At 37.8% G+C, this 243,599-nt stretch overlaps 2 protein-coding genes and 1 pseudogene across 3 annotated transcripts; 2 read left to right on the forward strand and 1 right to left on the reverse strand.

Annotated features, from left to right (window-relative positions):
* The first annotated feature begins 227 nt into the window (after positions 1–227).
* BVES (blood vessel epicardial substance) lies at positions 228–38,760 on the forward strand. 2 transcript variants are annotated; one of them, XM_046674942.1, is made up of 9 exons: positions 228–483; positions 916–1,088; positions 4,118–4,354; positions 7,315–7,439; positions 10,039–10,226; positions 11,461–11,569; positions 17,748–17,915; positions 18,853–18,994; positions 34,904–38,760. In XM_046674942.1, the coding sequence occupies exons 3-9, from the start codon at positions 4,129–4,131 to the stop codon at positions 35,026–35,028; spliced, it is 1,083 nt and encodes a 360-aa protein (XP_046530898.1). In that variant the 5' UTR covers positions 228–483; positions 916–1,088; positions 4,118–4,128; the 3' UTR covers positions 35,029–38,760. The 2 variants fall into 2 exon arrangements, with proteins under 2 accessions (XP_046530898.1, XP_046530899.1); XM_046674943.1 differs by lacking the exon at positions 228–483 and adding an exon at positions 618–832.
* Positions 38,761–57,091: 18,331 nt separating this feature from the next.
* Positions 57,092–177,603, reverse strand: LIN28B (lin-28 homolog B). Its single transcript, XM_046674774.1, has 4 exons — positions 177,594–177,603; positions 176,573–176,760; positions 114,338–114,522; positions 57,092–57,461 (listed from the first exon to the last, which is right to left on the reverse strand). The coding sequence occupies exons 1-4, from the start codon at positions 177,601–177,603 to the stop codon at positions 57,092–57,094; spliced, it is 753 nt and encodes a 250-aa protein (XP_046530730.1).
* A 48,075-nt stretch (positions 177,604–225,678) lies between these two features.
* On the forward strand, positions 225,679–227,623 carry LOC124247046 (importin subunit alpha-1-like; annotated as a pseudogene).
* Positions 227,624–243,599: the final 15,976 nt, after the last annotated feature.

Raw genomic sequence — 243,599 nt, forward strand, 5'->3', positions numbered from 1 at the left:
GGGCACCCTACTGCTCGAGTTACCCTCCCAGGGGATGATCAACCAACGTCGCTGGTCGCAAGATGCTGCCCGCCCCCCTACTCATGCCCAAACAAGGACAGAATCGAGAAGTAGAGAGGAAACGAGGACAGCAAGAAGCGGGTGTTTCAAACTGATCCCGGCTGTGCAGACGCGGCGCTGGAGTTGCAGGAGCCCACGGGGAGTCCTGGCCGAGGCCCGGGGCTCCGCCCGCCGGGGGGCGCCGGGGTGGCAGGCGCGTGCGCGGTGCGGCCCCAACCCCGGCCGCCGCCGCCGCGATGACTATTTTAGTCCAAGCCGCTGCCAGCGCGGGGACCCTGCACGGGCGGAGGAGCCTCCCGACCCGCCCATCGGCCGCGGCGTTCGCGTCGGGCGCCCGTCGAGTCGCCGTGTGCCCCGCGCCCCGCTGCTGTCGCCCCAAACTTCAGCCGGCGCCGCCCAGGCTCGGGGCCAGGGACAAGCCAGGTAAGGAGCTGGGGGCGCAGCTGCCGCCGGCTCCCCCCCGCGCGCCCGGCTATTTGCAGCCTCGAGCTTCCGGGGCTAAATCGAGAAGCGAAAGTTGGATCCCTGCTCCGCTGGGAGCAACTTTGTCGGCCCCGGCGGCGGCCGCCCGTTCCCCGTGCCTCGGCCGCGGGGAGCCGCCCTCGCGGGGCTCCCTGTCCTTGTCTGCCGCTCTTCACCCCCGGTCTGAGCGCCGCGGCCACAGACCCTCAGGCGCCAGCTGCCGCGATTCGGGTCTGGCAGCGCCAGCGTCCCCGGGCGCTCGGGTTCCATCGGGTGCCCGTTCCCGCGCTGTGCCGCGGGCCAGCCCTTGGTGAGCTCGGCCTCTCCCCTCCTTGCTTCGCTCCGGGGGCTCCCCGTCCCCGAACCTACAACGACTCCCCCTCCTTCCTGTAGGGCCGCCGGGTCCTAGGCGGAGGCAGCGCGCAGCCGGGCGCATCGTGTCGCTCAGCCCTTCCCGGCGCTGGCTGTTCGAGGTGGGGCACGGCGCTCACCGCACACCCTCGTGAACCGAGAGCTCCGGGTCAAGGAGAACAGTTGACGGTGACGTTCCTTCTTGAAGGAGCGAGGTGAGTGGGGCCCCTGGGGAGCGCAGATGGCTGGGGAACCCGTGATCCTTGCCACCCACCCGCACCCTCGTTTCCGAGGCTTTGGGAAACGGGTTGTTGGCCAGACGAGTCCCGGAAGCTGCTTGCTTTGAAGCAAGAATAAGTGCGAAAAGACTGTTAGCAACGTAATGCCCCTTGCCGTTCCGAAGATGTGCAAAGGTTCCGTTAGAATTACGGAATGAATTGAGTAAGTCTACTAGCGCGACTTTTGCTCATTGCTTTTTCATTTTTGTAGTTTGGTGAAGGGTTAATGTTAGTTTCACCATTTAGCCCTGCTTATACCAATTTGAAAACCAATAGATAAACAGGACCTTACCAGAACTGGTGATTTCAGGAATTAGACTCCGAGAAACTAATAGGAGAAAGAAAATTTCTCTTGATTTAGTCAAAATTAATCTGAACGTTTACCAATTTACCAGTCTAACCTTCCTCGTTAGAGCCATTCGTTCTGTATATAAGCATTAGTTCAGTGTAAGCCACATAAATCCATTAAGCAATGATCAAAGGAAGCTGAAACAGACAAGATCTGACCGATATTTATTGACAATAGGCAACTGTCTATTTGAAAATAGACATATAGATAAATAATACAGATATACATACAAATTAATAAATTATATATAATGAATATATAATGTTAATTATTATGCAATACATAATGCATACAGAAAATTAAATATATAGACTATATTCTTTCTTTAATAAGGTGTGGTGCATCAAAATATGTTGTAGGATTATCCTCCCCTTTGAAAATTCATATTACTATTTCCCTGGTTCTGGGGTCAGTAGCTCATAGTTTTCCTAGCATTTCTCTTGACCAGAAATTGGTATTTTTAGTGCCACTTGAAGAACTTCTAAGAGCCTGAAATTGAACTACAGTGGATTCGTTGGCAATACAGATGTAATCGGGTGGGTGTGGGGAGAAATATGTATTAATTAACCTACTATATAGATGTGTCTTAGAGCCACAGGCTATTAAAACTTGAGGGAGTTTCAAAGACCATCTGGTCCAGCTGTCCCTGTTCCCAGGAAGAAGCTGACCCAAGGAGCAGAAGGGACTCTCCCTGGCTCATGTGGCTCCTGGGGCTTGTGATGTAGACCCTGGCTCGCTCAACCTCAGGAAGGCGAGGCCCTCTCCTGTCTTTACTTTGGGGTTTGGGGAGACTGAAAAAGTGATTTCTGAAAGTGATCATTGCCTTTGTGTCCCTTCCGTATAGCTTCCACCTCTGCCCCTGGCATTCTTTACAGAGGTTAGGCCTTGGATATACAAAGATGAATATGACATTATCCCTGCCTCAGAGAGAACATAGGGTAGTTTAGAAGAGCAAATAGGACAATGAGAGTGAAAGCTCATTCTAAAGAGCCGTAGAAATGTTAGGTATTATTGGCTTATGTAAGGCGAATACATAAGCTGACATTGACATTAGCATATGAGTGATAGAGGACGTTGAATATCATTCTCCCTCCTGCAGAGATTATGAACTCAATTCTGATTTTGGTCCTTGAAAGCAAATTTTTCATAAATGGAGTTATTAAAATAATGATGTCCCCCCCATCCCAATAGGCTTATGTTTTTATTGATTCAGACGTTTGGAAAGTAGTTGACTTTTTATGAGTTCTTTCCTTTTTGCAGCAAATCAATATCTAAGGCAACTATTTCTCATATTTATGAGCTATTTCAGAAGGATGGGAAGAGACCTTTAATTGACTTGATTTCATTCACAGTTGTAAATTTGTGTGTATTTTTTATCATTTTAAGAGATTTGGAATTCTGTCACATTTATTTGTTAACATCCTTTCAAACCTGTACCAATTATTCTGCCCCCTAAAACCTTTATTTTAGTATGATGAAAAAAATGGAAAAGTACAGTTTATTGTATGACCTTATTTGGAAAGAAATTCATATTTCTAAACCAAATTTGAAGGTATTTTGGGTCCCAATTTGGAATGCTTTCCCTGAAACAGAACAGTTCATGTATCCTGTAAATCTACATAGTTTTTGTCAGGGCCCAATTTGTATAATTAATAATAGAAAGAGTTTTTTAAGCACCAGAGACCAAGGGCAGGTAATATGGTCTGGAAATAGTGCTGTTTTGTGTTAAGGTTTATGTAAATATGTGGAAAATGTATATTGTTTGAAATGTATTTGCTCCAGATTTTAATATTAAATATTCAAATGTATGTTCATGACCCCTCCTACGTGTAGGAAATCTGCAAGTTTACTACTTTTCAACTTGTGAGATGCTGCCAACTAGAATTTTTGTGGGAAAGAAAATAGAGATTTGAATTACACAGTAAAAGAAGGAGTAAATGTATCTTTCGTGTATATATAAATGATGATGATAATGTGTTTATTATGTGCATATATAGTGTGGAATGAATAAATGTATGATGTAATGATTAAGGACAAAATTAGAGCCTCCCAAATATCCTAAGCCTTCAAAGAGTAAACATTAGGGTGTTAATTTTTTGAGAGTATTCAAAAAATCAGTTTTTCCCGTTATTTTTCGTGTGTTTGGATTCAGTGTCACTAGTGGGAATATAATGGAAGCCGTACTAAACAACTTCGTTATTGCTGAGGTTTATGAACATTGGTGATTGTTTTTGAGACTAGTTGGTTCCCTCATTTCTCTCTCTCCCACCATGTATGTTTATATACCGATATATAGATATAAAGAGATATAAACAGATACAGATACATATATGTGTCAGGGAATAGCTGTGCACTGTAATGCTAAGTATTTTATATATTTTGTGTCATTTAATCATAAAGTCAGAAGAGGTATTATTATCATCAAAGATAAGTAAATGGATACATTTAATATGTGACAGAACTAGATTTGAACACGGATCTGTCTAATTCATAAGCACCAGAGAAGTCTATTTACCAATATTTAGTTCCCAGAAATAATTTGGATAGACTACCTATAGGAGTGATAAGGTACAGCTACCATTTGTATGACTGTCTTTTTGTTTCTTTGTTTTTACAGGAGCTTTCCAGATGAATTATACCGAGTCCAGCCCATTGACTGAATCAACAGCAGTAGGTTTTACACCTGAGTTAGAAAGTATCACACCTGTGCCTTCCAATGGGACCACTTGTGAAAACTGGAGAGAGATACATCATCTAGTTTTTCATGTAGCAAATGTTTTTTTTGCAATTGGGTTGATTATTCCAACTGCTCTTCACCTTCATATGATACTTCTTAGGGCGATGTTTGCTATAGGTAAGATTCTAACTGAGATACTATGGAACTTCTGTAACTGGCGTCAGCTGCGTTTTGTCCGGGGGGCTTCAGGTCTGTAGCATACCAAAAATATAAGTCTTCATGTGAGAATTAGCAATATATCAAATATCTTAGAGCATAGGCCTCCACATGCCGCATCCTCCTTTACTTACTTTAGATAAAACTAAGTGTGTTTTCCTATGTTGCTTAGATTTTCCAGATATCAGAAAAGCCATTCTTGTGCAAGAATGTGGACTCTGGAACCAGATTGTGTGATTCGAATCCAGGTTCCAACACTTGCTAACGGTGTAACTGTGGCAAGGGATGTAACTTCTCTATGCCTCAGTTTCCCCATGTGTCAAATGAGGGGAAAAATAGTAGCACCTCCTGGGATTGACTTGAGAATTAAATGAGTGTGTGTCACATATATATTTGACTTATAATAGTACTGGGACATAGTAAGAACTATATAGTCTTAACTGATTATTTGAATAGATGTTTACTTGCTGTGGCCAGTAAAACAACATTGGAAACAAAAGCAATTACCCACACACAATAGTTCAAGTTAAACTTTTTTTTTGAGGAAGATTAGTGCTGAGCTAACATCTGCTGCCAATCCTCCTCTTTTTGCTGAGGAAGATTGGCCCTGAGCTAACATCTGTGCCCATCTTCCTCTGTTTTATATGTGGCATGCCTGCCACAGCATGGCTTGACAAGCAGGATCCTAACCGGCGAACCCTGGGCCACGGAAGCGGAACATGCAAACTTCATCACTGTGCCACTGGGCTGGCCCCTCAAGTTAAACATTTTTGGAGGCCCCAGTAACCCTGATGAAGTGGGTTAAATTAATTCATGTCAAAATACTAAAATAATTGAATTATTTTAGACAGTGATTCTTGATAAATTACTCTCTATGTGATTATTTTCCTGATGATTCATTTATTCAGGTGCATTTTTAAGCACCTGTAATGTGTCAGACAAAGGTTGAAGAAGGCAGTCTCCATCCTTGAGAAAGACACTCTTTTGGGGGCCAGAGAAAATCAGATAGGCAGTCACATATGACATGTCAGATGCTGGGATGCTGGTGTGCAGCCAGTGCCGGGCAGAAATAGAGAGGATGGGCTCTGTGGAAAGGCAGAGCAAGATCCCACTGAGGAGATGACGTTGGAGCTGGCTTTTGGAGGATGAGCAGGGTTTCTCTGATTGTGAGCATGTGTGGTAGCCAGGTAAAGGGCACAGGGGAGAGGGAAATTCAGCATATTGAGGGACAGTGAAGAGTAGCTCATTGTGCCCAAAATATATGAAAAATGACAAGGAACGGTCAAAGAAGAGGCTGGAAGGGTAGCCGGAAGGTCACTGGAGGGACTTCTGTGGCTGTTGCCTCTGAGTAACCTAGAAATTGCAGCAGGAGGAGCAAATGTTGAGTAAAAACAAAAACAACACCCTATAAAAAGCAAAAGTGTTTGAATCCTGGGCGCGGACATGGCACTGCTCATCAAACCACGCTGAAGCGGCGTCCCACATGCCACAACTAGAAGGACCCACAACTAAGAATACACAACTATGTACCGGGGGGCTTTGGGGAGAAAAAGGAAAAATAAAATCTTTCAAAAAAAAAAAGCAAAAGCTAATTATGAATTTTAAGACAGAGTTTTGGAGATGGAACAGACCAAGGAGATCACTAGTCCAAAACTTTATAAATAGAGAAACTGAGGCCTGGAGAAGTTAAATGACTCATCCCAGATTAAGACCAGGAGAAAGTGGCTAAACCAGGACTATGATGCTGGCCCTCCAGCTTCACAGTCAGTCCTTCCATTATGTTACCCCGTCTCCTTTAAGTAATTGCTAGATAATATTATTTAAAGAACATCTAAATTTTTATATTTTGGGCCATTATTCAGGTGCCCCAAATCATTCTGATAAAATAAAAAATTGCAAATAAATAACTTTTTAAAGTGAGAAGTTAGCTTTTATGTCTGTATGTGTCACTGATATATCAATTGATAATTTATTTTAAATTAAAAATATATATTGACTCTCCCATCAGAAAATTGATCAAAAGAAACTGGAAATTTGTAATTTGTACAAACCTTTTAGAAAACAATTCTTCAGTGTCATCAAAATCTATAAATTTCGTTCCCTTGACTTACTGTCAGGTAATGCACTCTAAGCAAGCAGTCTCAAAAATAGATAAATTTGTATTTATAAAGCTGTTTTGACTACTTATCAAAAATTACACCCCAAAAATCTCATTTGTCTACCAGTAGGGAGATGGTTAAATAAATTATGGTTTAATCAGTTATAGTCATTAAAAACTACGTATATGAAGAATTTTAATGAAATGAAAAAAAGCACTGCAGTAAGTAAAAGAGTAGATTTTTAGATTGTATATTCTATGGTTTGCCACCAGATGAAAATGCATAAAAACTGCAAGTATCAGCACTGGTTTTAAGTATGTAGTAGAATTATGGATTTTTTTCCCCTTTTAAAAAATATTTTCTAGGGGCCGACTGGGTGGTACAGCAGTTAAGTTCGCACCTTCTGCTTCTCTGCGGCCTGGGGTTCGCTGGTTCAGATCCCGGGTGCGGACATGGCACTGCTTGGCAAAAGCCATGCTGTGGTAGGCATCCCACATATAAAGTAGAGGAAGATGGGCACGGATGTTAGCTCAGGGCCGGTCTTCCTCAGCAAAAAGAGGAGGATTGGCAGCAGTTAGCTCAGGGCTAATCTTCCTCAAAAAAGAAAAAAAATTTTCTATACTTCACAAATTTTCTGCAACAAAGTATGGGTTTTTTTTTTTCGTAATCAGACAAAAACCAAAATGTAACTTAGTGTGTTGTTTGGCTTCGATATTTCTAGAATGTGTTTGGCTTATTTTACATACAGAGGATAGCAAATTTATTAAGCTACCTTCTGAAGCTGTTCTAGACATCTCACGTGTGAACTTTGTTATTCAACAGGGTGTACCCTTTATATCGTCTGGGCCACTCTCTACCGATGTGCCTTGGATATCATGATCTGGAACTCTGTGTTCCTGGGTGTCAACGTTTTGCATCTTTCATATCTTTTGTACAAGAAAAGACCGGTAATTACTAAAAATTAATCAATAAGGAAGAGATTTTAAAGGTTAAAACCTTTTAAGGTACTTTGTTCAGACTTGTGAAGAAACATGTAACATCTTTATTCCTTTTAATATCGTTTCTTTGAAGATTAGACTTTTTGTTTATATACGCCTGAAGGTGAAACATTTGAATAGCATGAAATTTGTTCTGTAGACAAGTTTTTAAAACTTTTTAAATCATTAAGGCAATTTGGACATGAGAGAACATGACAATTTTCTCTCTTTTTTTAGTCATATAACTTCATTATTTCTTTTGTCTCCTGATATTTAGATGTCACTTGGGAATATCTTTGCCTAGTTATAAAATTAATTATTCATAGGCGATTTCCATGAACATACCAATGATTGACGAATAGCTCATGTTATTATTTTATGCCATTTTTTTAAATGTAATGACTGTATATTTTTTTTCTTACGCCCAAAATATTCATTTAACGAAGTCACCATTTTTGGTGAGTTGTTACCAAAACACTAGTATTTAACTTTTTCTTTTCAACTCCAATTGATCTTGTTGTGTTTCCTTAGTCATACTAAGAACAAAAAGGGGTAAATAGAATAGGAAAACAGCATGGCTCCTAGACATCGCTCCATACATAGTTTCTGACTGTCCAAAGCACACCAATATTCAGTAAAGCAAAAGATGTAATACTTGTCCTAATCTTATGTTCAAGGCCAGACGTGTGTAGAAAACTATTAGAAAATAAGACAATTCATAGGAAATTACAATTTGAATGGCACAGATGATGTATGTAATAGGCGTTCTCCTAAACTGTAGCCTCCTCAAACACTGTAACCTGGGTTGCTTACTGTATTACTTCATTTTCTCTAGCTTATGCTGTGTAATAAACAACCCGAAAATCTCAGTGACATATGATGCAACAGGTTTTTTCCTCACCCACCTTAGACGTGGACTGTGGCAGCTGTGTGGCAGCTGTGATTCTGTTCCATGTGTCTTCTTCTTTTCAAGTCTCTGCTGAAGCAGCAAGTTCTGTTTGGACGTGCACTCTCGTGGCAGAGAGAAATGTACAAGAGAACAAAAGAGAGACACCCAGTATCTCTTAAAACTTCTGCTCACATTTCATTGGCCAAAGCAAGTGACATGGCCAAGTCTGACAATGTGGGAGTAGGGTGGGGCAAGGGAATGTGTAATCATATTACAGGAGGTGGGAGCAGCAAATCACTGAGAACAGTAATATCATCTACCACACTTACTGTCGTATTCTCTGTTCCTGTCAACCATGATTCACACATCATAGGTGCTCAAAAAAACATTTGATGAGTGGATGCTTTCAAAGAGAAGACTTCAGAAGGCTTTGTGAAGGAATTGGAACTTGAGCTAAGCCTTGTAGGATGAGCAGATTATGAATATGAGTCAATAGGTTTTTCAGTTCGTATGTTCATAACTGTGCCGCATTGGCTAGCGTGCATTCTGGAAATGAGACACGTTTGTGAATAAATTATTTTAAATACTCATTACTAGAGCTCTGGAGTGGAGGAGTTAGATGAAAGTAATAGTGAGGATTACAGTTTCAGAATATCAGAACTTGCTGGAATCCCAGGTTCTGAATATAAGGTTCAGAAGTTGCTGATGTGATGATCACACTGCGTACGTAAATCACTTAGCATCTGTGCTTTTGTTTCTTCTTGAACTGTCAGGCTACTTTTTTGAAGGATATAAATGCTGATTCTTCATTAGCATGAAACAGCAGGACAAGTAAGAGCATTGCAAATGCTTCAGTCACGTCTGAGCAGCTCTCATGATCAGGGTCTGCGGGCTTCATAGTGTAGCAGCCATGGATTTCGTTGGGATGGATGATCGTTTGAGCACCAGTCTTCGCTCACGTGCAGCACCATTTTCCCAGACTCGTGCTGGGCCCACAGATGGGCTGTGACCTGGGCCTTGGATAGTCTGACAATAGGGACAATTTTCCTTTTCTCTTCTCCAGTAGCCATCTTTACTTTCCAGGGGTTCTCCAGTCTACAGAGTTTATTTTAGCTTAGGATGAAATTGCTGTGCTGGAACCCTTTTATATTCCACTTCGCTTCAGAATAAGAAATGAGAAGCAAACTTTGCGACCGTGGATGTTTGTTTTCCTATATTGATGCATTAAACAATAATTACATGTAGATAAAGTGCTGAAAGTGTGTTTGCATGAATTTCTTTCCACATTGATGCCTGTTTTATGTGTTTATTTTCTTGCTGTAATGTTTCAAAGTTCATATAATTTCTTTCTGTGAAGCAAGTGTTCTAAAAATGAAAGGATCTTGTGTTATTTAGAACGTTTTGCTAAGATCAGGGAGGTGAATGTTGTGACAACATTCAAAACCTCCACAGTTGCTTAATGGTGTACAGGAAGAGATGTGATCAGTAGTGCAAATCTTTCCCATATGCTCTCAGAGTTCAGTCCAACCGCAAAAGTGCCCTTTTAGCAAGTAAGCTTAGGTCACCACTTGCTCTCTGTAAGATTCCATTTGTTTGTTCTCAAAACCGTGTTGAGCCCACGGAAGCCAGTGTTTTGGTGTTGCCGCTTTAGTGCAGCATCTAGCCATTGCTGCATTTCAGGTGAAGATTGAAAAGGAACTCAGCGGTATCTACCGGCGGTTGTTTGAACCGCTCCGTGTGCCTCCAGATTTGTTCAGAAGATTAACCGGACAGTTCTGCATGATCCAAACCTTGAAAAAGGGACAGACTTATGCTGCAGAGGATAAAACCTCAGTCGACGACCGTCTGAGTATTCTCCTGAAGGGAAAGTAAGTGGTCCGTGGAAGTTGAAATTCCCAGTTTGCCTTGAGTCTTATCATAGCGTCTGGGTAGGAAATGAATGGAAGGGCATGTTGCTAACTGATGGAGGAAGTAGTCACAGAGTTTGTCACTGGTGAAATTTCATTTTACCACAGCATTTTAGAATAGGGCAACATGTTAATGTTACGTAGAATTTGCTGCCCTGAATCTTGTTGATGTCAGGATTTTCAATTAATATATTTTTTTTATTTTTTTATTTTTTTTTCCTTTTTCTCCCCAAAGTCCCCCGGTACATAGTTGTATATTCTTCGTTGTGGGTCCTTCTAGTTGTGGCATGTGGGACGCTGCCTCCGCGTGGTCTGATGAGCAGTGCCATGTCCGCGCCCAGGAATCGAACCAACGAAACGCTGGGCCGCCTGCAGCGGAGCGTGCAACTTAACCACTCAGCCACGGGGCCAGCCCCTCAATTAATATTTTTAACCTTTTATTTAAAATTAATGAGTCAACGCTGAAGTAGGTTTAAATTAGGCATTAAATTTCAAGAAGCTTATGCATATTTCAGAGGTGATTTATTTTTTGAATTTCACAAAAATGCAACTTCCAGCAACATCAGTCTTCTGGAGAGAGAGCCAGTGTATATTGTTCTGGCATAATTATTCATACCACCCCTTTCTCTCTCAAAAGTGTCTGAGTTTGAGGGGGCGGCCCAGTAGTGTAGTAGTTGAGTTTGGCACTCTCCACTTCAGCAGCCTGGGATTTGTGGGATCAGATCCTGGGCATGGACCTAAACCACTCATCAAGCCATGCTGTGGCAGCATCCCACATACAAAATAGAGGAAGATGGGCACAGATGTTAGCTCAGGGCCAATCTTCCCCAAGCAAAAAGAGGAGGATTGACAACAGGTGCTAGCTCAGGGCCAATCTTCCTCACCAAAAAAAAAAGTGTGTGAGTTTGAGTAATAAATTATATGGTCACTCCAGCTATAAGAGCAATGATAACCAATGGAGGGCACACATCTGATGCGATGCAGGATGCTGTCTTTTTGTTTTTCTTGTTATTGGTGAAATTTATTTTGAAATAAACACTTATGCTTCAGGAAGTGCTTTTAATTTTGCCAGTCATCTGTGGAGTCTTTCAAACTTGAATATAAAATGCAAAGCCATAAGATTATGGAAATTTTAAGGATTGTCATGTTATTGGTGAAACATCATGTGTTTATTAACATTAATTTCTGTTATCAGAATGAAGGTCTCCTATCGAGGACATTTTCTGCATAACATTTACCCCTGTGCCTTTATAGATTCTCCTGAATTTAGATCAACTCAGATGCACAAAGGTGAAAAATTCCAGGTATGTTTTGGCATGATTTTTAAGAAGATTGAAACTAGTTTATGTCTCATTCAAAATCCAAAGGATATTAATAGAAAAGTGGCCATGATTTGTTGAAAAAAGAGATTACCGTATGGTATGTATAGCATGATCCCATTTTTGTAAAACTTAAAATAGTGCATATATGTGCACAAGAGAGGTCTAGAAAGAGGTACCCAAATTGGGACGTAGTATTAACACATTGCTGGTTTGTGAGGTTGATTCCTTTTTTGTTTTCTTCATTTTTGCTTATTTGAATTTCTACAATTTTTCTATTGAAAACATCTAACGCCTTTATTATGAGAAAAAAGGAAAATGTCAGTTGTGGATAGTCAGTGTTCCTAAGACTTGTCATTGGTTACTTTTACTGGGGAAAAGCAGAAAACTGGCTTTGCCCTACAGAACTTCTTTTGTTAATCCCTATGAAAAAATCTAATCATTCTACTCTTTTATGTTTAATGAATATGTTTAAGGGCAAAGAATGAAGGTTTTCAGAGTTAAAATAATTAGAATGTGTACCACTCGCGTGATTCTTTTTGTTATCTTAAAAAACATTTGCTCCATTATGTGGCACTTTGTTGGGATTCTTTTTGTAAGTATCCAGTCCTCCTATTTTATTCCCCTCCTTATTGGTAGGAAAGTCACCAAGAAAATGGGTGAGCGTTTCCTTTCATCTCAGCCTCTCGATAAACAGCAGGAAGGAAATATCCTGAGAACGGGGTTGCTTATGAGCAAGAGGGTAAATCTATGTAGGTAAGAAATGGAATAGAAGGTAATGTTGTCACCTGAGGGAGGAAACGTCAGTGTTTCTTGATGACAAATCTTATTTTTGAGTCTCATTTAGAGACGCTATACAATTTGGGAGATAAAAGGGAAAATTTACAGACACAGTGTAGTTTAGTTACAATGATTTCAGCCCTGCCCTGCTCCCACCTGCCCTGCCTGAGTAACCTTCCTGGGTTACTAACTGCACAACTTGTTAAAATTAAGTGTATTTCCTAGAAGGTCTCATATAATTTCACTAACTGGGTACAGTGCTGTTCCCAAGCTGACTGAGCTTAAGATACCGAAGGAGAGAGCGAATGCTGTATCCTGGCTCCTGGTTCCTCTAGTTTACACGCTCACTGTGTGTTTGTGAAGGTCGGCTGTGCACTGAGATTTATGTTCTTATTGTATCTTTAATCACCACCATCTACAGACTCAGATAGGGCCACTTCTTTCCTGTGACCTCCTTACAATTTCTTTTTCCACAGTCCAGCTTTCCTCTCTTGTATCCATTTGTGTACAGTAGCAGGTGGTTTTACACAATAGCTCAGTCTCATATAATCCTGAAGAGACTGGAATCTGGGGAGAGGACGGGAACTGAACCTTCTTTGTTTCCAGAAGCAGGTGGCCCCTGAGAGGCCAGGGATATAACATGTGCTATCTTTTCCACTAGACTTCAAATTATATTATACAGTCATGTTCTGCATAACGATGTTTTGGTCAACGATGGACCACATGTAAGATGGTGGCCCCGTAAGATTAATACCATATAGCCTAGGTATTTAATAGGCTATGCCATCTAGGTTTGTGTCAGTATACTCTATGATGTTCATACAACGACACAGTTGCCTGACAATGCGTTTCTCAGAACATGTGCCCATCGTTAAGCATCGCATGACTGTCTTTATAATTAAGTTAACTGAAAGGAACTCCTACCACCAGTTACAATTCTCTTTCTTCTTGAGAACTGGGGGTTAGGATTTGGTAGTTGAGAAATGTTCCTGCTATTGCTATGAAGATTCCAAAAACATTACCAAAGTTCAGGGACCATAGCCAGGTGAAGGATATTTATTCAGCCTTTCCAAATACCAGTCAGCTTTCCTCTGCATAGAGTCTGGTGTGGCATTTCCTGATTGGTCAGTGCATTAAAACTCCTCCGGCATCCTCGAACCTGTGCCTTGTACAGATGGAGCAGACTCCATTAGAACAAGCCCTTGGGAGAGATTGTGGTGATTGTTTACAAAATGTTCCCACTGGCAGATAGTCAAGAGTAAAAATAGCTGTTGCACATCTGTGTAGGAGTCCATTGCCTCTTTCTGAAGCAAGTTCCCAATGAAAAATGTCATGTGCTCCCAGGGCCCACTTCTCATTACCTGTGGCAGAGGACACTTTAAAGTATCAGTGGTCAAACTTCTCCACCCACAGACTTTTTGCCTGCTAATCTCATTATTCTGTAACTCTGAATGGTTACATGTGTGCTGACAAGGAGCTACTTCCTTTGAATTTTTATTTCTTTAAATTCATTCTTTGGTAGGGGTGCTCGTGAATTATACAGTTGGGTGAAAGGAGGAAAGAAAGGCCAGTGAACTCAATGACTGTCCCTTGAGATTGCACACAAATGTTGAACAATTACATGTGGTCACTTCAATGACAGGTGTAGTGACAGAGCTGAGAAATCAGATTCTGAACTTACAGCTGCTCCCTCAGTGTTGACAGTCACTTGGGTACTTACAGATCAAAGTCGTTCCTTAGAACTGTGGATAGAATCTTGACTATCATTATTACAAAAAGTGGAAGTTGTCTTTTGTGTTTGGTTTCCTCTTCTTTGTGCCTTTGTTTTATATCAAGTGAGCTTCACCGTTTACATGTTTTTCTTTTGTATTCTGTCTCCCACTACTGCCTTCCCATAGTCGATAGCATGTCCTGTGCTGTGAAGCCTGAAAATCAAAGCTTTATTGACTTTAAGGGGAAAAGAATGTCTTGGAGGCAGATGTCCAAGCTCTTGTGAAATAAGGAATGCTAAGTTTTAATGGGTATTTAAATAAAACCTTATCTCAGCAGTAAGTAAATCTCTTGGTTAAGCTGCGTAGCAATTTCATCTGCCAGTGTTGATTCTGCTGTATTTTGGTGCTTATGAGAACTCAGTAAGCATCAGTTGAATAGACCACTTCTAGGGCATTTTCGAGTTCCTGGTGTGTGAAATGTATGATACATGAAGGAAAGAATAAATTCTCCCCTGGGGACAGTCAACCAGTTGTATTGTCAGACTGCTGTTTCCGATGCTAGCACATTGAGCCATTCCCTCAGACACCCTTGTTCTTATGTAATGTCTTCTCATTTTGTGAAGGTGTAGAATTGGTTTGGAATCTAAAGTGAGGGACTGAGCCAATGCCTTCAGGTCGCACAGCAAACCCGGTGACAAACCCTTAGTCTAATTCTCCACCTGAAAGAAATCCTTTTGTGTCTTTTATTGCCCTGCTTGCTCTTATTTCTTCACGAAAGTTCTTCTCAAGAACTCAAGCATGACACTGCTGAGGGACCCTAATAACTTAAGAAGCAAATTTATTTTACAGAAGCTTTAAAAATTCCTATATTGCTTAATAAAAATTCTTCATTAAAAATATGTTTTACTTAACTGTTGTGACAGGAAATCATTAAATGAAACTGTCTACTTGGCAGAAATGAAACATTAGCTGTCAAGTAAAATGACCTTGGTCAATATGCTACCTACCCACCTCCAACTAAACACCTGCTCTTATGGACTTGTAAGTTATTCATGCATACTGTAGGTATCGCTTATTATTTGAATACTGTTATTAAATTTAAATTTGGTAACAATTTAAACAGGTTTAAAGTATTTTTCAACCATCAATAGGAAATGGATTTGCTAAGCAAATTATAGTATATATTAAAAATATCATTGCCTCAGTAGAAGCTGGAGATTGTTAAAATTGTTGAAGAGAAGAAGTTAAATGCGTTATACATCACCAAGGTTCAATTTCGTTTTCTTCTCCTGGATGATTTCCAACTCCCCTTTTAACTTTTTCCCCCATTGCACATGAATTTTATTTTCCAAAGTCGTGGATGACATCTTCACAGAATGAAGGAACCCCAACCGTCCTAAACCTTTCTTCAGTGCTTGGGTGCGTGACTGGGCCACTGTGAGTACCCAGTGCACACCTTTCTCTAATTCCTCCTATACAATATTCTTTAGTTGCCTTGTGTTTACTTACCCATCTCCTCCTGTTTCTAGGAACTCTGCAGAACTGGCTTCACTATATACTTCTCTTCCTATAAACCTTGTCTTTTTTTGTTGTACATCTTTACTTGTTATCACATTCCTCCACTAGAATGTAGACTTCCTTACGTTGTGTTTAGCTGTTCTTTGCATGTGGGACTCTCAAGGGTGAGCCAACCTTGTGCACTTGGCCAGATTACTTTCGATGTGATGGTCTTGATGAATATTGAGCACATTGGGTAGATTTTGGCCTGGTGGGAAAATGTGTCTGGGCTGGAAGTCAGAAGTGCTCACTCCACTGCTAATTAACGTGTTCGTGAATACGTTTTTTTGGTGCTTCTCATTTGGCATCTGAAAAATGGGGAGAATATTACCTGTCTTATCTTAAAGGCAATTTTGAGGATCCACTTACAGGTAAATGTAAAAGCACCTAAATGTTTAAAAGTAAAATACGTAAGGTGAGTGGCATCATGTGCTGCTGTCATTCCCTGGTCATTCTCTGCCACTTTCCCCTGTTCTGTATTTGTCAAAACTCTTATTGCTGCCTGAGGGTGTCATATTTCTTTATTTTTTTCAGCCCTCTCCACCAGAATGTAAGCTTCACAGGGCAAGGATCTTGTCTGTCTTGTTCCCTATTTTAACCTCCGTGCCTTGTCAGTGTCTGGCATAAAGTTCACACATAATAATGTGTTTTGAAAGAACGAATGGAATTTAGTGTTTTATTGAATCATAGAGCTGCTGATACATTTCTTAAATCCAAATGTGTTTGGTTTTGGAGATTCCTACTTTTAATATAATAAATAAGTGCAAACTTTTTTCTAGGAGTATTGACCCGCTTTCTAAAGTAGCCAAACCTTCTGATTTGCTAAAGATCAGATTTTAGCTGTTGACATAAGGAGAGAAGCTGTGTTTTCCATTTTCTCTCTTGGTATACATAAATATGCCCGTGTCATCTGAAATATGTTTAATTTTATGACTAGCCAAGGGGAAAGCACTCCTTGGAAATATTTGTTCTGAGGCTCAGATATAACTTAGTGTCGATTTAAGAAACGTTTATTAATCTCCTACTTGGACAGGCGTTGGGTTTAATGCTGAGGAAGGAAAAATGGTTTCTGTCTCAACAGTATTGACATCCTTTTGTGAATTCCTTCGTATAATAAATACTCGTTGAGCACCACTCTGTGTTGGAAGCCGGGCATTCAGACAGGAGGATGCATTATTCCTGCCATCAGAGTGCTCAGGAGAGACAGATCTGTCAACAGATTCAGTAGATTTTGGATTCAGTGATATGTGTGCATCATGAAGCTCAGAGGAGGAGGACTAAATGATGGGAAGGGACCTGCGTGGGAGGAAGGGCTTCTTGACACTGAGCTGTGAGTGTGGCCATGGCCCTCACTTGGGAAACAATTTACTTGAGGAATACTTGAGCTCTGTGTAGTGTGATTACAGTGCTTTCCCACTTTCCGTGTAACAGTACGTAGGGAAAGGGTATGGTTTCCCAGTTCTGAGCTAACTGTGGGATCTCTGAGTGTCCCCAGTGGGCTACCCGGGAGCTAGCCTTGAAAGGTCACACACAAGAAATACCTATGACAGAAGGACCCTCACTAGCCACATTCATCAGTAATAGCCCGGGCCTTAAAACCAATTCACAGGAGGCCATTTTCTCATTCTCGAGTGTGTGTGTACACAGTCAGCTAGACAGAAGTTCTTTCATGCTTAACTTGCCTCACGAATCTTACCTCACTTCTTTTGCTTGAAGCTATATTCGTAAACTTCTGTTGTAATTGTCAGGGTGTAAAGAAATATTTAGCCAAAAATTATTTGTCCAATTGGAACATCAGTCTAGCGCACTTTACAGTAGCGGCATTGACACACTGGCCGTTGTCACCACACATTGTCACCACACCTCGCAGAACAAAACAACAAAACTCAGAGTATGTGCTTTTATTTAGCCTGAAGATTGCTTTTAAACGTAATTTTATATTTAGTTATAGAAGCTTGTGTGTATTGGGTCTTATTTTAATTTAACTGGTATGACAAATCATGGCTATAATAATATCCACTAAATTATTCTACTCCTTCCTTCCCCCAGATTACTACAGTCAGAATTCATACCCATAGATGTACTTGTTTCTTTCTATGTTGTTTCTTCGGCAGGTCACCATTATTGCAGATGATAACTGCAGATTTTTATGCTGGTCAAGAGAAAGATTAACTTACTTTCTGGAATCAGAACCTTTCCTGTATGAAATATTTAGATATCTTATAGGAAAAGACATTACAAATAAGCTGTACTCATTGAATGATCCCACCTTAAATGATAAAGTAAGTATTTTTCTGAGTGTCTTTATTTTGTTAAATAAATATGTATAGTGAGATATACCTCACTTTGTGCCATATATATTTTCCTAAATTTTCATCAATTACTCATATGTTAAGTGAAACGGAAACACTTGTAGTTTAGAGACCTTTCAGGGAATCATTTCTCAAGAGTAAGGAAGTATATTGTAATATATTTGCTGTGATCCAGTGAGGTGTCTCTAAATGTCAGGGACCTCCATTTGAGGTGATGAGGTCTGTCCTCTTCATATTAAACACTCTAAGGAAGATGGTAAGTGAGGCGAGGGAGCGGGGTTGGAGTAGGCCGGGGAAGGCAGGGCGGTGAGGAGGCTGCAGACTGAGAAAGGCTGACAAACCCCAGTGAGCGAGCGGGAAGTTAGCATTTTCACCCAGGTCTCTTCCAGTCTTGCATTTCCGCCTGATCAGCCCCGCTCCCGGAAAGCCCCTAAGTGACAAGAGAGGTCTGGGACGGAAGCCTGTGGCAATTCATTTAGGAATTTCAGAGCTGTGTAGGTCTTCAACAATGTACACTTTGATCTTCATATCCCCACATTTTCTTAAAAGGAAATTAAAATGATTACAGACAACAACTTGCAAAATATTGTTTCTGTGATAAGTACTGTTCTCGAGGGGCTTTGAGTATGCGTGAGTGCTCTCTTATAGTCATCTTATCTAGGCGGTTTATCAAATTCTGTTGGTACTTATTATTTTTCAGATTAGTAAGTAGGCTATTGAGTGTATTAAATTTTTTATAATGTATTTTAGTAATAGCTTATAATACAAATTATAGCTAACATTTAATTGGGTACTTACTATGTATCAGGTAATCTTTGATTTCAAGGAAAAGTATAAATGCTGCATAGAGGGAATATATGATCTAAGTCCCATCAGTTCTCAGAAATCTTAAAACTTTGCTTTGTAGAAGGCCAAAAAGCTGGAACACCAGCTCAGCCTTTGCACGCAGATCTCCATGCTGGAAATGAGGAACAGCATAGCCAGCTCCAGTGACAGCGAAGACGGCTTACACCAGTTTCTTCGGGGCGCCTCCAGCGTGTCCTCTCTTCGTAAGTTATCCTCAAACTGATAATACTCTCGGATTCTGATGGATGTCACTAGAAATAGACAGATGCAACTTTGATCAGAAAAATTACTTTGCAAGTAACTATTTGGCAACCTAAAGGTAACAATAAACATAATTAAATTTTTCCTAGGGACTTTATTTTCCGTATTGCACATCAGCTAAAATCCAGCTTTAGAACTCTTAGTTCCATCTCAGAAACTATTCACTTGTTTTGCCATATACTCTTCTTAAATACTGATTCACTGGCATAGTGTGGGAGAGTCCATATGGTTTGCTGGATATTTGGCTTTGTTGTTTTCATGATTTTAGTTCCAGTGAAAGCCTAGACCCAGCAATGTGTTAAAAATGGTGGGAACCAACTGCTGGATGTTTCACTGCTGGCTGGCTATCACAGTGGAAGCACCAAGAGTTAGGTGATTGGGTAATGGAGTATTCCAGAAGATGAAGGAAACCACTCAACACCCCTGTGAGTTACCTCATTCACACACCCACCAAGAGGCATGTTTTCCAAGAAGAATCTTGGATTGTTTAGATTGTTTTAAAGCATTCTAAGTAACACTAATGTCATGGATGTTGAAAGATAGTAAGTAAAATGAGATTAAAATTAAATTTAATTTTAAATTAAATGCTTAAAATTAATGCTTAAAATTATTTTCAGAATTATTCCAGGAATGATAGTATAAGAACTTTGAACAAATTCATGTGAAATAGCAAAAAGGCAGATGAATTCTCCCATTGCATAACCTAAAAACTATTAATATTTCCAATTGTATATTACTCCAAAGTAACTTTTAATGCAGGTACACATTGAGCATTCCTAATGTTTGTGTAAATGATCTTGTAACTTTGGATGCTTTAGATGAATTGGATTAAGAATTTTAAGTATTGCATAGTCAAGAGAGGCTGGAATTTGACAAGGCCATATAATTGGTGTAAGTTTCCAATGCAAAGTCTGTGACATAGAAATGGGTTGTGGGCCTAAAGGAGATTTCAGGAACGACACAAATGAGAAACTGGAAATAGTTGTATTTTATTCCAGAGTAACTATTGAAAGTACTAACTGAGATTGACCATCTCTGAAATCTGGTAGCATATCGAATGTATCATCTGCCTTGTTGAAACAGTTTAGTGGTCAATAAGCATTTTCAAATGGACCCATCTTAATTATACGTATAGTGATTGCTATATTAAGAAAGGTCAACCGAAAGGGAATTATACTTAAATATTGTATGTGAATTATTTTTCCTATAGAATATCTTATTTTTGTAGTTCTTTTTTTTAGTTTTACAGTCTTGCTTAAGAAGCACTGAGAACAAGCAATATATATAGTGTGACCATTTATTTTCTTAAAATCAGTTTATTTTTCCTGTAGTATTTTATTGTATAAATCTAAATCTTTTGGGGCTAACGTTTTACCAAAAAAGGCTTATCTGGAGTAAGTTGTTTAAATAGAATTAAAACATGTTTTCAAGATTAAGCACTGTACAGTACCTTCAAGATGAGTACTGTACTTGCCTCCAGACACCTGTATTTCCAGGTGTTCAGTGGATTGATCACACGCCTACAGACCTGGGTTCAGGTCTTGCTCCCATAATTATTAGCTGTGTGACCTGGAGTAAGTCACATGAGCTTTCGAATCTGACATGAGCTGTCGTATCTCGACACAGACCTGGCTCTGGTGCCAGCTCCTGGTCTGTTTCCTTCCCTCTTATCGTGAATCGTGAGTTTAAGCCAAACAGCCGTTCCCTGCGTGGATAATTAGAACTTCAGAGTTTGCACAGAAGTGTGCTCCCCTGGAGAGCAGGGTCGCAGTTTTACCTCTCAGTTCCCTTGTCTGGTTGTGTGCTGCCGTACTAAGAATGGGTGCACCCTGCTTCAGTTGTTTGATTAGTGCAGCCTCGGGTTTGTTATGCAGAATCTTACATATGGTCCAAATGCATATAGCTACCGATGTGCGCATGTTTTTGAGCGTGTGCGTGTGAATTGCACAACAGACCTGCTTCCCTTTGATCAGTCCTCATTCTGAGTTTCTCGGCTTCACTCCTGCCATTTAACAAAAGATGTTAGTACTTGAGCACAACATTGATGCTAATTATGAATTATTTAATGCACCCCAGCATGTAATTCATTAAAAACTGGTTCGTTCTTGTTTCTCTTGCTTAGGTGTTAGCTCAGAACTACAGAAGGCTGTTTTTATTTTTCTTTTGCCAGACCCATCAATATATGCCATCTACTTTTCCAGATTAAAAATTACATTCCTTGTAAAACTGAGAATACGAAACCAGTCTCTTAGGACTGTTAGGCTGAAATAAAATTTCTCACATTTTGAGCATGTGGTAGGCCTTTATCAATGTTAGGTTCCTAAAAAATGACTAAGCTCTTCTTATTCCGCGTTTCTGATGGGCCAGTGGGGGCAACCGTGGTAGCCGCTCTGAGCAATGGTATCAACTTCACCATGGAGAGAAGGAACAACGTTTATTGACAATAGCAGCTATTATTTTTTCGGGTGCTCCATACGTAATCACATTTAATCTCCACTCTCATCCTGCGTGGAGAGCTGTATTAGCTTCGCCAGATGATGCGGCGCTGAGAGACAGTCCCCCAAATCGTTGGCTGTGATTACGAGGCTGCCTTCTGGCTCATGTACATGCTGGTACCGCTCCCGGCATGTCCTGCTCACTCTAGGAGAGGAGCAGTTGCTGCCGGGGTCACTCCCATTCTCATGGCAGAGGGAAGACAGTCATGGCAGAATTACTGATGACTTTTAAAGCTCCGATTTACAAGTGTCGCATGCCACTTCCACTCATATTCCCTGGACCAGAGAAGTCACTTGGCCAAAACTGCTGTTAGTGGGTGGATCTTTAATCCTGCAGGGGTCATGCAGGAAGGGGCTGGCGACGGAGGGAAAGCAGGTGTCTTGACAATAACACAATCTACCACGTTAGTATTATTCCATTTTACAGATGGGAAAATTGGGACTAGGACATGCTTGTTCACTTATTCCACTTCCACAGGGGAGGTGCTGGGACACAAACCTAGGTATCCTGTCTCATTCCGAAGCCCAGGCTGTTAGACCATGTTGCCTCTGCATTTTAAACAGAAAAGGAAAATGCATATGACATTTGCCTAGTACTTTACAGTTTACAGGTCACTTTCACACCCCTTGTTGCATTTAAACCTGACAACTCTGCCAGCCAGGCACAGCGGCTGTTATTATTCCCCCCTTTTCAGATGAGTCCGCATACACTCAGTGACAAGGTCCCACTTACCCAAAGTCACTTCTTTCCCCTCCAGCCTCCTTCTTTGGGGAAACCTACCGTCCCCTGAATCCTTCATTATGACCAAGAATTGCTACAAATAGGTTTTCGCAGTCTGGTTAATTTCCATTTCAATGAAAATTTTTGCCTTATTCTTCATACAGGGGTTCTACATAGGAATGTTAAAAATTATCCAATAATATTCTCCTGTCATTTCCTCTTTTTTTTTTTTCTGGTGAGGAAGATTGGCCCTGAGCTAACATCTGTTGCCAATCTTCCTCTTTTTGCTGGAGGAAGATTGTCCCTGAGCTAACATCTGTGCCAGTCTCTCTCTATTTCATATGTGGGACACCGCCACAACATGGCCTGACGAGAGTGTTGCATAGGTCTACGCCTGGGATCCAAATCCACGAACCCCAGGCTGCCGAAGTGGAGTGCGTGTACTCAACCACTATGTCACTGGGCTGGCCCCTCCAGTCATTTATCTTTTAATTAACTTTCACTTTGCCTCATACTTACAGAATTACAAGCAATGCTGCTCTCTAAAAATTGTTTATTTTATATATATTCCTAATTAAACAACCATCACATTATTTCCTCTAGTCATTAGCTCAAATATGGAAGTAGATTTAAACATGAAAACCCATATCAACGTTTCTCATAATTATTTTTCAAATTAGGATCAGCATGGACCCCTTGCACTTGGTTGAAAAGTCTCTTTGCATCTCTGGGCTCCCGTTCCATCTGTCTGTGTCTCTGTGTGTGTTTCTACATTTTTTTTTTTTTTAAGATTGGCATCTAAGCTAAGAACTGTTGCCAATCTTCTTTTTTTTTTTCCTGCTTTTTCTCCCCAAATCCCCTCAGTACATAGTTGCATATTTCAGTTGTGTGTCCTTCCAGTCGTGGCATGTGGGACGCTGCTTCAGCATGGCTTGATGAGTAGTGCCGTGTCTGTGCCCAGGATCCAAATGAGCGAAACCCTGGGCCGCCAAAGCAGAGCATGTGACCTTAACTGCTTGGCCACAGGGCTGGCCCCTGTTTCTGCATTTTTTTTTTCTTTTGTCTTGTGTGGTTTGTCCTTTAGAGCATCGATTCTTAAACATAACTATGCATATGAACCACTGGGAGATCTTAAAGGTTATGATGCAGCAGACTGGGATGGGGCCTGGGACAAGTACCCAGATGATGTCGATGTGGCTGGTCCCTGAACTACACTTGAAGCAGTGAGGTGTGGAATTCCCTCCCTGCGTTCTGGAATTTTGCTGACTGCGTCGCCATGGTTATGATTAAGATGTTTCTGTGTCTCCCATCTACTGGTGGGTAGGTCTGGAGGCTTTCATGGGTTCTGGTGAAGGCTCTACTTTTAAAGATCTCGACCAGTCTGGGATAGAATGCCACGAACGTGTTTCCTAACATTGCACAGAAAATGTTCAGTTAAACAGAAATACAGTTGAGTAAAAGGTGAAGGGAAGCTTTAAGTGAACTGTTTAAGGGAATTGCTGCTGATCCCATTTCTTATGTTGTGCTCTATTTTGACACGTCACATGACGCAAAATCCAGAGCAAGATCTTTACCACGCAGATTCTGTATTCCACTTCAAATTATCATTTGAAGGCCAGAAAGTGAAGTAATGAGATAGCCTGAGAAAAACTGCTTCCTCTCTGCTTATTTGGTAGCACATAATCCAGTTACTTTAATTCTTTTTCCCTTCCTATTGCTTCATTTACTTGAGTCTCCTGTTGGAAGTGTGAGCGTGAGATAGGATGTCCAGGACGAGTGTGAAGGATGTAATGCCCTCATCTGCATATGAGCTCTCTGCTCCTGAACCAAGGTGCTCATCAAGGGAACTTGTCATCTTCTTGTCATCTTCTCTTCCTTATGAGATTTAGTTCCCTACATGTAACGTGTAAAACACACACAGGCATACACACGCTCAGATTGATTGTACTTGGCAATTCCATCACCAGTAAGTGGGGCCAGCAAAGGCAGTGTCATGGCAACACAAGGACATGTTTCCCTGAAAGTTGCAGAACTTTATCTTAGTTAATTGGAGTTAAATAACCTATTGTTTCGTTTGTTTGGTTGGTTGGTTTTGGTGACGAAGATTGTTCCTGAGCTAACATCTGTTACCAATCCTCTTCTTTTTGCTTGAGAAAGATTGTCCCTGAGCTAACATCTGTGCCAGTCTTCCTCTATTTTGTACGTGGGATGCTGCCACAGCATGGCCTGATGAACAGTGTGTAGGTCCACGCCTGGGATCTGACCCTGTCAACCCCGGGTCACCGAAGCAGAGTGCACGAGCTTAACCACAGTGCTACTGGGCTGGCCCCTGTTTGTTTGTTAAATCTTGAGGTAATATAGGCAATGCAGCCAGTTAGAACTCATCTTTGAAAGATTATGTTTCAGAAAAGCTTAAACCATGTATTTTTCAGAAATTGTAATTAAAATTTATGATTTTTTTAAAGATACCATGAAATATTTAGAGAGAGATTTCTCACTGACAAAAAAACCTTTTCTAGTTTTTTTGTTATTAATGTCAAGATGGTGCTGTGGACACTCTTCCAATTTCCTATGACCTAGTTGCACAAATACGCTTTAAGTCAAGTTAGCTTGCATCTGGTTGGTATTCTTGTCTGCGAAGACTGGCAACGTATCTGACATAATGGGTTTCTCTCAGCTCTCTTATTTATTTACCTGGAAAGATAGAAAAAGCCAATACAGCATTCTTAGTTTCAAAGCTGGTTTCATGAAATAATCTGTTCAAATCACTTTGTATTTCATTCCCCCTGGGAACAGCCATAGACTTATAAACAACAAGCTTTACGTGAATTATACAGAGAGATAGGAAGGAGATGTGATCAGGCAGCAGGAAGACGGAGGGAGAGCCCGTGAACGGTTCTCAGCCCCACCGGGACGGTTAGTGAAAGCAGCACCCCCTCTTTGTAGATGAGTAGAATGCAGCTTAAAGGGATTAAATGACCAGATCAAGGCCACTCAGCCAGCCGTGAAATAAGTGTTGAATTTGTCTAAGTTCTTGCTTTGCATTTTACCTTATAAATATTCATATCCATGTGTGACTATAAACTTGTCTGGGAGTATTCAGCCACTGCTGTAGCCGCTGACACATCCTGACCACTTTCATACGTGTTCTCGTTTAATCCCCACAATCACCCAGTGAGGTCAATGTTGCATTTTCCTCTTTTAAGGTTGAGGAATATGACATTGACCTCTCCTGGGTCCTTCGTCCCCCAGCCACTAGGGGCTGTGCTGTCTGTCTCCAGAACCCCCACCCACTGGTCCATGAGATGACCCCTACCCTCACACAGCATTTTTTCGTCTGTAAATGACTGTAAAGGGATTTTATATAGTTATACATTTTTAGTCTTTTAATCAAACATTTAAAAAATTGTGGAGTTAATATACACACAGATATCAAATAGCACAAAAAAAAATCTTTCAGTGAAAAGAACTGACTCCTTCCAAGCAGTTAGCTTGTGATCACAGTAACCCAATTTTTGTCCAAAATACTAAATAATATGCTGTTATTTATTGATTTATCCACTTAAGCTTTATCTACTAACTAACTTAGCTCACTTTTAACTTCCCTTCTCCCTTCTGCTCAGGATGGTGATGACGCTAGTTTTTATTCTTTTATTGTTTACTTTTGTAACATTAAATAATCCACTTAAACCTCCATTTCTTTTTCTCTATGAAGCTCTTTTAAAGGTGAAGAGATTATCATCCCAACCTTTTCTTTTTTTTTTAATTTTTCTTTTTTTAAAGATTGGCACCTGAGCTAACAACTTGCCAGTCTCTTTTTTTCTTTTTTATTTTTTTTGCTTTTTCTCCCCAAATCCCACCCAGTAGATAGTTGTATGCTTTTAGTTGTGGGTCCTTCTAGTTGTTGCATGTGGGACGCCACCTCAACATGGCCTGATGAGTGGTGCCATGTCTGCGCCCAGGATCCGAACGAGCGAAACCCTGGGCCACTGAAGCAGAGCTTGCGAACTTAACCACTCGGCAACGGGCCTGGCCCCCATCCCAGCCTTTTCTTATACTTTCTCCCTTCCACCTTCGAACTGTCATGGATCTCTTCTTTAGCCTTTAAACAACCTAGGTTGATAACATATACATTCTGCTCTCTCTTTGTTAAAAAAACTTTTTTGTGGTAAAATAATATAACAAAGTTTACCATCTTAACCATTCTTTTGTTTTCTTTTTCCTTAGAGATTGGCATCTGAGCTAATATCTGTTGCCAATCTTCTTTTTTTTCTTCTTCTTCTTCTCCCCAAAGTCCCCCAGTACATGGTTGTATGTTTTAGTTGTAGGTCATTCTGGTTGTGCTATGTGGGACGCCGCCTCAGCATGGCCTGATGAGCAGTGCTAGGTCCGCGCCCAGGATCTGAACCAGCGAAATCCAGGGCTGCCAAAGCAGAGCGCACCAGCTTAACCACTCAGCCAAGGGGCCAGCCCAACCATTCTTAAGTATACAGTTGAGCAGTATTAAATACTCTCTTCTCTTTGGTAACTGCTATTAAATCTTCCTTGCTTTATCTGTGGGTTGTTCTGCAAAGTTTAAAGCAAATAAACAATGTTGATATTATTATGCTTTATTCAGAATCAATTAGTAGGCTGTCACTACATTTCTTTCTTTTTGGTCCCAGTGATTTCATGACTTCTATTCAATGGAGTCTGTTCCTAACATCAAATTCAGATGGATTCTCCTTTTGTACACAGCATAAAAATCATGCCACAGCTTACTTCACACTTTGCCCTCCTTTTTTCCCTAAAGTTTTTTTATTGCCTTGCTTTTGGGGCCATCTGATTCCCCATAGCCCCACTATCTTCTAGATTCTTCTTCCTCATTTTTTAAGGTGAAATCCATTTTCTTTTTGAAGTCTCTGAGTGCTTGTTTTGTATTGGAACTATGCCTTTTCAGACTACTTTTTGTTTTTAAGGGTGTTTCTAGTTGCCTTTCTTTTCTTACCCTTGAATTTTTTGTCTTATATCCCCACTCTCTCAGTCCATTAATTCCATGTCCCCTTCTTCTCAGAGACCTTCACAGAGGCTCCCATTCTCCGGCCTCATCCTGGACTGGTTATTCTCTGGGTCTGTTGCACAGCTGCCATCCTAGAACTGTCTTCCCTGTTCTCCTGAGCTTATCCACCATCTCTGAGACTCTAAAGCTTTCTCTTTGTGGGGAGGAAGGACTTGTAGGACTTGCACTGTCCTTTGGCCGCTCACACGTGTGGCTGTGCAGTTCAGGGCCCTGAGCAGCCATCAGAGTAGTCAGGAATTGATCTGAGAATGACTCCTTGGGCCAAAGAAAACCTAATGGGAGCCGCTAACCTCCTCCAGTCTCCTCGGTTGCCCTAATTTGTACGCTTCTTCGCTCGAGTCCCTCAATGCTGCTGCTGAGACCCTCGAATGGAAATTAGGTAGAAAGGCCGCACCTCCCCTTCAGCCTTGCTGTTCAGAGAGCTTCAATCCAAACTCAATTTCTTCATTTACAAAAAATCTTATGACCTCAATAAAAAAAAAAAAAAAGTCTTAAGATATAAATAGGCAAAGGCAGGAAAAGGGATGATAATCTTTTCTAGCAAAGAAGCCATTAAATTCTTCCTCGTCCCCATTCATCAAAAATTATATAATCTAATTAAAATTCTAAACCTCTGTAAGATTTTTAATTACTTGCTAAAGCAGTTGGCCAGATGGTTAAACATAATAAAAATAAGAACACTTTGAAAGGAATGAAGAAAATATCATCAAAGTTAACAGACGAGAGAAAAAAAAATTTACATTATATTGGATAGTTTACGAAAATGTTGCTCCCTTTTAAGAAGTGTGTTTCTTAAGCAGAGAGAAAAGTCACTTGATGAACTTCATATTACGGTGCTAGACTTACTGAAGATCCAACTTGACGTCACTTATTCATTCTCTGGAACAAGTGTGACTTTCACTCTGGATTTAAGAACAACAAATATGTCTGTTTACTTTTACTTGCCCGAAGAGGCCCTTAGGCCCTCATGTAATTAGAAGCATACTGAAATAGAAATAAGCTTAATAAGGACAGAATTCTGTCAAGGGGAATCTCTCTTACCTGATTTTTCACTAAGAATTTTGACTAATTCTTACTGGTCTGTGTATGAAAAGGCTTCCTATGGTTCTTTAACTCTGGACGTTAGGAAGACAGAGAAAGGTCTGGTGGGGCAGTCTCCATGGAGGCCCATGGCTAGTTTGCACTTGTAGGCAATGACCCTCAAGGATGCACAGTGGGTCTTTTTTTTTGTTGGGTTTTTTTTTTTTTTTTGGTGAAGAAGATTGGTCTTGAGCTAACATCTCTTGCCAGTCATCCTCTTTTTTTTTTTCCTCTCCAAAGCCCCAGTACATAGTTGTATATCCTAGTTGTAAGTCATTCTAGTTCTTCTATGTGGGACACCACCACAGCATGGCTTGTGAGTGGCATGTAGGTCCATACCCAGGATCTGAACCGGCAAACCCTGGGCCACCAAAGCGGAGCACATGAACGTAACCACTCGGCCACGGGGCTGGCCCCTGGGCAGTGGGTCTTAATAGTAAGCTTCTGTCCTCTTCAGCAAGGATCTGCTACTAACCGCTGTCTGAGCAGTCTGCTGAGGAGAGCCTCTGCTTCCCAGATCCAAATCCCCTGTGGGTGTCCACGGTGTTGTCACCCACTGTGATCTGGCACAAGTGGAGGTGTCCACTGTTGCTTCAGGGCTCTTACTTCCGAGTCTGTCTGCTGCGTTTGCTCAAGCCTGTGTTTCTGAGCGTGAGTTTTCCTTTCTTACTCTCGGGCCTGCTGCCTGGTGCCACAGTTCTCTCGCTCACCTGAACACACTGAATATGGTGTACAGCTCAGCGTAAACTCTGCTCCACTAGCTGTGCCTTCCATGCGTTGATATCTCTGGAAGGGATGTGTAAGTCTTTTCAGGAGGAGATTTTTTTTGCCACCTGGTGTAATATGAAGCATCCTGCACGCGACAGTAACTCTTGACATAACCGTTTAACAATTTCACACCTGATGAGTCTGCATTGCGGTTCAGTCTGAGACTCTTGTTTTACATACCTTTTTTTTTTCTTTTTGAGGAAGATTAGCCCTGAGCTAACATCTGCCGCCAATCCTCCTCTTTTTGCTGAGGAAGACCAGCCCTGAGCTAACATCCATGCCCAACTTCCTCTACTTGATATGTGGGACGCCTACCACAGCATGGCTTGATAAGCGGCGCCATGTTCGCACCCAGGATCTGAACTGGTGAACCCCGGGCGGCCGAAGTGGAACGTGCAAACGTAACCGCTGCGCCACCAGGCCGGCCCCTTTACCTGCTTTTGTAGTAAACTGTGTTAATTAGCGGCCAGAGCCAATTGGAAGGTGATTATAGCTAATAGCAAAAAAAAAAAAAAAAGGCTAATTATCTCTTCTTGATTATAATAAATACCGAAGGATGTAGTTAACCGCTTCTGTCTCCCAACTGTAAAAGTGGTTTTAATAGAAGAAGGGTAAAAATCAGTTTTCTGGAAAATTTATGGATATGGAATTATTTGCCCCTCTAGAATGTGGAATAAATGAAGAGTAAAGGATTATACAGAGGTCGTGAACCTCATCATAATGTCCTCGGGGGGCCAAAGTAATTGGAAAAAGCACTTAACTAAACATGAGCTCAGTTTCTCCCCTCTCCTCTCCTCGTGCTCTCACATCTAGGCAAGGTCTTTGGCCTTCTGGGCAAATTTCTTGTGGTGCATCGGTGCATAAAATGGATGAAAAACCAGGCCAATTGTAGAAAGAATTAATTTCAACTTGCGTAATGTAAGCTACTGTCCTTGAAGCAGAATATTCTCTCTCTCTCTTTTTTTGGTTAACACTCCAAATTGGGTTTGGATTTATTAGTGGACAAAGAAATGATTTCCAGCACTGTGGTGTTGGCCTCTGGGCCTTTGCACTGAACCAGCAGGTCTCCTGCTGAGGTTGGATGACCACCAGGTCTAGGGCCAGGTGAGCTCCTTGCTCCTCGAAGCCTGCCTTTCTCCTGACCGTGACGGTGGCAGATGCCCAGGAAGGGCCAGGTGACATCATCCGTGGCCCTCAGAGGTGCAGGAGGCCCAGGCTAACTGAGGTTGGTCCAGAGTGGGCCCTCTCTGTGACTCTGAGTCCTGCTGAGCTGCCACTCAGTGTCTGGCAGTTACACGTCAGGCTGCGTTCCTGTTGCCTTGTGGTGCATCTGCCGGGTGGAGAAGGAGCAACAAGTCTTTGTTACTGTGGGAACTGGGAGCTGAGGGCTCCAGCTCAGCCACAGAGCCTGAAACGAAAGTGAGTCTGGTATTCTCGGTGTGCAAGGAACTTGAGCAGACAAATTCAGTCTTGCTGGCTGTTAAGGCCGCCTGGTTTATCCTGCCCGGATGTGTTTCTCATTCCTTCACTCCCGGTGAGAAAGGCCTTCACCATAGCAGCCGCCACTCTGCCTTCTCTCACGGGCTGCCCAGATGGTCTTTGCTTTAACTTCCGAGTAGCAAGTAGAAATAATAGTATGGGTGTGGTAAGGACGGATTGCTCCAATTCGACTTTATTTCCTCAACATTTAACCCAGCGTCTAGCACCTAGTAGTCACTCTGGGGTTCTTTTTGCTGATTGGATGAAAACTTTGTAGAAGGTGAGGGTACTGACGAACGTCATTGGTGTTGACTTGTGGGAACAGTACTCTTGCCCATGCTGTAAGCACCGTTGAGTCAGTCAATTATCAGGGGACATGATTCAGAATATAGTGATTACAGTACTTTTTCAGAGTGAGGTTTTACCACAACCGAGACCTGCCTGCAGTTGAGGAATGCTGATGGTGTCCTCTATAGGGGGCGGGGCTTGACCCGGCAGAAGGAAAATGTGATGGTTTCCCAAGTCCTCAGGATCAGCTTTCTGGAGGCACCATGTGGCGTTTCAGAGGAGAGATTTTTTTCATCTACTAAGTAATTCTCCAGGACTTGGCGGTATGGGGTACTTCTGAGAGGCAGCAGGAGAGAAGAGGCTGTGGTGCCTGCCCTCCAGATGCTTATTAGCATCTGGATGCAATAAGGGAGAGATGCAAGTACCTGTGACCACAGTGTGATGCAGAACGTGGAAGGGCTTAGTCATTTAGAAGAGAGCAGAATCTGCCCACAGAAGGAGTTAGGCAAGACAACGAATGAAGGAGACGGGGTTGGGACTCCACCTTGAGGAGTGGATAGGAATTTAGAGGGTAGGGATGGGAGTGGAGAGACCATTCCAGGTGGAGGGAAATGCAAGAGGAGAAGAGGAGGAGGATGGGTTGGACTTGGGGAGCGGTGAGTTTGCCAGAGCTTGGACTACAAGGGGAACGAGGCCCGACCTGGAGACCCCTGAATGCCACCCCAGGAATGTGATGGCTCTCGCCTTCCTATCTTTTAATGTTATGTGGTAACACTACAACTCTTCCTTTCCTGGACAAATATAGTGGGAACAGAATAAATTCACAGAGAAGCTGCAAGTTCTTGGAAAGTTTTCTCTGGGTCATTTCCATTTGTGCTGGGTCCTCTCTTCATTCTCTCTCAATGCAAAAATGCAGTGACTGGTGAGGTAGTTGAGAGGCTCAGATAACATTTTGGCCCCTATGGATGCTATAGAATGTCACCCCTGGTTTGACAGATAGGCTTCAAAACTGGAGATCAATTAGTCCCACTTCCCCAGTCAAAATAAACTGGGCGTGTTCCTCTTCTGTGTGTTAAACAATTAGGTCTGAATGCTCTCCATTATTGGTTTGATTTAATGCGCTTAGATGTGCCATCTTGTTCTTTGTTCTAAGAGTTTATTTCTGATTGCAAATGCTCAGCCTAAGTTAACATTTCAGGAGACTCAATCATAACTTGAGGCTAGAAATTTGATGGAAGCCATGGCTGTTGTGTTTTTTTTTTTTTTTTAAAAAAAGACAATTTTGCTGCACTCAGGACGGTTTAGATTAAGGAACACAAACCCCTATTCAAACACAAGTCCCATTTCCTTTATTTGCCATTCCTCTGGGCGATGGTGACTTTTAACAAGTTTTCTAATTATTTAGGCCGTTGCCTTCCGAAGACCATATTAATTAACTCATTTTATTGAATCAGAGTGACTGTGGCATCCTAGGGGCCAATCTAAGAACTTTCCACCTGTTGGGTCATTTAATCCTCTTAACAACCATATGAAGTAGATAGTATTAGTATTGTTCCTATTTCACAGATGGGGCAGTTGAGGCTCAGAAAAGTGAAGTAACTTGCTCAAGGTCACACAGATAGTATCCATTGCATTTGAGTAGACATTCGAATTAGACGTTGTGTTTGGTGTGTTTGATGTCACCTGTGCGGAAAAGGATCAAAAGACCTTGTCTGAGAGGGTCTGCCGTGCTGTGCTCTGTGGCGGAATCGTCTTCTTGGGCCATTTTAATAGAGGCTTACTTTCTACGGTTTATGTCAGTAGTTGTCTTTCAAGAAACTCAGTATTTTAATTGACTGTTTGAAAGTGAACAGTTTCCGTGGATGTACAACAAGCACATATACCAACGTCCAGCCCTCCTGAATTATGATCTTTTTATGTCGGAAGATGTGGCTGTTGGTAGTGGCATTTCCCCAGAAGTATGGTAGTAACTATACAGTTAACAACATATGACATTTAGTGGCATTCTCTGTGTGCCTGGCACCCTGCTAATCACATCACATGATTATTTTATTTAATCCTCCCAACAACCCCATGAGGCAGTCCTGTGAAAATCTCCCTTCTACAGGTGTGGAAACTGAGGCCCAAAGAGGTTTGGTAATGGAGGGCAGGTCACACAGCTGGGAAGCAGCAGAGCAGGGATGTGACCCCTGGAAGTGTTTCCTGAGCCGCCAGTCTTGACCCCTGTGTCTGCAGCTTCCCCCGTGCGGTGTGACAGACCGCTGGCCCCTGCCCTCCCTCCTGTTCCCTGCAGCGTGCTCTCAGGGCGGCCAGCCCTGTTGTGCTACTGCCTCTTGCCAGGGATTCACAGCTGATCTGGATCAGTTTCCTGTAGCCGTTCTGCTTTGTGTCTTAATAGGATCCCTCTCCTCTCCTTCTCTGTATTGCAAGTATTTGAAGAGTCGGATTTCACTGACTCTTCTTCTATCATCGACCCTTACACCCAGCCTGAGTTCAGCATTTGCTGGCTGACTGAACGCCACTCCGCCCTGCTGGAGGGCAACAAGAAGACAGCACAGGTGTGCATGGAGCAGATGGAGCCCCGACCATGTGGATCCTGACATTGAATGTGGGAACTGTGTGGAGGGGAGTTTATGTTTATGCTGTCTCGTGAGCTGCTCACTAGGTGTCTTGAGAAGTCTCTGCACCTATTTATGATAACTTCCACTCTTAGTTTTAGGCAGTATTTTTCTCTACATGAAGCATAGCCTCCATTGTATGGTAGATGCTCAATAAGCATTTGGTGAATGCATTATTGAATGAGGGGCTGAATGAATGAATCATTTATTGCTTGGTTCCTTTGGTATAATGGCGTCCTAAAAGGCCCTGGGGATGCTCCTGCCCCTGCTGCTACTTGGGATTGTATTTCCTCCACCTGGCTCCTCCCTCCTTTGTGTGGGGCCTCTCCCCATCTCCCCCTGCCACCTCTCCTCTTCTCTCCCTCCTCCCTTCTCCCATATCAGTCCAGGAGCGGCTGGACAGGTGGTGGCAAGCACTGTTCTTTTAGGTGGTGCTACAGATGATGTTAGATTCTATAGTTTTAGAATAGAACTATTCTTTAAGGAAATTAAGGAGTTAAATAATCGGCTTTCGAGGGCTTCAAATCACCATGTATGATATGAACATAGGAACATGCATTCTGAGTCCTAAACAGACTGTAGGGCAGCCCACTGGGAACTGTGTGTGTTTGAGAAGCTCATATCACACAAGCTCATGCAGCGGAATCCGTTCCACGTCTGTTCTCACGACTGAGAACCACTTCTTGAACTGGTTGCTTTATTGAAATGCTGGATTGAAAATACGTTACCAGCTATAGATTCTTGGAGAGTTTTATTTTCCAGTTGGAGTTTATAATTATTACATCACGCCAATGTCAACACAAATAATCCATAATCAATCTATAAATCAAAATTGGGGTGAGTTTACCATGAGCCCACCCTAAGGACCATGTAGCCCAGAGAGTACCTTCAGGAAGGAAGAGGAAGCTCTCCAAAGAAGTGGGGTCTGCAGAGACGTTATATACAGTCTTGGAACAAAGAGCATACATCACATATGATAGGAACTCAGCAGGTCGATGGTCACCAGGTCAGTGGTCACAAGGTGAACACAGCAGGTCAGTAGTTAATCCTTAGTTTCTAGGAAGAGATGCTTAGCCTTAAGGAAATGGCATATGGGGGGAAGCTGCATCCCTATTTTTAAGAGCATCAGTCTTGTCTTTGGGACGTTGTAAAAGTTTAAAGCAGATGTACAATGCGTGCCCAAGAGTCCACGTCTTTTGGAAAAAACAAGGTCAGGCCAAATTATTTTTAAACCAAATGGCTTCCTCGTAAACTCCAGTATGTCCTATTGGTTGTCATTTATTCATCACCGGTGTCAGGGCAGGCTGTACATTACGTGGTTGTCCTTTCTGTGTCTTTGACAGATGTGTCATCCCCACACCAGCGAGCCTCCGCCAAGATGAAACCAATAGAAGAAGGGGTGGAAGATGACGACGAGGTCTTTGAACCCGTGTCTCCAAATGCGTTTAAAGGCCATCAGTTGCCTTGATCAGAGAGAGGAGTCAAGTTACCAAGATGGAAATTGTCTTGAAGAGATCCTGAAAAATACCAGCACTTTTTCACAGCTTTTCGGTTACTCTGTTTTAGTACATCCAGACGGGTGGAGTCTGAGGGCAGGAAAGTGAGGAGGATTTGAAAATGGGAAGGGTATTTTAGCTCTCCTGTTTATTGGTCAGCTTTTTAAGTAATTGTTTTACTGAGCCTTCTGACTAAACCTACTTCTATTCTGAGATATATATTTTCACAGTATTTTCTAGATATATTATCATTTTAACTTTAAAAACTCTTAGTGCTCTGTCGCTGCAAATGCTTTCACTTATTTTTCTGAGTTGTGGTTCATTTTCCTCACAGACGATTTTTTTCTCCACCATGGCAATGGGTTGTCCATTGGATAGTTTTAACAAACAATGTAAGTTTGACATTGAGGTTGAAGTAACAAAAAGCGGGCTTTCTTCCGTTGATTTTTTGGATGGAAAAGTTTAAAGAAAGATGTGATTCAGCTGGAGTATATTTTTCCTCCCAGGCCAGACGCATTAATTACTCCTCCAAATCACCTTATTTCTTTGCACATTGTGTAGACAGCTTGATGATGAGCCAAACTCATACGGCTTTGCTCACATTACCCTCGTATTATGCTATTTATAAACTGGTCTGAAACATAAGGCTGGAAAGCTAACAGAGGGAAACAGTTCTGAGTTCAGTGTCGACGTTTAGCAAAACTCAGCTTACGTGTGATTTGGAGCCACCTTGCCCACACACTCTAGGGTGAGGAACACTTGGAGTAGGGAAGATAGGAGAGTCAAGTGGCCAAGAAACTGTCACAGAATGACATGACTGTCAGAGAAGCTTCATCCTTCAGTTGGTGTTCTGAAGTTTCAGATTGTACCCCCAGAGCCATCGATGTCTCTTTAAAATGTGTGCCAGTACCCGGTGCCAGAGCTGTGAATGTGAAGACAGCTGTGGGGGCAGACAGTTCGCCACAGGCCATGCCATGGCCACCCAACCTAGATATTGCTGTGAGGGCCCTGGTTCCAGATCTCTGTTTTCTATTAGAATCATGTTTCAGGAAACGGTGGTATTTGGGAAATGAGAAGTTTGCTTAAACCCCCAGTCAGTCTGGCCCGTGTGACTGTGGCACTCCACGGGGTGAAGCCCATTGATTGGCTGTGCTACGCCGTGCCCCACTGATGTTTATTTTGTTCCATCCACTAGAACCGACTTTGAGTTAGTCCCCTCTTATATTAAATAGCTGAGAGAAGTTCCAAATGAAATTATTTCCAGGTGAACTGAGCCAAAAGCAGCATCTCTTGTCAAGAGGTGATTTCTGTTTAGAGAAGGTAAATAAGCTACTCTAGCGTTACCCCATATTCCTAAAGCCATTTTTTTAGCTAATTTTTTTGGTAATTTCACTTGAGTTAAATTTACACAGTGGATTACTCATTGAGAAGCCGTAGACTGGGAGTCCAGCTCTTAACGTCTTTATCAAATATTGGCTTGTTAACAGCACAGTGGAAAAGCTGATTTCACTTTCCTATGATAGTGGGCTCTTCAGTTTGTAAATTAGAAATTTGTTTTGGGGAAATGAAGCAAAGGTAAACGACTGAGGCTTGGCTTTAAGGTTGTCGAGCTCTATTAGGTTGAACTCTCTCTGTGCCTGGGATCATGTGTGTCGCGACAATGTAATGGTGTTAACACTGCCGTCCTTTAGCTATGGGAGTAAAGTCACACATGCAGAAGACTAATTTATGAAATCACTCTCTAGAGTAATTAGATATTACATCCTTCCCTGAGCAGAAAGTAAGTGTAGATGCTGCAGAGGCCGCGTTTTTAATATTCTCTGCATCCACAGAACCTTGGGGTCTCCATCCCGTGACCCATCTTCAGGTTTGTCTCACTTTGTGAGCCTCAGACAGCAGAGAGGGTCAACTGTGATGATCATCCTGGATGTGTTTGGAGGTTATTTTCTGTAGTGCTGGGAGCAAACATTTTTAAAAGCACACTGCTATAATTAGATGATATAAAGTCACTTACGGTTTTTATTAAAATATGTGTGTGCATGTGCACATGTGCGTCACAGTCACTGATAACAAAGATTGTAACCTCAAGATCAGGAATCTTAAAAGAGCCACTTAGCCTGAATGGGAAACATGAAACTATTTTTAAATACACACCTCGAAGGAAGACAATGAGATTCAGAGAAAAGAAGCCACAAGCCGCTGAGTAGCCCTCCCACATAGAGTTGACAGCAAAGAAGCAGATAGGAAAATAGAAAAGAGTTTTAAGTGTCAGATCTCCTATGGATGACTTTAAATTCATTTATACAAATGAACAAGTGTATCTTTGTATAAGGCACAAATACACAGACAAAAACCATGTTTGCTGCCAAAGCCGCCATAAGATGCTTCCTGTGTTTTTGGCACTCACTCAGCTGTGTGACCAAGCTTTAGAAAATGGTCTGCAAAAATCATTCTATATATAACCCCAAATCTACTAGGTTTAAATGTAATGATATCAAGTCCATTGTATGAATCTAGAGTCTAACATTTATACCAGAAAGTTTGTCATTTGTAATATTTTGAAAGCCCTCATAAATATTTATATTTATGAAGTAATAGCACAGACATTATATAGATTCTCGGTGAGGTTTATATATTGTAAATGGGTAATAATGGGTGCTATATTCATGATTTTTCAGTTACCATCCTTGGCTTTCTGGGATCTTTTCTGTTTCTCCCTGTGGTTCAGTCTCACTTTAATCACGGGACACCTTCGTGCTTTGCTCTCAGCAGTGTGTGCACTAGGAGACCCGCTCCGTGTCTGGTTCTCCTTCCACGTGTCTGAAGCTTTTCTGATTTTATAACTTGCAGCTGCTGATTCCTGCCTCCTGGGTCCTATCATGGCCCCAAAGACAAAGTCCCTTGGAGGGTGGAAAAATCTTTGGGGAGAGTTGATGTAATCTACACATTCTGCCCTGTCCCCCATGCACCCAGGTAATGTCTCCACCCTCCAGTGAAGATTGTCGTGTTGTGTGCGGTGGTGCCCAGCTGAGCACCTGGGCATGCGGGTCTATCCCGACCTCGCAACTCCGTGCCCTCCTCCTTACAGACCCCAGGGTGCAGCTCCAAGGGTTCACTGTAATTTTTTTTCATCCATTTCCTTGGTCATTTCTAAAGCTGCTCTGCAGAAACCTCTGACCTTGCCATGCCTCACTTTCCCCTCCCTTCTCTCTTTCCAACTCCAGTTTCCCAACCTCTTTTTCTAATTATCCCAAACTAAAGTTATTAGAAATTCCCACCGGCTTGATTCAAATTCCCAAGGATTTGAAAGGATAGGATTCTGTGCAGGAAACTCGAGGTTTCAGCATAATCACAGCTTTGGTTCTGCTCACAGGACAGCACATTTTCTCACTGATGGTAGCCATGCTTTGATTGTCACAGAACCCCAAATACCTGTGTATAACCACATATTGTGTCGTCTGAGACCTCCTTTTGAGTATACTATTGACAGGTTTTTGTTATACTTGCAACCTAGTTTTAAAGTACACAAGGATTTTATGAATGCCTTATACAGACACATTATTTATAGGAAACTCATTCTTTCTGTTTTTAGGTACCATTTACATGGATAACATTTACTTTATAATAAATTTACGTCTTGTCTGAATAGAGCCTTATGGTTTAAACTATCTTCATATATTGTCATTTGATCAAATAAATTTCTTACTTAGAAAATGTGTATTTTTTTAATTTCATTCCTCTTACAGGTAGTTGATTTCTTCAGTGACCCTCAGAGGTTGTGGGAATTGCTCTGGTTTAGGTGGTCTGAGCAGACCTGCAGAAGGGGTGCTTTTAATCAGTTCCACTTAATTTCAAAAGTCTGCCATCTTGGCTGCCTTTGGCCGTGAAAAGAGAGGGCCACGAGGCAGTGTAGACTGTTGACTGGATGCGGCAATGGAGAAGGCTTGAGAGCTTCACTGTGGGGATGTATAGACTTCAACTTTTTCTCCCACCTTCTTTGAACATTCCCTTCTAGTTTCATAAAGTTCAACAACACAAGGAGTCGCATGAAGGAGGCCAAAAATCTCCCCTGGGTCTATTCTGTGGTGGGCAAGAGGGACCAGTCTTTCTATTCTTGGAGAAACCATGTTTTCTTCCATCATCTATCCTAGCTATTGGGATGGTAACTTGTCAGCCCATCTCTTGGCCCTTAGTAAAGGTCCTTGGCACCTAACTTGCCACAATCAGCCCCAAGACTAGACCCAAAAGGAAGGGACATTTTATACTACCATAAAAGGAATTAATTCTGTTGCTCAATAAGCCTTGTCACCTAAGCCTGGGTTCTGAGCCCTGAACTTCTTGCTTTGGGACACCTTCCTCTGATGTAAGCCTAGCTGTGGGACCTAACGGTTTCCATCTATGGCCACTTGGGGGCTTTCTGTGGGCAGATACGACTACAGCCCACTGTAAGTTAAGTGTCCCTTGCTGAGTTTTGTTGTAGTATCAAGAATATTCACAATTATCTCTAAAGGCTATTAAAATACTCCTCTCTCTTCCACCTACATATCTGTGTGAGGCCAGATTTTCTTCCTATACTTGAACCAAAACAATGCAGAGGAAGATGTGAAAATCCAGCTCTGTCTTCTCTTAAGCCAGACTTTTAAAAGATTTGCAAAAGTGTAGAGCAATGCCACTACTCTGGCTGATTTTTTGGCTTTGTAAAATAGCTATTTTCCAAGAAAAGTGTTCATTACTTTAACATGTAACGAAAGTAATGAATATTGCCGTTCTCGAAGCGCCTCCACTGCTGGCGTCTGTGGCTGCCCCCTGGTTCCCACAGCAGCAGAGCCCCGACTGGTTTCTCTATCTCTAGCCTCGCCTTTTCCAACCCACCTTTGTGCTACTATCAGAGTAATCTGAAAATTTGCAAACAGAGATGAAGACCTTCTGATGGGGCCTCCTTACCTGCAGAGGAAAGCCCACATTTTTAGCAGGGCCACCAAGGCCCTTCCATGTCCGGTCTCTCCTCCCCCTGTACCCCAGCCAGGGCGGGGACTGCTCACCCTTCTCTGAGCTCATCACAGGCCAGCCCATCTGCCTGAAATGCCTGCTCAGCCGCCTCCAGCGGTGCCCCAGGATAAACTCTACACCTCCCAGTTGAAGTGTCACACCCTCTGTGAGTCAGTTCCTCCCCACTTCCCACGGGTTCACCCCGCAGTGTGACCGGTTGTATGCTGTGTCACGGCCACGGCAGGGGTGTTTGTTCAGGTTCTCCCAGTCCCTTCAGATCATTGTGGAATTTGACAAAGCGCTTTCCCTTCACCACTCAGTATCTGAACACTACAGCACCGTGAGGGTGGCAGGACAGGCACTAGCATCCCCGCTTTGATGGGAGGGAAGTGTAGAAAGGCTGAGGCACTGGTCCAAGGTGACGCGGGCGGCAAATGAACAACCCAAACCCCAATGTGTGCTTGGTCTGGGCACTTCCCTCGTCCTACCTTACAACTGCGGAAAACCTATTTCTTTCCACCCGTGCTCTTACTCTACTCATCAGCCTGGTTCTCTTTCCACTTTGGGGCCATTTTCACAGTTCCAACATCATCTGTACCAGCTTGCTCCATCCCTGGATCCTAGACGTTAGACGCTACATTAATATTTCCCTGCTGTTTACTAGGGGCAAGGGTATCACACTGACCATCAAGATCTCCCAGCCTCCTTCATCCTGTCATGAGAGGACTCACCTCTCTCCAGCTTTCAGCTGAGCTTTCTGTTTTTCTACTCCTATTTGCTTGTTACACTGTGGTACTTAACATCGCCGGGCCAGCTCCCAGGACCTGCTCCCAGGAGAACGAAGGACCGTGACTCAGGACTTTATGCTCTGACTCCTTGCATGACAGGCCAACAGAACCAAGTGTGGTTTGAACTTAAGCTAAACTACCTCACACCTGAGTGAATGGAAGTCCCACAACTATAAAAACGGCTCTTATAGGAAAGGAGCCTTGAGGGGAAAACGATTATAGCCACTCCTTGATATTTACCTGCAAATGATGAAAACTTACAGAGCTGTGCACGCCTGTTGGTGCTTACACATTAATATGCCATTTGTGCAGAATCTGACTGAGGAGAAACACGTGGTCCTTTGAAGAAGCTCAGACAGGGAACGAACCTCTGGTCCGACCTCCGACGAGCCAGCGACACTGCACATCAAACAGAACCACTGGATATTCTTCATCTGCTCTGAATTCACTTCTCTTAAAATCGCTTCTGTTATCTTGGGGACCCAGCCAACCTTTTTCTTTTTTTTTTTTTTTTTTAAAGATTTTATTTTTTCCTTTTTCTCCCCAAAGCCCCCCAGTACATAGTTGTATATTCTTTGTTGTGGGTCCTTCTAGTTGTGGCATGTGGGACGCTGCCTCAGCATGGTTTGATGAGCAGTGTCATGTCCGCGCCCAGGATTCGAACCAACGAAACACTGGGCCGCCTGCAGCGGAGCGCGCGAACTTAACCGCTCGGCCACGGGGCCAGCCCCACCCAGCCAACCTTTTTCAATGTGCTTCTCACCATTTTTGTTGTTCTCATCTGATCTCTTTTAACTCTTCTACTTATTAGGATTGATATGTTTTGCTAGTAAGAATAATAACAATATAATGCTATATAGTAATCCTAGCTATCTATTGAGCTTTATCTATTTATCTGGTTAAATATACTATTTACCAGAGATTGTTACAGCCATTTAAAATACTTGATTTAGTATTTTCATAACAATCTTGGAAGAGAGTTACTACAATCATCGCTTTACAGATGTAGAAACTGGAGCTCAAAGAAATCGACTTGGCCAAGACAGCCCAGCTAGGAAAAGGGCCAGGATTCCATCCCACCTCTCTCAGCCCACAGGGTCTGTTCACAGTCCTCCAGTCCTCTTAGAGAGTAAGTGTGCAGCTACCAGCTTCTTCTCAGCTTCTTGCCTTAGGTTATCGAGGAGTTTCCATGCTGAAGTTAAAAAATATAATACTTTGTAATTTTTGTACATTTATTTATATAGGGAGGCATTTTTTTCTGAAAAAAATTAAAATCTGATGTTGACTTTTAAAGTAGTGCATAAATACGGGGTCTGAGTTACGTGATGCCGCAAGCAGATTTATCTGTGTCGTCCACCTTGACCTCCCTCTTAGCTCAAGGCAGCTCAAAGCCCAGGCCTGAAGAAGGAGGCGGAGTCCTTCTCCTTGGACATGGCTTTGAGGTCAGACAAATGCGGTTCTGCACACTGGCCCCAACCATGTGATCTTGGGCAGGCTGTTTAAGCTTTTAAAGCCGCCGTGTCCTCACACGTATGCTAGAACCTTTCCAAATACGTCCATAGTTGGCGCTCAGTAAATATTTGTTCTCATCCCCTTTCTCTTTTTCCTTTGGTTGCCAAGTCGAGTCCTTAAGGCTTCTGGAATCTTGGCAACCACAGTCCTTGTAGAGAGCCAGAGGGTCGGTGCCAGCAGGACCTGAGGGACAGGCAGCCAGGGATGGTTGCCACGGCCCCTCCTGCTCACAGCAGAAATGACTGAAGGAGCCCAGTGCTCACAGGACACAGTCCCTCTGGACCTGTTGGGCTGGGGCAGAGAGAGGAGCCACTCCTGGCTTCAACAAACAGCCCCAGAAAGCAGTAGGCAGGAGAAGGAAGCTGCGGGCCCCTCTGCAGTGGCCAGTGGGTGGAAAACAGTGGCGCTAGGTTAAATGATGCTCTCCTTGAGGTGAAGAGAAGGAAGAACATGTTAAGCTGTGGTCAACATTGAACACTTTAGTTTGAACTAACATCTTGCTTATCTCCCCATGGTGACCACTGGAGAGCTGTGAGCAGGTGGCACGCATATGCGTGGAACACACGATGGCTAAGTTTTGACAGGAGGAAGAATGGAGAGAAGTTTCTCTAGACCCCAGAGAGAGCAGTGGAGGGAGCAATTCTCACAAACTCAGGAGACTGTGTTCCTGACAGGATTTGATTGTTAAAGAATGCTAAGACCCTGGGCATGTCACAGCACCTGTTTGAGTCTAAGTTTCAACCGTAAAATGAAGGTAGACCAGATGACGACTCTTCCAGCTCTGGTGTCGATAATTCCAAGTGTGCACCCTTCTTACAGCCTGACGTGGTGTCTCCTTGCTCCACGTGTCCCTCATCATCCAACTGAGTCACGACTTTTTTTTTCTGGTTGAGGATGATTTGGCGGTTAGGCAAAGTCTCAGCGGCTGCCCCACTTCTGGCTGGCCTTCCTATCCAGGGCCGTCTCATCTTGCCCTGTCCTTCATAAATGCTGTGTTGGTTTGAGTTCGTGCTGCATGATCGTTGTCAACACTCAGAGCTGTACTAGCTCCTTTCCTCAGCAAGCATTCAATGTTTCCTTTTAAACTATTAAAGGGTTTCTCAAAAGTTCTCATCAAAGGAGTCACCTTGCTGAAAAACCCCTTTTAGCCCTTCTGGAATGTTTGCATCCAGAGGGGACAGAATTCTCAAATTTCAGAGCAGGTAGAGTATGTAAATTTCAACTAGCCCAGAAGTTCTCAAACTCAAGCAGGATCAGAATCACGTGAAGGCTCCTTAAAACCCGGCTTGCTGGGCCCCACCCCCGGAGTATGATACGATACCTCTGGGGTAGGGCCCAGAAAGCTGCATTGCTAATAAATTCCCAGATAACGTTGATGCTGCCATTAAGGGGACTACACTTTGAGGTCCCCTTAACTAGCCCAGCCCTCTTATTAGCAGGAGAGGATACTATGGCTGGGAAAATTGAGCCCAGGAGAAACTAGAACCCATTTATTCTCATTCACAACCAATGACTTTCAATCAAAAGCAAATTCTATGTTTTTTTTGGCTCCAGGCCAATCGTTCTCAACCTTTTTATAAGAGTCACTTACGGCATCAGTGACTCCAGGAGCTCATAGATAACTGTCTCAATACACCTGGAACAGCGATTCTTGACCCTGCTGCACACGGCGTCAGAGAGTCTGATGTCATGCATCTGAGCGTCAGGATTCTGAAAAGGCCCCCAGATGATTCAGATGGGTAGTAAATGTGACGCTCTGGTCTGGAGGCAAGTCCAGAAACCTTCCCTTGTCCAGGCATCCCAGGTGATTTGGGTTTACCTGTGGGCTGGTCCAGACTTCACAGGTGATGCTTTCCTGATCTTGCTTCCTGCTTTAGGAAATATAAAGAAGCAGGAGGTGCTGGCCTGTGGCCGAGTGGTTAAGTTTGTGCGCTCTGCTTTGGTGGCCCAGGGTGTCACCGGTTTGGATCCTGGGCGCGGACATGGCACCGCTCATCAAACCATGCTGAGGAGGTATTCTACACAGCACAACTAGAAGGACCCACAACTAGAATATACAGCTATGTACTGGGGGACTTTGGGGAGAAGAAGGGAACAAAAAAAGACTGGCAGCAGATGTTAGCTCAGGGCCAGTCTTAAAAAACAAAAAGAAGCAGGAGTGTCATTGTGGGGTTTGAAAAGTGAATAGCAGCAGAGGGCAGCATAGATGAAAACATTCAGTCCAAAGCAAATGTAGGCAATCTTGTTGGTGTGTGGGGTTTTTTTCTGTATACATCAATACCTATTTTTGGAAAATTGATTCTTTTTTAAAATTCAGATATAATTGACATACGGCATTATATTAGTTTCAGGCGTACAACATAATGATTTGATATAGGTACATATTGCAAAATGATCACCAAAATAAGTCTGGTTGGTTAACATCCATCACCTCAGATAGTTACAAGCTTCTTTTCTTGTGATGAGAACTTATAAGAACTACTCTCTTAGCAACTTTCAAATATGCAATACAGTGTTATTAACTGTGGTCACCATGTTGTACGTTACATCCCCAGGACTTATTTATTTCATAGCTGGAAGTCTGTATCTTTTGAGCACTGTTGGTGTGTGATTTCGATCTTTCCAACTCCCTTAGTCACTTTCTTTGACTCTGTGTACCCTCCTAAGTAACAAAGTCAGAAAAAAGCTTACTGCCTGGTTCTGGTGTCTGGGAGAAGAGAATAATTAGGATTCCGAGGTGTCTTTTCTAGCTCCAAGCCCGATTATGTGACCCGAGCAGTTAATGTCATCTCCTGGAGCCTGATTGTATATTTCTCTGTAGTATGGTAATGTTAATATCTGCCATCTTTACTTTAGAAGGGTTTCGTGAAAACCAAATGTCAAAGCACCATGTGAACTATAAAGCACTATAAAAGTGAAGGCTATTATTATATTAACCAGTGACGCATGATGGAAGCTTAAGATGAAAGAAATATCTCTTCACTAAATTGTACCTGGAAACTCTCTTGGAAATGGCGTCTAATTTGTCCTTGATTCTAGGTGCACACGTGCAAATCCCAAACCTAGAACACCTGGGTGTGATCATGTGGCTATTTTAACAAGATATAGTTTCTTCTCAGCTAGTGGGACTACACACAGACCTACAGAGAAATCTAAGTGAGAAGAACAACATCAAAGTTTTGAGTAATAAAATCCCAAACAAAAATTTTAGAAGTTTTGTATTTCTTACATTTTGAAAGGTGGATGAGATTTTTATGGGGTGGTAATGCAAGATGAGTATTTAATACAATATAGGTGTTTACAGTTTTGAAGTTCCTTATTACAAGAAGACCTAGCAATACTTGGATAAAATACTCTGCTTATTGACAAGTTACCGGCATCAATATCCAGATCTTCAGCATCGCGAACTCCACATCAACAACTTCTGTCTTCTGCATAAAAGCCCGTAAAGTCATTATTTAAAATGACACATTTTCCAGGCAGAAATTTTCCTGGGTAAGTTTATCAGTCATATGAAATATTCAGAAATTCAAACAGAAGACATGAGGTGAGGTAAAATAGAATTCTATTGTTTCAGAGAGTGAGTGATGAGTGCCCTCTGGTGGTATCATGCAGTAACTGAAATGCATCATACGTCATCTTCAGTCACAGGATTATGAAACTCCAGTTCTTCGACAGTTTCTTAAAAATCAGATTTACATCTTAGCCACAACTTCCAAAGACCCATTCTACAATGGACTACATTAGGGCACACAATTTAGATTGTGTTATGTTATTTAGGTTATTTTTTACAGAAGCCCTACAGAAAATTTTAGTAGAGACAGTGTTCCATTAATAAATATTTTTTAATTAAAAAGAAGCACTGTAGGTTCTTAATATGGCACTTCCAATGACATCTCTTAAAGAACTGACCTTGTATCACAGTTTTGTTTTGTTTTTTTACCTCTTTTTTTATTTCAGTAATGTTGGATTATAACATATTATATAACTTTCAGATGTACATCCTAATATATTTCAAATTCTGTGTAGATTACATCATGTTCGCCACCCAAAGACTAATTACAAGCCATCACCACACACGTGTGCCTAATCATTGCTTTCACCCTCCCCTGTCCATGCTTCCCCTCTGGTAACCACCAATCCAATCTCTGTCTCTATACGTTTGTTGTAGTTTTTATCTTTTACTTTTGAGTGAGATCATATGGTATTTGACTTTCTTGCTCTGACTTATTTCACTCAGCATAATACACTCAAGGTCCAGCCATGTTGTCACAAATGGCTGGATTTCATCATTTCTTATGGCTGAGTAGTATTCCATTGTGTGTATATACCACATCATCTTTATCCATTTGTCCCTTGATGGGCACCTAGGTTGCTTCCAAGTCTTGGTTATTATGAATAATACTGAGATGAACATAGGGGTGCATGTATCTTTATGCATTTGCGTTTTCAAATTCTTTGGATGAATACCCAGCAGTGGGATAGTTGGATCATATGGTAGGTCTATTCTTAATTTTCTGAGGAAACTCCATACTGTTTTCCATAGTGGCTGCACCAGTTTACACTCCCACTAGCAGTGTAAGTGGCTCACAGGTTTTATTGCTTATTGGTTTTGTTTTTGGGTGGGGCTGGGGATTGTGTTGGAATGTTTAGGCATTGTCATGGGGTTCCAAAGGAACTTGTTGCATCTCCTCTGACAGGTTTTGGGAATAACCATTTGGGAGGTTCCAGCGTGATCCTAGATGAGGACAAAATATTGAGCCAAATGACGTTCCAGTGTCCCTTCTAATTGTTTCGTTCTATGTTAGATTTTCCTGGGCAGTCTGATACGTCTCCCCTTTAATGCTTTGCAGTATTAATAAACAAAAGGAAAACACAAACCTAAGGAAGTGGATTGAGTGCTGGCACACCTCCAGAATGCTTCAACAGCAGCTTCTCACATTTTCCAAATTTTCTATTTTCCAAGTTTTCTACCATGAGAAAGTTTATTATTGTCATAATTAGATTTTATTATTTTTTAAAGATTTTATTTTTTCCTTTTTCTCCCCAAAGCCCCCCAGTACATAGTTGTATATTCTTCGTTGTGGGTCCTTCTAGTTGTGGTATGTGGGACGCTGCCTCAGTGTGGTTCGATGAGCAGTGCCATGTCCACGCCCAGGATTCGAACCAACGAAACACTGGGCCGCCTGCAGCGGAGCGCGCGAACTTAACCACTCGGCCACGGGGCCAGCCCCTGTCATAATTAGATTTTATTATTATTGCTTTAAATGGATTGCTTTGGTTGAGTGGCAGAAGCAAGTTTCACACAAGACTAGCTAAACTAACACCTGGACTAGCTAATGAAAATTATTTGTACAGAATTAATTTCACAAAAAAATGAGAGAATTTGAGGAGCCAACGCGATGATAACTGTAATGGCTTGACTATGTGGCATGACGATCTAAATGAAAGAAGTGATAGGGGCCGGCCCCATGGCCAAGTGGTTGGGTTCGCACTCTGCTTCAGCAGCCCAGGGTTTCACCCATTCGTATCCTGGGTGTGGACCTGATGCCACTCATCAAGCCATTCGTCCCATGTGCCACAGCTTGAGGGACCCGCGGCTAGGGTATACAGCTGTGTCTTGGGGGACTTTGGGGAGAAGAAGGAAAAATAAAATCTTTAAATAAAAAAAAAGAAAGAAAGAAGTGATAAACACAACTTGAAATATGATATGACAGTAGCGAAGCCACACTTCCAGAGGAAAATACGGAAAATCAGGAAGAAAGGACCACATGTCAATAATACGTCTGTTTGAACCAAGTCAGATGTAAATATGGTTTGATTCTTAGGTTCAAACTTTTCTCTCCTTGCTCTCTGACTTTGCAGCATTGCTGCTGCTATAACACTTAGCTGTCAGTCCAGTTTTCTTGACAAAAGAGCAGAACAAACCATGTCATTTGGGGTGTAAGCAAAAACCCCAAGGTTGGAATTGGTACTTCAAAGAATTTTACAAACTGGAGTTGGCAGATAGCTACAGACGTTAAGCAGCTCAGAAGTTAAACAGAAATGGAGGCCCTGGAACTTCAGAAAGCAGCTCACATCTTCAAGAAACTTTGATTAATTTTAGAAACAAAGTACATATGCACGTGTATCCTAAAGACAGGAAACTTTTGTGTGTGTATGTGTGAGGAAGATTGGCCCTGAGCTGACATCTGTGCCACTCCTCCTCTCTTTTATGTGGGACACTGCCACAGCATGGCTTGATGAGTGGTGCTAGGTCTGTGCCCAGGATCCGAACCTGCAAACCCCAGGCGGTGGAAGTGGAGCATGTGAACTTAACTACTATGCCACCGGGCTGTCCCAATAGGAAACTTTTTCAGTGTAAATACTGAGTTAAGAAACATGCCTGACATGCAGTGTCAGAAACATTCACCATTTTCTAGGGTCCTAAAACCACTTCAGTAAGTGTGTGTGTGTGTGTGAGAGAGAGAGAGAGAGAAAGAGAGAGGGAGAGAGGATTAGAAAAGGCAACATGCTGATTTCTAAACTGAGGATAACAGAAATTATATTTGAGTAACAGTAAAAGCTTTTCTTTTAAATTTCAACTGTTTCTAGAAAGCAAAGCAGACAAGAGACCCATAGAAAGAGTTTTTGAGAGAAGAAAAAATCAATTTCATGAAAATAACAAGAAAACAGGAGCAGGATCTATCACGAAATGGTAGATTGTCACATAAGCAATTTTTTGATTATCAGCCTCACAGGCAAAAGCTTCATACGAAGGCTCTTACAAAAAGTTTACACGAGGCACAAACAGGGGTCAGTAGTGCAACCACAGGGCTCCGTGTACACACAAAGAAAGCCTGGGATTCTTGGGCTTCCTATCATCTGAATGGGCCTTAAATTTGTTGTTTATTACCAAAAAGAAAGGAAACATTAATGACAGAAGTATATTGGACTCCCTATATTATAGTTGTCAAATTCTCCCCTCTAGGGGCCAGCCGGGTGGCGCATCGGTTAAGTGTGCACGTTCTGCTTCAGCGGCCCGGGGTTCAGTGGTTTGGATCCTGGGTGCGGACATGGCACTGCTTGGCACACCATGCTGTGGCAGGCATCCCACATATAAAGTGGAGGAAGATGGGCATGGATGTTAGCTCAGGGCCAGTCTTCCTCAGCAAAAAGAGGAGGCTTGGCAGCAGATGTTAGCTCAGGGCTAATCTTCCTCAAAAAAGAAAAAAAAAATTCTCCCCTCTATCATTTAAACACTACAACTTCTTTCTCCCAGTGTAGCTCTCTGCAGAGGATGAAAGTGGTGAACTATATTTCTCCAAATCAGCCTGTGGGTGCACCGGCATAACATGCTTGTGTGTTCCTAAACATTTATAAAAATTCAGATCACCCAAAGCCCCAGCTTTTCAGTGATGCTCTAGGGAGTTCCATTAAGATACCAAAATTAATTATCCTTGTGTCCCCCACAAAATGGCCACTTAGAGAGCAACCAAAAGAAGTGGCGAGAAGTCCCTTCCCTCGTGTTCTTTCATGAAAGTAGTTTCAGAGTTAGGCTATCTTCCAGAAACGTCCATGTCTCCAGTAGATCTATTCCCTCTGCCTTCAGACATGTGCTTGGCATCCTTAAGGAGCAACCAACAAGGTCGTGAGAAGATGCTATTAAGATATAGAAGCAAAGGGATACTTTTCCCTGGCATTGGGATCGATCTAGCTTGTCTGTCTGTCCGTCCATCATTTTATTGTCAGATTCACTAGGTTTCAAATCCATGAGGTGTTGGGAAAGATATCCACCTTCAGGAATAAGAGGAAAGAGCAGAAGTCCAATCAATGCTACCATTTTAGCAAGACAGTTGGGAAGAAACTGTAATAATGTTGCAAAAACTTTGCTAAGGAAGTAACTTCATGATAATTATAGTAACTTTGTTAACACTTGTAGCTTTTCTACACGTTAGCAGATTATTCCTGATCTCTTAAGTATTTTTCCCATAGTGAATTTTTTTTATAAAGCAATAAACAAAAAAACCAGTCAATTTTGTCCATCTTGAAAAATCCTTAACTCTTACCTTTCTAATTGCTGCATTTATCCTTCCTTTCACTCAATTTCAAACAAGTAGTATAGGCTGCGTTGCTATTTTTTAAACCTCTGCAATTTGGTTTCACCCATATTTCTCCATTAAAATTTTTCTATCAATCTGGATACTTTCTACTGACCTGCCTTCCTGTTTACTAATCTTTTGTTCTGTTGCTTTGAACCTGCTGTTAAACTTATCTGTGGATTCTTATTTTCAGTTATTATAATTTTTGATTCTAAAGCTTCTGTTTGACTTCTATATCTTCTCTACTTATTTCCTATAGTTATTTTTAAAGTCTTTGTATGAGAATTGCAGTATGAGTTATCTGTGTGTGTTTCTCTGTGTTGTTTTCCTTTGTTTCCAGAAAATCAGTCTTGTTTATTAGCATGCTTTATACCTTTTTGATTGGATGCTGGATATTGTAAATGAAAATTTGTAAAGGCTCTGGGTAATGTTATCTTTTTCCAAGGAGGGTTGTTTTCTTTTGGTAGGTAGGTAGTGTACAAGCTGGTCACCTTGGTCCCATCCAGAGTTAACTGGAGGCTTAGTTAGGGCTGGTCTGTTTCAATTTTGCCCCTTCCCTAGCGCACAGCCTACCCTCTTAGGGCGTCACCCTTATTCCTAGGTTTAGGCCTATTGGGATCCAGACAAAAGCCCCGGTGTTTGCCAAGGCCCATCTCACTCTGAGGCTTCAAATACAATCTCTCTCTCTCCAGCACTAGATGGCCAAGGAAATCTGTTAACTCCTTCAGCCTCCCAGCCAGGGGCCGGACAAGGGTGACACAAGGAAGGCACCCAGGGCAAGGTACCACCCTGAAAGTGAGGGCCGCTTTAAATCTTATGCCCTAGGCACCTCTCTCTCCTCATTCTAATTGTGGCCCTGCTCTCAACTGCTGTTTTTTGCTGAGTCTTAACATTCAGTCATTGATTTGAAAGGAATCTGTATTAAGATTTTGGGGGTTCCCTTCATGTGAGGCCTCATCTCTGGGGTTTGCCCCTCAATTTTCTGTTGTGCTGGCAGCTCTGAATTTCTGTTTTCTCAGCTCATTCAGAATTCCTGTTTGGGTTCCATCATCCTGTGGCCCCTCAGGGAACTGGAAGCTGGAGACCCCTCAAATTCTGGCTGCATTGGTTACCCTCCACTGCATTAAAAATATTGTTTTTTATACTTTGTCCCACTAATTTTGTCCCGTCTCTTTACTGATTGTTTAAAGATGCATTGCTTTGTTTCGACTCTAATCTTTTGTTTATGCTGTTTCTTCTGTCTTGGATTCTCTTCCTTTACCCATCCAAACCAAACCATCCTTCCTGCCCCACTGAATCTCACTTCCTCCAACCACATGTGCATTTATCAAAAATGTTGTTTTCGGACAATTTTTTATTGATGTGACAAAACATTATATGATGTTAACGGAAAAGTGTAAAGTTCCAAACCATAGATAATATAACCTAGTTTTATTTTTAAAATCTATCTAGATACAATTCACTGAAAAAAAGAGATCAGAAGAAAATTAATAAAAAATGTTAATGGTTATTTCTAGGTGATGAGATTACGTATTTTTAAAGTGTTCTCCATATTTGAAATTAATAAAAAATGTTATTGGTTATTTCCAGGTGATGGGGTTATGTACTATTTTAATTTTCTTTCAAGGTTCTTCATATTCTCTACAGTAAAGTACAATGCTGCTTTTCTAACAAAAAGCTACTCTTTTAAATAACAATTATCAATGAAAATAAACATGGTTGCAATGTTTATGTAATAACTTCATGACATTCATGAGAATGAAGGAAAAGTCTAAAATGGTTTCTCCACAATGGTCTGAATATTTTTGTTTCAGGCTACTTTTCCTGACCACGTGAAGTCCGTGTCTGGATTCACAAGTTTGCACACTCCATGCTGGCTAATGCAGGACGATTCCTAATGATGATAGGACCCATTTCCTTCTTCATTCATTCTGAATGAATGAACAAATCCAGACTGAATTTATTCAACATCGGTACCGTCAGTTCCATATTTATAATCACCGCTATCTGAGGATATCTTAAAACTACTTAATTTATGCTCAGATTGGCATAAATACTGCCTGAATAGCGTTTTATCCAGTCACTTAATTCAGCAATAACACAAATCATTAAAAAAAATCTCCAAAACTCATCATAAATGCCAACGTTATATGTTTTATTTTTAATCAAGTAATTGCTTTAAACCTCAAAATATCCATAATTGACAGAGTAAGACTTTAGGCATGAAATGAGAATATAAAATTCATGGTCTGCAGAAAGGCAAACAGTACTTTAGTCCATGAAGACAACTGTACACGAGTGAAATGCCATTGCAGGCATCTACTCCTTCTTTGTCCTTTAAAAACATACAGTTCAAGTGTTTTTATTTTCACTTGTAAACAACATGAGTCAAAATGGACAATGAGGTAATCTAAATACTACACAGGATAATTTAAAAACACTAGATAAAACACCGTATTAAAGACATACAGAAATCAGTGTTCACTTTGGTCTCCAGTATGGTTAGAGTTGTTAATACCAAAAAAGCAACACGTACTAATTAAAGCCAGCTTGGTGGTGGGTGCCAGTGGTTGATAGATGGAAGTAATTCAAGAGGTAGTCAACACCATCATGTTCAAGCTGGTCACTCTCACAAGTGTTAAGCCACAGATGTATTAAATATTGTAATAGTTTCTCACAGTACAGTACTTTACCATAACTTTGCAGCTTTGTTCCAAATAGAAAATTTAAAAATGATTCATAGGTCAACCTCTCACTCTAATTGAGCAACTATGACACAGATCACACAACCAGCACGTCTTAAAGAGGCTGTTGACAGCTATGTAAGATAGAATTTGATGCTTTTAACAAGTTGTTCTTCTCTAAAACAAATAAATCTCATTAAGACATCTAGAAAATTAAAGTCAGTAAAGCTGCACTTGTACACTTTCCCAAATTTTATAACCAAAGGGGAAATACACATATATATTTTATGATAAACATTTCTTAGAGAAAACAGATAAATTAATTTAAATTAAGTTTAAGACTTAATGAGATTTCCCATGTCCTGTATAATTCATCTTACAGTGAATGTTACGACTACTAACACTTATGGGCTTCTATTCACAAACTAAATACAGCTAGCAGTAACTTGGGGCCACACCGGTGCAAAATAAAACTGGGCCAGAATATGAAAAAAATATCGGCAATAAAACATCCTATATTTGTAGATGGACCAATGCTAATAACGTGATGTTTCTGGATCTTTTTTGCTACATTGCACGCCAAACGTCCAAGTTATAAGCAGGTAAAAATCTTTCTAATCTCTCACTTGTAAAAAATACATCCAAGGTCTTCTAGTGAAGTCTAGAAACGCAAGCATAAAAATGCTTCTACTATAATCTGCCATGTAGCAATGAATAGCTCACAGGGCTCAGAGGCTGGTAGTGCATCTTTCTTAGGAATTACATTTGTGTTGACATAGCGGGGAGGTCACAGGGCAACTAATTCACAGACCTCCTGCCCAACCCAGCAGTAACCCCTGTAAACTGATGCTTCCCACAGACCTCCCCCTCAGTAGCTAGAAATGGCATTGCACGTTCACTCTGTTCACTCCTCGGCAAGCTGGTGCTAGTGAGTTACGTGCCTAGGGCGACAACGCTGCAATATGCTTGGCCTCAGGGCAGCACAGACACAAACGAAGGAGATTGGCATCTTTTACGCTTTTGCCCAGCGTGAACACACTCATACACCAACCTCTCCTCTTGCCACCCCTTCCCACCCCCGACCTCTGGGCAAAGCAGCTATTTCCAAGATTGCTCCTGTCTTCTGTTTTGCTTAAGTGGAAGGGTGCCCATAAGTCTTTAAACTAAATACATGATCACTTTAGGGAAATGCTTGGAGACTTTGCTAACTAAATGAGATGCTTCATTATTCACAAGTGTTTGTCAGAAACATGCAGTTGTGAATTGCTATCTATAATATAGATTAAAAGGTTGTGTACCAGAGAATTATCAGCCACTGTAAGGCTGGAGCAGCATAAAGGTGTGCTATGCATCAGCTATGAGGTAGCCTTTTGCTGTAAACAGGATAATAGTTCACCCATGTAAATGGACACTGTGCTCACATCAGTGACATTCACATGTGCAAGGAGTTCAGGAATTCTGCTTTAGAGTACTTTTCACATGAAATAAAAATAGGAGAACTGATATCTGACACTCGGAAATTTTGATCTATGTCAAACTCAGAGGTAGTTATTACTAGCATCAGTACATAACACTTACACAAAGGTCTAAGCCATTTGGTTTGTTTTGAGTAAGCAGGACTGTAGACTATTCTGTAAAGAAACGACGACAACATTATATGGTATGTTCCCTGAGCAAAGTTCTTTGTCCTGAGTAGGTTATGTAATAGTGATAATATTCTTATATAAAAAATAAACCCCAACTTTTAATCATAAGATAGGTTTGGTATGTGCTCTTAGTTCAGTCTGGTAAGATGCTTAAAATGATTTCAAATTGCACCCATAAGGTCCAAGTTATAAAATGTTTCTGGGTGGTTTTTTTTTTTTTTACCACGATCTCAGCTCTGAACTTTTCATATGTAAACAGGGAATGTCCAATTCTCAAGTCCATAATTTCCTATTTCTATAAGGTCAAGGAACTTTGGTTTGAATTTTCAAAGTGACTTGTTATGTTTTGCATTTTTACTGTTAACCTGCTTAGTATACCTGCTAAAAATTAAGCAATGCCACTTTGATTTGTCTACATAATTTAAATAAGCTTACGATCCTCACATAAGGCAAGGAAGTACTTCTCTACAGCTATATATCACATTCAATATCGTCAAAGGTAAGCTTTGCATCACAGCACACTGATATTTCAGTATATACCATGGAGATTCTCACAAACACTGTCGTGAAATTCAGGCTGAGTTGTGAAGGACTGGCATCCCAGCCTGAGGCATTTTCTCCTTATGCGTGGCATGCTGAACAGCAGCAACTGTACATGTCTCCCATGGCAGGACGAGTTGGGGAGGGAGCGGAAACTGTTCAGCAGAATGTGTCTCATTTGAATCATGCTATTTTCTTTTTTTTTTGATTATCTGAGCTTACACCAACAGGCTCATACAAAACTATATTTATTGCCAATGTTAAGCATTAAAATTAATTGGTACCTTCTTGGAGGTGTTTCAGAAATTTACTCATAACATCTAGAACCAGGATGACACCAAAATCATCTTTTTCCATTACTGAAACCTAAAGAGACCAATGTAATGATTGGTCCCTGCCAGGTGATTACTATAACTGAGGACCAACCTGACAAGCGTCTCTATCCTCAGCACTGAAGGTTCATCCTGCATCCACCATATACGTTACTCCAGCTTGTGTAATAGAGGGAACTTCCATAAGATCAATTTTCTCGTATAAAATACTTCTAGCTTTCTGGTGGGAGAGGTTTTGGTACCTCTGCCCCAGATCCATCACTCTAGTCGCCTGCCACCAAACACTGCACTTTTTAATATTACTCAAGGTCATATGTATTGGGCATTCGTGAGCATCCACTTAATTTTCATTCTCAACCCTGGCATTTTATTCATATCTGTGCTGTTTTGTTTATTTGTTTTAGAAACAAGTTAGATAACTCTCCAGGGGGAATAAAAACAGCCCCAAAGATATATACCAAATGATTGGAGTTTTCCTCCAAGGTCTCAGTAGTCAACAAGGAGGGCCCCCTGCTCAAGGTGATGGTTCCAAAGACTGACGCGGTCAAGGGAGGCTGCTGTCGCCACAATCCCTTAAAAACCTCACAACGTGTAAAAGATTACAATGAGCTGGTATCAAAATACCACTGAAAACAATCAAGTCACTACATTTATACATTGCCCTCCCCTTCATTTCTCTTAATAGGCATCTAATTTACAATCAAAACATATGAATTAAAAACATTGAAATATCGGCACAGAAATTACACATTCATTGTCTTTTCTGGAGTTATGTATCCCAGTTTCAAAAAAAGCTATGGCAGTCAGAGGCATATGGAGTTAAGGAACTGCCTTCAAGGTTTGGGGGATGGGGGACAAGCTCTACAGATATCAAGAAAAAGAGGCAATCCCAAGTTTGGGAGAACTGATGTCTAAGAACATTTAGTACCATATGATTGGCAGCTCTGAGATCTGAAGTATCCTTTGGTTCACACAAAAGGTAACATCATGTCTTTATTTTTGTGTAATATAAAGGGAGTGGTATCTCAAGGAAAACTCCAGGGTGATTTTCAAAACCATCTAAAATGCTTCACATGGGTTTTCAATGCTTGGGGATGTCCAATTCTGTGAGAGAGGGTGTGTGCTTGTATCTCTAGATACACATATATAAAGACAAGCCCTCTTTATATATATGTCTACACTCCTATATCAAATCCTCCTACACACACACAGGCTCGGGCTCTCCCCCTCTCACACACGCACATATAGATCAACACTGTCCCTCCTTCTCTGGGTGACATAAAACAGACACCCTGCTCGAGTGTAATTTGCTTAGAGTGATTTGTCTGTTTAAAAAAATTCACAGTTCCTCAACAGTAGTTAAAATGCCAGGTCAGCTGCTGCTTGTGAAATACTGTCCCCCTGTACTTGCATGAGGTAGACTTCCCAACTGGGGAGAGAACACGATACGCTAAGAAGAAGGGTTATGTCTTTTTCCTTTTTTGAACGGAAGGCCCCTTTTTGCTTTGTTCTTCTGCAGCTGCAGACGACTTCATGGAGGAAGCTTCTGGAGGTGACCTGCCTGGCCATTCTGAGATCTCGGACCTAGCCTCCGGAGGAAAGGGTGGTGATGTACAGCCATGCCCTCCCCCCACCTCTCGAGGGAAAGTCGAAGTGCATGGCTGGGATTCGGCTTCCTGTCTTCCCTGAGAACTGGCGGGTGGCTGTGCGACAGTTTTATGTGGGCAGTTGGCCACCATGTGCGTGATGCTCTGACAGTAATGGCACTTCTTTGGCTGTGGAGGTAGACTACATTCCTTAGCATGATGATCAAGGCCACCACAGTTGTAGCATCTGCAACAAGAATAATGAAAACATCTTAGAAGTAGGGAACATGTATCATAAAATACATGTCATAAATCAAAAAGATACTAAAACGCACAAACGGTCAAGGAGACCAACTCCTTTTAATGTGCTTTCTTAATAAGTCTGTAATGATATTTATCATACACTGCTTCAAAGATTAGCATCACCAAAATGCTCAGCAAAGTTGTAAAACTACTTGTACTCAACACAACAGTCGATGAAAAACAAGAGGACTAAAATATGAAAGAATATTTATCACTTCTGTAGAGAAACGAGTTCTTTTTTAGATTTGACAGGTTATTTTAAAAGAACAGTTTACTCCACTAGAGGGCAGTCATGTTCAACAAAAATAACCAGCTGGTTTTAAAAAGAAGATCGCTAAAAAATACAGCTGTTAACATAACATGCAAAGCCAATTCACTCAGCAATTGGGAAAATTATAGACCAAATTACATTTTATGAGTTTAACATTTCTTTGGGTGTTAATTATTTTGGCTGTGGAACCCAGCTGAACTGGAAGAATTTTTTTCCTTTGTACAAATTAGGTAGCGCAGCGAAATTTGGTAAATAAGAAAGTCAGATGTCTGCGGTGAATGATTTCTGGCAAATTACCAAGTAATTTTAGAGTAAGGCAGTAAGTATGTGAATCAGAAGAATGCTATAAAAGAAAGCTTCTAAATACTTAGATCGGATTAAGAAAGGTTGATGTTAGTTCAGTGATGAGAAAAATTTACTTTTTTTTCTGTAAGAAATTAGTTTTCCTTTAGGGTAAATTCTTCTAAATTGAAATAAACACAAATCCATCCTTAATTAACATTTGAATGCACATTGGGGGCACAGCTTTGTACTACATGTTTGAAAATTTGACTTAGCTTCTAAATGCTGAGCAAGTAAATTATTTGGAAGATATATTTGCTCAATTTCAATCAGATTTTCTTTCTTTTAAAATTTCATATTAAAAACAATGAAACGTCATAAAGTGGAAAAAATAAAATTTTATACTTATAAAGGTTTTTAATCTACTTGATGAGTACGAATTTGCTTATTAATTTGTCTCCAAATGAAATATTTTAAGAGCTTTCTATTTTTTATTTATTTTCCAAGTACATTTATGATTCCATAATTCTCATTATGAAACACCAACAAGTCACAACATTTTTTTTAAATGATAGCAAAATAGGTGGTAACTGTAAGAATCAGCTTAAGATCATAACGACAACAAAATAATTTTAATTACACTGTGTGCACATAGCAAGCTTAATGACTTATAGTACCATATATTTCAAAGGAAAACTACTAAGCTACTACTAACCCACTGAGCAGTATGTGCAGGATACTTACTATTTCATCTTCTGGGATAACTTATGAGTGAAAGGATAAAATAAGGATAACTGTGGCCTCCTTCTCCAGCTATCAATATTAACTCACAGAATTCAGGATAATGGATTCACAAGATGGGCCTTTATTCTTTGCAATAATTAAGTATTTACGTCAGGAAAAAAGACTTCATCATATTTTCAAAAATTAAAGGGAAAAACCAAGAAATCGCTTTTCCTCACTAAATAATTTATTGTACAACTACATACCTTAATATAACAACTTAATGAAACAATATAATAATGCGGATTCAATATGGTTTCAGCCATGTGTTCTAAGAGATAATGCAAAATTAAAGAATAATAAAAATTACCGATTAATGTTTGAAACTCAGGTCCCCAAAATAACACACTCAAAAATGGCATCTTTGAAAAATATCACCATATTACTTAATGTTTTCCCACATCCTTCTCTTCTATAATGGATAAGTGAATTCTTAAATTAAATTTGCCCATCTATAAAATACCTTCTTTTGAATTACATTCACTTCCTTGAGGAGAACATCCATTCAGGAGCTCCTTTTCCAAGAGAGAAAATAGGTTAAAGGCTTCAGTAATAGAGCAGGCTGTCCCGTGGACACACCAATTTCATCCGTCACTGTAGTATGCACTGTGTTATCCAATTCAGGGGACCGTTTTGCCCACTCATTTACCAAAGGCCTGATGTGAGGATTCCACTTTTACAAATGGGTCTTCCATCATATGCTGTATGTGCATTTACCGCTACATTTGGGTTGTAAAAGTTATTTTTAAGGATGCTATATAATTTTGGTTTCCTTGCATTTTGATCCGCAGAGTTAATTCACTCCCCTAGCTTTTCAGATATGTGCTATCAGACCAGACTGCCTTCCACACTGAGAATATTTGCATTCAGTGTATCTGTGCTTATTAGCCTTAAAAGGGGAGGAGTGGTATTTATTCTTGACTTGTCTTTAACCATTCACTGTCAATCACTCTCACCAAGAGTGCAGATCACACCCCATTATGAAACCCCTGCCTTCCCAAGGGACTGACACCAAAATGGAAACGTTCAGCCACTTTTCAGCTCACAAATGATACCACACCACACACTCCATACCAGCTCTCCGTGGTCCTAGTCCCCTTTGTTCACTCTCCACACCTCTCCAAATCAGCTTGGTCTTGTGAGTTTGAATGAATTTTACATTGTGATGCAAGCATAAAAATGGCAATGTGTCCACATAGAGCCACATGCTTAAGAAATATAAGGACACAGTCTCACAAGTAAAAGGCTATACACAAAGAAGACTATAACCATACTCATTATACGTTCCCAGAGACCAACATAAAAAGGAAAATGATTCATATCAAGTATTTTACAAAATGATGAACCAATGGCACTAAGAATATTTTCTCACATAGCAAATGTAAAGATAAAATAAACAGAAATGTTCAGATTAATCTTAGAACTTTATCAAGCTCTTTATAAAATTACTTTATAAATACTTTAATTCTAATGAGCTAGCACATTCTACAAATATTACTTCTTATTTAAGATGCTTTCTAAGATGAAAGACAAATAATCAAATTGGAGTCAATTTTTTAGAGGACTATCAATATAAGATTAAAATTTTTAAATGAAAGGAGAATGCCAACAACAGATGTAGTAGGATAGAAGCACCTAAAATGGCAAAATAAATAAAAATAAATCTTTTAGGGCTTTAGAACTACTTGGTTACATTATGAAATAAGGCACTGGGTGAGTCTTAATAAACTAAACCCAAACACCACATTAGTTAACAAGTTAATCAAAACATAGCCAAAGTTCTGAGGATTCCATAATAAAACTGAAAACTTCGATTCAGAAATAAAATTTAGATCTGCTATGACCCTTAGAGAAATTCTCATTTTTTGGGTCCAAACCACAGAATAAGTATATTATATATTCAAATGATAACCAGCAATAATGGTGAGAATTGAGCTCAATTGAAGATCACTAGATTAGAATATAGACATTAATTTTTTAATGATACTTCAATAATGTAAGTGAAAGAATTCATCAATTGTATATTCCCCCCGGGATCCCAAAAGAGATAAAAAATTGGGGAGAGTAGATACAGATACCAAGCCAGCTTCACCTGTTTAAAAGCGTAATGGAAAATATAACTTAGGTGCTTCTAAGTATTTGAAAGTGTTAACTTAAGAATTTATATGGAAACTTAAGTCCATATCCTGGGGGGTTTGATGGGGGCATTAAGGACAAGGATACAGTGATCTGTAAGCTTCTCAAGAAGAAGGAAATGTTGAAAGCAATATCAAGGAGAGAGAATAGAGTGGAAAAAGAAGTACAAGCTATGGGGCAGGAAGAAGGGATGAATATAGGAAAGGAGTTCAGAAAAATCCCTGGGAAAGAAAGACGAGAGAAAGGTTCAACAGAGTTTCCAAATGGGAGGCCAGAGGGGCTGAAGAAAAGTCACAGATTGGAAAGAATTTCAGAAACTAACTTGAAGAAATGGTCACTGACTTTTTGAAGAGATTGTTTCTCACTGTTAACCTGATACAGTCCAACTAAAATCCAGAAATGATACTAATGACATTCATCAAGTCTTTAGTTTTTGATTTTAATATGTCTGAACAATTGTCATCTAATTCAATTTTGTGTCAATCAACCGAACACCCGGGAGTGTTGCATCCCAGTCTGCTGGTGGGATGAGCAGAAATGCCATCAGAGAACCCAAAGGGCTGAAGAAAGGGGAAGGACCCAGAGTGTAGCCTTTGATGGAAGCAATCTGCCTACCCCACCCTGTATGTCCTGAGGGCAAGAGAGACAGATTCTAAGACCAGCTTTCCAGGAGGCCCCATTTTGTGCTGATAGCTTCCAAACAATCTAAATTTGCACTTGGGTATAGTTTATCCGCTCCACAGGATCTGCCCCAAAATGCGAAGAGTTAGAAAACTTGGATGAATCTCGAAGCTAGAATGGCCTTTTAACAGTGCACACATTTTTCTGACCTCTACCAAAGCAACCTATTCTTTATGTGAATTTCTGTTTCTTTTATTTCATTTGTCTTATATCCAAACTCCTAAGACTGTAAGCCAATTAAATAATAAAGCACTTTAATAAAGTTAAGTTTTACATATTTCTCCTAAGCGCAGTGGTAAAAATACTGAGTTTTCAAAAATATTGGTTAGCGATGATGCATGTTTTTTAAAAAATCTTCTTATGAAGCAAATACATATTTAATGCCAGAAAATTTTTTATTTGTATCTCTTGAAATACAGATGCCCTCATTTACCTTAACTCATGCTAAAAATAAAATGAGCTATACACAGTAGGGCTGAACATACTATTAACAGAATTAAAATCATAATAAAAAATAATAAGAGGTTCAATTTATTAAGAGCTTACTATGTTCTGATACTGTGCAAAAGGGTTTTAGTGTGTTATATAATTTAATCTTCCCCTAAACCCAGTAAAGAAGGTACTACACTATCTACACGTGTGGATGAAAAAACAAAGATTCACGATAGTTGACATAGAAGGAAATTTTAGTTGAAAATAATAAATTTCGCTTGCATTTTCATTATATAAAAACCTTATACTCAGCAATATTGATGTAAATTTTATTATGCGCAACTCTAAAAAATATAAGGTCCTGAATTCAAAACACCAACACACACACACACACAAATTTGAAGTCGATTTTTCTTGGAATTCGGTTACTGTTCTGTCACTATGCTGTGGGAAGTGATCTCTTTTCGAGCCAGCCCCAGTATAAAATGAAATGTGGGAACTAGTCCAGTCCAGACTTTTCATTGCCAATGCCCAGTTTTATTTCTACCCGTCTTGTACTTTACATGTTGAAAATTTCTGTCCAAAAAATTAGTAAGTAATTTTTCCATTCTCCTCGATCATAGGTTTAAGGCTGTAAATCGGAACTTCAGGTTGACATACTATAATTAGAGCTATCAAAATGACTCATGAAATTCCAGTCAAAATAAAGAAGCCTGACATTTCCGTTGGGCCATGAAGTCATAGTGTGAAGTGAACGATTTATTTAGGCCTTGCAATAAATATTGCAATGAGATTCTACTGGTTGGAGTGAATGTAAACTGAGATTGCCTCTCTTGGGGAATTTGACAGTATATTTCGAAATACTAATACACATATCCTCTGAGCCAGCACCTCTAACTCTATGAATTTGCCCTATAGGAATGGTCAGTGATAAGCACAATGATTTGGGTACTAAGATATTAACTAGAGTGTTGTCCATATTGGTACAAAATAGAACAATTAAATGGTAATAATACTATTAACAATAATAAATACTTATAATCAAAATTAGGTAGTCTGGCTACAGAGTCCTGCTCTTTACTGAGCTATAAATACATGAAAATGAAAAAGAAATTTAAGTCCACATATGCTGAGAAACACTCTACAAATATTAAAAGGAATGAAGTCAAAGAATATTTAAAAAAATGAAGTAGATCTATACGTATTGACATGGAAAGATCTCCAAGACAAATTAAGTGAAAAAAGCAACCGACAGGATAACACATAAACATAGTATAATCCCATTTATGTTTCAAAAACATGATATATGATTATAAGTAATTGCATGCATTTTTAAAGGCATGGGAAAACTACTGGAAGGATAAACAACAAATTAACAGTGGTTACATCTGGGGAGGGGAATAGAGGTAAGGTAAAGGGGAACTTTCTTTTTTCTTTTTTTTTGGTGAGGAAGATTGTCCCTGAGTTAAATCCATTGCCAATATTCCTCTTTTTCACTTGAGGAAGATTGTCGCTGAGCTAACATCTGTGCAAATCTTCTTCTGTTTTATGTGAGATGCCACCACGGCATGGCTTGATGAGTGGTGCTTGGTCTACACCTGGGATCCAAACCTGTGAACCCCAGGCCACTGAAGTGGAGCACACAAATCCAACCACCATGCCACCAGGCCAGCCCCAGGACTTTTTCACTCCATAAATTTTGTATAGTTTCTTTTTTAAATAACAAGAAAGAATTTTTATTTTATTTTATTTTATTTTATTTTTGAGGAAGATTAGCCCTGAGCTAACTACTGCCAATCTTCTTCTTTTTGCTGAGGAAGACTGGCCCTGAACTAACATCCATGCCCATCTTCCTCTATTTTATATGTGGGACGCCTACCACAGCATGGATTTTGCCAAGCAGTGCCATGTCCGCACCCAGGGTCCGAACCGGCAAACCCTGGGCTGCCGAGAAGTGGAACGTGTGAACTTAACTGCTGTGCCACTGGGTCAGCCCCCCAGAAAGAATTTATATATTATTTGTATCATTAAAAAAGAAAAACAGAAATTATAAAACTTCCATTTTGTAATATTACCTTCATTATTATTGTTAGTCATCTTACAGTGAACCTGTATACCAGTAGTTGTAGAATTATCTTGGAAGTCTTTAAAAAATACTTATGCCCAGGCCCTACTCCAGACCAATTAAATCAGAATCTTTGAGAGTGGAGCTCCAGACATCAGTATTTTTTAAAAGCTTCCCAGGTGATGGTGAAACAGCTACTTGTTGAACCACAACTGTATCCAAACCCGAGTTTAGCACTGACAACCTCAGCAAGGGATCACTCCCTAACCCCAACCACAAGGAATGTGGCTCACACAGGATAAATCTCCCAAAATACTGTTTTCATAGGTCATTGAGGAAAGAAGCAGGGAAGGAGAGAAGGAGGGAAGGATGCAGGGAGGGAGGAAGGAAGGAAAAAGGTGTCTATCTATTTCCTTCTGGGAACTAAACACGATTCCCTGGAATTCCTGGCTGTGACAGCACAAAAGCCCACCACCTTTTCCCATCACTGATTCCTGCTTATTTTGGAAGGAAAACATTACAGAAACCTACTGAGTTTAGCTTCTGAAGTAGTTTCTCTGTTTCTGAGGCCATTATTCAATTCTTCGTTCATCAATCAAGGATGGGTTCAATGTGTAGGCATCCATGTCATCAAAATGGGTGATAATTTACAGCTCTTGAATCAATTGCTACTTTCTGTAAACTTCACCATCATTACCAATTAACATTTATTGATTTCCCATAACTCTTTTAATTCTCCATCTTCTGCTGCCTGCATCTAAAATAATTCTCAAATGCATAGAAACTTGTTTAGTATAGACATACTCTGGCAAACATTTCTAATGGCCAAATTCAGTTGGCTATTACATAGAAAATTAATTTCTTATGAATATAATAACAAGATCTCCGCTTTTTATAAAATCTATTAGCCATGGAATTTTCAAAAACTCTAATATTTAAACTACATTTTGCCTAAGAGTGCCACTGATAAAGTAACTACTGCTCACTCTGTTTTCTATACTTAGAAAAAAAGAAAGTCATAATAGATGGTTTAAAACCTGCATAGGGAGACCACTCTAATGGTAGGTTTTCAACATAATTTTTAAAAAGCCAAATTTAGTCAGTATAACTGCATTCAGTTCTTTCTGGTGCATAATAAACAGTAGATGTTTGGATGGCTCTGTACTGCCTCCTTCTTGTCATAGTAAGCAAGGGTCAGTCTGTTGTGGCATGGAACTAATGTGAATTCAAAGCGCTAAAATTGGTGGCAGTGGAAATGAATACGCTATGTCTCCTCCAAACCTCAGTTTTCAGACCATTTACTAAACTGATTTGGGGTTTGCACTGAGTTCAAAGGGTATTTTTTTACTTACCAAGTACTGTTCTAACCTCTTTCATCATCTGCTTCTATGATGAGAAAATATCTAGATTCCTTGCCTGTCAGTGGATTCAACTGCTTATAATACCCATGCAATCATTTTCATAAATTCAAATGAAAAATAGAAAAAAATAAGCACTTAAGAATATCTACTGCATGTGCACAACTTTGTACTACATACTAATGAAATGTATGTGAGTAGTTAGCTGGATAGTAAGATTTATATATTTACATATTTTATCTTGTTTGATGTCTTCTCCTGACTGCTGTCTAGATTGTCTTATGTTTATTAGTTTTTGGAAAACCTCTCTGATTAATCCCATGGTCTGTCATTTGTATCATAACGCCAGCTAAAAATGCACCGAAGTATCTTGAAAACCAGCTAAAATACAGTAATAGCTCTATTTGCAAACCTTTCATCATCTTATAAAAACAAGAAGGTAACACAGAAAATGTGGGGGACAGACAGGTGATGAATGGCAGTGCAGGGTATCAAAAGTACGGATGGAACATGTAGCTTTCTGAGAGAAGAGGACAGGAAAGAGGAGAGAAATCATTGGAGAAATAGGGGCAAAGGGAGCCTTTTTCATGTAAGGGCACTTCATTCAGGTATAATTATGAGCCAGACATTTTTGTATTTCATTCCATTATGTTAAAAAAGTCCTCAGTCGATTTTGTGGCAATTCCATGGAAAAAAATCATTTTTGAGGGTTTGCAACTTCGTACCATAACTCGAGAAGGAGCACAACAATGAATTCTAGGGCATAAGTTAAATCTGTATTTGAAATAGAAATGTTATCGCTCTTTTAGGTACAAACAACATCCCAGACAGGTAATCTGTTCTGGCTAATGGAAAAGTTAAAAAAAAAAAAAAAACAAGGAGAAAGATGTACTCACACACAGATAACTTAATGCTTTTCAATTTCTTGGGCGTAAAAGCGGTTTGTTATGAAATAGGACACATGCAGTGGGCACTCTGCCAGCACTGCATTCATGATCCCAACACAACTAAGGAGGAGTGTCCAGGTCAGGACATCACACACACACACACACACACACACACACACACACACAAATAAAAGCCACATGCATTTTTGCAGTGATGGTGTTACAACTATCCAAACTGCAGGTTTAAATTCATCCTTGTCAGAACCAAGGTTGGTTTATCTACCATATTTGGTCACCCTGACCTTTAGGTATAGAATATTTTAGAAGAGTAGTGCTGGTATCAAATATGAAGGAAAGGGACAAAATTCAATATTTAGTTTATCTTGAAATGGTCAACGTTAGGTGTTTGCTTAAATGGAAGAATCAGATTATAACATGCGATGTGAAAATGTTGGTTCATTTATCTGTTACAGCAGCATTGCTGAAAACTTCAACCCCCAGGGCTGCTTGCTTTTCCCCAGACCATGTCACATTCACCAGTGTCAGAGGTGCGACATCTGTTGTAAATAAGCATCGGTTCAGCCTGAAGAAATACAATTCCACTACTGCTTTTGTATCCACTTTTATAAATGTTTTTCTTTCCTGCCCATCACATGATTTCTTTTAACTCTGTAAACTAGCCTTATTTTTATGGTTGATGTTATTTCACAAGTCATTCTAAAGTGATATCTTTCTCCTCATGTGTATGTTGAGATTTTTTTTTTACTATTAAAGATTTGGCCAGAAGCACAAGAAATTTTAAGAGGAATTTCACCATGATTATTTGATAAGTGAAGCAATAATTTCTTATCTGGAGAGGTGGATTAAACACCAAAACAATATATGAGATTATTTCAATACATAATAAAAATACTGTGGTATAAAAAAATACCTTAGGTATATAAATAAGGACTGCAAAATAAAAAGGTGACTAGCTCTTATTTTATCACACAAAGCTCTCTGTTAAAACATAGAAGGAAGAGACAGCATGAGAAATTTCAAAGGAAGGAAAGATGTACAGAGGTCAAGAATCAATTTCAGTGGCATGACTGATGAACTGGACTGAAGAAGCTTAGATAACAGTTCCAGATTTATACTGCTTGTTTGCAAGCTGGAGGCAAAAAGATGGCTCGATTAAAAGATGCTATCCTAGTTTTAGCCAAGTGAGTTATTATTATTATTTTTTAGCCAAATGGGTTATTCAAAGCTTTGAAGTTACCATGACTGAGTTACCTTTCATGCAAATAATAACGTTGGTAGTATTTGACTTTCTATGAAGATAGTATTAAAATACCTCCCTATTGTTGTATTACTGAATTAATATTAACACTGAATTATTGCTTTATTACTGAATTAGTAAGAACTACGTGTTAACTTGCCATTTTGAAAATGTTTATGTGAGTAGCACTAAAAAATATTTATAGAGGACCCATTGTCCTAGAGCATGTTGCCTGGTGTGGTCTATCTAAAATGTACCCTCAGGATTAACACAGGTGAGAGGCGAACGAAGATTATGCCAAACCATCTTCCATCTCTATAGCTACTCAGGAATCAGAAGGAGTTAAAACTAGTCTGCTGAAATCACCAAGGAAAGGCTTCTAAGGATCAATAACTTTGATCTCCACATCCAGCACCAGCTACTGGTGAGGAAGACGACGAAACACAGATGAGAAGTAAATGACCTCTGTCCACTTCCCCCTCTAACCCAACTGGTCTTCCTGTGAGTGACCTTATAGATTGCCCTTTGCCAAGAATCAGTGTTCCTACCTCACCATGGAGGCAGGCAGGTGAAAACTGAACAAGGAAAATTGCTACTATGTTCAGATAAGCTCTACAAACTGTGATATTATCTCCTATCCATGTAGGTCTGATCTTGAAAATTAAAGCTTAAGGTAAAGGCAGGTAAAGTATTCTTGGCCTCGTAGCTATTTCTTTTTTTCCTCCTTACTAGTTGCAGCTGCCCTTCATGTCATCCAGCTTTTTATATGACTAAAGCTTGATAGTCAAGCTGCTAAGGCACCCTTGCAGATCTTGTCTCTGATCACTGATCCCTTAAGGAATCTTGTTTCCCTATTTGAACATTTTAAGGCTGTGACCCTGTGAACACATGGCCACTAATATAAAAAGAGACAGCTGTCAAGCCAAGGAAGGAGATAAAAACTGAAGGTAGGGATGAGAAGTGCAACACGTCCCCGGACCAAGCCAGGGTTGTTTACACATGTCCAGAGACTCTTAATAAGTGCTAACCAGTAGGGCTAGATTCTACACATTAACAAATTATTCGTGCATATTCTCTAAGCCAAAAAATGGCTTGTCTTGAAGACAATTCCTTGAGCATTTGAATGATAGAATTTTCATCTCCCTTGGTCATCCTTTCAATTTGGCTGGTAGAAGTTTACATGAAGAATTTGGTTTATTCTTTTAGTGGGACAAAAGAAACAAAGCCACTGAATAATTTTTCTAACAAAAAAAATCTTGAAAATATCCTGACAGATGTGGTGAAAGGAGGTAAACTTGTCTGAATAATATTTCATCTTTTTACTCTAAAAATGTATATGTTTCATAACACTCATAAATATTTAAAAATACGAAAATACGATAGCTGCAAACGGCAAAGTGCTATTTACTTATCACACTGAACATGAAGTTCTCTTTATATGCTTTATTTTCATAATTGAATTGGACACAACATGTGTAGGGGAAAAGTTGTGCTTCAGTAGAAAACTGTGCATTGCTTAGATCTAGAGCTCACACTTCATGAATTACCTGATTCTGATTCTACGGGAATTATTCTACAGCTTTTCAAATTGCCGGTAACTGATAGCAATGCAAAGTTATTGCCTATGAAGAGGCAAATTCTGTCCTGTCAGGTTCAACTGACTTTCTTTTTTCACTGTGGGAGAAGCTAGTTTTGCCTCTATTTGCATATTAATTTCAATATTCCTAATCTACACACGTGTCTGTTCTTTGGATTGTCCTTTGAACAGTTTATAACATCTGCCTGTTTCCCTCATTTAACTGAGTAAAACTAAATCCTTAACACTTGCTCATTTTATATCTGTATGAAAGTCATGATGTTACTTTTTTTGAAAACTGTCCTTTAATTCTCATACAGTAAATATGCACCATAGAAGCCACTGGATGAGATGCAAAGATCATTATGACATCATTATAACTTGCTCTTTAATCACAGAGAATCTAGAAAAGAGATAAGATAGATGCACAACTAACTTTAATCCTCAGGGTTATTGGACCCAAGTTTAGTTTTTGTGTTTTGTCTCAGTGATCTTATTTTTCCTATACCTTGAAACATTACGCTTTTTCACAATCTTGAGAATTATTTCCCATTATGCTAAAAAGGAGCTAATAAGAAAATTTAAGTTTTTCCAAAGAAGACATACAAATGGCCAACAGGTACACAAAAAGGTGCTCAACATCACTAATCCTAAGGGACAGGCAAATCAAAACCACAAGGAGCTATCACTTCTCACCTGTAAGAATGGCTATTATGAAAAAGACAAGCGATGATAAATGCTGGCAAGGATGTGGAGAGAAGGGAACCCTTGCGCACTGCTGGTGGGAATGTAAATTGGTGCAGCCACTAAGGAAAACAGTATGGAGGCTCCCCAAGAAATTAAAAATATAGCTACCATATGATCCAGTAATGCCACTTCTGGGTATATAGTCAATGAAAACGAAATCACTATCTCAAAAAGATATCTGCACCTCCATGTTCATCCCAGCCTTATTCACAATAGCCAAGACACAAAAACAACCTAAGTGTCCACCGATGGATAGACAAAGAAAATGTGGTGTATATACACGCACACACACATACACACACACACAATGTAATATTATTCAGTCACAAGAAGGAAATTCTTCCATTTGCGACAACAGGGATGGACCTTGAAGGCATTAAGCTAAGTGAAATAAATCAGACACAGAAAGACAAATACTGTATCATTTCACTTATATGTGGAATCTTAAAAAAAAAAAAAGTCAAACTCATAGAAACAGAGAATAGAAAAGTAATTGCCAGAGGGTAGGGGGTGGGAGAAATAGGGAGAGGTTGGTAAAAGGATACAAACTTTCAGCTGTAAGATGAATAAAGTCTGAGGATATAATGTATAACATGGTGACTATAGTTGATATTGTATAACTGAAATTTGCTAAGAAAGTAGAACTTAAATGAATGTTCTTACCAAAAAATAAAAAAAGGTAAATATGTGAGGTGATGGATATGTTAATTAACTAAATGGGAGGAATCCTTTCACAATGTACACGTATATCAAAGCATCATGAGGTACACGTTAAATATCTTACCAATTTATCTGTCAATTATACCTCAATAAAGCTGGGGGAGGGCGTGTGGAGAAAGAATAGTTCCCTTACAGGACTTTATGCCACCTTAATGCTTTTTCTCTTCTCTCGTATTTTATATAATTTTCACCTCAGTTTGCCTACTTCTCAGCTCACTATGCTGGAAAACATTGAAATAAAAGTCAGGAAAATTGAGCTCTTGCTTTTAGCTCTACTAATAACTAATTCTCCATCACTTGCAAGACGGTGCTAGGACTTGAACTCTTGATTCTCTCCCAATTTGAACTGTGTGTGAACTTGGAATCTCTCCACCCTCGTAATGGGCAACTCAGCCTGGTTTTATGACTTTCTCCGAGAAATATCTGCCAACCCAGCAGTGGGCAATGGGAGGTAGAAGAGATTCAAATCTATCTAGAGTTGGGGCTGGCAAGGTGGATGCTGGGAAGGGACAAGAGGGTGAGAGGGACTAGTTTGCTCATAAAAAAAGCATTACTGAAATGAGTCAGTCTGAGCTGGGAGGAGAGGCAACTGAGACAGAAGGAACTCAAAGGACGAAAAAAGAAGGAGGAGAGGATTTTAAATACCTAGAATCAACATTCTTCTCTAATTCCATAACCCTAAATATCAACTACACCACGTGGTCATCTGGAATGGAGATTATATCAATGATCACTCAATTGTCCTGTGCAATCCTGGAGTTCATGACTGTTGCCAGAGAACTTAATCTGTTTAATATTATTCTGTATTGCCTCTATAATACTCTATTAATTATACAGTTAAATTATTTTCTGATAACCATTTTGAACTTAAGGCTTTTACAGAAAAAAAAAAGAAAATTTAAAAACGATGTGATCATCTAGAGGGATGATGAAACAGTGAAATAAATCATCACTATTTCATCATCCTTCAGTTTTCTTACTGCATGGCCCAGCATATTATCTGATCTTCCCAGAAGTTAAAAAAGACCTTAGAAGACAGGATTTTCGTAGTCTTTTTCTTTTTAACCTTTCATTGAACACAGCTGAGAATTCAGGCTTTTTCATTTTCTGTCTATAATGGCAAAGAGAAGAAAATTGATACAAGATATTTTGCAACTGTTAGACACACAAGAACACAAATACAAAAAGACAGACAGCAGTACTCCAGACTCTAAAGATGACGGGGAAATGAACTGTATAAGCTGAATCTCAGTTTATGAGTCTTTTACATAAGACAATATCCTAGATGTATTTTCTCAAACTCGAGAATCAATGGGTGAACAACATACTTCCATGGACAAAAACGGAATTTGTTACCCAGTTAGTCACTCTACAGAGAGGATGTCATCATGCAATATTTTTTGACAAGAAATTTTTGCTAAAAGGACATGTAACAGTATTCTCTCACCTGTTATCAAGTTTTTGCTGGAAATTTACTTGACATGGTTCATAAGTAGACAAATGCTGAAGACGTTGACTGAAAGGAGATAAACAGTATAGAAATGAAAAAGTTCATTGAATTGATCATTTTAATCAACGTCTACAAATGAAAATGTTTGGCTATTATGGACTGAAAAAAATGACTACCCTCTCCTCAATAAAATTATGAGCCGTGAAAGTTTTCAAAGTATTGCATTTTGAGGATACAAAGACAAGTAGAAGAACAAAGGTAAAAAAAAAAAAAGCTGGAACCTCTTAGAAATATACTTGAAATCTGGATCAATATTTATAAGATGGATATGTTCCAGGCTCATTCATGAGCAATTACTTGCATTCAAAGGATACTGCCCATTTGGGATATGTATATCTTCACACCAGAAAAATACGGAATAAAATTTGGGCTTTTTACATTTAAATTCTTATTTATTTCCACTATAGTTGTTTTTTTTTTTTATAACATCCCTTTATCTTTATATCTGTTAATTATTTGTAAAATGACTTTTAAAATACGCTTTAAAAGGGTCTTTTGGACTCAGATGGCAAATGGTGATGACTATTCTTCCCGGTATACTGGTGGCTAATAAAATGTAGAATTTGATAAATTTTGTAAGAAACAGAAAATGTTATTGTCTTTTCAAGAGAAGATATGATCACAATTATTGGGAGCAACAGGAATGTTTCTGTAAAGGAGTTAGTCTGGCTATAACAGCTAGTTAAAAGTTAATAAAAATGAGTAAGGTTTATACAGATGGAAGAGAAAACATGCCAGGTGAATATATGGCATGAATAAGAAGACAGTAGAAAACTGGAGGTTATGTTTAGGAAGGCAAGTTGGCTAGCTTGGAAAAGAAAATGGAAACCAAGATTGAGCAGAATACTAAATATATTTTATAATTTAATATTTTAAAAATCTTTCAACTTACAGTTGAAAAACAATTGAGTTTCAAAGTTGATATATACATTGCTCATGACCACAAACCTAATAATGGAGAGCCCAGGATTTCAGCCTGTAACTGCAGTGATCCACGATAAATCACTTAATCTCCTGGGTTTCCTCATCCATAAATAAATTTCATTACCCAGGAATCCTTTTTAAATATGATAATAATTCCCACTTACTTGACATGGTTGCTGATGGTCTCAAGTGAGATAAATATTTTAAAATGCTTGCCAAACTACAAAGCTCTATATAAATGGTAGGTGCAATTTCTTTCCCTAATCTTGGATATTGTATTCCTGAAACACTTCCACCCAGTAGTGGTAAGATAATTAATGGTAGAAGAACTGAAGCTCTCATGAACTAGATGGGGAAGAGCAAAAATAAATAACAGGAAAAGCTTAAAATATCTCCCCCTTTCCAAGAACATTAAGAGAAAGAACTAAATGGTCTAATAATGATATTTTGCAAATCTTATGGATGCCCTATAATTAATTTGTATTTATCGTTCCTTGTCCACTGGGATGTTCTTTACCACGTCCTACTCTTGCATTTTGATGTGGCGGTAGTAAATTAATTGACCTTGTTGCAGATGCCATGCATTTTTTTCCTGTGTGTAGATCACTGTTGAAATGTTCAGTATTTTTCTGATTTATATCTTGGAATCCCTACAAATAAGTTTCAGAGTAACTTTGTTTTAATAAATTCTATCAGAAAATTTTGTAGATGAAGAAAATTATGCAGGTGTTAATCTGTGTATAATAGTTTTATGTATGGGAAATTTGCTCACTGTTCCTATATTCTACAAACTATTCTTTCATCTGGCTTTCAGGATATTCTATTATATTGGTTTTCTTTCTACCTTTCTGATATTATTTTCCTATCTTATTCTCAGTACCTTCCTGGATTCACCAAGATCTAAACTTACCCTTGTCTATTATCTCTCCTTTGAAAAATTGATCCATTTCCTTTAAACAAACTATTTTCTTTATGCTGATCACTCACAAAATATTCCCACTTTGATGTCTTCCTGTAATCTCAAACTCAATTTCTCTCTTCAAGGCCATTTTGACCCCTAGTTTTCAGATCTCCTCCAATATTGATTGATCTTTCCTTTAAGTTCCATCATTCATCATTGCATTCATAGTGTTTATTGTTACATTACTTGATTGGCTCAAAGGAAAGGAAAAAGTATTATTAAAATCTTCACTATCTTTTTGTCCTTTAAAAGCAAAACAAAAAAAAAGCAGCTTACTCTTGGTCATTTCTCTAAACCTATGAACAGTCTTTTCAGCTTCTTGTTCATTTGGGGACAGATTCCTTGCCTTCTGTCTTTATGCAATGACAAAGATGGTCATGCTAACTGATACTCTGGGTACATCTGTCAGCCCACTTGGCCCTCTCAATCACCAACCAGTGACGACTATATTAGTATTATCTTGGATAATGTAAGTGAAACAAACAAACATTTATTAAATCAGTCACCATGCATTATTTTTTTAAATAGTGTAATAAAAGAATAAAAGTAATCAAAAGGAAAACTGTTATGAGCTGTTAGAACCTGAAGGTAAAAAAAGACAGTATTTAGTACCAAAGGGCAGCATTATTACAGTGGGAAAGGTATAGGGTGACTAATGCCAAAAAGAAATAAAAGCATTAATTAATACCTACCATACTTTTTGTATCAGATATTACTGTCACGCATTCCAGTCAATATTGCAGACTAATAGGCACCCACTGAGCTATCATTTAACCCTATGGCAGAAGCCTCATCTCCTGGGCAAAAACTACCAAACTCAACTCAATTTCCCTTTATTTACTCATCTTCCGAGAAATCTTTTTGACTTTTTTAACTAAGCTTCAGTAATCACTATATAAGGAGTTTTCAAAGAAGTAGTAATGGGAGAACTAAAAGGTAACTATATGTTGATGTGCATCTTTGGAGATACTGCTAGTCTGAAACTGGAGGAGATGCTAAGGATCACTCACAGATTTGGGAACATCATCAAAAGGATAGACGGCAGTTAAAGTCATGGGACGGAAGTCAACTAGCAAAATGTGAAGAGTGAGAAGAGGACTACAGATAACATTTTCAGAAATATTTCTATTTAATAACTTACAGGTGGAAGAATCAGTCAGGTGTCTATGAAGGAATAGTCAGAGAAGCAGTAGGAAGGCAAGAAAACAGGCATTTCCCTAGCTTAAAAAAAACTATAGTTTTGTATTGGAGAAAGTGGCTAAGAGTGATCAAATAAGAGGAGGTATTAAAGTAGGCTGATGGATTTAGCAAGCAGGAGGTAGTAAGAAACCTCAGGTGGAACATACAATGAACACAAAAGAATTAAGTAACTACAACTGAACTGCAGTGCCAGTATCAAACTTAACTTCCTCAAAGTCAAACGTGTATATCTTAGGAAAAAAATCTTCTCAGAGGATTCACTTCCTCAGAGAGCGGAGAAGCAGCCCTTTCAAGAGCTGTACACTATGTATTCTTTTGAAAATCACCAGTGTCCAATAGAAAAACAGACTGAAGACACGCACAGGAAATTCACAAAATGAGAAAAAAAAAGACACATATTTTTAAAATACACTAGCAAAAATGAAAATTAAAAAAATTAATCATACCCAAAAAATCAATGAATTATATTCCCTTCAAAGTAGCATATAAAAATACTCTGACTATACCACTGAAAACAGCTAAAAATAGTGGATAAAATATTTTACAAACATCTTTTGAAATGCATTACTGATCAGGCAAGAAAGTAAGAGATGGTTAGAAGTAAAAAATGAAGTGAAGGCAGAAAATTAGGGCAGTAAGTGGAGCACTGAAACAGCCTCTCACCCCGGAGGCATCTACCGAATACTGCCAACCTCGAGGTTTGACCTCGCAAGTGGGATGGTGGAGCAGAGGAGTCAGGAAACACCTAGGATCTGCCCAGCGGTTGGGAGTCTAATAAGGAATCATGCCCCACAGAGCTAGAACCTCCCCAAACTGCACTCCCAATGTAAATAAATGAAAAATAAACTTGCCCTGCAGAGGGGAGGGCATATGGAAACTTTTCTACCCCCAATCTGGCACTGGGAGGAAGAGAAAACAAATCTCCCCTGAGAACTAATAACCACCACCCAGACTGTGTTTGGTGTTGCAGCTCAAGCAGCGATACAGCCTAAGCTGAGTATTATAAAATGGTTCTCAGTTGGCACATGACAAAGCAAACACAAAAACACTCTGCAAAAAATTCGCCTTTCAAGCCAGGAGTCAAAGAATTCCTATAGATAAAAGTCCAAGAAGTATGACTGGTTTAAAAAGAAAAATCATAAAAGACAAAAGAACATAGGGCACCATGAACTCTAGCCAGTAGAATCAGACCCAAAGGCCTCAGGCATTTGGTTGATCAGATTCTGACTGTAAAACAAATACGTTTTAATATGTTTAAAGCAATGGTTCCTAACATTATCAGGTCAATGTCTACTTTTTTTAATAAATATTTTTGTAATATCCCCATTCTTATCCCGAAAGAAATTTAAAATAATATAATCTACATATACACATTACATATGCATATATATTCCTTAACTGTGATATATAGGAGAAAAAATGATTTATAGTAAAATAATACATACTTCAATCAAAAAATGCAGTAACAAAATCACACTAGAAGACATAATGAAATTGTCACTGCTTGTACTTGTCTATGATAAATAAATTTGGATTTAAGAGTAGCCATTCCATACAAATACAGAAAAATAAAAGAGGTACAGGAGAATACTAGAATAAAAATTAGTGTGAGTATACCTATATACAACAAGAGAAAGGAAAACCACCTTAACTGAAGCAGCATAACACGTCAAGACAAATTTTGTAAAAACCAACATATAAAAATGAGAAAATACAACACTCTTCAAATGAGCTAGACCTTATTTCATAAGTGCAGTATCCAATTAATTCTCCATGCTGTAATCTAATGGACAATAGTGATGAAGTATAGCAGAAAACATCCAAGTATCTTTTAATTCTACCACATGCTGAGACATAAATTCAGTGTCAAGTATATAAAAGGACCTTGGAAACCATATCCTTTAATAGGAGATGGGGAATAGCTGATGGATTGGAAGACAAAAAATAATTCAAAAGGTTATAAAGAAATTGTTTCTGGAGACAGTGACACACTAAGGCTGAAAAACAACTTGCAATCCCAAAATAAATAATTTCCATATGCAATTTTTATAATATAAAGTGTTTTTATCTCTATGTTACAAAAAAACCTAGGAATACATAGGTTCAGTGGGCTTCTGATCATGACAGATTTACTGTTACTAGACTTGCTCTTCTTCAGTAAACAACTATAAAACAGGAAAAGATATACGAGGCAATTGTTTACAGGCACTGGATGGGACAACAGACAATGGAAAACTGTGATGCTTTATAGAAGGGAAATATTTACAGTAAGCACCATGTTTGCCTGGTTTTCTGCCTGAGTAGACTTTTGGACTAAGGGTCAGGAGATGGAACCAAGCACAGCACAGTGGTGTCAGTGAGCTGAAGAGGTATAGATCTGAGATCAGCGTTTATGAAGCGGTTGGAATTCGTGGGACAGACTGCTGGAGAGAAGAGATCTGTATAAAAGAGCATCCCCACCCCCATACACAGAGTGAGACGGCAAAGCACAGCAGAAAGAGGCTGTTGTTTGGGGGACAGATAAGCAGATACCCAAGGTCACACAGGGCTGGGAGATACGGAGCTCCACTCAGCTAGAAGGGAGAGACCACAGTGGATTCTAACTGCAGCACTGTGGGCAATCCAGTTGAGATCCCAGTAAGCTCATGTCTTAGGAACAGGGACCATACCCTAGAGGAAGGGCTGCATCTAGGACCAAACACAGAACCAAAATAGATCAACACTAACCTAGAATAAAAACAAGGCTGGCAAAATAAAAATCCACCAGTAATTCAGCTGCCTGCCAGGAAAAAACTCAACACTTTGTAAAGAAGATAAAAACCCAGATTCCCTACCACCTATTAGCCACAACATTCTGCATACAATAAAAAAAATTACTAGATGGGTAGCGAAGCAGGAAAAAACAACCCATACTCAAGAAAAAACAAGTCAATAGAAAAGACTCTGAAAAGACCCAAATGTTGGGAATAGAAGAAAAGAGCTCAAAACTGCTATGATAAATATCTTCAACAACATGAAGGGCAAAAAGGACATAATGAAAGAAAAAAAGTGAAATTGACAAAAAAAAACAAGAAAAAGAAAACTATAAAAAATAAACTAACTGGAAATTCTAAGACTGAAAGTTATATCTAAGATGGATTCATTGATTGGGTAACAGCATCATGGAAACTGCAGAAAAAGAGTCAGTAAATTTAAAGACATACAAAAGAAATAACATGAATGAATTACAGAGAAAATAAAGGACTGAAAAAATATGAAAAGTGCCTCTGTGACATGTGGGATAAATATGAAATAGTGTTTTATATACGTAATTAGAGTTCCAGAAGGAGAAGAGAGAATAGGGCTGAAAAAAAAATACTTGAAGAAATAATGGCCAAAAATGTCTTAAATATGAGAAACGTCTTGGATAAACAGATCAAAAAAGTTCAGAGAACCCCAAACATGATAAATGCAAAGAAAACCACACCTTGGCACATGATACTACTAAAAATCCAAATAAAAGGGCAAAGAGAAGAAAGGGATACATTTCATACCAAGTGAAAAAGAAACAAATTACATTTAACATCTTCTCAGAAATAATGGAAGCCAAATGACAACTGAACAGCATCTTTAAAGCAGTAAAAGAAAAAATACTTTCAATTGAGAATTCCAAATCTGTTAAAATTATCCTTCAAAAATGAGAAGAAAATAAAGATATCTAAGAGAACTTTTGGCCAGCAAATTTCCACAGGAAGAAATGCTAAGAAAAAAGTTCTTCAGGCTCAAGGGAAATATTACTACATGGGAACTTTGATCTACACAAAGAAATGAAGAGAACTAGAAATGGGTGATGTGCACATAAACATAAAATGCTATCTATTTTCTACTCTTAATTACCTCTAAGATAAATACCAATTTAAAGCAAAAGTAATAAGACTGAATTGTGGGATTTATAAGTTATGTTGAAGTAAATATACGATACAATAGCACAAAGAGTGACATGGGGTGAACAAACTCATACTTTTATAAGGTTCTTACATTTTATCAGCACACGAAACAACATTAACCAAAAAGAAGGCAGAAAAGGAAGAATAGAGAAAAAAAACAAATGAGAAAAATAGAAAACAGCAAAATGGTAGACTTGTGTCTAACTATATCAATAATTAAATGCAAATAGTCTCAATTTTCCAATTAAAAAGCAGAGATTGTCAGGTTTGATAAAGAAAATTACTCCATGCAAACAATAATCATAAAAAAGCTAGTGTGGCTATATTAGTACCAGACAAAGGAAACTTCAAAATGAGATATATTATAAGAAAAGTTGGAAATCTCATAAACACAGAAAGTCAATCTATCAGGAAGCATAATACTCCCAAATGTGAACGCAACTAAATTGCTACTAACAGAGTTTCAAAACACAGGAAGCAAATACTGTCAGAACTCGAAGAAAAAACAGAGAAATCCACAATCATGGTTGGATTTAAACATCCCTTTCTCAGTAATTGATAAAACAAGTTGACACACACATCAGTAAAGATACAGAAGATTTCAGCAGCACTATCAACCACCATTACCTAACAACACACTCAATATCTGCAGAAGATGCATTGTTTTTGAGTGCATATGGCACATTGTCCTGGATAGAACATGTCTTGGGACATAAAAGAAGTCTCAATAATTTTCAAAAATTCAAAAGTCCTATAAAAATACGTTTCCTAATCACAATGGAATTAAATTTAGAAATAAATAAGACACACAGAAAACCCAAAATATTTTAGAAATTACACAAAATACTTTTAAATAACAGATCAAAGAAGAAATCACAAGAGTGACAAAAATCAAAACAAAATATGTTAAAATTTGTGGGATGCAGCTAAAGCAGTGCTTAGGAGGGGAATTTAAAGCTTTAAATGTTTACATTAGAAAAGAAAGGTTTAAAATCAATGGTCTAAGTTTTCATCTTAAGGAGTGAGAAGGGGGGGCTGGCCCCGTGGCCCAGTGGTTAAGTTTGCGCGCTCTGCTGCAGGCAGCCCAGTGTTTCGTTGGTTCGAATCCTGGGCACAGACATGGCACCGCTCATCAAACCACGCTGAGGCAGCGTCCCACATACCACAACTAGAAGGACCCACAACTAAGAATATACAACTATGTACTGGGGGGCTTTGGGGAGAAAAAGGAAAAAATAAAATCTTTAAAAAAAAAAAGAAGTGAGAAGGGGCCGGCCCAGTGGCATAGCAGTTAAGTTCGAAAGTTCCACTTCGGCAGCTGGGGGTTCACTGGTTTGGATCCTGGGTGCGGACACGGCACTGCTTGGCAAGCCATGCTGTGGTAGGCATCCCACATATAAAGTAGAGGAAGATGGGCACAGATGTTAGCTCAGGGTCAGTCTTCCTCAGCAAAAAGAGGAGGACTGGCAGCAGATGTTAGCTCAGGGCTACTCAAAAAAAAAAAAGAAGTTAGAAAAAGAGCAAAATAAACCCAAAGTAAGTAATATGAATTAAATAATTATGAGTAGAAATCAATGAAAGAGAAAATAAATAGAAAAAGTTAACAAAGACAAAAATTTGTGTGAAAACATTAATAAAATTAATCAGCTCCTAGTAAAACCGACCAAGAAACAAATTACCAATATCAGGAATGAAAGAGGGAATATTGCTACATGTCTTACAAAAATTAAAATGATATAAAGGAATATTATGAATAATTCTATGCCAAAAACATTCTACAAGTTAGATAAAAAGGAACCAGTCCTTGAAAAAACACAATATAAGAGAATAAAGAGACTATTCTGAATTGCCTTCTGTAATGGTTAATTTTATATGTCAACTTGGCTGGGCCATGGTATCCATTTCTTGGTCAAACACCAGTCTAGATGATTCTGTGAAAGTCATTTTTAGATGTGATCAACATTTAATTCAAGAGACATTGAGTAAAGCAGATTACCCTCCATAACCTGGTCATTTCAGTACATGCAGAGAAAAGTATTTGACAAATCCAACATTCATTCATGACTAAGCACTTGCAGAAACTAGAAATAGAAGAAACTTCCTCAACCTAACAAAAAACTACTATCATAATTAATAGTGAAATGCCGAATACTTTCCTCCAAAGAATGAAAAGGCAAGGATGTCCACTCTCACCACTTCTAAATAATATTTTACTAAAGTACCCAGCCAATGCAATAAGGCCAAAAAAGGGAAAGAAATAAAAGGCATAAAGATGAAAAAGAAGAAAAATCATCTTCATTTGCAGACAACATGATTGTTAACATATAAAATCCTAAGGAATCTACAAAAGTAATACAATTAATAGGTAAACACAGTCATCAAGAAATCAATTGTATTTTTATACACTAGCAGCAAACAGGAAAAAATTTTAAAAGATTAGATATAATAGCATCAAAATACATAAAATACTCAACGAGTAAATTTAACAAAAGATACAGAATACTTTTCACACTAAAAACTACAAAACATTACTGAGAGAAATAAAAGAAAACCTAAATAAATTGTTATATATGAATTTAACGAATCTGAGGACCCAAAATTGTTAAGAGGTACATTCTCAACAAATTATTCTATATATTAAATGCAATCCCAATGAAATTTCCAGTTGACAAGTTCACTTGTAATTTATATAAAAATACAAAGGAACTTGAATATCCAAGGCAATTTTGAAAAACATAAACAAGGTTGGAGGACTGATTCTACCTGATTTCAAGACTTACTATAAAGCTACAGAAGGGTTTTTCAATCCCAGAATTGACATTTTAGGCCGTATAATTCTTGTTGTGGGGGCTGTCTTGTGCATTATAAGATTTTTAGCATTTTCCCTAGCCTCTACTCACTAGATGCCAGAAGCAATTCCCCTACTCAGTTGTAACAACCAAAGTTGTCTCCAGATATTGCCAAATGACCCCAACAGGATAAAATCACCCCCAGCTAAGATACAATAAACAAGACACTGTGGTATTGGCATTAGGATGGACAAATAGGTTAATATAAGAGAACAGAATCCAAAAACATGCCACCTTTATGCAGCCAATTGATTTTCAACAAAGATGCCATGGTAAACCAAAGAAATAAAGCAAGTCTTCATCAAAAAGGCATTAGAAAAATTAGATGAACTTTAGGGGAAACGGGAAAAAATTAGGGGAAAAAATGAATCTCATCCTCTACTTCATACCACATATTAAAATGAATTCATTTATGAGTAATAGACCTAAACATGAAAGGTAAAATCACAGTAATAAAAGGCTACTCCATTTAAGAAGCAAACGAGCAAAAGAAGAAATACAAATGGCTCAAAGTACATGAAAAGATGCTCATTCATTATGATGAGAATGAAAATTAAAAGCAAAATGATACACCACTATACAATCAATAGAAAGACTAAAATTAAAACATTAAAGTTATAAATATGGAGAGGATGCAGAACAACCTGAACTCATAAACAGAAGTGGTTTAGAAAACTGGCAGTTTCTTATGAAGTTAGGAAAATTACTCTATGATCCAGTATTTCCACTTTTATGTAGTTACTCAAGAAAAATAAAACTATATGTCCACAAAGACTTTTACAAGAATGTTTATAGCAGCTTTATTCAAAACAGCAACACATTGTTAATGAGGCATATGTCTGACAACAGGTAAATGGATACACAAATTGTGGTATATTCATACAAAAACTCCACTGTAATTAAAATAAAAATGACCTAATGACAACAACATTAATCAAACTCATAAATATTATGTTGAGTAAAACAAACGACATAAAGTGGGATACTGCATGATTTATTCCAATTATGTTAAGTTCAGGTAAAACTAATCTATGGGGACAGAGATCAAGAGTGGATACATATAGAAAGCAGAGATCAGCGAGAAAGAGGCACAGGGTAGTTCACGGGGATGATGAAAATATTCTATATACTGATTGTCATATTTGTTATATGAGCGTACATTTTATCAAAACTCATCAAATTATACATTTCAGGGGCCACCCGGTGGTGTAGTGGTTAAGTTCGTGTGTTCTGCTTTGGTGGCCCAGGGCTCACTGGTTTGGATCCTGGGTGTGGACCTACAAAACCCTTGTCAAGCCATGCTGTGGCAGGCATCCCACATATAAAATAAAGGAAGATGGGCACAGATGTTAGCTCAGGGCCAGTCTTCCTCAACAAAAACCCAAATATATATATACACTTCAGATCTGTGCATTTCACTATATATATATATATATAAATTTTACCTCAATTAATAAATATGTAAAATGGCAATAATATGAAATATTTTAGAATAGCCCTTATTCATGTTAACTTGATAATATTTTAATTTAAATCTATTAAAAGAAGTCTCAAATCTGCTCTGCAACATATTTACATATGACAACTACAAATGCACACTGATATTGATGTGCTGTATTGGCAACTCAAATACTAACAGTGGCACAACTGTCAGTGACATGATTTTCTGAAAGGTAAACAATTCTTGGAAAGTTTAAAAGAAAACAAAGTATAACCTTCCCTCAATGTAGTTTCATTTCTATAAAATTTGGTATGTATTAGAATAGACCAAAAAGTTACCTGTCCTTAAATATAAAATAGAATCAAGTTTCATGCTCGGACATTTATAGACAGGTGTTTCACCAATATGAGTGCTGGCATGAATATCCAAAAGCAATAATGTAGATAAGACAATATATGTGTGTTGTGTGAGACTGTCTCACACACTGAAATTGTCTAGACTCCCTACACAACAGTAACTCTTTCAGTGACCAAATTGAGGAGATGGCCCAAACACCCTTTCTCATCATTGACCATCACCTGTAGGGGAAATGACCAAAATCTCCCCACGAATTTCAAAACACCTTCTATGCAATGGTACCATACCAGTTGAGAACCACTGATTTAAAGAAATAACAAGGGATTGAAAATATGGTCAGGAGCAAAAGACTCTCAGCCATCACCAAGTAGATGTGAAAAAATATATAGAATACCTAGAAATAGAAAAAATAAGTAATTGAAACTAAAAACTCAATGGATGATTTAAAACACAGATCAGAAACCACTAAAGATAACATTAAGAACTTCTATTTCCAGCAGTATGACCACAGATACTCTAAAGAACACCTGGATAAAATGCACATTTTCATGCATTGCTGGGCTTACAGAAAATGATGAAAATAGCCCCCACAAATAAACCAAGAGAAAAAGTTAGAGCAGGGAGCAGTGAGCTATAAACAAACAGGAAAGGTACAGCTTCCCCGAGGGTGAATGATGAGATTAGTGCTATAACAGGTGACTAGACTGACACATGGGTCAGCAGCATCTGCACTTGCTTCCACACCAAGGCAGGCATCCTTGAAATTAGTCATAATGATCAGGGCTATGGAAATTCCTAGCTCCAGGAGAAGCAAAGACAATTCCTTCTAAGGCAGGTTTTCTTGGGGCAGGCCTGGTGGCGCAGTGGTTAAGTTCATGAGCTCCACTTTGGTGGTCTGGTGGCATTTGCAGGTTTGGATCCTGGGCGCAAACCTAACACGGCTTGTCAAGCCATGCTGTGGTGGTATCCCACATAAAATAGAAGAAGATTGGCTCAGATGTTAGCTCAGCAACAATCTTCCTCTAGCAAAAACAGGAAGATTGGCAACAGACGTTAGTTCAGGGCCAATCTTCCTCCCAAAAAACAAAAACAAAAAAATAAAAAATAAAGGAAAGTTTTATCAATTTAAGCCTGCATTATTTTCATAGATTATAATAAAATATTTATAAGCCTCTAATCAAAGATCACAATACACTAAGAAATAAACCACCATGAGTGAAGGTCAGCAGAAACAACAAATGACAGATTTAGATTTCCAAGGACTGTACTGGAATTGTCAAAAACAGACTACAAAATAGCTAGAGACAAAGTTTTTTAAAGAAATAAATGATAAAGTCACAAAAAAGAATAATCAACAAGAGACTAGCAAAAATAACCAGGCATATTTGAAAATATGAAATTCAATAGAACTATTAAATATTAAAATAATATCATTGACATTCATAACTCAGTGAAATTATTAAACAGTAACTTAGACACAGCTAAAGGTAGGATTAGCAAACTGGAAAATAAATCTGAAGAAATTACACGGAACAGCATAAACAGATAAGATTAAAAATGTAAAAGAGAGGTCAAGAAATTCTGAGAATAGAGTAAGAATGTCTAAAGGACATCATACACCAAATGCATGTGTGTGTGAGAGAGAGAGATTGTGAGGGAGAGAATAAGGGAGAGGCAACATTTGAAGAGATAATGGCTACTTGAAGAGATAATTTCCAGAAGAGATGATAGACTTGAACATATAGATAGAGAGCAGGATAAATAAAAGTGAATCCCACATCTATGCATTTTATAGTAAAACTGTAGAAACCTAGGACAAAGAGAAGATCTTACAAGCAGCTAGATAGAAAAGAATAATGATCTGCAAAGAAATAGCAATTAGACTGATGGCAGATATCTTAACTGCCATAATGGAAATCAAGAAACAGTATAATATGATCTTTAAAACGCTGAGAGAAGATATGTTAATTAGAAACATATACCCTGTGAAACCAGCTTTTAAGAATAAGAGTAAAATAAAGATATATTCAGATAAAAACAATAGTTTCCACAAACTGATGTTCCTATAGAAAATTCTAAAAGATACATATTGAGAAAAAGAAAACTGATCCCAGAAGGAAGGTCAGAGATGAAAGAAAAATAGTGAGTATACAGTTTATTAAGCAGGTAAGTAACAATGACTGATTCTAATAATAATGATGATGATAATGATAATGTATAAGGTTAAAAAACAAAAGTTGAAGCATAGCCTATATGTTTGGAGGCGATTCCTAGGCCTTAAAGTACTTTATGTCTTATTGTTTGGTAGAAGGGAATTGAGAGCAGAAGTAATATCAAAAATATTTAACAACTATTATAACCAATCAGAATGATCAGTAAAATAAACAGTATGGCTATAATCAGTGCATAATTGCTGAATATCAGCCTTAAATTGCAGACAAACTTTAGACTTCGTTAACTCACGTAAACATGGTAGAATTTCAAGGGAATCACTAAAAGACTAGAAATACACTGTTTCACCCCTGCATTACTTAGGGAGAAAGGTGCCGTAAGAAAACAAACAATTAAAACTTCAATCAGTGAAACAAGGAGAAAGGAGAACAACAAAATAAAGAAAGAAAAATCCAAGGTGAATAGACAGCACAAAACTTGTCGTCAAAATATATCAATAATGTCAGTAAATGTGCACAGGGCAAATGTTCCAGTTTAAATATAGATTGTCAGATTAGATTTAAAAAATACAAAAATCACTCATATTTGGCTCATAAGGGTCATATAACACAAAACAATATGAAAAGATTGAAAAGAAAGCAATGGAAGAAACTATATCAGATGTTACTGACTGAATTGTTTCCCCCCAAAATTTGTATGTTAAAGCCCTAATCACCAATGTATTTGGTGACAGGGCCTTTAAAGAGGTGATTAAGGTTAAATGAGGTCATAAAGGTGGGGCCCTAATCCACTATGACTGGTGTCCTTATAAGAAGAGGAAGAGACACTAGGGATGTGTGCGTTATGGAGAAAAGGCTGTGTGAAGACCTAGTGAAAAGGCACCATCTGCAAGCCAAGGAGAGGGGCCTCAGGAGAAACCAAACCTGCTGACACCTTGATCGTGGATTTGTAGCTTCCAGAACTATGAGAAAATAAATTATTTAAGCCACTCAGTCTATGGAATTTGGTTATGGCAACCCTCGCAGCTAAGACATCAGACAAATATTTACCAAAAGAAAGCTGATTTTATTAATAAGAAGAAGGAAAATAAACTTTGAGGCAAAAATATATTCTTAGGGATAGAGAAGGATGCTACATAATGAGAAATGGCTCAATTCATAATTTAAATGTGTGTGTGTGTATATATATATATATTTGCATTTATATATTTACATAAAATAGACAAATCCATCAATTTTGGATACTGATTTGAGCAAATCAGCTATAGAAGGCATTTTGGAATTATTTGGGGAAATCTGAATATGGCATGTGTTTTAGATAAGAAAAAATGTATAACACTGTAAACAAGATTATTGACTAAAAAATAGCAGGTTATAAAAGAGCTATACACTTCGCCAAATACATATGTAAACACACACACACACATAGAGATAGAAGAAAGATCCAGGGCCAGCCCTGATGGCCTAGTGGTTAAAGTTTGGCCTCTCTCTACTTTAGCAGCCCAGGTTCAGTTCCAAGGCACAAAAGTACAACACTTGTCTGTCGGCAGCCATGCTGTGGTGGTGGCTCACACAGAAAAACTAGGAGGACTTACAACTCGGATACACAACTATGTACTGAGGCTTTGGGGAGGGAAAAAAAAAGAACGGAGAGAGGAAGATTGGCAACAGATGTTAGCTCATGGCAAATCTTTCTCAGCAAAAAAGAGAAAAAGGATCCAGAAGACTACATACTAAAGTTTTCATGTTGGTCCTGAGAGTACAATTCTTTTCTTTTTTTCGCTTGTGTGTATTTTTAAGTTTTATATAATGCTTATGTTGGCCCCTTTAATAACAAATGGTTATTTAAAAAAATAAACTGAAAAAGAAGCAAAGGGCAAAACAGGATGTTATTAGTACGCTGTCCTTTGTGAAAACAGAATATACATTTGTAATTACTTGTATGTACATTTAAAAGTCTCTACAATAATAAATAAGAAACTAAGAACAGTGGTTAACTATTGGGAGGATGAAAACTAGGGGGTGGGAGAAAGACTTTTTAAAATAAATAGTAATATATGCACTCACAAGACGTAATTATTGTGAGCATATAAAATACAGCTGCTATTTTTTAATGAAACTTTATGTATATTACATATATGATTTCAGAAAATTTAATTATTAACATCAAACATCTGAAGGATGGAGGATCTGGAAAATCATTTAACCCAGTGACCTTTTAAATGATAATACTTTATGTTTTGATTTCAATCTCTCCTTTTTTCCCAAATAAAGAACAAAAGCATATAAATGAATATTAAAGTGATTTTTCTTGCTAGATAAGAAAGTAGTCATCTAATCTCTCTCTCACCTATGAGCACTAGAAACAGCCCTTTGTTAAAGTCACCACTGACCTGCCAAATTGAATGGCTGCTTCTCATCTTACCTTCTGAGCCACATATCAACACAGCTCATCACCCTCTCTTTGAGACATTTCTCTCTTGAGACATGGCTTGTGAGGAACCACTCTCCTAGTTTTCCTTTTCTCTGCCCACTCTTTCTTGGCTGTACCTTCTAATGTCAACTTCTAAATTTTTCTCAGTCCTTGACTCTCAAAGTGCTCTCATTGATCCTCATGACTTTAAATATTGTTAGTACATTGATGGCTCCAAAATTTATATTTCCACCTCGTCCCTCCACCTTGAACTTCAGAAAAAATCATCCAAATGTCTATTGGACATCTCTGCTCTAGAAGCAGCTCAAACTTAATACGTCCAAAGCACTACTGCTGCTTCTCCAGCCCTGCTTGCCCCTATCCTTATCTCAGTAAATTGCACATCCTTCACCCAACTGCTCACACCAGAAATTAGAAGTCATCCTAATTCCTCTCTTCCCCTCACATTCCTTATCCTCCAATCTACCAGTAATTCTTGCGATACTCCAATCGCGTCCAGAATCTGACAACTTCTTTCCACATCCACATCCCTGTCCAGGCCATCATCACCTCACCTATTTACGTTATGGTAACAGCCTCCAAAGTCGTCTGCCTACCTCTACTCTTGAGTCACCAGGATCTGTTTTCCACACAGCAGCCAAGGTGACTTTTGCAAAACAAAAAATAGGTCATGTCACTCTTTTCCTCAAAACTTGTCACTGGCTATCCATCTGACCAAGAATAAAATCAAACTTCACAAACAACTATGGCTACACGGCGCTGTATAACCTGGCCCCTGCAAATTTCTTGGCTGTCACCTTACACCTTGAAGTGCCATTAATCACTTACATCATACTGACCTCAGAGTCTTTGCACAGGTTTTGCCTTTTGAATAGAAATCACTCTCCCCAGATTTACACCAGGCTTCTTCCATCTCTTCAATCAGGTCTTTGCTCAGGTGTCATCTCCTCAAGCATTTCTTGACCACTTCACCTAAAACAGTCCTCCTCTTACCCTCTGTTCCCTTACCCTGCTGCTATTTTTATTCACAGCAGTTGTCAATACCTGACTTTACCTTACGCATTTATTTGTACAGTCATCTGCCACACGAGGACGTTTCGGTCAAAAATGGACTGCATATACCATGGTGGTCCCATATGGTCCCACGGTTAGTACCATATAGCCTAGGTGTGTAGTAAGCTATACAATATAGGTTTGTGTAAGTACACTCTATGACGTTCACACAATGAGAAAATTGCCGAACAACACATTTCTCAGAACATATCCCCATCATTAAGCATGCGTGACTGTATGTCTGTTTTTGTTTATCCGCCTCACACTAAAACATTTGCTCCAGAATGGCAAAACCCTTATATGTCCCATTCTCTACTATATTATCAGTACCTAGAATAGTGCCTGGCACATAGCAGGTACACAAGAAAAGGTGGTGAAATGAATGAATTTACAGATGAGGAAACTGAAGCAGAGGGGAAGTTAATTGGCCCAGATCACAGGTAGTTTATTCAAGAAATATTTACTGAGGACTTATATACCACACAGGTGCTCAGAGCTAGATATACAATGATGATTAAGGAAGATCAGATCCTATCATCATGGAGATTTCATATCAAAGGAACTCAGATTGTAGGTTTCATGGCCTATTGCTCTTTCTATTACATACACTTCGAAATTTTTAAAAAGTCCTTTGAGAGAACTAAACAAAGCTAGAATGGGACATTCCTTAGCAATTCAATTATAACTAGGTGTCCCTGGATGTCTATTTCTTTTAGTCATTAATAACTGCATTTCTTTTCTTTTATATATATTTACTTAGCCTAAGTGAGCCCTATATACCTTTTATAGCATCATTTGTAAAACACAGTCTTACATTTTATACGTCTTGAATTTCCTAATAAAACGAAGTACCTAAATCAACATTTCTCAGCTATTTTGGTGATCTCTGACACATAAAAAAATTTGAAGAAAATTAATGAGGCCATTTATTGTCCTGATAATATAAAAACATAAAGTAATTCTAAAATGTTTTTTACTCATTTAGTACAATTTAAAATTACTAACTACAAAAACATAAATACCATTTCAGAAAACAGAATGAAAATAGTACATGGATGAAAGAACCTCTAAGTCTTAGATTTTTTTTTTGAGTGGTATTAGCACACCATTCATTGATCCTTTAGAGAGACGCATGGTCAAGTTTACAGTTCTGAGTTCTGGCCAGGTTTTGCTCAGCATCCCACCAACTGGAGTTGGCAGAGCAGATTGGCCATGCACTATAGGACACTAGACTTCCTTCCAGAGCCAAAAAATGAGTAATATTTTTAGCATCATCCAAGTGTATGCAGATATGATAGCTTTTTAATTTTTTAATACAATTTAAAATGAGTGGATTTAGGGTCAGCCAGGCCCTAAACAGACCTACCTATATAAAATACACATTGAATAAACAAACACTGCCTTCAGGTATTCCTAGAATTTTTCTCAGTCTGTGCTGGGATTATTTACCCACTTTTTCTATCAATCCTCTTAGCAGTTTAACTGTTAGACTATCCATAATGCATATACCTGTAGTGTTATTTTTCTCTTCCACCTTTGACAGTACTGTTCTATCATATATCATACATCCAAATTTTGCTTACCATTATACAGTTGTAGATATTAAATAACAGAGGTAAATTTTTTAACAAATATGAATAGATATTAAACTGTTTCCATTAAAACAATCTCCATGACTATATTAATTCAATTCTTAGAACATGAACAAAAACAGATAAAGCAATAGTTTACAGCTATGATTAGATGTATGGCTTCATTATGGAAATTAAAATTTCTATTTATAATGTTAAACCTCAGATTTATCAACTGCAAAACTGGGATTCCTGTACCACAAGAATTTCATGAATAAAACAACTTGAATTCCTATCAAAATACCAATGGGATTCTCTTGGTAGTGATGGCAAACCTCAACAACTTGATTTTAAACTTCATCCAGAAAAATAAATGAGAACAGACACAAGAATATTTTTCAACAGTAACAATGGGAGACTTGCTTTCTAGGTATTAAAAGGCATTACAAAAAAATATGGAAATTAAAACAATTGGTGGAAGCAAAGTCAGGACAACAATGCAAAATTAGTGAGCCCTGAAACATACAAACTAGAAGTAATATACAGAAGAATTCATAACAAAAGAAGCTTCGCAAATCAGTGGAAAGAGTTCAACAAGAAATGATGAGTATGGGGAAATTCAGAAGAGAGCTTCATACTATATAAAGTGACAAATTAAATTTTATATGGATTTACGAGTTAAAAGAAATAAACCAGAAAAAAATATAGATCAATATTTATCTGATAACTGGATGGTAATAAATGAAGGCAAAAACAAATTAGAAGAACTCATCGAATGAAAGAGCAATAAACTTGGATATGCCAAAAATGATCATAGATGAGGCAAAATTATTTGTAGGTGAAAATATTTCAAATCTTGAGAATCATAAATGCATTGAAAACTTATCAAAATCAATAAAAGAAGTTCGTAAGGTGGCCGATTACAAAATGATTATACAAAATCAATACTATTTGGAAAAAATTTATAAAAATAAAAGGAAGAAATCTCACTTTCAATAGTACATACACACACACACATAAAGGTAATATACCCCAGAATAGACTTTATACATGTGTTTAGATTTACTCAACTTTTTTTTTTACGCTAACTGTGTAGTTTTTGTTTTCTTCACTTAGGTCCTGCATAACTCTTATTAAGCTTTATTCCTGCATTATGTCTTATTAAACTTTATTCCTACATGCTTTCATCTTTTTGTTCCTTTGGTAAATGGAATATACTCTTCAGTGAGCAGAGGAAGATAGAGAGAGGTTCTTGCCTTAGTCATGCATCCCTCCATCCTCCTATCTCCCTTAGCAGAAGGGTTATGGTTTAATAGTTTGTTTACCGCCAGCTCAGAAGAGCAGAAACTACACTTTCCATTGCTCAGGGATTTCTGTCTGCTCAAGAGACACTAAAAGCCAGCTCTGTACTCTTGTTAAGGGAAGAAAAGCTACAATTGGAAGAAAAAAACAATAATTCATAAGGACAATGTAACCTGAGGAAGAAAGTTGCACTTTTAGAAAATGTGGCCCCCACTGAAATTCTCTGAAGAGAATTTTAACATAAACTAATTAATTTAGAAAAGGGGAAAAAAAGCCTCTCTGGAACAAAAACCATGATTTCAAATTTTTAAAACTGAACAGAAAACACAGTGAAAGGAGATAGTCACACCTGAGAACTCAATATTCTGGATGTTTAAGAAGAACAATCTTACAACAAAAAGCAGGACAGGAGAAAGAAATGCCGAGAGAAAAGATATGAAACCGTAAAGACCAATTTAGGAGCACTAACAGTTGGATAACAGGAGTTCCAGAAGGAGGAAAGGAAACAAGTAAGGAAGAAACATGTAAACAAACAGCAGAAGTAAATTTATAAACACATGAAATGAAAATTTACTGTAGGTGACATTATTTTTGTAGCAAGACTTTCTCAATGAAGGAAGTAGTGTGTTGATTTACATTATGCCACAAGTCCTTGTGTTGCTGGAAAACGGAAAACTGTTTGCAGATGGCTCCTTTGGTGTAGTGCTGTTTTATGGACATGAGTTGTTTTTCCTAACCTCATCCAATCTCTCTTTTCATAATAGCACCTGAATTTTCTTCTGGAGAGTCCTTCTTCTCCTACTTTCAATCCTTTTTGTCTGGATGGGGCTCACCTCACTCCTCAGCTCAAGGGGTGGGCAAATGACTCAAGTCTAGCAAATCAGAGTTCACATTACAGGACAGGGCTTTTGTTAGAATTGCTGGTAATTCTATCCCTCTTGGCACTTGGATGGAGCACTCAAATCCAGATGTATCTGAAACGATTCTAATTCTTGGAATTATAAATTATGTGAGTCAATAAATTTCCTTTTTTCCTCCTTAAGCCAGTGGTTCTCAAATTTCAGAGCCCGTCAAAATTACCTGGAGGATATGTTAAAAAAACACCTAGATTGCTTGGAGCCATACTCTGGGATAAATCTAGATGAGGCCTAAAAATCTGCATTTCTAACAAGATCTCATGTGATGCTGATGCGGGTCCAAGGACCACACTTGAGAATAATTGTCTTAAGCCATTATGAGTTGGTTCGTATTACTTACACCTGAAAGATTAGTGACCCCTATATCTCCAGTCAGATGAAAAAGAACCCTTGAAGCAAAGTAACAATTTTAAATTTTAAATTATCTAGAAAAGAATTAGAAATTCCTACCAAAATCTATGTAACACAGTTAAACTTTTCTTAAAGGAATATTCATGGTCTAAAATCCTTATTATTTATGAAAATAAAGATTGAAAATACGCTAAGTATTCAACTTAAGAAAATAGAAAAAATACAATGAAATTAACAAAAGATAGAGAAGATTTTATACAGGTATAATCTGAAAGTAAAGAGATAGAAAACCGACAAAAAGCAGCAGAAAATGTAGATAAGATGGAAGCTAATTATTTGAAAAGGTAAATCCACGAGAAGCCTAAATAGGAAGAAAAAGAGAAAATAAAAATATAAAATGCTAGAGATTATTAAAGTCCAACTGTATATATGGAGGAGACTAAAAGAATACGAGAATCTTACTGCAACTTTATGGCAACAAATTAGAAAATCTAAAGGAAATAAATAATTTCTCAGCAAAATATACCAAATTTGACCTAATAGGAAGCAGAGAAACCTAACAGATAAGGGAAGGCTCAGAAAATATACAAAAGACAAAGGGCTTGGATGTTTGGAACTTAGTTCTATCACCTTTTAAAGGTATGGGCTCTAAATTATTTTGATCATGCACACTGATCAGTAAAACACTTTTGAACACCCATCCCAACATATGTTTATTTGTATTTACAAACTAGATACATACTAGCATACATTATAAAACAAAAAAATATAAAGTCAATAAATATAAACAAAAATTGTGATATATTTTCCATGTATGAAGAAAATGGATCTGTTGCCTTGTCTATCTCTAGGGGTGTAGACTTTCCACGTGGAGACCACTATTTTAATTCTTATGTATATTACATTATTCTACAACATAGAAGGAACAGAAAACTCCCTAATACATGAAGCTAGAATAACCTTAATAATAAAATATGATGAGGAAAACACATAAAAACGTCCAACTTCATGTATGACCGATAAATATTATGAAATTGAATACATCAGCATATCATGACCAAGAAGGGGTTTTTTCCCCCAAAATATAAGAATGGTTCAACTTCATAAAGTCTAGTGATGTAATTCATTTTGTCAACAAACTGAAGTAGAAAGTTACAAATTATGTCAATAGATGCCAAAAAGACTGGATATAATCCAGCAGCCATCCACAACAAAAACTCTGAGTAAAAGAGAAGAAAAAGAATTTAAGAATATACTATAAATTAACCATTCTCTTGTTAATAGACATGTGGGTTGTTTCCGGTCTTTCGCTATTACAAACAATACTGCAAGCAGCATTTTTGCACAGTTCTCTTTGTGTACATGTGACCATGACCCACAGTGAGAAAACATTTTGCATCATGATTCAGTACTCACACACAAAAACACACATAGCACACAACCCAAAAGTTTATGAAACAACAGTTACTCTTACTACATGCAATGCACTGTGATGATTTTTATTCTATTCTATTTCATTAAAAAATAATAATAGTACTGGTTATAATCCACCAAATTAACATAAAAAACTACTAGTGAGCTTCAATCCACAGTTTGAAAAACGCTGCTCTGGAAAATCCACTTAAAAGTGGAATCAAAGGACATGAACAATTTCCATTCTACCAGATGTTGCCAGATTATTCTCTAAAGTGGCTGCATCAATTAAGAGTCTCATGAGTGTTATGTAACATTCTTCACAATACTTGGAATTGTCAGACTTTGAAATTTCTGCTAACTTAATGGGACTGAAATGGTCTCTCTCTTAAATTAGTAAAGCTGAGCATCTTTTTGGTTATTGAATATTCGTTTTGCTCTTCTATAAATTAGTTTATTTGCTCATTTTTCCATTGGGTTTATACTACTTTTTGATTTGTAGTCCTTTATATATTTTGGATATTAATTCTTTATCAACTACACATATTGGAAATATCTTTTCCCACTCTATAACTTATTTTCTAACTTTGTTTATATTGTTGGTACTGGACTGTTTTATGTCAATTTGGTTATGGCTGGTAACTATGTTTCCCAGAATCTCTTTCTCTGAAATTTTCCAGATTAGAGTAGTCAGCCAAAAGAGAAACTTGTACAAGATATGGAAGGCAAAAATGAAGCAGAAGCCATTATTTTTGGAGGGTCGTCATGGATAGGCATGGTAACAGACAGACACAGAACTGCCCAGCAGGTCCCAGCTTGTTCTCTCTGGTGCTCTGTGCCCAGCCTGTCTTCTTGATGTTGGTCCCACTGACCAGCAGCAGCCTGCAACCATCCCTTGTCTACAAACCCAGAGGCTGTAGCTACACAGAGGCAGCAGTTTCTCCCCAGGGGCCCCCTCTTCTCAGTTCCCCTGCAATACCAGATGTGCTTGGCTTTTTGGAATTCTCTGCAAGTTCTGATTTGTCTATCTAGTCCAGGGCTTCTGAAGACTGGTTAGTGACTATTTCTCTAATCCACTGACTTCCCTTCCCCAGCAACACCCACATTTGTATAAAATCTAAATCCTCAGTTTCCATAATACTTAGAGTGGTTCTAACTTCCTGACTGAAACCTTTGCCAGGTAAAAGTTTTAAATTCTGAAGTAGTCAATTTAATCTTATCCCTTATAGTTTGTGCTTTTTGTGTCTTTAAGATTTAAAAAAAATCTTTCCCAAACCGAAGGTCATAATAATGCTTTCCTATATTTCCTTCTAATGGAGTTGCAAAGCTTTGTTTTACACTTTTTAGGTCTTCAAATATGGTATGAGGGAGGGGGTCCAATTTTACTTTTTCTCTATGGGCAGATATATTCCCAGGACCATTTATCTTCTTTCCATTACTTTCCAAGATCTGAAATGCCATGTCTGCCATATATCAAGATGTATATATATTCTCTTTTCCAATGGTCTATTTGTCTTTCACCGGGCCGTCATCTCACTTAACTACATATACTTACATAGTTGTATAATAAATATTGGTATCTGGTAGGAAGAGCCCCCACACTTTGGTTTTCATCTCCAAATTTGTGTGGTTATTACTGGCCCTATGAACTTCCAAATCAACTTCAGAATCAACCTTATTGGAAGTTTGAATTGAATTATATTGAATTTTTAGATTAATTTACAGGGAATTACTTTCTTTAAAATATTGAGTCTTGCCATTCATTAACAAAATGCCTTTCTCTGTTTACTTAGGTCTGCTTTTATATTTCTCAATGTAAGTTTATCATTTTCTCCATAAAAGTCTTTCATAGTTCTGTTAGATTTATTCCTGTGTATAGTACATCATAGTTTATGCTCTAATGGTAAAACAAACCTTTTTTTGAAATTACAGTTTCTAATTGTGAGTTCCTGGGATATGGGATTGTCCTTCCATTCCTGACACTCAGTTGTTCTCAGTTCAACTTTTGTATATTTAACTTAATAACTAGCAATCTTGTTAAATTCTTTTATTTATTCCATTTATTCCAATAATTTATCTGTAGATAACCATGGATATAAAATCAGATTGCTATGAATAAGAGGAGAATCTAAATGGGCTACTATATCTGAGGAAACTAAAAGCAAACGCTTAAATCAGAGAACAGAATCTTGAGTCAGCCAAGAAGGAAAAAGCAGGAACTGACTTAACAGCAGTTCCATACAATGGTCCTATAAAAAAGTTGCTATACGTAGAGGCTTTTATTCGGGACAGTGTAGAAGGGCTAGTGAGGAGGCAGGCTAGGTATAAAGAGCCCCTGGTTCAAATTTAGCAAAAGGCGATTGAGCTCCTCCAACTATGACCATATCCTGCTTTCCCAGTTAATGAGGACAGCTATGAAATTCAGTTGTCTTTAGTATAAGATTCTCGAAAACCTGAGGGTTTTAAAAATAACTGTAAAAAGTATAGATAATATTTTTAGCCTTCATAGAAGTGCAGAAGTATATTTTTAGCATCTCTAGAGATTCGAAACATTTTCTGTAGCTACTAAGAGGCAACAAATAACTCTCCCTCCCAAAAGGAAGGAAAACACTTGATTTCGTTCCTTAAGTCATATATTTAAAATAATCACACAACAGACAAGACCTAACTTAAAGAAAAGTTTTAGAAGCCAAAATTCTTGAATTCTTGCTTGACTTGTTCTAGATTTTTTCTTAAGAAAAGATGATCATGAGAGCATTTTTCCTTTTACAAAACATTTTCTCAATTTAATACTTATTCTCTCCTTATATCCAAAGGATCTAGCCTTTAAAAACAGCTCTTCATTATGTGAAAATGCATGTTAAAAATATTACTTTATAGAGAAACATCAATTATGAATCTGATTTTACAAAAGTGGAACCCGCTGTACTCAATTATTACTTCTTACTGATAAATGCAAGCAGATTAAAATTTATATATTATTATATATATTATAAATTATAACACAAATAACGTATTTTATTTTACCTTTATTTTACCCATTTATACCAACAAAAAGAAAAATCTCTTTAGGAGAATAGGTCAAGTTGTAGCTCTTAATCTGTTTATTTTAATCAAATTTCAAAAAATTAAAATTCCAGTGTAAATTTAGAAGAACCTTTGCACAAGCTCTTCAAATTCACCAGAACAGAATTTGACTTGTACTTCCTTATTAATGGAGAATTTTAAAAGGCTAGCAGGAGGCTGCTAACAACTTTGTAATTCCCAGGATTGTTACTCGGGCTTGGGCCATAGGACTAGTATTTCAGTGGAGGGGTTCAGCAGCGCAGAGTAAGGAAATTTTCTGTTATTAATATCCATCTTAATCATTCCTTATTGTGTTTACACAGGAACAGATTAGACATCACGGCAGATATAAACATAAGAATTTATATTTTTTAAAGGTTAAAAGTGACACTGAACAATGTCATATGTTCATTAAAAAATATACATACTTAGTATTAAAGGCTAAATTAATTTCCTTTTTTTGAAAGAACTTCCAAGTCTTGAAATATTACCCAACTCTCATAATCCCTTGTATTGAAACTATGCAATAAATATTTGATCTCATTTTCACCAAGACCACAGGCGAAAGGAAGAAAGCTATGTAAAATTACTTCTTAAACACGCAATTTCTACTTGAAATATTGTTAGGGTTGCATCTGGAACATTTTTTCCTATAGGCATTATTTTATTTATTTATTATGCTTAGCATAAAACAGCAATCAGAAAATCAACCTAAAATTGTGATTACGTGCCACTTGGCTTCTGACCATTCTCACCAGGCATATTGGGAGACCTATGCAGCGCCAAATGAAGCCCAGCCCCACACAATGTCTTGCGGAGGGTGATGAGAATGGCACATTGTCTGCGCGGTCTGAACAGAGGTCACAGCAGGGAGAGCATCTGCTAAGATAATGTGAATGAAGGAAACAACTATAATTGCCTCATTAAGAGATCTCTGGCCAAATAATCACAAGAAGAAAGGATGTGGAAAACCACCCTAAAATTAAGTCTATAATAAGGAAAATTTGGGGTAGAATTAAAAATGCAGAAGAATTAAGGAGACCTGTGTATTCTATTGGTTTTACTAATTTTCTTAGTCACTATATGGATGAATGGAAACTTGGATGCAACAGTCCAGTTATTCAACCCCAGCCTTTGCCTGTCATTAGTAGGAAGCAGAAGATGCAAATTCACAGCTGTCCAGGATACAAACAAATGGAAAATCAAGGGTGGTGGGGAATTACTTACACGGGACCCGAACATAGGAACTAAGAAGATTTAAAGTCTATATTCTGAAATTACAATGAAACACACAATTAAAGGCATAAGGAACCTTTTTAGGGGAAAAGAGGTAAAATATAAAAGAGTAAAGTCTAAGAAAAACAAAAGAGAAAAAAGCAGAAATTGTCTCTGCTTGATTGACTTATTTTCTTCTTTTTTCACCTGTCTTTTAAAAATAGATTTTTCTTAAAAGTCCATAGTATACAATTACAACTAAATCCTCACCACTTCAGATTATCAGCCAATATAGGTATATATATATTTTATTCTACATTGTTGATAAGTTAAAATTATTTCATACAAAAAGCTAAGGTAAATGTTTTCCCAATTTAAATTTAAATTAAGTACCCAGTCTGGACACAAGACTAGAATGTACTGAAACTATGACAAATTATTTTTGCATTTTCGTGATATTTTGAGGTTAAGCTTTATGACTAAATTTGTATTACACAGTTAAAGTTTATTATATAAGTAAAATCTTGAAGTGAATTATGGTTACTGAATTTTTCTGATTCCAACAAACACAGTAAAATTAGCTTGTTACACCCATAAGCCAGGTTTAAAATAAGCAAACTATTTGATGACTTTGATGTTTTGCACCCAAAATGTGCTGGCTAATTTTTCCATTCCATTTACCATTCCGGTCTTTAAACTGCCTTAATCTCCTGCCCTCAGATGTTGACCTTGTAAGAATAGGGGTCATAGGTCAGAATAGACAGACCTCAAAGGATCTGGACTATCAATTCATGCCTGAGAGATTTCTCTTCCACAATAGGAACCTACTAAACAGCAAATTCCTAAATCTAATCACACAAGTATCAGGGTGAAACAGTTATTTATTGGAATTTGTTGATTTACATTTTTCAAACATCTCCAGCATCTAAAGAGCATTTTTCTTTTTCTTTTGAGAGCAGGTTCTAAGATATAATAAATATAAAAATAAAATCATTGAAAGAACTTTCAATGTAAAACAGATATCCTTAATAAAATGGCATCATAAACCTAAGTTTAGATGTATTATTTTCAGGAAGGCTACATAGATTTCAAAAAAAAAAAAGCAACTATACATATATATACACCGCTAGAATTCCTGAATTCCTGACCATAAAGCAGTTGGAACACTTGAAATGATACCACAGAGATAATGAGTGGAAGAGATTATCTCTGCTGTCAGGGTAGGTGGGAAAGAGGGTGGAAGAGGGTTACCGCTAGTTAGTTTTGAGTTCACTTGCTCTAAAGGTGAATGAGGGCATTAAATAAGTACTTTTTCTTTTTAATAAACAAATGAAAATACACAGTACTTCAATGAGGAAAGCATAAATCGATCAAAAAAACCCTTATCGTTTCCAAAACCTTCTTGCAAATTTAAAGAATCTGAAATCACAAAATTATGGCCCTGTAAAAACAGCTTTACTATCACACATCCTCACTTTTATTTAAAAAAAAGGCAAGTTAGCTCTTCTAAGGTGGGATAAATTAGACATAGATAATGAGCTTCTGTTTATGTTCACTTTGGTCTTTCTGATCATAAATGGTAAATATATAATAATATAGCATTCGAACATTGTTTTAATGTTAGACTATAAGGAATGTCAAATTTCATAATCAATTTTTAAGTCTAAATGAAGAACATCTCAAAAATGCTAAATTAACAAGTCTTTCTAATATGGTCAAAGGAAAGCAATTTCCTACACTTCCACACCAAAAGCAATAATACTGAAAATCATAACAATTAACCTTCTTTCAAAACAAAATACATTAAACCTTCAACTCATGTAGAAAATCAAAAAGCTTACTCGTGCTAATGCAGTGATACAAATGAAATATTTCATAAAATGGAATGAAAGCAGTAGAACGTTGGTATTATTTTCTAAGTTATTTAAAAAAAATTTCAAGTCAACATTGTTGAAAGGGGACTTGCGTTGTTATGAATAGCACTTCTTGGACTGTGTGGTTGGGTCAAAAGATGTGGAAGGTTAAGGAGAACAAAAAAGATAGTCACTATCCCAGAAAAAAATTAGAATAAAAAAGGAGGTAAAAAAAGAAACCATAAACAATAAAAAAGATACAAGGCTATATATACACCCAATATATACATCTACCATGTATGTATGCTCTTCAAATGTTTTTTTAAAAAATTATACATATTTTTATCACTTAATTATTAAGAATTAAAATAATTTAACCTATATAGAAAGATTTTCGGACAAGTTGTTTCAGTCCACATCCTTTTTACTAGTATACACACTTGTTAGTATAAGCTAAAATTTTATTATATAAAATATTTAATTCTATATTATAGGTTAACATGATTATTTCACATGGATACTAAAAAATCAACAGTGGCAAACAAATAAAATAAATATTCTACTATCTTCCCCCACAATTTCATTCTGTTAAAGATTATTTCTTTATCCTCACAGTAAACTGTGGTTTTTTTAAAAGAATAAAAAGGTACTAAATATAGGCTAGTTTTTGAAAAGAAAAATAAAGTTTTTAAATCTTTTGTTAACAACAGCCTTCATTTTATTATAAAGAGCTTTACAGTGGTCATTAAATTTCTTTCCTCTTTTGAAAATGAACATAAGAAAAAGTAAACAGCAAAAATAAATCTGAAATTATTTCATTTGAAATTTTAAGAAAATATTTTAAATGTAGAGGATTTAGAAGACAACAAGGTAACACTCCTATTGAATAACCGGATGCTAGTAACTGGAGGCAAAACATTAAATTCAGCAGAATTTTAATACAGATTCAAAAAAATAAGCCCACTTTCTTTTGTAAGTAGTTTATGCAAAATTAAAGCATAATCTTTAAAATTATTTTATATTTCTTGCCACAAAGACATAAAAGATGGGTCTACAATATACATGAATATTAGAATGGAACAAATAAGTTCTCTTGAGTGATGGAACCAAATTTTGAATTTGTTAAATATTTTAACACCAGGTAATAAAAACGTTAAAGTTTCAATTTTTTAACCTGAAATGACAGAAATTACATTAAACTTTCTAATTTAAAAAAGATTTTAGGGGCTGGCCTGGGGGTGTAGCAGTTGGGTTCGTGTGCCCCACTTCAGTGGCTTGGGGTTTGTGGGTTTGGATCCCAGGCGTGGACCTATATACCACTCATCAGGCCATGTTGTGGAAGCATCCCACAAACAAAATAGAGGAAGATTGGCACAGATGTCAGCTCAGGGCCATTCTTCTTCAAGCAAAAAGAAGATTAGCAACAGATGTTAGCTCAGGGCCAATCTTCCTCACCAAAAAAAAGAAGATTTCAAGAGAAAAGATATTCTTTTCAACAGACGGTGTTTGAACAATTTATATTATTCAAAGGCCAAAAATGAGCCTCAACCTAAACCTCACATCTCATACAAAAACTAACTCTAAACAAACCGTAGATGTAAATGCAAAATGTAAAACTAAAATACTACAAGAAGAAAACATGGGGAAAAAAATCTTTGCGGCCTAGGATTAAGCAAAGATTTCTTGAACACAGCAAAAAATAAACATGACATAAAATAAAAGATTGATAAATGTCTTTATCAAAATTTAAAACTCTTGCTCTGTGAGAGAGTTTAAGAGATTGGAAAGACAAGCTACAAACTTGGAAAAAATATTGCAAATCATATATCTGACAAAGGGCATGTAAACACAATTTATATAAAGAGCTCTCAAAATGCAACAATAAGAAAAGAACCCAGTAAAAAATGGGCAAAATATATGAACAGACACTTCACCAAAGAGGATATCAGGATGACACAAAAATACAAAAAGAAGCTCAATACCAGCAGCCATTAGGGAAATGAAAATTAAAATCATGATGAGATATCATTACACGTCTATTAGAAAGGCTAAAATAAAAAAATGCTGACAGCACCAAATGCTGACAAAGATGCGAAGCAGTTGGAATTCTTATATTGTTGGTGGGAATTCAAAATAGAACAACCAATCTGTAAGAAAATTTGGCAGTTTCTTATAAACTTAAACATACACCTGTGACCATATTATTGAGCAATCCCACTGCCAGATAAATGAAAATTTATGTTCACATGAAAACCTGTACACAAATGCTTGTAGCAGCTCTATTCATAATTGCCAAACTGTAAACTATTCAAATGCCCTTCAGGGCTGGTCCCGTGGCCGAGTGGTTAAGTTTGCACACTCCGCTTCAGCGGCCCAGGGTGTCACTGGTTTGGATCCTGGGTGCGGACATAGCACTGCTCATCAGGCCACTTTGAGGTGGCGTCCCACATGCCACAATTAGAAGGACCCACAACTAAAATATACTACTATGTACTGGGGGATTCTGGGAGAAAAAGCATAAAAAAAAAAAAAGAAGATTGGCAACAGTTGTTAGCTCAGGTGCCAATCTTTAAAAAAAAAAATGCCCTTCAACAGATGAATGGATAAACACTGTTATACCCATATAATGGAATACTATTAAGCAATAGAAAGGAATAAACTAGTGATACACTCAACAGTGTGGATGAATTTTGAAGCCATTATACTGAGTGAAAAAAGCCAATTTCAAAAGATTACAAACAAACTAAGCCCAAGTTAGTAGAAAAAAGGAAACAACAAAGATCAGAGTGGAAATAAATGAAATGGAGACTAAAAAGACGATAAAAAAGAGCAATAAAACTAAGAACTGGTATTTTGAAAAGATAAACAAAATAGACAAACCTTTAGCTAGACTTACCAAGAAGAAAAAGAGAGACGACTCACATAAAATTAGAAATGAAAGAGAAGACATTACATCTGATACCAGAGAAATACAAAAGATCATAACAGACTACTATGAATTATACACCAACAAATTGCACAACCTATAGGAAATGGATAAATTCCCAGAAAAATACAACCTACCAAGACTGAATCATGAAGAAACAGAAAATCTGAATATAGTAATTACTAATAAGGAGATTGAATCAGTAATCAAAAACCTCCTAACAAAGAAAAGTCCAGGACCATATGGCTTCACTGGTGAACTCTACCAAACATTTAAAGAAGACTTAATACCAATTCTCAAACTCTTCCAAAAAATAGAAGAGGAGGTAACACTTCCAAACTCATTTTATGAGGCCAGCATTATCCTGATACTAAAAGCAGACTAGAATACCGTAAGAAAAGAAAATTACAGGTCCATATCTGTGATGAACATAGATGTAAAATCCTCAACAAAATATGACAAAATTGAATTCAACAACACATTAAAAGGATAACACGTTACAATTAAATGGGATTTATTCCAGAAATACAAGGATGGTTCAACATCTGCAAATGAATCAATGTAATACACCACATTAAGAAAATGAAGGATAAAAACCATATGATCATCTCAACAGAGGCAGAAAACACATTTGACAAAATTCAACATCCATTCATAAGAACCCTCATTTACTAAAATGAGTATAGAGGGAACATACCTCAATATAAAACGAGCCATTTATGACAAGCCCACAGCTAATATCACACAATGGAGAAAAGCTGAAAGCTTTTCCTCTAAGATCAGGAACAAGACAAGGATGCTTACTCCCACCACTTTTATAAAACACAGTAGTGGAAGTCCTAGCCAAAGCAGCTATGCAAGAAAAAGAAATAAAAGTTATCCGAATTGGAAGGAAGAAGTAAAATTGTCTCTATTTGCAGAGGACATGATATTATATACTAAAACCTCCAAAGACTCCACCAAAATACTGATAGAACTAATAAACAAATTCAGTAAAGTTGCCAGATACAAAATCAATATACAAAAATCAGTTGGTTTCTATACACTAACAATGAACTATCAGAAAGAGAAATTAAGAAAACAAATCCATTTAAAATTGCATCAAAAAGAATAAAATGCCTAGGAATAAATTTAACCAAGGAGGTTAAAGGTCTATACACTTAAAACTATAAGACATTGATGAAAGAAATTGAAAACGCAAATAAATGGAAAGACATTCTATGCTCACAGATCGGAAGAATTAATATTGTTAAAATGTCCATATCACCCAAAGTGATCTACAGATTCAATGTAATCCCTTTCAAAATTCCAATGGCATTTTTCACTAAAATAGTACAAACAATCCTAAAATTTGTATGGAACCACAAAAGACTCCAAACAGCCAAAGCAATCTTGAGAAAGAACAAAGCTCAAGGCATCATGCTTCCTGATTTCAAACTATATTACAAAACAATAGTAATCAAACAACATGGTATTGGCATAAAAGACACATAGATCAATGGAACAATGGAACAGAATAGAGAGCTTGGAAACAAAGCCACATATAATACGTCAGTTAATTTAAGATAAAGAAACCAAAAACATACAATGGGGAAAGGATAGTTTCTTCAATAAACAGTAATGGGAGAACTGGGCAGACACATGCAAAACAATTAAACTGGACCACTAGCTTACACCATATACAAAACCCAAAATGGATTAAAGACTTGAACGTAAGACCTGAAACTATAAAACTCCTAGAAGAAAACATAAGGTTTAAGCTTCTTGACATAAGTCTTGGCAATGATTTTTTGGATTTGACACCAAAAACAAAGGCAACAAAAGAAAAATAAACAAATGGAACTATATCAAACCAAAAAGCTTCTGCATAAGTGAAACCACTAAGAAAATGAAAAGGCAGCCTATAAAATACACCCAGCTGCCCATGGTTGCTAGTAATGTAACTTGTGTGGCCACTATGGAAAACAGTATAGAGGTTCCTCAAAAAATTAAAAATAGAATAACCACATGATCCAGCAATTCTACTTCTGGGTATTTACGCAGAAGAAAGGAAACCATTATCTTGAAGAGATATCCGCACCCCATGTTCATTACAGCATTATTTACAATAGGCAAGACATACAAATAACCTAAGTACCCACTGATGAATGAACGGATGATGAAAATGTTATACATATAAACACACGTGCATACATACATACACACTCAACGGAATATTAATCAGCCACAAAAAAGAAGGAAAACTTGCCATTCAGGACAACATGGATGGATCTTGAGGGTACTACGCTAGGTGAAATAAGTAAGACAGAGAAACACAAACACTCTAACACCTCACTTATATGTGGAATCTAAAAGAAAAAACAAACTCACAGAAACAAAGAGGCTGGTGGTGACCAAAGGTGGGAGTTGGAGGGTGAGGGAAATAGGTGAAGGTGGTCAAAATGTACAAACTTTCAGCTATAAAATTAATAAATTCTGAGGTTTAATGTACAGCAGAGCGACTAAAGTTAATTATACTCCATCGTATATTTGAGAGTTGCTAAGAGAGTGAATCTTAGAAGTTCTCATCACAAGAAAAAAAAATTGTAACTATGTGAAGTGATGGATGTTAACTTGTGGTAATCATTTCCCAATATATACATATATGGAATCATTATGCTGAACACCTTAAACTAATACAATGTTGTATCTCAATAAAACTGGTGGGAAAAACATTTTTATTCCAGGCACAAACAGACAAAATTACGGTGACGGAGAATAGGTCACTGGTTGCTAAGAGTTATAAGTGGAAGAGGAGCAAGAATAAAAGAGAGAGTTTTTTGGGGTGATAGACTATTCTGAATCCAGATTATGATGGCGACCACATGAAGCTATACATGTGTTAAAATTCATAGAACTGGACACCAAAAGAAAAAAAGTCAATTTTACTATAGGACAATTTAAAAAATAAAATAAAAATAACACTCCAAGCAAACAAAATACACAGAAATATACCAACACTTACTTTCTCTTTTAAGAGAAATTAGCAGAAATTCTAGCTTTCTAGTACTTCAGCAAATCAAATCAATTATTTAATATCATTATTTTAAATATTTTGTAGGCTATAAAATGCATTTGAAAATATCTTATGTCAGTAATTAAGAAGTACTCAAAAAATGATGAGGACTTGTCAAAAGGACATAGAAACCAGCTCGAAGGGGCTGTTTCTGGCTGAATCTGGGAAATTTGAGCATTAAAATAAATAATAATGGTTACAGACTATAACTCATTGGAAAAAACAGAAACCCAAGGTGTGTACTAATATAATAAATAAATGAAAAATGGCAAGTTTGATGAAGACTGGGATATTTACATGGTGTCAAAGTGTATCCCCACAAAATGCTAATAATTACAAAAGGGAAAAGTAACTTTAAAGTGGAAAAGCTGGGCAGACATCATCGTGACCAAGAGGTCAGAGACATCATCATCAATAATGGGAAAAATCAAAATTGTATGCCATCTGATAGGATACAATAAGAAGGACAGAGCGTCACTTCCATGACATTCTTGTCAAAGATGAACAACCTCAACCTAATCATAAGAAACTATTCGACAAACTCAGACTATGATCTGGATTCACCCTGGTGTTTTCAAGCTTGCTCCTCTGACCCTTATATTGCCTATAAATTCAAAGTCAGACTGAAAGGATTTTGTTAGATTCAAGTTAACCATTTTTGGCATAGTACTTCCAATTTATAGGCAATATAGCTGTGTTCAATAAACAAGTTTAAAGAAACTAGAATAAATCTAGATTATGGTACATTCTACAAAACAATTGGCCTGAGGCCAGCCCTCTGGTCGAGTGGTTAAGTTCACACACTCTGCTTCAGGGGCTTGGGGTTCTCCAGTTTGGATCCTGGGTGTGGACCTACACACTGCTCATCAAGCCATGCTGTGGTGGCGTCCCATATAGAGGAACTAGAATGACTTACACCTAGGATACACAACTATGTACTGGGCCATGGGGAGAGAAAAAAAAAGAGGAAGATTGGCATGAGATGTTAGGGCCAATCTTCTGAAAGAAAAAAAAATTGGCCTAGAAGAACATGTGTGTAGGGAGGCACTGTTTTAGATTACAAGAGACTTAAGACATAAAAACTAACTTAAAGTCATGTTCCTTAACTGGATTCTGATTTGAAAAAAATAGCCACAAAAGATAAGTTTTGAACTGGGGAAATTTTAATATAGACTGGATACTAGATGCTACTAAGGAAGTATTATTTATTTTGACAGGGATGATATAGCATGATATTACAGTGTTATGCATCTGTAAAATATTTTGAAACTTTAAAAACTTTTCACAAAAATGTTTATAATTATTGATATATATGACATGGGTATATATATGGATGTTGACCATACCATTTTTTTATTCTGAAAACTTTCATAATGCAAAGTAAAAATAAAATAAAATGGGAGAAAATCATAAGAATAATCATAGAAAGTATTAAGAAAAAACAGTGTAACAGAAATTAATCCAAGAGCTGGTTCTTTGAAATACAATAAAATACTTAATCAAGCAAAAGCGTTAGGAAAAAACAGGCAATGGGAAATAACTAGAAAATCTAGAATATTTTAAGATTTTTGAGGCTACTTTACATAATTATGCTAAGAAACATGAAAATCTGGATCAAAGCACAATTTTATTCTCATTATTAAAGGTGTCTCAGCAAGTAGACATGGTTAATGACCGTGGGAAAAATCAAGAAAGTTACCAAAGATCTCTGAAGTCTTTTAAACATTTAGAGAGCAAATCACTGCCTTGGTAACTGTTCCAGCCATCAGCTAACACTGTCGCATCTTGTTTTCTCATTGTTTCAGTTTCTATACAGGAGTCTCTAGGCTTATTTGAATATTTTATTGCAGTTTGTATCCATCATTTTATAAAAACAAGTGGCACAGGGAACTGCTAATTCTAGTGACAAAAATGATGGACATCCTGTACTTAGTTAGAAATCATTAGATATCAAATGTGTAAAAGCTTTAATCACAATAAGAACACAACAAACAACAAACGTCAGCAGTTGGAGCAGTTATTCACCCTCTGACCACCACCAACTTCTACCTTGTCAGCTCATTCCTTCTAGTACTCCAACTTCAGCAATTCTTTGACCCCATTTGCAACCTACACACCATGAGCCTGACACTTTTTCAATGTCTTTACTCCTTAAACAGTTTATATTCTATGATCCATCATTGCAACCGCTCCCTTGCATACACCCTCAGCGTCCTCGCTTCTTTCCCTTTGTCATTCTCACTACCAAAGCCCCAGCTGTAGTTAAATCCATCTTTCTGCCTGTTTCACAGCTGTAGCCATTGAAGTCAACAATGGCAGGAGAAAAAACAGGATCACACTGCCCACTAACCTGAAGTGGGTTTTTTGTATAATCTGGAATTCTAACTTTTCTCTATAATGCGTTCACTCTTCTATTTTCCGATTTCATACCTTCTCCTTTCTTTTTTAATTTTGAAACCTCCTCTTTGCTTCACATTTCCCTAGGAAAACAGCATAAAAAGATGAGAAATCTTACCTTATTCCATCTTCACATCTACCTACCCACCCGTATGTGTACCCGTATGCTGTGCCTTACCTCCAGTTTTGAAGAATGAACCATCTGTCCTCGCTAGCTCTCTCAGTTGTGCTTTAAATCCTGATCCTCTCTCCCACTCAAGGAAATCACTCCAGCCATTGCCCTCCCTCCCCTGCATGTTCAATCTTTCCTTTACTACTAGACCATTCCCACTGGCACATAAACATGCTATAATTTCTTCCCCTCAGATACTGCTTCATTTTTCTGCTCCCATTTAGAGGAAAACTCAAAAAATGATCTGTTCTTGCTGTCTCCACTTCCTCTCCTTTCCTTCTTTGTTGAACACAACACACTTAGGCTTTTACTCTCACCAGTCCACTGAATCTGCTCTTGTCAACTACACCAATGACTTCCCTGTTGCTAAATGGTCAAGTGTTGTTGGTAATCTTACTTGATCATTTCACCATGAGCACTGTTTAACACTACTGATACCCTCTCCTTGAAACACTTCTTTCCTTGACTTCTGAGACAAAATCTTCTCTTGATTCTCCTCCTCTTTCCCTTTTTCTTACTTAGTGCCCTTTGCTATTCCTCCTACTCTTCCTGATCCCCTAAATGAGGGAATGCTCCAGGGCTCAGTCCTCTTCTCTTTTCTATGTATGCTCACTCTGACGGAGATTTCATTCAGTCCTAAGGCTGTAAATATCACCTTTTTTGCTGAATACCACCAAATTTTTATCTCTAGCTTGGAACTCCATCCTTATGCATCCATCCACCTAATCTACATTTCCACTGGGATGTCTACTATACATCTCCAACTAAATATATCTGAAATCATGATTTCCTGCTCCTTCTCTAGTCTTCTTCATCTTGGTAAATGGTTCTTTCATCCTTCTGGTTGCTCAGGCCAAACAAACCCTGAAGTCATCCTGAACACTTCACTTTCTTTCACAGTCCACATATGATCTGATAGCAAATCCTGCTGTCTCTACTTTCAAAACATATCAAGATTTTTGTTTACCACCTCTACTGCCACCATCCTAATCGGAACCACCAGTATCTCTTTCCTGCATTATCGGAGCTGCCTCCTTAGTGGTCTCTCTACTTCCATTCTTGCCTCTCCACTTTGCGTTGTCATCACAGCTGCCAGAAGGATACTTTAAGGAGATAAATCAGCTCATGTTACTTGTCAACTTAAAATTTTCCAATGACTTCCCATCTTCCCCCAAACCAAAGTCCTTACAATGGTTGACAAGGTCCTACATGAAGGAATGTCCTGCTGTCTTACTTCTCTACTCTCACCCTCCACTACTTTCCCTCTCTTACTGATTCCAATCCAGCACACATGTAAAACATGCCAGAACTGGGGCCAGCCCAGTGGTGCAGTGGTTAAGTTAGCAAGCTCTCCTTCAGAAGCCTGGGTTTTGCCAGTTCAGATCTCCGGTGCAGACCTATGCACCACTTATCAAGAGATGCTGTGGCAGGTGTCACACATATAAAGTAGAGGAAGATGGGTATGGATGTTAGCTCAGGGCCAATCTTCCTCAGCAAAAAAAAAAAAAAGAGGATAATTAGTAGCAGATGTTAGCTCAGGGCTCATCTTCCCCCCAAAATAAAAAATTACAAAAATTAAAACATGCCAGAACTATACTTAAAGATTTTACCTCAAAGACACGGGAAAATAAAGGATTTTGTTTTATTTTATTTTACATTGCTTTACTTGTATGTATATACTATCTCTCTCTTTGGGAACAGAAAATCACTTTAACAGGTAAGTGTATCATTACACCTTCACACATTTTCATGGACTTTCTTTTACACAAAATGAGCTCTTAAAAATGTAGATGAAAACTGAATTTATTCTCTTACTGATGGCTTTTCAAACCAGTGTGAAAATATAGACCAGACAATAAATGCTGTTGAGATAACTAGCTAGCAATTTGGAGAGAAGAGAAAAGAAAATCCAGATACTTATAGTCCTCCCTTCAAAAACAAATTACATACAAAGAGAAGAGATAGTTAATGTAAAAGATGAATTAATAAAAATTACATTAGAAAATATAGATGAATGAAGTATATTTTTAATTTGGTAGTTTGGAAAGCCAGATAGCAATCAAGTCAGATAGCATTAAGGAAAGCGTGACAGACATGTCAGTATAAAAGTTCAAAACTTCAATACTATTTTTAAAAGTCACTAAAATTAAAGCTAAAATACATTTCACAAGCAAAAAAAAATATTATCTATTTGAGACAAAAGGTTAACATCGTAAATATACAAAGAGAATGTGAGATAATAGAAAATATATATTGGTCTCTGCCCCCAGTTCCTGACACAGAGCTCCTAAAACCCTTGTAACTTCCTGAGTGATAAGAACACTAGAAGCATCTCTTGTTCTAATGTTGGTCTCTGACCTCTATTCCTAACACAGGGCTCCTGAAACCCTTGTAACTTCCTGGGTGATAGGACTGTCTTGTTCTAATGAGGCAACTCCGGCTGGGTTCCTGGATGGCTGGATGGGGGCTGGTCACCGGAAAGAGCAAGTCACAATTAGAAACTCGGAATTTTCAGCCACAAACCTACCATTCTCTTAAGAAGGGTGAAGGGCTGAAAATGGAGTTAATGATTGATCATGCCTATTTGATGAAGCCTCCATAAAATCCCAAATGTATGGGGTTCAGAGAGCTTCCAGGTTGGTGAACACATCCACATTGGGAGGATGATGTACCCCAGCTCCACAGAGACAGAATCTCCTGCACCTGGGACCCTCCCAGAACTCGCCCCGTGGATCTCTTCATCTGGCTGTTCATCTGTGTCCTTTATCATATCCTTTAACAAACTGGTGAATGTAAGTAAGTGTTTCCCTGAGTTCTGTGAGCCACTCTAGCAAATTAATCAAGCCTGATGAGGGGGTTGTGGGAACCTCCAATTTGTAGCCAAATCCAACAGAAGCTTTGGGTAACCTGGGGACCCACCACCTGCTTTTGGCATCTGAAGCGTGGTGGCAAGCAGTCTTGTGTGACTGAGACCTTAACCCGTGGAATCTGATGCTCTCTCCAGGTAGATAGTGTCAGGATTGAGTTAAATTCTAGGACACCCAGCTGGTGTGATGGAGAATTGATTGGAGTGGAGAAAAATCTCCACACATTTGGTGACCAGAGGTGAAGTGTTCTGTGTAAAAGTAAAGGAGACACACAGGAGAAAAACACATTCAGGAAGAACTGGGTTTTTCCCAATATAGGAAAGCAGAACACTGATTTTTTTCCTGAACAGAGAACTTACAAATCAATAATAGCAAATGAAATTCTCAACAGAAAAATGAGCCAAGGACAAGAAACCTACAATCCATAGAAGAAAAAAATAAAAATGAGGGGCCAGCCCCATGGCCGAGTGGTTGGGTTTGCACGCTCCACTTTGGCGGCCCAGGGTTTCGTGGGTTCGGATCCTGGGCACGGACATGGCACCACTCATCAGGCCATGTTGAGGCAGCATCCCACATAGCACAACTAGAAGGACCCACAACAAAAAAATATACCACTATGTACTGGGGGCATTTAGGGGAGAAAGAGCAGGGAAAAAAAAAAAAAGAAGATTGGCAACAGTTGTTAGCTCAGGTGCCAATCTTTAAAAAAAAAAAAAGTTAAAAAATAAATAAAAAGGAAAACTAACATATATTTAACCTCTAATCTAATCAAAAGATGCAAAGGAAAAAATGAGCCGCGTCTCTTAACCTACGTAATTGGAAAAGATTAAAAAGATGACATCATTCAATGAGCAGTCTCACTTCTAAAGGGGTTGTACATTAGCCCTAATCATTTCTGGAGAGCATTTTGGAAATCGATATCAAAATTTTTAAAGTGCATAGTTTTCGATCCAGATTTTTCACTATTAGGTATTTGTCCTAAGGATCTAATCAGACAATTTTTCAAACATGTACATATAAGGATCCCCACTGTGGTACTACTGATACATTCAAAATACTGGAAACAGTCTAAATTTAGCAATTAATTTAACATAGCCTTGTTTACATTTTGGTTCATTCACACGGTGGGAGTTTATGCAGGTGCTAATGATTGACATGAAATGTTCCATGATATACTGTTAAGTTAAAAAAACAAATCCAAGTTTCAAAAATACTGCATACATATTATGATTCCCACCTCTAGTCAGGATTTCAAATAATTTTTTTCCTGACTTCTTTACAGTTTTTTATATTGTTTGAATTTTCTATACGAGTTATCTTTTAAAAACAGACAAAGCAGTAAGTGTATCTGCATTTGAAAAAAAGTGTTAAGATGTACAGAGGGGCACTTCTGTCTGTTGGGAACGTCAGCTTCTTTCTCATTTGTGGTCTCAGAATGGTCTGGTGGAAATGATAGTCAGGAGACTACCCAGTGCTCAATGCTGAAAGCTCAGTTAAGTATATTCTGCAGACAGTTCAAACTGCAAGAAAGCCTATACTGATGAATTCTATTCAACTATGTGGCAGTGGTGGTATTTTATTTTATTTTGGCTGGGCTATGCAAAGTCCAATAACATCATAAAAATATAAGTAAATTTTCAGAAATCTTTTCCAAATACAATAAAGTCATAAACTAACGAAGTAAAATGATTACCTATCTCCCTTTGGTTTTCTTTTCTGTAGTGTCTTCCCTTTGGGTCTTCTTTCACTTCCTAAACAGGGGCTCCCACCAGGTCCTGTTACCCGTATTGATTCAAGGCCTTTGGAAGATTTTTTAAATGTGAATTCCACTGGTTCTCCTTCTTTTAGGCTTCTAAATCCTTCCATGAATAACTTGCTCTGTAAAGGGGGAGAGGGAGAGAAAGAGAGAGAGATCATGATGATTAAAGCTTTACAAATTATCTCTATGATTTTAACATAGCAAGATATTCTCTGTTACCCATTACAAAGTATAAAGTCTTTTTTTTTTTAAGTTCAGTACAAGTTATACCATTATAAGTTTCCTGTTGCAATGCTGGTAGTGGGAGGACAAACTAATATCATTTTTTAAAGGCAATTTGGCAATACTTAAAAAAATTTAAATACGCATATTCTTTGGCCCAGCAATTCCACTTCAAAAACTCTCCTACAGACATATTTGCACAGAGGTTCGGAAAAAAAAAAAAAAAGACCCATATCAAATTCACTACAGCATTGTCCGGTAAAAATATTACAACTACCCTAATGTCCATCAATGGAAAACTGATTAAATAAATTATAGTAGAGCTATATAATGCAACACTGTTGAGCCACTAAAAGAAGATCTACAGGTATTAATGTGGGAAGATAAACATAATATTGTTGAGCAAAACAATTAAGGGTAGGGGCCAGCCCAGTGACGCAGCGGTTAGGTTTGCACCTTCCGCTTCGGCGGCCCAGGGTTCACCAGTTTGGACCCTGGGTGTGGACCTAGGCACCGCTTGGCAAGCTGTGCTGTGGCAGGCGTCCCACATATAAAGTAGAGGAAGATGGGCAGCAGATGTTAGCTCAGGGCTAATCTTCCTCAAAAACAAAAAAATTAAGGGTAAAGAACAGTGTGTCTACCATAATGCCAACTATGTAAAGAAGTTTTTAAAAGATACATGTTTTTTTACATAGAGATGGGGTCTGGAACAACAGACAGCAAATCATAAACAGTCATTTTCTCCAGTCCTTTTATGGGAAAGTTGGGAAGTTTTCTGACATACACATTATTATACTGTTTGAGCTTTCCATAATTTGAAAGGAAACATTTTTATAAGTTGAAAGATAGTTGATTTCTGCAAAAAAAAAGGTTCCTTATTGCAAAAGTGTAATCTTGGTTACAAATATTAATAGGCTTTTTCTACCTAACTCTCTCCAACAAAGTCAATGTGCCAATTTAAAATATACAAAAAAAAATTAAATCATTAGTTTTATGTATTTCTTCAAATCTCCCTATGTAAATTATTTTACAGATCCAACTTGGCATATCAAGTAGCTTTTAAAGACTTTTCTGCATTTCGGGGCAAAAGGAAGCAAAACTAAATATGGTTGGAAACTTTGGTGCAAGTCTAGTTCTTTAAGTAAATAGCTACGCACTCTGAAGGAGCCATTTTATCTCTTCTCTATTTATCTATAAATTTAACGGATTTGAGTTTCCCCACATATGTCCTGAAGAACAATGTTTTCGAAAAAGACTCCATGAAGAAAGGATTTTGTGGGTAAATAAATATGTGAAATGCTCTATGTTGTTTCTCCTTAGTTAAGTCACATTAGCATATTAAATAGTCTCTGAGCTTCCATACCCTCCCCTCTAACTACCACCAAAATAAAAATCTTGTTTGTGTTTAATTCAGCAATTTCCCGACCTAGTTGATCCCAAAGCCCTTTCTTTATAAACACAGATAACTAACACACTTAGGGAAATACTGGACCAGAAAAATCTTCACCCCTCCTAAGTCCATGACATTAAAGGCAGCTAAATAATTACATATAACCAAATAATTACAAGAAACAAATAAAACGACACTTCAAAATTAAATGCAAAAGGAGACTATGCCTTATTAAAGCAATATGACACAAGAAAACAGAGTTTCTAACCAGTTTCTAGTCAGGTTATCTGCCACTGAGAAATCCTTCAGCTGGAAGTCTGCGACTCAGCAGCACATTTTCTGCTGTCTGATACTATGTAGAAATCAGAAAAAGAAATCACAACTGCCTACACTCTTTTAAAAAAACAAAAAAATTATTGTTTTTAAAGCTTTATGTAACATTTCCAAATCTTCTATTTTTTTTTCTCCTCATTAATTATAAATAGCTCTTTTGCTTTCATTTCCTTTCTCGCTCCCCACTCAAGAAAAGTGTAGGGGCCCGCTCCGTGGCCGAGTGGTTAAGTTCGCGCGCTCAGCTGCCGCGGCCCAGGGTTCGGATCCTGGGAGCGGACATGGCACTGCTCGTCAGGCCACGTTGAGGTGGCCGTCCCACATCCCAGAACTAGAAGGACCTGCAACTAAGATATACAACTGTGTACATGGGGGGTTTGGGGAGATAAAGCAGAAAAAAAAAAAAAAAAAGATTGGCAACAGTTGTTAGCCCAGGTGCCAATCTTTAAGAAAAAAAAAAGGAAAGAAAAGTGCAGATTATCAAATCAGATAAACTGCAGCACAGGTCAACTGTTGAAACTGAGAAAACAAAGGAACAGTAGTTTTAATTAGAACTATCGTATGTTCACGTTTTGCTTCTGTAATAAAAATTCTATCACTTACTTCCTTATGGTTCCTAGTGTATGGGTGCATTTAATTTGATTTCATTCTCTACTATTACAATTTTTGATAGGTATCATTTATAAGTGAACTGCTTTTCCAAATCTAAAGTAAAATTCCACTCTTATGGACCACTAAGTTCTGGCTATTCTTCATGATATTCTGAAAGAATACTTTTTGGTATTCTATCATATACTCCTCCTTCCCCAAATTAGTACATAAGGCAATTTAGATTCATAATAATTACCAAGAAAATAATAATATCCCCAAGAAACTAGAATGGCTTTGCAAGAAAAAGACAAGGATTCACGTAGAATACTCTATCTTTACTACTATATCAAAATTGCTACTACATAGATGGGAAAGGTTTGTTAAAAGACAGTGAATTAGTTCACATTTCTTCACAAAAATCAACTTCACCCTTTGACTTGACAATTTTTATTAAAGGTGCTTCCATTTTTCCAGTCACACTGGTTCCAATCCTTAGTTTTACCCAAACCATTTACTGACTCTTGGACATTCTTACTTCATAATCTCTTTCATCTGCTCCAGCAATTTCACTGGATTGCCACCGCCCTACTTCAGGTCTGACTGTCTCCTAGCTGGATAAGTGTAATAGTTTTTCATTGATACTTCAGCATCAGTCTCCTCCCTACTCCACAGCACCTTCCACACTGCATACTCTCTCTGAAAAATTCTCAGCCTCTCAGTCTCCTGTCTCAAAGATCTACAATACCTCTCTTAGATTGTAGGTGAGACCATTCATAACCTTACCTCTAACTATATTTCCTGTCACTCTAAAACACAACTTCTCCATGAACAAAGCCAGCTGACTTGTACTTCACTGGACACACTTCACGTTTTCTCACATCTCTGTACTCCAGCTTATACTGGTGGGGTCACACTCTCCTAGTCTTAACTGTCTATAAAAATCTTACTCAAGGGGCTGGCCCCGTGGCCGAGTGGTTAAGTTCGCGCGCTCCACTGCAGGCGGCCCAGTGTTTCGTTAGTTCGAATCCTGGGCACGGACATGGCACTGCTCATCAGACCACGCTGAGGCAGCGTCCCACATGCCACAACTAGAAGGACCCACAACGAAGAATATACAACTATGTACCGGGGGGGCTTTGGGGAGAAAAAGGAAAAAAAAAAAAAAAAACTTACTCAAGACTCAAGGCATTGTTCAAATGATCCTTTATGCAATCATCCTCAATTGCTCCAAGCTGGAAATTCTCTCCTCTTTCATTTAATTGCTTCTTCTATATACTTTTTATAATACACTGCTGTGTAATGTAGATATTTGTGGACATTTTATTTCTTATTTGCTTTTTTTGGCTTTATCTTCTCCTGAAGGCCAGGGATGGTGATATATATATCTTAGTATTACCCAAAGGTCTTAGAATAATGCCTGCAATAGCTGTCATTCAATACTTAAAAGCCTTCTAGATTTAACATCACTAAGATCCCTAAAGATGATTTAGTCCAACTCTCACTCGAAAAAAAAAAGGTGGACTGAACTCTAAGGTATTAAGTGAATTGCTCACGCAAAGTCAAATTTTCCAGCTCCTACTTCAACTACATAAAATAACTTTTTGTATTTTTAGTGTCAAGGTGATACTGTGTATGGTAAATTTGGAATAAAATGCTGATAGGATTATAATGGTTCATGGTAATACATTATTCTCTGACTCCATTCAGAAGTTCATATAGATCTATTTTCCTTGTTCTTCCCTTTTCTACCCATATTTTCTAATCATCTTCATTGATATGCCTCACAATCCATGATGTTCTGCCTGTGTGAACTAAGAATGTAGATTTATGTAGATTTTTGTTTAATCTACATGTAAGACCTGTACAAAGCAGGACTTTCAGTGTCTGGGTTTACATTGTCATCTGAGACACTTGTTTGGACTAAATAAAGGTTTATTCTCTATAGGAGAGAACTGCAATTCTTGAATGAATAAATGAACAAAGGAATGACCAAATGAAGGAAGAAGCATTTAGAAGAAGTTGCTGACATGCCTACTAAGACATAAGGCACTAAAATGGGGACAGGCCAATTGTGAATGTGCCTGTGTTAAGTTAACTGATCTAACACGTCTAATTTGCATTCCTCTTCCTCCCCCCAAAGAAGCTTCCCTTTCTTCTCACTTCCTTTTATTCCAAAGTTTTAAATTCATTGTGGCACAAGTTTATTTCAGAATTATAAAAATACTGACTTTCAACGTCCTTGCTATACTCCGTTTCCTCTTCTCAATCATTTCTAAATGACTTTCAAAGAATATGGATTCAAGGAATATGGAGTCAAATGAGAGCCATCCAAAGGCTATACTTTACTTACCAAGTATTTCCACCTAAGGTTCCAGTTAGAAATGGGATTACTTATCTCTCTTGGCACATGCTTTTTCTCTCCAAGTAGACTGGGAAGGCACTGAGGTATTGCTACAGTTTTATACTTGGTTCTTCGTAGAAGTAAGAGTATATTTTCTTCTCCAGGAAGCATAAGCTGACTGGCAGTTCAAGATGGCAGGCTGAATAAACATGTGCCTAATGTTACTCTTTAAAAGCCATCAAAATGACAGTAAAATAACGATGAAGAGAATGAGAGGGGTGCCATCAACAGAAAGCAGAATTCAAGAAATTTTTGGAAGTTAGAGAAACTGTTGACTGGTTAACTGAGCTGAAGGAGCCACACCTGAACAAAACTAACAAAAGGGACTGCAAGAGAAGTAGGAACCAACATTCCTAACAGCACCCAGAGAGACTATGCTGAGACATAACACATACAATGAAGAGCAAAAGAGAACAGGGGGATCAATGAAATGTCTGTATACGGACTAGATAGCCATTTCATCCTCCCACTCCTATTCCTATCTACACACGCGAAAACAGCGAAGCATGACCCCAGTGCAAATAACGTGAGAGGTCTCTCCTTAAGAGACTGAAGGAAATATCTGGGCAACTGATGAAATACTGAATCCTACACACAAACTCATGTTCATTCGTACAGCTGGGAGGCCACCGGTGCAAGAGCTGGCTCCCTACCCACTCGACCTTAAATCATTCCTACCCCTCCTTCTTACCCCTCATTCATATATCTGAAGGGTCAACCAAGAATCACAAAACATGCAGCACAACAAAGAAAGGCCCAGATAAAAGAAGGAAAAAAAGAAATTTTATACACCATCTAATTAGTATCTTCAGAGATATTTGAGACGATATAACATCAATAAAACAAGAGCAAAAACAACCAGGGAATTAAAAAATCACTCTCAGAAAGTCAAAAACGATGGCGGAACTTAAGTGAGTTGGAAGTAAAAGGTTAGAGAATCTCTGGGGACATAGAATAAACAGACCTCCCTAAATGAAATATATGACAGAAAAGACCAGAAGTCCCGAGGATGAATCCAAAAGGACATACATCCAACTTGAACTAGGGTCCCTAAGAGTGAGATTACAGAAGATGGAAAAAGGAATTATGAACTGAATAATATAAGACAATTTCCCAGAGCTAAAGGGAATACCAAGGAGAGGTCTCTAACTAGGTGAAGGCATTATGGCAGCTACTAAACATGGGTACATTTCTGAGTGCAGGAAGAGAGAGGGAGATTTTCATGAGACTGAAGATAGTAACCCAAACTGAGCTAACGGTTTAACCATATGCTTGTGTAGCAGGATAGCTAATACATGTTTAGCGAAGGCAAGGAGCTTTGTTTAGGTGTATGATTGTGAAGGGAGTGACCAAAAACGAGGCTGGAAAATGCAAGTAAGAGCCAGATAATGGAAATTTTGGATTGACATCCTAAGCATTTCTTTGTGTCTAAAATAAAGACCACTGATACTTTTTTGCTTTTAGAAGTAGCAAGATCAAATCTGTGTTTTCAAAAATGTAACTTCTTTGGCAATACCTTGGATGCGGAGACATGACAAATGTATGTGGGCATCCCTGTTACAAGGTAACTGTCACAGTCTTAGCAAGAGATTGTTACAACTAAACTGAAAAATGAAAGGAGGAATTGGTTTTGCAAAACACTTCAGAAGTTATACATATCACTTGCTATAAATTATTACTTGCCCCATGTAACAATTTCTTGTTAAAATGGAGAGTCATGCGGTAAGAGTAATACAAACATCTTTGCCAGCCTGCTCCAAGGGCTTCATCAGAAGGAGGACTATCTAACATAGTCGGCTGGGAGACAACAAATGTAAAAATCAAAATCTGGCATTTTTTAAACTACCAATCCTTGAACAACTCAATTAATAGACTTTCTCCAACTATAACAACAATAAATTTAAGTGACTCACTCCATTGTTAAGTAGCACAATGAGAATATAATTACACGTTAAATCCGTTGCATGGGTTTCAATCCAATAAGGCAGGGTGATAAAGGTATGTTTAAAAAAACCAGATTTCTGGAATAACAGATAATATTAGTAGGCTGAGGAGTAGAAAAACCTTAATGAAAATTCAAATATATGTATTTCTTTTCAATATTTTAAGACTATTTTTTCTAAGATATCAGTGGAAAAATACACGATTAGTGAAGGGCAATTAATTACTACAAAACATGCAGTGGTAGACATATTACATGATGTGCATGAGTAATGGCCAAGACTCTTAAGGACTATATGTTTTTGATTTACATGCCGAGATACTCCAGAAATCATTAAGTCTGAGGCATTCACAAGACCACTACAGAAAGATCAATGGACTAAATACCAGAAGATGTGGGATCTAGCCTTGGCTCCACAACTAATGTGTCACACAACCAAAGACAAATTGCTTACCATTGGGTGAGTCTCCTTCTTTTCTTTGTGTTGTAAAATACAGATCTCTATCCTTTGTTACAACATTTTTTTTTTCCAATTCTATGACTTCACTCTGTCTATATAGACACAGATGGAAATGAATGGGTAACTATTTTTTAGTCAATGTTGCAACTTCCCTTCATGTATTCTTTATTTCTCAACTTACTGAAGAGGAGAAAGATTTTAGTTCTTAGTTAACTCAAATCCCATAAGAAAACAGAAGGGAAAAGAAATACGTGGCACTGTAGAAGTCGACATTTACTCAGTTTTACCTCAGAAAGTAAAATTCAGGTTAGCCTTAGTCAAGTCACTAAATTTCACACAAATAGGATCAAAAATAATGAAATTTTTCTACTTTTCCTGAATATTAAAGAAAGCCTTAAGGAAGTCCCTCCATCTGGCCTATACTTCAAAACTGAGAACACACTAAAACTGGCAACACTACTAGAATGACATTTAAAAAGCATAATGCAGGACTGGCCCAGGTGCAGTGGTTAAGTTCACACGCTCTGCTTCGGCAGCTCAGTGTTCGCAGGTTCAGATCTGTAGCGGACCTATGCACCGTTCATTAAGCCATGCTGTGGCGGCATCCCACATAAAAAGTAGAGAAAGATTGGCAGAGATGTTAGCTCAGGGCCAATCTTCCTCACACACACAAAAAAAGCATAATGCAAAGCATGCAGGGATTAAAGCTGGATTTGAGTCCCAATCCTGCTACTTATAACCACAAGCTGCATGACCACAGGCACATTAAAAAACCCTGTGCCATGGTTTCCTTATCTATCAACTGGGGATAATAATCTCTTCAAGGAATAAAAAATATCTACTACAGTTATTGCGAGATTCCAAACCATTAATGTAAAATGCCTAGAACAGTACTGAGCACATGGAAGAGCAGCTCGATAAATAGTTTATACTATTTTTATAAGCATCCAGTTTGCTCCTGTACCTGCTGACCCAAGTACCAGAGAGATAGAAGAAAATATACAGGTTTAAGAACTTATTCAAAAACAGGCACTGTGCTGAAGCTTTCACTTGTTATCTCACGTGATCTAAACTATCCATGCCCCTGACCCCTACTTGGCAAATGTCTGCACATTACTGAGTTTCAGTTTAAACATTATCTCATCTTCAAACCCTTTCATGACTTTCTAGAGCAAATACAGGTACTCTTTTTCCAGTCCTCCAATTATACACGGCATATATCACCATGATAACACTTATCATACTGCATTATTATATGTCTGTTGATTAAAAAGGCTACAAACTTCCTGAAACGAAGTATCATAATTTTTCATTTACATCCCCATGCCTAAAACCATCCCTGAAACATAGCAGGTGCTCAATATATATTCAAGGCAGAGGAGGAGAATCCAGGTGGTGGAGAACAAAGGAAAGAGGGAGGGAGGGAGGGATGCAGGACAAAGTAGCTGTGATTTTCTCTCTTTTAGATGAGGATTTTGAAAGACTCAAGGTGTAATGTGATGAATGGTGGAGTCAGGACTCAAACCCAGATCTTTGACACCAAAAGCCCTTGTTTACATGATGCCTAGTCTAACACTCTCCAGAATATTTCAATTGTACCTCAACATCATAATCACAATATCAAGGTTTAGAATCTTGAAGCTATAGGACTCTCGCAGGCCTCCCTACTCTACTCATGCTCATCTTTTATTCTTTTAACTGTTTTGTTTCACTTTTTTAAATTTTCTGTAAAACTTCTTAGCTGATACAATGAATTGTAAGAAATTAATCCTTTTATTGTAGGACATCTAATTTTATTGTTTCTCTTTGAAAATAAGAGGTACTTAATACATGATGGCTACAAAGGAAATTTTTTAAAATCCTATCAAATCTAAGCTTCAATGATATTCATGCTTCATCACATTGAAAGAATTCTATATTTCAATTAGATCTCACTTACAAAAAATACATCTTGGGGCTGGCCCCATGGCTGAGTGGTTAAAGTTCCACACACTCCACTTTGGCAGTTTGCAGGTTTGGATCCCGGGCATGGACCTACTCCACTCACCAGCTATGCTGCAGAGGCTTCCCACATACAAAATAGAGGAAGGCTGGCACAGATGTTAGCTCAGGGCTAGTCTTCCTCAAGCAAAAAGTAAAGAGGAAGATTGGCAAAGGATGTTAGCTCAGGGCAAATCTTCCCCACCAAAAAATGAAAATCTCAACATGGTGCTGGACAAACTGGACATCCACATGCAAAAAAACAAAAAAAGATTCTACACAGTTCCTACACCTTTCACAAAAATTAACTCAACCTGAATCACACACTTAAATTTAAAATACAAAACTATAAAACCCATAGAAGATATGATAGGAGAAAACCTAACAACCTTGGGTATGGCCATGACTTTTCAGACACAACATTAAAGGTATGATCCATGAAAAAAATAATTGAATAGCTGGACTTCATTAAAAGTAAAAACTTCTGTTCTGCAAAAGACAACATTCAGAAAAGGAGAAGATAAGGCATAGACTGAGAGAAAATATGTGCAAAAGATACATCTGATAAAGGACTGTTATTCAAAGTACATAAAGAACTCTTAAAACTCAACAATAAGAAAACAAACTCCTTCATTAAAAAATAGGCCAAAGACCTTAACAAACACCTCACCAAAGAAAACATACAGATGGTAAATATGCTTAAGAAAAGATGCTCCACATCATGTGTCATCAGGAAGATGTAAATTAAACCAACAATGAGATATGATTATACGTCTATTAGAATGGCCAAAATCTGGAACACTGACAACATCAAATGCTGGTGAGGCTATGTAGCAACAGAACTCTCAATCAGCGCTGGTGTGAATGCAGAATGGTGCAGCCACTCTGGAAGACAGTTTGGCAATTTTTTAACAAAACTAAACATACTCTTATCATACAATCCAGCAACTGTGCTCTTTGGTATTTACTCAAAGCAGGTGAAAACTTACATCCAAACAAAAACACACATACGAATGTCTATAGCAGCTTTATTCATAACTGCCAAAACCTGGAAGCAACCAAGATGTCCTTGAGTACATGAACTGATAAATACACTGTAGCACATCTAAACAATGGAATATTATTTATCACTGAAGAGAAATGAGCTACTAAGCCATGAAAAGACATGGAGGAACCTTAAATGCATATTACTAAGTGAAAAAAAGCCAATCTGAAAAGGCCACACATTTTATATTCTAATTATATGACTTAGTGGAAAAGGTAAAACTATGGAGAAAGTAAAAAGAATTGGGGTTGGGGTGGTGGTGAAGGAGTAGGGCACAGAGGGTCTTTAGGGCAGTGAAAATACTTCATTAAGATACTATAATAATGAGTACATATTATACATGTGACCAAACCTATAGACTATACAACACCAAGAGTGAGCCATAATATAAACTATAGACTTGGAGCGATTTTGATGTGTCAATGTAGGTTCATCAATTGTAACAAATGCACCCTCTGGCAGGGGATGTTGATAATGGGTGAGGCTATGCGAAGGTGGGAGCAGCGGGTACAGGCATACCTCAGAGATACTGCAGGCTTAGTTTCAGACCACCAGGATAAAGCAAATATCACAATAAAGTGAGTCCCACTAATTTTATGGTCTCCCAGTGCATATAAAAGTTATGTTTACACTATACTGTGGTCTATTATGTATGTAACAACATTATGTCTAAAAAAACAATGTACCTACCTTAACTAAAAAATACTTTATTGCTAAAAAATGCTGACCATCATCTGAGCGTTCAGCCAATACTAATCTTTTTTGCTGGTGGAGGGTCTTGCCTCGATGTTGACAGCTGCTGACTGATCAGGGTGGTAGTTGTTGAAGGTTGGGATCTGTGGCAATTTCTTAAAATAAGACAACAATGAAGTTGGCCACATCAAGTGACTCTTCCTTTAACAAATGATTTTTCTGTACCATGTGATGATGTTTGATAGCATTTTACCCAGAGTAGAACTTTTTTCAAAATTGGAGTCAATCGTCTCAAACTCTACTGCTGCTTTATCAACTAAGTTCATGTAACGTTCTAAATCTTTTGTTGGTATTTCAACAGTCTTCATTCACAGCATCTTCATCAGGAGTAGATTCTATCTCAAGAAACCACTTTCTTTGCTCATCCGACTTCTTATCTGTTAAAGTTTTACCACAAGATTGCAGCAATTCAGTCACATCTTCAGGTTCCATTCCTAATTTTAGTTCTCTTGCTATTTCCACCACATGTGCAGTTACTTCCACCACTGAAGGCTTGAACCCCTCAAAGTCATCCAGGAGGGTTGGAATCAACTTCTTCCAAACTTCTGTTAATGTTGATATTTTGACCTCTACCTGATTCACAAATGTTCTTAATGGCATCTAGAATGGTGAATCTTTTCCAGAAGGTTTTCAATTTACTTTGCCCAGATCCATCAGAGGAATCACCATCTATGGCAGCTATAGCCTTATGAAATGTATTTCTTAAATCATAAGATTTGAAAGTCGAAATTATTCCTTGATCTATGGGCTGCCCAACAAATGTGTTCGCAGGCATGAAAACAACATTAATCTCATTGTATATCTCCATCAGAGCTCTTGGGTGACCAAGTGCATTGTCAATGACCAGTAATATTTTGAAAGGAATCTTTTTTTCTGAGCAGTAGGTCTCAACAGTGGGCTTAAAATATTCAGTAAACCATGTCGTAAACAGATGTGCTGTCACCCAGGCTTTGTTCTTCCATTTATAGAGCACAAGCAGAGTAGATTTAGCATAATTCTTAAGGGCATGAGGATTTTCAGAATGGTAAGTGAGCGCTGGCTTCAACTTAAGTTACCAGCTGCATTAGCCCCTAACAAGAGAGTCAGCCTGTCCTTTGAAGTTTTGAAGCCAGGCACTGACTTCTCCTCTGCACCTATGAAAGTCCTAGATGGCATCTTCTTCCAGCTATTTCAACTATATTGAAAATCTGTTGTTTAGTGTAGCCACCTTCATTAATGATCTCAGCTAGATCTTCTGGAGAACTTGCCGCAGCTTCTACATCAGCACTTGCTGCTTCACCTTGCACTTTTATGTTATGGAGACAGCTTCTTTCCTTAAACCTCATGAACCAATCTCTGCTAGCTTCAGACTTTTCTCATGTAGCTTCCTCACCCTTCTCAGCCTTCATAGAATTGAAGAGAGTTAGGCCCTTGCCCTGGGTTAGGCTTTGGCTTAAGGGAGTGTTGTAGCTGGTTTGATCTTCTATCCAAACCACTAAAACTTCCTCCATATCAGCAATAGGCTGTTTTGCTTTCTTATCATTTGTGTGTTCACTGGAGTAGCACTTTTAATTTCCTTCAAGAACTTTTTCTTTGCATTCACAACTTGGCTAACTGGTGCAAGAGGCCTAGCTTTCAGCCTGTGTCTGCTTTTGACATGCCTTCCTCACTGAACTTAATAATTTCTAGCTCTTGATTTAAAGAGAGAGGTGTGCAACTCTTCCTTTCACTTAAACACTTAGAGGCCATTGTAGGGTTATCAATGGCCTAATCTCAATATTGTTGTGTCTCAGGGAATAGGGAGGCCAGAGAAGGGGGAGAGAGCTGGAGAATGGCCAGGTGGTGAAGCAGTCAGAACACATACATCATTCATAATAAGTTTGCTATCATATATGGGCATGGTTCACGGAGTGGAAAACAATTACAACAGTAACATCAAAGATCACTGATCACAGACCACCATACCATACTATAATAATAGTAGAAAAATTTGAAATATTGTGAGAATTACCAAAATGTGACATAGAGACATGAAGTGAGCAAATGCTGTTGAAAGAATGGCGCCGACAGATTTGCTCGACACAGGGTAGCCACAAACCTGCAATTGTAAAAAATGCAGTATCTGCAAAGTACAATAAAGGGATGTTCAATAAAATGAGGTATGCTGTATATGGGAAATCTCTGTACCTTCCTCTCAATTTTGCTGTGAATCTAAAACTGCTCTAAAAAAATAGTCTTTAAAAAGGGGCATAACTTAAAATGTCATGGAAATAAATAATAATGACTGATTTTTAAAAAATACATCTCTGATTTTACTTGGCAGTGGTAGACTATCAAGTCTATGTACATTATGAAAACTTTAAGGATGTATACTGTAAACCTAGGGCAGTGTTTCTCCACCTGTTTCTCATTATGCCCCTCATAAGGAGCCTTTTTTCCTATTTGCCTCCCCCCATGAAATTTCAATAACACAGATATACTGAATATTTGTTTATGTTCTGTGGCTCTTTGGAGGGCCACAAACCATGTCATATTTAGGAGGTTTTTGCTCCCCACCCTCAAATCCAAGTTTCACCCTCTTGTGATCTCCTCCTCTTTGAGAATGCATGCCTTAGAGCAACGACTAAAAGTAATATAGAAAAGTATAGTTAAAAAGTTAACAGATGAGCTAAAATGGAACTTTAAAAATAACATATCAGCAGATAAGAAGACAGAAATGGAAGAAAAGAGATAAAATAGAAAACTTAAAAAAAAGAGGATGGAAAGGACACACCACCAAAACAATAAGCAACGAGAGGCCTACAGCTGTGTTAATAACAGTAAAAGTGATTTCAAGTCAAACAGTATTACCAAAAATGAAGAACGAATTATTTCTTTTCATAATGAAATAATTATTTCATTTCATAATAGTAATAGGCCTTGGGAAACATAAATCATTAACTGACAGAATTATAAAGAGAACTAGACAAATACTAATCATATTTGGAGGTTTTTTATAGGCAACTCTCAGCAGTTGACAGAACTAGGAAAAAAGCCACTTAGGACAAAAGAAGATCTTAAAAACCATTATTAACCATTTTGCCCTAATTGACATTTATACATATATACACAAACTGCACCCATCAACTGCCAATATAACTTTTTGCAATTCCACGTGGCCCATTCACCAAAATAGACCATAAGCTGAGCCATTAAAAAAGTCTCAATATATTTCAGAACATCTTAAAAAGTATATTCTCTAGTTAAAACAGAATTAAAATAGAAACCAATTATCAATAAGATAAACAAGTACAAATATTTGTAATTAAAGAAGATACTTTTGATGAACCTGATAGATGAAAGAAGAAATTACAAGGAAATTCAAAATTTTAATGATAATGAAAAATACAACATATCAAAATTTGTGAGAGGTTGCTAAAATTATCCATAAAGGAAAATTTACAGATTTAAATGCTTATAAAAAAAAAAAAAAGGAGGTCTCAAATCAGTGTGAGAGTTTCATCTTAAGAAGCTAGAAAAAAAGAGCAAAGCAAATCCAAAGTTAGTAAATGGAAGAAAATAATATGAGTATAAATCAATAAAATAGGGGGAAAATACAGATAATGAAGAAACCCAAAAATCAGCGCTTTCAACAGAATTGACAAACCCCTAGGGTAGACTAATAAAAAGAGGACACAAATTACCAAAATCAGGAATCAAAGAGGGCCTATCATTACCAATCCTAGAGACATTAAAAGGATAATAAAGGAATACTATGAATAAATGATTGCCAATAAAACTGACAACTTAGCTGAAATGGACAATTCTTTGAAAATTAAGGCAACAATTGAAAGAGAAAATAAAGTAAAATTCAACAAAACCTCTTAGCAAACTAGGAAAGAAAAAAACATCCACAATCCAGTAAATGACATCTATGAAAAACCCAAAGCTAAATCAAACTTAATAATGAAATACTGAAAACTTTCCTGCACAGATTACGAATAGGGCAAGGATGCTCACTCTTGCTATCTCTATTAAACATTGTGCTGAAGGTTCTAGTCACTGCAATAAGGAAAAAACAAAAAGGCAGAAATATATTTGGTCTTTGTCCCACTTTCCGGCACAGAGCTCCTAAAGCCATTGGAATTTCCTAAAGGTGTCTTTTGTTATGTTAATGAGGTGACACAAGGAAAGCACCAGGGGAACCAACCAAGTGATTAGAGGGTTGGAACTTTCAGTCCCAACTCCCTGACCTCTGGGGATGGGAGAGGGGCTGAAGATTGAGTTCAATTTCCAATGGCCAATGGTTTAATCAATCATGCCTTCATAATGAAGCCTCTATAAAATTCCAAAAGGTCGGGTTCAGAGAGCTTCTAGGTTGATGAACAAGCAGAGGTGCTGGGAGAGTGGTGTGCCTGAAGAGGGCACAGAAGCCCTGGGCACCTTCCCACATGCCTTGCCCTATGCATCTCTTTCATCTGGCTGTTCCCGAGTTATATACCCTTATATAACAAACCAGTAATCTAGTAAGTAAAATGTTTCTCTGAGTTCTGTGAGCCCTTCTAGCAAATTAATCAAACCCAAGGAGGGGGTTATTGGAACCTCCAATCTATAGCCATTTGATCAGAAGCACAGGTGACAAGGTGGACCTGTGATTGGCATGTAACGTGGAGGGAGGGGAGCCTTAGGACTGAGCCCTTAACCTGTGGGATCTGATGCTAATTCCAGACAGATCGTGTCAGAATTGAGTTGAATTGTAGGACACCCAGCTGGTATAGGAGAATTACTTGGTAATATGGGAAAAAAATTCACAAATCTGAATTGGAGTCAATTTTATGGAGCAACTAGAACTCTCACACATTATTGGCAGGAGTATAAAATGGCATATCTACTTGGGAAAAGTTTCACAATTTCTAACAGAATTAAATATATGCCTGTCCTATAACCCAGTATTTCACTCCTAGGTATTTCCCCAAGAGAAATGAAAACACATGTTGATCCAAAGACACGTATGCAAATGTTTATAACAGGTTTATCCATAATAGCTAAAAACCAGAAACAGTGTAGATATCTTTCAATAACACAACAGATATTATGCTAACACAAATTATGCTATGTATGTATAATAGAAGACTACCGAGTAACAAAAACGAATGAATTACTGGTATACGCATCACAATACTCGTCAAGAACCATAAAGGGTCTTTGATTTTACCTCAAAGACAAGCTAGATAATTAGCCTGCTAGAATTTCACAGATGCTGGGAGAAGGCATGGTACTACAGAGTCAGAGACAAGTGACAGTTTATTACACAGAACAAGAGCGGTAACCAGTTATCGATATTTCTGCACTGGTTCTACAAGCCCCCGTTCCCACAGGGTGATGTGAAGAAGGTCAAATGAAACCTACACACGGAGGCTGCATTACAAGAGAGGAACCCTGGCCTGAGGGAACCTGAATTTTTTCTAATGGGCAGTAAGCATGCTTGCCCTTTACTCTGGTCTATGTTCCAAGGCAGTTTGCTACATAAACACCCTAAAAAAAGAAAGTCCTGAGGAAAGGAGAGTCAGTGCCTCAGTCACAAAGCGGGCAGCAATCTGAGACCACAGGAAAACTGCCTCCCAACAATACTGAGTGAAAGCAGCTTTATACAAAGAGGACAGACTGTGTGATTCGATTCATTGGAGCTTCTACAACAGACAAAACTAATCTATGGTAGGAAAAAAATTAAAATAGTTGTCGCCTGTGGGTGAACGGGTGTGTAGACGGACTGAAGAGGGACACAAAGGATCTTTCTGGAGTGATGATAACATTCAATGTCCTGAGATTACTTCAGGTTACAAAAGTGGAGACAGTTGTCAAAGTTATTGACTAGCGCACTTAAAATTTTTGCATTTCACTGTCTATCAATTCTATCTCACAAAAGATATTGAACTCTAGTTAATGATATGCATGCTGAAGGACCTAGGGGGCAGTGTATTGATGCCTGCAACTTCTTCGGAAATGCATCAAAAAGATAGATTAATGGATTGACAAAGAGGTAACAAATGCAGAGCTATGTGAAAAAGCAAGTATACAAAGGTTAATTATACAATGTACATGTTGGGTATAATGCTATTCACTGTTAAAATTCTTTCAACTTCTTTGCAGGTTTCAAGTTTTTCATTCAAGAATCTTGTAAAAATACATCTTTTATTTATTTACTGATTAAAGATTGGCACCTGAGCTAACATCTGTTGCCAATCTTTTTTTTTCTTCTTCTTCTCCTCAAAGCCCCCCAGCACATAGTTGCGTATTCTAGTTCTAGGTCCTTCAGGTTGTGCCATGTGGGACACTGCCTCAGTATGGTTTGATGAGCAGTGCCATGTCTGTGCCCAGGATCCAAACCAGCAAAACCCCTGGCTGCCGAAGGAAAGCACGCGAACCTAACCACTTGGCCATTGGGCCAGCCCCTGTAAAAATACATCTTTTGACACAGAGATACTTTATGAATGAGAGATATCTTGGCATACTTAAATTTAACTCTTGTGTGTGTGTGAGGAAGAATGGTCCTGAGCTAACATCTGTGCCAATCTTCCTCTATTTTATGTGGAATGCGCCACAGGGTGGCCTGACGAGTGGTCCTAGGTCCCTGCCCAGGATCCAAACCTGCAAACCCCAGGCTCCTGAAGCAGAGCATGCAAACTTAACCACTATGCCACCTGACTGGCCCTTAAATTTAAATTTTAAAAAAGAAATAAGTTGAAATTGAAGTTATTATAATATTTATAAAGTATTCAGTAAAACCAGCATGTTCATGACACTATATTGGACATTACCAAGAAATTTTAGAAAATCAAATATTTCCTATAATTTCTAATTTACAATCTATTTTATTCTACTTGTATAATTGGAAAACGGGAGAAGGTGGATGGGAGGACAGAGAGAGAGGTGAATGAGAAGTAATGAATAAGGAACATGAATGGAAATAAGAATAATTGAATATAAGAACTTTGGAATGAATTTACAGAATTATTTTCAGAGTGTACACTGGGTTGCTGGGCTGATGCCTGAATTTGAAGGGCAGCAGGAAGGTGATTTAGAGAACAACACATGGGAGCCTAGGTCAGGAAACTAAAGAGAACAATTGACATGGAGATGCTGTTCTCATTTTTAGCATATTTTCTGAGAGGAATTATACTTCATCCTCTCCTCCAAGACAGTCTCTGCCGTCTGCATGGAGCTGATTTGGCTTTGAAAATAGTTTGATATTCACCCTTTATTACAATGATCCTTGATGGCGAGAGGTATTAGGGAAGATGAATCAAGGAGAAGCGTGCCCAACTCCTCTTTAGAATTGAGGGAAAAATTAGGAACTTCTCAAGCTGCACAGACAACAACAAAAATTCTAAACTTATCTTTTTGGCTTTATCCAATGTAAATAAAACAAAACAAAACAACACCAAAAACTCAGCTTTCCACAGTTCCCCCTGCTCATCCCCATCTGAAGCCCCGTGGAAGAGCGATTTTTAAATTGTGCTATTTAAAGGAACTCCAAACTTCAGAAAAATCCTTCAGTGATTCTACAGTAATTGATTTGAGTTTCTCTCTTTTAGTATATTTTTAAAGTATCTTAAAATCCGTAACATACAATCTGGCCATATTATACTCTAAGTCAGGGAATCTTAACATGTTCCTTGGTACCACTAGGTTTACACATTTTTTAACTGTACAGATTTCAGAAGTTTCCACGGGTATCTTTCAGTGCATGTATTAAAACTTGTGCTTTTGATTTACAATAGCACAGCTCTGTATTGCTCGTTCATTAAAGCTTCTGGCTTGCTTATGGCCATTCACAAAAAAAAAAAATCAAACAAGCACAGTTACACTAGAGCACTAGAATAACTAGTATCTAGTTACACTAGATACACAAATGTGGCAAGATCCAGGCACACAATGTAACTGTCAGCTGTTTATTAACAAGTGAACACATACCACGCTTTGTTATAATACCTTGAGAGTTCTTTATGGCTGAGTAACAGTGTGTGCGAAGTGAAAATGACTACCTTTAATGCTAGAAAGAGTTTTCTATTTCTTGACCAAAAGCAGGACATTTAAAAAGAACTGCGTTGAGTCATCAGACTCAAGATAAACAAGTTCCATTATACTAACAACAACGAACTCTTCAATTGTTTCCATCATGTGGATAGTTCCCAAAACTTTTGTAGAAAAATCATCATTCAAAGGCCAGCAAATATTATAACATTATTTGATGCTGTGGTCCTTATTTTCAAAAATAAAATGTTTTCAAATATACATGTGTTTCAAATAATGAAATTTAGCAAAGTGTACGGTTGCTGTCAAGAGACGGTGTCATTTTCAAATATAGAACAAAAGTGTCTGCTAATTTATTTTTAGTGTAAACTGAACGACTCAGCAGTTTGGAACACAAAATTATATCACTTAACCTACTGAACTGAATATAAGAGAAAAGTTTACTGATTTAGCAATGTGGTGTTACAATGTTACTGGGCTTACAAAGATAATGTTAGGAATAAAATTCAAACAAAGTTTGAACATAAAGCATGAAATTTTAAAATGTGACTGCAATTTTTTCTGACAGAAGGGTACTGACATATTTCAGGTATTTTTTTTTTTGATGACAATATAGAATAACAATTTTTAAAAAGATATATTTAAATATACACATGTTTATTTTCAACTAAGAAAAAGCTTTAACTAGCTGAGGAATCTGGTCATTTGAAACCAATGGACATTTATAATTCAAGGATGCAAGCAGTTGTTAAAGATTGCCAGCGACTCAACACAGAAACAAAAATGTCCTACAATTCTGTCAAGCTTCCGAATCTGCTTTTTCTTTTACGGAAACTGCTACTAAGGAAAATAGCTCCCATCTTTTATGAAATAGTAATGTTTTTATTTTCTCTACATTTACTGAACACTAATTTTCAGCAAGTTACCAGGGGTGAGTGGCAGTTCTTAAGTCACACAGCCATAGAATTTGAAGCTGGAAGGGAACTTAGACGTCTCATTCTTGGAAGATGGGTAGATTGTAAAATCCATTAAAATAGCAAGAGCATAACATGCATAAGTGGAATGCCATTGTGGTAGCCATTACAGCTGTTACAAATAATCTGGTTGTCCTTTTCCTTCAGGGCAAACGGTAAGCTTGCATTTCACTACTGTCTTTTAAATTAGGCATGACCACGTGACTTGCTTTGGCCAGTGAAATGTGAGTAGAGGTGGCTTGGATACTTTTCATGTAGAAGCTTTCAGAGCTTCTACCATCTGCCATATTCCCCTTTCCTGCCTCCACAATTAGGGTAGCAAGTTTCACGATGGAGCCTCCATTAGTCTGAGTCCTGATGTGAGGACCATGAGCAGAAGGCATTGCAGAACACATTGTACACATAGTACCAGAGAGAGAAAACCTTCATTGTGTATGTCACTGAAAATTTGAGATTGTTATCAAAGCATAACCTAGACTGCCCTGGTTGGTTGAGAAAAAGGAATCTAGAAGTGAATTGTGGCTACACGCAAAACCTAAAATATCTGATATTATCTTATGGGTTGGTGAGTGGGAGGCAAGGAAAATCATGGTGGATGGCAATCCATATTATGTAGTGTCAAAGCATTTAGCAAAACTGTCACATAACAAAGTATCTTGGTCACTCTTAAAAATAGACAGCTAAGAGTCACCAGACATTTCCACATGGGGAAAAGGAGCCAAACCAACAGAAAAAAAAAAACCCAGAAAAAAAACAAAAACAGGAAAAAAAAAAAAAAGCCTGGAGAAAATAACATCATGTAGGGAGAAGAAATCTTAAAAAAACTGCAATTAACATCCTCAGACAGATAAAAGATTATATTGCATCCATGAAAGAAGTCAGTATTCTTCTGGAAACAAGAAAGGGCTCTTGGAAATTGAATATATTATTAGAGATACTAAAAACTCAACAGAAGTGTTAGAAAATTGGTTGACTACTCCAAAAAGAGCACAGAGGCAAAAATGATGAACAATAGGAGTGAAAGCTTAAAATAAAATATAGCATCCACCAGTAGGAGTTACAGAAAGAAAGAAATAAGAAGAGAAGACTTTGAGAATAGTTCCAAGAACAGAAGGACATGAGTTTTCAAATTGAAAAGATCAAGTCATGAAAAAAATTAATTTAAAAACCCTGCACATCAATGTGAAACCTCAGAACAACCCAGATTGGGGACGGGGGTGGGGAGGGGGAGGCAGCAGGGGGTGGGGTCTAAAATCTCCTATGGAGAAAGAAAAAGAAGGTAGGGTCTTATAAAAAGGAACCAGAATCAGAATGGCATCTGACTCCTCAACAGCAACAATGAACACTAGAAGATAACAGAAAGATATTCTCAAAACTGAGAGAAGAGTATTTCTATATGAATTCTATACCTAGCCAAACTATCAGACACAAAGAGTCTTGAAAACTTTACCTCCTTAGTAGTACACCTTCTTAAGAACAGTTTAAGAATGTGTTCTATCACAACATGGGAGAAAACCAAGAAAGATGAAGACATGACATCCAGAAATAGCAAAGAGGCAAAGGAAATTCCCAAATGTGAATAAAGGAAAGCCTGGGAACAACAGCTGTCCAGTAGGACTGTACAGAACAACAAAGTTTAGACCGGAGCGAGAGTGTGGTAAGCTTGAGTAGGCAATGCTCCAAGAAAAAAAAAGGAAATCGGCAGATGATCTGAGATGTCTGAAGCTACTGAGTAGCTTCCCAGCTCTGCTGGAGATTTTGGAGACATATTAATGGTAAATAGAAAATTAGGGGAAAAAAAAAGCAATTATTAACTCTAATAGCTGTTAAAAAAAAAAAAAGGAAAAGCAATCACAATATCCTGTGATTCCTCTGTGAACATTTATGTAGCTACAATAAAGTAAACACTAAATATTGATTTAATGAAAAATTGTGCTACATTTTTTTGAAGAACGGGGGAAACAGTGGTATAAAAGAGCTGAATCTTCATCTTCTGCTGGAGGAAGTCTATAGACAATATCTGGGGAGAAAAAGAAACAGCACTATGAAACATGGTAGTAAATACCAGAGGAAACAGCGAGACAGTTTTAATTTAGTTTCCTGTATAAAAAAAACAGAAGTGGGGGTGGGAAGGAAAGGGGCATAGGATTGCTTTTCCTTTTTTCCTGCTAACCCTTATAAAACTATTTGTTCTAACTATGATTTTTTAACTATCACTTTGATAAAATTAAATTTAAAAAACAAAATCAGAGAGATCTAAATTTACCACCTCCTCACCCATTTATTCCTCAGTCTTCGGGAAAGTGACCTCTGCCCCAAACTCTACAGAAAGGTCTCACTAAGGTCACCTGTGACCTCTTCGGTGTGAATCCAGGGGACCCTTCACTCTTATCATATTTGTCAGCTTTACAGCATTTGACATAAATCACTCCCTCACTGCCTTCGTGTCTGGGACCCTGAGGCCTAGTTTTCCTCCTTATGCCTCTGGTCGCTCCTCCTCAGTTACACCCATAAGCTGGTCTTTCTTGACTTTGAAGTTATCGTTGTTCTCTAATGTCCCATCTTGGCCTTCTCCTCACTACATCTGCTTTCCCCAGGATATTTTCTCTATTCCCTTAGTTTCAACTACTACTTATAACTCCCATTATAGTATCCCCAGCCTAGACTTCTCTCCTGAGCTCCAGCCTCACATATCTAACTGCTTAGTAAATATTTCCACATGACTTTCCCTCATTACGCCTAAAACTTAACTAACTCATATTCTCCACTACTACTACTAGTGAACACCTGTAATGCTTACACACCAGAAACTATTCTAAGCATTTTACACACATTAACTCATGTGCAAATGAAGCTAATGAAAAAATTAAGGCACAAAGAGACTAAGTAACACACCTATGGCTACAAAGCTAATAAATAAATGGCAAAGCCAGGATTTTAAGCCAGGCAGTCTTAGACACCTATATTACCTCCCTAGTCAATTCTTCTTAATGTATTCCTTACCTGATAAAAAGTCATCATCATCCACCCCATTGCTCGAGACAGAAAGCTCCATCTCCCCCAACCCCACATCAACCAGGCATCAAGTTCAACTAATACAGATCTTACTTCCATAACACCTGTGGGATCTGCTCCCTTCCTTCCATTTTCCTAATACAATTCTCCATCATTTCTCACTTAAACTGGAACTGTAGCTTCCTGCTGGTCGCTTTGCTTTCAATCCCTTCTCCACATTGTGAACATCCCGAAGCACAGATTAGCTCTTTCTCTCCCCATACCTGCACGTTACCCTGCTCACATACACAGGCTTCAAAGTTTCCAACATGTTCCTAGTGTTCAGCATGAAGTTTAACTTCTTAGTCCTTTATTTTTTAGCCTCTGCTTATATTCCTAGGCGTTAACTCTTCTACTCCTTCTCCATGCTTTAGCTATAGATCTCAAACACCAGGGTCTCTGCACATGCTACTAATTCTGCTTCGAATACCCCCCTACACTTTCTTCTTCTCTACCTTGGCCAGGTCCTAGGTAGACAAACTTCCTTTCTGTTTTTTTGTTTGTTTGGTTTTTGTTTTTTTTGGTGAGGAAGATTGTCCCTGAGCTAACATCTGTGCCAGTCTTCCTCTATTTTGTATGTGGGATGCCGCCACAGTGTGGTTTGATGAGTAGTGTGTAGGTCGCCCAGGATCCAAAACCATGAGACCTGGGTCGCCAAAGCAGAGCACACAAAACTTCACCACTACACCACCGGGCTGCCCCTTCTTCCTTTCTGTTTTATAATACCTGGTACACATCTATGACAGACTTTCCTACCTATTATTGTAATAACTTGTCTTTCCCTCTGAAGTGACCGCAAGCTCCAGGAGATCAAGATATCACTTCATTTCATCCATCCAACAGGAAAACAAGGCAGACAGGTTATATAACTTGCAGAAAGTCACACAGCTAGTGATCAGAGGAAATGCTATCTAAATCCAGATCTGGATGACTCCAAAGGTAATGAAGGTTTTTATGCAGAAGGAGTGAACATGATGAAAGCAATATTTTATGATAAGCTGCTACAACTTAAAACCAATAGAGTCCTTTTCGTAATCCTGGGCAGTGGTTTAGTGGTTTCTACAGCCAACTGCTCTGTCTTAAAATGAATGTGAATAAGGGCAGGGTTCTCCTAGCAGCTTCATCACATTTTCTCTTTCTCTTTGTATTAACTCTTCCATTCAAAACCACGGGTCATTTATAAAAGTTGCATCTGAGAGAACAAAGTGCCCAGAATTAACTATTATAACAAAAGACACTTACAAATACTTTATTTAAACCAACAATTTAGAGATGAAGAAACTACATACCAAATTAACTTTAGAAAAATAAATGCCCAAAGTCTTCAGGCAACAAAAGCAAACACCAACAAATGGGACTACATCAAACTAAAAAGTTTGCAAGACAAAAGAAACCATCAACAAAATGAAATGGCAGCCTTCTGAATGGAGGAAAATATTTGCAAATCATATATCTGATAAGGGGCTAACATCCAAAATAAATGAAGAACTCATAAAACTCAATAGCAAAAAACCAAACAATCTGATTAAAAGATGGGCAAAGGGTCTAAACAGACATTTTTCCAAAGAAGACATACAGATGGCCAACAGGTACATGAAAAGATGCTCAACATCACTAATCATCAGGGAAATGCAAATCAAAACCACAATGAGATATCACCTCAGACCTGTTAAAATGGCTATTACCGAAAAGACAATAAAAAGCAAGTGTTGGTGAGGATAGGGGGAAAAGGGATGTGGAGAAAAGGTACACTGCTGGTGGGAATGTACACTGGTGCAATTACTATAGAAAACAGTATGAAAGTTCCTCAAAAAATTAAACATAGAACTACCTACCATATGATCCAGCAATTCCACTTCTGGGTATTTATCCAAAGAAAACAAAAACACTAACTTGAGGAAAATATATGCATCCCTATGTTCATTGCCTCATTATTTACAATAGCCAAGATATAGAAACAATCTAAGTGCCCACTGACAGATGAATGAATAAAGGAAATGCGGGTACGTATATACAATGGAATATTATTCAACCATAGAAAAAGAATGAAATCTTGCCATTTGTGATAACATGGATGGACCTTGAGGGCATTATGCTAAGTGAAATAAGTCAGACAGAGAAAGACAAATACAGTATGATGTCAGTTATATATGGAATCTAAAAAAACAAAACAAAAAACAGAGAACACATTGATGGTTGCCAGAGGTGAGGGGGTGGGGGTGGTTAAAATGGGCGAAGGGGGTCAAAAGGTACAAATTTCCAGTTATAAAATAAATAAGTCCTGGGGGAAAAAGTGCCCAAAGTCGTAACTAGTCAGTGGCAAAACTGGGAGCAGATCACGTTTCCTGTCTTCAAAGTTAGTGTTCTTTTTCACTATGTACACAATGCTGTTGCCCAGAAGCCCAACTTTATAGTAGTTTACAGCTTAACACAGTTAAGTCTTTATTACTGATTAACTTGAATCAAAGTTTCCTCACAGTAAAGTTAGCTAAGTCCCAAATCTACTGTCACTGTAATATACTGTCAAAGTTAGAAGGAAAAACTGCCCAGTTTGGGAAAAAACACCACGATTTCCCTCACAATAAACTTATAATTTAAAAGCCATGGAAGAGGCAACACCAATCACCTCCTCGAAAGACACACACCCTCATATATATGCCCATCTATCCTCTAGAGGAGTGCTGACCAACAGAATTTTATGCAATGATAGAAATGTTGTATATTTGCACCATCCAAGATGGTAGCTACTAACTAGCTACATGTGGCTAAGGAGCACTTAAAATTCTGTTAGTGCAACTGGGGAACCAAACATTCTATTTAATTTTTACTAATTTAAACTTAAATAGCCACATGGGCTAGTGACTACCCTGTAGATAGTCACCGTCTTAGAGTTACGTCATAAAGATCTGAGGGATACTTTGCAAAGGAGGTTTGAAAATAGACTACATCTCTACACCGTTCCATTCTACTAATATAAAAGAATTAACATAGGTAATGACTATAGATACCATATTATTTTGAAATGTTTTTATTAACTCCAAGCCCATCTTCATCTTCAATCTATGTATCAGAGAGCAGGATATTACATGCCATGGGGAAAAACCTTTACGGCTGGTGCGAGATTGGGCAAAGAATGAGCAAACCTCCTCCTGTGAAAAAAATCAGAGGGTCTCTTCAAGTGCCCAGCCTGCTCCAATGATCACAGAAGGGTCACAAGGCCCCAGGGGATCTTTCCAGGCATGAAACAAGTTCCACAACTCTGCTCTAATTCTTTCCCTGGATGCATGTAAGGCAATGTCCCAGCTACACCACATTACAATTTTTACATTACTACAAATTGTTCCAAATAACCAGACAGAAAGGAAAAAGATGTCATTTTAAGCAAAGGCTTCATTAATTTATGACTATGCCATGTATTTTATCACTCCTCCCCTTTCTATGACATTTAAATACTTGTCTAAAAAAATTATCTATCAGCTAGGGATATGGATTTTTTTTAATATAAAGAAAAATTTGGAGGAGGGCCCATTTTATTCTCAGGGATATCATAATACTTCCTTAATTAGGTCATCATCTTTCAATAATACTGTTTTACTCTCTATGATATTTTCTTTTGCACACTTTCCTACACTTTTCTCATGTCTTTTCCATTTGTTCAGCATCCTTCATTGCCCTTGTAATTATTCTTTCTCTTACACATGTCCCTTTCCCTTAAAATCCTGATAAAATTTTTTTCTGACACTCATCAAACCTAAACAGTATTTTGTAAATGAACCAGCTGCTGTTGAAAAAAAGCACACACACAGGGATTATTGGTGTCTAAATGCACGCAGACCTCTCCCAGCTTTTTTACCCAGCTCTGTGAAGGCCCACAGGGTCGTAGATAAGAGAATATGTGGATGGCTCAACACAAGCAGTTACTACCATAAATAAGTCAAGCATAAATCTTGCTGACAGTGGGAAGTCTGGAGCAGGAAATAATACCAAAAGAAATGCCATCTTCAAGTATAAAAAAACTGTGATTTGTGTATGTTTCAAGGGCAAATGATTTGTATGTGTTCCAGAGGCACAGCTTGTAGACACAGTATATATCCACGTAAGTAGGGTGCTCAGCTTGCTTAAAAACAAACACAGTAACTCAGGGCCAGGGCTGCCACAGACAGGCTTCTACAATGTTTTAATAAGAATGGGCATCTGCTCGACTCAGAAGATCCTCTAGTTTCCTGTTAGCGTACAATGGTGGCAATAAGTGAAGTAATAGCAGTAAGTCAGAGGCTTCTAACAGGATGAGATAAAAAAACTGAAAATACAAACAAAATATAAAACATACAAACATGTCAACACATCTATATATGTTTTCACATCTACTGTTTTTAAACTATTTCTGGAATTTAAGGGAATTAGTAATATGAACTGGGGTTCAAGGAGATGGAATTCTTTGAAAATAAGAGGCGATGTGTCAATATATTTGAGTCAGCAGCACAAATCTGGTCAGGTTACTTAAGCTCTCTGTATATAATAATAATACCTAAATAGGGTTGTTACAAGAATCAGATGAGTTAATATATGTCGACTGCTTAGAACAGTAACTGGCATGTAGTAAATCCTATACTCAGACCACACCAACATTAAAAGGGGACTTTGCATGTAAATGTGATAACATTTTTAAAGTATTTAAATAATTGCTATTGCTTTTCCCCCCTCCATCACAAACAGTACCTGTTCATTTTAAGATAAGATAAGACAGATAAGGAAAACAGAGGGTGAAAATCTCCTGAAATCCCATCATATCACTATTACCATTTTTGTTTCACCATTATGTTACGTAACATTATCATCATAAACTTCCATTTTCTCATATGCATAGATAGATGGAGATAGAACCATTTTTTAAAGCACCAAGGTCCTACTATACCCAATGTTTTATACACCACTACTTTTCATTGGGCAAAGTAATTGTCTTTCCATTGCATTCAACACTTTAAGGTCATGTCTTCAGGAGCCAACTGCACCCCTCTCCCACCCTTTAACCAGGCAAATTCTTATTTGAAACTTCTGTATAAAAAACACAGACAAATTTGCTCTGGTTGAAGCAGCATTGAGTTGTCCCCAGCCTCCCCCTCTCCCAGTGGTCCTCAGAGTACCTCCAAGGAAATCAAGGACACTTCTGAATACAGTTTAACAATCTAAGTTTGAAAACATCATTTTGTAAAACTGGCTACACAGTATTACACTATATGGAGGTTCATAATTTAACTAATCACCTAATGATGAACATTTCGTTGTTTCCAATTCTTTATTATTATAAGAAGTACTACGATAAAAATCTTTGTGTACACCTGTCCTTATTTACAGGCTTTTGACATGTGTTGCCAAACTATACTCCAGAAACTTCTATACTTTTCCTTAATTTCTATATTTATACTTTTTTTGAATTTCTATTTTCCTGTCCCTTGCCCATTTCCAACAAGAATGCTTGTTTTTTTCTTACTAATTCACAAGACTTCTTTACAATGCAAGGACTTTAACCCTTTGTCTGTGCATGTAAATAATTTTCTTATTGTGCACCTTGCCTTTCAATTTCCTAACAAGTTTTTACAAGCAATTTGTCTAATTAATAATAAAAATAGCATGAAAAACATCCAATGTTATGCACAATATTAAAAAAATCTGGTTTACTCTATTCTTCAGGTACATATGTAATTTATACATAATTTACTCACTTTACTTAAATGTTTAAGACTCCAATGTTAAGTAAACTATACTTTATGAAATTAAAATATATTTGGAATAAAAGATTTCGCTCATTAAATAAACAGCCATCATTACTGTTATAAATAATAGGTCATTTATATATAAAATTGACTTTAAATGTAAACATCAGTGAATGATTAATGATACTGGATTCTAAGAGGAAATGAATGGGCAAGAAGAAATTAATTTTTTATATCCGAACTTGTAACATGATACAGCTGGCAAGTTTGGAGAGAAAAAAGCAGTTAAATATAAATGGCGAAGGTCAAAAAATTTAAATCACAAATAATAACTTGATTATTATTGTCTATATTTTAACAATAAATTAAACTATTATACTAAAAGTAAAATTAGATTAAATAAATCATCTAATCCTAACTTATTTGGGGGTATGTTCATTGCTAAGTATGTTCCCTGTTAAAGTTTAACATTGAAAAATCTGAGTAAAATGATAATAAAATATTAATGAATTTGACATCCCTCTTTTAGTTGAACTTCAATCATTTCTAGGTTTTGTTCCTTATGGAGTTTCATAACATGAAACGCTTCTTAAAATTATGGGCCATGAATTAGGCATGTTTAATTTTAATATTCTGTTATGGTATAATTTCATTTGTATTACATATTGTATCTAAAACTATTCTATATATGATTAAAACAAATTATATGTATAATAAAATACTTAAATTTTACAGTATAAAAAGGGTTAAAACAATCTTTCAACAATCAGGCTTTTCCAATAATGGAACCTTTCTCTCCTCAGTTTATTACTGTGAATAAATAAGACAGTTTTTTCAAAGGCATCTACAGAAGACAACCTTATCAAAAAGGCACAAGGGAATAAATTAAGGATGAAAGGCTAGTCGATGAGTACCACCAACACTAATGGGGATGCCAGCATCTTAAACCTGGAAGTAGCAGCCTTTGCTAATGCTCTCAGACTAAGTTTTACGGGATGTAAACCCAGCCACATGCAGATTATAAATTCTGATTCCAACATGAGTATGAACTTCTTACCACTAGCAAATTCTACCCTCATCATTATTTTCTACCATTGTCACCAAATGTCAAACCTTTCAACCTAAAAATACTTTATCATTTTAACAATCAAGTATATTTTGTAACTTTCAGGATATCTTCTAGAAATAGTGTTGGTGGGTGTTATATACTTTTGTTGATGCTGTATTATAATACACCATCCAACTGAGAAACTATGTATACAGATATCCTTCAATTTTGTCACTGTCAAAGGTTCATAAGTTTTTATTCTTCTCTTCCTTTACTCTATCTTATCAGTAATAGAGGCTTGTTAATTCTTCCTCCCAAATGTTTGCCATTTCCTTTATATTATTGCTTTTACTGCCTTTCCTCTTCTGAGAAAACTGATACCCACATAGACGACTATGGGAATGATCCACTTCAATCAAGGTAAAAACATAGAATATAAAGTGTAGGATGGCACATTGAGCAAAAATTTGTTAAAAGTTCAGAATATAAAATTCTAACCATAACAATGTAAAAAAGCCTATGGATAAACACTTCTAAGAAAATAAAGTTATTTTGAGTTACAAGAAAGGTAAAATGTTCATTAAAATCATTTTTAGGTATTTAATAATTTTTCAAGGCAGCTTTATCGTCCACAAACACTAATTTCATCATACCATAACGTGGTTCAGGGATCTTCCTGGACTATATTCAAGTTGATCATTTCAAACCATTCCCAACTGGTCTCTCCTTCCCTTTCCAGCTCTCCAAACCTCCCATAATTACTCTCTTTATTGTATCCCGACTACAGACTTACTAGAGCACTTCCCAGCACACCCAATCTCTGTCTCTGCCACCAAGCGTCTGCTGAACTCGCCTCTTCCCTTATCACGGTTACAAACTGAGAGAGACAAAAGCAGCCCCTCTCAGCCGGGGGCTGGCCTGTCACTATCAGTCAGACCTTGTATTGCTGGGAGTCGGCTTGGTCCTCAGAACAGCACTAGGGTGTTTAAACGTAACGTTTTATTTTGAATGTAAACAATTTCAAAGAACACCAACATCAGACAAGGTCCCTCTGTGACTTTATCTGAAGAGACAAAATCAAGAATATCGCCCAAACCAAAAAAAAATCGATGTCCCCCTTTCCTGGCTAAAATGTCTGCTTCCTACCAATTCCAGTTTTAGCACCACTATTTTCTTCCTGCCTTCTAGATAAGAATTATTAAGATACACAATCACAGAATTAATCCTGCTTTCTGACAGCATCAAATCCAAGACAAACATCTGCTTCCTTGACCCTCCCCCCAAATCACCCAACATAAACCCAAATCCTAGAAGTCCTTTCTAACGCCCTCTCACTGAGATGCTCCAAGGTTCCACATGATGTGTTGTATCCCTCATTGCCACAAGTTAATAACTCCAATTTTGTCTGATTCACGTGTGTTCCTGATGGCATGTGTGTGTGTGTGTGTGTATGTATAGATATATGTATAATACATACTATATAATGCTTTTTATTTTTATTTATTTTAATCTTGTTCAAAATGCTTATCTGAAAAGTCTCTATTATCTAAACCAAGCTATTTGTAGTTTCAGTATAATCTTTTACAGTTCCTATTACATTTCATGCATTTACTTATATGTTAAGTAATATTTTTCCCATTACAAGCGCATATACATTTGCTCTTTAATTCCATAAAAAAAAAAAAAAAGATAAGCTCCTTGTGGATCCAAATATCTTTATAACACTATAAAGGCGGCCCTAAATATGTCATTAATCCCTTTTATTTACTGGTACTTTCCAAAATTCTGTTCCTGGATCCTTTTTTTCCCACTCTACATTTTTTTCTTTTATAATGCTCTCTACCTCACTTTCACTACCACCTAAATCTGAGGACTTCAAAGTCTGTAACTGTAATCCAGACTTCTCTTCTAAGACCCCATAGATATCCAACTGGATGGTTCCAGGGCCTTCACGCTCACATTTCTACAACAAGTCCCCAAAACCTGCTGCTCCTTCTCCTCCTGTAATTTCCATCCTTGTGCCTCTCCCATCCCCCCAATCACGGAAGTCAGAAATCTAGTAGTAATTCACCTACCTTCCTCCTTTCTCGTCCTCCACAACTAACAGTTTGCCAAATCTTGAGTGTTTTTGATGTTTTTCTTAAGATCTCTCATCTTCCTCTCTATCTCCAGTGTTCCAACCTTGGTTAGAGTCCTCGCCACCTTTCTCCTACAGCCGCAGTCCTCTTAATCTCCCTCAAATCCATGCCGAATATAATACCGCAGCAGAAACCATCTACAGTGAAAATCTGTCCAAATTAGTTTCCTGCCCAAAATCCTTCAACGGCTCTCCAGTGTCAATAAGTTAAAAGCCAAATCTTCCACCTCGCCCACCTTTTCAACTGCCTCTCATGCTGATCCCTTGCCCTTCAGCCATACTCAACCATTTGAAGTGTCCTAAAAATGCCAGGCTTTGGGGAGAATGCTCACTCTGCTGAGAATCAACTTCCCCTGGATATCTGACTGACAAATACTCTCCTCCTACAAGGCTAACTTTAATAATCATCTCATATAAAATATTTTTAACACTCTGACAAGTCAAGCATATTCTCTTTTCGGATTCCAATGTACAAATTGTCCAGACAGCATCTACATCACCTGAATGCACTTCTGTATTTATAGTTTTTTCTCCTATTCTGAGCTGCAAGGTCCTTGAAGACAGAGTCCATGACAATTCATCTTTGCCTCCTAAGTATCTAACACAATGCCTGGCATAAAATAGAACTAAATAAATAAGTTAAATATTGATTTGCTAAGTCACAGTAAAAGAAAAATTTTACTTTGCCATGAATCTTCACTTAAGAGTAAGGTTAAACGTTAAAGAATGTTCTATCAAGTACTGGTGTAGTTCAATGACATCTAGAGATAAACAGTTTCTTTGCAAAATGCTACAAGGAATAGTAACATTTTATAAGATGATCAGTTTATCGCTTTTAGAATTGTTACTTGTTCCGACGCTAACAAGAAATAAACAGGACTTAAGATCTTACCTGTTAAATCCTGAAATTAATATATTAAAAATGGCTATTTAGGGGGCTGGCCCCACGGCCAAGTGGTTAAGTTCACGTGCTCTGCTTCAGAGGCCCAGGGTTTCGCTGGTTCGGATCCTGGGCACGGACTTAGCACCACTCATCAAGCCATGCTGAGGCAGCGTCCCACAGGCCACAACTAGAAGGACCCACAACTAAAATATACAACTATGTGGGGGGGGGGGGGCTTCGGGAAGAAGAAGGAAAAATAAAAGCAGCGTGCTCTGCTTCAGTAGTCCAGGTTCAGTTTCCAAGTATGGACCTACACCACTCGTCAGTGGCTGGCTGTGTCAGCGGCTCACATACAAAGAGGAAGATTGGTAGGAGCCAGCCCCATGGCCAAGTGGTTAAGTTTGTGTGCTCTGCTTCGCTGGCCCAGGGTTTCACCGGTTTGGATCCTGGGTGAGGACAAGGCACCACTCATCAGGCCACGTTGAGGTGGCATCCCACATACCACAATTAGAAGGACCCACAACTAAAAATATACAACTATGTACTAGGGGATTTGGGGAGAAAAAGCAGAAAAAAAAAAAAGGAAGATTGGCGAAAGTTGTTAGGCGCCAATCTTAAAAAAAAAAAAAGTGTAAGATTGGCAACAGATGTTAGCTCAGGGCAAATCTTCCTCAGCAAAAAAAACCCCATTATGAACAATGTCTTAATTAATTTCTAATTTTATTCTAATCCCAAAGCAATATAAATAGGGAAACTGTAGTATGACTATCTTTATTAGAAAGGTAAAAAATTCTGAAAATTAAAAAATTTACTACCAACCTTAAATTATTTCCTGTAAAATAAAAATGAAGAATCTCAGGACTGTTCAATAGAACTTTCTGTGATGATGGAAATGTTCTATATCTGTACTGTTCAATATGACAGCTACTAGTCACATGTCGCCACTGAGGACTTGAAATGTGGCTACTGCAAAAGAGAAACTAAAATTTTAATTTTAATTAAAGTTTTTTTTATTTTTATTTTTATTTTTTCGTTCAGCAATATTGGCTCTGAGCTAACATCTGTGCCAATCTTCCTCTATTTTGTGTGGGATGCCACAACAGCATGGCTTGATGAGCAGTACTAGGTCTGTGCCTGGGATCCGAACTCACAAACCCTGGGCTGCTGAAGCAGAGCACGCTAACCTAACCACTATGCCACTGGGCCAGCCCCCCAAGGTTAAATTTAACGAGCAATATGTTATAAATGGTTACCATATTGGACAGCATAGCCTTAAATATTTCCTTTATACAAATATAACCTAGAAGAATAGTTATGCAATACATACTCTAAAATATCTAGTTTTGGCATCTTAATAAACTGCTGATTTTCTTTAATAATAAGCCTATATTAATTTATAAAGTTATTTGCTGGCCCAGCCCCAGTGGCCTAGTGGTTAAGTTCGGTGCCCTCCACTTTGATGGCCTGAGTTCAGTTCCTGGGTACAGACCTACACCATTTGTCTGTTAGTGGCCATGCTATGGCAGTGGCTCAGAAAAAAAAAAAAAAAAAAAAGAGGAGGATTAGCAATGGATGTTAGCTCAGGGCAAATCTTCCCTGGCACAAAAAAAAAAAGTTCTTTGCTTTTCTACTCTCATCATTAAATCAAACCTCAGATTTGGATGGAAAGGTGCTTTGATTATAAAAGAGACATTTAACATACTACTTGAGGTCTTCTTACATCTAACATCTCCACTGAAACTATGCAACTACTGTAAACATACAATTAAATTAAATTTCCATTCTCTCACCAAAAATATAACAGGAAAGGCTCTTTTGTCACAGATGAGAATACCAGCTCTGGGACTTATTATTTCTATGACCTCACTCAAGTTTTTTTTTTTTTTTTCTTTTTCCCTCAGTTTTTTTTTTATTGAGTTATTGATAGGTTACAATCTTGTGAAATTTCGATTGTACATTAATGTTTGTCAGTCAACCTCACTCAAGTTTATTTAACCTTCTGAGCTTCAATCTTCTTTTAAAATGAAATAATTTCTAACCCAGATGAATATGAAGGTTAAATGAAATGAAATAATAAACTTGCATTATACAGTGTCTGACCCTTATTAGACAATTACTAAATGTAATTTACCTTGTCCACTTCCTCCACTCTCTCCCTTTTTCCTCCTGTGTGAATAAAAGGCTTTTGCTCTCCAAAATAACCAAACCGTGCTATTTTTCTCTCACTTCTGAGAAAAAGGACATTTTCCTCTCTTCTTCATTTTTTTTAAATTCAGAGATTTATTCTCTGAATACTTAGAAAAAACACAATATTAAACTCTATGGTCAGAAAAATATTCCATGTAACAAATGTAGTAACAAATGTTGGTGAGGTTGTGGAGACAATGGAACCCTCATACACTGCTGGTGGGAATGCAAACTAGTGCAGCCACTATGGAAAACAGTATGGAGATTGCTCAAAAAATTAAAAATAGAACTACCATATGATCCAGACATTCCACTACTGGGTATCTATCCAAAGAGCTTGAAGTCAGCAATTCCAAAAGTCCTATGCACCCCAATGTTCATTGCAGCATTATTTACAATAGCCAAGACATGGAAGCAACCTAAATGCCCATCAACAGATGAATGGATAAAGAAGTTGTGGTATATATGTGCAATGGAATACTACTCAGCTGCAAAACAGAACAAAATCATCCCATTTGCAATAACATGGATGGACCTTGAGGGAATTATGTTAAGTGAAATAAGCCAGTTAGAGAAGGATAATCTCTGTATGATTCCACTCATATGAGGAATTTAAAAATGTGGACAAAGAGAACAGATTAGTGGCTACCAGGGGAAAGGTGGGGTGGGGGGTGGGCACAAAGGGTGAAATGGTGCACCTACAATACGAATGACAAACATTAATGTACAACTGAAATCACACAAGATTGTAACCTATCATTAACTCAATAAAAAAATAATAATAAAAAAAATTAAAAGAACCAATCAAAATTTATCTTTTTAAAATGTATTTCTTTGGGGCTGACCCCATGGCTGAGGGGTTAAGTTCGCATGCTCCGTTTTCGAGGCCCAGGGTTTCACCAGTTCGAATCCTGTGCACGGACATGGCACTGCTCATCAAACCATGCTGAGGTGGCATCCCACATGCCACAATTAGAAGGACCCACGACTAAAATATACAACTATGTACTAGGGGTCTTTGGGGAGAAAAAGGAAAAATAAAATCTTAAAAAAAAAGTATGTCTTTTCTTCAATTTTTTCTATGCATATCAGTAACAAAACTAGGGTCATATTTTTAAAATTTTGCTTTATAGAACTTACTACAAAATGAACATTTTCTAAGTCATTAATTATTCTTCACATTACTTTTTTGATGTCTACTATGTTATTTATTCAGAGCTAAACAAAATGTTTGGCTCATAGTAGATAGTCAATAAATATTAGATGAATGAATGGTTCCAAGGTTGTCCACTGTATGGACATATCAAAGTTCAACCATCGGCTGATTTTTGCACATGTTCATTTCTGTTCACATCAATACTTGCAGTATTATCAAGAATGCGATAAATTTTGCCAAAAATCTTTAACAGATTCCGTAGCCAGATATTTCCCTCTACCGTGGTGAAATTCCCCCTTCTTAGATAAGCATATTAGTTGGACTGTCTCTGTTTGGCACAAGGCTCTATATTTTATTTACTTATAATAGGTACTTCATTTTTTTTATAATGTTTAGGTATCTTTCAACTGATTTTCTAAACCAACATTTAGATAATGTTCAAAATAGTTGTCTCTTTAATTGCATAATTACTACTTAGGCTTAAGAATTAAATACAATACCATCTTCACTATTTTATTTTACTATTTTCTAGATGTTAATATCTTCATCCCATTATTTTAAACTGATAATTAAAGAGATTAAGTTTTTATGTATACCAAAAATTAATTTCTCTTCTGAAGGAAATAGCCATTAGGTTCAGATATAATTTTTAAGGCTTTCCAACTATTCAACATTGAACGTTTTAACATAGCCATCGTGTCTAAATGAGATATGATATATTTAGTATTTGTGCTAGACAGAATTCCGTAACTCTCAATTACCCTGAAACTTGTGTAATTCCCTCCTTTGTAAAGATAATGGGATATCACCCTTGTGATTATGTTATTCAGATATAATCAGTTACTAACCAGTTATTTTGAGTTAATCAAAAAGGAGACTATAGTTTGTCTTCACCTCTTTATAATCACATGAGTTCTTTAAAAGAAGAAACTTTCTCTCGCTGGTGACAGAAGGGGACGTCAGAGAGATTTGAAGCAGGAGAAGGATTTGACCCACCATTGCTGACTTGAAGATGGAAGGGTCCATGAGGCAAGAATATGACTGTGGCCTCTAGGGACTGAGGGTAGTACCTGGCTGATTGCCAACCAGAAAATGGAAACTTCAGTCCTATCACCACAAGAAACTGATTTGTACTAACAATAGGAATGAGCTAGAAAGAGAACCCTGAGCTAGAGATAAGAACACAGTTGGCTGACACCTTGATTTCAGCCTTGACATATTCTGAGCAGAGAACCCAGCCACACTGTACCGGACTGCTGACCTGGAGACTGTGAGTCAATAAAAGAGTGTCATTTCAAGCCACTAAGTTTGTGGCAACAGAAAACTAACTCAATACTGAAGGAGAAGGAAAGAAAAGAGGGGGAAGAAAATCATAAAAAAATGTATACCTCATACACTGCAGGAGGTAGTGCACAAAATAGTGCTCAAGAACTAAGCTACAGTTCAAAAATAATAGTTCCAGGGTAATAATCTCTCTTACATAGCACCTACCTATCAATGCAATGTGGAAGGTTCAAAAAAAGCCTGGACATAATTTTAAGTCTTTGGGGTCTGTCGTCTACATTCTTATCTATGAGTGCCTCTCCTCACCCCTTCAGATTATGAAGTTCTCAGAGCTAACAGTAACTTACTACCTCTACCAAAACAGAAAAGTATCTGGGTGATCACTGGTTCTTATTCATTAGACTTAAATGAAAATTAGTTTCATTTGCATGTTACTATCCTACCCAGGACAGTGGTTCCCAAAAAGCCGTGTAGAAACTCAGATGACGTTTTAAACACTCCATTGCAGAAATGTAAAAAGTAAGAACAAAGTTTATGCTTGCAAGTTGTCTTCCTTAGTGTTTTCCCTTTATTCAGAGATGATATCCCTCTTATGAAATGACAGTAATTACAGATAAGTGTCCTTCTATGACAAAACAAGAAAAAGGCGGGGCTGGCCCCGTGGCCGAGTGGTTAAGTTCGCGCGCTCTGCTGCAGGCAGCCCAGTGTTTCGTTGGGTCAAATCCTGGGCGCGGACATGGCACTGCTCATCAGACCACGCTGAGGCAGCGTCCCACATGCCACAACTAGAAGGACCCACAATGAAGAATATACAACTATGTACCCAGGGCTTTGGGGAGAAAAAAGGAAACAAATAAAATCTTTGAAAAAAAAAGACAAGAAAAAGGCAATGCAGCATTGTGCTGGAGCTGGCTTGTAGCAGCTCAATAGAGCTGACAGCCAAATCTGGAGGAATTCAATGAGACAGTTGTTAAGGACAGCCATCATTAAAAATTAAATTACAAAAAAAAATTCAAATAAATTATATTTAAAAAATTGTAAAAAAATACTTATTATTTTCTAATTATTTTACTATATTTTACTATTATCTATGTTCCTGAGGTCATTTACATCTACTGAAGCTGTACAGTGGAATTACTATGTAACAGTGTGTCACTGTGTAATTCTTCCCAACTCCACATTTATTGACATTACTTTGATAGCTTGAAATCAGCCATGGTGGAGGTATTTACACCATGGAAATCGGCAAATGCTACAAATCAGGGCTTGCTTTATTGTTTTGTTGATTGTCTAGACACTTAGGAAAGTGATGGGGAAAATGTTAACAAGGCAGATTAAACATAACAGTGTATCATGTCTGTAGCTGTTAGTGTAAAGAACACAAAAATTGAGGAAATATTCTTACAGTATTAAAAACTTGTTATCCAATTCTGCCAAGAAGTTGTTCACAACGAAGTTCTGACATACATCTTTCTCTTTGCTGTTTTACTTTTGTTACTCAGTATAAAAAAATATCATTTAACATTCACGTAAGAACGAAACTTGTTCATCAGTTGCAAGCACAGTGTGGCTACAGATACATGGGTTCAGAAAAAAATAAACAAAAGCATTCTTTGAGAATCAATTGGCTACATGTAATTTATAATAAAGAGTACTGCATATGTATTGTTATTTGTAAATTGTGTTCTACATCCTCTATATCAGTAGAATTTATAACACATACAATTTATTTTTGGAAAGCCAATTATTAAACATTTACCAACTAATTATATTTTTTTAATGTTTACTGGTTCACCAATATTACCAAAATTACAACTACTGATACAGAAACAGAATTTATATTTTTAAATCATTTTTTTCTCTATTTGTAGAACAAAGAGTTTAGTCCTCAGGAGGAAGAATTTTAGGCAGTTGTAAGTGGTGAGACATTTTCAAGTTGAGAGCAGAGTAGAAGTGATGGGCTAGTAAGAGTGCTGGTGTGATCTGAGGATGGGTGCTGGTCAGTAAGAGGTTCATTACTGGACCACACAAGTATATAAACTGAGGAAAGAATTTGTACAAAGGTATTTGGCCTGCCACAGATCAGAAATTTTAAAAATTGGGGGAAAAAAATGCTTGGAATCACTACTCTAGGACACTAAAATTTGCCAGGAGAGTATGCCTGATATTGTCCCATTGAGTAACTGGCGTAAATACCTTCAAGCGAATTCTGCTGCTACTCAATGCAGCCAGGGCCTAGAGGCCAGAGGGATTCCCAGAAGCTGCTAGTAATAGATGGATGTGTATCACCTATCTTTGTTTTTCTTTTTTTTCCCACCTGACACAGAACCTACCCTGGCCAAATTTCAGCTTCCCTACACCACCACCACCACCACCACCACCACCATTTACCAATTTTGAGCTATCTTAACTCTGCTTTTAAGATGCCCAGATGCACAGCTGATGTTTTCTAAATACTTACCTGATTTAAGCTCATCTGTTAGGCTGTTTTTATATGATGAACTACCTTCTCCCAACTTTTCTGGATGTATTGAACATTATTTATGTTTCTGGTTTTGTAAAGTAAAAATATATCACTAAAAATGTTTAGAAGATGTGTAAAAGACCTTTAATTTCTTTTAACAGTGAACTCATAACAATAAATTATGAGCTAAAGTGCAAAGATATTAATATTTATTAATACACAGATTACAGGCCGTTGGCCAAGAATTTCTCAGTGTTTGCCCCCATGAAACCATGTCCCATGATACAATTACTACGAAAAAAAAAAAAAAAAGAGTGAGCGAAATGTTCAACAAGTATGGAAAAATACTACATTCTATATCTCCATCTTGGAGACTAATAGCATACTATATTATAAGAAGGCATTAAGAAGTCACGTGGTACATGAAGAAACAAGCTGATTTTTGCATAACCAAGAATTTTCCAAACTCATTGAATAAGGCCTTTTCTTTCTCTTTCAGGGAACACTTACTAATACACCATAGAACTACTTGTTTTCAAAACATGCTTTAGAGCATTAGGCATTATTCAGTGTCACCACTGAGCCTAAGGCCACTCAAATTAATTCCTTCCTATGATAATCCTGTCCATATCTAATACCACTATGCGCAAACACCTTTATGTAATGCCTAAGGGATATTCCAGATACATTTTGGCCATTTTGTGAATTTTCTCATCAGCTCTTATAACTCTATTTTCAGGCTAACTTGGCTGCTCAAACTTGTCCATGACCTAAAGACAAATTCTTTTAACTCTATACCTAACAGTACTTGACATGTTTAATGAAATATCCCTATAAAAAGAGCAATGCAGGAAGTCTCCCTGGTTTTTCTGGATCTCACTGCATTAGTTTCTATGACAGCATGATTTCCTTTTAAGTGCTTTGAAATTGCTTGGCCTTGGTTTTTGTAGGAAAGTCAACAAGAATTAGGAAAGAAATGCATTCATTTTGATTTACAGTCATTGCCTTTGGAATAGCAAGCAGATTTATAAATTAAATTGTGCAAGTATTAGAATTAGCTGGAATTACTGAAGCTATATGAATTACATGAAATTGGCTCTTTACTCTCCAGTGCAAATGAGGTAACCGAAAGCCAAGAATTAAAAGTTTGTAATAAAAAGATAAAGTGATAGGAACAGAAGAAGAGCAGATACAAGCTAGGCAGCAATGGGCAAATGACTGAAATTTCAAGCTAGTTTTCCTTTGTTAAAAGCAGCTTCTCCAGTAAAGAAAAATTGATTAATCAGAGAAACTGACAAGGATCACAGGAACCTGGTCAATTTCTCTTAGCAGCCAGCTCCATGTGTTAAAGACTTTGAAGCAGAAAGACACCGATTATCAATTTCCTACAGAAGCTCTTTACACAAGGAAGAGGGAGTGGGGGGTGGAAGTTGAGAAAGAGAAGGAAAAAAACACACAAAGTGGTGAGAGTAGCAAAACGAGGGAAAGATTTTAAAGTAGCACGGTTTTAGAAAAGATGGGAAATAATAGTGCAAAGGAAACAAAGGCTAAGGTGAATTTATAATGTGGAAGGATATGTCCTGCATCCTTTGTGATACTACATTTTTGCTAGCTAAAATAAGATGTTCCAGAACCTACTGCGGTGTTGAACCTCAATTCTGATTAGCATTATCTTAATAATGGGTCAAGCAATCAGGAGACAAGAGAAAATTTATAGCGTGAAATATGTAGCAGAAAATGATAGCAGAAGGCATACCTTTTAATACATGGTAGGAATAAAATTAGTAAGTGTAGATTAGGGATGGGCTCTTCCTAGTGGATGTGCTAAGAAAATGAGTAAGACGGCCAACAATTTAAGTACACACGATATAAAAAGGTTAATTCATTTTGAGTGCAGAGGGGGCACCTCAGTGTATAAAGAAGATGCATGGGTGACAACCAATAAATATGTGGATGAGCACATAATGAGTCAATCGCTGTTGAGAAAGGAACATTTAAAAAGGGTATAAAGGCTGTTTCCTTTCATATTAAGTGAAAACTGTTCCTTTAACATGGGTTTTTAATTTCTATAATGCAAGACAGAACATGAAGTATATTCGCCGCAAATTTAGGTCAGCATATGATCTTCTGGGCATAAAAAGGAATATATAAATTTGTGCATCTCTGAAACCAATTTGGGAATTTAAAGTTGAGAGGGCTCCTGGGAACTCCTTATGTCATATAAAATTTTCAAATTCAAAGGACTATTTCTAACTTTTAACACCTGCATCATTTTCCCTCCACAGAACACTCTTCCTCTTTGCTCTGTGGTGGAAAATCTTCCTTTCTCAAAGAAATAAAAATTCACCTCTCAACTGCAAATGGTACTTAATATGTTTTGCTTATATATACAGATTCATCAAAACTTGTGTAAACTTATACATTTTAATAACAATTATTTCATGGAACTTTATTAAATTTAAGCCAACTATATTACAGAATTTTAAATAATATATTTTAGAAGTGAAGTTCATCTCTAAATACAGTTAGCAGAATTAAATTCTATATCAGTTAGGAGAAAAAAATATTAACTTGCCTATAAAACTGAAAAACTAGTTGAAGATTTAACAATGACCTTCTAAATTTTTAAACAAAATGAATACACATACCAATCTTTTTCATATTTTCATGTGAAAATAAAAACATATTAACATAATTCTGTTGTTTTTTCCTGGATGACAAAATTTCCCAAAGGATTTAAATTTAAATAATAAATGTCTCAAAGGATTTAAATTTAAATAATAAATAAATAATACTTTGGCGTAGTAGTTAAGCCTGGAGCGCTGCACTTTGGCGGCTCGGAGTTTGTGGGTTCAGATCCTGGCAGACCTACACACCATTCATCAAGCCATGCTGTGGCAGCATCCCACATACAAAATAGAGGAAGACTGGCAACAGATGTTAGCTCAGACCAAATCTTCCTCAGCAAAAAAATTAAAAATAAATAAATAAATAAATGTCTCACATATTCAGACTTGTGAACTTATGAGTGGATTAAAGTAAAAAGTAATGTAGGATGTTAGGCTTATTCTTACTTCAACAGATGTACACTTTATCAACAAATATTATTTAGAATCTGTCACTCAAGTGCTTAGTATATGTTTCTCTACTTTCTTTTCTCAACTTCCAAATTAATTTATAAATCTCTATCTTACCTATTATAATTTAATTAGTTTTAAACTCCTCTAATTTATAATTGGCAATAATTTGACAAGGAGAATTCAAATTTATTTTTCCCCATCTGTAAAAAACTTTTCGGCAAACAGCATAAGAAAGTAAATGATTCAAAAACAGCATTTGTTTTTAAGTTATAAAGGGGAGAAAAAGAATAAAAGAAAATACACTAAAAGGTAGGCAATGGTCATCTCTGGGTGGTGGGATAATGGATGATTTTTATCATCTTTATACTTTTCTTTGTCTAAATTTCCTATAATGTACCACACTTATAATCAGAACAATACAATATATAACATTCTAAAAATAAAAATGTTAAAATGTTTCATATTTTGCTTTTAGTCCATATTGTTGCTTAAATATGAACTCATTGGTAATTTCTTATTCCAAATGTCCAGCCCCTCTAAAATCATTTTATCCTGTATTTCTGTCTAAACAAAGATTATAGATGCTAATTATGAAGCATTATATATTTGGTAAAGCACTTACCAAATTGTTAAATCAGAGGTTCACAAATGGGGGCAATCTTGCCCTCAAGGGGACATTTAGCAATGTCAGGAGACATTTTTGGTTGTCACAACTGGGCAGGTGTTCTGCCGGCATCTGGTGGGTGGAGGTCAGGGATGTTGCTACACATCCTATAAAGCAAAGCATAGCCCCTCACAACAAAGAATTATCTGACCCAAAAGGTCCATCCTGACCCAAAGTGCCAAGGTTGAGAAATTCTCCTGTGGATCATTAATATCTATTTCTCTTTACTAACAGTACTGCTATAGGTACCTCAAAGTATGATTTTTAGAATGCTCTAGAATTCAGACTTAGAGTAATCATCTAGAATTCAGACTTAGAGTAATCATCTCATTTATATTACTTTTATTTTTTCCCTTTCCCCCGAAACAAAACACCTTCCTTTTTTACGCTCTTCTTGTTCCAATTCTCCTGAGATTGATTGCCAGAGTTTAAACATTACTATGCGATTTTTTTAAAAACAAAAGACGCTGTATGATGTACTGAATATTGTTAGTCTGTGTTCCTATTTTTTACAGTGGAGATAAAGATACAAAATAGATGAGAGGAGCTGGGAGTGGTACACGAAGGCAGGTATTTTCATTTATTTTGTTCTGCTCATTGCTGTATCTCACAAAGTAGGTGTTCAACAATTATTTGATGAATAAACTGACAGAGCGAAGGCTTGACAGCTACCACATTCCCTTTGGAAAGTGATCTACCTGCAGAAGCTCACCACTGCACGATCCTAACATCAAAGCATATCAAATGTCTGCCTTTAATCCCAAAGCTTCTTCATCCCATTTGCCCACCTTTCAGGTTCTTGTTCTTCTAAGCATGGACTCTAGAGCTGCCAACCAAGACTAAGCTCTGATCATTAAGAGCTCAAGTATGTAGGACAGGAAGTTGGGTGGCATTTTGAGATTATTAAAAAAAGAAGAAAAAAACAACTATTGATTGGACATGAGGAATACAGAAGAGTCATGAGTTAGAAATGATATTAAATTTTCATATCTGAGTAACCCAATTCAGTAGAAAGCCTGAGATAGGGCAGGGTGAGAAGCATGTCCTCCAGAACAGAAATCAGTACGTACAAAAGGAATTGTTACTGATGGAAGTTCTACCCAAGGAAATAAAATAAAGGCAGAGAGAAGGTAAGAATCGCAGAAGTAAAAGAACAGCAAACGGCTGGCCCCATGGCCACTCCACTTCGGTGGTCCGGGGTTGGCCAGTTCAGATCCTGGGCGCCTGCCTACACACCACTCATCAAGTCATGCTGTGGCAGTGTCCCACGTAGAAGAACTAGAGTGACCTGCAACTAGGATATACAACTATGTACTGAGGCTTTGGGGAGGAAAAAAAAGAGGAAGCTTTTAGCTCAGGGCCAATCTTCCTCACCAAAAAAAGCATAAAAAAAAACCCAACAGTGAGTCTGTTAATAGTGAAATGTAAATAACTGCTCCCTCAAGACTGAATAAGCCAACTTAAGTCTCATCCCTGCTCCGGGACTTAACAGTAGTCACCAGGAGAATACCATGTGCTTAGAATGATAGGAGCTACCCCTTACGTGGGAGATAGAGTCACCATTCCCAAGGATACAGGGAGATGGAGGCAGATACATGAACAAAAGAATCAGGGTTTTCATCAGAAGGAAGAATGGAAGAAATGGATGCTGGGTATGCAACCAGCAGTGTCCACCACAAAACTTTACTTAGTTATTAACTAGGATGCAGATTTTTACATTTTTTCCCCATTAAGTTGCACATTGTGTGGTTAGTCTCATTTATCTGCTAAGCCTTGGCCCTGTTACCTCTTACACGAGATATCTTTCTCTGTACTATATCAGTTGTAGCATATCTACATTTTTTAAACATTTAAAAAACAAAAACAAAAAGAGGAAGAGAGTTGGGATACCCTTTCTTCCCCTTTCAGGCACTAGGCTAGACACTTAAATACATTAACCCGAAGACTCCCAACCCTATAAAGTTAGTATTGCTCCCTGATTTCTATAATATGAAATCCAAGGTGAAGTAAGGTAATGTGGTAAATTTCAAATGGCTAGTTAGCACTGGAGCTGAGTCTGTCTCACCGTATTTACGTTTAACATCATCTCATCCCCCTAATGACACTGCCACTTAAAACATTTAGTAAATATTCATGTCAATGTTCTCTGGACTTAAAAAGAGAATTAGACAGACACTCCTTCCCCTCCAAACTCTGCACACTTTAGACTTAGCAGTAAACGGTGGTAATAAATATAGCACAGAAGCCACCATCTTTTCTGCTAAAAAGAAAAAGCAGAAGCCCAAAAGTGTTCTGAGCCCACAAATGCAGAGTTTACCATATATAACTCAATGCATAAGGGACATGTAAGAGTGATATTAAAAGGGAACTAACTGAAGATAAGTTGAACACTACGTTTTCTTAAACAATAAGAGTTCCCACATGCTCTCTTGGACAATATGAACCCAGCTAGTTCCCTATAATTCCTATCTTTTTATCCAGTGAAAGATAGGGAAAAAATTCCTGATGGATTACACTTTTTCACTATTCAGGAAATGTTTTTGAGTAGGAATTATATGAAAAGCCTGCACCTACATATTGTAGGGAATACAAAATTTGGTAAAACAATCCCACTTAGAGTTTACAACTTAGTAGGAGAAACAAGAAAACAAAATATACCAGAAGACAATTTATGACAAGTGATGTATTATTTATAAAGTGTTTTGGAGCCTGTAAGAAGGAAGTAACCAATTCTAGCTAGAATGATGAGAAAAGCCTCAGAGAAGGAAGGACTTGAATTTGGGGCTGGATTCTGAAAGATGGCAAGGATTTCCAAAAGTGAAGATAGGAAGGAATTTAGGGGAAAGACACAGTACTGTCTGTGCAAAGGGGAAGAGACAAAGAAGTGTAGGGTATGTTTACAAAGTGACAAGTTCTACTTGGAAAAGCCAACAATTTAAGTAAGAAGAAGGAGAAGAAAGATGGGAAAAGTATATTTAATCCAATCCTGAAGAGCTTGGATGCCTGGCTAAAAAGTCTAAATTTTATTCAGAAAACAATCAATGAAGCTTTCGGGGAGTGAGTATTTTAAAGAAATTCAGAAATAACAACGTCCAGATGAAGACCAAAGAAGGATAAATCTGCCGGATCACAAGCTGGCCCAGTCTTGCTTCATCTTCCACCACTCCCCCGCCACCCCCTTTCCCTGCTCCTTCTACCCATCAAGCACCTCGCACCCTAGTGACACACTGGTCTTTTCAATAGGCTCTTTCACCTCTCTCTCTTCGCCTATTTGCATATGGAACGCCCTCCCAGAATGCCAAATTCCTAGGTATTTGCACGGCCCACCTCAAATGGTCTCTTCCTTTATAAAGTCTTTCTCGCTACTAAAAGCTTGGGCAATTCCTACCTTAATGCTCTTAACCTGGCACTTATCACTCTGTTAAGTGTTGCTCACACATGTAGCACACAACAAACACACACCCATACACACACACACACAACTGCAAGCTTCTTAAAGACAGGGACTGGATATTACTGATCTGTGTAATCGTAATATGTTGTAAAGCTAACGCTCAATAAAGTTGCCTTTCCCCTCCTGCCTCTGCACACCCCCCTTCCTCTGCTGGAATGTTCTTTTCCTTGTTCTTTGTCTACTCATTTTTTACCCCTCATCACAAATTTACTGCCCCAAAGCAGCCCTCCCAACCCTGAGACCAGGTCAGGGCCCTCACGGGGATATACTCCCAGCGCCATGTACCTTTTCTTCATTGCACTCATAGCGGTCATTTACTTTCACTTGTGGGATCTGATTATCTGTCTCCCCTACTGCTCTTTAAGCTCCATGAAGTCAGAATCCCTCTCTGCTTTTTGTTTACAACTGAATCTCCAGCACTTAGCATAAGATAAGCACATTAATATAAAATTAAAACTGCTAAAAGATGTGGCTGGAACCCAGAGATTTAAGAAGACTGCTCTGGAGTCATACTGCTGACTCAATAGTGTGAGATTAGGCAATTTGTCATTCTAAGAACATTTTCTTCATCTGTAAAAATGAGACCATAGTAGGAACCATCTTTCAGAGTTGTGAAAATTTAATGGACATAAAATGCTTAGCACAGTACTTGGCACATGCAAATACTCTATAAAAGTCACATGATACTATTATTATCATCCTGTGTTATTGTTATTGATGTCATGATTACTATCACTGCTACAATACAGACTGGCTGTAGCTGAAGGGTTCTCTTGTGCTGGCACAACAGAAGCCTTCATAGAGGAGAGTTCAAACAGTCGTGGGATGATCAGGAGACAGGATCAAAGGATGGCAAACTGGAGTAGCAGTAGTGGGAACTTAGCATTAGCAAGTAGCTAAAACAAAACAAATACAAACATTTATTGATCTGGAGAGGAGTTGGACCAATAGAAGAAATATAAGACTACATTCTAACTGTATTTTTAAAGTTATTCTATCCACAGTTTACTTACACAAGCCATTTTTATATTACCTTAAATGTACTTGCTATTATATTTTTGAATATAATATAGTAAATAATATTCAAAAATTTTAAAATATCTTTGGTTCATTCCATAAAACCTAAGTATTACATAATATTCATTTTTATCTTTTCAATATAAATTATGACTTCTAAAATCCTCTTTAAGCTAATTGTGAGATTCCATGGCCATTCTGCTTAAGTTTTTCAAACTAGGGTTAACAAGCCTAAGAGACTTAAACAAATGCATGTGGAGCTAAGTAAAGGGATTGCCCTTTAAGATGAAGAAATGCGGGGCCTGCCCCCATGGCTGAGTGGTTAAGTTCCTGTGCTCCACTTCGGCAGCCCAGGGTTTCGCTGGTTCAGATCCTGGACATGGACATAGCACCGCTCATCAGGCCACATTGAGGTGGCATCCCACAGGCCACAACTAGAAGGACCTGCAACTAAGATTTACAACTATGTACTGGGGGGATTGGGGGAGATAAAGCAGAAAAAAATAAAAAAAAAAAGGATTGGCAACAGTTGTTAGCTCAGGTGCCAATCTTTAAAAAAAAAAAAAAGATGAAGAAATGCTAGCAGAAATATCTATAGCACAACAGAAGAAACTTGGGCCCTTCAGAAATCTTACATTACGGTATAGGGTTTACCCCACTGAATCTGCATTTTTTTACTTATCCTGAAGAAAAAAAAAAAGAGATTGTGTGAACAATCTCTCTAAGGAAGTAAATAATTTAAACATTTCTAGATCTAGCAATATCAATTTATTTTCATTGTTAGCCTATTTTTTGAATCAGTTTGTGGTTTCAAAAGCCTTCCTCTAAGCAAATATATGCTAGATACAAACATTATCTTTAGATGACAAATGATGTAGAGTAAAACATTTCACATATACTTTCTTTCGAAATTTAGGTAAATAGTGCAAACATCAGTAAGTGTTTAGAAATGTTAAAATTACCTAACCATTCATTTCTTTTGTTCAGAACTCACTGTCCTCGCCACTGTTAGGAAAATCACTGGCAACAACCTTTAGAAAAGGTATGAAGAAATTAACCAAAGCTAAGTAAATGGAGAGAAGTGGAGAAGGACTAGATTTGACTTTGCTAATGCCTAAACAGACAGACAGACTTCTTTTTTCATAATGACAGCAATATCCAGCTGCACCAAAAATAAACTCTAAATTAATTTAGAATAAATTTTAAAGAACTCTATTATCTGCTATCAACCTCTTCTCAACTACAGTCTTCACCAAGGGGATGATACTTCTGCTAAAGACAGACCCTTTCTGCTGAGTGATTGCTTTTTCCTGGTATCTCTAGAGCTAGGGCCTCAGGCTTCCTTCCCGAAGGGGAGTGGGGGAGGGGGAAAGAAGGGGAGGAGGAGACTACAGAAAGGCCACTCAGGGCTGTAATAATTCCTGGTGGCAAATGAAATAATCATGTTAGGGCAGGGAATAATTTGGGGACAGCATAATGCTTTAATAATTTGAATAATTTCTTTTCTCTACTTACAGCTAAAAATTTAAAAATATAAATCAAAATAATAAGCTCTATTCTAAAATCTCATTCTGAAAACATTATCCCATGTCTTAGGAGATTTCCCAAAATCCACATGGATTTTGTAAATTTGGGTAATAAATATATGTTGAATACTGAATCTCATAGGAAATTCTGGATTACTTTTACCCATATTAATGATTTAATAGTGGCCAGATACTTTTAAAAGAAAAGACAGAAAGGATGGAAAAGTCAACACCTAACAAGACAATTTCCCAAACATTATTTGTTAAGATTTTCAAACATCAGAACATCTTTTAAAAAAGAAATACCCAACCCTAAACTAAAGATTATGTACTGAAACAAATGTCCATATTTACTTGGCCCTTCATATATTTCAACTATTTGAAAAATTCTTTCCCATTTATTATAAAGTTTATTTTAGGAGAAAGAAAATCCAGAATTAAATCTTTCATCAACCTTAAAGTTACAGTAACCCACATGAAAACAAGTGGCAATGTCCCAAATGGTGTTACTCCCACAAATGAGCCTTGGACTTTTGACTAACCAAGAAGATACTTAAAGCCATTTCAATTCATTTAAAAAACTACTTTTCTCCACACAAGCTAAAGAAAATTTTTGCAGGAAAAAAACCAGAGCTATAAAACAGAAAACACTTAACTTTTCATCTTTTAATATCAAATTTTGTTAGCAAAAAGAAAAGCAAGTAGTACACAAAAAAACCTAGTAGCAACTTTTTATAAGTAGGTTCTTGTTTGTTAACTTTTTAAACTTACAATGACACTAAGATACTACATGGATTATTTCAACAATAAATGTGAGTACTAGGTTCAAATACTTCGTCATAGATTGCTGGTGTTTTATGCATACCTTGCAATCCAAATGGTAAGTGGAGGACAGCAGATTTGAAAGATTTAGTATCCTAAACCTTTCTCAAAAGCAAAATTGTAGTGACAATTTAAACATTAAATAAAATAGCAATAAATATTTAAAAGTTAATTAATTAACTAAACAGAAGTTGAAATACTTAACTGTAAAGCACACGCAAAATAAATCACGTACTATAAATTCTAACGTAAATGAAAGCATGGACCAGCACATTAATTACAGACTTCATATCAGATCCTAGTTATTGAAAAGCTGATAACCCACTGCTATTAAGAAACTTAAGCAGCTTTTCTATATAACTCAATAAATTTTTCATATTTTCAAATCTAATTAGCCAAGTTATCTTGGATTAATGGCAAAATCATAGGATTAAATATTACTGCCCTTTAGGAACTACAAAACTATGAAAAAGAAACAATGCTTTTTTATGTAACAATAGTCTGGAACATTTTATTGAAATATAATATTTTAAATAAAAATGCATCCTAGATTTTAGAATGGTATCCTTCTTAGAAGTCTTTTAAAAGTACTTACTTGCATGGAAATATCATGTGGCAAAGAAATTATATTTTAAAAATCATTGAGAGGATACTTCTTTTAAAAGTACCATTGTTTCAAATATTTTACTTAGCATTTGGTGACAGTTATATTGTTTACTAAAATAGAATTTAAATGTTTGGAAAAATAGCTTAAGAACAAATTAAAATAAGCTTAAAGATTAAATATTTAATGGTTCATAACTAAATTATAATATCATGACTAAACCACCAAATTAGAACTAAACATCAACATTTATCCTCATGTTACCTAAGTTCATAATGAAATTAGTCTATTGATATAAACATTCTAAGAGCTGGATAGCATTTTCTCCCAAACTTCTAGCTACCCTGCTTATTACTATTGAGAGGTGAGACAGAAGAACAAGAAGAAATATACCCAATTAATTCCTTCTTACACTTACATGCAGTCCTATAACACATTTCTTTTTTTTCCCTACCAGCAACTTTTCCTTGCTAAAATCATCTCAACCACCACACCTACTTTCTTTACACTGTGAGTTCTGAGAAAAAAGCGACAGTTCAGAAACCTCAAATGATGCTAAAAGATAACAGATGGAAAAGTAAGTAGACTAAGAAACTAGAAGATGTAGATAAAAAGAACAGTATATTTTAAATCTATTTAGTAACCTTTTTTGGCTTCCATAAAAACAACAGCATGGATGTAAAATAAGGTACAGTTGTTCAAAACAAATATTTTAATGCATAAAACACATCAATTAAATAAGAGGCACATTTCAATAAATATTTCATATAAACATAAAACTTTGATATTCATTTTGAGATTCACTTCAACCCTATCTGTAACTAACTAAAAGGGAAGTCACATGACTTACACAATGAAAGAGAAAGAACAGTTTTCTTTCCTTTCCTTTCTACAGGAAGAAACAAAAGCTGGTATTAGCTATCCAAGGCCAATGGGTGGGGCCTGCAAGCCAAAAAGCTGTAATGGATTGAGGTTAATCTTAATGGGGGCCCACTTTAACCTTCTGAAAGCATCAAAAATGTGAAAACTGCAACCAGTACTTACATAAAATAACAAGCATTTAATGTAAGTTAGGTTTTACAACTAGAAAATTCTACAGGGGCATAATTCAGTTTATAAACAATGTTGCTGCTTTTGTTGGGGTAAAATCATCTAACTGATTCCCTACACAGATACACACACCATCCCCCACTGGCACACAGATACTTCACAAGCTTCTTGAATAAATAGGAGTATCCAATGTCCAGGGTGATGGGTGGTCCTGAGGTCCTGAACCAGAGCTGTATACTTTTAAGGGATGCTGAGATAAGAACAAAGTGTTTTGTGTTTGTTTAAACCTCGGTCTACATTTAAAGTCTTTACACCATTATTGATACAGTTCATAAACTTGTGCTATAATTGATTCAGGCAAGTTTTAAGTGTCAGTGTAAATGCTAGAAATTAAGCACATCAAAACAAAATACTTTGGGGCTTTTTACAGATCTGACTCAAATTAGCTAACTCAATTTACTTAAAAGTAATCACTACATTTCAAAGGTGTAAAATCTCAACCTGAGATAGAATATCATATCACCACACTTTCACTACCAACAGGGATGCTTTCATAATATCTTATGAAATAACGTGTTGAAATAAAATTATATGCATCAAATAAGGTGCAATGCAATAAAAAAACTTCTAAAAAATAGCGAAATTAACCCACGTGGAGTCACAATCAAGCATCAACTATTATGCCCATTTTCATACTCCAGGCTTTATTATAAGTCTAATATAAAGAGATTTTTTGCAGCGCAGAAAAGCAGGATTTACAAGTGGCCCAAGGAAAAGATAAGCGATGAATAGTTCTGACCCCGGCTTCTCTAGCTTGATCAAGTGGGTCTGCAACCTGAGCCAAAGGGCGCAAATTCCTCACCATTCAAAATTCTTCAATGGCATGGGGGAGGAAACAGTGAAAGGGGCGAACACGCAAATCCAACTGTCCTGAGATTCAACTAAAAATTTTAATTAGAGAGCTTAAAAAATGAGGTCAGTACTGTGATTAAATTTCTGACTCATAGTTTAACCAATCCTAAAAAGAGAACCGGTTTTTCTCCTGTTAAAATTGAAAAATACTCATTCATTTATCTCTTTAAATGTGTGGCTTACACTGAACTGTGTTAGGTATGTGTGTCTCTAATATCATTTAATCTATTTAAAGGAGTTGCTGAAAAGTGGAATTAGTTTCCAAGCACCAGTGTTTCCATATTGTAAGCAAAATTACGTGTTATTATAATCATACCTTGGAAAAAAGTTGATAATATTTATTCCAAGCTTCACAATACATCAATGATCTAGTAAGTATTTAAAGTGACAGATATAAGCTGTGTTGTCAGACTTCTGTTACAGACTGAACTAAAGACAAAGCGATTCATTTGAATTGAAAAATGTTAAGATAAAAGAATTTAGGCATTATAATATCTGGGAACATTCCAGCTGCTATCAGTAATGGCCTAGGGAATTGCTTACAAAGCTTAAGGAAAGAAATAGTCATGAACAACAAATCATGGCCAAAGCAAAATTAATTTGAAATTTACATAGAGTCTTATACAGCACAGAGTGAACAAAAATCTTAAGAGTTATCAGCAAGTTAGATTTACAAGATTTTGAAATAGAGGCCAACTTCAAGATTAACAAAAGTAATAAATTTAAGTGGGTTTTGATTTTAAAAAGTGGACTGTTATAACAAAAAGTTAAAGCAGCTGGTACAAATTAAGTGTATTTTTAATAGCAAAATAAAATAATATGATTCTAAATATTGGTAAAGATAGTTTCTACGCATGAAATCTGAAAACTATGTATTTTAAGACTGATGAGAAATCATTATACGTAGCTCAAAATTTTAAAACAAATTTATTTTTTCATCATAGTTATCCCCAAATTAAATGGGTAGAGTCTATATAATTAGATTTTGTAAAAAGAAAGTGAATAGTACATGGGAAAAAATGATCCTTTGCTTTTATACCTTGTATGAAAAGAATGAGAATTAATTGAAAAAATATTATTAAAAAGTTTGCTAAAAGAAACAAAATAGAAAGAATTTATAGCAAGCTGGAGAGCAGACTCTTAAATCTATCATCAACATTGCTTTACACTTAGTATGTGATCAATTAAAAGAAACACTTGGATAAATTATGGAACCAGAAATTTTTCTAGAGTAAACCATTTCTTTAAAAGTTAATACTTTTATATGACAATAAGCCATCTTGTCGATTTACACCTCTAAGAATGTTTACACAAAAACTCAGTTGAGAAAGACATTAAATTTCTGACAAGAAATATGAATAACAATAACCCTAATTATGGCCTTTAGGTAAGCAGTCAGTTTATATTGTATGAAAAAGAGCTATAAGGATAAATGAAATTAAGGCTGAAGATTAGTGAAATGCACACTAGTTAATCTCACTTTTATAAGCATAGAAACTACTGGTGATGAGGTAATCTTCAAGCAGAAACAGCTAAAGACAAACAAACAAAAAACATGAAAATAAGTGTGGATTCTATTTGATAAAGGATACTGGATTGTAGCTGACGTCTAACCAGACAAAGTTAGAAGGAACCAGGTCAATAAACCAGTTAATATGACATATCAACAATCATATAGGACAAGTGAGCCTCCTTTCGTCAAGGGTGACTACAAATGGACACACAGGAACTTTTTGAGGTGAGGAAATATTCTGTATCATGACTGTAGTGGTGGTTACATAGGTTGTCAAAACTCATCTAATTGCATACTTAAATATGGGGAATTTTATTCTATATAAATTATACCCCAATAAAACTGACAAGGCAAAAAACAAATGGCATGAGCTCACTACCTTTTAAAAATTCTGACAACGTATATAGTGAAAGCATCAATAAAAATATAGTGCTTGAAATACAGGTTATAACTAAAATCTGGGATTGCCACAATTTTTAAATTTTTTCATGTATACTACCTCAACTTACCCTTACCCTAACCCTCAAAAATAGGGAGAAAAGATATTATTGACCACATTTTACCCATAGAACAGCAAGGCTCCGAGTAAGCGACTAGCCAAAAGTAAGAAACCCATCAACTGGCAGAGCCAAACCTAAACCTCCATTTCTGATGTTTTCTCCTTCACTCTATCACACTTCTTCTCCTTTGCAATTATAACCACATACAACAAACATCCTTGAGTGCTTATTATCTCCCAAGTTCTGTGTTAAATGCTTTACATGTGCAATAACATTTAATCCTCATAATAATCCTATACAAATGTGTACTTTTTGTCCCCCCCTCTATAAGAACACTGAGACACTGATGAGGTAACATACTTCCCCTACAGACATATAATAAACTGGAATTTGAATACTCATAAGAATTAAATAATTGTTAATAGAGCAAAAGGTATTAACTTGTCACAGCAGGTCTATTTAAGACAATATTTTTTTCCTTAGCTTATACTGAAGAATACACAAACGGGATATGCACACCTGAATACACATGTAACACCTCATGACACAACTAACTATTAAAACAAAAATATCTATATAACAAAATTATTTCCAAGTCTCAGTTTATATCCTGGAATTTTAAACAATATTAAATAATATTCTATACCATAACATTATGGTAGTTCACCTGTAGTTCACCATAATGGAAATTAAGCTATTAATATTACACAACACATTTTGCCCAATTTTAAAGAGAGCACATAAAACAAGATATCAATTTAATTTTCCACCATAAATACATGCCACTGAAAGTCACTTATCCATGATTTTATTGTGGTAAAGATTAGTTTACATTTTAGTTTATTTATTCAACACATATTTGCTAGGCAATTTATAGAACAGTATCTCTACTCTTCACAATGACCAGAAAAGTTAGGTATTATCACTCCAGTTTGCAGCTGATTATAAAAAGAAATACAAGATTAAATCTCTCAATTATCTGTAAATCTTATTTTAGACAGTATTTCCAAATTGTCAAATATTTAGATATGGGGGGGAGATCAGATAATCTTCCAATTTGTTGCTAGATAAAAGACAAAATTAATCCTGATGTATCAAAATGCAACATAACAAACACTTTCATGACTCATTTCACAGAGTACTCATTAAAAGATCATTTCTAAATGTACCCCAGTGATCTGCAAAGTATTTTCCTGAATATATTACTGTTATCAACTTTTCTGATATTAAAAGATGTTATAATCAAATTATTTTAGAGAGGAATACAAATCATTGAAGTGTCTTCTGGACTGTATATGTTAACGTCATAAGCCACAGTAACCATATATTGAACAAGCTGATCTTCCTGTTACTTATAAAATTCAGTGAGAAATATCTCAAGGTACAAGAATTGACAATAATAAAGTAACTTATTTCATATTTAGTTCCAAATCAAGTGCATAGAATATCACATTTAAAGTAATACATTTCCAGTTTAATTAATCAGAAATATCCTCACTTTATTTGTTTAGGTTATTCTTGGTTTAGAAATAAAAATACAGTACACCATATTCTTAACTAGCAACTTTTAAGTTAACCACAGTACCAAAAGAACTGCTCAGTTAAGATATGCAAAACTATCTGCAATATTTACATAATTTCTGAACAGAAAGAATTCAAACAAATTCAAATAGTAAGGGTTCCTTGCTGCTCAAAAGCAACAAAATTTACAACTGAAGACACTTTTTAATCTACCATGTTTAGTGCAGGTAACAAAAGAAGTTGCTGAATTCTTATGAAACCCAAGAACTCCAAGATGAGTTAAAGACATTATGCTGAATACTTTCAAGTGGTTTGTCACTTACATGCTTGTTTTAAAAACAGTTCTTTGATTTATTGCCTTGTTTGTTGTGAGTGGTTTTTAAAAAAGAAGAATCAAAAATAAAGAAGAAAATATTTGAATTATACCAACAATCTTTAAAAGAAGGAGGAAAGACTATGTCCTAAATATGTACCCAATTCACATTTCATATTTAAATTGAACGAGAAGCTCTCTTTAGAAGTACACAAAAAAAGAGTCTTGAAACTGGACCAGCATTTGAAAATCAGAAGAAAAGTATCCAATATCTTTTAAGACAATTAAAGTCTGATTTTTGATTTTTAAATGCCTTTAAGTGGGACTTTATGATTAACCAGCTTTAAAGCATTTCATTTAGTACTCTTCTGAATTGGTCCACTGGGCAAATCATCTTGAAAATTTGGTAGCTTTGGAAAGATTTTTAAAATATTAAAATGCATAACTCACTAACGTTATATGATCACATTTTTAAATTTCCAAGATTTCTCTGTCTAATTTTTTTTGAAAATGACATTTTCAATAGACCCAATAATAATAATAATCACATCAATTCTGCATGTGAAAAATGTTTTCATGCTAAACTATGAGAAAAGTAAACGTGCCTAATAAATTGGTGATGAAATATTATGAAAAGCCCTTAAACATGAACACATTGGAGTAAATTTATATCCATAAATTGTGTAATTAATTTTGAAAAAACTGAGACATGAACTCCATGCTACAGCAATTGAACTGTATATAATACTTAAAATTTTCATATATTTAAATATTAGTCATCTCCAAATGTTTTCATATCCTTTACATTATTAATAAAATTGCTTTGAACTTATTTCAGTTACAATATTTATTCTTATTTCTTTTATTTCCATTACTTTTTGAGATGTTTTCCAAACAAACTAATAAAAGGAACATAAAGTATATAAAATATTTTAATATGGACACTTGTATTCTCCATAAAGATGAAACTATAAATCAGAAATAAAGAGCATAAGAAAAACATATCAATACTTGAAAGGTAAATGAAGACTTCAAAACCAAATTATTAATAAATATTTGAGCTCACTTAGTAATGGTTGCAAAATTGCAGTAATTTTGAAAGTACTCTTTCCCTTTAGAAAAAAAATTCTTACATAAATTGTGAAGTAAATGAAATATATTTATGCTTAAAATCCTTTGTACCATATTTGATGGCAAAGAATTCCAAATATGTAACCCAAGTGAAGAAAATACTATTATGCAAATGAGCTGAATAAAGGGCAATAAGGAGAATGGATTCTATCCCCCGGCTGAACAAAATAAAGTTCAAATTGATCACTTTATCTTATTAGGTGAGATAATGACTTTGGAAACAAATGTCAAAAACTTATATGATAAACATCAACAGGTAGTTATTGGGTAACATTGCCTTTCTCCAAAAAAGATCTAATATTTAATTACCATGTGATTCATCTAAAGTACCACCAAATATTTAAGTCCTGTTAAAAGCTTACAATATTTCAAAAAGTTGCCAGAGATCTTTCCAGGCAATTTAAACATGTTATCCCACAAACTAACTGTGGATGAAAATTTTTTTAAGTTATTAATAACAATAAACTAGGGTAGGAGTATTAATTATCAGTACTTACAGAATAATTGTATTCTAATTGACGAGATCATCTTAGTAAGAACTCAGACTGACATATCTGTATTAACCATGTGTATGCCTTCTTCCATTGAGAAACAAATCTCTGTGTTTTATATTGGATTCCTAAGAAATTACTACAAATTTATCCTATATACAAACTAAATCATCATCAAAATTTTCAAATTTTAAATATTAAATATCTAAGGAACACCTTATCAAGAATATCAAGAACAGTGAGCTGACAACATTCACAGTATAATATTTAAACATTTTTGTTAAGTTTTTAAAAATAAAATATTATTGAACGCTATCAATGTTTCGGTATTAACGTGTCAGAATACATATAGTCATTAACAATCCATAAAAATATGGTTATTTAAATCACAAGTGAACATTAGGAAGTCAAAGGAAGCCTGTCATTTTAAACCACCAATGGTCCCACACCATCCTCAAAGAGCAGAATCTCACTGCATTTATCAACGAGTCTAAAGAGAGGGAAAGCACACCACCTAAGGCAGGCGTTTATTTTGGAGGAGTTAGTGACATTACAGAAACTAGAACAAAGTCTGAATGTATTACTGCCAACAGATCTTAAATAGAACCATGTAACTATGTACAGCTCTATTTTAAAAACACACACACACATCTTCTCTTCATTTCATTGCAACTGAATTTTTTTTGATGCTCATTTCTTTGCAGTCAATATTTTTAAAACAGAAAAAAATATCCTGGGTACCTTGGCATGAATTTTTAAATATTATTTTAAAGAAACCAAAATTATTTAGTTTTTTATTTCCCCAAATATATACTATTGAAAACGTGTTTCAGAATAATTTCAAAAAAATCAATGGCACATGTACTTCTGAACACTCAAAAAAAAACCCCACTATTTCATATATTTAAAATAACAACTAGATATTAGTCCAGTTGAACATTTAAAATTCCTAGTTATCTACAATGCCTATTCTTTAATAACAAAATAGCATATAGACACAATGGGGAAAAAATCTAATTTACAATTACACACAAAACCTAGTATGCTTTCAAAATGCTCATACAGTAAAAATGGCAGCTAAAATAATAAAAATGTTGTAAAAGCTTTTACAAAATGGTCCTGAATTGCAACCTGATTGTGTTAAGTGATGCTCACATGATACCTGCACACATCATTCATGACCATCTAATTGTTACTTGTAGTTGCTTAGCTAAAATCCATAGGATTCTTCCCTTCTTCAAAACAATTATTCATATGATTTATATGCAATTTATATAGTCCCAATATAAGACAGAAACCCCTTTACCTAGGCATCAAAGTCAAGAAACAAAAAAATAAAGCAACTGATACCTAAGTGATTTTTCCCTGAAAAAGACTGAGACATACTTCAAAAAACAAATACATACTATAACTATCAAAAAAATCCCCTAAAATGTCACTTTCTAATTTTAAAGATTATCACTGCCCTGTTTTTTTACATCACAAAAATGCTAATATTTAAGTTTTATTGACTTTTTACATACTTCTTCCTAAGAATGTATCTTGACATAGTCTTCTCAACAATACAAACATATATATTTTCAGAAAATTTTTATCCCATACATCATTTTAATGCTGTTCTTTTAGTAAATAGAAGATATGTAACAGAAGATTAAAGCAAGTCTAATATTAATTAATGTTTGTACTCTAGAAAGTGTTTGTTATCTATAAATAAAACTTTTCCAGCAATACACTATTTCTTAATTCAGTGGACATAGGAATATTTATCAACATATAACCATTAAATAGCTTAAATTTAGATGTCTTGTGGTTCTAGAATTAATACTGGTTAACAAAATGTTTAATATTTGAATATATTAAAAGGTAAACATAGAAAACCAAATTATAACAAGGTGTGATCAGACAAAGAAGAAAAGGGCTATTTTTTTTCATTCATCTATAAAACAAATTTATGAGATCGTAAAGAACAATTTAACAACCTAAAGAAGGTTCAAAGGGGGGAAAGCCAGAGCCTGAGAGAAAATGGATTTGTCAAAGATTTCAGTTGTTCTGTTTAGGGAGGAAAAAAGCAGAAAATGTGGCTTCATTTTGCAATATAAAGTAGGAGGCATAAAATCCAGTAGCCTGTCTGTGGACTTCTATTTACGTATTTAAACCTGTTTCAATTCACAGATTATGCTGATCCTTCCACGTGTAAACAGCCAATAATGATGGCCAGGCCTTTAGGAAAGGAAAACACACACCACACAGCAAGGTCAGGAAGCTACCAAGCACCACAGGACAACAGATCAAAACAGAATGGTTTCATGTGTTTCTACTGTTTATATACTTAATTGGAAGATGATATTCCTTAGGGGGGAAAGGAGGTTGTAAATATTACCAGGAACATACAACATGGTATCAAATAAAGTATATAATCTTCAGGCAAATATACTAAGTATTTCCTACACGTATCTGCGTCAGTCAACCTGCAGTAGTGATAGCCATTCACTCCATTCTTTTTAACTCAGATGTCAAACCAAAACAAACTTTAGTCTTAAATCCTTTTACTCTTACCTAAGAATTTATTACAGAGAATTTATATTTCTTTAACTTCTTTTGATGAAATAATCAAGTGTGCAAACTGTAAATATCTTTTTCACTACAAAGAGATTAAGCAATAGAGGAGTGAAAGGGGAAGAGGTATTAATATGCTTGTTTCTGGGTAAAATTTTGAAAATGAGAAGCAATGACATTATGTTCTGTATTTAAGCATCTTAAAAAATTACAACACAATATAAGCAATGGTGGAAATTTACCCCAAGTAGCAGAGTAACACATTTTAAACACACAAACTAGAGCCGCCTCTGGCCACATGTTTTTTTGAGTTCAGTCTCTTAAAGAGACAGTATCCTTGGACCTATGCCCTACAGGGGCATATTTCTAAAATGTTTGATTACCAAGCATCCTTTCTTGCATTTCTTCAAATCCATACTAGGCCAACAGTGTTCTTTTTTTTTTTTTACTGTGAAATCAAATTATTTTGATTTGAATCTACAAATGACTACCAGGCAGGCAGAGATGAAATAATAGCTGAAGCTACTGTGACTAGAGACGTCTAAAATAAGGGGACTTACAGAGTTCTTACAACAGCAAATTGGTGTTTTGTGGGTTTTTTTTTTTTTTTAACTTAAAATGATCACTGTTTCTTCATTCATCTTCCCACTCATTCACCAGGCTTACGGGACAGAGTACATTGTAACCGACAACACCGGAAGCTACACTACCGCAATTTCGCTGTGCGAAATTGCTGTCGAATGAAGAGCGGAACTTGCTAATAAAGTCACCCAGCACCCAAGCAGTGAAATTTCAAAGATTTCATTTGTTTAGGAAAAGATACCTGGAAAAAGATACCTAGGAACGGGCCCATACACGTACCCTGAAATCTGGATTAACTTGTGATTGTAAGGAAAATTTTGTCTTTCAATCTACCTAAGAACACACTATTCTAGGTCCATTGACAAAAGTGATCAGCTCCTCCACATGGAAAAAGGTGAAGAGGCGGAAAAAAAAAGTTTGGCTTACTTGGTGTACAAATACATCGACTGGAATATCCAAGGGTCTTCCCTCTCGGCTTATCATGGAGATGAATCCAAATCCCATTCGCACATTGAACCATTTACAGTGGCCAGTTCCGTGCAAAACCTGGGATTCCTCCTCTGCCTGCTCCGCCAGCTTCCCGGGCTCTTCGCCACCACCTTTGCTTGCCCCGCCTGAGTAGAACAGGACAAAAAAAGTCAGTTAGTTCGTATTCCTATACTGTTCACTGAAAGAGAAAAAAACTCCTTGGGGGGGTGGGGGAGAGGAAATAGAAAAAAAACGCTACTAAACGGTGGATTCCTTCTTCTCTTCCACAGAAAATATTTAAAACATTAAAATATTAAAGGGTTAAAAGGGAAAGCGGGGGAGGGGGAAGCCACACTGTTCTATCGATCACAGTAACTTCCACGTTTCTGTACATACGTGTACTTTTTCACTTAACTCCGCTTTTCAGCCACATATTACAGTACAGCATGCGATACTTTACTTGCATATTGCTGATTTAACACTGATCCCATTTACAAAGAGAATTTTTCAGCGAAACTATTCTCTCCGGCGGGCACGAGGAGGAAAGAGAAACCGTGAAGATGGTTAGAACTAGTAATGCACATGCGGCAGCAGTGAATCCAGGGTTATTTGCAATGTACATTCCCCTCCCCCCCAATAACTTTCAATTAAAGTTGGGGTGGAATGGGGGAGGGGGCAGGTGTATAAAAGTTTTCTTGGGCTCACTAACTGAAACTGCGCTTAATCACACTCAAACAATTCAAACAATAGCCCCCTGAAAGCTTTTCAAGTTGTGAATCAGTGTGGGCGGTACAAAACATTTTTGGAGATCTATAACAATAGGTTGCAGAAAGCCCCATAGCGCGATGGGGGGTGGGGGGGATGCCCAGTATTGGGGTAAAAGGGGAAGGGGGGACGGGCAAAGAAGGGTGAGAGAGAGGGAGAAGGGAGAGAAAGGAAGAGAGAAAATCACAGTAAAACAATAGAAAAGAAAATTAACCTTCGGCCATGTTGCCCCACGGGCCCTCTGCTCCAAACTCGTGAGATGAAAACTTTCCCTTTGGAACGGAGTGATCTTCTGCATCAATCTAACATCTTGATTTTGTGCGATCACAAATTTAGCTCGCATGGTCTAATGTGCTTTCCCTCTTTTGATTTTTTTCTCTTCTCTCTCCAGTTTCTGGCCCCCTGAGCACACGTGACTTTGTCAATTACATGCTTTCTTGCTACTAATTTCACCTCGGATCCTTAAGGGGCTGGCGAGAGGAAGAGATAACCAATCGCCATTTCATCTATGCTGACATCAAAATAATTTATGAATGAACACGAAAAACTCAAACATGTTATCTTAAAGACAATTTGGGACGCTTCTTTACGATAAATCAGAATGCTGATTTTGTGCTTTTATTTAAACACAATGGAAGGTCCTTGTGAATCGTCGATTTAGAAAAACGGCACAGTCATATATGTGCACACGCGTGCCTTACACACAAGCCTGTCTAAGTAATCTCATTTAGGGGGAAAAAGCCGTTTAAATAAAGCAACTGAGTTTTCGATTTTTTTCCCCTAAGAATTCAGCTGCTCGATAACAGTAACCCTACTTAGGACGCACATTTCACATTTAATTCAATTCTTAAAGAGAAAAATATATAATTTACCAAAGATCTAATTAAACCTAATTACATCTCCATGAAACTTCAGATAATGGTAACATACACCTACAATAAGACAAAAGCACACAATTACCTGATGGTGCCCTGAAATTTTTTTTAATTTAAAATAAAATCCTACCAGAAAAATCGCTATCACCTTCATGCAGTCAAATTGTGTTTGGGTTTATCACTTCGGAACATTTTGGAGGGGGCTGGTAAGGAATTGTACTTCACAGGTTTCTCCGCCATCTCTTTCCGGGGGAGGAGATGTGATTAATGACTTCCTAAATAACAGCCCAGTTTTCCAGCCTAACATGGAGTGAACCTCAATCAGTGGCGATTGTTCCCCAAGAGCAAGACGACGCAGGGCAGGGAGGGGGAGGGGAGCGCCAGGCAGGGGAGGTGAAGAGGAGCCGCCAGCACAGGCGGCTGCAGAGCCAGAGAAAGAGGTGGGGGAGAAAAAAGCGGGCGCGGGCGGGGGGAGGGGCGAGGAAAGAGGGGCAAGTGGGAGAAGAAAGGTAAATTCGTCTCGTGTAGACTGGACCCTGACCTTTCAAAAGTCCACTACCAGTGGACAGAAGGCTCGAATGAACGAAAATTTAATAACAGATTCGGTTCCCAGCGTCCCTTCCCTGGGCCGCCCCCAGTTTCAAAATGCTTACCCTTTACCTTTCAAATTGGTTCGAACGATTTGTTGATTACTAGATGCTGATGCCAATATTACCGCCCTAATCGACTACAATAAATATTATAGATCAACTGGAAATGCTTTATTTCCTTGAACATGTAAAATATCACCCGTTTTCGAAACATTAAAACGCACCACCACTGTTTCCCCCACCCCACCCCCTATTTTCTTAAACAAGCAGTTTACGGAGAAACTACAGATACCACTTCCCTTCGGCAAAGCCACGGAGTCGACCCTCCCCCACCATGCCCGCAATCCCCCTCCCCGTCTCTCAAACATGTCCACACTCCTAACTCTGTTTCACTCTAACACTGTTTCACACAAGCTAAAATGTAGAGATTCTGAATCTAAAAGCTTTGGAAACCCACATAATGCACCTAATTACACCTCCTCACCATATTAAACAACTAAATATAAATCTATACTAATTGGTTCAGATCTGAAAAGGATGTATTTAAATATATGTTATTTTCAGCTGTTCCTGGAAAAAGGCGTCAGTCAAGACTGATGAATTTGTAAAGATTTTTGCTCCGTTTATTTCTTTTGTTGTTTCTCAGAAATGGGGCAAAGCTTTTCCATTTTATTTACTTTGGGGGAAATAACCATGTGCCAGCTGGTAGGGAGGGAAAAAAGTGTAAAACTCCAAATGCTTTTGCAAGAGTAACAAAAGCTCCAAGCTCTCAAAAAAATTATTGCTAACATAACATTCACTGGGCATTATTTTAATAGTAGAATCGACTGACTACACTGACCTATAATGAAGGAACTTTAATGAAGGCGTTCCAGGTTAAACATTTCACAGAATATGAAATAGAAAAACTAATTTAAAATGTTATGTTTTTTCATATTTTAAATGAATTACTTTTAAAAATCAACATCTAGTAACAGAGAAAGATAATCTGAAAAAGTATTATAAATTGAGGGGAAGTGCTATTTATGTAAAAGTAATTAACATAAAATTCACAGGCCAGTATAGTTTTGTCACTGACATATATTTATGGTAAATATTTTATCTGTAAGTTTGTTTTTAATTAGAAAATAGCTTAATCATAAAATCAGAAACAATATATAGGTGGATTCTGAATTCTTGTTGGTTGCTAAATTTGTTGAAATTCAAACCTATCAGTATACACTTGAAAAGTGTGAAATACCATAACTGAACCACATTGTATGGGATGGTTATGAGATTCACAGTCTTGCCTGATTGGGGGCCTCCAGTATTAGTGGAATTAAGGTAGGGTTCACTGGACTGGTCACTGGTGTCAGAGGTTATCGACTCATTCATTTCCTGAGAGGGACATCAGCCTTTCAAGTTGTGTAGAAAGCTTTTTCCAACTGGGAACTCTGAGAAATCCTCTAACATTCATTCACAAAGAATTTAAGGCAAATGCATTAACATACCTAGGGGGTAGGGGAGAGAAAGGAAGAGGAAAGGATAGAGGGAGTAGGAGGGAATGAAATTGGAAGGGAGAGAAGTGAAGAAAGGAGACAGAAAAGACCACTCACCATTTCAGGGATATGGCACTGTCTTTTAAATAGATTCGTCTTTTCTGCACCCCCCCCCCGCCCCCAATCTTCTGAGCCTAAGATCCTTTTATAAAACTGACCATAATCTCTTTAAGCTCATAGAGTGCTTCTTTCACATAAAATGGTCCTATGAATCTCCTAGAATGCTTTCCAATTTGTCACCTTCCTGAAGTCTTCTGGTTTTAATTTTTTTCTCATTTCCTACTTGTTTTTGGTGCCTGAAAGACCTGTGCTTGACTCAAAACGCATGTTTTGTACTTGTGAAAGCCAAATGTTTTAGTAGCTTGATTTATCATAGTTCTTTCGAAATGACTTTAAAAGGAGTTCAAGTAGCCACAAAGACTCGTCAACGCACTGGGGGGAGGGGGATGAAGGAAATAACCTATCATACGCCCGTTGGTTATCGCAATCTAAGGTTTCTCCATTTAAAAAACGAAGTACACATTTTCTCAGTTGTTTTTTTTTCTTTAATTCCAACAGTATAATGCAAAGACCCGAAAGAGGGGCCGCAGCCCACCGTCGTTGTTGCAACTACAAGCAATGAGTGACTTCTATGAAAGCAGAAACAATGCTTCGGTTCTTCTTCAACTCGGAGGAGGGGCCGTGGCCCCGCACCGGCGGCTCCACCCGCGCCCTCCTCCCGCAGCCGGGCCGGGCTGCAGCCCCCGCGGTCTCCGCCGCCCGTCCCTTCCGCGCGGCCCGCGCCGGGGCGCCGAGACCCCCAGGCCCGCGGAGCTGCCCTTTCCCTCCACCTCCCGCCCCGCCACTTCCTCTCCCCTTTCCCTCCAGGCACCTTTCCCTTTATTCGGCACATCACCACCTCAACGCTGGAAAGTCGAGCCGTTCCAAAGAAGGCTGATGATTTCTTACTAATTAAGGGAGTTCTCCATTTGTCATTTCGTCCCCAAGAACACCAAACAAAAGAAACCCTTGCCTTCACCACTCTGAAGGCAACATTTGGCACAATCTACTACTTTTACTACATTTCCTGACATATATCATTTATAATTTGATCCCTTTATCTGCGAGATGTCAGAGCCCCCGCAATCAAAGAAAAGTGAAGTCAAGCTGGGGGGGGGGGGCCAGGAGAACCCGAGAAAAAACCCATCACCCCCCCCCCCCCCCCCCCCCCCCCCCACCAGGCCATGCCTAAAATGGAGCTGTCTTCAGACAGACCCTGGCGCCGTCCTTTCGGGAAGCCACGAAAACGTCGCCGTGCGCCTTTGGAGGCTCAGGAAAAGCCGTCGGCTGGGAACGGGGTGGAGGGGCGGCGGGGGGCGACTTTAGGGACCCCGCTCTCCGGCCGCGGCACGAGGTCTCCCGCCTAGAAGCTGCGGACCCGCACGTCGGGCAAACTGCCCCTGATCCCTCCACCGCGTTCCAGTAAACTACTTGACTGGCAAATAACTTTCTTGAAATTCTTACAATACGGAGTCAAATGAAAGGAGTCCTCGGCTGGGCGCGTTGGTCTTAAAGTAGAGGCACTTCAGAATATGGAGGCATTTTGTTTTTGTTTCCACAAAGCAAAATTCCGTTCTCATTTAATTTCCTTATCTGGACGCAAAATGCTTTGGCTTAACACAATTGTTCCAATTTCAGAAGTTTTACACAGCTGTAAAAAGCTCTTAAAGTTTTTCCTTATATATCAACACATTTCCATAGTATAATTAAATAAAATTATGGAAATACAGAAACCGATCAGCATAAATTTTAAGTTTTCCAGACAAATCACTTTCATTTATTTCAAAAAAACAAGCATTTGCAATTGTTTCCTTCTTTTTGGTCAGTTTTGTTTTGGCAAAGTATTTAGAGCAACAGAATTAATTCAGAAAGGGGCATTACCTTAAGCCCACCATTTTGTAGAAAGTTTCTTTTTAAAAAACTGGAATAGCAAAACATCCTATTCTGTTAACATACTTCTCCCCCAATGAAAAGGAAAAATAAAAACTTTATTATTACTCTTCTCAAATATTTTCTGAACTGTGCTCAACAAATACTTTCTTAAATGATTTTAATTAGAACAGTAATAGTTTAGAAAAATCATTTAGCAAGCATCACATTACTTTGCCCAGAATAGCACAAAAGGAAATTTCATGTTTTATTTGAAAAATGAGTCCGTTTTTCACCTGTACTACTTGACCATGTATGCTTCATAATTTAAAGATCTTTTTGCAGTAACTATTCTGCGTCTGTAGAAATGACACTAAATAATGTAAACATACAATTCTTTCCCCCCCCCAAAGCAACGAATGAAAGTTTATTCTTTAAAACTTAATTTTATCAAAAGAAAATATCAACTGAAATAAGAGTGTGGTCTGTTTCCCAGGTATTTCTTTTAATATTTTCCCTTTGGGTTTATCTGGGAGAAGGGGACAGGTAGACGGAAAGTGAGAAAGCAAAGACCAGTGCAGGAGTAAAAGAGGAGGCAAGTGAGAAGAAATCTTCAGGCTTTAAAGATGCCTCTGTGGGAAGCAAACATGTGGAGAAAAGGCATCCAGCTAGAAACTGGAGGCCAGAGTTCTAGTCCCACTTAATGACCTAGTGACTCTGGGCTAATCATTAAGTGTCTGTGGGCCTCAGTTTCCTCATCTGCAAAGTGAGTGAGGAGACTGGACCAGTTGATGTTTAAGTCTTTCAGTTTAAACATAATCACTGGAAATAACTTTTCTTTTGGTGAAAGTGGAACCTCTCCCCAGCCAACCCTTTTTTAATCACAAGGAAACACAGACATGAAACTTTATTGCAGTCACTTAACACATTGGTGTTAACATTATTTCCCAACAGAAAAGAAAAAAGTCTCTGCACTGCCTCCAACTTGCACCTAGAGAAAAACCACAATCAATCGTAAGGGGAAACTAGATGGTAGATTAAAATATTGTAGCAACTTTTCAGAATCTTCTTGTTCATGACACCCATTAGAGCATCCTCTCTATGTCAAAGGATTCACTCTAGGAAAAAGTAAAGTGTTTGTCAAATGGCAATGCCTATCAGTGGCTTCCTCATTAAACTTTCTGATCCCTACTTTCCTCATTATCTATAATCCTATATTTAAGTTTAATAACAGAACATCTTTTTACTTGTACTTATTAATGCTCATAAATTTTGTCATTTCACAGCTCTTAAGTGTATTTTCAAAGTAGTACTAGTCAAGAGTAGAGCCAAGACATTAAATTCATCAGAGTAGAAGCTGGAGTAATATATTATCATCAAATAAAATTGTTACTGAAAAAGACAGTGTGGTAAATTTTCAGTTAATTTCAGTAACATAAGAAAATATTTATATATCAAAAGTCAGCTTTTACAGTACACCTAAATAAATGAAAGGATATATATTTTTAAAAGTCTAGGTTTAAAATGTTAGAAGTTCAAATGATTCATTTTTGCAGTATAATGAGAAACAAACTTGATACATGTTCATGAAAAGCAAAATAAATAGAGCTTCCCTAGGTCAGGGAAATTCCCTAATTCCCTGAAAAGTGTCTAACATATTGTGCTATTTATGCTATGGTAAGTTATTTGAAAACAGCACCAAGTCTCTATTCTTAAATTCATTCAACAAATATTTGTGAGTGTGTATGTGCTACGGGAGTTACAAAAATGAACAAACCACAAATACTTTTCACTCAGCTCCATAAGTATTTAAATATCTATTCTCCATCTTCCCTGAGTTATGGGAAAAGGAATCACAAAATCCAATACTGCTAAAATCAGGAGGAAAAGGAGTTAATTAGAAAATTTCATCCATGCAGTTCTGGTCAGAGTATCAGTATACAGATGAAGTGGCCTGGAGTACAGTAGGATTGTTACCCATTCTGCCAAAATGGAGAATTCCTGAGGGCAGACAAGTTTTCTCATATGCCTCCAGTGATCTTTTTAAAACATGAAATAAAATATTTAATTAAAAAAAAAGACTAACCTGGGGCTGATGAAACCTGGTTGAATGACCTCATCGTCTTCTGAAGAACCTAAAATCAGAGAGCTCAAGTCAGTACTACATTAATTGCCTATTTAATTGCCTCTTCTTCAGCTTAATGGCTCATTAGAAAGCAATAAAATGCCTAGGTTTTGACTCTGTGAAGTGACCTGTAAACTTTTTTTTACAATTTAAGACTTACCTAGCAAAATTAGATAACCAATTGGCATCAATTTGTCTTTCATTCCTATTAAAGGACATTGGTTTAAAAAACATTTTAAACAAGACCATTAAGATGTAGTCAAAGAACCTGATTTCACAAACAATGCAGTTTTAAAATTTTTTAATATTTAATTTTACACTGTAACTCAAGAATTCCATTTTCTTTTTTTTTTTTACCATAGTTAAAAAATCAACCTAACCTACAATATTGTGTTTCTTGATGAACTTATTTAACTGTTCTCTTCATATATATTTTAGAAACTAAATCATGAGAATCTAATTGTGGTACTATACCACTGATTATGGGTCTCCCTATTACATTCAAATACTTTTTGAGAAAAAATTACTTTAATGGTAATACATTTTAATCATTAAGATTATTTAATTAAAGGTATCTAATATGCATTAACCTAGATTTTAAAAAGGAAAAACAGTTCTTCTTTAAAAAATATGAGTAAGTACAGTTGTTTCTGATATATCCGCTGGTAGATGTCACAACACAGTAAAACTTGCAATAAAGAGGTCACCCAATAATGAAGTATAGTGATTGGAAGAGAAACTCCTGATGGCCACTGAATTATCATTTTTATCCTTGGGTCAGAGTTATTAAGGTCTGGAAAACAGATTGGTTTGTACATGCATCCACTCACCTGCTACCACCCAGGGTTGTCTTTCTTCCCTTAACTAAGTTTTACACACTATATCTACTATACCAACTCATGAAAAAAGAAACCATTATGTGTAATTTCCTTAAGCTGCATTCTAATTTTCTTTTCAAAATGAAATGGAAGCTTTTCCAAGTACAGAGTTCTACTGAATGTTGACCCAAGATTCTTCTTACAAAGGATGACAATCCCACTGAGTAAGAGTTGAAAAGAATAGAGTAAGCATGTGAACAAAAGACACACGAACCTCTGGACATGAAATCCTGAAGTTATCCTGTGTTTATAACCAAGACAAAAGATAATGACAGACCCTAACATTAACAAAATGCACTATCAAAACTTATTGAAACACAGCTTTCCTTTACATTGAGACAATCTTGTTTTATTTTGCACATTTGGTTTATGTGAGGGTGTATTTAAATAGTATACATAAACTTCAGCAAAACACTAGCCCAACCTTTTCTATTCTAATAGCCCATAGGCCATGTTTAATCTTCTCCGCTTATATTGACAGAAAATTTCAAAGCAACATATTCTAAAGATGTGTAAAAACAATTGATGGGTTTTGTAAAAAAAAGAAAAAAAAACCTTTTTAAGTAATTCAGATGATATAAATGGTAGACTTATAAAGTAAAAATCAAATGGTGTAAAAAACTTAGCTAAATACCACTACTTAATTTAAGAGCTCTAACTATGAGCTTTCTGCGTTTAGAGAAAGCCAGTCAATTCAAATGATGAAGATATTAAGATTTTTCACTATCCAAAGTTACATATGTTTTTTGGTTATTGACAGTTTTAAATCATCATCCCTTTCAAAGGAAAATAAAGATGGAATTATTTCACAGACATTACTATATTTTACTGATGTTAAGTAATGATTTAAAATTTTTCAAAAACAAAAGAGGTGGTAAAGAAAACAGAATTAAGTTTTTAAAAATCCATTCACCCAATGTTTACAGAACAACTATGATGGGAATTAGACAGGTAAATATTATATAAAATATTTACAATAGTAAATGTTCATATTCTTAGTATAGGTGACTATTTTTTTAAATGAAATAACAAAGAATTAAAATAATTCTTTAAATGCATGACTACTCCAAAAACAGCTTTTGTAATTTTATACACACGTATTTTTATTTAATACTATAATTTTTGGTAAATATTAGAAAGCAAAAATCTCTAACTCTGGTATCCTAGAATACATTTCTCTGCTGCTTCACTAGAATAATCCCTGTTCATCATTTAAATTTCCACTTAGATCTCTTTTTGTTGTTGTTCCATACCGAGTACAATGCCTCTACCATGTAATACTGTACTGTAATTGAATATCATACTGTAATAGCCCAGGAATATGTTCTCTCTCCCAGCTTGATGCCATGCTCTATGGTAGGAGGGATTGGTGTATTTAGCTAATCATTGTAATCCTTGCATTCTTTACCGTTCAATACATATTTTTTTAGTGAATCAAAGACTTCATAAATTTCTGAACCTGGGCTATCTCTAGGATGCCTTTCATGAATTAAATGGACTTGTATACAAAATTTTCTTAAAAACTATCTTTCCATAAAAAGAGCATGTGATAGGCAATTAATTACTTGACAATTGAAAATACAAAATATGTACACATAAAGTAATTTCAGTAACTTTGAAAAATATATAGACTTACTGTTACAAAACTGCCTAACTTTACTGTTCATCACAAATACACTCATATTTCATATTCCCTCCTATTATAATATACAATTCTTCTTAACTACTTTACATATTGTTAATCCACTGTTGTAACCATTCAATGTAAAGGAAAATGATTATCTCTTCATTATACCCTGTAATTTATTAGGAAATTGCCAAGCTGTTAAGCCCAGAGAATTGAGTAGTAATAAAAATAAAATAAAGTACTACTACATAACATGTTACTCAGAACTTTATTTCAATTCAATTTACACGCTTTTACTTCTAATATTAATAAAATGCAAAAGTTAATTTAAGTTGGCAAAAAATGATTTAGCAACCAAGAATATTCACCATAATAAAAGGAAAATTATTTCATTACTTATTCTCATCACTACAATTTCTCAACATTTAAAAGAATATTTAAGATAATTTTGTTTTTCTTATTATCAGTATTTTCTAAAATAACGTAAGTATAAAGTACATTATATTTTACTAAATAAAACATTCACATTATGGTTTATGACAAAAATTACAGTCTATTTACAGTACGTCTCAACTATCATTGAACTAAATACATTCTTTGGAAAGCAAAGGAGGCAACAATGTGACTTCCCTTTCTTCGAATAGTTGAGGGAAAAGTTCCTAAATGACTCCACTTAACATCACAGAGCAAACACACTACACAAACACCAGAGTAAAACCTAAAGCACAATACTTATTTACATTGGCTATAACTTAAATATAACATATATACATATGAAATAAAATATTAGATCTGGAAATTCAATACTGAAGTGAATGTGTGTGCTTTATGAAAATGTTTTCTCATACTGTCTTCTATAGGAATGTTTAATATGTATTAAAACCCTTCACTGTAATTATTTTTTTGCAAATTAGACAATAGACTAAATTCAAATGCTGCCTAAGCAAAATCAGGATAAATTATTTTGTAATTTAACTGAACTTCCTACTGTAATCTTAGATAAAACTGAAAATGCTGTACCCTCAATTATATATAGGTACAGAAAATTTAAAGAAAATAATCTACTTAAAACCAAAGTACGACAAAAAATTTCGTGTGACTTTATACAGTTGAAAAAACGTAGGTATTGCAGTGTCAAAATAGAAAACTTCACATTTGCTGAAATATTTTGAACATTATCTGAGAAAATGAAAAAAATTATATTACTTTAGAAAAAACATTTCAAGATTGATATTTTCATATTTATGAAGTAAATCATAATACACTATTATTTTTACTATTTATAATACATATGTAAACACTTAACCTCAAATTAGAAGCCAATATTTATAACACTGCTGAATCAGAGATGAATTAACTTTCTCAACCATTTTACAAATCGAAATTTTATTGGTTTTACGTAAGATATGGGCAGCTCTAGCATTCTCTTCAGATACTGTAGGAAAAAATAGTTTATTCTAGAAAATAAAAAATTTCAATGGATAATAATTTAAGTCAACTGGCACATTGTCAAGATTGTTTAAGGCATTGACTATGGCACAAATGTCAGTTGGTAAACAGAATTCTTTAACTTCAATGTGAATGCCGTAACACAACTGAGTCACAGTAGAGTTGGTTTTGCTAATGCAAATGGTTTGTCTTTTCCACCATATAAAACAACAATTTTATATAATAAAGCTCATAGCTGAGTCACTGTTAAGATAACACTGAATAAAAAAAAAGCAATAGTTTTTAGATTAAAAAGTGTCAAAAGAATGGCAAAATTCCTGTCTTAAAGAAGTTAATCACATATATGTTGAAGGTCCATCATAACTTTAAGATACAAGCTTTAAAGTAGCTTCTTGATAGGATAAATAAAATTGATTCTAAGTAAACTCAAACATTCCTACTTAAGATTCTAACAAGAAAATTTTATTTGATACATTTTAAGTTTTAACATACAACATATTTAATAGTTAAAAATTTATATCACAAGAGATTAACAACTAAATGAGAACTTTTAATGCATCTGAAATAGTTTCAATAAACATTTTAATATAATAAAGATCAAGAGATGTTTTAGAGGCTGCTCACCTTATATCACTGTCAGTGATGATCTAAAGGTATAATAAATGTAATATTAAATTAAAATAATAGGATTTTAACTAGCAGAGGAGATTATACTAAGAGACTAATGCAAAAAGATAAAACATAATTTACAGATTTTTCCTAAAATTTTAAATCTACAAAAACAGTAAAGTCTGTTTTTAACCTATACAGTCTTCATTATTCTAGTTGAAATGTTTCTGTAGAATTTGAAAAAAATGTTACATGTGGGAATTTTTTGACATATATAACATTAGCATTTCAGGTCTTGCATTCCCGAATAAGAAATACTGACTTGAAAATATCTAGAAAATTTAAAACATGTTTTTCCACCATTAGAACTGGTCATTCAACACTAAGTCCTTTTTTCTATATAATTAAGCTTTTGTTCAGCCATGAAAAAACTAGAAACTGATTGCTTGAAAATGAGCTGCATGCCCTTTGTCCTGGTTTGTCACCTTTGACCCTTAATTTGATGATCCTGCATATCAACCCATTCTATTTTTAGGAAAATAATGTGAAAGTTCTATGCCTAAAATAGCACATTTTACTGAAATATTAAACGTATTACAACATTCCCTTTCAGGTAATTTCTACAATGGTTTCATACCAGTGTTCATTTCACAATGTAGAACACAATAATATTTTAAGCAGTGACAGCCTGGTGTTTGTCCTGCTTCAAACAATAGAAAATTTCTCCAAAGTGCTAAGTCAAGATCATTATAATCTCACAATCTATATTTTTCTCTACATTTAGAAAATTGCATACATTATTGTTTTTAAGTAGAATTTACTTCATGAGTGATTTCTAATTTTATTAATTTTGATAATCACATGTTTTGACGTTGGTTTCGATGGTGCTAGAATATAAACCTGAATCAAAAATTACAAACATCAAGTACATACTCAACCTTACAGTGATGTCAACTAAAATTGCACAGTTTTTGAGAGAACTCATTGGTTGCTTAAATTGGTTTTAAAATCTTGTCTTCATCAGCAAGCAGCAGCTTTCAAAGAAAGAGAAAGACTAGCACTGATTCCATTGATTTCACTGACATTATTCAAAATCAGTGTTATACAGTAAATTAATATACTTAAGGGATAAAATTTCTTTTTACAATTTCTGGTTGATTTCAATACAGCTGAGTAAAAAGAATACATGAAAAAGCATATGTGAAATATATGTATATATTTCCTACAATGATTATGCTACTTGAACCTTTACACAATTTCTGTGTACAGTTTTCAGTCCGACTTAGCAGTGACCAATATGGCTGTCTTGGTTCAGCACTATGGTCAGCGACTTCAGAGAGAGTCATTGTGTCGGAGAAATCCAACACAGTATACATGTACATACTGGGCAAGTTTCTTAAACCGCTATGATTCTATATTTCATATATTCCTATATATGTTCATATAAATCAATCAAGTGTCTTAATGTAAAGAGTTTTCATTGTTCTGTTTGGCAAGCTAGAAATTTTTTTCCTTGTCGTTCATCAAAAACAGTACATATTTGTAAAGAAAATATAGTCCCTTTAAAAGGCAAGAAAATCAGGCAAAGGTTCTAAACCATTTAAATATAAAAACTTTGGGCATTTATGGATGATAGAATTTTATAAGAAAATAAGATTCTACTAAAAATTACCAAATAAAACAACTCTTTAGCTGACCAAAAATTTATAATGTCCCTTTCATAATCAATAGCTTTAATTACTTCTAAATTGATTCATCTCTGAATCTCCACTTTCCTTTTTTCTCAATCATTTCCACTATGGATTAAGAGAAATGTTTATAGATCATTTCTTGACCTGAGCTTTCTAATACAGTCCCCAATTTTGGTAGTTATGAATAGCCCTTCAACAATTTTAAAGAGACTTCGGTCCTATACCTGAAGACTGTTATGCAAATGTTTTATTTAATAACTTATCTTTCCCTTAATCATGGTTTTTAAATTATAATAGCAGCGTGTTACAAATACCAAAAAAAGTTACATGATCAGATACCAAACATTATCAAACTATCAGACAGGTAAGATCTGTTTAATCTTCTCTTTCTTCAGGGTAAACAGGAAAAGAAAACCATTAAATCCACTATATTTACTAAAATTCTGGTGGTTTTTTGAAATTTACATGTGCAACACATTTTAAAATAAATCACTCTGAAAACTAACTTTGAGCATTACCATATTAAAATTCAATCTGCTCCACTTACAAAGAAGTATAGTTAGCTGTATTTCCCCCATAACAGATTTTTTATTTAAATCCTGATTAATTTCACAACAAATTTTTCATTGTTTCTGAAAGAAGTTTGGCACAGACATATAATAATACACTCTACGATTTGACAAGGATTAATGAGAATTGATCCTTGAATCATTTGGTTCCAGAGCTATTAATTGAAAAGCACCTATAAACAGTTCTAATAACCAATATGCATTACAAATTGATTCAGACCCTTAAATTCTTATGACATTTTATTATCAAGCAACGATTAGCTGATCCTATATGTAAAATTGAAAAGTCAAATAAAGCATTTCATTCATTTGTAGCATCTTCCCCTCCCCACCAAGTACTAGAAAGAGGCCTGTGCCTGTTTAATTTCTAAAACTCTTTAGGAAATTGAGGCACACTGGACTGTCCTATTTTATACATTCACAGATAAAGAATTTGGGAAGCAAGAAGTGTCCCCCAAATGGACAAGGGTCTAATTATTAATCGAAATGGAATACTGATTATTACATGTTATGTTAATTTGTAGCATGACTCTTCTATCAATTCTGTACAAATCCATAGCAGGAAAAAAAACATGGCGTAAATTTCATAACAATCAAATTTATATTTTGAAAATCACATAAAACTGGCATAAACTGCCAAGAATTCAATTTTAAATTTTAAAGTTTCCCTGAAATCTTTTATAAATTAAATTGTGATCTCTTATAACTTAGTGGACTTAAAATTTCGCTTTACCAACAGACGCATTTTAAAAAGAGTCTTTGCATTACCACCTAACTAAATATGGTAATAATCTGCACAAAAAATGAAACATGAGGATTTCTTTTGATTAGAGTAAAAATCACTTTAAGTCATACTTTGCCAACAACGTTGTAAAACGTGTTAAATTCATTCTAATACTAGTTGTCATGTGTAATTTTAACTTCCACAATATTTGTGACCAAGAAACAAAAACTACAATAAAACACGAGCATAATTTATTTTTCCCTTGCATTAACAATTGTAAATATAAAAATCGCCCTGGAGAATTTAGTTCTATGCACAGTAATACCTGGCAACCTTAAAAACCTATGGACGAAAACAAATCCACAGATAGGAACTCAAAGAAACACAGGAACCTAAGATTTCAGTCTGTGTTACATGAAACAATTCAAAATGGCGGACTATTACTTACATTTAAGAAATTTCCGCAATGAGGACACTAAATACATACTGTAAGATGTTACTCGAAAACACTCAGTATTTACCAACGTGCAATTAAAAAAAAAAGTTTTTGGAGTACAAATCCTCGGAATGCACCCGCATCCAGGGTTCCAGTCAGTAGTCAGTTAATGCTCCTGCGAACGCATCGTTTCGTCTTTGGTTCTGTTCTTTTCAAAAGCAACCGAAAGCCAAGTGCGTTTTTCTCCGATCTCCTCAAATCCTTAATTTTAATTCATGAATTTACATCACCGACACCGAAGCAAACAGGATCCCCGACGCCTGCCGGCTACAAAGCAGCTCCGTTGGCGGAGTGCGCGAAGGGCAGGAGCGGACGCCCCCTGGCGGCGCGGCCCGGCGTGTCCAAGGCGCCCGCACCCGCCGCGCGGACCGGTCCCCGGGCCCCCAGCCCGCGCCGCAACATCGCGCCCCGAGTCGCTCGTGCCCGCTCCCGGCCCGTGCCTGCCGCCCCCAGCCCGCTCCAGCTGCCGGGCGGGGCCCGCGGCGCCCGCACCGAGCGCCGAGCCAGCGGCGCGGAGCGGGGAAAGAAAGGTGTGAACCCGGAAGTACATCGCGCGCCCGCATCTCCGCGGTAACACGGGGGCAATAAATCAGGCCGGCGAGGGAAGGACCGGGCTCCGGCTCCCGCACGGCAACTTGCTGCGAGACCTGTCACTTCCCCACCGCGCCCCGTCCTCCCCCGTCCCTGGCGCGCGCGCCGCCTCCTTTCTTCCTGCTCCCCGGCACCGAGCTCCCCTCGACGTTGCTCACGTGCCGGCCCCGGGGCCGCGAGCGGCGTCCGCAGCGCGCGCACACCCGGCCCCACTCGCGCCCGGCCGGCCGCGGGGCGCGCCGCTTACCTCCGGGGCCTCATGGTCGCGTCGCCAGCCCGGGGGTGAGCGGGGAGGGGGTGTGAGTACGCGGGTGGCGTTCAGTCCGGGGGGACGGGCCGGAGGAAGGGGCCTGGCGTCTGTCACTTCCTGAGGGAGCGCGGCGGCCGGAGAACCGGGCTGCGCGGCGCGCGGCGGGGCCGGGAGGGTCAGCACATTTGGAGCCGGCGAGGGGACGCGGCGCGGAGGGGCCGGGGAGCGAGGGCGGCGCTCGGCTGCCGGCCGCCGAATCCGCTGTCGCCGCCGCTCCGCCGCCGCAGCCCGGCGGGTGGCGGGGCACGGGGAGGAGGGGGCCGGGCCGGGGGGGCCGCGGGGCGCGGCGGCGGCACCGGGCGGCTCGACTCGAGCCCTGCGTCAGGCGGCGGCACGCGCACACCTGCCCGCCGCCGCTCCCGGCCGCGTCATTGGCTGCCCGCGCCGAGCGCGCGAGATTGAACTTTCCATTCATTCTCGGGCCGGCCGGGCGCGCACGCGGCGCCGGAGCTTGCCCCGCGGGCGCCCGGGGACGCGCGCCGCCTCTCCCGCCCCGAAGGCGCGTCCCTGCGCGGTGTGGGCGCGCGCACGGTGCCTGCCGCCGGCTGATCTCGTGGAGCCTGCGAGTGTCCGGGCCTGAGACTCCGCTCCGGCCGCGCGCGGCGCCGGGTCCTGGGCTGCTCGGGGAGGGAGGGCGAGCGAAAGTGGAAGAACGTTCCAAATCGTCTCCTCAGCCCTCCTTAGCTGACAGACGCTCTGCAGGTGCCACGAGATAGTGAATTCCTATCTGTGCAACCCAAAGTAATCAGTGGTTATGAATCTCAGAAACCAGGGAGCTTCCTAGATAGTGTCGGAACTTTGGGGAAGCTGTTGTCAGCTGTGTTCTACATTCTGCTTTCCTCAAGGATAAAATCCTCAACCACAAATTGAACACGTACCTTAATGATCTCACAAAATGCCGAAAGATTGTGGCCAAAAGTACTGTGATATGTGTTTATCACATATCACAAAATTATCTAACTTAAATATATCTAAATATATTTATATATTTAATTATATTTAAATTATTATAAATTAAATATATTTAATTATATATAATTATGTAAATATAAATATATAAACCTAAAAATATCTAATTATTTATCACAAAATACTAACCATGGTATTTTGGTATGTCATCTCAAAATGTCACTGCCTTCTCTCATATTATTTTCTTCCCAATAACTTCCTTCTTGTCACTCAAGCTTTCTCTTTATACTCTCAAAAGCAAATAGTCCTGGTCAACCTTGGCCTGTCCAGCTACAAAAGTGAACATAGCCTTGTGATCTGTGATCTGGTCTGATCAAATACAGGCTATTTGGTAGAACTGATTAAAAGGATTAAATATTTCAGCAACCTAAACCCAGATGTGTTCAAAAATAAACATATGTATGTGGATGTAAAAACAAAAGTGGAAAATTTGAACATGATTAATAAAGGCAAGTTAGTTGGATAACCTATGAGTAAAAGGCAAATCTCTAAACCACTGCTGTGTGGTGATGACTATATTCTTCAGTCCACTTCCTGGATTAGGATTAGGAAAGCAGTTCATCTGTCAGGGATACCCACCATCTAGAAAAAACACTTCTGGCCTGAGGGTGAGATAAGTGCAGACAAACTGATCAGAAGCAAAATCCCACTGTGACCCCCCCTAAGAATTTTCCAGATTGGCTACCTTTGGCAAGTTCTCTAGATGACTGCCCAACTTTCCATTAAGCCTGTGTAGAATGTGACTGACTTTAAAGATGCTTTTTCATTGGCAAGTACGTGAAGTATTTTTGAAGTATTTTTGACATTTATCATGGAGTAGTACAGAAGATTCTTTTAGATACAATTCTTAGTTATAACCATTGTATCAATCAATTGCAATTGATTTGTTATAATGTTACATACTTTACATTATGATTCCAAGTATAATTTAGTGGGAAAGGATGCAGACATTGATCACTAGAAATGAAAAACAGAGCAATTAATTATATATCACCATCTGAAATATAATATGCTTTGACTTAAAAGCATTATAGTAATTTTTTATTTATGAGTGGAGCTTACAAATGATGCACTTACAAAATGAACATTTTTTTTTCAATAACTATGTCTTGTAGGTGCCTTAGAAGACTTTAGGTATATTTATGTATACCTGTTTAAAGTCCTGAGAAGAATTGTAAACAGAAAATAAAAATGAAAACGTAACCTAGAGTTGGTATTCTAAACAATCAAGAGGTCATCTTTCTTTTTGATTTCAAAGCAGTTATCATCATGGCATCGTGCTGCTGTCATAAAAATAAAAAATGAGACATTATAATACTTAAGGTATTATTTCATATCAGGTGCTGGGAATGAGAGAAAATGAACTTTCATAGGCTAAGAACTTAACTAAAGAATATCTTAGCATGATTAGAAACGGTTGAAAAGCCTCAAGAGAAAGTTAAAGGCAAATGGATTTGTCATTTGTGTATGGCTCTTGACAATTTCTTTCTGAAAGCGAATATTTCTACGTGGAGCCATGGTGATAATTTGCTTTTCTCTTAAAATTATATCTGATGGTTACTCCATGAGAGAACAGGCTCTGATTCTTAATATCTCCAATGCTGACAACAGTGCCTGGCACTTAGTGGGTGTGAAAGAAATGTTGTTTTTAAATTAGTGCATGAGAGTGCACCTTGATTACATTTTCAAGCAAATAATTAACAACACATTTAGAAAATATAGGATGTAGGGGCCAGCCCCGTGGCTGAGTAGTTAAGTTCGCTCGCTCCCCTTTGGTGGCCCAGGGTTCGGATCCTGGATTCAGACCTAGCACTGCTCGTCAAGCCGTGCTGAGGCAGCATCCCACATGCCGCAACTAGAAGGACCCACAACTAAAAAAAAAAAAAATATATATATATATATATATATATATATATATACACAACTATGTACTGGGGGGCTTTGGGGAGAAGAAGGAAAAATGAGATCTTTAAAAAAAAAAAAATATATATATATATATATATAGGATGCAGTGTGTTATATCTTACTCCCCTTTTTTTATGACTGGAGTATATGAAAGTAAATCCCAGAAATCATATCATCATATTTATGAATTACAAGTATTTAGTGTTATATTATTGAAAAACCAGGTTCTTTGCATATTTATTCTTCTGCTCTAAAATAATTTTTAAAATAGAGTTTAAGAATAAGGAAAGGATAGTATTGTATTTGTTTGCTAGACTCCTCTCTAATGACTCATCTTCACTTGATCATCTGCAAAGACCCTATTTCCAAATAAGGTCACACTCGCAGGTAGTGGGGGTTAGGACTGCAACGTCTTTTGGAGAGGGCACAAGTCAACCCATAACTGTCATTGTTAGAACTAGATGATTTTGCTTCTTCACTGAAAAATAAGCATCTTTCTGCAGAGAACTGACTAGATCCACATAGGGGTTTTTCTCCCACGTATTATAGTAAAAGAAATAACTCCTGTCACAAATGTTTGTTTTAGACTTCTGTATGCCTATCACAAATATAACTTATCTTATTTTCAAAATTAAAAGTTTATAAAGCAAGCACTGTCACCCAAATTGTAAGGTATCTATTGAACTCTCCCTCACCTATAGAAATGTCAAAGAGAAAAATGAAAAATGGGCTGAGAGTTTAACATTTGTAAAAATTATGACAACTTGTGCCTGCCTCTGGAGCTGGCAAAACTGCTGCAGTTTGACAGCACACTCTGTCGGTAAGGCTGTGGGTAAACCACTACTTTCATACACTGCTGTGGGAGTGCACACGGGGCATAACGTTTAGAAAGGGCAATTTGGTGAAATCTGTTTAAATTATCAATAAACCCTATGACCTAGAATCCCTCTTCTGGGAAAGTATCTGACAGATATAAGTGCTCACATAGCAAATTATGTGTGTACTAGGATTGAACATTTTTATCGTAATGAAAGAATGGAAGTAACCTGTGTCCATCCACAGGGGCTGGGTTAATAAACAAACAATGGCACATTGATACAGTGAATGTAAAATCTCTCTGTATACTTAATACGGAAAGGACTCCAGAATACATTGTTAAATATAAGAAGCTGCATGGCAAACACCACACATGCTGCCTTTGTGTTTAAAAGAGAGGCGATAATGAGAATATATATATTTATATTTGTTGTTATTTGCATATAGAAACACTCGAAGGATACACAAAAAATGAAACAGTTGCCGATTGGGGGACAGATAGGGAGATCAGAGTGGATGGGAACAGAAAGTCAGGGAAGACATAATATATGCTTGTTATGTAGTTTTGATATTTGAACCATGGGAGTATACTACATATTCAAAAATTTTTTAATAAAAACAGTAAAGTATAACAAATTATTAATGCTACTTCTAGGGAAAACACTGTTAAAAACCTTTCCATTTTTTGAAAACTCGATTGTTAAAACAGATGATCTTCAAAAAATGAGAGAATGGATCAATGAAGCAAATGTGGCAAAATTTTGATGTGTTGAATCTCAATAATAGGTATATGGTAGTTTATCATACTAGTCTCTCCAATTTTATCTGTTTGAACATTTTCTTATTTTTAATGTTCTCTTAATCAGAATTTATAAAATCTCATGAGTTATCTGAAAATTCAATAAATTTCTGAAAAATGGGAAAAATTAGATGTCACTTAAAAATTGTTAATGTCTAAAATGCCAAACTTTGGGTGAGTCTGCCTAATTCAGGGCTTTAAGGCAGTTGACTAGAAATAGCCAGTGAAGCCTCCTCTGAGTGGGTAGTCTGGTCACATAAAATGACCAGGAGAAAAGGAATACTTGACAGGAAGGTGATTTATTGTTATAGTTCATAGCCTACATCGATCTGTAGACCCCAACTTTTTTTATTCGAACTTGCTCATCTACCTCCAACTTCTGAAAACATCATTGTTCCTGTCTAAACTTTCTATTTTACTTGTACTTTAAATTAATAGAGCCATGATGTTAAAATTTTATGTTGGCACCCCATCAGTAAAAAAAAATTGGAGCACGCACTTCCAATATATATGTATTCATTTATTTACAGGTTTTGTGCATGTACTTGTGTACTAATACATTTTGTACATTGTAAACCATGTACAAAGTAGAAATTTAAAATAATGAGATAAAAATCAAATTGTAACTATGGATTTCTCATTCTTCATTGGATTGTCTTCTGTGCTCATCCTATTTGGAGACCAGTGGATTTGAGCATCCAGGCCGGATGCTGGGGACAGCACACAGCCCTAATACTGCCCCGCTATCGCTTAAAGGCACTATTAAAACAGAAACTATACAGATTAGTAGGAAATTTATCTCCATTCCCTTAGTTCTGGAAAACTAAGATTCAAGACTTAATGATAGCACATCAGTAGCATCATTTTCATATGCTACAGTGTAATATTAATTTAGCCTCACGAAGACAGATGTTTTTGCTTGCTTTTACTCTTTAGAGTAGGTACACAATAAATAATCATAGAATAGATTGAATAAATGAATACTTGCACTACTTTCATCCAATTCTCCCACGCTTTTGAGGCAGAAAGGATATATTTATTATTATAGCCACCAGAGGGTCAGAAATCCAAGGTCTTGCAATATTTTAAAAAGCAGCTACATTTTCACCTCATGCATGAGATGAAACGTAAGAGTTTGAAAACCTTTGGCTAACTAAAAATTGACCTTGAAGCAGAAGCCAAATTAAACAAAAACCGACTTCTTGGGGCTGGCCCCATGGCGGAGTGGTTAAGTTCGCGTGCTCCGCTTCAGTGGCCCAGGTTTCACTGGTTCAGATCCTGGGCACTGACATGGCACTGCTCATCAGGCCACACTGACGCAGCATCCCACATGCCACAACTAGAAGGACCCACAACTAAAATATACAACTATATACTGGGGGGTATTTGGGGAGAAAAAGCAGGGGAAAAAATGGTTTTAGCCTCTAAGGGGATTAAGATATCTCAGGGCAAACATGAAATCAAGGATGTGACACCCAAAAATCCTTTCATTAGGATGAGATGTCTCAAGAAAAAGAGTGTAAGATATGGCTCTTTCAACCCACCATTAGAGAGAGACATGAGAGAACTAATTCAAATCAAAATAAACTGTGGATATTGTTAATAGCACGTGGAATCAATAACAGGCTTGTTATCATGTAGAAAAGCCTATATTCTAGGAGAGCTATACTGCCAAAGGCATTACCAACCTGGTGTAAAATTGCATGAAAATGTTCTAGACTTTCAACTTCTCTTAAGCTCATAAGAATCTACACAGAGAGAGAGTTGAGAAACATGTGCAGCCCCGAAGGAAGGCATATTCTCCAACAACCACTTCTGATGTGGTCAAAGAAGTAATGGAAAAGGAAGAATCATCCGGGGTAGGGGTGGGGGAGCCTCAGGGGGAGAGAGGGGGGCAGAAGCTGTGAGAACAACAAACAAATGAGCTCCTTTTAAGGAGCAAAATCAGGACCTTATCAAGGAAGATTTCCCCATACCTGGGTTGGGGACCTCACAGCATCCGCCCAACAGAATTCCCAAATTGCTTTTTTTTTTTTTTTTTTTTTTTAAGATTTTATTTTTTTCCTTTTCTCCCCAAAGCCCCCCAGTACATAGTTGTGTATTCTTCGCTGTGGGTCCTTCCAGCTGTGGCATGTGGGACGCCGCCCCAGCGTGGTCCGACGAGCAGTGCCATGTCCGCGCCCAGGATTCGAACCAACGAAACACTGGGCCGCGTGCAGCGGAGCGCGCGAACTTAACCACTCGGCCACGGGGCCAGCCCCCCAAATTGCTTTTGATGAGTGACTACTGTGTGTCTTTCATTCTTCTCCCTTTTAGAATGAGAGTGTAGATTGCAGTGTCAGTTCTGCCATTATACATTGAGTGTGTTCAGGCCGTGGGAGACAGATATCTTCCCTCTTTGGTTCATATGTATTGGAATCAAGGTTATTCACATAGGCACCCAATGAGGAGACCACTGTGAATCAGTCAAAGATCCAGAATTTTGAGCTTCATTTCATAACTGGATGGGATTTGGGGGTTGTCTCCCTTGGGAAGGAGGTTACAGATTCTGTGTCTAGGAAGAAGAGACACATGGCTATGTGGTGACAAGAAGGGTGGACTATAGAAGATACTTCCCCAACATCCACATCTCCTCTTCTGGCTACAAGGAAGTCTCACCTACAGTTGGGCATGGCCATATGACTAGTTCTAGCCAATGGATTAGAGATGGAGATGACAAATGTCTGTTCCTGGCTAGAACATTTCGTTGCCAATGTAAGAACCCTCAGTGTCTCCTCTGCTGTTGTGACCAGTGATTTTCCAGCTGGTGGAGCCTCCATCAACCTGAGTCCTAAAGTGAGAACTATGTGGAGCAGAGCCTGCATCAACATAAAATTGACATATAGCAAGAAAAAGATTTAAAACTTCTTGGTTATGCTACTGATCTATGGGAGTTGTTCTCATTCTTTCCACAGCATAACCTGGTTTACTGTGACTGACACAGCATTCAATATGGTAATTGGTAGTGTCAGTATGTTTATTAGTGATTTCTACCTGAAATATTTGCAGTCCATGTTAATAGATTTTAGGTTTCAGAAAAATGGTAAGATCTCTCTTCCTGAAGTTAACAGGAATGTCAAAAATGAAAATATCCCAAGACCAACTTTTCAATGATCTTAGATAGAACTTTAATAGAAGTTGAAGTTTGAAGGAATAGAGTACCAAAAGTGGCAAACCTGACGACTAAGTCCAACCCTAGATAAAAGTATAAAGAAGGCAAATGTATCTCCCAACTCTGTGGTAGAGTCTATGCAAAACTGGCTGCAATAATTTCCCTCCCTATTTCTATGCTCTTGGGTTGCCCCCATACACACTGACTTTGAACTTGTCCCTGACGTATTTTGGATAATGGGACAGAAGAGATACAAGCACAGGCTTGACAAGTACCTATGCACTGGGGCTTGCTCTCTCGCTGCTTTTTGGAACCAAGACTGCTCTGTGGTCGGACTTGGGGAGGATGAGAGAATGTGTGGGGCAAAGATGAACTGTTCCAGCTGAAGTGCCCTCTAGATCAACCAACAGGCCAACTGCTACCCCAGTGAGTAAGGCCATCCAAGTTCTAGCCACAAGTCAAGCCAGTCTAGACCAGAAGAATCACCCAGCTAAACCAAAGATATATGAGAAATAGTGTTTTGAAGTTTAAAGCCACTACAGTTTGGGTGGTTTGTAAAAGAGCAAAAGTTAGTTGATGTGAATTCCTACCCTCAGACCCTCTGCCAGCTTCTATTAGATGATGTCTCCAGGTTGTGGGAAGCTACTCACATACTCTAGAGAAGTGGGTCAAGGCATTTTTCCATGGTCTCTGGGTTACCCTTCCATTTTCATCTAGACCCACCTTCTCTCTGATGAGAGCTAACCTGGTAAATAAACTCATTTTGCACATATAATCACAAGCCAGCATTTTTTTTTTAAAGATTGGTACCTGAGCTAACAACTGTTGCCAATCTTCTTTTTTTTCCCCCCCTGCTTTTTTCTTTCCAAGTCCCCCCAGTACACAATTGTATATTTCAGCTGTGGGTCCTGCTAGTTGTGGCATGTGGGACGCCGCCTCAACATGGCCCAATGAGTGGTGCCATGTCCGTGCCCAGGATCCGAACCCTGGGCCACCAAAGCAGAGTGTTCAAACCCAACCACTCAGCCATGGGGCCAGCCGTGCAAGCTAGTATTTTTTATGTGGCTTCTCACACAATTTTTCCTATCTTTGCTTTCTAACCAGGACACTTGGGGAAGAATTTCCAGGACAGGCAAATTTGTTCTGAGCCACTCTCACGGTGGGAGGGTCAGAAGTGGTATTTGGGGAGCATAGATGAAGAATACTTTGCTGATCGTGCCCATATTCTTTACCTAAGATTATTACTGACTTACTGGAAACTGAATAAAAAGGTTAAGGAATGACACACAAATAAAAATAAATTCAGGAACTTCTATTTTTTGACAGTTTTCCTTTCAATAAGGTTACTCAGAACTTTAAATATAAATTATAAGAGGTACTGAGGCAATACAATTCAAGGTTCTGTTGTATGGTCATTGTTTAATCTGGAAGAGGATTGCCTGGCATCATCTACTTTTAGCTTTGTCAGAAACACAACATGTGAAACAATATATTGCAAATAATTTTTTAATTTTTTTTTTAAACTAAAAACCTCCTTCAGGGTTGTAGGTGGTGATGGGCATGAAGGAGATATTTCTGCTAAGATTTAGAGCCTATTTTCAAGTTTTAAATACTAGATTCTCCCGCAATAAAAGTTCAGAGGGCTCAAGGATTGTCCATAAAAATAGATCTGTTGAAAAAAGAAAGATATTAGATTATTTCATTGCAACATATTTTGAAATGTCAAAGAAGGAAAAGAAAAGATGCTTCAAAACTTTGCATATTCACACAGAGCTTTTTTGGTTATTTAGCTTGAACATAGATTATATTAAACACTTTTTTTTTTGTAATTATAGAATTGATTGGTGAAGAATTCCAAACTGATGATCTGCCCAGGGTCATTTCTTCCACTAATTTTACCTTCGTAACTGAAACTGCTGTGCTTTCAGCCCTACAGATCAAGCCATGGAAAGATAAGGTCAAGTACAAATGGTACTTGGTATTTAAGAAAGGCATGAACAATAGGCTCAATTTATGGGACAGAATAAAAATATTGTGATAGCCATCTTAATTTCCATTTATTAGAACACAGCATAATGGATGTTAACCTGGGGCAAGTGGCAGACCAGTCTTAAGCAGTCAGAAAATCTATTCAGAAGTAAATCCAGCTGAATACCAGAATGTATTCATTGTGATCTGATGGAGTGGATAGAAGTTATATTGTAATTCATTTGGATGGTGGGAAATACCTTCTAAAATAGAAAAGAAGAATTAATGTGTTGAATTCTTACTAAGTGTCAGACTCTGTTCTAAGTGTTTGTGTACACCATCTCATTCATATCTCATAAACCTATGAAGTGAGCATCATCATTTCTCTTTACAGAGGAGGAAATCTGAGGCTACTCACTTCATGTTTCTCAAAGAGCATTCTGCAGATCGTCCACATCAAGATTACCTAGAGAGCTTAAGAGAAGTTTAAATTCCTGGACCTCAATTCAAATCCTCTGAATCATAATTTCTGGGTCACTTATAAGAGAACCAATGAACTAAATTATACAAAAGTTATGAAATATGTGAAAGTTTTCTCTTTTGGTGGGTAGGTGTTAAAAGTCATCAGTTAATCCACCTCTGTTTATGACAAAGTTCCTTCGTGCCCTGTATCTGTACCTCTAATTATGTTTCTATAAGTGGCAAATTACTAACTTTTTACCTGCAAATAAAGGCAGCATAGTAAAGAGGAAAGAAATCAATGTTCTAGACTTTAGCATCTACATAGTCTCTTCCTCAACAGGCTATAATGAAGGACACCAAAAGCAGTTGTTAGTGCCATTCTTATCGCTTGTAGTTATTCTAAAAATATCTCCTTGTTTTTATTTTACTTTCCTATTTCAGTCTCACTTTTCTACCTACTTTCTTATTGTGCACCAGTTTTCTTCTTGCCTTGGATTTGTCACTAGTTGCTAGGGATGCTTAAAGAGACATTAAATAACACTCCCTTTTCCTGTTCCCAGTTCTAAACCAATTAAGATGTATACAAAGAAGTGAGACAGATGGAGATTAGAACAAAAAAGCTAGATTGAAAACTAGGGCTTAGATCAACAACCAATCAAGCTTCCTAATACTTCTCACCAAGTCTAGTCCTTGGAGTGACCCACTTACCTGAAATCACTGCTTCAAACCTGTCAAATCCAGAGTGGTAACAGGGACAAGAAGCTTCCAGCCGTGTTTCTAGAAGACAGTTTTAAGTTGGGTATGGATATCAGTACATTTGTATTGGGACACATTTAGAACATATATATATATATATATATATATATATATATGAAAAGGCAACTATTACTATAAAATGGGGACCTCATAAAATTTAGTCAACTTCAATTCCAGGGGCTGGGTGCTAGGCCTGGTAGAATGATTGTGGGAGAAGCATTTACCTCTGACTACTGTCTTATGTCCATGCCCTCCCTCCCAATGATAATCTACAGGAACAGAAATAGAATGATGCCATACAGATTCCTATCAGATTCACCTTGCTTGAAAGTTCACCTTGCTTGAAGAGATTCAATAAATCTTGTAGAATCATGATTAATTATATGAATTAATAATGTTAAATCATCCACTAGGAATTAGTATATGGTTCAAGAAGTCACATAGTGATTCTTAGAAATGCAGATGCCGAGGCCCCAGTGACAATCCTCTGTGACTCTGAGTTGGGATTTTGAGAAAAACAGAGCCAGGGACATCTCTGCTCTCTCCTGGTATACCTGGTGACATCATAATAAAGCAAGTAGGGATTTCCCCAAAGGTGGAAGGCTATTGAGCCTGATTTTTTTTTGTAGCCCATGTAGCAGAAAGTTCTAGTCGGAGGAGTGTGATACAGTCTATGGCACTGGTGATGACAGTGGTGGCAATAGCAGCTGTGAAAGAGGGTCAATCAGCTTGAGGAGGTAGAGCTTCCTGAAATGGTATACAAAGATGAATAAGACTGCCCTGTTCTCATGGAATTTATAATTTATTATATAAAGAAGATGGGAACAACTTATTTCAAGAATAGAAATAAGAAAAGTGACAACAGCCATGACATTTATCATGCTTACTATATTCCAGGTGCTATGTAATACAGTTGATCTTTACCACAAAATCATATATTATTAACATAATCCTTATATTTTATAAATGCATAAACTGAGATTTGGGCAGGGGAGGAGGTAGGTGTTAAATAGATTGCTCATGGACACACAGAAAGTAGATCCTTAAGCTAGGGAAACTATGCAAAGTATCATGAAAATGAAACCCAGTAGATCAGGTGGAAAGAAAGACTTAACTGGGAGATGCTTAAGTATGGTTGCTGCCAACACCGCTTTCTCAATAGACCAGTACCTTGCCTAGAACACCACGAGCCCTTGTTGAGTTTTTTTGTGTGTGAATAACCGTAATGAGCTTAACCTGATTTTAGGGGAAGGCAGTACCAGGAGTCACATTTTGTGATTTGTGATTTGAGTCCATGTTTTCCTCTGTTACTCTTCTGGTCTGAAGAGAGAGACAGACAGGAGAGGGTTTAGCAGGCAAGCTTCAGAACAGAGGAAAGCCAAGTCTGACAAGGGAGAGAAGTGCCAAGAATTCAGGTCCCAGTGATTACCGTGGATTCAGGCATAGATAGCAAGGACAATTGGAATATGCATGTAATTAGCTAGAGCTAATTAGTTAACAGCAGACTTTCAGTCTAAGCTCTAAAACCCTAAAGTTACAAAGCAGCTGAAACAGCTAAAGTAAGGCTTTAGATGTTGAAACTGTTCCCAAAGTATAACATAGAAACTGAAGCAGCAAACATAATTGAGAACAGGTCCAAAATACCGGAAGTAGGAGATTTCTATTTTTCTCAAAGACAGCAAGGAAAACCAAAGATTAAGTCATGGATAAAAGTTAAGATTCGCTCTGAAAGTAATGTGACTTGTACCTAAAATTATGTTTTTTATATCACTTTTTGTACATTTTTTTACGTTGTAGAGTGAACAGCTAATTTATAGTATTATCTTAATAAACGGTTATTTATTTAGATTTAAATATTTACTTCTCAAACGTACAGAGCTAACTTCTTCTGGAACTCAAAGAATTGTCATAAATAGCTTCCAGCTAGGAGACTGTGCTTCTGGGTCCTGATGGAGCAACTTAATGCTATTTTATATGAGGAACCACGAGAAGTATCTGATGGATGGGAGATGGAAAGAGTCAGCGAGCGACATTGGTTACACAAAGCTCAAAGCAGGTTACAAATTTTTCTTTTAGCTTAGAGTCCCGGGACTCCTTGGAGAAAGCTTTGGGATTGTAGGGCAAAGAGTGGAGATGAAATCCACTCAACTTCTATGGAGGATGGGGGTAGGGATTAATGCATCAGGGAGCGCAACAATTCACCACATAGCAAAAGAGAGGTTCTTATTGATCATCAGGGAAAGGATATTCTTTTCAGTCTATTTTTTTCCATTCAGATTTGATGAATTCTAGTTATTTGTCCTCAAGTTCACTGCTTCTGTCCCGTCATCTCCTGTCCACAATTGAGCCCATCCAGTGATTTTGTTGCTTTGCTTATTGTATTTTTCAGTTTTTTATTTTCTATTTGGTTCTTTTTTTTTAACTTCTATCTCTTTGCTGAGATTTTCTGTTTTCATTTGCTTCGAGAGAATTCATAATTGTTTGTTGAAGCATTTTTATGATGGCTGTTCTACAATCCATGTCAGATAATTCCCACATCTGATTAATGTCAGTGTTGGTGTCATTTCATTGTCTTTTCTCATTCAAGTGTCACTTCATTCAAGTCTTTTCTCATTTTCCTGGCTCTTAGTATGACAGGTGAGTCTATGTTGCATCCGGGACATTTGGGCTGTTGTGTTAGGAAGTTCTAGGTCCTATTGAAGTGTTCTGTCATAGCAGGCAGTCACTCTGTTTAGGATTAGCATGCAGGTCCTAGTCTGCTTGTAGACTGTGGTTCCAATGACAATGTAATTTTCAGAGCTTTTGCTGTGCTATTTTGGTCTGCTTGGTTTTTCTAGTGCCACTAAGCTTCCCACTGATACCTGCTGGTGCCACCTGTGGGGACGAAAGGCACCCCCCCTTCCCCCTTCCCCGACCTGTGCCTATAGGTGGGGAAAGGAAGTCTTCCGCCCACAGGGATAAAGAGTAGTTCCCTGTGGCCACTTGTTGCCAGAGGAGCTTCCACTCTCTCTCCCTTGCCAGTGTCACTTAGCCTGCTTGGTGCTGTTAGTGGGACTCCTGTCCCATCAGGGGAGGGAGAGCCTACCTGGGCATCTTCTGCCACAAGATTGGGGTTCGGGAGACATGGGGTCTGGGTTGCCCTCTGTTGCTGGGTGAGGAGGATCATAAGATACCTGGCTACTGCGTTGTTCCTCCAGTCTTGAGTCCCTAAGCCAGTCTGCTTTTCCCTTTTCACCTTTCAGAATCCTCCTATGATTGCCTCTTTCATTATTTCCAGGATTTATAGCTGTACTTAGGAGTAAGGAGAGATAAGTGTAGGCCATCTTGTCTGGACTGGAAGCCCACCAGAAAGGATATTTTTAAAGGCAGTGTTGTCATGTAAATACTCTCTAGCCAAACCTTAAGGGAATTGGAACATTCACTGAACAGATATTATTAAACATTTACTATGTGCCAGGAAGTGTCCTGGAGATATGGAAATGAACAATAGATTTCGTGCCTGCCCTCATGGAGGGGAGTTTTCAGTAGAGTGAATAATCATTTAGTAGTAAGTGTTATATTTGGAGGCCAAAAAGGTATCATTTAAAAAAGAACACTTTGTCACTTCTCTGTCTTCCTCTCTGGGTTCAGTACAAAAAAGACCAGGAGCACATTGTGGCTGGAGATGCAAAGAAGTGTGCCGACATCAGGACAATACTGAAAACAGTAGCCCAGAAAGCATTGCCAAGGAACTCAGTCCTGCAATGTTTATCAAAGAAGAGCATGAGCCACTTGGGCTAGGCAAGGGAACAGACTTGGGACCCCAGTCCTGATAGTAAATAGAAGCTCAAGCCAATTCTCATCGCCTCCCAGAACCATACTGAGCAGAGATGTAGGGAATGGTAGGATTAGCCCAAGGGTTGTTTGGACAATAATAGGACATGTGAACGTGAGACAAGTGGGGCTGTGTTTCACACCACTAAGAAGAAGCAGGATTGGGACTAAAATATTATTTATGATATTGATTCGTAGAACAATGTTTTAATCTCACAACTCACTCTGCTATAGTGATGCTCTATCTGCAAAACAAACCCATGGGGCAGTTAGCGTAAAATGAACAGTTGATTCAGAGTGGTGTGGAGATGCTCAAATTCCTTAGACTCCGGTTTCTGTAGGGTTCCCCAAGGGCTTAGAACTCGTACGCTCCTACTTAGCTGAACAGTGACTTGGAAGGGGTCTGAAGAATAATTAGTGCATCAAGAGGAAGTTGTCTGGTTCAAGTTATAATATCTGTGTGGGTGCACATGAACATCTGTACTACCATCACCATCACATAGAAACACCTAGGATGTTGTTTAAAGGACTTGTGATTGATGCCTGTGGTCCACTGAACATGATAATTGGGGAAATCAGAGCACTTCTATAAATGCAAAAGCACTTCCAGCATCCTCAAACATTGTAACATTTCTGAAGTCAGTCAATTAATTCAATACGAAGCTCTAGACTCCTTTTCCTTCAATATTTTCTTCAATTTGACGTTTAGGTTTTATTGACTGCAGTTTTCATCGTATTTCAATAAAGTTAGTGTACTTCCTCCATCTATGTACTTGTTCTAGTATATTTATCTTCATTTGGAAAAATTTTTATTACCATTACTTCTCTTTTTTTTTAAAGATTGGCACCTGAGCTAACAACTGTTGCCAATCTTTTTTTTTTGCTTTCTGCTTTTTCTCCCCCAATCCCCACAGTATCTAGTTGTATATTTTAATTGTGGGTCCTTCTAATTGTGGCATGTGGGGTGCCACCTCAGCGTGGCTTGATGAGCAGTGCCATGTCCGCGCCCAGAATACTAACCGGTGAAACCCTGGGTCACTGAGGCAGAGCCTGTGAACTTAACCACTTGGCCACGGGGCCGGCCCCTACCATTACTTCTTTAATCGTAATTCTATCCACTTTTTCTACAAAGCATTTTCTTATTATTTACATATGTCCATTCCACATTTAAATTTCCAATGTACTAAAATGCTATTTGCTGCAATATCAAAGCTGATTAATTTTTTTCAACATTAATCTTAAGTTATTGAAATGAAACAAACTTCTTGAAAAAATTAGATCATGATAGAGTACATAACATAATAAGTAGAATTCTTAGAGTTAAGAGTTTAGTAAATGCTGTTCAAAAGCACTTCCCTATTTGAGGTCATTTTATAGTGTTGTGGGAACTAAGTCAAGGTAACAAGGTGCCCATTTTGAAGATGCAAGGCTGAAAGCATGGGAGGCAGTGAGAAAGGCAAAAACTAAGCCGCGTGGAGCCCAATCCCCCAATGGAGATGGTCAGTTGCAATAGACCCTGTGGCCACAAGCTACCATTTAAAAAATTCTTTAATCTGGCTCCTTAATCAGGGTGAGAGGGCTCTGAAGGGTAAGAGAGAGGGGATTCTATATTAGGAACCAAATTTGCAGCAGAGGAACAAAGATGATTGGGTAGAGAAAAAGATAAGTCGATGCAAAAAAAAAAAAAAGAAAGAAAGAAAGAAAAAAGAGAAGAAAATGGTTAACAAACTATGGGGTGTCATATCAACCTGATTTTTCACCAAACCATATGACTCACTCAAATAGAGAATAAACCAGCACCCAAGGATATCCCACTGAATAAGAAAAATAAAATGTTTTTTCATAATTTGGCATAGCCGGACAGTGCTGGAGAGTAACATAAAGCCCTAACACTTGGCTACTTACAGCCACATGTTTTTTACCACCACTATCCCACCCCCTTAGGCAACTAGGGGACTGTTTATAAAATTAAAAGCATCAAAATGGAATCTCCAGCTCACATTCTAAGGTAGGGATTTTAATGGTCCCCAAATGAATAAATAAAGGCATTAAGACAATTCCACCATGCTGTGTTTGGCAAATAGCAGGAGACACGCATATAGGACCTGTACAGAAATGCTAGAACAAAACCAAAATGGAATAAAGGAAGTAAATTATAGATGAAGAGCACACTTTGGAAGAACAAAGTTTTACATAATTCCTTTGATTCTCAAAGAGATTAAAGAAAATATGGACTCTACAAAACAAGAAAAGACATGTCAAACAACCCTAACTCTATCTCTAACCCTCCATGTAGTCTCTACTAAAACAAACAGAAGCACTTCAAAAATTTTTTGCTTCATCTTTAAGAGATAAATGAAAATAAATGATCAAGTTATGTAGGAAAGGACTAGCCATACACATTGAGCTCATTTAAACACAGAATTAAGCTTCAATAACGCTAATAATTATGGTTAGAAAGCAGAATATAAATCTTATTATTGAAAGAGAATATTAGTGTGTAATAATAATTTAATAGTCTAAAATGAAATTCTCAGAGCATGTAAACAAAAATTTGAAGTTGGAGAAAATGGAAAGCAATATTAGTACCTTATTTTACTTCTCTGTCATAAGGCACATTCAATAGAAATGTTAAATCTGTGATGTGATTTTACTGTTTTTATATTTGAATAAGAATAGAAACCATTTTCATTTCCTTAAAACTAAGTTTGGGTGGTGCAAGAAGCAGGGGGTATTTAATTAGCCTCATGGGTTTGTTATAGAACCTCAGAGATGGAAGAGATCTCTGAGGCTACCTATGAAAGTATCTATCTACTGGCCTAACAAATTCTATTGTTTTATTTCAGACTGTGATCAAAATGATGCCAGTCAGCTGAGCCAAGTGTGTACATTCCTCACTCAACCCAGACAGCTTAATAATGGTTCATTAAGCAGCTAATTAGACTTGCATTACTCTCAGCCACAGGCTCACAGACCCCGCCCAGTGAACACACCTTTGGCATGCTCCTTGCTCTTGATGCATCTTACTTTGTTTTGCTATTCAGAAGCAGCCCAAGAAGGATTTTTCTGTTCTAGGGAAAAAAAGAAAAAGAAAAATTTTTGTATTTTAAGCAGCTTATTGGTGCACTCATTTTTATTTGTTTTGATGAACATGTTTCAAAAGAGGAGCATTAGAGAATTTAGTGATTCCATGGCTTAAATCTAAAAGGAGAAACTGATGACAGTTGCTGGGTAGGTGGCAAGAAGCTACATGGGAAGGTGCATGTGCATGATCATAGTGTGTGGTTCTTTTGTGAAGAAGAAGGTCCTGCCTTCATGACCTGAAGAAAATCCCAAACACATAAATTCAAAGTCCACTTATTTGGTTCTTGAGATGACAGGGTATTGCCTGTGCAGAATCCTAACATGCAAAATTTTGTCCTGTTCCTATTTTGGCAAGAGGCCAGTTCATGGACCTCCAGGGCTTGCAAAACGATCACTTAAAATGAGACTTTTATTCTTGTTATCAGAATTGTCACCATAATTGAGTTTACTCTATTATTTTCTGAATATATTATTTTACATATTTCAAGTAAACATTTCATGCAATTTCCAATTTTCTTGTGTCATAGATAATAATCTTAAAAATAAATTAGAAATTAAATCGACATCAGAGCCTTTGGCAGGCTTACAGTTCATAAGTGCTGACATCTAGTGGTTGTTGCTACTCTTTGATAAAATACTATCCAGCTGGTCCATTCTGCAGGCTCTATCGTAATGAGTGGGTTAAAAAGTACTTACTTCAAAATTTAGGTAATTTTATTCTCCTTATAAAACTCTATGCATTTCAAATACTTTGATTAAGAAGAATCATTCTGAAACCTTGAAATTAAACGCAGGATTTTCTAACCTTTTTTCCCCCTGCAAGTATGCCACTCACAAGTGCAGTGCTTTCCCATCACAACATCCTTCCGTATGTAGTGATTTTCAAGAGGGGCATGGAAGACAGGTGGGAAGTCCTAGGGCACAGGTAAGAAGTTTCCCAAACCCCTTGAAACTTACTAGTTTTAGGGCCCTGCCCGTGGCCAAGTGGTTGAAGTTCTGCACGCTCTGCTTCGGTGGCCCGGCCGGGTTCATGGGTTCACATCCCGAGTGTAGACCTACTCCACACACCAACCACACTGTGGAGGTGTCCCAAAAAAATAGAGGAAGATTGGCACAGATCTTAGCTCAGGGTGAATCTTCCTCAGCAAAAAAAGAAAGAAAGAAAAAAGAAACTTACTAGTTTTAAGTTTTTCTTTAGTGTCTGCTTATGAATGTGGATAGCATCACCAGATGGTCATGATGCTTAAATTCACTGGGATTTCCTGGAAGTTTAGATCTAGTACTATTTTGGTGATTACGAAGAATGCTTAGAATGAAAACATACGCTAATTAGGCATGTGCTATTTGCAGACTAGCCCTAGGGACACAAAATGAATTATTTTGAACCTCAATATTGAGAAATGTTAAGGTAAAGGAAACAAATGTGTCATGAAATGATTGTAATTTAGCATGATAGGTAGAATCTTTGAACTGTGGTAAAGATTGAAAAGCACAAAGGAGGCAATTATTGGAGAGATGGAGAAAAATTTTACATAGGCGTGATCTGTAAACCAGGTTTTGAAGATTATTTTTTAATTATCTGGGTGACAAAAGAGAGGCATTCCTCACAGTCATTTATTCATTAGCCATTCAGTAAAAATTGAGTACCTACCATATGCCTAGTGGGGTACAGCATGTGCAAAGGCTAGAGATAGAAATGGTATTTTAGAGTATTGCTAAAGCAGAAAATAGAAGAAATTGGGGGAGCAGTAGGAAATGAAGGTGTGTGCTTTGGAAAGATAAATCTGAGTTCAAATCCCATACCCACCAAACTTACTTAGTTTATAAACTTAACCAAGTAACATAAGCTCACTAAATATCATTTCTCCCATCCATACAATGCAAGAAAGACTGTTTCACAGGTTATTGGGAAAGTTAAATGAACTAATAGATGTGAAAGTTCCTGGCATGGAATAAGGTTAGTTAAAAGGTTAGTTATTGTATCCATCAGCTTTTGCTGCATGATAAACAACCACAAAAATCTTTGTGGTTTACAATAATTAGCATTTATTTTCATGCTCATTGGTCTGGAGGTCAACCACATATGAACTGATCTAGGCTGGGTGTGACTGAGGCACTCTGCTTCAGGCTGTGGGTCCAGCCCACATATGTCATTCTAGGCTCAGGCTGTAGGGACAAAGGCTACCAGGTTATGTTCTTCTTATAGTGATGGCAGAAGCACAAGCCCGAATGTGCAAGCTCCTTTCAAGCCTCTGCTCATATCACATTCCTAACATCCCATTGGCCAAAGCAACCACATGGCCAAGTCAAAAGTCAAAGGGCAGGAAGGCACCCTGTGCCTCCATGGAGCCATGAGGGGCATGGATGTGTCATACTACCAATAGGAATAAGATTTTGAAAGTGATTTATTTTGTTGTATTTCTTTTATTGCAAAAAGCTTATATATCATCCTAGGGAGCTTGGACTTAATCCTGCAGGTAATGGGAAGACACCTGGTCAAATCTGTGAGTTTAGAAAGCTTCTGATGCCATGGGAAGTAGAATTGAAGAGGAATAAGACTTAAATCAGAAATACCAGTTGCAGTAATTTCTTAGTCCAGAGATAACAAAGGCCTGAGATGGAAATGTGCCTTGGCCTGCAGAGAGGCAGGAGACTCTATTGAATATAGAGAAGAGAGTAGTGCGGTAGCTTAAATCCTGAGTCTGAATCTTGAAGAATTTATTAATTTTATTTTATTTATTTTGTTTTTAAAAATTATTGAATAAATCTGACCAGAGCAATTCTCCTTAAGACTGTGGAATTCAGGCTTGATAAACTGGAGTAATCCTAAATTACATAAAATAATCTCTTTGTCCGATAGATGTAGAAAGTGCAGCTAAAGCAAAGGTGTGCTAGAGGCAGGTTATACTGGCTCGTGAGAGCTAGTTGTTAAATTTTCAGGAATTTTGTGAGCCAGTTGATTTACACATCCATTATTAAAATTTAAATTGTGTTAACTTATAATGAAATAAATTATACTAAAAATAAAGGTAATCGTTTCTGCTTCTAGCCAAGATGAAGTAACAAGAAATGGATTTACTTGTCCTCCTGAAAAAAAAAGTTTTAAAAACTCAGACAAAATGTATGAAACAACAGTTTTCTGGACACTGGACATCTGGTAGCAAAAGACAGTGAGATGAGAAACAAACGAGGGAAACCCTACAATTGTCTCCAGTTTACTGACTTGAGAAAGGTTCTAGGCCATGGAGCAGAGTGGGAGAACGTAGGCAGAGCCCAGGACTCCCTGAGTTGAGGAGACGGAGCTTAGAGTCCAGGAAGACCAAGGCCACTAGAGTTCTCAGGACGAAATACCAGAGAGGAGAGAGTTGCAGAGAGAGAGCAGCTCAGAGCTCTGTGAAGGGTCCCTCTGGAGTAGTCTGCAGAGTACTGATCAGCACATGCATATAAGGAAGTCACCTGAGGTGGAAAAAGATAATCCTATCTGAAAGGATTAGAGGAGCTAGGACTCTGCCCACACACGATCTGAGATACTGTCTGTCACCACCAGCTGGAAAAACTCAGAATTGCGGTAAACTACTGAGAAGGGTGTTGCCTCAGTAGTGGGGAATAATTAACTCCAGACTAAATACTGCTCTGGCCCCACTTCAAAAAAGTGAAAATTGAGACCCAAAAGGAACAAACTGTTTTCAAGTAGCTTAACTACATCTCAGAAAAAGCTCAAGAAAATTTAGAGGAGTACGAAAATATGCAGCACTCAACAAGTAAAATTCACAATATCCAACCCAAGATTACCATGAATGCAAAGAAACTGGAAAACAGGAGCTATGAGAAGAAAAGTCAATCCTTTAAAACCAACTCAGAACAGATACAGAAGTTACGATTAGCAGAAAAACAGTTATTTATTTTAACTACTATATTCTATGTGTTCTAACATTTAAGTAGAAACATGGAGGATATAAAAAAAGACCCACATAGAATTTCTAGAAATGAGAGCTGCAGTGTCTGAGATGAAAAAATATACTAGATTGGATTAATAGCTAATTAGACATTGCAGAAGATTGGTGAACTTGAATACATAGCAATAGAAATGGTCCATAATGAAACCCAAAGAGTAAAAAAATTTTTTTTAATGACAAGAGCATCACTGAACTTTATGATAGAAACAACCCAAACATCCATCAACAGGTGGACAAACAAATTATGGTATATTCATACAATAGAATACTGCTCAGCAATAAAAAGGAATAAACTATTGGTATACACAACAATAAGGATGAATTTCAAAATAATTAGGCTGTGAAAGAAGCAGGACAACAAAAGGGTACATACTGTATGATTCTACCTATATAAAGTTCTATAAAATCCAAACTACTCTGTAGTGACAGAAGGCAGATCAGCGGTTGCCTGAGGACTAGAGTAAGGACAGGAGGGGATTACAAAAGGGCACAAGGAAACTTTTGGGGTTGATGGATATGTTTACCATCTTGTTTTTGTTGATGGTTTCACAGGTGCACATGTAGGTAAAAAGTTATCAAATTAGGGGCTGGCCCAGTGGTGTTGTGGTTGAGTTCTCATGCTCCACTTTGATGGCCTGGTGTTCACAGGTTCGGATCCCAGGTGTGGACCCAGCACCACTCATCAGGCCACACTCTGGTTATGTCCCACATAAAAAATGGAGAAAGATTGGTGATGTTAGCTCAGGGCCAATCTTCCTCACACCCACACACAAAAAAATCAAATTGTACACTTTAAATATGCACTATTTATTATATGTCAGTTATACCTCAATTAAAAAAACAAACTCTGACTCACAATGGTAATTCAATAAAATTTAGGTATTATGAAAATCACACAAGCACACAAGTAAGAAATACTCAGAACTCCTCATTTCCTAATTATTTTACTACAGTTTACTATCATCTATGTTCTTGAGGTTATTTGCATTTATTGTATCTATATGGTGGCAATACTATATGATGGTGTGTCACTTCACATCTCTTCACAACTCCATGTTCACTGACATCATGCTGGTACCTTGAAATAGGTCACGTTTGGAATATTTACATAATGGAAATTGGCAAATACCACATGGCCACTCCCATCACACACATTTCCCCCGCCCTCCCCCCCCCCCACTTACCACCCCCTCCCCCAGCCCCCGCCAATCCCAAGAGCCTGTTGTTAGCTAGTTAGAGAGACAGGTCTAAAACCAAGTGCCCTGTATCTAAATCCAGTGATCCTTTCACTAAACCATGCTACCCATCTCACCAGCATAACTAGAAACTGCCCAGAGACACGTTGGGGAGGGGGAGACAAGCAGAGACTGAAAGGGCCCTTTCCTCCTGCCTTCCAGCCTGAGGAGCAGCCCTAGTTAAGACTGTGAGGCATAAGACACTTTCCCCATTGTTCCTCTCATTTTCATTTCTTCACTACCCGCACCACTCCCTTTCCATCTCCTTTTCTCCTGATAACAGAACAGATCTGCTCTCAGAGAGCAGTGCTTAACAAAAAGGAATACATTATTTATGGTGTCATTTCAGCAATCAATTAAAATGACACCTCTTTTAGCAAGGGTTCTTCCTAACACCTCTCTGATTATAACATGTGAATATGGTGACTATATTTCTGCCCCTAAATCAGGCATATAGTTTGAAGATGAAATTTGTGCATTTCCATGGTTTATGAACACCATGGGAAGAATATCTGAAATCTGGATTTTACCACAAAGTCCACGTAAGCTGAATTCCTCAGTCGTCACCAGCCTTTGGGTTCAATTGGAGTCAAATATGTGGTCAATCACGTTTTAACTTCCTGCTCCCACCTGCTATCACAGGACCTCCAGGCTTCCTCTAAATTCCCAGGTCATGTCTCACATCAGCTTAGGAAGCCCACTCATATGCTCTGGAATTCAGGTCCACCTAGCTATTATGCCGCCCCAGAACAAAAGCCCCTGGAAGTAGTCCCTGACTTTGTGGCCCACATCCATCACAGTATTGAATCTATTGAAGATGCCATCTTTCGTTATTTTCAGAGCTGCCGAATCTGGAGGTGCTGAAGCAGCCCTGCATTTTCTGAAGCTATTGTTGATGATGCCACATTATGTTGTCCTGTGAGAAGACAAGTGGAGAATGCCTCTCTTCCTTGCTAATGTCAAGTTGTGTCTTCTTGGCTCCTAAAGTTCCATATAAAGTGTTCCTTGGAATTCTTTTTGTAACTTCTATTTCTGGAGGGTTCCAACGGGAATTAATGGAGCTGAGCTGGGGGACGAATATCCAAGACACATAACATACTATTTTTTCTAAAGCTTCTGATGCATGGTTGGGGGAAATGTATAGGTGTGAGAGATGGCAGGGAAAAAAAGAAATGAGGAAACCACATTAAGAGTCAGGTCCAGGGGCCAGCCCTGTGGCATAGTGGTTAAATTTGGTTTGCTCTGCCTCAGTGGCCCAGATTCGCAGGTTCTGATCCTGGGCATGGACCTACACCACTCATCGGCCACACTGTGGTGGTGACCCACATAAAAAATAGAGGAGGATTGGCACAGAAGTTGGCTATGGGTGAATCTTCCTCAAGCAAAAAAGAGGAAGATTGGTAATGGATGTTAGCTCAGGGAGAATCTTCTTCATAAAAACAAAAAAAAAGTGAGGTCCAGTTGTAGCTAAATGCTGGTTTTGACTCAATAGGGGCCACTACATTCAATCATGTGAATAACCTTTGATTTTTCCTATGGTGGTATAAACTGGTCTTATTTCAATTCTCTAACTTAATTCTCAACACAGAGATGAGATGTCTGGGCAGCTCTTATAGAAGTGGTCTTTTAGTTGCCTAAAGAAATTAAAACAAGTGTTCAATCAGATCATATTGCCTAATAACTTAGCTTTCTTTTTTTATTTAACCAATGATCCTTCTCATTCCACCACTGAATCTGGTATTTTTAGTTTTGCAGGATAAAGATTGAGAAGAGTGTGTTTGAAAGGCGGGGAGAAGTGCAAAGTAAAGAACCTCTCCTTTTCCTTCTTTTAGATTACGTTAGCATTAACGGAGGTATAGATACTAGCATGTGAAATCAATTTTACAAAGAGAAAAATGAGGCACTGAGGGGTTAAATGTCTTAGCTTCTCAAAGCCCTTAAAGGTAGAAATGAACTAAGGGTCTGTGTCTCATGACTCCTAGATCAGCGAACCCTCTGTGTTGGCTGCTTCACTTGTCACCTTATATCATCTACGCAAATCATAGAGTCCAACCTGCTGATAAATGTCATGGAGGAACATCTTTATGTTAATTCTGATACTTCTTCATGACTGCAGCCCATGCAGTTGTGGAGAATTCTAGTGTTCAGAGCCTTCCTATAATGGTTTTAGGGAAATCATGAAAGCCTTACAGAATGGTAGAGAATCTTTTGACAAATCATAACCGTCTAGGAGTGAAGTTTTGTTGGAGAGTGTGTTTTTACATCTCTCCTAATTTTCCAGAGGGAGATGACTGGACAATTTATTTACAATTTAAAACTCTGAAGGTTTAAAACTGTACTTTAAGTTCTAAAGTCGCAGAAGCAATTGAATGACTTAGCTCAGGCAGGGAGTTTGTAGGGCTCGGTTCTAATATTAGACAAATCAGTTCACTCATCTCTAGCTGACCTATTTGTTCATCCATCCAAGTCATTACCCTAATCCCTCTATAACTTCTGTCTTCTGTAAGGTAATTAGCACATATGGGATCCATTTGTTGCAGGCTTGTCACCTCCCTGACAACAAGTTTAATCTACATACATACGTTTATGAAAAACTTCCTCCCCTAAGAGGAGCAGCTGATTGATTAAACAGAAACGGGTAAAGTGTACCTTGGCAATGGTTGTCAGGCAAGTGTGGCACCATCTTCACTCCAGACATGAGTACTGCTCTATAATGCGACACTGGAGACCTCATTGCTACATTAGTGGGTATGTCCAGTACCTTATGGGGTGGGAGGTGATGACTGCAGAAAACTAGTTAACTAGATGGCTGTGTAATGACCATTTCTTCTCATCCAATTATGCTCTCTTAGTTCCCTTATATGTCTTTTGAAATTATATATGAAAGCTGTGTTCTACAAAAATAGGAGCTGTAAACTAGAGGAAATATGTGTGTTTATATGTATTTATTATATATATACATATTTTATATATTCATTATTGCCTATGTAAACACACACATGTATTTTATGTATTTCCTATATATAAATATACGCACAAACCTACGCATACAGATTTTTTCCACATAGTATAGAAGAAAAGTTTTCTTCTCTTGAATTGTTGCTTGATCAGCTCTGATATGAGGAAGCAAATCAGGGAGGATAGTGAATACTCCACTTAAGTTTGTCAGCAGTCTTTCTTATCAGTTTACTCCTATAGACATCATTGCTTGTATGGAGTGGACAAACTGTATCCTTTTCCAAGGGACAAATTAATTCCAGTTGTCCAAAAAACCCCAGAAAATGTAGACGGCATGGCCATACCAATCCTTTGAAAAAAACAACAGCACATCTTCTTTAGAAAGTTATTTATATTTCCCTGGATTCATTGACGTGCCCTCACCCCACTACTTTCTTTAGGCCAAACAACTCTAATCTGCTTCTAACCTCTTTCCTTGCAGAAGCTGGCAAACTACGTCCTATGGGTAAAATCTGGCTCATAGTCTGTTTAAACTAAGAATGTTCTTTACATCTTTAAAATTGTCTTTGAAAAAAAGGAGAATATTTGATGCAGAAGAATATGTGGTCCACAAAGCCCTGAAAATATTTACTATCTGGCACTTTACAGAAGAAATTTCCTGATCCCTATTCTAGGAGTTGGCTCAAAGCTCCTAAGTATAGCATCTGCAGGAGGAAAATCATTATGGTCCAGGCTTGGCCCTTGATATTCCTAGATATTAGGCAAGACTTGAATGTGATTTAAGCAGGAGTATAGTCTCCTGTATGTCTCTGAACAGAGAATGAGCCTCTTAGCTAGGAAGGTATCCTATAACCAACAAAGCACAAATTTTTAAAAAAGTACACACGGAGCCTGGAAGAAGTTTGAGGACATCCACATAGTCAGTCACACCATACCAAATCCATTGTCGAGGTCAATGAAGAGGCTTATGTTAATGCCAGATGACATTTTCATCCGTGATAATTATGCTGGTGATGCAGCAAACTGAAGTAGATGTATGGTCCTCCACTACTTCTGCTTGCTTATTTGCCAAACTTCTATTTACAGTTTCTTCCCACTAAGTTGGCAGCATTGTCAGTCTCTGAGAGAGGAGTCTCTAATGTTAAGAATCTTACTCACTGTACTCTGGGTTTCTGTCTTCTAATGAGGTTTTTCTTTACTTAAAATATTTAAAAAAGAGTGTAAGGGTTCTCTTCTTGCCCTTAAGAGGTGACTTTCTTCTTGAATGGAAAAAACTTCTCTTGATACTATGTTTACTTGTCTGTTTCTCCCAATTGTGTTGGCATCCCTTTATCTATTTTGGATAAAATCAAGATAAAAGTTTTTCTCAACTTATATGCACATAAACACACATACAGAGTTGTGGCTTTCTTCCTAAAGGAGGTCCATATAAAGTCACTTTAAAATTAAATACCTAAGATGAGGATGGGAATTATCATGTCAGTACTTATCAATTTTCCCTTTCCCAACTCGATTTCCTTTCCACAACCTCACTCCTCTTTTCATTCTGTTTGCTTTATCTTCTCTTGGCTAGTGCAAAAGAATTAGTAGTGAATTAAGGTATCTGCTTCCAAATGTCAAGACCACCTAGGTCACAGGTATAATCAATAGCATCCAGTCAATCCTGTTCATGCCTGTGAGCAGTGCAAATCTGTTAGCTTTTATCTGTCCACACCAGGATTACTGCTTAAAACTATTATCTCACTATTGTTGGCATACATTGAGCACTTGTGGATTTTAATCGACTTAAATTGAATTGAATTTAGATAAAAGGGCAGGAAGACCTTATTCAAGTTGTACTGTTGTGTGGACCTTCTTGCCTGCTTCTGTACTTAAAAGTGCTGTTTCTAGTCCCAAGTCTGAATACCTCCCCTTTTCTATTTTATTCAGCCTCAGTTTGTACCCCATTCCTTCCTTTTGTCTTCAGATTTGACTTTTCCTTTCTCTGACTGTGATTCTTGGATATCTGTCTTTGGATCTTAAGACATTTACCGTGCTTCTGCCTGGGCTCTGTAGATGCTAGATTGTAGGTGCCTGGCCTCTGCAGTTGGCCTCTGAGCCATGTCTGTGCCTTTGCTCTAGCCACTCCTGATAGACAGTAACAGATGTCTTTTTGTAGGAGCAAACTGTCTACCGCAGGGTTGGTAAGGGAGGTGAGGGCGCATGTGTCACTGTCCATGGTCCTGAATCACCATTGATCTGAAACACCATGTGATTACACTCCATTGACCTTGCTTTCCAGCCTAATTCACGGTCTTGGCCTTTAAGTTCTACTCTGCCATACATTGGAGAAGAATATTATTTTAAGTTGCAAAGCACCTCCAGGAGTATGCTATGTGGAGGTACTGAAATAGTGAACTGGGCTTGCATCTGCCACCTGAGTTTATTTTCATTTGACCAAAAGATTCTTAAAACCAAAAACGATGAGTTGAAAGAAAATGGTAAATGTGGATGCAACTTTTATTTTCCCAAATTATTTTCTTTTGTGATCTCTCTATTATACTCAATTCTATAACTGTCTGTCAATGTACACTGATAGCTTTATATACATAATTATCATCGTAGTTCTGTGCACAAGATTTTTAGATTTTTGAACTGTCACAGGGACAGAGAAAATCTTAGGGGATTTAGATTTTAAATAAGTTTGCCCCAGATAGTTGTGAAACTCTGGTAAATAACCATGTTATTAATGGAAGCTGAATTTAAACGTTAATTAAAGTCGCTGAGAATGGCAAATGAATCAGAATCCAGATATTCACAAAATCTCTTCTTTATCTTTAGATAAAGAGGATTACAAAGAGGAAGAATTTATATGAATAGAGAAAGTAAAGTTTCCCTTTTAGGCAAACAGGTTTGGCTAAAAATTGATAATCACTGAAGCTGGGTTATGGATACTTGGGGGTTCCTTATATATATCCTCTCTGCTTTTGTTTGTGTTCGAAAAACCGCATGATAAAAAGTTTTAAAAGTTGTTTTAAATAGTTGGAAACAAAATAAAAGACATGAATAAGATTACACTACATCTACATCTATATAATAAAATGCCAGATACGTATCGAAATTACTTCTAGACTCTGTCATGTAAACATGCTTAAGATATAATCCTGTCATAGTAAGAGAGCTTTTAAGGGCATGGGAAATTCTATCTAGCCTGGGCCAAATCTTGGTCTTGCTGAATTCAAAAGTTTGGGGTTTTTTTAACTGGCAAGATTAATACTTAGGGGCCGGCTCGGTGGCGCAGCGGTTAAGTTCGCACGTTCCGCTTCTCGGCAGCCCGGGGTTCGCTGGTTCGGATCCCCAGTGTGGACATGGCACCGCTTGGCACGCCATGCTGTGGTAGGCATCCCACATATAAAGTAGAGGAGGATGGGCACAGATGTTAGCTCAGGGCCAGGCTTCCTCAGCAAAAAGAGGAGGACTGGCAGTAGTTAGCTGAGGGCTAATCTTCCTCAAAAAAGAAAAAAAAAGATTAATACTTAATACAATTGAGATATTTGTGTTAAAAACTTTAGAAAATACAGAGACACATAAAGTACAAATTGCTGCATCTGACCTTAACTTTTCCTTTCTCAATATAATGTCCCTCCTCAGAGGTGATACCATCATCAGGTTCATGGGTATTATCCTTGTAGACTTTTAAAAAATGACAATATTCATGTGTAAATTTATAAATATATAGTCCTATTATACATATATGTTATCATATTGCATAATTTTTTTCTGCCAATTGATTTTTAAGCTTAACTCTATTGAGAGAGAGTGATAATCATTAAATAGGAATTTACTCCTCTATTTAAAATACCTATTTCATCTTAGGACTAAATCTGTTGTCCCATCATTCTAATGACAAGCTTCTGAGCCTTCCTAGTGTAGAAAACAATACAAAGGATGAAATTTCAAAGATAAGTGAAAATATTTACTGCCTATTATTACCACAGTCCATGTAGGTATGATAATTTGTTAACCTGAGGCTATAAAACACCTGGCAATAGTGAATTGGAAATGCTTCTCTAGTTTTCCAAGTGCCATGGTACTGAGCCATAATTAGACTTTGAGTTATGGTGGATTCTGCCCTGGTCCTATAATTACAGCCTCACATGCAGAGTCTGACAACTTTGTTCTGAGTCATCCATGTGCTCGTGGCTGCCTGTCAATTGCTCTCTGTAACTTTTATTGAGCAATTACTACAATTACAGACCTAAGCACTAGCAGGGACCAAAACAATCATGATTTGCTTAACAAGGGTAATGGCACAAAGCCACCCCATATTATTGACATGTCAACATCTTAAAATGTTACCTGCTCCCTTAAAACCCAGATTTGTTTTTCTTTGTGCCAGCTTTATTCTTTTCCGGATGTATTAAGATATAATTGACACATAACATTGTGTAAGTTTCAGGTGAACAACCTGTTGATTTGATACATTTATAAACTGCAAAATGATTACCACCATAGCATTGGCTTCCACCTCCATCCTGTCACATAGTTACCATTTATTTACATTTTTTGTAGTGAGAACATTTAAGATCTGCTCTCTTAGCAGCATTCAAGTATATGACACAGTATTATTAGCTATAATCACCATGCTGTACAGTGGATCCCCAAACTTGTTGATCTTCTAACTGGAAGTTTGTATCCTTTGACCAATATCTCCCAATTTCCCCCAGCCCCCACCCCTGGTAACCACCACTTTACTCTCTGTTTCTCTGAGTTTGTATTTTGTAGATTCCACATGTAAGTGATATGACATAGTATTTGTCTTTCTCAAAACCCAGATTTTTGCCTTCGTGTAAGTACCGTCACCTTAGACATCACTCAGGCAGATCAACTGACTGTGTTATAAGACATTGACTTTTAAATACTTTATGACAGAAAGAATTTCTGTGTATATGAAATTGATAAAACCTGTGTAACTTTTCCTGAGGTGCTACCTGACCTCTTACTAATAAGAGTTGGTACTGGGACAATATCTTTGAATATTTTCTACTTAAAATCGTATGTGTCCCTTCCATGTGTAGGAGCAAATTTCCAGAACCAAATCTGCAGTGAGATTTTCATAAAAGGCAATATGCCTTGTGGAAGAGAAGTTATAGAAGAGAGGAGAGATTGGTAAGGTAGGTACTAAGAATTCTAGTTTTAGCTCTGCCATTACTAGCTGTATAGTTTTGGACAACTCATCTAATCTGCTCACATCTCAGTTTCTTCTGTCCAGTGGAAATTTCTTTCCTGCCTCCAGGGATGCTTTTTATTCCATCACCAAATATTTATTGACTATTCAAGGCAATGAGGGTATAGAGACGGCAAGTCTCTACCTCTAAGAAATCACTTAGTGAGAGAAACAGACAGCAAAAGAACCCAACGCATGGTGATTAAGCTGTAACATATGTGTGTAGAATAAGCTGTGGGATCAGTGAGGGCAGGCCTCTCATTCATCTAGGGGGTGGCATGAGCTGAGTCCTGAAGCAAAAGTAGGAGTTAAGCAAGTAAATGAGGTTGGAAGGACATTCCAGAGAGAAGCAACGGCACATGCACATGTGACAAAGATCTACCTATTTGGAGAACAAGTATTTTGTCATGATTGGAGAGAAGCATACATATAGCAGAACAGTGAAAGAAGATGAAGCCGAAAATGGGGCCTCGGAAGGTCTTTGCCCTTCCAATAGTCTGAACTTTATTCTGAATGTGATGAAGACCACTTGAAAGACTTTAAGTAGGGAGATGATATCATCAAATATTAGAAAGACATTTGTGTAAGAACAGTGAGGAAGACTGATTGCAGGGGATGAGGCCAGGCTCAGGCAAACCAAGTAGGATACTACAGCAAATATCCAAGGAGGATATATATGCAAGAGGAAATGATGAAGGCCCGATTGTGGCCATGGTAATGTGGATAGAGATAAAAGGATAGATACAAGAGATGCTTAAAAGGGGGGGGGGGGGCCTGGTGGTGGAGGAAATGGTGAAGTTGGTTAAAAGGTACAAACTTCCACTTATAAGATAAATAAGCTTTGGGGGTATAATGTGCAGCATGGTGATTATAGTTAACAGTACTGTATTATATAGTTGAAAGTCACTAGGAGAGTAGATCTTAAAAGTTCTCATCACAAGAAAAAAAACATAACTATGTGAGGTGATGGATATTAACTAAACTTATTGTGGTGATCATTTTGCAATATATACATATATCAAATCATTATGTTGTACACTTTAAACTAATACAATGTTATTATATCTCAATAAATCTGGGAGCCTGGAAGGAATAAGAAATGCTTAAGGGGGAAAAGCAACAGAACTGTGAGACCTCTTGGGTGTATGGGTGAAAAATTCAAAGATACTGCCATGATTTCTGGCTTATGCATTTGGATGGATGTAGGTAAAGACTGAGATAAGGAGACACACCGTCTTCGGGCTGGGCCGCGGTGGACGTTTTGAGGGCATCCGACTCGCAGCGTGTGCGTGCCGCGCCGACTCCTGTGGACTCCTGAGCCGGCTGTGTAGCTTTCTCTCTTTGTCTCATAACCATGTCCTCCAATGAGAATGCTAATTCCCCAGCTGCCCGCCTTAACAGATTCAAGAACAAGGGGAAAGACAGCACAGAAATGAGGCGGCGCCGAATAGAAGTTAATGTGGAGCTGAGGAAAGCTAAGAAAGATGACCAGATGCTGAAAAGGAGAAATGTAAGCTCCTTTCCTGATGATGCTACTTCTCCGCTACAGGAAAACCGCAACAACCAGGGCACTGTAAATTGGTCTGTTGAGGATATTGTCAAAGGCGTAAACAGCAACAATTTGGAAAGCCAGCTCCAAGCTACTCAAGCTGCTAGGAAACTGCTTTCTAGAGAAAAACAGCCCCCCATAGACAACATAATCCGGGCTGGTTTGATTCCAAAATTTGTGTCCTTCTTGGGCAGAACTGATTGTAGTCCCATTCAATTTGAGTCTGCTTGGGCCCTCACTAACATCGCTTCCGGGACATCAGAACAGACCAAGGCTGTGGTAGAGGGAGGTGCTATCCCAGCATTCATTTCTCTGTTGGCATCTCCCCACGCCCACATCAGTGAACAAGCCGTATGGGCTCTAGGAAACATTGCAGGTGATGGTTCGGTTTTCCGAGACTTGGTGATCAAGTATGGTGCAGTTGACCCGCTGTTGGTTCTTCTTGCAGTTCCCGATATGTCATCTTTGGCATGTGGTTACTTACGTAATCTTACCTGGACACTTTCAAACCTTTGTTGCAACAAGAATCCTGCACCCCCATTAGATGCTGTTGAGCAAATTCTTCCCACTTTAGTTCGTCTCCTGCATCATGATGATCCAGAAGTATTAGCAGATACCTGTTGGGCCATTTCCTACCTTACTGATGGTCCAAATGAACGGATTGAAATGGTCGTGAAAACAGGAGTGGTACCCCAACTTGTAAAGCTTCTAGGATCTACTGAATTGCCAATTGTGACTCCTGCACTAAGAGCCATAGGAAATATTGTCACTGGGACAGACGAACAGACTCAGGTTGTAATAGATGCGGGAGCACTTGCCATCTTTCCCAGCCTGCTAACGAACCCCAAAACTAACATTCAGAAGGAAGCTACGTGGACAATGTCAAACATCACAGCTGGCCGCCAGGACCAGATACAGCAAGTTGTGAATCATGGATTAGTCCCATTCCTCGTTGGTGTTCTCTCTAAGGCAGACTTTAAGACACAAAAGGAAGCTGTATGGGCTGTGACCAACTATACAAGTGGTGGAACAGTTGAACAGATTGTATACCTTGTTCATTGTGGCATAATAGAACCGTTGATGAACCTCTTAACTGCAAAAGACACCAAAATTATTCTGGTTATTCTGGATGCCATTTCAAATATCTTTCAGGCTGCTGAGAAACTAGGTGAAACTGAGAAACTTAGTATAATGATTGAAGAATGTGGAGGTTTGGACAAAATTGAACTCTACAAAACCATGAAAATGAGTCTGTGTACAAAGCTTCGTTAAACTTGATTGAGAAGTATTTCTCTGTAGAGGAAGAGGAAGATCAAAATGTTGTGCCAGAAACTACCTCTGAAGGCTATACATTCCAAGTTCAGGATGGCCCTCCGGGGACCTTTAACTTTTAGACTTGTACAGCTGAGGCAGAAAGTTGTTTGTTGTGTGCTGTGTTTGGTATAAGTTTGTCTTAACTGTTTCTCTACTAAGAACTCTTTTTAAATGTGGTTTGTTATTGTAGCACTTTTTACAACGAAACTATACTTGAACAGTTTCAAACTGTGTACATACTGTATGAAGCTTCTCCTCTCAATGGGTTTCTTATTTCTATGTGGAATTTCATATCTTGCAGTGTCCTGTAAATAAAGCTTAAATTCCACCCTTTAAAAAAAAAAAAAAAAAAGACTGAGATAAGGAATACAGGTACAGTAGCAAGATAGTGGGTATTTGTTGTTTTTGTGGCTGCCCAGCATCAGAACTCCCTTCTTTTTGGGGGTCAACTCTCCATAATACATCTCAGCTACAGTCAGAGTCCACCTCCCACCACAGAAGCTAAAAAGACAGACTCACTTTCCTAGCCTCCCTCCTTTGAAGCTAGGGTGGAAACACATGTCCGAGACAAAAACGATCAGATGTTCCAACCCCAGAGTTTAAACTTGAAACCAGTGATGCGAAGAATGGAGTCTCCATTCTTGTGGTGGCAGTAGCAGCAGAAGTTCTGCTGTGGCATCCAGTGTTTGCTGTCAGCAGCTAACAGCTGATAGCTGCGATGTGGCTGTGGTGCTTGGCATTCCTCTGCAGTCACATCAGACTCTTTCTGTGGAGCAACCCTGGCTGCTGTCCAGGTCTCCTCGGACTTGCCTGGTTCCCAGGCCTGGCTATATGCTTCCTAGTGACTCCTTCTCAGCTTAAATCAGTCAGAGTAAGTTTGTGATGCTTGTGACTAAGGTCTTTGATGGATACTAGCTAAGCTGGAGGGTAAGATGGTGTGGGGCTGCAGAGAAAATATTTTTATGTTTCTGTACAGCTAGGGCTTTCTGAACAAATGTTACTGAAACTTGATTCCAGCAAGCCTCGAAAGGTAACTTATGACCAATTAAATGAGAGACTTCTAGAGAGATTGCCCTCAGAGAGTCATGTGTCTACAGTTGGGGGAGTGTGAAAGCCAGGATCATGGAGGTATCCCTGGGTTGTAAAGTGGAAGACAATCTCTTTCCCCTGAGAGATTTATTTACATGAGAATCCAGGATCCTTTCCATTCCATCTCCAAGGAGACTTTCAGTCGGGAAGGGGACAGCTGCCTCTCTCTTTTGTATGAATGTCCAGATTCTCTTTTGAGGAGGTCAGAGGGTGGTGGGGGTGAGTGGTGGGAGTGAGAGGAGCATTCCTCTCCTACAGTATAATCCCCATGTTTGTAGAGTAATATCTAGCCTTTATTGTATCACCTCAGGGGAAAGAATTGGGACATGGAGAACCACAGGGTGGTTATTGGCTTTTAAGTGAATAATAATGATCTGTCTCTACTCCAGAAACCTCATGTGTGTTTTCAGGATAATATTAATAAACTTGGAGAGAAAGGAACAAATAGTTGATATCTTCATGCATCTTGGAGACATCAATGGACTGGAGGTAGCAGTTTTCAGGGGTTCACAGGGGAAGGACAAGGGGACTAAGAATTTGAAGTGGTGGCAAAAGATAAGAAATTGGATCAAAGTTGTATTAAGAAAAGAGTTGTGCTGGTAGAGAACTGATAGTTGGGGAGAAGCAGAAGCAAAGAACTTGGGGCTTAACCCCTGGAGAATGTGTATCCTCAGGGACAGGGTCTAATCTGTTAACCAGCAAATTAGAATAGGAATGCTTTTCTCTCTAAACCTCATGCTTGCCAACAAATATTTGTGCTCCTACACTTGCCAAGTAGTATGCTAGCTTCTTAGGATACAGCAATGAACAAAAATAAACCAAGTTCCTACCCTCAGGGAGCATACATTCCAGTAGGGGGAAACAGAGAAACAACTATATGTGTCAGGTGGAAATAAATATAGGAAAAAATAAAAGAGGATGAAGGAACTAGAAAATGACAGGAGTCGGATGGGTATTATTTAAAGATAAACAGGCATATTAAAAAAATTTAAGAATTTGAATGGGGAATTATCATTTAATGGGTACTGAGTTTCAGTTTTGCAAGATGACAAATATTCTGGAAATGGATGGTGGTGACAGTTATACAACAATGTGAATGTACTTAATTCCACTGAACTGTACACTTAAAAGTGGTTAAGGTAGTAAATTTTACCATAATTTTTAAAAATTATCCTTATATATGTTCTTTTGCATGTATTCAAGTATATCTATGGGATAAATTGCAAGCTGAATTGCTTGGTCAAAGATATGTGCATTTGAATTTTATAGCTATTGCCAAACTGTCCTCCAAATGTTCTACCAATTAACACTATCTTCACCCATATAGAAGAGCTGTTCCATTTCCCATTAAACTCATTCCAATCAGGTTTTACACTCATCACTTAGACTGCTTTACTAGATCCATCTACAGTTGTCTATCTGTGAATGTTGGATGGCGTATCACCTCAAATTTCTCTGCCTACAGTCACTCCCTAAGGGGTCTCATCCAGTTCTGCAGTTTTAATACTGGCTAATGCTGATGAGATGTGGAATGTAAATATGATGAGAAATGTAATATATCTATCCGTGACCTCTTTCCTCAATGTTACACTCATATATTTAATCTTCTACTTGACATTTCCTTTTAGATGTCTAATATACATCTCAAATTTAAAGTAGTCTTGATTCCTCCGTGTTCCAACCAGCTCCTCCTCCAGTGTCCTCCGTATCATCCATAAATGGGAACTCCAGTCTCCCGGTAACTTGGGCCAAAATCTTTAGGCTTTAAATCTTAGACTCTTGACTTCTCTCTTTCTTTGAAACCCGTCATCCCATCCACCAGCAAATTCTTGAAAATCATCATATCTCACCACCTTCACTGAAATAATCTTGGTTCAAGTCACTACCATCCCTCTATTGAATTGTTGTGACAGCCTAATAACTCACCTGCTAGCTTTCATGCTTGTACACCTACAGTTTATTCTCTATTCAGTAGCTAGGGAAATCCTTTAAAAATATACACCCAATTACGTCACTCCATTGATTCAAACCATTTGGTGGTCCATCACACTGTGATCTACCTACTCCAGTACCTCTTTGACCTTGTTTCCTAGTACTTTCCCCAGAGCTCAGTGTATTCTAATTGCACTGGGCTTTGTGTTATTCCTCAAACACCCTAAACTCTTTTCCACTTCATAACTTTTGTACTTGTGGTTCCTTCTGCCTCTTTTCCCCCATAACATCTTTGAATAGCTATTATTATATTATTTATTTTTATTTTCACATTTTAAGCTTTCTCTACTAGAATGTAAACCCATGAGGAGGGAGCTATTGTTTGTTTTGTTTACTGCTATATCCCCAGTACCTAGAACAGCACCTGGAACAGGACAGAAATACAATAAACATGCGTTCAGTGAATTAAAACGTGCATGTTTTCATCTATTTTCTGCCATGTATTTCACCTCTCCCCCATCTCCACCACCAGCTTTCACTTGTCACTTTCTTATAGACCAAGACAGCACCTTATATTTATCAGTATCTTCTTCAGCATGGACATGAAGGCTCTGCACATGTTCCATCTGTTGAACACAAAATGAAATAGGGATTTGGAGAAATAAAGAGGTGTCAGAAGGATGAAAGGCTATTTCTTCTAGTCGTACAGTCTGATGATACCTTCTAAAAATGCTTAAGGGTTATAATGAACCCAGTTATAAAAAACTGTTTAGAATAGAATAGCTGGTATAGTAGTTAGAATGGGGCCAGCCTAGTGGCACTTCTCTGAGCATCACTGTAGGTAGCACATGGCCATGTGGGCCCCTCATTGAGAATCAGACCCCTTCCTACCCTCAATGCTCCTGGGAACAATTCCTTCCAGAAATGTGGTGGTTGGGGCCGTATAATCCTCTAACAGGAAACTTTTCCAAGCATCACTGGGTCTGAGCGCAGAAGTGCAGGTGCTCTCCCCTACCACCACCACTGTTTCTCAAGCATCTAGTCTAGAGCACCCACTTCCCCTTTCATTTGCGTTCTGCCCCATCCCCACCAAAGCTCTCTCCACAATGACCCAGGAGGTATCACTGGATCTATTGTGTTGAAATCCGGAGAAACTAAAGATTCTGTATAGATTATTCAGGAAGATAAAAAGAAATCACCCCTCTCCAATTGAGTTAGTGCTCAGCTAAAAAACTACCATTAAGCATCAAAGATTTGCTATATTCTACTTCTAAATCTATATACTCGCATACCCAGATATCCACATTCTAGGTAATTGTGAAGAAAAAAATAGATCCAATCATCTTTTTTGTTTTTCTGCCAAGATTTCCATATAAAGTCAAGCCGTCTTTGTGAATGCTATAGGCATACTCAGTCAGAAATGTAATTTGAAGAACCATTGGCCAAAATGGTGAAATGTAGGGGTTAAACTGAAACTGTGGGATTGGGTAGAAAGCAGGTTGGGGCACAGAAGTCAACGGTTAATTAAGTAAAGCTGAGGCTAAATAAGGACTTTGGAGCTGTGTATGTGTCTAGGTAAAATAAAGCTGTAAGGAAACTGTTCCTCCCTTGATAACATGAAATCCACCACCTCCAAGGCTCAGAGTGGGGAGGCTGATCAAATATTTTTGACCCTGTCCCTAATGGCTAGATTGGGTCAAGTGGGTGATGAGGAGGCACAGTCTTCCATGGTGGCTATTGTGGAGGGTGGAGAGGACAGCATCTCTTAGATCAACTCAGCTTACCTTTTTCCTAAAAGCAACAAGTACTAAGATAATCAATCAAGAATTTCTGGGAGTGTGGTAGTGCTAAAAATGAGGAAGGATTCAGGAGAAAAATGCGAGTCTGAAAGTACAAACAAAAGAAGCAAAAAAAAAAAAATTTAACAGAACATTTCAGGAGAATAGATGTCAACGATGTGCCAAATGATGTTAGTCCCCAGATACAGACTTTTAGAGTTGAATAAATAACTCTATATGCTCTGTATTGGGCAAATTATTTTGCGTCTCTCAGCTCCTACCTTTTGGGAACTGTATCTCCCATGCACATGGTTCCTAAGAGAGCAACCTATTTAAATAGCTTGACCCTACACCCTGGTCCAAGAACGGGCCATCAAGAAGAGTCGTAAGGTGTGAGACCATGTTTCCTACCATGAAATACACAATGAAATAAGTGAAATAAGACAGATACTGTAATTACCCCCATTCTGCAAATGGTGAAGATGGAGGTTAAGAAAGTTTTTTCAAGACACACCATCGGTAGGGGTAGATCCAGGAATTCTAATCCCGCCTTGTTTCCTTCTGAGACAAAGCCTGGTTGCAGAAGGCCTCAATAAGTACTGTCAACTATTAAAATAAGACTGAAAACGTTGTTTGAGAACAGACTGTGTCAGGCTTTGAATAGTATGCTTGGGAGTTTAGACTTTAAATTATGGAGCATGGGGACAGCTGCAGATTCTGAGGCCGTAAGTAAATTGTTTCGAGTTGTTTTTTAGGAAGATAACTCTGACAGAGACCAGAGAAAGTTCTAATGGTGACTCCTCCCCTTGGGGTCCATGAACCATCCTGTTGTATTAATAAATTCTTTTTTTCATATAAGCTAGGTGAAGTCACACTTCTGTCACTTGTAGCTGAAGAAGTCTGATTAATAAATCTCAGTTTGCAGATGAGGAAACTTGGAACCAGACTGTTTGAATGAATCCCAGTTTTCTGATGTCAGTGTCAGTGCTAGAATGCGCATGTCTCCAATTCCTAGTCCCAAACCACTCTTCCTTGGGAAATTACACTTTTTGTTTTTTCACTGTGCTATCTGTCTTGAAGAAAAGGTGTACAAATCAATTCTTCATGGGCAGTTGAAAGTGATTTTATGTAAATTAAACCCACACTGATATGAATGTGGAAAACCAGTACTCAGATAACAGATGCATTTATTAAATGTACTTAGCAAAACATCATCCCCTACTCCAGACTCAGCCTTGATAAGGCTCTTCAGATTATACAATGTGATGATTTGGAGGTAGAGACACATTATGTGGACATAAATAGTGAGAAACATGATAACACGTGTTCATCTATAAGTCCATGGCACCAAAGTGGAAGAAAGACAGAATCAAAGATACTTAACACTAAATTTGAATGCCTTAGACCTAGCTTCATGAGAAATGGAAGACTTGAATTTAAAGTAATTGTCTTGCTCCATGAAAATCTGTTTAAAACTTTTGACAACTTTTGAACAAGCTTTTCTCCCTCAAAAGAACTTACTCCTGGGACTGGCCCCAGTGGCCTAGTGGTTAAGTTCAGGGTGCTCTGCTTTGGTGGCCTGGGTTGGGCTCCTGGGCATGGACCTACACCACTCGTCAGCAGCCATGCTGTGGCAGTGACCCACATACAAAGTAGAGGAAGCAAAAAGAGGAAGACTGGCAATAGATGTTAGTTCAGGGCCAGTCTTCCTCAGCACACACACACACACAAAGAAGTTACTCCTGACTACCACTAACTTTGCAGTCATCTTTAACTCTTACCCATCTAGTCCATTGTCCCTTTAGATTTTAGATCCTGCATTGCGTCAATTCACAGTACTCACATCCATCTTTTTTCTTCACTCCTACCTTAATACAGTATTTTGTTTCCACTCACCTGTATAATTGTAGTGGTCTCTTTTTCTTTTTTTTTTAAATTGGCACCTGAGCTAACTATGTTGCCAATCTTCTTTTTTTTTTCTTTTTCTTTGTCCCCAAACCCCCAGTACGTAGTTGTATATTCTAGTGGTGGATGCCTCTGGCTGTGCTATGTGGAACACTGCCTCAGCATGGCCTGATGAGGGGGTGCCATGTCCATGCCCTGGGATCTGAACCAGTGAAACCCTGGGCTGCCAGAGTGGAGCGTGTGAACTTAACCACTTGGCCAGGGGGCCGGCCCCTGTAGCGGCCTCTTAACTCATTCAACTGTTGCCACTCTCTTCTAGTACCATCTAATTATGTTGCTTCTCACTGCTTGCAGGACTGGCTTCAGGCTCCTAAGCATGGCATTCAAGGCTAACTGAAATCTAACTAAGACATGTTGGCCTTAATTCTCCAATTACCCATAAGCCTCAGCTAAATCAGCTATTAATGCTCAACAAGCATCAACTGTTATTATTTGTTGTTAATCAGATTGACCTGCTTTTTTTTCTTCCCCATGTATTAATGTGACCTCCTTTCAGGCATGAAATTTTCCTTGATTCTACTCCCTACAGTGAATGGATGATTCTCTCCCTCACATCTCCAGGGGTTTGGGCACAACTTGAAGGACTCTCCACTGTTGGCTATGTATTTCTATCATATTTGTACATCTTAACTTTCTTTCCAGAAGTTGAACTCCTTGAGAGTAAAAAAGAAAAGTCTTATTCTTTATTGTACTGCCACCTTGCATCTTGCACATAAATATAATTTTGCATTGAATTTGAGACTAAGTTACTGATGATGGAATGAACTCACAACACCTTTTATCTAACCCAAATTGAATGTTTGAAAAAGGCAGAATTTTACTGACGTGGGAAAAAACTCAACACAAATAAAAATGGTTTTAGATAGACATAAGTTTGATGATACTAGTTTTCTTGACGCTATTGCTTTTTGGTAGGAAACATGATCTTTCATGCTCTCTCACATGACCATTAAGGTCAGTAAACTTACTACAAAATTTAGAAAACTCTTTCATAGCACTAATTACTGATTTTATTTCATTTATTATGAAAGTCAGAGACTTCTACAAATGCTTTAATGGTTAAAGTTTTAAAATTCTCAGTGTAAGTTTCGTTTTGGATGTTGTGTATCTCTATTTATGTCCTAAGGCTTCACTTTGGAAGACACAGCATTGTTTTAATATTAGCATAAACCATGAAATTTTTGTAATAGGTATATGAAAGTGTGAAACATCAAAATTATTTTAGTCATAGCCAAAAGCTCCTACTTTACACAATCACAATTTATATGATTTATGGAAATCCCATAATTTACTCCCGAGAGTTAATACATTTTTGATCTTAAACTTCATGGAGGTTTGCAATAATCTACTCCTGAGAAAGTTCTGGTGGCTTGCAATTCATAGCCATGAGGAACAGCTGCTGTTGGCATGTACTTCCTGTGGTTGATATGCAGAGAAGAGAATTGGTGTCTATAGTTCTTTGAATTCATAGAGTTAGATATGTATCTTTAATATATGTGTCTTCAATGTTTGTAGTGTGTTATCTCAGGACTCAAGAAAATACAAAAAATTATTTGACTGCAGTTAGATTTTTTCAGGACTAATTCTCTCCCGTGTACTAAGCACATGTGTTGTCTGGAAAGGAGAGCATCTTCCACTTGATCACTGTATTATTTCTTCTTGGTCTTAGGGAAGAAGCCTTTTGCTTTGATGGAATAAACACTTGTTACCTTTGTGCATCATACGAGATATTAGCTCTTACTATTCCAGGGGCCACACGTCTCCTGAGAGCACTGTAGAACGAACATCTTCTACTTACTGGTTTTGTTTGTCTTTTGAGTGGTGGGAGTTTTTCATATACAAATTCTTTATGAGATGTGTGCTTTGCAAATATTTTTTCCTATAGAGAATTTGCCTATACATTTTCATAATGGCATCTTTTGATGAGTATAAGTTTTTAATTTTGAAGAGTAAATCAAATTTTTGCTTTTATGCTCTTTTGCTTTCAGTGTCCTCTATAAGACGCCTTTGCCTTCTCCCAGGTCATGAAAATAGTTCCCTATATTTTCTTCCAGAAACTTCATAGTTTTAACTCTTATGTTCAGATTTATGATCCTGAATTAAGTTGTGTGAGATGTAACTACGGATTTAGGTTCTTTTTTTCCTCCAAATGAATATCAAATTACTTCAGTGCTATTTCCACTGATTAGAATCTCTAGTATAATGTTGAAGAGGAATGATGAAAACAAACATTCTTACCTTATTCCTGATCTTAGGAGGAAAAGGATCAATATTTTGCCATAAATATGATATTAGAGAGAGAGATAAAGCACTTGAGTTCTGGAACATTCTTCAGAAGAGTAAGGGAGCTTCTTTCGTGGAAGATCTCAGCCACTTCTCATTTTTCATTGGTCTGAACTCTAAACTATCCACTATGGATAGTGGCCTGGGATGAGATTACCCCTGATCCACATGCTCCTAGAGTCAGGGGTAGCGTCAGCACATGGGCTGTGCAAAAGTCGGAACACTGAATGAAATTAGGAGTCATAAGTAAGTGTTAAGGAAAAAGAAAAAGAAAGATAAAAAGAAAAAGAGGAGGGGGGAATCCTTTAGAATAAAAGAGGCTTTAGAGACATATCAATAAAGTGTGATTTGTGAGCATTATTTGCTTTCTGATTCAAATAAACCAATTGCTAAAAATGATGACAACTAAGAAAATTTGAACATTCTCTGCATATTTGACAACGCCAATGAATCTTTGCAAATATTTTGTGTATAATAATAGCATCATAATTATTTTTTGGTGTCCTTATCTTTTAGAGATACTTAAGAAATATTTACAGATAAAATTCTATGATGTCTGAATTTATGTTAAAGTAATATGGTGTGAGGGTTGAGGAGTAAATGCGAATATTGAGAAAACAAGATTGGTTGGTAACGCATATACTGGGTTTTATTTTGTTATTTTCCTTGCTTTTATGTAGAAAATTTCCTTCATAAAACTTTTAAAACCCTCCACTGAGAAAAAACAAAATAGGGATTGTCATCAAAAATAGGGAGACAATGTTTTGGAGGCAACTATAGTGCCCACTCTATTATGTACTTTTCATATATATATATATATATATGTTTTGTTTCTGATTGTTTAAAATAGTTTATTTTATTTTCACAGTTTTGAATATGGAATGAACTCACAGAAGTCAAAATTAGAAAGATCTGAAAGGGTATACAGTGATGAGTTTCCCTCTCATGGCTGGTCCTTATCACTTAGTTTTCTATCCCCATCACTCTCCTCGCCCTCCCCTTGGAAACAATGCTATCCTTTTCTCATATGCACCATTAAAAAAAATTTTATTGAGGTAATAATACCTTCTAACATTGTGAAATATCAGTTGTATACTATTATTGTCAGTCACCATATATATGTGCCCCTTTACCCCTTATGCCCACCTCCCCACCCCCTTCCCCTCTGGTAACCACTAATCTGTTCTCTTTGTCCATGTGTTTGTTTATCTTCCACATTTGAGTGAAAACATGTGGTGTTTGTCTCTCTCTGTCTGGCTTATTTTGCTTAACATAATACCCTCAAGGACCATCCATGTTGTTGCAAATGGGACGATTTTGTCTTTTTTTTTATGGCTGAGTAGCATTCTACTGTAGATATATAGCACACCTTCTCTATCCATTCTTCAGTTGTTGGGCCATATGAACCAGTTTTTTTTTTTTCTAAAAGATTTTATTTTTCCATTTTCTCCCCAAATCCCGCCCTGGTACATAGTTGTATATTTTTATTTGTGGCTCCTTCTAGTTGTGGCATGTGGGATGCAGCCGCAACATGGCTTGATGAGCAGTGCCATGTCCACGCCCAGGATTCGAACTGGCGAAACCCTGCGCCACCAAAGTGGAGTTCGTGAACTTAACCACTTGGCCACCGGGCCAGCCCCTATGTACCAGTTTTAATAGCTGCAAAATATTGCATTTTATACATACCACAAATTCTTGAACAATTTTCTTATTGTTAGATATTTAAGGCAGTTATTTTAAAGAGATTCTATTTGTATTTATGTTTATTGAGGTATAGTTGACATAACATTATATTAGTTTCAGGTGTATAATGTAATGATTCAATATTTGTATGTATTGCAAAATGATCACCACAATAAGTCCAGTTAACATCCATCACCATACATGGTTACAATTATTTTTCTCATGATGGGAACTTTCAGGATCCACTCTCCTAGCTACTTTCAAATATGCAGTACAGTATTATTAACTATAGTCACCATGCTGTACATTACATCCCCATGACATTCATTTTATAACTGCAAATTTGTACCATTTGACCCCCTTCACCCATTTTGCCCACCCCCCACCTCCTGCCTCAGGCAACCACCAATCTGTTCTCTGTATCCATCATGAGCAGTTATTATTTATTTATTTATAAGTTTTCCTGTGCTTTAGATCTTATATCATCAGTTATTCCTTGTTATGAACTGAATACTTGGGTACCTCCAAAATGTCTATGTTGAGGGTTTTGTCTTTTTTCTCCCCAAATCCCCCCAGTACATAGTTGTATATTTTTAGTTGTGGATCCTTCTAGTTGTGGCATGTGGGATGCCGCCTCAACATGGCCTGATGAGTAGTGCCATGTCTGTGCCCAGGATCCGAACTGGCAAAACCCTAGGCTGCTGAAGCAGAGCATGCCAACTTAACGGTTTGGCCATGTGGCCGGTCCACTTCTTTTTTTTTTTTTTTTGGTGATGAAGATTGGTTCTGAGCCAACATCTGTTGCCAATCTTCCTGTTTTTGCTTGAGGAAGATTGTCCCTGTGCTAAAATCTGTGCCAATCGTCCTCAATTTTGTATGTAGGACACTACCACAGCATGGCTTAATGAGTGGTGTGTAGGTCCATGCTTGGGATCTGAACCCATCAACCCTGGGCTGCTGATGTGGAGCATAGGAACTTAACCACTACTCCACTGGGCAGCCCCACAAAATTTCTATGTTGAAATCCTAGCCCACAATGTGATGATATTAGGAAGTAAGACCTTTGGGAAGAAATTAGGTGATGAGAGTGGCACCCTCATGAATGGGGTCAGAGTCCTTATAAAAGAGACCCTAGGGAGCTCGCTAGCTGTCTTTCCTCCATGTGAAGATACAACGAGAAGACAGCTGTCTGCAATCTGGAAGAGGGTGCTTACCAGAACTCAACCATGTTGGCACCCTGATATCAAACTTCCAGTCTCCAGAACTGTGAGAAATACATGTTTGTTGTTTAAACCACCCGGTCTATGGTTTGTTTTTGTTTTTGTTTTTGTTTTTGAGGAAGATTAGCCCTAAGCTAACTACTGCCAGTCCTCCTCTTTTTCCTGAGAAAAAGGAGGTCCCTGAGCTAACATCCGTGCCCATCTTCCTCTACTTTATATGTGAGATGCCTACCACAGCATGGCTTGCCAAACAGTGCCATGTCCACACCCAGGATCCGAACCGGTGAACCCCGGCCCGCCGAGAAGCAGAATGTGCGAACTTAACCACTGTGCCACTGGGCCGGCCCAGTCTATGGTATTTTTTAACCACCCAGTCTAAGATATTTCTAAGACATTTCTTTTTCTCTGAAATATTCAATTACTTTCAACCAGAGCATTTAAAACACCCTCAATTATAGGATATCTGGTAAAAAAAAACAAAACAAAAAGCCTTCCCTGAACTCCACATCCCCCTCCAGTTGCCTCTCTATTTCTCCTCTCTCCTGCCTGGCCTGAGCCAACCCATCAATATTCTCCTGGGGGAGACTACCTTTACCTCTAAGATTTATCCAGTTTCCATTGAGATTTCCGGAAGTTAGTTCCTCTCTGGGAGGTCAACCTGCAGGGATCAATCTTGGACAAGTTAACTCTACCTTCCCACCATCATCAGGTGTTATTGATTTTATCACCCAAACATTTCTCAACCTATCCAGTTCTCTCTACTTACAGAGCCACATGTTAGTACAAAAGACAATCACCTCTCCCCTGGACTAACTAGTAGCCCACTAACTAGTCTGTCTTTATCTACTTTACCATCAATCCAATCCATTCTTTATGCTGTGGAGAGACATTTTTCCCTCCAAACACAGATCTGATCATATTACTCCCATCAGCTTGAAATTCTTTAACGCTTTTCCACTGCTCCGATGCTAAAGGCCTTATGGCCTTCAAAGTCCTGATGGACTGCTTCCTTCCTCGTCTCATCTCACAGTCTTCCTTTCAATCCTTGGCTTTCAGAGATGTTAACAGAAAGGCAACTTTCTTTAGCTTCCTTGAACATTCCATGCACCACAGGATCTTTACAAATTCCATTCTCTCCATCTAGTACATTCCTCACCACCCTCTCTCCTTTGCCTACATACTTCCTATTCATCTTTTGATTTGTAGCTTAAGTGTCTATTTCTTGGGAAAGCCTTTCTGGATGTTCTTAGTCTTTCACTGAATGCTTTTCTTTCTTGAAGAGCACTTATCTCTATTTGTAATTATGTATTCATGAGTGTAATTATTTTAAAAATATTTATTTCAGAAATATCTCTGTCCGATAGAGAGTACGCTGGTAGTTTTGTTTATTATCATAGTGCTTAGATCGTGGAAGGTACTTAATACGTACTTCTGAAGGAATAAGTGAATCTACCTATTTATAAATCTTTGTCTTTATTTATGATTATTTCTTTGGGCTATATTTCCAGAGGTGAAATGAATGGATCCAAAGGTACACAACTATTTTTAAATGACTTTTGATATGTAGACAATTTGATTTATTAATAGATGATGAAACATTCTCTCCAAAAGAGCTCGTTAATGAATCAAAGATAATCTGGGGGAATTTTTAAGTGGCAATTTTAATGGTTTTTTTCTTTGGCCGTCTCTTGTTTCAGTACTTGTATCGGTGACTTAAATCTCTACAGAGGGGGAGCTTGTCAAATTTGCACGTGATCTACAGCACAGAAGGATACCAAACACCTGACTAGTAGATGCAGGATCCAAAAAGATCTTTGCAGCTTGTAATAATGGCCTTAATATTCGAAGATGAAATCGAAGAGGGCAAGGGCAGGATCCTGCATTTTTGTTTAAAAATTCTGTCACACGGGTACTGAATGAGAGAGCATGGTTTAGTGAGACTTGTAGCCCAGCTCCGGAGTTCCTTTTACTGGCTCCTGCATCACCTGCCTTCCTTGACCTGTAGGTTGCTTTGTCTTCCTCTGAGAGCTCCCTCTGTGCACTCCATTCCTTGAGGTTCTCAACCTACCCCAGTCTGGCTTCTGTCATGATCTCCTTGTTGTCTCCTAACCGACACTGTTCTGAAGACCAGCACTAGTGCCCTTTATGTTCTTGTAAATAGATGTGCGCTAAAAGAATGTGTATTCCCTCTGTGTTAGCTGGAAGGAATGTTCCACACACGCCTTAGATGAGGCTCAGAGTTGAATTTTTTAATCCTCCATCTCCTTACCTATCTTTTTCTGCTAGCTTTCTCAGTTTCAGAGAGTATTGTGTTAAAAATCTACCACTATTGGTGGTGTAACTTATTCTTGTAATTGTGTCAAGAGTAGATTTATTTTTAGTCTATGTTGTTAGGTATAGATTCAGGACTATTATAAACTTCTTGGTGACTCTCTTTGACTCTAATAATGTTTTTTGCTTTAAAGTTCATTTTGCTGATATTAATATTGTTTGTGATGGTTATTTTATTTTATTTCTTTGGTGAGGAAGATTCACCCTGAGCTAATATCCGTTGTCAATCTTCCGCTTTTTTTGTTTGTTTGTTTGCTTGAGAAAGATTAGCCCTGAGCTAACATTTGTGCCAATCCTCCTCTACTTTGTATGTGGGATGCCTCCACAGCATAGCTGATGAGTGGAGTAGGTCCACACCCAGTATCCGAACCTGTGATCCTGGGCCGCCGAAGTGGAGCGCGCAGAGCTTTAACCACTTAGCTTCAGGGCTGGCCCCACCTGATGGTTAATTTTATGTGTGCACTTGGAGGGTGTTTTTTGATGAGACTGAGTAGAGCAGATTGCCCTCTGTCATGTAGGTGGGCTTCGTTCAATCATTTGAAGTCCTGAATAGAACAAAAAGACTGGCAAGAGGGAATTTTTCAGCAGACTGCCTTCAGACTTCGCTGCACCATCTGCTCTCCTGGGTGTCCAGCCTGCTGGGCCACACTGCAAATTTTCAACTAGGCAGCCTCCATAATCACATGAGCCAATTCCTTATAATAAATCTCTTTATATGTGTGTATACACACACACACACACACACACACATATATACATACATCCTATTAGTTCTGTTTCTCTGGAGAACCCTGACTGATACATAACAATACCAGACTTTTTGGTCAATATTTATCAGGTATGTCTTTTTTCCCATTTCCTTCTGGAAATGGGGGTGTCTTAGAAATAGCAAATAGCTGTTTTGTTTTAACTTTTCATGCAATCTAAGACCTCCGTCTTTTAACCATTGAGTTTACTCTGTTTATATTTTCTGTGACTATGGCCACAAATACACTTGGACTTATTTCTACCATCTTATTTTTTGTGGCTTGTTTTTACAATGATTATTCTTTGTTCTTTGCTTTTTTTTTCCTGCTCTTCTTCCGCCTTTTGTCAAATTGACTGTTTTCTTCTTTTAAATGGAGAAACTTAAGCTTGGATATTTCCAGGAGGGAAAGCAAATCCAGAAATAGAAAAAGAATTTAAACCTGGGCCACAGAAAATCTGGATTCTTATAATTGAAAAGATGTCTGCTTTTGATAATGGAATGTATCATACAAAATATCTTTTTTTGTTGTTGCTTTTTGCTGAGGAAGATTCGCTCCGAGCTAACATCTGCTGCCAATCTTCCTCTTATTGTAGGTGAGCTGCTGCCACAGCATGACTACTGACAGACAAGTGGTGTAGGTCCATGCCTGGGAACCAAACTTGGGCTGCTGGAGTGGAGCGTGCCAAACTTAACCACCAGGCCACTGGCACTGGACCCAAAATAAACTTTTGAAGCTTTCATTTGATATTCTTGGTATTAGCTTCCACAGGACAAGTGAGAAAATCTTCAATTCTTTAGCTAATAACCTATGAGGAGCTATTTGGCTTTTTTGTCACCTCATGAAGAGCTTCCTTCTTGGTGTGGTAGGCTGTCTTGTCCAATATGGTAGCCACTAGGCACATGAGGCTATTTAATTTCATTAATTACATTTAAGTACATATTTAAAAGCCAACTGCACTAGCTACATTTCAAGGACCCAGTAGCCCCATTTGGTTGGTGGCTACTATTTTGGACCGTGTAGATCATAGGACATTTCTGTCATTGTAGAAAGTTCCATTGGACAGGAGGTGATAAGCCTACAGTAGTACTGCAGCTTCATACATCTTGGAGCAGAGCTCTTTGAGAGACTATGTCATGCTTCAGAACTTAGAACTGATAATCCACAGCAGCATTCTGTAACGTTCTTCCAGCATCTTCCACTCCCATGGCCAACAGTGACCAGCATGGGGAGCGATGCCCACCATGGAGGCTATTGGGTGCTCCTCTCCCT

Source organism: Equus quagga, chromosome 11 (assembly GCF_021613505.1).
Source record: "Equus quagga isolate Etosha38 chromosome 11, UCLA_HA_Equagga_1.0, whole genome shotgun sequence".
In the NCBI taxonomy this organism is placed as follows: Eukaryota; Metazoa; Chordata; class Mammalia; order Perissodactyla; family Equidae; genus Equus; species Equus quagga.

Bases quoted from the DNA above. Each gene is read 5' to 3' on its own strand.
- BVES (XM_046674942.1), top strand. From the start codon at position 4,129: ATGAATTATACCGAGTCCAGCCCATTGACTGAATCAACAGCAGTAGGT. The intron at 11,570-17,747 runs GTATGTTTTGGC...TTTCTTCGGCAG, and splicing joins ACAAAGGTGAAAAATTCCAG to GTCACCATTATTGCAGATGA. The intron at 17,916-18,852 runs GTAAGTATTTTT...TTTGCTTTGTAG, and splicing joins ATCCCACCTTAAATGATAAA to AAGGCCAAAAAGCTGGAACA.
- LIN28B (XM_046674774.1), bottom strand. The intron at 114,523-176,572 runs GTAAGCCAAACT...CCCCCTTTACAG, and splicing joins TCGATGTATTTGTACACCAA to AGCAAGTTATTCATGGAAGG. The intron at 57,462-114,337 runs GTAATCATTTTA...TTCTTGTTGCAG, and splicing joins AGAAAACCAAAGGGAGATAG to ATGCTACAACTGTGGTGGCC.